At 36.4% G+C, this 232482-nt stretch overlaps 2 protein-coding genes, 1 long non-coding RNA gene and 1 pseudogene across 8 annotated transcripts; all 4 read right to left on the bottom strand.

The window, feature by feature from the left end:
• Window positions 1-11015: 11015 nt before the first annotated feature.
• Window positions 11016-50043, bottom strand: LOC149799031 (calpain-5 pseudogene; annotated as a pseudogene). The gene is made up of 4 exons (XR_016421080.1): window positions 49856-50043; window positions 17012-17183; window positions 12543-12674; window positions 11016-11081 (listed from the first exon to the last, which is right to left on the bottom strand). The product of XR_016421080.1 is annotated as a calpain-5 pseudogene (transcript).
• A 1258-nt stretch (window positions 50044-51301) lies between these two features.
• On the bottom strand, window positions 51302-141551 carry LOC149799029 (succinate--CoA ligase [ADP-forming] subunit beta, mitochondrial-like). Of its 4 annotated transcripts, none has more exons than XM_089957983.1 (12): window positions 141417-141551; window positions 136833-136992; window positions 121928-121948; window positions 104312-104423; window positions 99472-99634; window positions 97298-97468; window positions 87690-87789; window positions 75268-75429; window positions 72333-72475; window positions 68552-68672; window positions 61852-61940; window positions 51302-54220 (listed from the first exon to the last, which is right to left on the bottom strand). In XM_089957983.1, the coding sequence occupies exons 1-12, from the start codon at window positions 141492-141494 to the stop codon at window positions 54146-54148; spliced, it is 1395 nt and encodes a 464-aa protein (XP_089814109.1). In that variant the 5' UTR covers window positions 141495-141551; the 3' UTR covers window positions 51302-54145. The 4 variants fall into 4 exon arrangements, with proteins under 4 accessions (XP_089814109.1, XP_089814110.1, XP_089814111.1 ...); XM_089957984.1 differs by having other exon boundaries at window positions 141426-141539; XM_089957985.1 differs by lacking the exon at window positions 121928-121948.
• LOC149799030 (uncharacterized) lies at window positions 54227-61371 on the bottom strand. 2 transcript variants are annotated; one of them, XM_089957988.1, is made up of 4 exons: window positions 58306-61371; window positions 57468-57698; window positions 56667-57095; window positions 54227-56351 (listed from the first exon to the last, which is right to left on the bottom strand). In XM_089957988.1, exon 4 carries the CDS (start codon window positions 56311-56313, stop codon window positions 55375-55377), a length of 939 nt encoding a protein of 312 aa, XP_089814114.1. In that variant the 5' UTR covers window positions 56314-56351; window positions 56667-57095; window positions 57468-57698; window positions 58306-61371; the 3' UTR covers window positions 54227-55374. The 2 variants fall into 2 exon arrangements, with proteins under 2 accessions (XP_089814114.1, XP_089814113.1); XM_089957987.1 differs by having other exon boundaries at window positions 57468-61371.
• Window positions 141552-197698: 56147 nt separating the features above from the next.
• On the bottom strand, window positions 197699-208462 carry LOC149799028 (uncharacterized). The gene is made up of 2 exons (XR_016420861.1): window positions 208049-208462; window positions 197699-198146 (listed from the first exon to the last, which is right to left on the bottom strand). It is a non-coding gene; the product is annotated as an uncharacterized LOC149799028 (long non-coding RNA).
• Between the last annotated feature and the right edge of the window lie 24020 nt (window positions 208463-232482).

Below are 232482 nucleotides of genomic sequence, written 5' to 3'. Positions count from 1 at the left end.
TCACAGATTTGTGTTCGAATGTTTCCATGGACTCATCAGAGACAATTTGGTTATAGATCATATCGATGGAAATAAACTTAATAATGAATTAACTAATCTTCGAACTGTGACTCAGAGTGAAAATTGTTCCTCGGGTAACACTGGAAAACATCCGAAAGATGCCAAGTCAGTTAAGTCGGTAAATCAAGAAACAAATGAAGAAATTGCATTTGAGTCGATATATGCTGCTGCGAAATTTTATGAAATTACTCCAGTATCGATATGGCGAGTAGCGGAGGGAATAAACCACAGAACATTTTCCTACAATCTCGGTGAGTGGATCAGATTCTTCTATGTTCCAATAATATTTGATGATGATGAAGAATAATTAAATACTACAAAATTAGTATAATGGACGAAGAAATAATAAACGATATTATGGGAGAGATTAATAGTTTGAAAAGAAAAATAGATCTCCCATCGGACCTTGATGTGAATAAAATCAGATCAGAATTCGAAACAATTATTCTAGGGAGACTCGAATATAAATATACCCTGCCGTCAGAATATAAATTAATAAAGAAAATTCAAATTGCGATGTACCAATCACTTGCAACGGTCAGTGATGATCACATCGAGGATTTTGTTAAATTATCAACGCTAGTAGAAAAAGCTAGATTAATTTTATCCGACGCATATGAATCAAGGAAAATCACAAGTTCTCGTGTCAGACAACTGAAAAAACTTGTTGATGAAAAAACAAGAGAATTTTCCAATCTTTGAAATTTTACAAAATAAAAAAAAAGATTTAAATTTCCCTGGATTTTATTTATTTTTTTAATTTTGGCGGGGGTATTTACCTAACGGATTCACGAAATTATATAAATTACTTCGATTTGAGGGGTAAATACCCCAGCGGATTCACGAAATTATATAAATTACTCGATTTGAGGGGTAAATACTCAACAAAAAACATAAAATTACGAAACTTTCTTAATTTTTCTGATTTTTATTAATTTTTTTTTATTATTTACCAAAATAATTTATTTACTGAAATTACACAAATTTATTAATTTTGAGGGGTAAATACCCCAGCGGATTCACGAAATTATATAAATTACTCGATTTGAGGGGTATTTACCCCAGCGGATTCACGAAATTATATAAATTACTTCGATTTGAAGGGTAAATACCCCCGCCAAAATTAAAAAAATAAATAAAATTCAGAAAAAATATCTTTTTTTTTATTTTGTGAAAATTTCCCTGGATTTTATTTATTTTTTTCGTTTGTTTTTCCCTGGGATACAGATTTAAAAATCAAAAACTTTCGCTTACGATTTTACCAACAAACTAATACTCAGCGTTTCTCCGCGAATATCAAGTAAATTTCCATCTTGATTTGTTAGTTTGAAATTTATTCTTGATAATAATCGATTATGACAGCGTAGGTAAAACGGATTAACCGGCTCCTTTATTATCAAGTAACCAGGAGAGACGTTAGGAGAGAATGTGTATAATACAAATCCCTGCTCCGCTCTTGATATTGCAGGATCAACATTATAGCTACCTTCTACAACATCAGCGTGAAGATAAACAGCAATCACTTCGGTTATATTAACTATCCCAGGAGAAATGTGTCTTCCTTGTCCAATTCCATCATTATCATGCATCAAGACTGATTCTGCTTGTGATTTCTTCTTAACCCACGCGTCGTGTAATTTAGGAAATAACCTATCGACTGTATCAGCGACAAATTTTCTCATCTCATCAACATTGTAGCCGGGAAATTTATAATTTGGCAACGTCCTCTCGGTTAGATTATGTCGTTGCATAAACGCGTTAATAATAAAACCCATACCAAAGACGGCGCTGTTTTGTATATAGCCCGTTGCTAGTTCGTTAATAAGTTCCATATCAGCAGCTAATTTATTTATCCGCTCTGTTGTAATTATAATTTCGTTGCATGAAGCTTGTACGTTAAATACGCAATCTTGGAAATAATGTTCTAACAGTTTCTTTTGTATTTCGTATTCGTTGATAATTTTAACAAATAATATTGTAATACTATCCTCGAACAAATCTAGCATATAAACTGATCCTGATGAAAAATCAAGACTCGCCTTAGTTTGTTCATACTGATCAATATAGTCCAAGTCAAGTCCGTGGAAGTTTTTTTCATTGCTGATAAAGTCGGATTTCTTTGGTTCTGGTGTTGTTATTCTGCCAGGCGGAATATCAGGCCAGCCTAATACTGTCCTAATAGATGAACGGTAAATATCTACCATATACGGCGACGATACTTCAATGATTGATGATAACGTTGGTTCATGTGCTGATATCTTTATTCCTGGATGAGCATCGCCAGTAATATTCGATATTCTAGTGTTGAACTCGCTATTTATCTGTTCAATCTCATAGCTGCCGGTTGGTATACTAACGACAAACCAACTAGGAGTTCCATCGGCGTGTTTCTTATCAGCAACAACAAGTGAATTGTTTGATAATAATTTACCGAATGATTTTGATCTGATATTAGGCCAGCTATTATAAACACGCAATTGTATCAATGCCATTTCCTTGACGCTAATTGGAGTTGGAAAACTAATACTAAATTCTGGATTAGTTGAGCTTAGTGATATTAACGTTGTTGTCGGCGGTGTTGTGTTTGTCACTATCTGGACTAACTCGGACATTATTAATATTTATTTGTTCAATCTCAGAGTAGATGCTGATCATCGAATAAAATTCTATATCGGATATAACTCCATCGTTGAGACTTTCGGAAATCAGCGATGATAACTTCGAATATGCGTCGTTAATTTTAGTTAGTTTATTTTTGTACGATAATAGTTTCTCGCTGGTGCATGAAGATATTTTTCTTGCAATAATATTGAGAACGCCAGCTATCGTTGTTGTTGATGAAATTATTATTGTTGCTACGATCGGCGCGATTGTTGTTACTACGGATAAAACAATACCCGCGCCGGCGATTATTGCTGATGCGGTATAAACAACAACATCAATAATAACTAATCTGCGCTGGTATTTCTTTATTTTTATTTGATATTCGTCTATTTGTTTTTTTAGCGAATCTTGCCATGATCGCGCAAGATTATATCGATAATCTGATGCTGTCATTTATTTAATCTACAATAATAATTACTATATTATTTAGTTTTGTACGGAATATTATCCCATCCGGATAAAAACTCATAAATTGCAAGATATTTGATTTCTCCTGTGATGGTTCTATCTGGTGGTTCTAATGTAAATACCTCCCGAGTATTTTCCTCCATGGAAATAATAAAAATTCCAGGATAATACTCATGAAATGTATTAATTTTGTGAAATTCAGTTGTTACCGTGAATTTTATTTTGGATATGAAATATACTCGATATACGCCAGTAATTGGTGCAATCCAACTCGTAATATTTGATTCGGGTCTCCATATCTTGTTTATCGCTTGTACCACAAATGATATATAACAACCAAATTTTTCTATATTTTCCACATCCGGTGAGATGACAATACGGGACAATTTTTCAATTTTTGTGTTGATTTCTTGTGTTTTCTCGCTGAGATCATCGTGTGATGTTTTATCGACTTTTTCACCCATTGCGGTATTTATCTTGGTAACATCTGCGAGAATATCATCGTTGATTTTCTTTTGTTTCTTTTGGAGGTTATCGTGTATTGTTTTATCAACTTTCTTAATTGCGATTTGGCGTACTGCGTTGATATCTTCAATGATCTTAGTATTATCTTCAATGATTTTCTTGTGGAGGTCATCGTGTGATGATTTATCGACTTTCTGCTCACGAACTGCGTTAATATCCTCATCGATTTTCTTTGTTTTCTCGTCGTGTGATGATTTATCAACTTTCTGAAGCATTGCGGTATTTATATTTGTAACATCGGCGAGAATGTTATTAACGTCCCTGGTTGTTCTTGTTAGTTTTTCACCAAGATCGTCGTGTGCTGATTTATCGACTTTTTGATTTGCTAATCCACGAACTGTTTCAACGTCGCTGCTAATCTTAGTAATATCTTCGTTTATTTTCTTTGTTTTCTCGTCGTGTGCTGATTTATCGACTTTTTGATTTGCTAATTCACGTACCGCTTCAATATCATCATTGATGGATTTTATTTTCTCGTCGTGCAATGATTTATCAATTTTTTGAATCGCTAATCCACGAACTGCGTTAATATCGGCGAGAATGTTAGTAACATCCCTGGTTGTTCTTGTTAGTTTTTCACCAAGATCATTGTGTGCTGATTTATCGACTTTTTGTTGTGTTAATCCACGAACTGATTCAATGTCCTTACTAACTTTAGTAATATCATCACTGATTTTCTTTGTTTTTTCGTCGTGTAATGATTTATCAACTTTTTGATTTGCTAATACACGAACTGCGTTAATATCCTCATCAATCTTCTTTGTTTTCTCGTCGTGTAATGATTTATCAACTTTTTGATTTGCTAATCCACGAACTACTTCAATGTCCTTACTAATCTTAGTAATATCCTCATCAATCTTCTTTGTTTTTTCGTCGTGTAATGATTTATCAACTTTTTGATTTGCTAATCCACGAACTACTTCAATGTCCTCATCAATCTTCTTTGTTTTCTCGTCGTGCAATGATTTATCAACTTTTTGATTTGCTAATCCACGAACTGCGTTAATATCCTCATCAATCTTCTTTGTTTTCTCGTCGTGCAATGATTTATCAACTTTTTGATTTGCTAATCCACGAACTGCGTTAATATCAGCAAGAATGTTAGTAACATCCCTGGTTGTTCTTGTTAGTTTTTCACCAAGATCATTGTGTGATGATTTATCGACTTTCTGTTGTGTTAATCCACGAACTGCTTCAATGTCCTTACTAACTTTAATAATATCATCACTGATGGATTTTGTTTTCTCATCATATAATAATTTATCGACTTTCTGCTGCGTTAATCCACGAACTGCTTCAATGTCCTTACTAACTTTAGTAATATCATCACTGATGGATTTTGTTTTCTCATCATATAATGATTTATCGATTTTCTGTTCACGTACTGTGTTAATATCTGCGAGAATACCAGTAACGTCCATGGTTGTTTTTGTTAGTTTTTCACTAAGATAATCGTGTGATGATTTATCGACTTTTTGATGAGTTAATCCACGAACCGTTTCAATGTCCTTGTTGATTTGATTGATATTATCATTAATGGATTTTGTTTTCTCGTCGTGTGATGATTTATCAACTTTTTCACTTATTGCAGTATTTATCTTTGTAACATCGGCAAGAATGTTAGTAACGTCCCTGGTTGTTCTTGTTAGTTTTTCACCGAGATCATCGTGTGATGTTTTATCAATTTTTTGGTGCACTAATCCACGGACTGTTTCAATATCTTTGCTGATTTGATCAATATCATCATTGATAGATTTTGTTTTCTCGTCTTTCTGATTCATTAACACACGCATCGTTTCAATATCAGCACTAATTTTCTTTGTTTTATCACTAAGATCGTCGTGTGATGTTTTATCAGCTTTTTGGAATGTTAGTGAACGCACCGCCTCGATATCTTTATTTATCTTGGCAATATCATCGTTGATGGATTTTGTTTTTTCAACAAGATCATCGTAATCATCACTTCCACGTAACGATTCGATGTGTTTATTGATTTTTGCAATATCATCGCTAATTTTCTTTGTTGTCTTGCTAAGATCGTCGTATAACACTTTATCGCCTTTCTTATCCATTGTGGTTTTTATTTCAGAAACGTCAGCGATAATATTAGTAATATCTTCGTTGATCTTTCCTACTTTATCAATGAGGTCATCGTGCAATTCCTGATCAACTTTTTTCTTTGTTAATTGATCTGCGACGAATGAAGTATCAGTTGTTTTCTTTATATTATCATCAACTTTCTTGCTAAGTTGTTTTAAGGTTTCATCGAGTTTTTTAAGATCGTTAGTTAGTTTAGTTAGTTGCTTTGTAAGTTTTTCCTGATCTTCATTGTAGACTGCCTTATCCAACTTTAACAATAATGTCGCTGATAGTTCTTTATCAGATTTTTCTACATCTGCGATATTTGCCTTTGATGGTAAACTTGTGATAATATTAGTAACGTCAGTGATAGATTTTGTTACTGAATCTGATAACTGAGTAAATTGCTTGATGCGTTCGTTATATTCATCTCGGCTAATCATATCAGTTACTTTGACATTGCTAGTTTGTAATCGACCTTCGGTATTTTGAAAAACAGCAATTTCACCAGGATTTATCTCTGCCAACGATAGAAGATTGTTAATGTCTTTCTTGGTTGCAAAATTTGATGTATCGATTTTTTTTTCTTCATCTGTTTCTTCTTTCTTTCTAAAGAGAGATCTACCATAAATGTCAACCATGATATTTATCTACGGTATATTCAAATAAAATTTTGTGATAAGGGCGGGATGATTTTGAAATTGCATCAAGAACGTTAATTGATTCTGGACCGCATATTGGTGGATCGGTTGATGTTTGCGTTGGAAGTGTTGAATACCAAACTGGAAGTTTCAACGAAGAGATATACTTGAAAAATTCGTTTGGTGGTGCTAGTCCATACGAATCAAAGTAAATGATTTCGCGAGGATTAATCGCGTACGCAACCCAGTGAGTGCCAGGACCAGAATTTTTATCGAGATTTATTATTCCTGTCTCGGTAGAATTTGGTTTGTCCGGTAATTGATCTCGCATGAATACTCCTCTGAAAAATCTTATTTTCTTTTTCTTTGCTTCATTGATTAAATCTAAATTCGATGATGGCGTGATGATCTTAGGCCGGATCCGTACATTGGAGGTCGTCCTAGTCTCAGGCCGGATCCGCGATGGTATTTTTTTTTGCCGTATCTTCCTCCGGTAACTTTATCCAATAATTTTTTAACTCCGAATCCAGCCGTTGCTGATAACGCGCCCGTTATCAACGGAGCTAATAAAGGCAATAGGAAAGGAAGGAAGCCACCTACCTTGACCATGTCTTTCACTGCGCCAATGGAGAGAGTTACATGAACACCAGAATTCATTGATCTGGCTTTGGTAAATCGTCCGTGTTGACCTCGTGTCAGTGATAGTTTGTTAGGTCCACCGTGAATCTGATTATTTTTCAAGATTAATTTTAAACCTCTTCGCGCTGTTGTTGCTGCTTGAAGTTTTTTTATCTGACCCGGGGTCAGTGTTACGCTGACGTGTTCGTATGGCATATTAATAATCACTTTATCTAAATTTAGAATTTATCACATATTTTCTACGGGCGCGTCGATGACTCTCATTCTACCACTGATGCCTTCTAGGATCATTGTTCTATCACTAAGAATAACCGCGATGGCTCTTGCCGGTCCTCCAGTGTTAATTCTGGCTTTGAAATGAATATCGACAACCGACTGCTTTACCAAATCAAGATGTTCCAGGGAAAAATAATAGATGGGATAGAGAGTATTAAAATCCAATTGTGATATTTGCAATCCGGTATCAATATTTTGATCGCGACCCATAAAACTTAATAATCGATGATACGCGCGTGCCGTAGAATATTGAGCAAAATTAATAGCTATTTCTTCGGATGGTTCTTGTTGACCGTTTATTCTTAATGATACGTTTGTTGCCCCAAATTGATCAAATATCATGTGACTGTGAGTTTGATCGTATCTATTTGCATTTTGAAGAACAATGAAGATATGCCTGGGAGCTGAAACACCTTGCTGTGACGCAATTCGCCAAGTATATATTCCGTTCATATTAACATCGGAGGAGTCGGTTGTTGTTGTTAGCCAGGACATGATGGATTTTCCTCCTTGATTCATGAATGATAATAATTTTTCTTCTTCGCGAATTGATGGTGTTACTGCTGGCATCCACAAAGTAATTTTAGTTAATGTTACCTTACCAGCATCACCCGCATCTCGCCAAATGGCTCTATCATTACCCGCGGCGTCTCGAATAAAGGAGATTGTATGCTTTGCTCCATAAATAACTTTCCTGAAATGCCGGCAAAATCCAAAAATGTGAGACAACGGAATTGCACAGGAGAAATTATTCTCGGCTCCAACTAACATTTTCTTTCGCGTAGCAAATCCAAGATTATAATTTTCAGTTTGATTAATTATCATATTTTCAACATCAGCAACAGCATTGCCGGCGTTATTATTCGGTCGTCTAACAACAAACGGTTTGAATATAGGTTCATTAGAATTATCCTTAGCAAACATCATGCTAGGACCAGCCGATCTGGTGAAATCATCCGAGTATCTTGCTAGGCCTATGATCGTTGTTGCTACATCAACATTGTCAGTGATTGATTCAATCTCTCTTCCATCAATCATGTAAGTGGCACTCTTGAATAATGCCATGATACCGTTATTGACAAATCCAACGTTAAAATTTGCATCGTAGTTGGTATTATCGGTTTTATTAAGTATCCCAACAACCTCGATATACGCCTCAGACGGAAGAAAATATCTTGTTGTATCGTGAACTTGAATTTCCTTGCGGTTAGGTGTATTTGGTTCAACTACCTCGTACGAGAAATACTGAAAATCTCGCACTGATGTGTCTCTACCCACAGGCTCGTCCATGTCAAACACTTCATTTGACACTTGTGAAAACATTATTACTAATGATATCGTCTAAAACGAAGACCATCTCCTGAAACAAAACTTGTATTTCCAAGATTTGTGTTTGCAATCTCATGCGCCAGATTTGTGTTTGCAATCTCATGAGCTAGATTTGTGTTTGCAATTTCATGTGCTATATTCGTCTTAGCAACTTCCTGCGCCAGATCATTTATTTTCTTATTTGCTGCTTCATTTATGGTTTTGCTAATTTCTGGCGGCATCTCTCTAGTGATAGGTAATCTGACTGGTCTTTTTTTACGTATTAAATTTAATATTTTACTTTTGACAGCGTTGAATCCTTTACTAGCTAAATTACTAATACCAGAAACAGCGGTCTCGCCAATCTTTCCTATTGCTTTTAATCCTAGTTGTTTGATCACTGGACCAATTTTAGGTACTACTCGCGTGACAAGACTTCCAATGATATCGCCAAGTCCGTTGCCGTGAACATATTTATATACTGGCAATCGAGAGTTAACTACGCGGACCGGTGCTGGTCTGCGTTGATGTTTGTGAATAATCATATTATTTCAATTATGTTGTTTTAATCGATAAGCTCGTCAATAAGTTCCTTATAAATATGAGAATCAATTACACCGCCGCGAAATAACCGCTGACAAATATTTGATGCCTCGTTGATTATTTCAGGAGAATTATTTCCAGCTCGTTTTCCTCCGATTAATACTTCAAGACGAGACACGTCGTTGACAACACTGTCGGGACAAACTGAATATCCACTTCCATATCCTTTTCCTGATATTAGTTTTTCTTTTCTTAATTTCTGTTCTTTTTTATATTCTTCAACTTTCTCCATAAAATTTTTAAATCCGTCATCTTTTAAATATATTTCCTCCCCTAAACTACCAAAATAAATTACCGCAGGCCAGATTTCTGGATTAGCATCAACAATTTTATGCGCGCTTTCTCGCAGGTATAAAAGTTTATTTCGTAAGTTATAATTTGCAGCAACGTGCAATCTTGTCTCTCTATCATCGAGTCTGTTGATAGTTCGGGATCTCAAAAACAAATCCGCAGGTACATCTACAAAATCAGATGGTATTTTTGAAGGAAATACGATTTCTTCAGCTAATTCTTGAACTTCCTTGCTTTCTGCGGGTTTGATTTCTTCAAGCGAAGATGGGAACAAACGCGACTCTGAAAATTCTCGTGGTTTGTAATTGACTATCGAATCAATAAAATTGATATATTCAGGATCATCTTTGTTGACCTTTTTGACATCTTTGTGTATATAGTATATCCATTTTATCCACTGTACGCGAGACACATTCTCAGCTTGATGAGGTTTCATTAATTTTTTCCGTCTATTTTTATCATAATTTTCCACAGCAAATTTTATAACTTCATCCGGATTCATTTCCCTTATTCTTGTGATAACCTCATCGGTAAATTTATCAGTACTCAAGAATTTTATTCTTCCTTCTTCGGGGTGCTCTTGTTCCTGCTGCAATTGTTCTTGTGTTTTTTTTTGTAACTCTAGTATTTGTGCTTGTGCTTGTGCTTGTGCTTGTTCTTGACGTAATTGAGTTTGTTCTTGATGAATCTGTTCAAGTTGACCGGGAACAATTCTAGCGTGCTGCTCAATATCTCTTGTCATAGGAATAAGCCCAAGATCTCTAAGTTCCTTATCTTTCGTTTGTTTGCCGTATGCTACTTGTTCGATTACTCCGGTAACTGGACTCAACCACTTTGACGATACTTCACCAATATGATGTTGTTCATCATCGTACTCACGAACTTTTTTCTTAAATAATTGTTTTGTCGGAATAAGCTTCTTTACCGCCGCTAATTGCTCTCGCGCTAATCTAGCCGAGTGAGGCTCTCCAACTGAGTTAGTTTTTTTACTCATCTTATTTTCAACGATATTGTTTTAATGCGAAATAAAATTAGTATCCGCAACCCAAATTCAATTACGGCAAATAAATTTTACAATACCCCCCCCCCAAAAAAGCTGCCATTTTTTTTATGACCGAAAATGCAAATTGGGGGGGAATTTTTCGGATTATTTCGCGTAGGAGGCTTTATTTTTGAATTCTGAGGCTTCTACGGAAATTATTTGTCTGAAAGGCTTAATTTCGTCTGTGCCAGGGGGTCTGTAGAACTTCCCTGCTGCTGACAACAGTCCATTAAGGGCATTCCTATGTAACAGACATGTCCATAAAGAACTGCTCTATACAACTGACAGATATTCATAATGGACATATCTATAAAATAAACACACGTCCATAATGGACATTTCTATATAATGAATACATGTCCATTAAAATGTCTGTACATAAGAAACAAGTCCATAAAAGGCATTTCCATGTAATTGACCATAAACGATACTAAAAAGCAATTTGATATACACTGTCTACAGCTGACACAGAAAGGAATCTATTCACAAAAGACACCATAAAAGGGACTTTCTGCAACCCTTGCAAATATATTTACATAGGTGCCCTGTATAAGACAATCATTTGTCTAATGTGCACAAAGAGCACATGGTTTATAAATTTTCTTATTTTCACTGCATATAAGGGAAAATAATTTAAAACAAAACCTATCAACTACAAAATATAGATCATTCATTGTGTACCTATTCATATTACTGATCAAATTAGTTCTGAGACCCAACTGATTTTATTAAATATGTATTTATACCATTAAATCTTTATATATTAAGTGCAAAGAAATTTGTCACAGCCTGTCTGTAAACAACACAATTTCCTTGTCCCTTCACTGCCCTTTATTGACAGACTACAATTTACTGCCAAAATGTTTGCAACAATTAGTAATTTGCTAAACTTTTATGTAGTTAATAAGCTACAATTATGGATTAGCTAAAGCTGAATGATGGATTAGCTAAAGCCGAATGATGGATTAGCTAAAGCTGAATGATGGATTAGCTAAAGCTGAATGTTGGATTAGCTAAAACTGAATAATGATCTCTTGTGAAATGTTCAAGTATTTATATTTTCTACAAATTTATATTTTACACAGTTCAGGGTGCAATCAATCCAAACTATACTTACAGGATAGTGTGTATTAGACATGAGTCCGGCCCAAGCAATCCAAACTATACTTACAGGATAGTGTGTATTAGATACGAGTCCAGCCCAAGCAATCCAAACTATACTTGTACATGTATAGGATGGTGTATATTTAATGAAGGGTCCTAGCATGCCAAACTATACTTATAAATGTATAGGATGGTGTGTATTTAATGAAGGGTCCTAGCATGCCAAACTATACTTATACATGTATAGGATGGTGTATATTTAATGAAGGGTCCTAGCATGCCAAACTATACTTATACATGTATAGGATGGTGTATATTTAACGAAGGGTCCTAGCATGCCAAAGTATATTTATAAATGTAAATGATAGTGTGCATGTCCTTGTCTTACTCTTAGTTCAATACCAACCTTCAGGTAAAAGTCTATACAATACACAGGTAGTATAGGAATAATTTTTCTGCCACTAACTGCCTAACAAATAATAGCTGAATTAGCATTTACAAATTCAAACAACTTGCACAGGTAAAATATTAAAGATCTTGTGTACTTTATGTTTACTTTATAATATTCTTTCACAAGAGTGTCATCAGAATTATTATTTTTATTTATAAATTATTTCTTTTTCATAGTAAAAAGTTTTATCATGTTAATGACATCATACAGATAAAATATTGTACTTTTATGTAGTGTAGACACAGACAGACATACTGTGAGAATGGACAGGAACAAATAAAAATGCCTCCGTGTCATCCAATGGGACATAAAAACAATGGGGGCGACTAAAGCACCTTAGGACACAAAGAGTGGTACCTACACATTAAAAGTGGAGAAACCTCATTCACATATTTCTTTTAAATACAATAAATTGATTTATTAAGAAGTAAAAATTACCCTGAAAATTTACCTTTTTCCAGAATCTGCTGTCTTGGCCTAGACAGGCACAGGCTGCTACAAACCAGCAATTGCCCAGTGTTCCTTGGGAAAAATCATCCGAACTGACCCCGCCAATGAAAAATTTGGGATCTGGTACAATCTCCTGCAACAGAGGAATCCAATTTTCCTTTCAAAGGGATAATCCAGATTAAGGTATATGTTCTTTATTGATATAATTTTATTTATTTAGAACATGTCAAATTTGAGCACAATTTGCTCACCCTTTAATGCAAAACCAGACTTTATTTTCTAAATTATTCTAACACAGAAGGTTCATTGCATTATTACAGAGGGCACTGTATTAGTGATTTTAACTTTGGTTATTGTCATGTTAGCCTCATCAGGTATCATGTGTATGTGCAAGAGAGAAAGGGAGAAATATCCTAAAAGTACTATAACATTAAAATTCAAGTAAACAAGCTTGAATGGATTTTCACTTGCAAATTACTGACTACATGATTTCGTAAAATAACAAACATAATGTAAAGAATGTGCAACTGTTATGTGCAATATTCACCTAATGGTACCTACAATTATTCAAAGCAAAACCTGTCATGTGCTGTGAATGAAGAGTTACGAGGCAACGTAACCATCTGAAATGGCATTATCTATCCTTGATCTGTCTGTTGTTTGGTTTTATGAAATGCAATTCATCATCTGATATCACAGAACTACTGACACAAACTTATACAACAACAAAAAATGGAAACACAGAATTAAAAATTATATAATTCAAAATTTTTATTTTTAATAAGACACAGACATTTACAGGCTTTTAGTTGAGAAAAGTGGATCTTGTTTGGGTTTCTGTATAAATTATATGTTCAAAGAAGAATTTATTGTTCTTAAAAATGAAGTTTTGTTATGCATAGATATTTGCTTAATTAATAACAATAATTAATAATATTTGCTTAATTAATATCCATTTTAAAAAATATTGTGTGCAAATATTTAGTAAATACAAAAATATGAAGCTAATTGAGGAGTGCAGACTAATAATCAAACCATTTACATTCCAACCATTGCTACCACAAATGGCATGTTCTGGTGTAATGCTACCAAATGAGAAAGGGAGTTAAATCAGTTGTTCTTGGAGTATCTGGATAAAGCCATCATGGTGAGATCATGTGATAATTTAAAAATTTCTACCTATATTATGATATTATGATTAGCTTAGAGTTACCACCTTGACAAGTGAAACATCTTACAATTTAAAGGAGATTAATACAGTAATAACAAGTCTGAAGGCTGGATTTCTCCTTTAAACTGCAGAAGAAAAATATAAAAAAATCAGTTCACAAACTGCCACACAAACACAGCAGTAATGCACTCTCTGTAAAACAAGTTTTTCTTTTCACTTCAATTTTACATCTGCATTGTATATAGTGTAAGCTCTCCAGGAGTCTAACCATTTGGGCAGCAGATGTCTTCTTGGTCAAAGAAACTTAATGTAACGGAGGTCATTATCTAACATAGTAAGAGCTCATTGGAATTTTAAATAAATAACAATTGACTAACAGATGGTTGCAGACTAGTACAGTTTGATTATATGTAAATTGCCTGAATTTGATTTCATGCTTAAATGGTGCATAGTGCGTTTTGAATGCTGCTTTCATATCTGTTCATTTGCATCCAAATGGTACATAGTGTGTTTTGAGTACTGTTTTCATATCTGTACATTTGCATCCAAATGGTGCATAGTGTGTTTTCAGCACTGCTTTCATATCTGTATATTTGCATCCTAACAGTGTATAGTGTTTTGAATATTGTTTTCATATCTGTTCATCTGCATCCAAATGGTACATAGCGTGTTTTGAGTACTGTTTTCATATCTGTACATTTGCATCCAAATGGTGCATAGTGTTTTGAGTACTGTTTTCATATATGTACATTTGCATCCAAATGGTGCATAGTGTGTTTTGAGTACTGTTTTCATATCTGTACATCTGCATCCAAATGGTGCATAGTGCATTTTGAGTACTGCTTTCATATCTGTGCATTTGATGAGCCCCAGCTCATAAGTCGTATATAAACCAAGGTATTATTACAAGCCATGTTTGATGTCTGAACACTGCTGCAGGCTAGAGTTAATTCTTTATGAAAGGTTACCATGACCATAGAGAAGATCTGGCATCTTGGATCGGCACTGGCATTAGATCATGCAGCTTCCCACCTATGTGTTACAGCTTTGTCCTAAGATCAGAGAAACCACAAGGAACAGGGTGTGTTCTAAGTCCGTTCCCATTTGGACAGACAGCGAGAAGGACATTGTCCACTAAGTTGATTGAATTGGGTCAGAACAACATCCAATCAGAATTGAAATAGAAGGTGTGATAACAATTTTGATCTGAATTATAACTTCTAACTAGCAAGTGAAAATTTAGTTTCACTTTGACAGATTGCTGAGCAATAAGGGTTACTCAGTAAAGGAGTTTCTAAGCAAAGACAAAGCTTCGTAAAGGAAGCTTTTTGGGGGAAAGAACTTCTGGTTAAGTTTAGTCCTGAGTCTCTAAGAAGGGAGATGGAAGTGAGACTAACAGTCGGGGGAGAGAGTCGAGGAGGAGGAGGAAAAGGAGTCAAGGAGGACCAAGTGGAGAAAGAGGAGGAGTATAGAGAAGTTGAGGAGGAGAAGGAATTTGGAGAAAGTTGGGAGGAAGGGGAGAAGGAATTGTAGGAATAGGAGAGAAGAATACACAGATGAGTAGAATACAAGGACAGGTGGAAAGCTATCTAACACTACTAATCAAATTATGCAATAGGCTATCACAGGGTCAATCAGAAGGAGAGTATTTGGGAAATTTGAAGCACCTGACTATTGAATTGTTATTAAATTGTTATTCATGGAATTTCACTTTTTTGTACATTCAATCATTTAACCATCAGCATTTCTGGCTGTGGGCTCGGGGCTTTACATCTATCTTTCACCAATTTAACTTCCAACCAAATCTGAGCCTGGGTGGGACTTCTATAATAATTTTAAAAGAATATTGGAAGCACCCCACCCCAATCATAATACACCTACCACAGTGATGGCATAACAACCCCGTCACACCACACATCCTAACTGCATCCTAATGGTGCATATTGTGTTTTGAGTACTGCTTTCATATCTGTACATTTGCATCCTAATGTTGCAGTGTTTTGTGTACTGTTTATATATCTGTACATTTGCATCCTAATGGTACATATGGTGTTTTGAGTACTGCTTTCATATCTGTATATTTGCATCCTAAAGGTGCAGTGTTTTGAGTACTGCTTTCATATCTGTACATTTGCATTGAAAGGTAAAGCCTTTCATGGACAAATTCTATGATACAAGTTTTATGAGTGTACTGCATTGTCTTAAATTTTTCATATGCAATTTATCTTTTAATTCCCCGTGCATCTTAAAGCAAAACTTCCATAGATTTCATTCAAAAAGAAAAGGCTGTATGAAAAATGTCACTTATTTTTAATGAATAACCATCATTAATTCCAAGGTCATGCAAAATACACTATATAGCCACTACAATGGGAAAAACAGATCACTGTGTCCTATTCCTCATTTGTGTAAAAACTAATGCATTCATCAAGTCTGATGAATGTGCAACAAGAATGCAACAGTCTGCAGTTTACTCTAGCATCATGATCATATTGATGTTTCCTTTCTTTAGCTGGACACAAGACATTTTCTGTTAATAATCAAGCTAATTTTTAATGTTTATGAAATTTTTTTAAAAGAATAACTGAAAAAATACTCAGATTGGGAGGCAAATTCCATGTACAACATTGAAAAAACTGCCCTGCTTAGAGAAGTGAGTAGAATGTATATAATTCACAGTGTCCACCTCTCTGCTCTTGTGCATCCATCTTTTGCAACTGTGCAGGATATACCTTTCAGGATCAAACTTACAGTGTAGGTACTCTTTGACATGAAGGTCTGTTAAATACCCAACTGTATTGCTGTTACCTACTTTACTTAACAGTGCTTAAAATTCCTTTCAGGAATCCAATTCTAATATCCTTTCATTTAATGTGACTTGGGTGCATCTTGAGATAGGTATGTCACACATAAAAAACGAGCCATTGTAACCTATTTTGTATGGTCATTTCAAAATGACCAATAATGAAAGAATGTCTCATGAAGTTTTATCCACAAAAAGCTTCAGCTTTTATTGAACATGTATTTGGTAACAACTATCAGAAAACTATTGGAGCACTTACCCTGTTTAGTATTATTTTTAAAGTCCTCATTATTATTTAAAGTCTTCATTATTATTTTTAAAGTCCTCATTATTATTTAAAGTCCTCATTTTTATTTTTAAAGTCATCATTATTATTAATTTTTTTTTTTGAACAATTGAATTCAATATATATTAGCAATGCTTATCCTAACACTGGTCTATTTGCAGTTAAGTTTTCATGTTCAAGTACAGACATAATGTGGAAGAATCTACAAACCCCAGGTCTTTTCCACACGATATCTGAAGGTGCCCTCCTACTGAAGTACAATGAAGATGCATTTGGGGGAAACTCTGGGTCTGTGAAGAGGATCCCTTTCTTGATACAGTTCTTCTTCAGCTCATGGTATTTCTGTCCCTTAAAAGGTATAGTGTTGTCAAAGATCCCCATCCTGCAAGAAACACAAATATAACAATATTAATAGAAACAAAAGCTATGTTTGCCATGCCCTCTGTTTGCTATGCCCTATGTTATCATTATTGATTGGCAGTTAGCATCCTTATGCATGTATGTTCCCAAAAAGAAAAAGCATGAAGCAGTCAAATACCCAAATAAATGTACTTCAAAAATATTAAAGACACAATCAAATCTTGATAATTGTTAAATGTATATCTAATAATAGAAGTAAATTTAAACCAAGAATTCAACGATATTAAGATGCTCTGCGAGAGAGCACATCACGAGTTCCTTGAAGAAACTTACGCTTGTTCTACTCTAGTGGCAAAAGAATTTCGAGGAATCCAAGATATAATTGTTTCTTATTTTAACTACTGATTGCTGAAACCATCTGGCAGCCATACTGTATGTAAGACCATAAGAAGTCATTCAGTGAAAGCCCCATATCAATACGATAATGACTAACGTTACTTATAAAAGTTCAAACCCTCTCAACTGCCCCTTCCTGAAAAAGGGTGTGCACCTCTTCCTTTACTTTCATCTGGACTGATTGTTTACAGAGGGAATTGTTTCCAAAACTCAAAGTAACCCTCCCTCACAAGGGAAAGGACACATCCATCACCCATGATGCCCTGCTGAGCCTCTGGAAAGAGGCTTTGAAAAGCACCTATGAGAATGTTTGAGAGAGGAATGCTGGGCAAGCTAGGGTTTGCATCCCTTGGGCTGTCCCCTCCCTTCTTCCTTAAGAAATGAAGGAGTGTTAGAGAAATTACTAATTGGTGCTCCTTGTCAACTGCACCTTAAATCTGTTTGATGAGGTGGAGGTTTAATAGAGGATGCCAACTGTGTGGAAGCTGCATCTGTTTAAAGAACTTTACAGATGGCCACTGAGGGTAATTAGCATTACCTCATTTCCTAGTGAACTGAGATAATTACCACATTTCCTAGTGAACTGCGATATGGCCAGGAGTGGTCATGAAGGATATGTGCTAACAGTCCTTCAGATCTTAGGAAGCCATCTTAGGAACGAGTCAAAATAGCATCCTTGAAAAGATATTTACTACTGTTAAGTAAGACCTTTTAAGAGTCTAATAATAGCATGGCCAATGTGCAGACATTCTGAAGATAACACACTTAAACAGATTTATGCACATGCCAACACTTAAAAAGATTTATGAACATGCCAGGAGGTTTGGATTCAGTTTCTAGCACATGCTGCAAAGTGGCCAGATTTACTGACGGTTCCTTTAGTTGAAGGAAAATGAAGCTAAATTTTCTTACAGAAATATCCAGTTCTATTTTAAATAGATTTTCAAACTCTCCCTTAATTTTTCCTTGGGAGAGGTTAATTTAGCTGCACAGCCACTGGTATTCTGTTCCTTGCAGAAGCTCTCATGTAATAATTCAACTTATCTTTTGCTTACTTTTAAATACACTGATGCTAGTAATGATCACTATGTATCATATAATAAGATGATGTAATTTATATATCTGTAAAATATATAAGCCTATTAAGTACAGCTGTAATAAATACCTACATTGCTGACTGGTTCTCTACCTCTTCTTTAGATCTCTATCACGTGCCATTACATTCAGCAGCTGTACCAGTCTGCTGATAAGGTTAATTCTCTATCATTATAATTTCCCTCTCTATAGGCCTCTGACTTAAATTACTGATACCAGATAGGCAGTATTATCATTAGAGTTTTCGTCTGACTCAGCAATTCAGACAAGCAATCTTCTCATTGGATGAATTTTTACTTTATGACATGAAAATAAATTTAGATGCTACTTTTTGTCTTGAATCTTCTCTTGGAAAAGTATGTTCTGGTTATACTCTATTGTAACAATCTGGCTGATGATTAATTTTTTTTATTCTACATTCTATACAGATGGTCTTTAGGAGTTATCTTGAAAAGCTTTAAGGAATATCTTGGATCAACCTTCCAAAATATTTCAATGACCAAATCCCTCAAATTTTTTGATATATTTTACACCTTCTAATACAGTGTAATTGTTTAAACTTAATATTTTTTATTTATAATCCTTCTACAGACATGTCAATAACACTGAAATAAGAAACACACAAACCCACAACCACACAAACATATAAGGAAACCTACGTAAACCTATCTCTGCAAACACCCAAACATGTTTATGTTAAACTGTACATGACATCTTTAACCTGACCTGAAAAGTAACTCTGGGTAAAACAGTCTGGTTCAGAATCTCCTTTGAATGTGTCTAGTTTAAAGATGCATCTGTAATTGAAAGGATCCAGACTGATGCTGAGTCAGCTATAATGCTTGGAAAAACTCAGTTTAATTTATATCTAACTGATAAATCAATGTTTGTACTATCTGCAAACTGGAAGCCCAGCTGTCACATGCCTGACATACTTGTGCCTTTCAAGGAGTTTACTAATATTGATAGACTTTTCCTTCCCTTCCTCACCTCTCACCTTCCAAGAGTTTACAAGGCATAATTTGATTACTGATTTATTACATACATGTGATGCTGTATCCATCTACTTCTGTGTACACAGTGAATTGCCCCCAATGGTAAATTTTCATTAGACATAATGTAAACCCAATAAAACTTGATTATTTTCCAGTATGACCATAAAATCAATTTGACAGGTACATCTCAATGTGCAAAAAAAAAAGGTAACAAATTTTGCCAATGTCATATTTCAATGATGAGTTGAGATGAGAAGATATAAACCGTGTTCTTCATGAAGTATACAACAAAATCGGTCTAATTTTCCCCTGGAAACCCTCTTGAAAAGTTAAAAACATAAACAAAAATAAAAATTAGTGCAAAGTTTAATAATATTTTGTTAAACCACAATGATAAACTTAGGGCAGAAAAATGCAGTGTTCACTTATTTGAATCATGTCGACGAAGTGCAAATAATTTTGAACGCCTTCATGAAATGAGCTGATGGTGTGAGTCACTGAAATTATCAAAAATTCTTCAATTTGCAATATATACTGATAACATGAAATTAAGTTAGACCTAACTGAAAACTGTAGACCCTGACATGGCATCACATAATGAACCAGCAGATCAGGGTCCATGCAGTTTGTTAGAACTGATCAGTAGAACCAACATTGGCCTTGATCTGCCAGTGCATTTAGACAGCAAATCTGGGTCTATGTTGTTTGCAGCTGGACTTAACTTGTCTGTAAGTATATGAGTTACACATTTTCATGTATAAATCTGTTCACCTATCAAAAGCCCATTTTTAGATTAACTGCTAAAACTAAAATTCATTTGAACAAATATTTCATTAAATATAAAACAGACTTCATTACCAAGACCAACCAAGCAAACAGGCCACTTTTCTCAAGTTCAGCGGGTTGTCTTAAAAGCTTGATTTTACTGTGCATGTGTGTGTATGTGTGTGTGTGTGTGTGTAGACACACACACATACAAACACAAAGAGAAAGGGATACCGGTACCTAATTTTGTGGTCGGTAAAAGATGCAGGCCACACTTGCATTACAAGATACAGACTGTGACTTTATGCTGTGCAATAATAAGTTCCTCTACCAGCTTAATTTCATGTTGCCAAATCTACAATGTAGCTATCAGCAATTCTCTAATGAAAGAAAACACAAACCCCATCACTGCCAGAAGCAAGTAGTGGCAAAATAGCAACCAGTCCAATGTAGAATGAAGTATGTACTGTACTAGGAAGCATGCTGGCACCAAGTGCTGGCAAAAAGTATTCCAATAACATTAGGAACACATAGCCATGAATATTCTTTAGTTACTGCAAAATGTTTAGGAAATACATGACTGTGTACCTATAATATCAGAATAGTGGAATGGATACATATTGGTAATGGCAATTTATCAATGTTTACCTTCCTTACTATCATTATGTTGTGATTGTTTTTTTAAAAATAATTGCCAAACTGTGATTTAATACTTAGGAAAGCCAAAATGTCATGACAAAATAATTGAAACTCATTAAAAATATGTGATAAATACTCCAACAAAAGCATTGCAATGCTTTACATATGCAATTATGTAGCAGTGCTGAAATTGAATTAAGTTATTTGGCACTGAAAGGATTTTGTGGAAGTCTGTATTGCTATCCACTGAATTACATGATTGTCCAAAAAATTAACAATAAGTTGACACCACTGCCACTGATGCAATGTGCCATCCTACTAAACGTCTTACATACTGTTACAAGGACTTCACTGTAGTTCATTTAGTACATGTAGTAATCTTGTCTTACATACTGTTACAAGGACTTCACTGTAGCTCATTTGGCACATGTAGTACTCGTCTTACATACTGTTACAAGGACTTCACTGTAACTCATTTGGTACATGTAGTAATCCTGTCTTACATACAGTTACAAGGACTTCACTGTAGCTCATTTGGCACATACAGTACTCCTGTCTTACGTACTGTTACAAGGACTTCACTGTAGCTCATTTGGTACATGTAGTAATCCTGTTTTACATACTGTTACAAGGACTTCACTGTAGTTCATTTAGTACATGTAGTAATCTTGTCTTACATACTGTTACAAGGACTTCACTGTAGTTCATTTAGTACATGTAGTAATCTTGTCTTACATACTGTTACAAGGACTTCACTGTAGCTCATTTGGTACATGTAGTAATCCTGTTTTACATACTGTTACAAGGACTTCACTGTAGCTCATTTGGTACATGTAGTAATCCTGTTTTACATACTGTTACAAGGACTTCACTGTAGTTCATTTGGCACATGTAGTACTCCTGCCTTACATACTGTTACAAGGACTTCACTGTAGCTCATTTGGTACATGTAGTAATCCTGTCTTACATACTGTTACAAGGACTTCACTGTAGCTCATTTGGCACATGTAGTACTCCTGTCTTACATACTGTTACAAGGAGATCACTGTTGCTCATTTGGTACATGTAATAATCCTGTGTCTTACATACTGTTACGAGGATTTTACTGTAACTCATTTGGTATATGTAAGTACTTGTATTATACAAGGGTTTGGGGTTTGATGCCCACTCAGGCCAGTAGTTTATTTGGTACATGTAGTACTTGTAATACAAGGGTTTTGGGTTTGATACCCACTCAGGCCAGTACTTTATTTGATACAGAATAGCATTTGTAATACAAGGGTTGTAGGTTTTGATGCCCACTAAGGCAAGCCCATACTGGCTATATCGGTGTGTTCATGGGAAATACACCTATCTCCCATTTCCTCAGCATAAAAATGATAGGCCAATAATGTTTTGAAAATGCTGTTAAAACATTAAAAATGCATTTAGCAAATAGTCAGCTACAGTACTGCTATTAATCTGTTTTCACACATAAAAATGCTGACAGGCTATAAACTTCCTGTTTCTTTCTTTCAATCAAGCATTGGTGGCATGTGCTAGACTCACAACAGGAAAGGTGTAGGTTTAAATCCTGCCCACGGCCACGCTTGGTAGGCAACTGTGAGGTGTCACGGGGCAAGGCACTTTCCTCCACTTGCCTTGACACAATAAAATCTTTCATGTATTGATACACACAATATTTGTCTTGTGGAAATAGAGCTGTATTTCTAGTATTTATTTGGTATGATGCTAATTTCCTGCTATTCAGTAGTGCATTTTTATGCACCAATACATACAGAATTCATTATAAACTCTGGGTAGCAGCTCATGCAGCATACAAATTTCCACACATCCTAATTAAACAGTTACCTTTGGGAAGTTATAAAAATGGTCTCTGAAGACAGGTGGCTAGTTAATACAGATTCATTTCTTCAATTCTTTTCAGAAAGCCACAGTAGCTCAGTTGGTAAATAATCTGCTTCATGATCCAAGGGTCCCGGATTTGATACCTGTTCAGGACAGCCCAGTGTAGCTGCCTCAGTGTATTCACGAGAACAAGGCACTTTACTCCCATTTTTTCTGCATTATATAGCCAATAAAGTGTGAAAAGTGACCACAAAAACAAAAACAAAAACTGTACAACTCTAAACATAAATTTCATACCAATTAATAATTACCAGTGCAAGATCCCCATTTTATCATACATACACTGTACATATAATACACTAAAAGCTACTCTGAATTATGTAAAGAAAATAAGTATCATTTATAAGTCCTGCAACTGTACAGCAGCAACATGTTCCATAGGTGGCAGGGTCAAGTTTCGGAAATTGGCCCCTGGCAAATTTCTTAACTTAAGGCTATGGTGTGACTTTTTCAGCTATTATTGTTTACTATTTATAGATATGGATATATTTGTGAACTAGGTGTTTTGGGCTTGTGTTGTTCTTGAAATTGATGTCAGGCATGTATACCTTCCATAGTTGCTCTGCAGTATGTTGATAGTGAAATACCAATATTCAGCTAGGAAGAAGAGCTAGCCTCCCACTGCAATAGACACGTGGGTTAAAAGCAAGTACAGTATCTCAAAAACGGCTTGGATGACAACTATTCTGAATTGCATCAAACTATTTAGTAGACAATCTTTTTCAAAATTTTCATCCAGGAAAAGAGCTTGCATTTGCACTGTGAGCACCACATGCTGTCAAAAATGGCCTTTGGATGTGAAAAATGCATGTATGAAATAGGGGTTGGGGTGCATAAACTTCTTCTGCTATGAACTGCCATTGACTTCTCTGGTCAAGTGAATACTATTCTTATGCTTTGTTTTAATATAGGTATCTAAAAATATGGACCTTTTTGACCTCACTTGTGTATTTAATTTTTTATGATTTTTTTATACTAGGTCACTGATTGCGGTATTAAATTTGTACATAAAACCTGGTCCCTGCCCCCATGGTATAAAAATTATACAGTCTGAAATGGATCATTTGAGGTTCACAAATTCCAAAAAGCAATGCAGACAGGCCCAGCATAGCATACCACTACACTCAGTCTGGGATTATGTTAGTTAATGAGCTGCATATGTCTAAAGGCATGTACTATGCACACCTAAACACACTGTTTACCTGTTTCAATTCAAGAGGGATCCATAGAATGATGTTTGTCGTGTTTCCTAGGTGATGGTGTAATCCAAAGACCACGCATTGTCAGCTAAGAAAAGCAAACCACTATGACTCCCTTTCTTCTTGTTTTAACAGCACTTTTAACACATTATAGACCATATCATGAAAAGGAAATGGGGGATGAGTGCCTTTCCCAAGGGCAAAATGATGCAGTTGACCTGAGCATGTAAACTGAACCCATGTTACTTGTATTTACAAAACCAATACTCTACCTACTAAGCTACCTGGACCTTAACAATAGGTCACAGATTAATAAAGAGTGTTCGTAATATAAATAACACCCATCAAATTTCTGGTCAGCACACACAACAGTGTATAAGGAACTCACATGTAAATGCAAAAGATTAATGTAATTGAAGAGGCTTAAAATCCAAGTCACTGTGACCTAATTCAGCATGTGAGCAGTACCATCCAAGATGAAGATATCCATCAAGTATCATGACAGTGCATAAAACAGTGTCAGATTAAATGTATTCAATGTAAAAACTTAAACACTGATGCAGGACGCAAATACTATTTATTGACATCAATGGCAACTACACCACCTTCAGCAATATGATTCCTTTCTTGCCTATGCTTCACATATCAGTCTGCCAGGTCTTGCCTACACTTCATATATTGGTCTGCCCAGGTCTTGCCTGTGCTTCACATATGGGTCTGTCCAGGTCTTGCCTCTGCTTCACATATGGGTCTGCCAAGGTCTTGCCTCTGCTTCACATATGGGTCTGCCTGTCTTGCCTGTGCTTCTCAAATGGGTCTGCCTGTCTTGCCTGTGCTTCACATATGGGTCTGCCAGGTCATGCTTATGCTTCACATATGGGTCTACCAGGTCATGCTTATGCTTCACATATGGGTCTGCCAGGTCATGCTTATGCTTCACATATGGGTCTGCCTGTCTTGCCTATGCTTCACATATGGGTCTGCCAGGTCTTGCCTCTGCTTCACGTATGGGTCTACCAGGTCATGCTTATGCTTCACATATGGGTCTGCCAGGTCATGCTTATGCTTCACATATGGGTCTGCCAGGTCATGCTTATGCTTCACATATGGGTCTGCCTGTCTTGCCTATGCTTCACATATGGGTCTGCCAGGTCTTGCCTCTGCTTCACGTATGGGTCTACCAGGTCATGCTTACGCTTCCCTTATGAGTCTGCCAGGAACTATAAGTAAGCCTTGTAAAGCAAACTAGACAGCACGAACCATACTTCGACATTTCATTTTTGATACTAGTATTTCAAATTTAGTGCTGCATCAGTATCTCATGCTTTTGTGCCAGATAAATTTGGAGTCATCTCCAGGTCACATGATTTGTAAATCCCCACTAAATTTCATGCTCCCATTCCCTTTCAAAAATCTGTGAGCACGTGAGAAACATGCCAAGTAGATCTGCCATGAGTGTAATTAAACCTTTAACATTCATCAAGTTCAATTAGAACTTCATGTAACTAGACCCTCAGGTAACTAGATCCTCATGTAACTAGACCCTTATGTAACTAGACCCTCAGGTAACTAGATCCTCGTGTAAACATTTGACTTCTAGATTAACCACCATAATCAAATACTTACTAAAGTGACTTTTTGCAACTGAAAAAGTGCCATTTCATAATGCATAATTGCTGCCGTTATGATATTATGCTGTTACAACCATTTCAAATGCACGAAAAAGTGCCATTTCATAATGCATGATTGCCGCCGTTATGGTATTATGCTATTACAATCATTTCAAATCATGAAAAAGTGCCATTTCATAATGCATGATTGCCGCTGTTATGCTATTATGCTGTTATAATCATTCAAATCATGAAAAAGTGCTATTTCATAATGCATGATTGCTGCGTTATGCTATTATGCTGTTATAATCATTTCAAATGCATGAAAAAGTGCTATTTCATAATGCATGATTGCTGCCGTTATGCTATTATGCTGTTACAACCATTTCAAAAGCATGAAAAAGTGCCATTTCATAATGCATGATTGCCGCCGTTATGCTATTAACAACTTCCCTATGCTGATAATATAGTGTCATCTGTATTTATGACAAGATACTTAACACACACATCAGATTAAACTTACAATAAAGGGTTTATTCAGAAATATCGATCCCATTAACAAAACTGCCCCAACCCATTTAAAATTTACAATCCCTATGAAAGAAAATGCAAGGGGAATGTGTGAAACTCCTGAAGAAATCACTGAAGGCTGGTAAAACTTGTCTTGAAAAACCACTGCTAATGATATGCAACCTGTCTTCAGAGACCACCTGTCTTGAAAGACTAGGTTCTCAATGTATTTATTGTATAGTTTTATGACCTGTCATGAGAAACCATGACTTTTGTCAAAAGGAGTGTTTTTTCATGATGGTTTCTAATGTACAACTATAACTTTATGTCAAAAGGGGTGGTCTTTCATGATGTGCTCTAGTGTATAACCATTTATCCTACATTTAGACAACCTGCATTAATATTAATTATATTATCTCTGCAATAAAATGTAAGTTCTATCAGAAACTACTTCCCAATGGGTAGATGCACCTTATCAATGTCAGCCATCTGCACTATTAATAAACTAGCTATTATATGCCATGCTTTGACTTGTCATCCTCTCATGTTATTATTTCAAATTCAATATTATTTCAAATTCATTATTATTTAGTAACTTTCTACAATATAAAATTGGCACAATATATCCATTTACCATACATGGTCACAATCTGTATTAATATTTATTTATACATTCTTTACAATACAATTTAAATGAGATGTAGAAAAAAATAAATGAAATTACTGATACAGATATAGATCTTGTGTCAAGCTTAGAAGGAGCATTTTGCTGGCGCTCCCTTGTTATTAGTCTGCTTTTCGGCATTTGTGAATTATAGATGAAAATCATGAAAATTAATACTCCTCCATAAAATACATGTATGTAGCTCTGTTGTAATATAATGAAGAAGTTTCTGGATATGAATAGTGACTATGCCAGCTGGACTGTAATCATTTACAGAAACACATTCCTCTACCTCATCTAGGATATCTTAGATCCTAGCTTGAAATTGAATCTCCATACTGTCAATTTAGTCTACTTAATTGGAGTGCAGTAAAAATACCAAGTATTCTCCAAAAATGCACACACACATGTACGCAACTGTATGTTGGTTGGTCTTTGGTGTTTTAAAGCAATTAAAAAAACTGGATCAGAAGTACTGACCCCAATGTGGTAATTACAAGCACTTGCTGATGGACAGTTGAAGATAACTCAGATACAGGGTCACTATCATAAGCTCACCTATGGCCAGAAACAGCAATATACCCATTGCTGGCAAGAACAATGGAAAAATCCCCTTTCCTGGCAAAAGAATAACAAAGTGAAAATATAATGGGTTGTTTCACAGGTATGATTCATTACAAAATTCTTGGGCATTTCTAAATGCAGAGTGGGCCTGGAAAGAAGTCTCAATTACAAAAGGGGTATGTGGATTCAATTACCAAAAATGATATGGGAAGGAGGAAGCTACAGTTTTTAAAAAGATTCCTTAAAAGATCTAACACTTCATGTCATGTCGCATATTTTCTGACACTCTTGTAAATAAATTCCAAAATGTTTGATATCATGAGTTATGATGAAATGCAAATATTTTAACCATGATAAGAAAAGCAAACAGGAATTAAATTCCTGAGATTTCCTAAAAACTGCATCATTGATGCTGGAACGATTAATATTCAACAGATACAATCAGTCAATCAGTCAATCTGTCAAACAGTCACTCAGTCAATCCAAAGCAGACAGCTGTTTAAGCTGATATTTTTCCTCAAACAGCTCATAAACTTTCCAAGGAATCAAAATACCCCAAAAATGTGTGTTTTGGGTGCATATATTTTTCCTCAATCTTTCATACAGCACATAAACTTTCCAAAGAATCAAAATACCCCCAAAAAATGTGTGTGTTTTGGGTGTATATATTTTTTGCTGCATATTGTACCTATCTGTAACTGGCCAAGAGCTGGATAAAAGCATTTAATTTAAAAAACAACATACTACCTACCCGATTCCTTTCCATGCTGTTAGCAGAAACACACACATTTTTGAGGTTGCCTTTGTGGTAATACAAATAATCAAAATAAACTGAAAACTAGTAGTAAACTGTCCATCCAGCACTCAGTTATGATTTTCAACCAGCAGTCAATAATAGGTTATGCCTAAACAAGGGGAAGTCACTATTTCAAAAACTTGTCCAATAATTGGGAACGTGTCATTTTAAGCATTTTCAGTGCATTAGGAGTAAGCTTGATGCAGAATAACTAAAAGTTACAAGTCATGTTTCCTAAGAGAGTAAATGTTACAAGTCATGTGCCCTGGAGGACAAGTAAATGTTACAAATCATGTGCCCTGGAGGACAAGTAGGCACCCTGTAGCAGTATACTTTAATCACGTTATTTTTTCTGACAAAATCCAGATTTGTTATGTCTTGGAGTAATTCATGCCAGGTTCATTGCCTCTGAAGATCTGTTTGTGATGTCAGGTGGTTGGGGCCAGATGTCAGGTGGTTAGGGCCAGAAAGTCAAATTTCAGACAAACAAATAGGCTATATACGATATATACTGCTAAATGCATAGCAAAGGGATTACAGGGTTTGACTTTATACTATTCCTCTCACTGCTAAATGCATAGCAAAGGAATTACAGGCTTTGGCTTTATGATATTGCTCTCACTGCTAAATGCATAGCAAAGGGATTACAGGCTTTGGATTTATGCTATTGCACTCACTGCTAAATGCATAGCAAAGGGATTGCAGGCTTTGGCTTTATGCTATTGCACTCACTGCTAAATGCATAGCAAAGGGATTACAGGCTTTGGCTTTATGCTGTTGGACTCAACTGCTAAATGCATAGCAAAGGGATTGCAGGCTTTGGCTTTATGCTATTGCACTCAACTGCTAAATGCATAGCAAAGGGATTGCAGGCTTTGGCTTTATGCTATTGCACTCACTGCTAAATGCATAGCAAAGGGATTGCAGGCTTTGACTTTATGCTATTGCACTCACTGCTAAATGCATAGCAAAGGGATTACAGGCTTTGGCTTTATGCTAGTGCTCTCAGAAACATTACTCCTCTCCAACAGTAACCAAATCACATTTGGGTTATTTATAAACAGAATGACTTATTTGTTTGCTAAACTCTGGAAAGATAGATGCAAAAGGTGACAATGAAAAATTACTACAATACCTGATTGTGGTAGAAAAGGCTACAAGATGCTGATGAATTAAACTTAAAGCACGATAATAAATTTCAAACTCTAAAATATACAAAATAAGTAACGTCTTTCCTGCTAATGTGCTTTTTTAAAATTTGATGACCATTTATACAGATATTTTACTTTACCAGTACATGCTGATCCTCAAAACTCATTTAACACAGATGCACAATTTATACTTCCAGCACAGAAAGAAAATTTTTTATATATTTACTTGTAAATACAAATCCACTCAAATGTCAGTCAAGTGTGAAAATTAGGTTACAGTAACCAGCTTTTGGTACAACTGAGTTCTCTCTCCCTCAGATGCATCCGCATATTGATTTTCATTAGTACAGGTCCAAAATATTTAGATCATTAAGAAAGAAAATCTCAAATTACATGCATGCAAATTAGATCATTGTTAAGGCTACAGTGTTTACACACGTAAATAACTTTAGTTTACTGTCTGTAAATGTTTACAAACTCTGTAAATGAGTAAATGAATGTTCATGTAGCTGTCAGTGACACAGGAACTAATGTTCCAATTAAATTATATATTCATGTAGCTGTCAGTGACACAGGAACTAATGTTCCAATTAAATTATATATTCATGTAGCTGTCAGTGACACAGGAACTAATGTTCCAATTAAATTAGGTATTTTCACATCACTTTCATGTAGCTGTCAGTGACACAGGAACTAATGTTCCAATTAAATTATATATTCATGTAGCTGTCAGTGACACAGGAACTAATGTTCCAGTTAAATTATATATTTATGTAGCTGTCAGTGACACAGGAACTAATGTTCCAATTATATTATATATTCATGTAGCTGTCAGTGACACAGGAACTAATGTTCCAATTAAGTTATATATTCATGTAGCTGTCAGTGACACAGGAACTAATGTTCCAATTAAATTATATATTCATGTAGCTGTCAGTGACACAGGAACTAATGTTCCAATTATATTTCCACATGACTACTTAAGAGGACTCCATTACAGATTTTTGTGTTACAGATCTTCTTAAAGTAATGTGCTATTTCAACCTTCTGATTATCAATTCACCACTAGCTAAATTGCCCTGCTTTTTCCAGCAGAGCTGTCCGTCTTTTCTGTTATTTCAAATTTCATTTTTGTGGTTGCATGGTGTTTAACCATCTACTTTTGAGATTAATGTAGCAACTTCAAACAGAAAAGAGGTTGTGATTTACACACTAAATGTGGCATGATGCCTTAAATGGAATTGATTGATTTTAAAAAACACAAAACATTCTGGAGTTTGATTGTAGACCCAACAAAAATATCTTTTACGCATTTCCCAGGCAGTATACATTAGCATCATTGATTTGTAATCATGGTCATTCATGTACTTATTGTAGTGGTTGGAAACAATGTCACTATGACCCGAAGGATATTCAAATGAAATTGTCAGATATATTCAATAAAGAAATGTTTTAAAAACTGCTTTCCCTCACAATAACAAACAAAAGATGTACAGCCCAAAAAACAATCATGACTCAACTGATGTACAGCATGCACACTGTATCAGCTGTTGGCTGTTCATTGTGCCTAACATACAGGTGGAGTGGGGGTAAAGGTTACATTCCTAACACAATCATTTCAGTTACTGTAAACCACATACACTTTCAAATATTTTGGCAAACTGTACAGCCTTAGTCGCAGTGACCTCATTTTTGGTATGACTGACTTACCCTCCATGATATATTCATAGGCAAAGTTTTCTTAGTGCTGATGAAACAGAGTACTGAGGGTGTAATGAACAAATAGCTGAAAACACAAAATTCACTTGAATATACAGATAATAAGACCAATAATAATGATGATGATAATGATAATGATACATGTGTTGAAGGTGTAACAAATGAACAAAAATAAGTAAATATTTGTTTTCTTGGGGTTTAATGCTATGTGACCCATGTTGGAATTGGATCAAGTAACAAATGTATCATAACCTATCATGATACATTTGTTACTTGATCCAATTACAACATCACTGCTGCTTGAGTGCATAGATCCAGTATTGCCTTCACTAACTGATGTTATTAATACCTCTCTCTATCCGGGGAATTCCCATCATTTTTCAAAACTGCCATTTTAAAGCCTCTGCTGAAGAAACCAACACTAGACCATAATGATTTAAAGAACTACCGCCCGGTTTCTAATCTCCCATTCATATCAAAAGTCTTAGAAAAGGTTGATCTATCCCAACTTGTATCTCATCTAAATTCAAACAGTCTTTTTAGCAATGTACAATCTGCATATCGCCCTTGCCACAGTACTGAAACTACTCTTCTAAAAGTAGTTAATGACATTATGTCTGCGTTGGATAGCATAAATATTACAGTCCTCACCCTCCTTGATTTGTCTGCAGCATTTGACACAACAGACCATGATATATTACTTCACCACCTCCAGCATGTATTTGGCATTCATGATACAGCCTTACTGTGGTTCAAGTCCTACTTGGTCAACAGGACACAAATTGTATCTGCAAATGGAATACACACCAGTCCAGTTGATCTATGTTGTGGTGTTCCACAGGGGTCTGTTCTTGGACCTGTTCTCTTCATTCTATACACTCAGTTGCTCTCAAGTGTCATAGATCATCATCCAGTGTCTCACCAATTGTATGCACCCAAATATACAAATCTAGCCACTCAACTGAAGTTGATGCTGCCATCCAAGGTGTAGAGAGGTACATTTCTGATGTGAAATCATGGATGACATGTAACAAGCTGCAGATGAATGATGATAAAAATGAGGCCATTCTGATCACAACACAAAGACTTTCTCATTCCTGTCCTTTACCTCAAACAATAAATATCAGCAATGCCAACATTAAATTCACACAATCAGTATGAAACCTAGGTGTTACTCTGGACAGTACTCTCACATTGTACCAACATGTCATGAACATATGCAAGGCTGCATATCTTGAGCTGAGACGCATCAGCTCAATTCGCAAATATCTTTCAGTTGATGCCACTAAAACACTTGTGTGTTCATTAGTACTTTCAAGACTGGACTATTGTAACTCAATTCTATCTGGTTCATCTAAGTATCTACTCCAGAAACTTCAAAAAGTTCAAAACACAGCTGCTCGGATCATACTTAGACTGCCACGATCAGAGCACACCTCCCCGCTGCTCTGTACCCTACACTGGCTATCCATTCGATCCAGAATCAAACATAAAATTTGTTCTCTGTGCTACATTTCACTGTCGGACTCTAGTCCAAAATACCTATCCGACCTCACCCATGTGTATACACCAGCAAGATACTTACGCTCCTCTTCTGACAATCGTATACCCATTATTCCCACTATGAAAACAAAGTCATATGGACAGCGTTCTTTTGCATACCAGGGCCTAGCAATGTGGAATGAATTGCCCACTGAACTTAGACACAAAGACACTGATCACATTCAAGAGGGCTCTCAAAACTCACTTATTTCGACTGCAAGAACAAACTTAAAGACCTAATAATGTTTCCTACCAGAAATATTCTCAGCATCTTTTTTATTTTTTAATGTTTTTCTAATTTCATGGTGTTTGTTTTTGTAATAATATTATTATATGTTCTTTTATCTTATAGATGTTGTCTAATGTAAAGCGCTTAGAGCTTCTAAAGATTAGGCGCTATACAAAGTCCTCATTATTATTATTATTATTTGTTTTTACAAGATAAACAAGTTTTATAATTTACCACTGGTATATTTTGATGAAGGAGGAACTTGGAAAGACCTGTGGAAGAACCACCAACCCACAGGTAGCTACTGTCAAGCCTTCTCTCGTGCTCATATTGGTAAAGCCAAGACTCAACCTCATGCAGATATAGGTGAGATGTGAGTTATCTGTAAAGGTGGGTGCTTATTACCACAAGGCAACCGGGGACCCCCCAAAAACTCCCCAGATGCATCGTGTTCTACTCAATCACATTATCCTGACACCAGGCCTACCAGTCCTAACACTAACCTCTTAACACTGAGCTCCAAGCGAGGCAGATACTAGTAGCATTTTTATAAGTCTTTGGTATGACTCTGCCGGGTTCTAACCCATGACCTACCAAATCCGAGGCGGATGCTCTAACCATTTCAGCCACCAGAGGGGTCTCTGACAATGGTACTTTTGGCTTAGTGTAGGCCTTAACCATAACATCAAAATAATGCAAAGAACAAAGAATCTTTATAATTACATGCACTATAAATTTAATGCATCTGCAAAATGGAAGTAACTTATTAAGAGATAAAGACCTCATTCAACCGAAGCACAGCATATTAACTCCAAAGACAAATGATGTTACTCAAAGGTTTACCCTGAAAGCTAGGTCAGAAGATCTTGCATAAAAAGATTACCAGAACTGTATCATACAGGCTTTTACAACAGGTAAAGAAAGAAAACAAACCACTGAACTGACTACATACATGTACATCCATGACTGCTTGCTATAACAAAGAAATGATAAGTCTTGATGGGGATTTACATTACTCTGGCATGAATATGTAAATGTACTTCAGTCTCCTAGTTTCATTACAATTGTGACGCTACATTTAAAGTACAAGTCACATGGGTCATGTATGTGCATTTACTTGTTTTAAATTAAATATAAATTGTTTTTTTTTAATCTAACACTACTTTTCATTAACAAAGTCTATTCAATCCTGATTTTTGAATTATCTGCACCTTAGCTGTCATCAAGAAACTTCCTGATGAAAATTTTTGATCTCAATGGTCTTTTACAATCGTTGCCATGTTCTAAACTTAGGTCAAGAGAAGAGCACTTCGAGTGGAATCATCACAATATAGGGTAATACGAATTTGTTTATCAATATGCATAGTTTTCATTGTGACATCACAGCATGCAACATTCAGTCCAGATTGTACTGATCATACCCTTGGGTTCATTTCATCTAAATATGTCTACGTACTTTAACATTGATTTTGTCGTATGCACTTTTCAGGGCATGTAAATCAGGACCTTGCAAAGGAATCTGGATGGATAGGAATCCAAATGAAATAAATACTTGCTACTTAAAGGAATGTAAATTCAAATTCAATAAAATGACACCCATTACTGAAATAGTGTGTCTTAAATGCCTATATGACCCGTGTGACTTTCAGAATAGTTAAGTCAGATTGAAATTAGGATCCCTAACTTGACCAACAAGTAGGTCTCCGCTTGTATATTTTTCCTTCTCCGCTGTCAGAAAAAGAAACCTTAGACCTACTTGTTTGTCTAGATCCCTAACATAATTAATCATTATAAGTAAATCTTGATTTTAATTAGAATAATTTTCATTCCACCTTCACGCCCTTCTCGGCGATCATGGTTACCAAGAAATAGTTTATTGGTATTTATATCTAGTTTTTCATTCATACCAGTGTTGAGGCGTATTCTGCATATAATCCCTGGTCAAAAGTTGTTTAGCAAGTGGTTTCAACTGTGCGTTTACATAATAAATCCGATCCGTACACAGTAATGTTGGTTGTAAATGACCAGTGGTCACTCAAATCAGATTTAACTCAATTTAATATTTACTGTTTGAACACTATTCTTTTTGGTTCTTTTTCATACAGTGGCTCCCAGTGGAACTGAATACATAGTTTGAATGTGATACAGTTACAGGTTTAGGTTACAATGCAAACTATAGCCCAGAATGCTGTATTATCGCGGTACTTAATGCTCTCATCAGTACATATTAAAACTGTTTTGCTATTGCTGCTTACTTATAATTTGTAAAGTTTCAATGACTTTCCCTCTTTCTTTTCCTTAAAAAAATCTTTGTCAATCAAAGCTCGTAAATGTAAATAAAAAAGCATATCGCGGCTGACCCAGATTAGTGAACCATGGGGGAACAACTCTATACTATCATGGTAGTTGCCTAACTTATGTATGGTATCACGCAGGTATTATAATAAACATAAAATACAACTTATCCATGAGAAGAAATGTCCACGCGTGTACTGACATAATATTTCCACAATAAACGAAAGGATCTAATGATAAAATTGAACACACAAATGTAATTCAAGTGTAAATCCCTGAATAACAACATTACAAACTAAAAGCAATTATTATTTAACTTCATATGAATTTAAAATTTTAAATGCAATGTGGGCAAAGAAATGTAAATATATAACAAATATTGCTAATATTATTACTGAAATATTATTAACTTCAAGAAAGTTTCACTGTTCATATATTCTTATTTACAGATGAGAAGTATGATCATAAGCAACATCTTGTCAATTTTGGTCCCTATTGGCTACCATACCATGCAATGAAAATGCAACCATAACCTTGTAAGGACATGTATGTCACCATCAGTATATGACCTATAATCATCAAACAAACTATATTTCGTAATCAAAGCCAATGAAGGTATAGCATGTTCGAATTGAGTTTTTTATATGATGATCAACGTAAATGCATGCACTTTACCAAAAAGTGATGTTCATTCTTTTTCACTGTAAACTTCAAAAAAAAAACTGTTGACATTTTAGAAGAAAGTGTGATGTAACTTTTGTAAGATATTTGCGTCCTTACTGGCTACATCTTTACATCTGTAAACAACCACTAGACGGCGCGTGTCCAAAATTATTCGGAAAATCACGTTTGCCGCGATAATACAGCGTTGGAGTATACATGTGTTGCGTGCTTGTGTAGTCTTGATCCATGTGGTTTTAGTAGAACTTTTACCTCCGTGATGCGTGATACAGTATGGTGGTTTTATAGTCTCTACAAGTGGCGTACTCTCCATGCTTGTGGATGAAGCATATCAAGCTCAGCAAACGTTGAAAACATCCAATCTACCTTTCTGCGCTGGTTCCATATTCAGAACAGTTGAAACAAACTCCCGCCAAATATTAATACAGATGTTTGCATAGTCGTCAGGATATTGCCAAGAGGACAAATTTGTTCTTCAGCTGAGAAGAGTAGCCGCTGTTACACAAGTCTAAGGCAATGTTATTGTTGTGATCCGATTCCAATCGACTGACACCTACCGTACAACTTTAAAGAGAAAAAAGTAATCTTGTTTTCGCACAGAATTTATTGCGTGAGAATATCTGAGTTTCCTCACAGTGTATATGTTAGCTGGTATTTTAGCCAACTGATATCGAAATCCTGTAGGTTCGTCACACAGCGCATAACTAAGGCCAAAGCTCACTGAACTTTTCAAGTTTTCTTCAAACATAATTTCACATTCTTCAGAGATTTGTGTTTAATAAACTTAATTTCGCTATTACAGCAAATTCTTTAAGAGGTCAAAGGTCATGTATTTAAGCTAAAGGAATCAATGTATGATTTATATTTTACTTTAAAATATTGGTATCCACAAGGGGATCCAAAATCCACTTACGTAATCTCTGCAAGATTTTAAGCACTAGAAATGCGTGGAAATTAAAATCAAATAAATATTCTTTATTTCAGGCTTCTGACCAATATTTCTTTTGAATTTTGTTAAAAGTATATTCAACTTTTTGACAAGATTTTAGAAACTCGTACAGACCGGATCAGTCAATATGCTTTTAAAATACCAATATTTGCGCCTGAAATTGTTTTGGAGCGAATTAGTCAAGAGAGCTACACATGGCATGTAGGGAAGATAGGCATGTATTTTAGGTCCAAAATATAAAGAGCTGATGAAAAACAAGTGACTGTGTGAAACTCAAAACTTTGCACGGTCATAGCTTTAATTTGTATCAATACTTCGTGCATCTAATTATAAATTCTGCTTGATTTTAATGATACTCATAATGTCACAAACATAGATAAAGTTTATGTTTTAATTCGTTACATGTACGTTCAGTATTCCTACATATTAATGTATTCAGTTTTATAATTCTGGTTTGACTTTTGACTTGGTGACATACAATATAATGTTGGGGAGGGGGGACTGAATAACAGTTATGGTTCTCAAAAGGCTTGAATGAAAATACGTTGGCTCTGACACAAAAGAAAATCCCAGCCCCCACCAATCTCTCGCCCCTCCCCCTCCTCCGTACCTATATAGATAGTTGATCCTTAATACTCTTTCATTTCATATCATATTTGGAGTCGACAGCAAACTATCTTTGTTACAGGAGATACACGGGTAAGAAAGGAAAACGGAATGCTTTGTATTAGACCCATATGTAATCGTATTACAAGTAAACAAAAAAAAAATGTGTAATATTTGACGTATTTCCGTCGATACTTACTCTTTGTTCTATATCACAGGAAACGTGTGCGATTTCCAGGTCCTCCTCTCTCATTCAGGATCCTATTCCAGCTTCTTGGATAAAATAGCAGATTTGCTCTTTAAATAGCCACAAATATCGTGTTACTCAGTATTCTCCAACGAGTAAGTAAATGATTAGACGATAGGAACAGAGGGTGATGCATTCGGTATAGCGTACGAGACGGATCAAAACATATCTGCTGACTAAAAGTTATTAGTAGTAATGGGGATACACTGCGAGGTTAACCATTACCATATGGCCTCAAGGGAATTGAACATTACGGCCACCATCTTGAGCGTTTGACTGTATGCTGACCAGGAGAATTAACATTAGGCCACAAGTTTAATATTAGTATGACACTACGACCTCAAAGGGAAATATTATGAAAAAGTTTTGTTACTGGTTTATGGTCTTAAAATAAGTAACAAGAAAGAGCGACAACCAACAAGTTTTGTATAATTGAAAATATATTCTTTTTCCCTAAAATGCAAACTGAAAAGTAAAAATAACTTACATTATGGTGAATGAAATTATAAAATCCTAAATAGTTCTATCAAGTCCAAATATATCGAGTAATCCAAGCCAGTTCCAATGGCATTACCAACGATGGTCAGTAATATACTGATGTATCAACAATACAGCAGAACAACTATGATATAATCCCAAAATGTCTTTACATGAATCCACAGTATCGATACAGTTATAAATCCAAACGTCCTTAAATGAGTATTCCCGTGACAGCTATTAAATATCCAAATGTATTTAAATGAATTCACGGTATTTCCGCGACAGCTATTATTCCAATTGATCTGAATTATTTCGAGCACTGCTATTCCAGCGAATGATTAAATAAAATAAATGAATTCCTCGCAATATAACTGAATAACTTCCAAGATTGGTGGTGCTACTAAGAATGACTAATCGTACGTAATAATTATATCGTATAGATTACATTACGCAATACACAGCGTCTGCATATTCTGAACCATAAACAGGATCACTTAGATTAAACCACCTGATCATAAATTCGGTCATCCTGGCCTTTCAAAAAATCCCATGACCTCTAATCACATCACGTGATGATTAGTTGACCAATAGTTCAACTCAACATTGGAACTTTATGAATGAATGTAAGCACTTCGTATATGACTCCTCTTGAACGTGCGAACTTTAAATTTATACGAAACTTAGTATTAAAATATTATTAACTAATTAATCCTTACAATTTCTAATCATGAACAATAATAAACATAATATAGGTGTCCAAAGGTTTAACATTAACAAGATTATATGGCATCAAGGGATAAACATGGTCTTTGAAGGGAAATATAATGTTAAAATGTCCATGAAATTAACATTATGGGGTTGTGTGGGTCAAGAGTAGTATTAGTGTGAAAAGCATCCATATTATTAACATTATTCGATGATATGGGGAAAATGGGAATTATAATGTTTAAAACGCTCATAGTATTAAAATTGTGAAACGATATACGGTTAGATGGAACGCGAAACTGACAATGGAAATTAGCATTACTACCGCCATGGTGAAATAGGACCTTATGCGGACGAGGAGAATTTAACATTAGTGCATGGGATTAACACGAGTATGATCATATGCTGACAGAAGGAGGGTCTATATGCGGACATGGTGAATTTAACATTATTCCATATGTTTTACGTGATGTTGGCGCATATACGACAAGAGAAAATATGAGATCATTGGGAATGTAGCATTAGTCCACAAGAATAACAGCATGGGTATGTATGAGGTTCATGGGAAAGTTAAAGCTACAACTATCCACATGAATAACATGAGTGTGGCACATTGGTGTCTATGGGAATTTAACATTGGACCATAGGTTAAAAATTAGTATGACCCTCTGGCGTATATTCGAACGGTAATAAGAAATAAAGTCCCTAGGCTGAACGGTGTTTGACTGTGCAGGAATGGTTTTTACACCCCAAAAAAATCAAATGTAAGTGTAGTTCATTACTTTGTAATACTGGCCTGGTCTTTGTCGCCCAAGATTTGCTCGCTGAATTGTTACCTATTGTCGTTCGATAAATAATTGGCAGAAGGTCATTGTCGCAAGCCACGAGTGACTATCCGCTACGCTCTTTTTATCACCAGTACCTGCCTGTTATGAAATTTCCTCACTTTTCATGATTATTCATTAAGACAAATATTTCATCAACAGCACCATATAACATTCTTCGACACGTCTCTGAAAGTGCCCGTTCATCGACCAATGAGTGACTGTGTTTGCAAAAAAGAAACGCTTTAAAACAACGTGAAACGTCAAGTTCGGTCACAATGACAAGAGCATTTTACTTGCGCTCGTAATGGATGGTTAAGGAGAGCTTATGCATATTGATGAGAAACAAAGAAAACTCGGCACAAGCTGCAACGGCTGATAGAATAAAGCCCATAGTTGGTGGACTTATATGGGTTTAACTTCATTTTTAGCACACGATATGCTACACATGGCGTCCATTATAATTGGTGGAGGAAGAACACGGAAAGAAACACAAACTCACGTGACGTTACTGGCAAACCTATCTCACATACCCAGGATGGTCGAGTCAGACTCGAACCCACGCGGACAGAGCTGAGATGTCAGTGATCTATAAAGGCGAGCGCCATAGAACACCAGGACACCCGGTGTCCCTCTAAAGCCGTGGTAATGTGGTGCTGACAAAGAGAGGGGAAAGTTTGCGGTGTTATCAAACAGGGTCAGGCTTCAATGCAATCTATGGTTTCGTGTGACTTAAGGTTGTTATAACATACACCGTTCTGCTACTGATCTAATTTATTGAAACATTGCTGAACTGTCGAAAACAAAACAGATCTTTTTTGTACCTTAAGGTTGTAACACCTTTTTATTGAGTTTTAAACAGCAAACAACTCTGCGACTAAACAAAGTAATATAGAAAGCATATTACCGTTCCCACTAAAGCCAGAATCATACAAATGGACTAATATTAAATTCACATTGACACCATAGTGCCAAGATCATGTTATTCTTGAGGACATATTTAGCAGCACTGTTCTCACTGATCCCATACAGACACCTAATGTTATTTCTACGGACTAATATATAAGCCCCATTGACCCAATATGTTCTCTTGATCCGACAGTACCACACTAACGTTAACCCTATCGATTAATATTAAATTCATGTTGTCTGCATAGGATCCCATCTCAAAATGGTGGTCATAATGTTGTTTTCCTTTGTCTATATAGGGGACCATTTGTCCGTATATTGCCTGAAACGTTAATGCTGTGCGAGTTTTCAACGTTATACTTTCCATCTCCACCATACCGACTCACAATAATAATCCTATGGACGTGTATCGCACCAGCATCTCCCCTGATCGCAGTTAGTCGCATAATGTTATCCTAAAGAAAAGATATTATCAACGTCTAAATTTTCAGTCAGAGGCCATCAGTTTCCCCATGCTGTCTTAGGGTCATACCAGTCTTAAAGGTATGTATATATTTAACATTACATGTCCCCTTGAGGACATAGGATCATACTAATTTTAAACCTATGGCATAATGTTCATTTTTCTTGCCAACATAGGATCACACTTTTATGATGGCGGCCGTAATGTCAAGTTCCTCTTGAGGTTATATGGTCATATTGCCGTACAATATCCGCCATTGCTACCGTTATAAATTATTTTACCGTTCGATAATGAGCCGTTTACCGGTATTTTTAAAAAACAAATAACGGCTAACCAAAACTCCAACCGTCAAATAAATCGTTACATGCATTTTAATAATGGACCACGCAAACATTGAAATCAGATCGAAATTATTAGTTATTCCTTAAAAATGGGCAAAGGTATATATAATCGCATGTGCGTAAATAAATAAATAAATAAATAAATAAATAAATAATTGAATAAACAAATAAAGGAAGAAAGAATTAAAGAGAAAAAAATATAAAAAAATGACTCAAGAAACGAATTCATTCTTTCATTAATTATTAATGTATGATGTTCCTGCACCACCCATATTTTTGTATAGGAAAAGAACGTAACATGTAAATATAAAAAAAAAAAAAAAAAACATACACGATCAGGAAGCTATACGGATAATTTTGAAGATAATCAAAAATTACTGGACCAATGGTATTAAAACAATTAGCTAACAATAATTTGAGATTGTTAGATACTATTAAAAAAATGGCGCATAGCTACATTGTATTGAATTCAACTGTTGACAACACTCACCGTCTGCAGTAACATTGCGAATTGTACACCAAATAAACTTCATTTACTGAAATTGGACGTGGTTCAACAACAGGCTCATCGCACTACATTAATTTGATCATAACAAATACACCAAATGTACTGCATTGGCTATTAATTATGTTATTAGAAGTTCTACGTTCTTAAATATTTGTCACCGAGATTTAACAGAAGTAACGGCAGTGTTAACCACTGAGGTATCATAGATAGACTGAATATCATCATTCAAGATGAAGATGGAAAAGTTAAAGACTTTCACTGTATGCTTGAAAGATGTGTTTTTCATGTTAGAAAATGATGAAATAATGTCAACATCTTTATGAGGTCGTATTGACTTAGGTTCTCATTTAAGCACTGAGACAAAACAAAGGTGATAGTAGGTCACACTTGGTCAAACAATCAGTAGTAACTTAGCTCTCAGCAATAACTGTAACATGGGTATGTATGATCCTGTTAGAGAAACTTATGCAACTACTATTTAGTTTGTACAGAGATATGTTGATACTCAAATACGGACGATAATAACATTAAAAAGATACTAACACGTGCAATTATCAAGTTTACAATAAACTAACAGATATTTAACACAGTGAGTACCAAAGTACGAAATGAATATCAAATTCTCAAGTCTATAAGAAGAGACAGTTTGGAACAGGAATGTGAGGTTTGTTATGGTTGGGGTGGGGTGCTCCCAATATGTTATTTGAATTATTATAGAAGTCCCACCCAGGCTCGATTTTGGTGGGAAGTTAAATTAGTGAAAGATAGATGCAAAGCTCTGAGCCTCCAGTTAGCAATGCCGACGGTTAAATGATTGAATATAGAAAAAAAAGTGAAATTCAACGAATAACATTTTAATAACAACTCAGTAGTCAAATAATTCAAATTTCCTAAGTACACTCCGTCCGCTCGACCATGTAATAACCTACTGCATCACTTGCTTAGTGGTGTGATATAGATTTCCACCTGTCCTTGTATTCTACTCATCCGTGTATCTTCTCTCCTATTCCTCCCAATGTCTTCTCCTCTTCCTCCCGATTTTCTCCAAATTCCATCTCCTCCTTGACTTCTCTATACCCCTACTCCACTTTCTCCTCATCGACTCCTTTTCATCCTCCTCCACCTTCTATACACCTCTCTAGCGACTAGACTTTTGTCGACTCCGACTGCTCTGCTAGTCTCACTTCTTTCTCCACCTCTTGGAGACTCGGGACTCAATTAAATGGAAGTTCTGTCCAATAAAAAGTTTCCTATGAAAACAAAAGGACTGTACATTATTGTTCCTTAGCCCTCTCATCTCACACTACACCCAGCCTATCACCAGATAACGGCTATTAAATTTCTTCGGTCACGCATTCATTCACATTGAAATACTCGTACATTCTTGAATGGTGAAACAACATCGTAATAAATGCACGGTATCAATTACTTCTCATACATACATCAATAAATTGCATCACATCAGTACATATTCCTAATCCCGTTATACTAAATATCACAATAATCAGATGCATTCCTTTACCTTACACTCATACAAAGTATGCAAACATTCAAATATCCATGCTCTGATATATGCATACATCCATAGTAACTAATCTTACGTACTTCAACCATTTTCCAAATTCACAATTAAAGCATGTGTACATTATAACATAGCACATGAATAAATGCACTAGTTTACTACAAAGTAACCTAACAGCGAATTACAAAATTAATTCTGACCACAGGCTAACAATCTACATGATTCTCTACATTATACTCAATCCCATTTCTCAAATACGCATGCAAATGAAACAGTACAAAGATAAGTCTACGTGCTAAACGATCCTACTAAGTATACATACTACACATAATTATAATTACAATGCCGTAACATCTGCACAAGCCGAGCAAATAACTCACTGACCTTTTCGAAACTTGGTCTTTCCTTGGAATTTGTTTCTAAGTTTTACCGCCAAATTAGGAGTGGTTTTCTCGGTGTAATCATATTTACTCAGCAATCTTCCCAGGAGAACTGACCTTTTGCTTAGAGTTATGAAGTTATAATTCGGATCTAAATTGTAATCACACCCTCTATCTCAATTCCTATTGTATGTCGCTGTGAACCGATCCAATCGAACTTAGCGGATAATGTCCCTCTTGCTGTCTGTCAATGTTGTCAATGATAAGAACACGCCTTGTTCACCCCCCCCACCCCCAGGGCTTCCATCTGATCTTAGGACTAAGCTGTGACATATAGGTGAGATGTCGTACGATCTAACGCCTGTGCCGATTCAAGATTCCGGTCTTCTGGCTGATCACGGTAACATTGCGTAAGAGATTAACTCTAGCCCTCGGCACTGTTTAGACATCAAACACATGGCCGCGGCAACTGTACACGTCTTAATACCTGGGCTTAGCAAACGTGACAAGGAAAAAAGAAGGATTTTACATGCACGATAATTTAAATGACTCGAACGCTGTAATTTGAATGACTCCAACACTATAAAACGACAGTAAAAGTGGTTTGCTTAGTTTTATGGGTTTTTTTTCAGACTGACGAACAACAAGAATAACAAGGAATTTCCTTTTCTTTTGCATATCTTTTCAATAATTTTGCATGTGACTTTTCAGTGAGCAATTTGAGTACACAAAGTGACAATGTCATAAGACTCTTTTTGTCAACATCACAGTGTAAATTGACACATTTTTCGCATTTTTGCTTTACATCCTTTCCATTCGCGGAGCTTGTATTTATTTGGATTACGGAGTACAAGAGGCTCCAATATTTTTATCTAGTGACCCTTCTGTATACAGCAAAGTGGTTCTCAATTTATATAGGTCTCCCATTACCGCAAGAAACAAACCGCTGACTACCCGTTTTAAAATCTAACGTGATGCATTTGTACCATAATTGCATTCAAAAGTGGTTACAAGAATTCACCTGTCCTCATTCTTCTTAATCAAAACTATTACAGTAACACTCGTTTTAGTGAGATTTTAAATCAGTTGCTGCTATACGGTCTAGTGTGAAGAAATGATTACTCCGTTATGTAAAAGTATAATTTGTGTCTGCAACTATGAACGGTAGTTAAAATCATGTACTAGTTGATACAATAATGCCAAATACTAAATACTCCATAGTCAAGTGTTGATTTTTGTTGTAGCCCGAATCAGCAGACCTTTCACTCTTAAGAAGTGCGGTTAGTGAAACTATATTGCCAGCTCATAGTCAAACCCTAAAACATTTACCAGTAAAAATAAAATCAGACGAACTTCAGTCTGACTGGTCTGGTCATATTGTTACGTGTTCAAGGTTCGAATAAAAATTAACACAGAAGAGTGAAAATAACAAGCTTTTTAAAATTTAGCAAATAATTTATTTCCCAGGAAAAATTCTGTAAAAATGAAAAAAGGAGAACTTACGGTTTCAAGAATCAAATCCAAACATAATCCAAGAATTATCCAAAAATAATCCAGTAATAATCCATGAATTAAATTGCAAAAGTCCTAGTAATAAATGTTCTAATAGTTTTATGTTCGAATCCTGATGGAAAATCCAAGATGGATGACGATGACGTATGCTGTAGTCAGTACTGTGCTTATCTACAGTTCCTTGTAGAAATACAAATAATGACACTCCGGTGTTGGAAATTCCAAAATTAAATTTGTAAGCAATGTCTTTCCCAAATTTTTGCGTGAGTACTCTTCAAAATATTTCCAGAGAATAAAAGAATTAATCCTTTTGAAATCCAACTGATCTGAAGAAAAATATAACTCAAAATCTGGCTGCAACAAAAGAACTGGACATCAGTGTATAAAGCCCAAAACTGAGAAATCTCTCTATGCATCTGTATTAAAAACTAACAAATGCGCACTAATGGAAAAACCGGAATTGCGAAATCGAAAGGGAGGTCACATGATCGTTTTTATGTCACGTACATCAAAAATGACCCTGACGAAAACCAATCATTTAAAAATAAAATAGAACTTGTTTACGAAGGTTGCTACAAATTCTGAAACAAGGTCAGGAATTAGATCAACACCTGGTGTTTACGAAAGACTGATTCAGGTCAACTGATTTTCTGGAAAAATATCATCTCCAGTGAATAAATTTACATTAAAATAGCATATAATAGAATAAAAAATTTTAAACTGACAAACAATTAAAATAAATATGAATTAAATCAGATATATGTAACAATATGTAACTTTCAAATTTAATTTTCTTGTACCCTTCACGCGATATTATTGAATTATAAACAGCATATACTGATGTCATTCACCGATTTCCTAATCAATCAAGTAAATAAAAGCAGCAAGTCACGGTAGACAAAATTCGTTTTGTTTAGCACTGTTCGTTCGTTAAGAACAATTTCTTCATGCACTAGATTGATTCTGTATTTCAAATGTATCAGCATAACGTTTCATCTTTTACCAGTAATCTAAATTTATGCGGTGCTGGGTCTTCTGCTGTTTGCATAGAACATTTGCCCCATGGCACTTTAAAACCACTTTACAAACCTTTTATGCAAAAGACATGGATACAGTTAACATTTGTATACTTATGGCACACTGACAAATGTATTGCTGTTGGATTAAAATGAGTAATTTATTTCAATTGTTTAATTTTAAAACTGAATGAAGGCTGACTTCAAAGTTGCAAAATGACATTTTCACTGATATTATTTTTCATAAAATTACCAATAAAAATACATCTGAGTAAAAGTTGGCGTTTTTTCTATACTGATATTAGCAAAATATTAAATCCTAATTTAAAATAGGAAATGCAGAATGTATACATTTCTTTCCAATGAACTACCGTTTCAGATAGCATCAATATGTTACCATGGTAAGCTGTTTCTAGCCCGAGTACAAATTCCACCCTGCTGGGGCTTCGATCTTACTTCAACCTATCACTAGGAATATTATTTACATATTAAAAGGGAACAGGTGACATCTTGCAACTAGAAACTGGAGCTTCTAATTCCTGTGTTATATAATAACCCTGATATCGATTTATATTGTTGTAACTATTTGAAAGCCCTTTCTTGTAACTATGGTTGGAAGATAGTGGTCCTTACCTTTTACATACCGATACACCGGTGATTTAGAGATGACTGCTAAATACAGGTTAACCGATATATCTATTAGCGGTGAACCGATACATAAAATAGTAGTTAACCTATTTTGACGGTTAACCGACATTTTATTTTTAGCGGTGAACATTTTTTAAGTAGGAATTAACTGTTAACTGCGATTTGTTTAAGCGGCCAGCCGCTTGTTAAAAGCGGTGAACCGGTAGAGGGTGTTCGTCAACTTCCACGTGATTAGGATTGTTGTAAATATTCTGTGCTGTAATTTTAGCAGCAGTCTCTCTCTCTCTCTCTCTCGCTCGCAGTAACTTAACTAGCGTAGGCCTGTTATTTTGTCCCTTTCCGTCCGCCATACAGTTAGTGAAACCTGATCTATGCTTGTAATCATTCCTTCATCACTGGGAGTGACATATACCGTGCATATTCCATAAGTGCCATCCCAGATTAGCCCCAAACAAAGAAAATGCCCGAAAGAAAATAGGAAATGGAATGGGAATTTGAGAAGAAGACCACTTATAACCGTGGTGGATACAAAGAGATAGACTCTTTGTCGTGTCCTCCTGATACGGCAGGAAAATCTAGGCAATGTTAAATGGTCTATCACAATTGCGCATCATCGCGTCTACATTGAAGCATATGTTACTGAGCGTGGGATGCAAATTTACATGCGGACTGAATGAATTCTTTTGCAGTGATGCAAGGACTATTACTGATGGAGTCATAAAGAAATATAGGCTGCGAACCTGCGAACACATATGGTCAACTCGGGAGGAGTGAAACTCACCATAGTTGTACACACACACGACATACATACATACATACATACATACATACATACATATATATATATATATATATATATATATATATATATATATATATATATATATATATATATATATATATATATGTATGTGTGTGTGTGTGTGTGAGATCCCTTTCATGTGAACATGCTAATAAAGCGCGAATCACACATACAAAAGGGAAAGATAATGAAAAATATTTTGAAAACTGGCTTGTCAGTTTCTTAAACCAAAATATTTCAAGGTATTCAGCAGCAGAAGCGATGCACACGCCCACAACGGATACAGTAGACGCTAGTACCATTATTCCAATTGACTGGTGCGTAAAGAAAGTAAATTGCCTTCATGGGTCTGAGGGGCTTCAAGATCAGTAGAATGTTCTAACCTACTTTAGGAATCTATAATTAATGCCGAAGACGATGACTATAGATAACGGTATTGGACACTGGATAGACATATGGATCCAGACAGATAGACGAACGGAAGTATGGATAGATATACAGGATTTATAACAGCAAATACATTTTTGCCACAAACACAAAACCATCTCTCCCCTGCACTTCCCGATGGGCCATGTGATCTTTTGATCAAATGTTCTCACACATAGGGGAAATTACGCCATGTCTTTACCTGCTTCATGTCGATGGATTTATAATATCTTATAAAGAGATAGTGATCTTAAATAGTGCCGGAATGTAGTATTCCTTTCCGTTGTTGTTACTGGGGGTTAACACCATTTTCCAGCACATTATAGGCTATACATGGTGGCCAGTATACCTGGTTGATGAAGAACCCGGAAACATCCCAGGAAGAACCACCGATCCACTGGAAGCTACTGGCAAGCTTTATCACACACCCACGCTGGCCAAGCCTGAGACTCGAACGCACTCAGCCGTTAGTTTGATGTCGGTTATCTGTAAAGGCGAGTGCTTTAGACCACCCGGAGCTCTTCCTTTCCGTTTAAGTAAACAAGGAGAATAAAACAAAAGAACAAGAAGCACCTATTAGTTATAGTACCCTTTGTCTGAAATACAATTTTTGTTGACGTGTACCGATCCACCGTGAAATACAATTTTTGCTGACGTGTGCCGAGCCATCGTGAAATACTTTTTGTTGAAGTGTGCCTATCCGTAGTGAAACAAAACACAATTTTTGCTGACGTGTGCCGAGGCATTGTGAAAGTTTTTGCTGACGTGTTACAAACCATCGTGAAATACATTTTTTTTTCTGACGTGGGTCGAGCCATCGTCAAATAAAACAAAATTCTGACGTGTGACGAGACGTCATGCAATACAATTTTTCCAGACGTGTGCCGAGCCGTCTTTGACAAATGTTACTTACCGAGTATTATACTCAAGTGACGTACCAGCGACAAGTCAGTCGGTGGGATCAGCAATCAAAGGGAGAGTGTGACCCTATATTATTACTAAAACTTTCGCATTTTGACCAGTCATACTTGTACTTTGATAGAGGCTACCGATTTGTATTTTCCCCTTGTCAAGAACTTGAAGCAAGGGGCGTGCCTATGGTATGAGATACATTTGTGCACGACATATAACTGGCTAAACGTCGTGTAAATATCTTCGACATGGCAAAGTTTAAACTCACAGGAACCATGGTTATGTCACGTGACACTATATAGTCAATGATATATACTGGGTAGAGTTTCATTAAAATGTTTTCAGTGTTTCAAATGTTATACTCTGGACAAAGATACAAGTCACAGAATGGCTTTTCTTGCTGTGACCTTGACCTTGAGGTAGAGGTGGGTGTCTATGGTACGTGACAGAAATGCATAACTCTTTTCCTGCTTCAGTCACAAAGTGGTGATTTCATGAGGTTCGTATTCGTCATTTTGCATAATTTGTTTCCCTTTTGTAGTGGTAACATCTACCCTGGCACATCATTGGGGGGCGGGGGGCATGAACTGTGAAATGTAAAATTGCTGTTGCCTATATACGAAATGAACAAGCCCGTCAAGTTTGCTTCCCCCCTCCCTCCCGGAAAAAAAGTTGAAATGACGTACCTGCCTCTACCTCTAAATCAAACGGTTTTCCCCGTCCCATATACATTTATCCAGTGGAAACAATATTTCTTCTTTGAGTCACTATGACCGTAACCTTTTAATTTTTCCAGGTTTCTTCCATACGTAAAGTGCAAGCCATCAACCAATGTACTTGCTTTAAACTAAAGTTGTGGAGTGGATACCAAATGAGATGAACGGAAAGATAAACATGTCATAGTCTGCTTTATGGCAGCGGCATAAAGAAGCCCAGACAACATATCTGGCTAACACCGGCCTAACAGCGAAATGCAGAGAACAAGCGGCCAAAAATTTTCGGTCTGTAGGATACCTTCTGCTGAAATGCCTCCAATGCTGCTGATTGCCGATGTTATAAATGCAAACGATTTTAGATTTCTCAAAGTTTTGCATTTTCACAAATATTTTATCACATATCAGTACCATTGTTAGATTCCAATGCCTGGATGCAGTGTGTGAGTGTTTGTCAAGTTCCGTTTAGCATTGATATTTCATGGTATTTCTATAAATCTTAAAGGAATACAAGCTATGGCACTTTCTCTCACTTGGGTGAAATTTGGTAGAAATGTAGATATTTAGAAGAAAGTTATACATTTTTTTTGTTGTTTTTACTTTTAGTAATAGCAGTTATATTTAAGAGGCTAGTTCACTTCTTTTGTACAAATACCCTTCATGCCAGAATGCTTTCTTAAGATTTGGTCAACTTTCAAAATCCATAAAATGTGCATCCATCCATCCATTTATGAATTACCAAATGAGTGCTGCATGTATATGATGAATCAGCAGCTTGATCGACAGATTTGGGGAGATTCCTGCCTACATGGCAGAAACAAAGTACAAGCAGCTTGATTGACAGACGTAGGGAGATTCCTGCCTGCAGGGCAAAAACAAAGTACAAGCAGCTTGATTGACAGACTTAGGGAGATTCCTGCCAACAGGACAAAAACAAAGTACAAGCAGCTTGACTGACAGACCTAGGGGGATTCCTGCCTACAGGGCAAAAACAAAGTACAAGCAGCTTGATTGACGGACTTAGGGAGATTCCTGCCTACAGGACAAAAACAAAGTACAAGCAGCTTGATTGACAGACGTAGGGAGATTCCTGCCTGCAGGGCAAAAACAAAGTACAAGCAGCTTGATTGACAGACTTAGGGAGATTCCTGCCAACAGGACAAAAACAAAGTACAAGCAGCTTGACTGACAGACCTAGGGGGATTCCTGCCTACAGGGCAAAAACAAAGTACAAGCAGCTTGATTGACGGACTTAGGGAGATTCCTGCCTACAGGACAAAAACAAAGTACAAGCAGATTGATTGACAGACGTAGGGGGATTCCTGCCTACAGGGCAAAAACAAAGTACAAGCAGCTTGACTGACAGACTTAGGGAGATTCCTGCCTACAGGGCAAAAATAAAGTACAAGCAATATGGCAGTAGTGAAAACAAACTTTATTTCATGAATATTTTATATGCTGTGGACTCCTCTAAAGCATTGCCTATTGTTTATACACATGTATAAATAGAGTCCAACTGCTTAATGCACTGGCAGATCTGAGTCTGTGCAGTTTGTTAAGAGTAATCAGCAAAACAAACATCATAAACCCTGATCTGCGGAAGAATTATGCTACAGCAGATCAGGATCTTTGCTGTCAGCAGTCCGACTCAAGATACATGTGGGTATACATGGTTTGAGGAATAATTTGTAGCAGTCCATTCTAAATGTGTGAATTAGTTACACAAAGAGATACTAAGCTTCGTTTTCTATTTATGTATAAATTTTACTCTATTATGTACGAAAGCTTGACCTAGTTCAATACAATGTCATGATGACACATGGTCAATATACTGCATCTTTTAGCTGTGTATGATTTCATATTTTACATTAGAAAAAATCAGACATGTCAAAATCATTACCTTTATCATAACTTATCATCATACTGATCTGCCTTGTGATAGCTGGACATAACTAAGATATAAGTCCATTTAATGACATGCTCTTTTTGTTGTAAAGCCTTGTGTAATGAAGGTAATTTAGTGGATTCTCCCTGGGCATCCATGTCTGATGCTTGAAATGCACAGAATTAATGAGAAATTAAAAAAAAAAAAATTACCCTTATTCTGTTCTGAACTGCTTGTCATTGAGATATCATTTTCTGCTAATGTTTTAACTTTGCTCAAAAAAAAAATATATACGTATACTTAACTTAATACATCTGCAATTATATTGGCAAAAATATTCATATGCAATGCCCAGTTATCTGTATCACATAAAAAAGTCAGTAAAATAAATTCAGAATTGGAAAAAAAATTAACTTTAAATTTATATCAATATATTTACACTGTAAAATGTACATTTCATTGTAAAAAAATGTCATCTTTAGAGAATATTGAGCAGCAACAGACCTAAGTTAGTGGGTATCATAAAACAATTGTGGAACTGCCAGCTTGATTTTTTTATTCTACTATTTGTATAGCATCTATTCAACCATTTTAATGTTTGCTAAGATTTTTTTGGCAAAAAACTTTTTTCACCTTCTTCAAACACAAATAACAATAAAAATTACTTAATGACATATTTTATAATAGTGGTGTTTCACATGCAAAATGCTCAACCCCACAATTAAAGATCACCAATTTTCCTGTGGCATCTGAGTGCAAAATCTGCAACGGTCTCCATTTTAAATTGCAGAAAAAATCTCTTTGTATCAGACTGCTGAGGGCACACAGAAACAAAAATTTCTTGCCTAAACATCACAGATAGACAATTAAAAGATGCTTATCAGCAAAATTAATTGTAAAAATTCTACAGTCATAAAGTAATCCAAGAAATAGTATCTTGTCATTGAGATAATTTCATTAACAATACAGGAAAGGAACTATCCAAGGAAACTCTACAGGGAAATGGGCTGAGCTGTGGGAAATAAACTTCCTTGAGGTAGCCATTATCTTAGCATCAGGTAAAATTACAAATGATATGCTGTGAGAAGAAAAAAGGCATTGTACATCTGAGTCAACATAAGATGTAATTTCTTCAATAAGGCTTTACATCACACACACACTATATATATATCACATTTTAAAATACAATCACTTGCATCAATATTTAACAGCAACAAATAATTCCTGACAATGTAAGATTGTTTAGTCCTGTATTTCTTTTCTGAAACTTCTGTCAGAAAATACCCAAGAAGAATTAACATACTCTGGTTTAATTTGAGGTTCATGACAGCACTTTGGCCAGGATGACGACTATTCTGACCAAAGTACGCCAAATTAGTATGACGGAAACTACATCCTGTAAAGAATTCTAGATAGATTACCTATTTGCAGTTACTCTAACAACAAACTTAAACAACTGCCACTAGAACAAATAATCAATTCTTTTGTAAGTTTCTAAAACTCTACAAAAAATTGACAAAATCCAAAACATTTCATAGTTATACAGAAGCAACCCCTAATTATGTACAGGAGAGCATATCCATACATTTCCACACCACAGTGGTTGTGTAATCAGTCCAAAGTGGTCATTTTATGTTATTGTGAGTAACCACAACTTTACAACCATATTGTAAGTGGTCAATTAAAAAGAGCAAGTGAAAGTTTTGTTGATATTTTACAAAGTAAACTGCATTTTATCAAATATGTTTACCTATTAGCAATTACAGTAATGTCTATCTAGTAGCAAGAACAATAGTATAACCTATGTACTACTGGCAGTAAGAAGTCATTACAATTTAAATATCTGTTGTACTCATTTCAAGTTATGTAACTGACCTACCACAGTTTTGATGAATCTTAAGGAATCTGTCAAAAATGAACAATTTCATTTTAAACAAATAACTAGTGATGCATAATGGTCTAGTCTTGTAACCAAACTATGGTGAAATTTTGTTTTACATTAGCTGTCATGAAAGGGAGATTATAGGACAGCCACATACTTACACCACTGATAAACAAAAAGTTCTATGATAGCCACACATTTACACCATCCTTCAACAAAAAGTTATATTGAAAATATTTTATTGAGGAATGTAAGCAGTTGACCATTTGCTAGATGAACTGAATGTAGTTAAAACTAAGATAAAAAATTCAGGAATATGACCAACTTCAAATTCAAGATTGTTGAGAAAGCTGTAGTATAAAAATGCACATGTTTTTCATAAAGTCAATTCAGTAGTTTTAAAATTTATTTTGTTGTAAGGCCTACATCATCTATCTGACTTTGGGGTTTCATTAAATTTTGTGTTGAGAAAATGACACTGCCAGAAAAAAATGCTTCATATTGGCAATTCAAACTTGACGTCAATTGATGCTTTCTTGGCTAACTCAACTATTGTTGCTAGTTTCACTGCCTGTAAAAGAAAAAAATCATTTTGAGGATAAAAACAAAGAATGACATTTTGTAATCACTGCTGAATGAACAGATGCATGCAGTAAGTTTAACTAGGTTCATACAAGATTTTGTAACCAAACAACAATCCTTCAACATGACTAAATTTAAGCTGTATGATAGTAGAGGCAGAGCACCTGAAATAATTTAATCATTTTTAAAATGGTAACAAGATTTTTATGATAGTCACCAAGATCTTGGATTTCTCATGGGACACGTACATGGAAATCATTTTAATTCAGGACCAAATACATTTTGTGACACTACAGAAAGATACAGGTCACCACATTCCATGTCTTTGACCAGCTGTGCTCATTCACATTAGAAAGTGTTCATATTTACATTAACTTTTATACCTTAGTAACCAGCTCTTTGAAGTACAGCTCTATCCCATTATGACATGTTTTTGCTATATCAGACCTGTTTACCCATACATTTTCTTGTCAGTGTTTTAAGCAATCTCAGTCAGTATTTTTTTAAGGCAGTCAGTATTTTCATTCAGTGTTTCTAACATTGTAACACAGCACACATCACCTGTGAAACAATGCACAAATAGTAGACACTATCAATACACTATAATTACCATTATGTAGTATTGCATGACATACTGACTATACAATATTCTGTGAATAACTCCTAGTTTGTAAAGATGCTGGTATCAGGCCATTCTGTGTTTTGAGGCAAAAATCTGAAGAAATTGACCACCACTGACTTCAAGATCTTGTTTATATTATAGTGATAAAAACCACAAAAGAATACCTCCACATACCCAAATTTATTCCGTTATTTACCTCTGTTACTTTCTCTAGAAAATCTGTTTACTCAGCTTCGCACACATCCATAACATTTTAAATAACGCCAATTCTGTACATTATACATGGTTAATTAAGACTTGATACAAAACATTATGACATTTTATCCACTCAGAAAATAATACCTTCATATAGATTTCACCTATCTAAATTAACCACTCAATATTATTATTTCATAAAATCTAGTATCAACTTTGATAACATTTACTAGAATGGAAATGAGCTTCATATATTATTTTGTACAAAGTTTGTCAACAATATCAAACTGATTCACTTGGAATTAATGTTTTAATGAAGGCTTAGTCTATGGGGTTTTAATGGCGATATAACAGGCACTCTTTATCCTATCCAGCTGGTCATCTGTCCACTCTTTGGTAAATTTCTTTGGTTTTGACTTCAGGACCAATAAAGCCTCAATGGTCTGACTGGCTAGTGAGGATCTCTGATCAATAACATTTTTCCTAACACAACTGAAAATGCGTTCACAAGCAGCACTGCCATGAGGCACAGTGAGTAAGCTCCACATGACATTACACAAAGACTGGATATTAGGTTCCTTAGTAGAAACAGCAATCCAAAATTCATCTATTCTGTTTTTCAAACACAGTGAGATGTCTGTTGATTGGTACTGGAAAAGCTGCCCTATGATGGTATCATCAGTCACACCTGGTGGTAACAAGCATGGAAATCTTTTCAGAAAGTAATACAAGTTTACTGATTTTGCTGTTACTTGATTCTTAGGATCCACAACACAAATGTCTTGAAACAGGGGATCTTGTAGTGGCAGCTTCTCCAAAAGATAGGTGCAGATCGCTTCAAAGTAAGCCCTCACCAAGGAATAAAAGTCTGTTATTCTGCTCTTTCGTAGATGATTTGCCTCTGTTTTGCACAGAAAATATCTTGCTTCTCCTCCAATTAAGAGGTCTTCATCACCCTTTTGTTCCTGTTGATCTCTGAAATGGACCTCCTCCACAGTGTGATTCAATATAGCATCTGGCCTAATAAAACGACTGTATCGATCATTTAAGAGAATACACAGCAATGGCCACACCTCATGGATCATGGGCTCCTCTGCCTGTAACTTCAAAAGGACATTTCCACATGCATTGATGGTATAGCTGAGGAATAAACAATACAGCCTGTTTGTCGGAGAACGAAGGAACTGGAAAATTACATCAATCTTCTGTGTAGAGTAGCCCCTCTCTTCAGATTTTCCTGATTTTTTTCTTCTTCTGTTCTTCATGGAAGGAATGCTTTAATGGATCCCAATTTTCAAGCAGTCTTGCAAGGCATATGAAAAACAAGAAGGCAAAAAAAACTGAGAAACTACATAAATCAATATATTTATAAATTTATTCTGACCAGAAATTGACATTAAGATCATTGTCTACATATCAGAATTATTATTTAAACAATGTACATGTAGCTGAAACATGATAATGATTATTATAGTGTAAATGAATAGGTGGCCTATAACTAATGAAATTACTAAGAATTTGTTCAGGAAGTCAACAAATGTGAATCTTTTCTTACATTCAAAAACTCAATGGCATTTTGCTAACAAATATTGTGAATAATAATCCATCAGTGTCATACCTTCCAATGCTCAGCCGTCTGGTTTTTCCATGCTTGAGCATCTTTTTTTTTGTTTCACATCATACAGTCCTTGAAGATCTTTCAGATTTGACTGGCAGACTGTACTTTTCTTTAAAGAAGTAAAAGACGTCTACCTCATCAACTGGTGGCAGGCATTATGCACCTCTTTTTGCTGCAAGGTGAACTAGGTGAAGGGTGCAGGCAGAAAAGAAGACTTCTTAAGGCTGTTCCTTCTCCACAAAGAATAAAACTCCTTTCTTCTGCCCAGTCATTACACTGGCATTGTCAGATCCAAATGAGATGCAATTCTTCCATGAAAGATCCAAATGAGATGCAATTCTTCCATGAAAGATCCAAATGAGATGCAATTCTTCCATGAAATCCCACGGATGAAAAGCCCTTTGTGCACAAGATCAAAGACATTTTCACCTGAAAAAGACATAAACAATCCAAATGCAGATGGTGGAAAAGATAACAAAGAAAATAAAACTAATGAATTTTGACACTTTATGATCTCATATTCAATACTGAGAAGAATGATGAAATTGTTTAAAACAAAAATAATGAAATACTATATCAAGGGAACAAGATACTAATGTTGTAAAATGAAGCACGTAAAGCCTATACCTTGTAACAGAATTTTTAGTCCAATCTTAAGTTTTATAGATAATGATTTCAAGAAACTAACACAACAACCTATCATTAATAACAGTCCATGTCTGACCAGGTGTCCTTTGAAAAGCATAACCATCCCCACTCTCAAAAGTAGTTTTAAAAACATGTAACTAAAAAATTTCTCACCAGTAACAGAACCTTCACACACAGGTAGCACCAACAGCTCTGAGCTGACCTGTCCTAATTCTGACTGCTTGGTTCAAAAAACAAAAGGAGACTGTTTCTTTTCACCTTCATTGCTTCCATCAAAGGCAATGCTGAATGGGAACTTTATCATGTGTACAGTTAGGTCACTCATCTGAATGGTTGACATTTCCTTTATAACAGCAGTTGCTTTATTTCGACAGCATCTCATTCCTGAAGAACAACAGCAATAACATTAAAAAATGGAAAGAAAAAAATTTACAACCACTGACGAGAAGTTTATATTATGAAGCCTATTATTTAGCCAATTCCATAAGGAACTAAAGGAAAAATTCGCCCCAAAACCCCAAAGCATTTCAGGCATTAATCCAATATCTGCAAACTAATTAACTAATGATCAAGTATGGCCAAGTTATTACAACTGTAATAACGTGCATAACCTGAATTTTTTAAATATATTTTACTTTTACACTGAGATCATTGCATTTAGTATCTGTATCTATGAAGTTCTATCCATTTTGATATTTTTTTAATATTTAATAGTATTATTGGAAATATTTAATGTTCAAACAAATTAAGCAGCTTTCATGCATCTAGCATACACATCAGAATTCTGGGGTGGGGGCGATTCTTTGACTCAAACTGTGATTCTGGAGTTTCCATTTTAATTTATAAAAAAAAAAGAACAGAAGTTTGGATCTAATATGAAAGGAAAAGGGACCCACATCAGTCTAAGGTGTCAATCTTAAGTGTCATGAATGTGCATCTGTCTTTGTATGTGTGTGTGTGAGAGAGAGAGAGAGAGATTGTTTCTAAATACCTTGTGCAATTTTGGAATCTGGGAACATATTTTTCATTGCTTCTGTCAACTTGTCGGCTGTGCTCAATGACAAATTCATATTTACGATCAACTCACATAGAATCGCCTCAGCATGTTATTTGATTTTGAAATATGTGTTGATCACTGACTTCCTTTCCCTTCAACATGGACAAAATATTTCTATTTCCCTTCACTAGCGATCCCAAATTTGCATGATTTTCCGATTCCACGTGCCATGAACAGTCATTCCATCCACCATGTGCACAGGAAAAGTCTAAGTTGCAAACAGTGCAGAGCACAAAATGCTCTCCTTTAGATGATTGTTTAAGCCATGACCACAGAGTATTATAAACTGGTAGAAAATGCTGCTTTCTATGTTTAGACTTTCCAGTTCCATCATCACTTTCATGCTGAAACTTTCTTGTCAGAGGCATTTTCTGTTTAAACAATCATATGTTGAGAATGCTAAAATCAGTGATGTGGCACATATTGCGGATGCGGACCGATGAGACGATACAACAAAATGAAACAGAATAAAAATGGCTTTAAAATTAATTTAAAAAAATAAATAAAATAAATGCAACCTCAAGTCGTATTTTCAGATCAATGACTGTATGGATGGGCTTTATTCCATATAAATATGGTAAAATACGGACGGGTAAACAGGTCTGCTATATTGCAAATCAGATACAATGCAGTAATGTCATGTACCCAATGACCAAAGTTACTGAAGTGTAAACATGTCAAAAACAGAATTTTGAACATCAGCTGAAAACTAGATCTAAACGACATTGCAGTTGATTTGGACATCAACAAAATAATGCTTTTACAATCAGTCTTTGACTCTAGCTGTATTCATCCAGTGACAGATATTGCACTCCTAACACTTGCCCTGAGATGTTGCATTCTACAGCAACACCTGAATAACTCCAAAAAGTGCAGCCAGGTTTCCAGTTTCCGGAAAACAAATATTTATAACTTTTCCCAGACTTTTTTGTCATTTAAAAAATTGTCCAGACCTTTTCAAGGCCTGGAATAGCAAGTTTCAAATTTATGACTTTTTCCAGAGTTCCAGACCCATGCAGGAACCCTGTCACAGGTGAACCAAGTTCTTTGATCAAATTCTATCTAGCGGTTACTGAAAAGAAGTAATTTCATGAGAATTTATTATTTTTTGTAATTGTGGCATATCATATTCATTTATACAGTCTGAATGACCTTCAAGCCAGGATGCACTGTTCCAAATGGATCAAAACACAAATAAAACAGCAATCTGTTGATAGATGCATGACACATAACTAGCACAGGTTCATTTGGTCTTACTGCCAGATGAACTAATAATTAAAATCATGCTGAACTCGAATCAAAATATTATAAGATGTATAGATTCCTTGACAGTCAGATGACAACACATGGATATGATAAGACAGATGGCAGACATGTAAGGTTTGTGAGGCTAGCTGACAGCGCATGGATATTATAAGACAGATGGCAGACATGTAGGGTTTGTGAGTTTGTGCTTGTGAGGCTAGTTGAAAACACATGGATATTATAAGACAGATGGCAGACATGTAGGGTTTGTGAGGTTGGGCTTGTGAGGCTAGTTGAAAACACATGGATATTATAAGACAGATGGCAGCCATGTAGGGTTTGTGAGGCTAGTTGACAACACATGGATATGATATGACAGATGGCAGACACGTAGGGTTTGTGAGGTAGGGTTGTGAGGCTGGTAGTGAACACATTGATATTATATGGCAGATGGCAGACATGTAGGGTTTGTGAGGTTTGATGACAGCACATGAATGCTATAATATACTCTAATATAGGTGAACATCTAGAGCCTGTGAGGTTTATTGATAACACACAGATATTATCAGACAGGTGTTGGACATATAGAGCTTGTGAGGTTTATTGATAGCACATGGATATTATTAGACAGGTGTTAAACATATAGGGTTTGTGAGGTTAATTGATAGCACATGGATATTATTAGACAGGTATTGGACATATAGAGTTTGTGAGGTTTATTGATAGCACATGGATATTATTAGACAGGTATTGGACATATAGGGTTTGTGAGGTTAACTGATAGCACATGGATATTATTAGACAGGTATTGGACATATAGGGTTTGTGAGGTTTATTGATAGCACATGGATATTATTAGACAGGTATTGGACATATAGGGTTTGTGAGGTTAATTGATAGCACATGGATATTATTAGACAGGTGTTAAACATATAGGGTTTGTGAGGTTAATTGATAGCACATGGATATTATTAGATAGGTGTTGGACATATACAGCTTGTAAGGTTTATTGATAGCACATGGATATTATTAGACAGGTGTTGGACATATACAGCTTGTAAAGTTTACTGATAGCACATGGATATTATTAGACAGGTGTTAGACATAGGGTTTGTGAGGTTAATTGATAGCACATGGATATTATTAGACAGGTGTTAGACATAGGGTTTGTGAGGTTAATTGATAGCACATGGATATTATTAGACAGGTGTTGGACATATAGGGTTTGTGAGGCTAATTGATAGCACATGGATATTATTAGACAGGTGCTGAACACAGATATTGTGAGGTTAATTGATATCACATGGATATTATTAGACAGGTGTTGAACATATAGGATTTGTGAAGTTAATTGATAGGACATGGATATTATCAGACAGGTGTTGGACATATAGGTTTTGTAAGGTTAATTGATAGCACATGGATATTGTTAGATAGGTGTTGGACATATAGGGTTTGTGAGGTTAATTGATATCACATGGATATTATTAGACAGGTGTTGAACATATAGGATTTGTGAAGTTAATTGATAGGACATGGATATTATCAGACAGGTGTTGGACATATAGGTTTTGTAAGGTTAATTGATAGCACATGGATATTGTTAGATAGGTGTTGGACATATAGGGTTTGTGAGGTTAATTGATATCACATGGATATTATTAGGCAGGTGTTCAACATACAGGGTTTGTGAGATTTATTGATATCACATGGATATTATTAAACAGGTGTTGGACATATAGGGTTTGTGAGATTTATTGATATCACATGGATATTATTAGACAGGTGTTGGACATATAGGGTTTGTGAGGTTTATTGATATCACATGGATATTGTTAGATAGGTGTTGGACATATAGGGTTTGTGAGATTTATTGATATCACATGGATATTATTAGACAGGTGTTGGACATATAGGGTTTGTGAGGTTTCATGACAGCAAATGGATATTATTAGACAGGTGTTGGACATATAGGATTTGTGAGGTTTCATGACAGCAAATGGAAGCTGTAATATAGGTGGTGAACATATAGTGTTTGGGAGGTTAGTTGAAAGCATGGATTTTATCTGGCAGGTGGTGAACGTATAGTTTGTGTGGGGTAGTTGACAGCACATGGATATTATTAGACAGGTGGTGGATGTATAGGGTTTGTGAAGTCTGATGACAGTACATGAAATTTATTAGACAGTGGACATATTGGGTTTCTGAGGTAGGTGGGTATCAATCTAAGTATACCATTTCTGCTGCATCATCTAAATCATCAACACCTAGGATCTTCAAGCCACTAGCACCCATCATGGCTTTGGCATCATGAACCTGTGTACCTGTAGGAAGAATATAATTAGGTAAATAATTTGCAACTGAGTAAGCATGGCATATTATTTAGTCTTCAAAAATAAAATATCACATAATGGCAAGAGACCCAGGTGAAACTGAGATCACTCACCTGCTAAACTTAAATGCAAAAGCTGCTGCCCAAGTGATTTAAGAAGCAGGTAATTTACAGGTTATTCTTTTTAGCATTCATTGGCAAATATGTCAGTTGACTGTCATCATTTGCCTAGGCTTTCAAGGACATAATACCAGAAAGCTTTTTCTGGGTTGATTACATTATTACATTTTGGTTCTGTTGAGCAACAGCAACAGGGGCAAATGCTGATGGTGGATCTACATGTTATGAAAAGTGTTTTTTACAATTATACTTTCAGGACAATGAATGCAAACTCAGTTAAGTAGTTTTTAAAAATGGAAATGTTTTGCTAAATGTAATAATGATCGATGTATCTAATGAGAGATCAGCATCATATGCACAAGTGTTATTTTTTTAGAAGCCATGTACAGATTTTACCATATTTAGAAATGGGAATCATTTTGGATGGAAATATATTCTAAAGACCCATAAGCTCGGTTTTTTTTCTTTTTACTTAAGTCCACATTCTACTGAGAACCATCATTTGTACAAATATGAAAAACTTGTCTGTATGGATGCATTTAACAATGTTTGGTCTAATTCTGCTGACTCAGTCTTAGAAGTTCCTAAATAATTGTTATACTTGGTACTTGACAATATATTATCACGGCAGATCAATATTATTTGTAAAAATGTTAAAAATCTTTATGCCAGAAATGTTGCCTGTCAAATTTAGTCAAAATTCTGTGGAGTTGTTTTTGAGAGATGATTTAAAGATTCTTTTTTGTTTTTTTTAACAGCAGCCATACCTGATAGTAGATAGTACAAGCCTGAAAGACCTTTACAACAGAATGCTTTGTGCAATAATTAGTTGAATTTTGTTCAGCAATTTCTTTTAAATAGTCATTTAAAGGTTTTCACTACTGGTGGATATGTTTATGGTGGATCATCATCATATGTAAACAAGATAACTTGGCTGACAACATCTGCATAACAGCCAAATGTAACAGCAGTTGGGCAAAAATTCAAAACCAGAATAATGCACTGTACTGAATCCCCAATGCCGTTAACTGCATATTTTATGAAAACTCGTTTTTCATGGTTTCTCAGATTTATATACATTTATCTATATTTTATGGCACATAAGCATAATATTTCCAATATTTAAAAGTCCCAATGCCAGGATGCTTTGTGTCAATATTGAAAGGTCCCAATGCCAAGATGGCTTATGTCAATATTGAAAAGTCGCAATGCCAGGATGCTTTGTGTCAATACTGAAAGCTCCCAATGTCAGGCTGCTTTGTGCCAGTACTGAAAGGTCCCAATGCTAGGATGCTTTGTGTCAATATTGAAAGGTCCCAATGCAGGATGGCTTATGTCAATATTGAAAGGTTCCAATGCCAGGATGTATTGTGTCAATGTTGAAAGGTCCCAATGCCAGGAAGCTTTGTGTCATTGTTGATCAAAATAACAGCCATAAACGATGGCAAAATGGCAGAATTTGTTATAATTCTTAAATTTAACCTAGGACCTTTCTGTTAAATTTTGATCACATTTTATTATGCAGTTATTTTGAAGCAGATATTAAATTTTTTTTCCATCAAAGTAGTAGCAGCCATTTTCGATGACTTATTTACTGTTGGTCAAATTCTGTTGTTTATGAGAAGAAATCATTTAAAGAATTTTACATTAATTAGTAATGGTGGCCATATCTGATGTGAGATTTAAACTACTTTTATAATTTATAAGCTCATAATAACAGAATGATTTCAGTCTAATGTGGTCAAATTCTGCTTGTGGTTTCCAAGAAATGTTATTTTCAGTTTAAAAAAAAAAATCAAATTTTAGTAATGGCAGCCAAACTTAATGGAGGACTGACATCATTTGTAAAATTTTAGTAATGGTAGCCACATTTGATAGAAGATGAGCAACATCTCTACAAAGTGAAAGACTTTTATGGCCTGGTGGGTTAAAAACTTTAAAGGAGACCAGAAACAAAACTTTTCCTTTTATGTATGTAATTCTCGACAAATTTTAATTGGACTGTGATGTTTATAAATTAAATATCGCAGGCGGGTAGTGATTATATTGCATGGAAGATACCACGATTCCGTAAATTGCAGATTTTTTCCAAGCTTTGATGAAAGGACAGATCATGTGGTCCCGTGACGCAATACTAGCCAGTTGTCAAATACAAACATATACATGGCGAGCGAGACAGACAGGAGGAGATCATATTTGGGTTGCTAATTCAAAAGTTGAATATGCTTCCGAGTCATGCTTATAACTATATCTGTTGAATTGTGTGTTAACAATGTGTTTACGACCTGACAGAAGAAAAGTACAAAAGTAAAAAGGTGCTCATATTTCATATTTGGAATTTTAAAAAAAAGCAATGTAATTTTTAAATAAATACTTGTACATCGTGTGCTGTGCAAAAATGTGATAAGGATTAAGTGATGGTGCCCAATGTAAAAATTAAAAATTTACCATAATGCAATAAGTTCATTTAAGAAGGATGAGGTTCAATCGTATTATATGTAAATGACATATTCATTACCTACCTCCCCCCACACACACACCACCACCACCACCGCCGAAGGTATGATATCTTGAAAATATATATCCAACACTGAAACGCCGAGAGATAATACTGAATTCTGGGCGAAGAGACTAGAACGGGGACAGACTTGTGTGTGAAACAATATCCATTACCTTGGAGGTGTAAAAGGCATTGAGAATGGTTTTCATCGGTTGAAACTTAAGCATTAGTTTTTCACACACAAAAAAAAACTCCACAAATAAATCTGCAAAGCAGAAATCATAAGTAATTAATTTAAACATTAAGAAGCTTCCTTCTTATGATTCAATCACAGTGTATTTTACATGCTGGCTACAGATAGCGCATTGACAAATCTGATAGTATATACATGTCTGGTATAAATAGTTTATGTACTGTACTGGTCAGTGCTGAAATAAATTTTTTAGGCCCAGGCCCAAGGCTGGTGAATTAAATAAACTCACCAGCTCTGACTGAATTTCCACAAGCCCAGACAGTTCATACCTGTCAACTCTCAAGCCGGGAGAAAAACCTCCCGATTTTTGGGGTATTTCCACACCTACCTCCCGATCTCGTACTATCTCCCGAGTTTTCGCAGAGAACTCCCTATTATTACATTATGTCTGCCAATTTTCATTTCTCAGAAAGAAAAAAACCCATACATAAATAGATAAAACATATACAATCCACAGATGCCGTATTCTATTTTATCACTTGTGAATATTGTAGTGACGAAATAATAAATATCACACGAGTTTTTTCTTCAGTAAATAGAATGTTAAGATTAAACATTATTCACGTAAATTTCAGATTTTTTAAAACACTACAACAGAACTGTAGTAATAAAAACATTAAAAAAATAAAACTGTCACCAATTAGCTTAAATCCCATGAATGATCACTGTGAATGTTGCCTACTTTTTTCTGCAAACAAAATCAATCTCCATTTCCACCAAAGAAACTCGGCCAGTTAAAGCCTGACATTCCTCTACCGTATATGTAAAGTTTAATTACCATGATTAAATTAAAAGAAGGAATAAAAGAAAATATGCCACGCAGTATATGTGCCCCTAAAGAACTAATTCAGAATAAATATTTTATTCAGTAAACAGTGTTACACGCCTTAAGGCTTAAACCTAAGGAAATAAGGTGGGATTTAAATGTGGGAAAAACAGATTTTAACTGTTAAAATGAAGTCCTAGGCATTGTAAGTTACAATAAAATAGGGTATCGTTTATTTGCCAGTCAATGCTGATGTTTACATATACATATTGTAGAACATGGTTTCTTTGAAGTATGTCTGAAGGGCAGTCCTTTTCACAAGATAAACAAATTGATAAGGATTAATTGTTAATTAGTCACACTGGCCTTGTGCTTGCGTACTCAGGTCTAACCTTTAGCTATTATGCAGTTTAGCCACAGCTGACCAGAATAAGATACAAGGGTCTTGTCCTTGGGGATAATAAGGCGTATCACAGGGAGAAATGGTGCGTCCCATGGGCGCTCGCACATTGGGGCAAGGGGTGGGGTCAATAGTAGCCTCCCCCCAATTTCTATTGTCAGCCAGTTAAATTGAAACTTTGATTTTATAACTGACCTCTTTTATTTTAGTTGCTGCTATTTAAACATCCCAAGGGATAGTTTTATATCAGTTCCAATCATTACAGATTACCGTTTATACATACTATATGTAACAGGCATAGACTGAAATTTTTTTTTTAATTTTTAATTTTTGTTTAAGATAACTGAAAACTGTGTTTTCTCGAAACATGACTGTGTCAGGGGTTTAGAATCTTATTTTTAACAAAGCTTCCATTTGATTAAAATCAGATCTCAATTTCACCTAGGACAGAGGTAATTTGATTTCAACTGTGCTGTGTTAAGGCATGTATGTCAACATCTGGAAAATACATTTACTCATTTCATCAGCGCAATCAAAGTTTCCTCAGGCAAACAATTTTTATCCGACAAACCCAACGGGCACCTAACTTTGAATACAGGATGGGAAGAACAAAAATTAGAGGGGCCCCGGGTGTCGGGCTATCACATTTTTAGCACTGCTGGTGTAGATAAAAGATCTGTGAATTGATTGTTGCATTTTGTGGTCACTTACTTGGCTTTCTGCCTATTTTTGTAACTCACATATTTAACACTTTTCCCAGGATTTAAAATATCCAACAGTGTGTCTGGAACAGCGACAACTTTTAGTCTAGGCCTAGCATTTGCGTATCCTAGAGCTGTCATTTTTTTCAGGATCGTTCTCGTAACATTCCTTTAGAAATGTAATGATCACAGAGTGCTGTATGGTGTTGCTTTGAAATCAACTCACTTGTAATATTGTATCCATACTTTCTTTATGCCTTTATCTTTGGAAAAGAAAAAAAAAATGTTGTCTACAGGCTTTTCTTAATATTCTATTACACCCGTAAGCAACACAAAATGGCATTGTCTTTTACTCTGGCAACTCTCAGTTGGGATGCTAGAGTCGTTACTATGACATCACACCCCGAAAGTAACCGAACAGGCACGGAAATTTTGCATATGAGGTCACGGAAATTCAGCTCCTAGAAGATATGCCAATATTTAAATATTGGCATTACGGTCGCAGATGATACTTCAGAATCAGGTTTTCTTGTATAGTGCTTTTATTATTATTCTGTATTTCCATTGGTTTCTGGTCTCCTTTAAAGGTCTTCATGAAAAGTTTGTTGCATTTACATGAACCATTTTGGATGAAAAGTCAACAGAATATTTTTCTGCAATTAGTAATGGTGGTCAAATTGAATGGTACATTAACATTGCTACCAGGATGCTTCCATGGAAGTCCGGTCAAAACTGATGTAGTAGGAAAGGTGTTTTCTAATTTTAGCTGTTGTTGTTGTGGGGTTTAACGCCAGTTTTTAGCACATGATAGGCTATACATGGCGGCCAGTATTAATGGTGATGGAAGAACCCTGGAAAACCCCGGAAAGAACCACCGACCCACGAGAAGCTACTGGCAAGCTTTCTCACATACCCACATTGGCTGAATCTGAGACTCGAACTGGCACAGACAGAGATGAGATGGCAGTGATCCATAACGGAGAGCGCTTTAGACCACTCGGCCACTTCTAATTTTAGTAATGGATATATTTTTCATGGCAAATCAGCATTATATTTTCTGAATTCTAGAGAGATGTCAGGACCCTTCCTTAAAATTTCATCTGAATTAGTGTGATAGTTTTAAAGTTTGAAGTTTGTTTCAGCAAATTAATTATAGTTGATGGTGGATCAATCTCATTATGACTTAATAGCCGTACTACAAATCGACATAACTGATGTAACTACAAAGGGGTAAGTTCGTAACTATGGGTATGTTGATAGATGGAACCTTTTATTTGGCAGAAATATGGTACCTTTTGTATTGAAAGTTTTCTTTATATTTGTCTAAAGGAATTAGAGCTGCAAAGTACATGGCTTATAAATTCACACTTGATTATCCAAAGTTCCCACAACATTTCTCCATCGAGTTCAGACAATCAATGCACACTTGATTATTCAAAGTTCCCACATCATTTCTCCATCGAGTTCAGACAATCAATGCACACCTGATTATTCAAAGTTCCCATGATATCATTTCTCCAGCGAGTTCAGATAATCAATTCACACTTGATTATTCAAAGTTCCCACATCATTTCTCCAGTGAGTTCAGATAATCAATTCACACTTGATTATCCAAAGTTCCCACATCATTTCTCCAGCGAGTTCAGATAATCGAGATTGAGCAGCAGCAGTGTTACGATATTTTTGGAAAACTTACCCTGTAGCCTGACGACAATGGGTATTTTAAGATTTAGTTGTTCTGCTGCAGCTATGATACCCTGAGCTATCACATCACAACGCATAATGCCCCCAAAAATGTTTACCAGGATTGCATGGACCTGAAATAGATGCAAAAGACAAATTAAATATTTCTGGAAAACTTACCCTGCAGCCTGACAACAATGGGTATTTTAAGATTTAGTTGTTCTGCTGCAGCTATGATACCCTGAGCTATCACATCACAACGCATAATGCCCCCAAAAATGTTTACCAGGATTGCATGGACCTGAAATAGATACAAAAGACAAATTAAATATTTCCTTTAAAAAGCTACAAAGTGAAAACACAAGATCCCACCCGATTATTAAGCCTAGACTTTATTTAGTCATTAAGCAAAACAAAAAAATACAAACCCTAAGTTTAACAGTGTAACATTTACCTATCACTTCTGCTTTCAAATTGTTTACCTGTTCTGGGATGAGAGTCCCCTTGCCCAAACTCATATTTTCATAAAAATTTTAAACTTCCATTAGATGGAATGTTCTAGATATCTAGAGCAGAGAGAGCCCAAAACCAGTCTGACTACCTCATCATCGGTTTATGGGACACTCTTAAACTTCAACATGGACTTGGACCACACTTGGACCATCAAATACAGGTGGGAGAAGGGAATCTTGCAATTGACAAGTATTACATTATTTAAATTAATTTACCCATACCCAACATAGTTAAGGTCCGTCCTCTGAGGTAATATCTTGGCTGGTCTACCAACATGTGAAATAGATGGCTGAACCATGATTGCTAGGGTCACAGATGGACTATCAGAATATCCTGGATAGACTGTCCACCAGAATATTTTTCTTGCCTGGAATATGTCGAATATGGCGGGTAATGAACTCTGAGATTCCCCAACAAAGAAGGTTCCAAACCTCCATGCAAAGAGCAGGAGCAGGTGTACCTCATCTCGTCAGGTACATTACTACCACAGTGTTGTTGAAAAAAATCAAAACACAATACCTCCTTATCAGTTGACACAACGTTTGACTCAAAATAATGCCCTCATTTCCAAATTGTTTATTTAAAGGGTAGCTTTTTTACTGTATCATGAATCCAGAAGCACCCCAACCATAATCTGACAAGTTAATGTATAGATAGGAGTGGGGTTCAGGGTGTGTGAAATGCAACTCTGGCCAAAAAAATGGTCCCGGGCAGCCCACCAGCTCAAGTGGTGATGAAATTCTAACCCTGGAGAAATCTGAGCTAACAGGGGATCATTGTTTGGTTTGCAGTTTGCCTTGTCTTGGCATACTATTACCTTTAGTTTTTTTCTTCTGACAAAGCTGATTTTCTTTCGCATCTATACCAGCTTAGTGCCATTGTATATCAACTCATTCATATAATGGTTTCTTATTATTTTGTTTGCCTAATCTTCATCTGGACAAAGAACACATTGTTAGAATGTCAGTCCTTGAATATGAAATAAATAAAATCAATAGCAAGCCCCGTTTTGATTTTGTATAGATTTTTAGTCTTTACCATGAGGCACTGCAAGTCCCATTCCATTCACAGACTTTGCAATGAATAGCTCTTAACCTTCAAATGTTCATTAAGTGGTAAATTAACATTTACAAATGCTTCAGGAACAGTTTCTGACCTCTCCAACAACAAATATGTTCATTAAACATGTCTTAGTATGAATACTGGCATCCTGACATGTCATAGTATGAATGCTGGTATCCTGACATGTCACAGTGTGAATGCTGACATCCTGACATGTCATAGTATGAATGCTGGTATCCAGACATGTCATAGTATGAATGCTGGTATCCTGACATGTCATAGTATGAATGCCAGTATCCAGACATGTCATAGTAAGAATGCTGGCATCCTGACAACATGTCACAGTATGAATATCGGTAGTCAGACATGTCATAGTAAGAATGCCGGCATCCAGACAACATGTCATAGTATGAATGGTGGCATCCAGCCATGTCATAGTATGAATGCTGGTATCCATAAAACATGTCATATTATAATGGTGGCATCCATACAATATGTCATAGTATGAGTGCTGGCATTCTGACAACAAATCATAGCACAAATGGTGGCATCCAGACATGTCATATTGTTAAGTCTGGCATCCAGGCATATCATAATATGAATGCTGGTATCCTTATAATATGTCATAGTACGAGCATGTGTGTATTATTTTAATATTTTTTATATGTAGCTTTAACAATTTTTCAGTCACATCACTATGATGTCTGCAATGTGGCTGTTTATGAACTAGGGCTTTATGCCGCAACCATCTAGTATCATGTCTAACCTATTCACATTATCCTGACATCAGGCTTACCAGTCCTAACATTAACATCTTAATGCCGAGGGCCAAGTGAGGCAGCTGCATGTACCATTTTTATAAGTCTTTGGTACAACTCAGCCAGGGTTTTGAACCCACGACCTCCTGCAATTGAGGCAGATGCTCTAACCACTAAGCAGTCTTGTCATATTAAGAATGGTTGCATCCAGACATGCCATAATTTGAATGCTGGCATTCTGACAACACATCATGATATGAATGAAGGCATCCTGACAACATGTAAAAGTATTCAACAAACCTTACTACATCTCTAGGCAGTGTTAAGTCTAAGATACCAAGGGCTGGTGACAGTTTTCATCCTCCAAATTTGGCATACAACATTTTAAGTGGAAAATATCAGTATATAATGCACCTGTAGTGCTGTTTGATTTTACAGTTTTTCCAACTTGACTTTGTTGAATCCACTGTACTATATATTTTCAGGGCCAAGCGTGGCTGAGTGGTCTAAAGCGCTCTCAGTTACGGATCACTGCCATCTCACCTCTGTCTGCGTGGGTTCGAGTCTCGGATTCGGCCAATGTTGGTATGTGAGAAAGCTTGCCAGTAGCTTCTCATGGGTCAGTGATTCTTCCTGGAGTTTTCCCGGGTTCTTCCTCCACCATTAATACTGGCCACCATGCATAGCCTATCGTGTGCTGAAAAATGGTGTTAAACCCCACAACAACAACAACTATATATTTTCCTTTGCCACTTATTTTATTACAATAAACATTTCATCATGTGCCCAGGTAACACATGAAAACATTAAAATGTTTCAATATATGGTTAACATGAAATGAGCTTGCACCATGGAATGTAATGTTCTGCATTATGCTCTCATTTAACTTTAGAGATCCCTCATTATCTGTCAGCAGTCATTACAATAAATACCCATGTTTTCTGAATTACCTTTCTCTCAAAATAATTAATCACGCACTAAATGACAAACTGTGTATTACAGTCATTAATTCTACCTCAAAATAAGTTAAATATTCTTCACTGCAGGTGTGACTTTAACCTTGAAAATATGTTATGCTAGCAGCCTTCAAAGACTTTACACTGCAATTCAGCTTTAACAAACCTTGAATGTTTTAATTGCCTGCTGCATTGTTTTAAAATGGATATTCATTGCCATCTTACATTTGTATTGCCCTGAGCAACTGTCTATTGCTACTGCCAACACAGACATGTATGGATAGCCGTTACAGAAAAGAAGGCATATTTTTTTCCTAATGCAAATGCATGTTCAGGAGTTGCACCCTGTCAAGATTTGGGGGACATAGTACAAATAACTGCAAGAAACTTGTGTGAGTCCAGCACTCAGTGTGCAAAACTTCCTCCAAGTGTTTTGGAAAAGCTAATATTTGCTTGTGGAAGTAATCAACAGTTCAGTAAAAAGGACATAAACAATTATGGATACAACAATATAATTTTGGAAGTCACAACCCCATGTAAAACCTCTTAAACATTTATCACTCCTGGAACAAAAAATTGGGGGGTTGGGGTTGGGGGAGGGTGGGTACATTTTAATAATTATACTTGACATTTATAAGTTAAAACATCCTCCATGTAAGGTAGGTTACTTACTTTTGGATCTGACGAGATGAGCTTAAATGCGTCTGTAACTTGTTTAGAAGTAGCACCACCACCAACATCCAGGAAGTTTGCTGGGGAGCCACCATGCAGTTTGATTATGTCCATGGTTGCCATAGCTAAACCTGCTCCATTCACTGCAGAATAAAAAGCATTTTATTTCATGCTAGTTCATGAATCAGTGCATTTTCCAACAGAAATAGGCATATTTTGGTCACTATAGTCAATATACTGTGATAAACATTACGATCAAGAACTTTCATCCACTGTGTTGTCAATTGCTTGGTCTACTGGTAAGCATTACAACCTTCATGCAGAGTACTAGGTTAAAATCTCACCATGCATTTATTTTCTTTGTTTATTTGATTTCTTTTACCTTAAATTAGAAAAGAGGAATCATATTAATATTGATATTTTCTGTGAGAATTCAACCCAATACAACAGAACATAAATGGTAATCAACTGACATTATCATGTGGGATACCATATAAAATAATAATAATAACAATAATGAAGACTTTGTATAGCACCTAATCTTTAGAAGCTCTAAGTGCTTTACAACATTAGACAAAACCTATAACAGAAAAAAAAACATATAATGATATAATTACTAAAAACAAACACCATGAAATTAGAAAACATAAAAACATGCTGAAAATATTTAAGGTAGGAAACATTATTAGGTCTTTAAGTTTGTTCTTGCAGTCAAAATAGGTGAGTTTTAAGAGCACTCTTGAATGGGATCACTGTGTCTTTGTGTCTAAGTTCAGTGGGCAATTCCTTCCATGTTGCTAGGCCCTGGTATGCAAAGAACGTTGTCCATATGACTTTGATTTCATAGTTGGAATAATGAGTATACGATTGTCAGAAGAGGAGGGTAAGTATCCTGCTGGTGTGTACACATGGGTGAGGTTGGCTAAATATGCTGCTACTTCAATCTGTTACACACTTTAGCTAGCCAATAGGTCTGAGCATAAAATGAAAAGAAAATCTGTTGGTTTACAAGTAAATAACTGCTATATTCCATAATCAAAGATTTTAATCCAACTGAAGAAATATTTAACATTTTTGCTCATGCAAGAAGCTTGAACAAATGCAAAAGGAAAAAAACAAAACAATGTCTATTTCAACTGTGCTGAAAAATTAACAAAATTTGTGAAAATCATGCATTTTACTTTTATGCTAGTCTATGAATTAGTGGATTTTCTGCAAGAAGTAACTTGATAACTAAACTGAGTGAATTATCAAAACATATTGTCACTCATGTTAAAGACATAGATAACATTAGGACCCAAGACTTTCATCTGCCCTACCATCAACTGCTTGGTCTGGTGGTAAGTATGACCGCCTGTCAAACTGGTGTACCAGGTTTGAATCAAACAATGTACTTACTTTTTCTATATTTTTTTTTTCTTCTTTGTAATGTGATATAATACCTTGAACTGGGAAAGAGAATTACCAGTATATGATTATTAATCTTTTCTGTGCAAATACACAAAACAACGCAGAAGATAAATGGTAAACCATCAACAATATCACGTAGAATACCATAATATACTACTTTGATCTATTGTATATTTTAGCCTACATTAAAAAAATAAAAAAAGTTGATTCTTCCAAGTGAAGATCAGATAGATTTCATCTCCTGGGTGAAAAACTCAAGTATTTTGATCCACTGATTTGCCACTTGTGAAAATACTATTTTTCACCAACTCAATGAAATAAATCCATTATTCATTCAATATTTAAGCAGATGTCCTCTAAATGTTTTCAAGCCCTTCCTTTTTTTAAAAAACCAATCCCTACTGTATTTAGAAAAATTCCTTGCTTTTTTCAAATGATGCGGTGAATTTACACTCTAAATTTTCTGGTCTTGAGGAACCAGGCTCCCTTTTCACAATGATTCTGAAGATTTCTTCTTCAAATTTAGATTTATTAATATCTTTCTTCTCCCCAGAACCAGATTTGCCTTCCTTGTGTGGAAATTTGTTGGATGTGGGATGAAACATCTCATGAATGAAATTTTTTACCACAACAACTAGCTCATTTTTTTACATAGCAGATTCTGACTCGAAAAAACCCAGTTTGATCAGTGTCAAGTGGATGCTGCCTGAGGAATTTCTGTCACAACTTTCATCTCCAAATTTTACTGATTTTAAAAAGACTTAAAAAGAATTGTTGGGGATTTATTTACATTTCAAATATTTTCCAACAGTAAGCAAATACACTGTAATTTTAAGACATGTTGCTATCACATCATACTGGCTATTTGTACATATGAATACTTTATATAATAATTAATTAGAAATCTAACTGCAAACTGCAAAGACTATATCTACTGATGCATAGTGTGACACCAGATCTGGGTCTATGCAGTCTGTCATATCAACCAGAGAAAGAACACAGACTCTGATCTGCTGGTACATTATGTGACAGCAGATGATGTTTTATATTGTTTCCGTTCGATTTATAATGGAGAATAAGGAAGGTTTTTGTCTTTTCTTACATCCGTTAATAAACTTTGTGTTTGACAATTTTTCAGAATGAAGTGACCTTGTCAACAATGGATAAAGAATGGTCGTTGGAGGAATAAACTTTCAATCTGTTAATTAATGTACAAGAAGTGTAGCCTGACAAAAAGATGGAAATTTCAGAAATTAAGAATAACAAGCACACATATTTAGTTTCTTTTGTATTTTACTGATTGTGTCAAGTGGGTCATATTTGAGTATCAGCCTGCATGGGAAAGGAGAAACCAGGATGTCTGTTCAGCACCACTTTTATTTAGAATTAAACAGACCATATGGTGAAATCTTTGTGTAAAGTTTCATGAAAATTGTCTATGAAGTTACTGCTGAAATCGGGGAAGATAAATAAAAATTAAGATAGAAAGAAAGAAAGAGAGAGAGAGAGAGAGAGAAGAACCAACCAAGGCATCCGATGCTGCCATCTAGCCCAATGTAGTTGAGATTGGCCTCAGCAGCCTTCATTTCTCTGGGATCCTCCTGACTCCAGTCCTGTAACCCAAAAATTTCCTTCTGTCTAAAGGCAGCATTGTCATCAAAGTTCAGTTTACAGTCCATGCATACCACTGAAACACAAACATAATCCATTCTTGATATTGCTAGGTTTTACATGATGTCAATAAGCTAGCATAATTACCCCTACCCCTTGTTTTGACTACAGATCATCCACAATTAGACACAAAGCAAAAATTACTTTTATACCATATATGAAACATTAATGTCTCACTATAGTGCTTGCAAAACCGACCAAAATGCAAAAATGTAACTGGATGGACAGACAGATGGACAAGTGTAATACTATATGCCCCAACCACATTTATGATATATAACACAAAATTGAATGATACCAAAAGTCTTGTTTATTGTGAAAACAGACCAACATGTAAATCCTAATGAACTTGTTGTTGTTGTTGTTGTTGTTGTTGTAGGGTTTAACGCCATTTTCCAGCACAAGATAGGCTATACATGGCAGCCAGCATAAATGGTGGTGGAAGAACCCTGGAAACCTCAGGGAAGAACCACCGACCCACTAGAAGCTACTGGCCAAATGAACATGTAAAGACTTATGGAATATGCATTGTATATATTAATAATTTATAATATGTAGAGACCTATGGAAGATGTATTGTAAATATTATTAATTTATAATAAGTAAAGACCTATGGAAGATGCATTGTAAATAATAATTTATAATATGCAAAGACCTATGGAAGATGCACTGCAAATATTATTAATTTATAATATGTAAAGACCTACGGAAGATGCACTGTAAATATTATTAATTTATAATAAGCAAAGACCTATGGAAGATGCACTGTAAATATTAATAATTTATAATATGTAAAGACCTATGGAAGATGAATTGTAAATATTAATAATTTATAATATGTAAAGACCTATGGAAGATGCATTGTAAATATTAACAATTTATAATATGCAAAGACCTATGGAAGATGCACTACAAATATTAATAATTTATAATATGTAAAGACCTATTGAAGATGAATTGTAAATATTAAAAATTTATAATATGTAAAGACCTATGGAAGATGCACTGTAAATATCATTAATTTATAACAAGTAAAGACCTATGGAAGATGCATTGTAAATATTAATAATTTATAATAAGTAAAGACCTATGGAAGATGCTGTTGTTGTTGTTGTATGGTTTAACGCCATTTTTCAGCACACGATAGGCAATACATGGCGGCCAGTATTAATGGTGGAGGAAGAACCCAGAAAAGCCCGGAAAGAACCACCGACCCACAAGAAGCTACTGGCAAGCTTTCTCACATATCCACATTAGCCGAATCCGAGACTCGAACCCACGCAGACAGAGGTGAGATGGCAGTGATCCGTAACGGAGAGCGCTTTAGACCACTCGGCCACTCGGGGTCCCCCTATGGAAGATGCATTGTAAATATTAATAATTTATAATAAGTAAAGACCTATAGAGATGCATTGTAAATATTATTAATTTATAATAAGTAAAGACCTATGGTAGATGCATTGTAAATATTAATAATTTATAATAAGTAAAGACCTATGGAAGATGCACTGTAAATATTATTAATTTATAATATGTAAAGACCTATGGAAGATGCACTGTAAATATTATTAATTTATAATAAGTAAAGACCTATAGAGATGCATTGTAAATATTATTAATTTATAATAAGTAAAGACCTATGGAAGATGCATTGTAAATATTAATAATTTATAATAAGTAAAGACCTATGGAAGATGCACTGTAAATATTATTAATTTATAATAAGTAAAGACCTATAGAGATACATTGTAAATATTATTAACTTATAATAAGTAAAGACCTATGGAAGATGCATTGTAAATATTAATAATTTATAATATGTAAAGACCTATGGAAGATGCACTGTAAATATTATTAATTTATAACAAGTAAAGACCTATAGAGATGCATTGTAAATATTATTAATTTATAATAAGTAAAGACCTATGGAAGATGCATTGTAAATATTAATAACTTATAATATGTAAAGACCTATGGAAGATGCACTGTAAATATTATTAATTTATAACAAGTAAAGACCTATAGAGATGCATTGTAAATATTATTAATTTATAATAAATAAAGACCTATGGAGGATGCATTGTAAGTATTAATAATTTATAATAAGTAAAGACCTATGGAAGATACATTGTAAATATTAATAATTTATAACATGTAGAGACCTATGGAAGATGAACTGTAAATATTAATAATTTATAATATGTAAAGACCTATGAAATATGCATTGTAAATATTAATAATTTATAATATGTAAAGACCTATGGAAGATGAATTGTAAATATTAATAATTTATAATATGTAAAGACCTATGGAAGATGAATTGTAAATATTAATAATTTATAATATGTAGAGACCTATGGAAGATGAATTTTAAATATTAATGATTTATAATATGTAGAGACCTATGGAAGATGAATTGTAAATATTAATAATTTATATTATGTAGAGACCTATGGAAGATGCATTGTAAATATTAATAATTTATATTATGTAGAGACCTATGGAAGATGCATTGTAAATATTAATAATTTATAATATGTAGAGACCTATGGAAGATGATTCGTAAATATTAATAATTTATAATATGTAGAGACCTATGGAAGATGCATTGTAAATATTAATAATTTATATTATGTAGAGACCTATGGAAGATGAATTGTAAATATTAATAATTTATAATATGTAGAGACCTATGGAAGATGATTCGTAAATATTAATAATTTATAATATGTAGAGACCTATGGAAGATGCATTGTAAATATTAATAATTTATATTATGTAGAGACCTATGGAAGATGAATTGTAAATATTAATAATTTATAATATGTAGAGACCTATGGAAGATGAATTGTAAATATTAATGATTTATAATATGTAGAGACCTATGGAAGACAAATTGTAAATATTAATGATTTATAATATGTAGAGACCTATGGAAGATGAATTGTAAATATTAATAATTTATAATATGTAGAGACCTATGGAAGATGAATTGTAAATATTAATAATTTATAATATGTAGAGACCTATGGAAGATGCATTGTAAATATTAATAATTTATAATATGTAGAGACCTATGGAAGATGATTCGTAAATATTAATAATTTATAATATGTAGAGACCTATGGAAGATGCATTGTAAATATTAATAATTTATAATATGTAGAGACCTATGGAAGATGAATTGTAAATATTAATAATTTATAATATGTAGAGACCTATGGAAGATGAATTGTAAATATTAATAATTTATAATATGTAGAGACCTATGGAAGATGAATTGTAAATATTAATAATTTATAATATGTAGAGACCTATGGAAGATGCATTGTAAATATTAATAATTTATAATATGTAGAGACCTATGGAAGATGCATTGTAAATATTAATGATTTATAATATGTAGAGACCTATGGAAGATGAATTGTAAATATTAATAATTTATAATATGTAAAGACCTATGGAAGATGAATTGTAAATATTAATAATTTATAATATGTAGAGACCTATGGAAGATGAATTGTAAATATTAATAATTTATAATATGTAGAGAATAATATGTAGAGACCTATGGAAGATGAATTTTAAATATTAATGATTTATAATATGTAGAGACCTATGGAAGATGAATTGTAAATATTAATAATTTATAATATGTAGAGACCTATGGAAGATGAATTTTAAATATTAATGATTTATAATATGTAGAGACCTATGGAAGATGAATTGTAAATATTAATAATTTATAATATGTAAAGACCTATGAAAGATGAATTGTAAATATTAATAATTTATAATATGTAGAGACCTATGGAAAATGAATTGTAAATATTAATGATTTATAATATGTAGAGACCTATGGAAGATGAATTTTAAATATTAATGATTTATAATATGTAGAGACCTATGGAAGATGAATTGTAAATATTAATAATTTATAATATGTAAAGACCTATGGAAGATGAATTGTAAATATTAATAATTTATAATATGTAGAGACCTATGGAAGATGAATTTTAAATATTAATAATTTATATTATGCAGAGACCTATGGAAGATGCATTGTAAATATTAATAATTTATATTATGTAGAGAACTATGGAAGATGCATTGTAAATATTAATAATTTATATTATGTAGAGAACTATGGAAGATGTATTGTATATATTAATAATTTATAACATGTAGAGACCTATGGAAGATGCATTGTAAATATTAATAATTTATAATCTGTAAAGACCTACGGAAGATGAATTGTAAATATTAATAATTTATAATATGTAGAGACCTATGGAAGATGAATTTTAAATATTAATAATTTATATTATGTAGAGACCTATGGAAGATGCATTGTAAATATTAATAATTTATATTATGTAGAGAACTATGGAAGATGCATTGTAAATATTAATAATTTATATTATGTAGAGAACTATGGAAGATGTATTGTATATATTAATAATTTATAACATGTAGAGACCTATGGAAGATGCATTGTAAATATTAATAATTTATAATATGTAAAGACCTATGGAAGATGCATTGTAAATATTAATAATTTATAATATGTAAAGACCTATGGAAGATGCACTGTATATATTAAGCCTATTCTTTACATAACTGACAACTACAAGATGTAACAATTCATTGATACGTATTGGCAAAGCAATATTTTCTGTGACTTTATACTGGAAGGATTTGTGTACTGCTGCCAGAATCAACATATTTTATCATGCAGATGAAATTACATTCATGCTGTAGCACTTGAAGTTATGTATCACGATGTAATAATAATAATAATAATAATAATGATAACATACTTTATTCAGTAATTTAGACCACCAGACCATATTACAAAATACAATGCAATATAGTGTGCACCATGGTGTAAAGATAAATAAGGTGTTCATCATAAGTATACTTACATAATTTTTCCTATAATCAGTGAAGATGCTACTAAGTATTGTAATGGCAGAGCTAGGTCCTGATATTACTACAACAGAGTACGACACGAGGGATGAGTATGCTTCTTACCAGATGACTAAGGTGGGGCAAATGGAGTAAACTAAAACTCTTGATTTCTTTTCAACCGTAACACAAAATGTTTCATTTATTAAGAAACATTGAATAAAGTTGCAGTTTGTAACCATGACAGTTCCAGAATACTGTCATTGTCTTGAGGTACAGTTTTGGTATATGACAATCTCACACAAGGTCAGGGTATATACTAGTACCATACTAGTAATTCATTATATTAATACCCGTTTTGGTGAATGAAGAGTACAGAAGATTTACTATATTTGGATTCAGATGCAAAAAAGTTTACTACCAAAGTGAAAATATAATGACTGTAATATGTGAAATGTAAAATCTGCAAGGAGAACACTTGCTTGATTTATGCTTCAACTGTAGCATAATACTTATTTTAATTGAACTGATATAAATGGAAATAAAATGTCTGTCAAGTCGGTGAAGACAACACTCACAATGACTTAAACAATTAGTAAATTATAAAATAAAAACATAAATGTTTTATGTCAAATCGGTGAGGATAATACTCCCAATTACTTGGACATTTGAGTTTGCTATGAAAATGTAAGAATTATTTGTCTAAGTGTTAGATTCTGAATGTTAAATTGGTGAGAACACCACTCACAATGAGTTGGACAATCTATTTCCCTAACATTTTTTGACCTAAAATTTAAGAAAATAAATTATATATCTGCATCATAATGAAATTTCTCTGTATATATTTAGCTTCATAAAATAATTAAATAAAGAAAATGAATACCTAAATAAATAAAAAGTATTGGTCTGTGAGGACAACACTCACTAGACCATATAAATGAGTTCTTATAACAAAAGATATGATATCTGGTTTGCTTGGCAAGTAAATTAGAAATGAATAAATTTATATAATTTATAGGAGAAAAAAAAAGAATAAATTACTTATTAAATATTGCTTTGTGCTTAAATAAACTTTAAACAAAAATTTACTATCCAAAATAATGCCTAAAGTTACAAAAAATCAATACAGACAAATAAAACAAAAATAAATGAATATCATAATAACTGTGATTTGATTAGTTTGAGAGCTGCTGAGCTGACTGCCAACAAACAGTCCTTGTCTTTTATACTTATTACAAAACCCACAACCAACAGAGCCCACAAAACCTACAGATCAAACAAAACTCCGAGAAACCACAACCAACAGAACTACAATGTTTGTTAGAATATTCAAACAATTATTCATTAGTATAATTATCAAAGATGCCAGCTACTGACATCGATATCCTATTTTTGCTAACTCAAAACATGTAGGTATTACCAGTTAACAATTATTTGAAGAAGTAAACAAAACAGAGAATCATAGAAAATATTAACGTTAACTCATCTGAGAGTTTTGCTGGTAATGCACTGATTAAAAAAAATCAAGACTGAATTGGGCGGCTTGTATGAAGTGTTTACCGTATACGTGCATGTATATTTCACTCCAAAAATGCAGGTTATTGCATTATATTATTCACCAATCATTTCAGTTATCAAAGATTGTCTAACAGGAAAAGCCAAATATCATGATTCAAATGCACAAGCAAAAGGTGAAAAAGGAAAGAAAACTGAGAGCTTTATGTATCTTCAATAAAAGCATTAAAGATTTTGACTCTGTATTTGTATATTACCCATTTCCCAAACATCAGTGATCAGACTGGTTCCCTTACTTAAAAAAAGTACATTTTGGTAGCAATTTATATTTCTCCAACAAAATACTTACCTAATCATATTAATATTAGAAAATGTGCTATATTACCTCTCAAATCCAGCAATCCTGTAAAAACATAAATTTGTCTTTCACAATAAAGCTCCTGGAAACAAAGGGAAGGAACTCCTATCAATTACTTCCCCACACCACTTTTCTATACTGCTACCCATAGCTGAATGTTTAATAGATTATACAGAGTGAGAAACTGATGAGAATGCTTGAGGGTCATATGAGAGGATTTAATAGTAAAGCAATAGGGTAAGTATTCTTGGAGGAACTTAATTCAATAAGAATTTATTTCTCCACTGAATACATTACTTGACAACCATACTGATAGAGGAATAGGTAACAGGAGGAGGAAGTGCATGAGCATCCTGCTGCTAAACAGATACTGTTCAAGGACTCAGTGGCTGGTGCTGATATTTATCACCAGATCAAGTAGATCATTCACCTTGGATTGGTTCCACATGAGAATGGCTATTAGAACCACTTCACCAAACATCATTTTTTTGTATTGTCCTAATTACCAGAATAATACGGAGGTGGGTACATCCACAAACCCCACCTGACAGACTGAAATAACATTCATAGCTTTGCATTCTGGATCCAGAACTGGAGAGACAAATGTGAGCATTCTGTGGTTATGTCACGTCAAATAATTCTATCAGATTCATTGGATACCCCAAAGAGTGCGAATCCACTCAAAGACTGACTGATGAACAGACCACTCTGTGTGAAAAGCATCTCACCTATTCTCTCTCATGAGTAGCATAGAAAAATGAATCTGTCTGGAACGTGTCTGATCTGGACTGTAATCTTTCGCGGTAAGCATTAGCAAAAAATGCCAAAAGACATAAGTGGCTTAATAACATGAGTGAAGTTTCAGTAGGTAGATCACCACTACCAAGTTGTGTCATGTTATCAGAAGTACACTCCTGCGAAGTTGTTTCTTTCAAACATGGTGACCGAGTGGTCTAAAGCGCTGTCTGTTACGGACCACTGCCATCTCACCTGTCTGCGTGGGTTCGAGTCTCGGATTCAGCCAATGTGCGTATGTGAGAAAGCTTGCCAGTAGCTTCTCGTGGGTCGGTGGTTCTTTCTGAGGTTTTCCTGGGTTTTTCCTCCACCATTAATACTGGCCACCATGTATAGTCTATCATGTGCTGAAAAATGGCATTAAACCCTAAAACAACAACAACATTCCAAAAATAAGTGTTCACTATATACATCATTTTCAAAGGCTAATATGGAGTGATTTCAACTGTGAAGATCCCAAATTACAGAATGAGCTGATATCTATACTAAAATGGTAATCATGGGGCTTTTCCACAGAAATTCCTGTCATAAGTCATAGATTGTCTTGCCATTTGCACATAAAATGTTTTGTCTTGGTCACGATTTTAACATAATAATCTAGACAGCCAAAAAAGGAGCACCAATAGGATATCTCCAATGGGTGCATTAAAATACAGAGATTAATCAAATCTGCAAAACAAACAGCTAACTGGAAAGTTGCAAAAACTCTCCTGAGACTGGTGAAAAATTCCATGCTAAGATGCAGGAAATACCAGCATACGGTGAGACCTGACTTCTCCCAATTCAATAGAAAACCTAGCCGAATGAGAGGAAATAGAAGGTTGCTCCTGCCTCCTCTAATTATAAACTTACCATGTGTTTTTTTAAAGTTGTTTTCCAAAAAACACTGCAGCTGTTGCTGATGATGTTGACTTGATGGTCTTCTTGGCAGCCAAAACTAAACAAGCTTGCATTAAGCTGTGTGAATAAGGACATGAAAATATGTTCATGTTAAATCTATGCTAACTGCAAATTCATCCCTTTTGAGAGAAAGCCTTAATGACTATGCTTTCTCAATTCTGAACCTCAGTGTAACTGTGTAGATGTTGAGTTGACTGTGACCAGTATACCCCATCTGTTGGCTCTGATCATAAAACCCAAGAGAGTTCAGCTTGTAAACTCTCTCCACTACTTTCTTGTCATGTATAGAGCAGATCTCCTTTTGAGAAATTTACAGCTTCCAGACTAGTCCTACAATGTAAGACCTTGACCCTGAAATTTATGTTTTGGGCATCAAGGTTCTACTGCTCAAATAATGGTGTTTTCAAATTCCAATGGCCTACATTTCAGTTGGCTGGAATGCAGTGGAAGCCAGGAATAATGAAATCGGTGAAAAGAATCTTGAACAAAATGAAGCTATCGAAACACTTTCTTCAAAATTAATATATTTTTTATTCATTTTTTTAAAATAAGAATACTTTGACTTAGCCCGATTTTGGCATTTCCAGCTTCCATCACTTTCAAGCCAACTGTAATGTAGGCTAACAAAACAGGTCCATTTGCTTGTGTGAGAATTTGAATTTATTTGAAGAAAGACAAAGTAAAGTCTGACTAAAACATTTTGACTTTAATTTGCAGAAACGTGTCATTAATGGCTGCCAAGTGTGTGAGATAATCCTGAAAATTTGACATTTGTTACAATGTTAGTCGCCATCAAAACAAGCTACACAGTGCCGTTATAGAGGCAGAAAGACTAAAATGCCCAAAACATAAATATCAGGGTTGATGTCCTACATTACAGCTGCTTCTATGGACTTGATGGAACGTATATTATGGAAGGCGAATATGATGGTGACAAATCACTGATATTGATGGAATGCTTTGGGAATGAGAAACCTTGCTTCCTATCCCTTCTGTCAAAGTGCCCCCAAAAGTGCCTATGAAATTACTGCTTGTGAGCAGTGTTTGGCTTTCTTGTTGCCAATGATCATCTCTCTATGACACTGATTTGGTCTAAGCGCCAGAGCTGCCAACAGAATAAGCTATAGAGGTGCTGCTGCTTCTGTACATCCTCAATTCAATTCTTCTGCTGAATAGCAATGGTGTACCAAATGGGAACCGATTTCCGTAAAGAGGAGTGGATAAGGGTGTGAAATCTCACTGTACCCAAAATATGCCAAAGGCATAAGGGTGTTAGCCATAGAATAATATACAGCCCTCTTAATTATCTTTGCAATACAGGTCATGTACTCCCACACTGATCACAATCCAATTTTAAAGGATGGCAAAATATTGCTAGAGAAGCCTGATCTAAGAAGAGGTATGGTCAGCATGTTCTGCACTAACTTGGATGTGGAGTTGAAAATCTTTCGATCCACCTGATAAAACAGTGGGATTGACATGTTCACTGCTGTAATGTTTTTGTCCTACTCTACAAGTCAGTAATGTACATGTCTGAATGTGTGAGGTATCAGCAGGGTTAGATTGATGCTGTTAACCAGCTTTCTGACAAGAAAGTTCCCCAGGTCCCACATCTTGTCTGACAGATATTTACCCAGTGGTTGGGTTAGAGTAAGCCAATTTAGCAAGGTTGTCCTCACAATGTGGGATGTCTTTGTCAGGCATTGCTTCCATGTTCACATAGATCCTAGCAAGATGTATGAGGCAGTGCCATCGCCCTGTCTGTGTATAATATCTACCCATTGGATAAGCCATGAACAACTTGTGCCCCAGTTGAACTGGTGGCCAGACAAGCAACAGGTCTTGCTTATATGAACATCTGGAAAGGCAGCCAGGTGTGCTGGATGGGCAGTTCGATGGTCAGTTTAGCAGCCAGCTGGGTGGAACAGCAAAATGGGTGGACTGGTCTCATGGATCCCAGTATGATCTCTGCATGAAATGGAATGGCCATCAACAAGTAGCAGGGCTTGCCAATGTGATGGACCTCATACCTGTCAAAGACAAGCAGGGAGACTGAATAAAAAGATAGGGAGAAAGGGACCTAAAATTGGGAGGTTTATCTGCTCCAATTTTTAAGTATCGGTTCCAATAAATATTGACTTATCTTCAGGGTTCAATATCTGTACAATAATCAGATGATACACCATGTGCCATTTCTCCCTGTGACACAATTTATTTTATCCCAGTTTGTGGCCTCTTTTCATATTCTGGTCAGCTGTGCTAAACTCCACAACAGCTAAAGGTTAGACTTAAGTAAACAAGCAAGAAATCCAGTGTGACTAATTAACAGTTAATACTTATTACTGCGTTTATTCTGCAAAAAGGACTACCCCTCTGACATACTTCAAAGAAACCATTTTCTACAGCATGTGTATGTAAATACCAGCAAATGATTGGCAAATAAATGATGCACTATTTTGTTTGAACTAACAGTGCCTAAAGTGTGTGCAAATTCATTTTAACAGTACAAATATGCAATCTCAAGCTACCATACATTTTACAACTATTTTCCCCATGTTTTATATCCCATCTTCTTTCCTTAGGGTCAACTTGTAAGGCATTTGACACCGTTTACTAAATAAAATGTTTATTCTGAATTAATCCGGCGGCGGGGGGGGGAGGGGGCACATATGCTGTGTGGCATACTATTTCATTCCTTCATTTAATTTAATGATGGTAATGAACATTTATGTATATGGTACAGGAATGCCAGGTGCTTACTCACTTCTTGTGTGGGAATGGACATGCTATTTTGAAAATTACACAGCATTTACAGTGACAATCATGATTTTATCATTTTGGTTTATTTTTTAACTTTAGTATTGTTGTAGAGGTAAAAAAAAACTTGCTAAATTTACGTGAATAATGTATAAAGTTAACATTCTATTTACTGAAAAAAATAATTCTTTGTAGTGTGATATTAACTATTTCCTAACAACAATATTCACAGGTGATAAAACTGAACATGGCTTATGTGGGTTGCATACAACACATCTATTTATGTAGGGATGTTTTCTCTCAGAGAAATGAAAATGGACAGACAATGTAATAATCAGGAGTTCTCTGCAAAAACTGGGAGTTTTTTTCTCTTCCAGCATGAAAGGTGACTGGCATGGAATCTCTGGTCACTTGTTAAAAGGTATGACTGGCAATTATTCAGTGGGCTGGGTTGGCTGGTAGGCAACATATGGCATGGACATCTGTCAGTACAGGCCATCAAGGTTGGCAACAAAGCTCATGTGCCCAGACAAATGGGTCTGAGGGTCACACTTGGATTCATTGGGGACTTGTGCCCACTGGGCTGCCCTAAAATGGGAACTAAGAGACAGAAATTGTCCAGAAGCAAGTGGTGACTGCTTCCTGGTTTCCTGTACAAGTCTTGGAACTTGTAACTCAGGCAGTATTTGAAAAGGGCGAGTAAATGGAATTAAGTGTATTGCACCTCCAATTCATGCCAACCAAAGGAAGTTAAGTTGAATTGATGCATTGGAACAGAGATGCCAAACCACAGTGCCTGAAAATTGATCCAAATGCAAAGGGTAACTAATCTTTGAGAGGTTGATAGTCAAATAAATGGAGTAATTGAAAAGGGAAACCAGTGTGACAGATTGATGGTCAGATAAATGGGCAAACTGATGGTCAGAAAAGGGAAAATATTGTGCGACAGATTGCAAGGTCAGATAGAGGGACACTATATATTCACTATATGCCCAATCTCTGTCATGGTGGTACTGAAAAAACAATCTTTCACATTCTGATACCTTTTCCGCTGCTATCCTCTGCCATAGGGTTTATTTCCACCAAGGTGGCATCATACTTCAGGAAGATGTCATTGTACAGCTTTATGAATGTGTCAGCTGCCTGCATTAAAGATAAACAGTGTTATTATTTTACTTTTACTGTTACAAAAGTGTGATGCAAACTGCATGATACATTAAGAAAGAATTATCAAAATGGGGTACTGTACCCGAAAGACATGGATTCTGTGTAACACTATTTTTCTTTTTTCCTGAAAACTTCGTAACACAATTTGCCAGTGTGAGAAGGCCATCTGCAATAAATCTATTCCACGTGTGTACTTGAAGGCACGTCATGCTTATCACACCATATACATCTGCAATAAATCTATCCCGCATAAGTGTACCTGAAGGCACATTGGTAACATCATGCTAATCACACCATATACATCTGCAATATTTCAAACAACTTTACCACTAAAAGGACAAGTTTAAATATTACATGAAATAAGAGCTAGTTTTGAACAAAACCTTTATTGCTGCAAACTAAATATTGAGTGCTCTTCTAATAAAGTAACAATATCTGGAGAATGCACTGCATTTGAATCACTTAACATGTACTGATGATTAACCATGTTGTTTCCTGAATATGTTCACTTCAAGATGTGAGAAAAATAATATGGAAAGGGCAATGCTTCTTTAATGCTCAAAATTTATTAGCAGAAACTTGGCAAAATCTTGTTCCTCCTTACAAATTGATTTAATGTCAACTGTCAGTCAAACATATGTCTATACCCATTGATTATTGACCAATATAAATGCATGAAAGAAATTTGATATTAGTAGATTATTTTTCTTCAAAAATACTTACCTGATCACATTAATGTTGAGATAAAAACTCCATTGAGTCTTAAATCCAGCCATCCCCAAAAGACAAAAATGTCTTTCTCATAGACAGTGGTCCCCCTCTTGAACAGTGGCCCTGACCAGTGGCCCTGACTAGTGGTCACCACTCAATACAGCCCGAATCACATAGCACCAACATTATGAAGATGACAAAAGCTAAGTGCTGACAAGCACAGTATTGCTCAGATTAAGTCAGCATGACATCTGGTTTCTAGATACTAAAATGTTATGTTAGCCATTGCGACTTCCCTCTCATTGGTTACAAAATGTACTTGAAAGGATGCCAGAAAAAGAAAAAAGCTCAGTCATGTGACAAGATCAATTTCTTTGTCAACACAAAGCATCTTGTTCAATAACTACAAATTTAATGAAGAGGTTATAAGTTCTTGCAAAACATGCCAAATGTCATCAGACATTCTCAGTTTGTAATGAACACTGAAAGCAATTCAAGTAACTGGAAAGAGAGTGAGTCATTTGATCACTACTGAGAAATTTTTTGTCAGATAGATCCAGATAAAAAATCATCAATGTACATTCAACTGCATTGCGTGGGAAAACAGAGTTGTTGAACATGTATAGTTACGGCTAGATGACTGTGACCACATTTTACCCAAAAGATGGTTTATCATGATTGATGATTATTCATAATTAGTTGAAATAACACAGTACATTTTATCATATAAGGTCCATAACCTTACAACATTCCTGTTATTTTTAAAAGAAACTATTACACATTTAAAAATGAGTTATGCCTTTCATACTCAATATGAAAATACTACTCAAATCTGTGATTCCCTCTAGAAAGACCAACCCTCTTACCAGGGCACATTCCTGCTGTAGAAGGGGTAGCCTTATAAGAGGAGGAGCATTGTGTATAATATTAAATGGGGAAGAAACTCCTACCCATTACTTCCCCTGAAAACAGTTATGTGGCTGCCTAACAGATAAATGTTTACCAGTGTATGTAGCAATACAACAATAAGGATGCTCATACTAGTAAGGAGGTACCTTAAGTCTGAATAGTAATGTGTTTATTCACCACCCAGGCTTATATTTGATTGGCATCTGTAGTTATAATTAATACAAACAGGTACTGATGCCTGCAGGTAAATGGTATACACAGCAATAACTTGCTTTAATAGTACTTTTTCTTACCCAGATTGTCACTTGCACTAAGTGAATGTATTTTCAAATAATGATTTTTATTTTGCGAGATACTATCATATAGTTGACATGGATATAAATTAATCTTGGTTATTTTGCACCTAACACTATGTCGTGCATTAATGGCAGATGTCTTCAAATCAGTCGATTATTTCCATCTTGTTTGTGATTTTGTTGGATCGAATTTTCAGTTGGATCACATATTCAAACCTTTGTGTACAACCAAACATGATTTGTTTCACAATGTTCACATCAGTGAACAATGTGTCGAGTGTTATCGGACATAAGCTATACATGCTACAGTATGGATGCCTATGCTACATATACTGTATTATGGATATATTTTATTCTTTAATGCTCATGATGGAAAAAAAAAGAAGAATAAATGATAACAATACAAAGTTAGTTTCTTTCATTTTATTATCAGATAAGCATTTTGTTTATCTATTCTATTTCAATGTGCAGAGGGGGGCAGTGCAAACTCAACATAAATTTATTTAATTCCTTAAGTCTTGGGACATATGACCGAGGTGAAAAAAGTTTTACCATAAGTTCTGGGACAGGAAACAAATATGATTTTATCGTGTCCCAATGTATATTGCATATCTTGGATCAAAACACTGCATTAATACAGGAGACTTGCAAGATCATTTTAATCTCAAATCTTCATGAGATGTATCTGATATTTTGGTATCTCAGAGTATACAGAGCTATACGAAATTCACACAAGATACTAAGGCTTAAAGGGTAACATCTTCTTTCCCAGCCTTTTGTCAGGCAAGATGACTGCTTCAAGAAGTGCATGTGAGTGGGAGTCAATCACTACCCCTCGGTTGCCTGCTGATAGCAACCTATTATAAACTATGAAACTAGGTTATGTTATTCAGACTATGGAACCATCTAATCCAAACTAAAGACAGTATGGGTTCATTGATGAAAGGGCATGCAACTTGCTCACCCAGTATGCTAAAATTAGGTTTATCTGAAAACATGTTTTATATGATAGAACCTTCTGTGAGGTTAAGGTAAATGGCTTGAATCAATCAAGTTGAGATATGTCAAAACCCATACAAGATTCCATTCAACAAATAATCCGTAAAACTGAAATCCATTCAAGTTAAAACTGGCCAGCAGGTCTGAAAGATCCTTATAGTGACCGATATACCCACAGCGATGATGCATGAAAATATAATGCTTTATAAATAACCATCCATTCTGATGTGTCCAGCCACACTGTAACAGTTTGTAAGAAGTCGAAGTCTACAATTTTATGCCCTTCATCAATAGTCATCTGTCTTAGAAAAATTTCATCTTCCTTAATCTTGTTCTCCTACATTGTGTAATCAAATTCTTTGTTGAAAATTTCACATTCTGTTTGACTATGTCTAGGTATTTTTGAGTTACAAGCATATCAACTAGATCAACATGTCTGCAGTAACTGTGATCACCTAATGATGTAAAGAAATCAGTTATCTGTCATTTCATAACACCTTCATGAGGGTGACAGGTGACACTGTGGTAAAGAAATCAGTTATCTGTCATTTCATATCACCTTCATGAGAGAGACACTGTGGTAAAGAAATAAGTTATCTGTCATTTCATATCACCTTCATGAGGGTGACACTGTGGTAAAGAAATCAGTTATCTGCCATTTCATAACACCTTCATGAGGGTGATACTGTGGTAAAGAAATCAGTTATCTGTCATTTCATAACACCTTCATGAGGGAGACACTGTGGTAAAGAAATCAGTTGTCATTTCATATCACCTTCATGAGGGTGACAATGTATTAAAGAAATCAGTTATCTGTCATTTCATAACACCTTAATGAGGGTGACACTAGTAATCAGTTATCTGTCATTTCATATCACCTTCATGAGGGTGACACTGTGGTAAAGAAATCAGTTATCTGTCATTTCAAAATATCTTCATGAGGGTGACACTGTGGTAAAGAAATCAGTTATCTCTCATTTCAAAACACCTTCATGAGGGTAACACTGTTGTAAAGAAATCAGTTATCTGTCATTTCATAACACCTTCATAAGGGTAACACTGTGGTAAAGAAATCAGTTATCTGCCATTTCATATCACCATCATGAGGTGACACTGTGGTAAAGAAATCAGTTACCTGTCATTTCATATTGCCTTCATAAGGGTGACACTGTGGTAAAGAAATCAGTTATCAATCATTTCATATCACCTTCATGAGGGTGACACTGTGGTAAAGAAATCAGTTATCAATCATTTCATAACACCTTCATGAGGTGACACTGTGGTAAAGAAATCAGTTATCTGTTATTTCATAACACCTTCATAAGGGAGATATTGTGGTAAAGAAATCAGTTATCTGTCAATTCATAACACCTTCATAAGGGTGGTACTGTGGTAAAGAAATCAGTTATCAATCATTTCATATCACCTTCATGAGGGTGACACTGTGGTAAAGAAATCAGTTATCTGTCATTTCAAAACACCTTCATGAGGGTGACACTAGTAAAGTAATCAGTTATCTGTCATCTCATATCACCTTCATGAGGGTAACACTGTGGTAAAGAAATCAGTTATCTGTCATTTCATATCACCTTCATGAGGGTGACACTAGTAAAGTAATCAGTTATCTGTCATTTCATAACACCTTCATGAGGGTGACACTAGTAAAGTAATCAGTTATCTGTCATTTCATAACACCTTCATGAGAGTAACACTGTGGTAAAGAAATCAGTTATCTGTTATTTCATAACACCTTCATGAGGGAGACACTGTAGTAAAGAAATCAGTTATCTGTCATTTCATAACACCTTCATAAGGGAGATATTGTGGTAAAGAAATCAGTTATCTGTCATTTCATAGCACCTTCATAAGGGTGGTACTGTGGTAAAGAAATCAGTTATCAAGCATTTCATATCACCTTCATGAGGGTGACACTGGTAAAGAAATCAGTTATCTGTCATTTCATAACACCTTCATAAGGGAGATACTGTGGTAAAGAAATCAGTTATCTGTCATTTCATAACACCTTCATAAGGGTGGTACTGTGGTAAAGAAATCAGTTATCTGTCATTTCAAAACACCTTCATGAGGGTGACACTGTGGTAAAGAAATCAGTTATCTGTCATTTCATAACACCTTCATAAGGGAGATACTGTGGTAAAGAAATCAGTTATCTGTCATTTCATAACACCTTCATAAGGGAGATACTGTGGTAAAGAAATCAGTTATCTGTCATTTCGTATCACCTTCATGAGGGTAACACTGTGGTAAAGAAATCAGTTATCTGTCATTTATTACCTTCATGAGGGTGACACTATGGTAAAGAAATCAATTATCAATCATTTCATATCACCTTCATGAGGGTGACAATGTGGTAAAGAAATCAGTTATCTGTCATTTCATTTCACCTTCAAGAGGGTGACACTGTGGTAAATAAATCAGTTATCTGTCATTTCATATCACCTTCAGGAGGGTGACACTGTGATAAGGAAATCAGTTTCTGTCATTTCTTTTCACCTTCATGAGAGTGACACTGTGGTAAAGAAATCAGTTATCTGTCATTTCATATCACCTTCATAAGGGTGGTACTGGTGTCAAGAAAACAGTTCTCTGTCATTCTAAATCAACCTTTCAGCAAAACTTTGCAGAGTTTATTAATTGTATCATACATCATGTAACTGGAATCATGTGCTAACAATAACTGCCAAGATTAAAAAAATTTCTTTGAGCTAAAATTTTTGTTATTGTTCTAGGGTTTAACGCCATTTTTCAGCACAAGATAGGCTATACATGGCGGCCAGTATAACTGGTGGAGGAAGAACCCTGGAAAACCCAGGAAAGAACCACTGACACACAAGAAGCTACTGGCAGGCTTTCCCACGTACCCACGCTAGCCGAGCCTTGGACTCGAACTCACGCAGACAGAGGTGAGATGGCAGTGATCCGGAACAGTGAGCGCTTTAGACCACTCAGGGTCCCCCTAAAATTGTTAATTAAACAAGAGTTAAATTCATCTCAATATGTCAGTTGAATTTATTTTATATTTTTTCATCAAGACTACTGTAACTACACCGCATCCCTGATCTTACTCTTAAACTCTCCACCAGGAAATATTATGGGATATAATGAATATAGGATTATTTCCAGATGATCCCAAGCTTTACCAAATATGAGATTAGGAGAAGGGGACAAAATATACATGTCCATGCATAATGGCAAGTACAACCAATAATACGATGAATTTTCTTCATTTTCCTATAAACATTATGTCAGACAGCTAATGGTAACTAACATATCTCCATCACATTAAATGTCTGGTTTAATGCCATTTTCTAAAACATGATAGGCTACACTTTGTGGACAAAAAATCCTTGTAAGAACCATAAACTCACAGGATGCTACTGGCAAGCTGGCTGACATTCACATGCTGGCTGAGCCTAACATTCTAACACATGTAACTGGTGAGATGTTGGTGACCTGCAAAGGCATGTGCCTTGGATCACATGGCCACCTGGGGCTCCCACATAAAATGTGGAAGCATGCCTTAATATATGTGCACCACTTTCAGCATATTCGATCTTTTATTGTGGGACTTCGTGTGTATTTTGTGCTAATTCTGCAAGGCTGAATCCTAGCTTAAAGTCGGCAAACTGTTGTATGAAGACACTCAATGGGACAATGTTGGTCTGCACCAGTCCTTGAAAACCCACCACTTTCCACTTTTAACTTTTATGAATAAGGGCTTTCTAACTTCTCCCCACAAATGAACATTTGTACAGCAAGTTCCAGACTAGAACACACAGGATGGATGATTTTGTCCCCCACCATCTGATGAGGTAGATAACTGCCACAGATCTGCTGGAAGTAACGGCAACATTTTTTTCTACCGAGCTGATCCTTCCAAGAAATGAAATTATTTACCAAAGCCTTTATTTCTAAATAAATGAACTTCTCCAACCTCTATCTGAAGATGGAGTAGAAAACCTATGGATCCAACAGCCAGGTTAATACGTTGACCACAGGAACATTTATATTCAAGCTTGGCAAGACGGTACTATGTGTCCTTCAGAGTGCTGTACCAGCAGGATATGGAATGACACTGGAAAGTGGCTTTCCAAAAGGAACACTTTCAAAATTTCCAGAACTTGTCTGCAAGATGACTGTAAATCTCTTTAATCTTGACTGACTCTGACACTTGATGTCTTTTTGGTGTTGATGGCTGGAAAGTGTGCTGGATCGGCAGCTAGAGGGTTGGCTCATAAACCTGCTGGATGGTCTGCTAAGTGGCAGGCCACATGGAATGGGTAGTGAAATGGATGGACCAATTTGACCAAGGTCTGCAAGACTCTGCATACAATCAAGCTGCTATACAGTGTGAATTGCCAAGGCAGTGGACCTCTTTTCACTAGTCAAGATATACAGTATGAATTGCCAAGGCATTGGACTGATTTACACTAGTCAAGATATACAGTGTGAATTGCCAAGGCAGTGGACGTCTTTTCACTAGTCAAGATATACCAGTGTAAATTGCCATGGCAGTGGACCTCTTTTCACTAGTCAAGATATACAATGTGAATTGCCAAGGCATTGGACCTCTTTTCACTAATCATGATAGAAGAGCTGGACAGGTGACAAGACATGCTAGTTTATAGCAGGAATGTTGGCATTAAGGCATAAAAGATTTGGTCACTGAGGTTAATAAAAACCCCAGACATTTTGGGGGGTGGTGGGGGCTTGTGCTCACTGAGCTGCCACAGATTAGAAGAACACTCTGTCATCAACTTCAGGCCACTATTCGATATATGTGATGAAAAGAGGGACAGAAATTGCCAAGGATAGCATTTACATCATTGTTTTTTGCACAAGTCTCCACATCTGCAAATCTATCAGCATCGGGAAGAGTGTGGCAATAGCAGCTTTTCAGCACACTAGTCCTTCAATTCAGGTTGGCTACACATCATTACTGATGGCTGGGAGGGTGACCATTATGGCAATTCACCCACTCACTACTGATGGCATCTTCAGGTGAAGGCTATGGATGTCCCTCTCATGTTCTGTGCAAGAACTTAAAGATTAAAGAGAGACAGGGGAAATTAATGATCTAACCACTTCACAGACTCTACACAGTCAAGCAAACGAACATTTAGTGCAGGTAAGGCATTATGATGTGTATTCCTGTAAACTTTAAATCTCTTTCACTTTGGACATTTCATCTTCATGTTTAACTCAAATGACATGAATGAGAAAAAAGTAACCCATATGTTTTCATACATAACAAGTCATTACTAAATACAAAAATTATAGGCAATGTGCAAGAATATAACAAGTAGCAATATGCAGCAACAATTCCGTATCACAACATAAAATAAAAAATAAAAACAAAGATAAAAAACGGCGAAAATAATTAAGACAAATACTAATATAAAATAACAAATAACGATACCAACATGTGGTAAGTACCATCAAAAACAAACACTTTATCAACTTTACTGAGAGATGGGAAGAAATAACAGATATTCTTTTCTACTGAGAGGTAATGCAGGATAATGTTGATTGTACAGCAGTGACAGGTCAACAAAATGGCCAAACATCAGCATGGTACTTTGAATGGTTTTGTTCATGGTAAACCGAATGAAGAAAAAGGATAAAATTTGACATTTAAGATGAAATGGATGAGAAAATTAGAATGTAAGCACAATTTACAATTTTATGAACTTATGAAATTAGCCAAACAGGTATGTGGAGCTTACAATTCACTGCATAATGTGTTTATTAATACTATTAATATTTTTGCTTGATGGTGCCAAGGTATTTCAGGAGTGGGTGGCCACTAATTCATCCCTCGATGAGAAATGCAAGCCATTACTGGGCACTGATTGCAGACAAAGCTTTATAAGAATGATTTTATATGTTGGCTCTTACATGAGTGAAAATTTAATATGAAACAAACAGATAGGTTTTACAAAGACTGTGTTATAAATGGTCTTCATACTCAGGTTTAAAGCATAACAGTCACACTGTGTTAAAAATAAGAGGGCCACCACAAATAAGAGGGCACCACTGCATACTATCATCTAAAAATCTTATCCATGTTTTAGGACTTAATTACAAAGGAAATGATTCATAACTCCTTCCAGACATCAGAAAAAAACTGCAACAGAAGAGTTGCTTAATCACAAAGTGACAATCACTGTTAAGATGTTCACCAACAAATGAGCTTAGCTGTGCTCACATTTATTTTCAGAAATGCAATATGGAGAGACGATGCATCATTTAAAAGATTTTATTACAGTTGAAAATGCGTTGTTACAACTACCTGCTGCTAATTAATTCCATGCATGAGGATCAACTACAGACTTCAATGTAATGCTTATCTACAAAATCTTCTTTAAGAACATTTCAAGCAAGACCTCTTTTTATATGGAATGTGTTATGTGGCATAACTTGGGCCATTTTTGTATACAATCTATTACATGGCATAACTGCATGGCTGTTTATTTGTGGCACTAGAGATAAATATATTGTGGAGAAATCAAAAGCATAAATAGTTTGTAATGGTGTAGTTTACTAACCTGATCAATGCAGATGGGGTTGAAGCCCATCTTGGCTGCCATGTTTACTGCTTGATTTCTGCTTATTCCTGTTATAATATCAACTGGCTCCTTAATTATGGCAGTGGGGTTGTCTCTCGCCACCTCCTCTATGTTCATCCCTCCCTGGGAACTGCCAACCATTACTGGTCCCTGATTTCAGACAAATCTTTGTAAGAATGGCTTAATGTTGGCTCTTACATGAGTGAAAATTTAATATGAAACCGATAAATCGGTTTTTACTAAGACTATTAAAATGGTCTTCATACTCTTGTGTAATGCCTACTAGTCACATTGTATTCAAAACATCACACTGCAAAAACACCACCACATTGGGATGGAACAGCTGCCAACATCACATTATAAAAAATGGTACACCACACTGATCTAACAGTTATCAATAATACATTTCAAAAAAGGTACATCACACTGATCTAACAGCTATCAATATCACATTTCAAACAAGGTACACCACACTGATCTAACAGCTATCAATATCACATTTCAAACAAAGTACACCACACTGATCTAACAGCTATCAATATCACATTTCAAACAAGGTACACCACACTGATCTAACAGCTATCAATATCACATTTCAAACAAGGTACACCACACTGATCTAACAGCTATCAATATCACATTTCAAACAAGGTACACCACACTGATCTAACAGCTATCAATATCACATTTCAAACAAGGTACATAACACTGATCTAACAGCTATCAATATCACATTTCAAAAAAGGTACATCACACTGATCTAACAGCTATCAATATCACATTTCAAACAAGGTACACCACACTGATCTAACAGCTATCAATATCACATTTCAAACAAGGTACACCACACTGATCTAACAGCTATCAATATCACATTTCAAAAAAGGTACATCACACTGATCTAACAGCTATCAATATCACATTTCAAACAAGGTACACCACACTGATTTAACAGCTATCAATATCACATTTCAAAAAAGGTACATCACACTGATCTAACAGCTATCAATATCACATTTCAAACAAGGTACACCACACTGATCTAACAGCTATCAATATCACATTTCAAACAAGGTACATCACACTGATCTAACAGCTATCAATATCACATTTCAAACAAGGTACACCACACTGATCTAACAGCTATCAATATCACATTTCAAACAAGGTACACCACACTGATCTAACAGCTATCAATATCACATTTCAAACAAGGTACACCACACTGATCTAACAGCTATCAATATCACATTTCAAACAAGGTACACCACACTGATCTAACAGCTATCAATATCACATTTCAAACAAGGTACACCACACTGATCTAACAGCTATCAATATCACATTTCAAACAAAGTACACCACACTGATCTAACAGCTATCAATATCACATTTCAAACAAGGTACACCACACTGATCTAACAGCTATCAATATCACATTTCAAAAAAGGTACATCACACTGATCTAACAGCTATCAATATCACATTTCAAACAAGGTACACCACACTGATCTAACAGCTATCAATATCACATTTCAAACAAGGTACACCACACTGATCTAACAGCTATCAATATCACACAGAAGAATCATTAACTACCATCACAGTTAAATGATACACAAACTGTTAGGTCTGTGTTAATCAGAAATGAAATTATGCAACTATTTGAAGACTGACTGCTTGATTTTTAATGACACTTTCTACACACTATTAGCTATGTTATGCTGAGGCAAATGACAGCTAAGTGCAAAAGACATGCTGAAACAACTGAAGTCAGCTGATCAAGGTGGTATGAAACCTACCCTTAAATTAGGAGCCCGACTTTCATCCAAATGATTATCATTGATCCTGGCTGAATAATACCTGCTGATATCAACAGCACTGATGGAAACAGGACACCCCCATTTTACTCTAGTATTCTATAACTGTGATCCAGTCGAATATTTTGGGGGGGTAAAAGAGTGATGTACATTATTTTAGTGTAGTCCACCCTAATGGAATGATGCCGATAAATGGGAGACATATTAGAGTCAAGAAAATCCTTGTTTAACCCAACATGCCAAAAAGTTCAAAGCCATTTTTATAAAAAATTTATATTTCTATTCTGGGAATATATAATAACTGTACAATGAAACATTTCTAAATCCACATACCTTAAATGATCGTTCATTTGCAATGGCAAAATAGAACTCCCTGCGACTGTACAGTCGCTCTACAATCATGATATTCTGGCAAATTCTGCCTTGAGAGCCGGTCTGTTTTGTGAACAGTTTGTGACCAATCATTTTCTCTGCTAATGAGTGAGCTTCTTCAGGTCTGAAAAAAAGGAAAACAACATAAAAACAAAACTTACTGTGAACTGCATGAAAAGTTAGAATGTTTTACGTTCATTATGGATGGTTATGTTTCCAAAGATAAAATGCCAACTTTAAATCATCATCAAACAAAAAATAACTACAAGTTTTAACCCAACCCATTGAAGTATGGATTTGTAAAACAAAATGATAACCCAATTCACTGTGAGATATGGACCTATAAAACTAAATGATAACCAGCTTGGTGATACAGATTTAGAAAACTAAATGATAACCAAACTCAATGTGTGACATGGAATTCTAAAACTAAGTGATAACTCAACTCATTGTGACATACTGATTTGGAAAACAAAATGATAAACTAAATGATAAACCAATCCATGGTGAGATTTGGATCTGTAAAATAAAATAACCCAATGCACTGTGCGATACGCATTTGTAAAACAAAATGGTAATCCAACTAATTGTGTGTGGATTTGCAAAACTAAATGATAACCCAACTCACTGTGAGATATTCATCTGCAATATTAAATGATAACACAACTCACTGTGATATACTGATTTGTAAAACTAAATGATAAACCAAAAAAAAATGATAACTCAACTAATTGTGTGATATGGATTTATAAAACTAAATGATAACCCAACTCAGTGAGATATCGATTTGCAATATTAAATGATAACCCAACTCACTGTGACATACTGATTTGTAAAACTAAATGATAAACCAACAAAATAATAACTAATTGTGTGATATGGATTTATAAAACTAAATGATAACCCAACTCACTGTGAGATACTGAACTGTAATATTAAATGATAACCCAACTTACTGTGAGATACAGATATGTAAACTAAATGACCCCACATGTTTGAGATTGCTAGTATGGTGCCATACTGAAGGTTAGATGAACAATTTTCCTTTAGAACCAGCTACGTATTGCTATAGCAGTGACAATATGCTATACAGAGGAGTGAGGCTGTTTCTTTCATCTACTCAGATTGTACTATTCAAGCAGGGAAACGGATCATCAGGTATAAAGAAGAGCAGGAATATACAATGAAACCCTCTGAAAATTGAAAACCAATGGAACCAAGTACAAGTTTTGGCATTGTGGGGTTTTCAGTTTACTAAGTTATCAAATTTCACCTAAAATGAGACAGTTATGTTCCTAACTTACAACATACTGTATATACTCGCATATAAGCCAATTATTTAGGAAAAATAAAAGTAAATTCAGCTTATCTGCAGGACAGGGACTTTAATTTTTTTTAATGTTTTCTTGTTGACTACTGGTATATATTATTAGTTTGTCCAAGACGAGATTGCAATGACTAATCTGAACCCAAACGACCTCCCATACAGAAAGCCCAAAGTGAGTATGACCATTCATTCAGATGGAGTAGCAAGGTCAAGATTTTCAATATGGCTGAACTTATCGGTCAGCTTATGCATGGATCATACACTTTTTAATGTTTTACCTAATAGTTATTCATTTTTTTGTTTTTTTTTGGGGGGGGGCAGTCAGCTTATAAGCTAATGGGCTTATATGCAAGTATATATGTTATACTGATTAGTGCCTACTTTATGATGTATTAATATTAATGACATTGTTTCTACTGATACACATGCACTTGAACTTTTATGCAAATTTAGATGATTTAATAAAATGATTCTATCTGGTAAATAGGAGGACACATCACTGCATAATAGATGTTTTTTCTGGTATTTGTCGGAACTAATGTCAAAGATGTGGGTATGTGCCTGGTTTCAAGTTCAAATGTCCACTGAATGAAGATCATTTAGGTGCACAGCAACACAAATGACTGCAATTAAACATAAATCTCCTCTGATTTGCAAAACCACCTTGTACTATATGACAAACAACTAACTATGAAAGCTATTACCTTACCCAGATGAAAAGACAAATGACTTAGACTACTGTTTATCCTTGCCATAACATGTGAAAGTGATTGCACCCAGTTTTGTTTTACTTCATACAAGGCCCTAGGCAAGTTCAGGACTATAGGTCAACATGAAAATTCACATCTGTTAGAAAAGTTTCAGTTTATGGGATTCATTTCAGTGCAAAACTGAAACTTGGAATCAAAAGATTGTTTCATTTCTGGAGTAGAGAGGTTTCAGTTACTAATTTTTTAAAATTTATATTAAAACAGGAAAAATTTGTCACAAGAAAAATGGAACGGTTTTGTGAGGTTTTCTGTCTTATAAGATTTTATTACATACAGCGAGTTCATTATTGAGGCCATGACTAAAATAGGTTTAAGAGGACAGCCCCAACAAGTGAATATAAGTAGGGTATGTGGACAATCCTTAGCATATAAAAAAGTCAACGAGATATGGGTCATATGGGAAGTTTATGGTGAGGGTGAATCAGGACCTATGTGTGAATTAAGTCATATTTATACATGTATGCACACAGAAGTCCTTCCTTCTCATAATCTCACCAACTATTACCCAAATCTGGAGCTGCTAACCCTCCAGACTCGCAATTAGTGAAAAGAGGGATAAAAATTTGTGAATTTTGAACACAATTAGTGAAAACTTATACCATGACACTAGCTCCTTCTACCTTGTTGGTTAGTACTGCATTATATGAAAATCCCAAAATAAAAATAAAACATATTATTTACAATGATTACAAGTACAAATTTATTTGCTGCCAAATTTACTGACATACGCAAACTTCATGCTATTTTGTCATGATATGATGCTGTGGCAGACTCGAACTTTCTAAATTGGGCTATGGTAAATTTGTTTTCAAAACAGTTCAGGCTTCTTGCCAGCTGTTTAATCTTGGTGACTAAAATTGTTGCAAATTTTCAGCACCTAAGGAGGCACTAAAGTTTGTCTTTTTTTCCCTTACAATAGGAAATACTCTTTCACTGTCACTGTTACTGATCTCCAACTGAGAAAGGCAAGTTATGTTCAACAAGAAAACTCACAAACATGGCTTCAGCATTTGTGACTTGCAGGACTTGAGTAGGTGGTTTATGTACCAGAGCTGAAATCTGCTGTGTGCTCTTCATTTTCCAATATCTATGTGCATTTTGGAAGATGGGTGCTTTTTCACATCATTCTGCGACATACCCACTGGGCTCATATCGTTGCTTACAATTTAGCTATCATACATGTACTATATAATATTATGACAGGTAAATTGTAAGCAACGATATAAGCCTCTGTGCACATTCCCAATTCTAAAATTCGTGGCATACTACTGTAAGAAAAGCATAATGTACATCAATGTTCGATGGCTGAATGCAAGGCCAATTTCTGGTGCACTCCAATCTATATTTCACTTTTTGTGGAATACATATATTTATCCATGGAGGTGAAAACATTTTACCATTGTGTAGCCTAATTACAAAATGGTATTAACCCATTAAGATGAAATGTTGAACAATTAATAATTAGTTGTGGTCGGCGCATGTACGGAAAAATATAAACTCAGGCAAATTATGATACATGCTAATCTTTCAATGTCTGAAAAATTCCTACACTTGAAAAGCTGTCTTCATTTGGTGTTTGTTTATAAAAAATACAGTTGCTACAAGTACGTACATGTGCCATAAAAAAAAAAAACAGTTGGACCCAGACTTTCCTCAGAAGTATTTGTAAAAATTCTGTTCTATATATAGATTACATACTTTACAATGCTTGCTACAGGGCAAACTGTAATGATTTGATATAGTTCTAACACTAACATCGCAACTAGCAATACAGGACCATTATGGGTATCAGTGACCACTGCTGCTATTTTAACTAACACGTAACAGGAAAAAATTAATTTGATTCATGATTTAATTTATGAATTTATCGAGAGCCATGAAATTTATGCCAAAATCGTGGGAGTTGGCAGGTCTGCAAATCCTTGTGTTTAAAATGGTAATGTCTCAAGCTATCTGTCATCCAATGCTTTTAAGTATTATAAAGATTATGGTCATGGTAAGGAAATAACAATGAAAGCAAACATTCTGACCTTTAAGCTGCTGTATATAAATTGATTTTGTATGATGCATTATAGATGTGATGATGACAGATACATTACCATAGATTTCATATTTAAATCTCTGCAGACCCTTAACATATTATGAATCCTTCTGATGACAGATACATTACGAAAGATTTCATAATGAAACCTCTGTATACCCTTTATATATTTATGTATCTTTATGAGGTGCATGTATCCGTAACTATGAGCACAAGTGTGAAAGCAAACGTGAACAAAATAAAGATAATGACCCTATATCAGTGAATTTGAAGACTGGAAGTCTTGAATGTTCTGTCGGACCAAGCGGGGTATGCAATTAGAAATAATATTATGTTCTTCAAAATCACTTTTTAATTTGCATTAACTAACATCTCCAGTTCTTGTATTCTTCCATTAATTCCCCATTTCAACTGATTTCCGCTCTCAATATCCAACATAACCAAAATCACATGTATTAGGGAAACCAAAATTACATGCATTAGGGCAACTAAATTACATGTATTAGGGCAACCAAATTACATGTATTAGGGCTAGGCAAAATTTGAAATGGTCACTCTATGTCTGCTTAAATTAGATAGATTTCTGTGTCCGACTTTATCCAGGTCATGACCAAAACATAAAGACTGTGCATAATTACAAGATGAGAAATAAATGACTCTTACGAGAAACAGATTTTGACACCTCCCTTTAGACCACTTTCGAAAGTTCCCTTTCCTCTCCCCCCAGCAAGGACCTGGGCCTTCAACACCACATCCTGTATGCCAGACTTATCACCTGGTAAAGGGAATAAATAGGTTCATCAAATGTACATGACTTGTTATGTTATAAACCCATTACATATTGCCAATATTACATATACACATGCATAATACATTATAACATTATACAAAGTATAATAGTGTCCAAAATATCCTAATATTAAGAAAATTATATCATCTGTAGCACAAAATGTTGTCAGCAATTTAGTGAACACAGTGGTTGGGTATCTTGTAATGTGCAGAATCTTTTCTATGAAGAGTAACTGCAGGATTCATATTAATTTCTAAAACAAATTCCCAGTGAAAATTCAAAAGAATGCACTAAAATTTCACATCATATTTTTCAATCCATATCTTTATTTCTTCATTAAATCACTACCAAATTCTGAAAATTGACCCTTTTAAAAAAAAAAAAATGCCATAGCAAATTTCCCCCTTTATTAAATGCTGTGGAAATTTCCCCCCTTTGTAAATGCTAGGGCAAATTTTCCTCTTTTTCATATGCCAGGGCAAATTTTCCCCTTTTTAAATGTTAGGGTAAATTTTCCTCCTTTTCACATGCCAGGGCAAATTTCCCCCCTTTTTAAATGTTAGGGTAAATTTTCCTCCTTTTCACATGCCAGGGCAAATTTCCCCCCTTTTTAAATATTAGGGTAAATTTTCCTCCTTTTAACATAACAGGGCAAATTTCCCCCCTTTTTAAATGTTAGGGTAAATTTTCCTTTTTAAACTGCTATGGCACCCCGCCCTTTCTAAATTCGAGGGGCAAAGTTTCCTCTTTTCCAAATGCCAAGTCACCCCCCCCTTAATTTTCCATTTTAGAATAATGAATAAACCCTGAATGTGATAAATAAAATCTTACATTTGTGCTCACTTATTATAAAATATATGAACTATGTTAGGTAACTTCAATATTTTGTTCAAAACTTCTTGAAAACATAACTATTTAAAGTCTGTCATCTCATAAATCTTAGATGAAATGAGCACCCATGCATGATCCCTTACTAACCAAATAGAGACCGCTCTGGTGGCCTAGTGGTTAGAGTGTCTGCCTCTGATGCGGTAGGTTGTGGGTTTGATCCCCAGCCGAGTTGTACCAAAGACTTACAAAAATGGTACATGCGATATGACTGAAAAATTGTTAAAGCTACATTAAAAATCCAAATCACACATACACACACCTACCATATAGATCCTTTACCTACACTATAGATCCTATACCTACCATATCGATCCTTTACCTACTATATTGATCCAATACCTACAAAAAAGATATTATAACAACCATGTAGATCCTATTTCTACCATGTAGATCCTATACCTACCATATCGATCCTATACCTACAAAAGAGATATTATAACCACCATATAGATCCTATACCTACCATATAGATCCTATACCAACCATATAGATCCTATACCAACTATATAGATCCTATACACTACCATATGGATCCTATACCTACCATATAGATCCTATACCTACCATATAGATCCTTTACCTACAACATTACGGGATTTACAAATCATCTTGCTCGAATCCCAGGACAAGCTCAAATCTGATTCGAACAAGCTCAAGTTTCCAAGTCACTTGTCCATGGGCAAGTCAAAAAGACATTCAGTTGGGGAGTGTTAGTGTTACATCTCCAATGCCACAATATATATTTCCATCCTGTAGTCAAGGTCACTACCATTTTCTTGCACAGGTGTGATAATGGGAATATTTATTAATTGAAGCCAGCTTTGACAAATAAGGAATAAATACTGATATTCTAACTTATCAGTTACATTTTAATTGTAATATTCATATGTATCTGGGATCAGCCTATGTTCAGGTCCCTGCACCTAGCCTGTGGTGGTTTGTTAGCTGGCTGAATCTGTACTGTTTGGATGCATATCATCATCTTTAGGTGAGTAAGGTATTAATTGTTAACAATATAACGTATGAGATTTCAGTGATAGGTTTGTTTGGAAACAAAAGGCACTCATCACTAACGATTAATGACCAGGACTTCATTCAAGGCTGATGAACCAAAGTAACAAACAGACATGCTGTTTATGATCTGTTGTTCATGTGGTAGTTAACAGGAGACCAATACAATTAAATGGATCAAAATAAGTGGTCCTGATCTCAAAAGTTGGCTTGTGAATTGTGAGTGGACAGAGCATGATAGAGTGAAATCATTGACAATTTTGTGACAATTTCATTGATAGACTAACATTTATCTTGTTTTCCTACTGGATGCATAATTAAATCATTTGAACTTGAATTGTAAGGATAAAGAATATTGTTATGTATGAAAACAATATTAAAATTAAACTAATGCAGCTGTTATTGTTTAAAATTATTCTCTCTCTTTCTTTCTTAAACATCTATTTTGGAACCATCGGAACCATTTTCTACCTGACCTTTTTGGGGACAAGCTCAATTTTCCAGTCCACTTCCCACGGGCAAGCTGGCTTTTAGAAAATTTGTAAATTCTTAAATATTAATCCGATACCCACCACATAAATCATTTACTGACCAGACAGATCCTTTATCTACAATATAGATCCTTTACCTACAGTATTGATCCTATACCTACCATATAGCTTAATGCTGTATTACACAACACATGGAAATTTAACATTTATGTATAATCAAACAAGCATATAGTATTTAAAAATACAGTCAAATGTTATTACCTGTAGCTGCAAAACTGAACTGGTTGATAGTGAGATCATTCTAAGCAATTGGTGTCCAAAATGAAGAAGAAAAAACAAGCACAAGAAAAATAGCTGAAACTAAATAAAAATTTGTATAGCATGATCATTCTGCACATTTTTGAAGTACCTCATAAAATTTCATATAAAAGGAATTATACGTATTAAAGGGATTCACCCTCACAAACTCCTTGTGGAAATGAAAAGTGGAAATTTGCTTGGCAAAGATAAGGACAGAAATGCATGTCTAAGATTGGATGCTGCTGTATATATTGGATTTAATAAATATATGAAGGCCATAATGCAATTTATAACATGTTCTGTGAAAAACTTACCATTCCAAAAGGTTCAGGTTTGACACATGCATAATACGTTGGTTTCCACTTTGTATTTTGTGCAAGATAAAACTGCACTGTTTGATTGTTAAGGCAATGTGTAGTAATAGTCCCATTCCGTACAAGTTATATAGTTTTAGCACTTTGCATCTATCAAAGTTTTTATCAATTTGCCCCCCCCCCCCAAGTCAGTTTGTTCTTCTGACCCCAAGTCATAGTTCTGGTGGGCTGTTTTTACTAGAAATAATGAAACAATGAAACGCTGTAGAAATTAGTAAGTAAAAGCTTTAAACAAATGTAAACAATAATTGGAATCATACAATGTATAAAAAGCTTATGTCAAAAGTATATAAAATGAGCCAAGAATGCTTGAAAAAAGGCTTCTATACAAGTCAAGCCACTAAACACACAACTTTTCTTGATGTAGTCTGTGCACTTACCAAATGGCTTAATATTTAAATAAATAATTAAAAATAACCTTTCTTCGATTTTTTGCCCATCATTATTTTATAAGCGAATCGGATTGACAGACCGGAAGGAACTACTGTCTCTGTGCTCAATGGACATAGTACATATGTTGTAGTGTTTCACTGCTACATGGACATAATACACAAGCTATAATGTCTCACTGCAACATTGACACAATACACATGCTATACTGTCTCACTGCTACATGGACACAATACACACGCTATAACATCTCACTGCAACACTGACACAATACACACGCTATACTGTCTCATTGCTACAAGGACACAATACACATGCTATATAGTTTCACTGCTACATGGACACAATAGATACAACTTTCTATATCTTTTATTTGGCAGCATTTCTTATTTATTATCTATTCCAAAAATAAGACCTCGATTTCTAGCAAAAAAAACGTATGAATTGTGAATTTAAAGAAACAGAATTGTATTAAAAGTCATAAGGTAACCAAACTATAATTATTTGCAAAGCATTTTACAACCTCTATATAAAATGTTACAACTTTTTTCAAAAGATAAAGTAATGAAACTCTTAAATATTGAAGATAAAATGTATACCAAAAATGTTCCAGCGAACAAGAACTGAAAGGCAAAGTTTTAAATCAAACAGGGGCCATAACTATGTCAAATATTTTTGGACAATGGTTAAAGAAGCATTTGGCTTAGGAGTGTTTAATGTAATGCCTTATACCAAATTTGGTTTCAGTCCAAGACATTCTTCAAAAGTTTATGAGTTGAAATTAAATTTGAAACAGACATGTGATGCACTTGTACTGATTGACATGGTAACACTACTTGCCCATTCTGTATCAATAGCAACAGACATGACAGTTCTGATTGACATGGATAACATTACATGCCCATTCTGTATCAATAGCAACAGACATGACAGTTCTGATTGACACAGTAACACTACTTGCCCATTCTGTATCAATAGCAACAGACATGACAGTTCTGATTGACACAGTAACACTACTTGCCCATTCTGTATCAATAGCAACAGACATGATAGTTCTGATTGACATGGATAACATTACATGCCCATTCTGCAGCTATATGTTAGGACTGTGCATGCCCACTTCTTTAGCCACTCACTTTAACCATACTTGTTTAACATTTGTTCCCTCCTTCTGTCTGTTATTCTTGCAGTTTAATTTTACATTTTTTCCAATCATTGTTAATTTAGAATGACATTTACTTTGCGATGTTGGTATCCATCAGCAGCCACTCACAACCAACTATATATTTCTATCTCCATGTTGTGACTTTAACTTAGTTTATTTTTTTCTAAATATCCTTGCATAACATTTGAATTCCCTACATGCAAGATAACCCATTCTTCTAATTAAAGCAACACAGCCTACCGGTAGTCATATGATCGGCTTAAAGCAACACAGCCTAGTCATGTGATCTGCTTAGAGCAACACAGCCTAGTCATGTGATTAGGTTAAAATGATGATTATCAAAATCTTCTTAATGTCAAAATTCACTGATAAATCCCGAGAAGCTAAGAGGATGTGTTGGTTTAATTTAGTTTTGTGGTCATCTGGGATGCAGCCATAAGTCCTAGATTATGATTTGGTCTCTGCAAAACTAAATCCCTGAGATAAAAACGAGAGTGGTTTGACTGCATGTCAGCTAACAGCTTCTATCATCATCAAAACATTTTGTCTGGATATGAGGCTTGCGGATGTCAATGTAATTTCATGAGCTGAACTTTCTATCTATTTAGATATCAGAGTAAACTGAGGGTATAACCCAGGTGAGCCATGAAGACAGCTTCAGAGGTGATATCCAGCTTTTCTGCTTTCAGAAAAGATGGAATCATTTGCGATTGTGCAGACTTTCCACTGTGTGCTTCAAGAAGTGCATAATAGTGTAGAAAGAATCCTGAATGGTTCCAGCTACCAACTTATCTATAGATGAGTGGGAGTGTATGATGACTCTCTGATTGTCCAATGATGGAAAATGGTTCTTGGCCATGATGCCTGATTGTGTCATGAACCAGCTGATCTAACTGAAGATAGGCTGGGTCAACAGAAAGGGCATGTAAGTCACTCACTGTCAGGAAACAGGCTTTGTATGATAACAACTTCAGTGAGGTCCAGCCTAATAGACCTAACTTCTCTGAGGTGAGCCATGTTAGGACTCCATTTTGGAAATAGTGAGAGATTTTGGTCTATTCAAAAATAAAACTTGGCTAGTAGGTCTGATAGATCTTCATCATGACCAATATCTCCTTTGCCATGGAGCCTAAATGTCATGGAACAGTAATCTTTGATATTAACTGGTACTAACTTTTTCTCCTTGTACAGCCTGAGCAGAAACATCAGCCAGTTGAGGAATCAAAGCACTTAAAGGGAAAATGGTACTGACTCTGCACCACACCCTGAAAACAAGCTACTTTCCCTCATAATCCTCCATAGTGAGGGACTAGAGATTCTCTCCACAATCAAAGGTCTGAATTCTTTCTCTTGCAAGGCTGTCCTGACAAGAGCCAAGTGTGATGGGGAAGATGGTCCTGGGCGGGGTGAAACACCTGTGACTTCGGTTGTTTGAAAAGATTCAGAACTGTAGCAATTTGTCTACCTAAATCTGCAACTAGTTTGATTAGATCACTGACCCAGGACTTGTCCCATCTGAATGGGGCTATCAGAATTAACTTGCAATTCTGACCCCATCTTTTTCTGTATTAATTTCGGTACTATGATTCCGAAGAGATGGAGCGAATTGGAGGTAAACAAAGGCCCATAACTCCACCTAAATGTCTGACAGCAAATCTACTGCTTAAGTTTCAGAATCTGAGACTGGTAAGACAATGGCGGGAAGCTTTTGGTTCCACCTTGTTGCAAATAGGCTGATCATCTGATGTCCTCAAAGCACACAAATCTGATTAAAAATAAATGGATAAATGGACCATTTCATATGAATAACCATGTCTGGGCAGAAGATGGGCCAGAACACCAAGTTTTTATGGACTGTGTCTGATCTGCATGTTGAAGAAACTGTTAAACCAGCATGCACAGGTCTGGTAATTTTGGTGCCCCCATTTGAGGTAGGTCAACACTACAGAGTTGTCTGACATAATCAGGACTGACTTCCAGCAGAGCTGGTCCTGTGCTCTCAGAATGTGATGGGTGAAGGTTGAAATTTTCCCTGTTCACTGTATGATTAAAAACAGATTGAGGAGAATAGTATTTACCATGTTTCTTTTGGCAATCGTCCTGATAATCTGCCATGGCTGTAGAACAGGATGAGGATGAAAACCATAATTTTGGTGAAGATCCAGGGGCTGATAGACCCAAGGGAAGGTTCCAAATTGGCAAATTTTGTTGCATTAAGCAAACTAAAGACAATTTTGTGATGCTGAGTGAACAAGGGGCATGAAAGTAGGCATCTGTGAGATCAAGACTAACTGCACACTCATCCCTTCAGACTGAGAGTATGAGTCCTGCCATCTCCATCTTGAAGCTCAGTGGAAGAATGAATTCGTTGAGGTGACCCAGGTCTGTGATCAGCCTCAATTTGCTGCTGGCTAGCAAGGAACCACTGTAAATAGAACCCTGAAAGTCATGTTTAAGTACAGTCTCCACTACCCGTTTATTGATGAGCAACTATAACTTCCGCTAAGAAAATGGTTCTTCTCCAAATCTGATAGTATAACCATTAGAATGGGATAGGATCAAAAACAGCACAACCATTAGAATGGCATAGGATGAAAAATTGGATAAACAAAATCTGAAGATGCTAGGAAATAGGGAGATGCAACATGACTGGAACTGTGTATGTCAAAAAGGTGGTAGGGATGTGAAACCAGTGTCGGGAAGCATGAGACATGGTTGTAGAATCTACCCCCATCCAATATACTATATTGTTTATATGGTAGTTGTTTGAGTAAGATTTACTTGTTTTCTGCAGTTGTCAGCAGTTTCTTTCATTCCCTCTTTTGCAAATGAATTAACACAATGTACTTTCATTGGCCATTTAGTGGATAATGAAATTACTACTTAATGGTACGATATTTTTTTAGATGTAGAGATAGTGACGAAATACATGTACTACTACAGCCACCAATAATACAATTGCTTCCCATGCTGAATAACCATGGTGATTTGAAGTGCTGGGTTCCTCCAGAGACACCACATGGAACTGAGTTACAGAATCTGCTGTAGTTGTACAAGGTCTGATGGGAATATTTTGTCATGTACATTTAAGCTTAAATATCTCTTTAACCATACAAAGCATTGTATTGAAAATTGCACAAAACATTGTACTCAAAAATTTAGAGGTAAGTGATATAGGGATCTCAGGTCTATCTTTAAAATCAAGGGAATCATGTGGACTATTGACTTGTTTATTAGGATGCAACTAAATGCAAAGTCCATGTCTGGTCTGACAGGTTGAAAAGGTTTTCCAGGAATTCAACATAACACCACTTTTTCATTTTAAAGCTGATTGTTGAATCATCTCCGACATTCTTCAGCAATAAAAAATGTTCTAATTAGCTGATGTAGTGGACATAATGGACATCAGGTACATACCATTTTCATTTCGGACAAAGTAGACATCCTTAAAAGATTTATGGTCAAAATCCCATGTCATAATCATCATCCAATCATGGTGAGTAGTGACAAGATTTTCATGACAGCCATCATGGCAGTGATACTGCACATATGAGACCATTTTTGGCATTGTACTGTGCATCAGCACTGTAAGACTATAGAGTGCCACAAACAGGTGACATATGATTAATTCATAAAAAGTGGTTTAAAGATCAACCTGCAAGTAAAAGCAAAAAATGAGATGGAATGGATAATATATGAAGGTTCCTAATCAATGGACAATGTAAATGGTACATATACAAGGTTACTAGATAAGTCCAATGGTGAGAACTGCATGCTGATATAGCCATGCATTTGGGAGTTGAGAGCAAATCTGGTTTCCTCTAGAATACTTACTCGATCACATTAACATTAGGAATATAGAAAACCACCTCCCGAATCGAGCCCTTCCAAAGACAAAAGACAAAAAACTTGTCTTTCTGTCTATAATATAGACAAAGGGCAACAACTTTTGCCCATTATCTCCCCTTGCCACCTACAGGTTGCACTAGTTTATAGTGGAGCAAAATGGTGTGTAACAGGATGCTCACACTGTGGGGAGGCCGGAATGATATTAAAGTAATTTGATCAGGCAAGTATTCTAAACATATCTTACTAAAACATTTGCTTTCTCCTTCGAATACCTTCTTTGATCACATCAACATTTGGAGAGTAGGTAATTGACAGAGGGACTGTTGAGCATCCAACCTATAGACCTGGCAACCTCTAAGGGGAGAATATTTGTTTCCTCATATGAAGGTTAACCTACTCTTCTATCTGAGTACAGCAATACCAGCGACAATGAAGAATTACGACTGGAAAGAAGAAATAAAAGGAGTTCTTACTGCATGAAAGTCTTAGGAAAATCTAGCAAAAGCTGTGCAGTGTGTTTGCCCTGAGGTTTGCTGATGCCAATTCAGTCTGGTAGTGGCTTGTGTGACACAGACAGGCCCAACGAGATCTAAAGAGTGTTGCATTGGAGCCAAGTCTCGATGATAAAATCTTGAAAAGAAGACTGCATTCCAACTGACTGCCTTGATTACAACATTCATAGAAACATTATGGTCAAAGGCAAGGCATGTAGATATTGCTCTTATTTCATGAGCAGAGATCTGCATGAGGTGTTCTGGTGATAAGTCAGAGTACACTGTATGCATTACCCACTTAAGCTATAACGTGAGGGCTTAAGGGGTTATGTCCTCTTTCCCAGGTTTAACTGGGAGAAAAAAAATGTCTTCAATCTCCATGAATTCGTTTCAGATAAAGTCTAATCACATACTGGCTCCTGCCTGAAAGCTTCTTGGAAGAGAGGACATATGCTGCCTTTTTGATTGCCCGCTGATGGCAACCTATTCTTGGTGACAAAACCAGGTTGTGTCATAAGGACTGCCATGCCATTGATCAAAATTGAAGGTAGATTGGGCCAACAATAAGGAAAAGTAATTCACTGATTCTGCATGCAAAAGCCAACACTATAAGGGAACAGGTTTTGTATGAAAGGAAATCTTAAACAAGATCCTCGCTAAAGTCTCAAATTTGTTTGAATTCAGAACCTGGGAAAGATTCCACTTAGGGAACAAAGTGAGTGATTTAGGTTGACTGTATTTACTGAATATACTGGGCCATGATAAAATAATTTTTTTCCTGTCCCAGAACCTATAAGGAAACTTTTTTTCACCTAGATCATATGTCCCAAGACTTAAGAAACAAAATAAATTTGTGTTGAATTTGCACCCTCTCCCCACTGCACGTTGCAGTAAACTAGATAAACAGAATGACTATTATACAATAAAATGAGAGAAACCCATCTTGTATTATTTTCTTTTCTTCCTTTTTTTCATCATAAGCATTAAAGAAAACATACATCCATAATACAGTATATGTAGCATAGGCATCCATACTGTAGCATGTACTGCTCATACCGGATAACACAAGACACATTGTTTGGCTGTACTCTAAGGTCTGAATATGTTATCTGACTGAGAACTGGATCCAAACAAAATCGCAAACAAGAGAGGGAAATATCAACCGATTTTTTGAAGGCATTTGCCATTCATGCATGACATGTTTTGTTGTTGTAGGGTTTAATGCCATTTTTCAGCACAAGATAGGCTATACATGGTGGCCAGTATAAATGGTGGGGGAAGAACCCGGGAAACCCCCAGAAAGAACCACTGACCCACAAGAAGCCACTGGCAAGCTTTCTCACATAACCACATTAGCTGAATCCCAGACTCGAACTCATGCAGACAGAGGTGAGATGGCAGTTCTCCATAACGGTGAGTGCTTTAGACCACTTGGTGCCCCCACATGACATGGTGTTAGGTGCAAAATAACCAAGATTGTATTATATCCAGCTTAACTATATGACAGTATGTCACAAGCAAAAATTATTATCTGAAAATACATTCACTGTGAGTGAAATGAGAATCTTTTCATTGGCATGGTTAAATAGCTGCCAAACCCAAAGCACAAAAATCATGATTTTAAGGATTAAATACTGCTTTTTAATACTTTAAAGCACATGTAACTATTTACAACATATAAACCATCAGTAAAGTAAATTATTTAATTATTTAATGTCAAAGATGCATGTGTTCCACTCTTGCACCTTTTGAATGGGCACCCTGTTCCATTTGGGTGCCCATTCAGAAGGTGCAAGAATAAAACACAAACTCAGACACAGGCTGTTTATAGGAACCTTTTTCCACACCTTGTCGATCCCAATGTACCATCTTTCAATGATGATCTGAATTTGTCCAATTTTTTACTGAACTGTTTTCCTTCTAGCACATGAGTAATAATTTGCGAAAAATCGCCAGCAACACTAGTAACTGAGGAAGGTTCATTTCTAAAACAAATTAAGTAAACCGAACTTCGATCAAATTACATCAAGGTTCTCTCTGGCATTTATAAATGTCACAAGTTCAGGATGAGTAGTTATTGATAAAGCAGCAAACTGATGTTTATTAGCTTTTTCATGCTGTTTAATGTCACTGGTGCTGCCATGCCCAATAGCGAAATCACAATTACACAGATTACAAAATGCAAGGTTTTCTCCTTTATTAGACGGTTTCAGAAATCTAAATAAGATGGCACAGTTGTCCTTTCAGTTGTTTTCTTTTCTTTGCTTGGAAAAATTCTGAATCTTCAGCTGTCCTTTTCGACATGATTAGAAGCTGAATACTACGATGGTGAGATACAACAATAGCAACTGTTGGTGCAATCCAATATTTAAGACTAGCATGGTAGCCTTGATTTCAAATGAACCAATCTTATTTTAGAATTCATATCCCTATATCCATTTACTGTCAGGGTGCCCATTATAAACAGAAAATTGCAAGGAAATATTTAATCTAATTTTTCTTAATAGTAAAGAACAGATTTTAAACAAGAATAATACACCACCTTATTTGGGTCCATAATAAGGAACAAATATGGAAAAAAGATGGGACACTTGGCAGCTATGAGGTTACAAAAATGTGTTATTAAAGCAAGCTATTGCTGTGTATACTATCTACCCGCAAACATCAATGCCCATTTGAATTAATTATGATTACCGATGCCAAGCAATTAGAAGCCAGGGTGGTGAATAAACGCAACTGGCAGTGTGCAATAAACTCATTGTTTGAACTTACCAACAGGATATCAAATTCAAAGGTTATTTCATTACAAAGCAAGCTGACCACAGGAAGCCAACTTTGGATACTTTTAAGTGTGCCAATTTCTTAATTTTTATATATATTTTTTTAAATACACAGTTGGCCAACACATGGAAGCCAACCATGGTTCCTTTTTACTTGTATTCAAAAGAATTTTGAAAATAAAATGAAACAATGGAAGAATTTTTAAAGTGACACAACATAGTGCTTTGTACATGGATATTGATGATGCAGTGTCATCCAGAAGATTTGGAGAAAATAAAATTATTTGATGAATTCATGAAGGCCAGAAGAGAAAATGAAGATTTTGCCTATAATTTGATCATTAACATGGATGAAATTCCAGTGTAATTTAGTCTCATTCCTGGACTGACTGTTGATAAGATGGGGGTTAAAAGTGAGAGAATTAGCACGAATGATGCAGATTTTTTAAAAATCTGACCTTAGTCTTTGCAGTTTCCGCTTCAGGAGATTTGTTGCCTCCAATGATAATTTTTCATGGGATAAGACACCTAAAAATATTCATGCAACGAAAGGATGGATTGTACAAGAGCAGGAAAAGGGTTGTTGTTGTTGTTGTAGGGTTTAACGCCATTTTTCAGCACAAGATAGGATATACATGGAAGAAGCCTGGAACATCCCAGGAAGAACCACCAACCCATGAGAAGCTACCGGCAAGCTTTCTCATGTACCCACTTTAGCTGAGCCTGAGACTCAAACCCATGCAGACAGAGGTGAGATGGCAGTGATCCGGGATGGTGAGCGCTTTAGACCACTCAGGCACTCAGGGTCCAGGAGATAAGAGTGGGTTTGATGAGATGATGCTGTAGTGGATTAATGAGTTTTATCTCAAGTACACAGTTTTATATTGGTTTAAATAAAAATTTAAGTTCGAGTGCATTTTTGGATATTCAATTTTCGAATGATTTAAAAGGTGTCACATAAATTATGCCTCAAAGAAAACAATGTGTCCCAGAATAAACAGTGCACAAAAAGAATTACTTGAATGGTTGCCCTTAATAGTAATCAGAGTCAACTTTTTCTTTTTGAACACCCCCCTCCAGGTACTCAATGGGACAGTATTTTTGACTTTGCACCAATCCCTGCTTCTCTTCAGAGTATTAATAAGTCTTTTGGTTTAAACTCCATGCCAACATGACATTTCCTTTCAGGAAGAGCAGCGTTAAAAAGATTTTCAAAATGGCCACAGTGGCTGCCTGCTGGTCATCAGATGGGTACCATTTTCATTTAGAACCTAGTAGACATCATAAGAGTGTGTGTGTGATTTGGATTTTTAACGTAGCCTTAATAATTTTTCAGTCATATCGCTACAATGTCTGCAGCGTGGCAGTTTATAGTGATGTCTAGCAATGGGGCATCATGCTGCAGACATGCAGAATGATGTCCCATCCAGTCACATTATCCTGACAAAAGGCCGACTAGTTCTAACACTAACCTCTTAAAGCTGAGCGCCAAGCGAGGCAGCTGTTTGTAATATTTTTGTAAGTCTTTGGTATAACTCAGCTGGGGATTGAACCCAAGACCGTCTGCATCCGAGGCGGACACTCTAACCACTAGACGACCAGAGCAGTCCAACATCATAAGAATTCTATTAGTGAAAATCTCATGTTGATATGAAAACCCAATCAGAAGGAGTAGCGATAACAAGATGTTCAGGATGGTCACATTGGAAGTGAGATTCAAACCTTGTTCATTTAAGACCAACCGCACATCATAAGAAGGTTTTAGGTGAAAATCCCATGTCAATATAACTTTCAATATGAATTACAATGTGATTTTCAAGATGCTTGCCATGGTAGCCGTACTGGGTATCCGACTTGCACAATTTTCACTTAGCAATAACTAGACATCATAAGAAGTCTTTTTTTATTGAAAACCACATGTTGATGTGACCATCCATTCAGGAGCAGTAGCAGTAACTAGATTCCATGATGGTTGCCATAGTGACCAGACTGAATATCAGATTTAGCACCATTTTCATTTAGAACCAACTAGATACCATAAAAAGCCTTTCTGTGAAAACCCTACATTGATATGACCATCCATTCAAGTGGAATAGTGATAAGATTTTGAAACTTGAATATTTTCCCCCCAAAATGTTCTTTTACAATTATAAAATATTTGTTCCAGGTTTAACTATGAATAATCTACAATAATTTGATCCCATTATGACAATGCATAAACAATTTATGCACATAATGACTTAATGAATTTAAATGATGCCTCTTCTCCTTTAAATCCTAATCTTAAATAGTACCCATAATTAGATGGACCAATGTGGCAAAACCAGGGGTAGACAAAATACAGCCTGCAGGCTGGATCAAACCAATGACCTGGTTTTATCCATTAATTTACATCATAGGGTGTGGCTTTAAAACTCACTTATCTGCCCTGTGCCCTGGAAGAACTTGCCCAAGCCTAGGCTAAATTGCATCCATCAAGTGCTCCAGCTAGACATAAATGATAGAAATTGGGGACAATTTTCCTACCCTCTGCTCAACCCTTCAACACTTTCTCTCCTTTCCATCCATGTGATCTCCACTGCTGCCCATACCAATATCTTGCAGGAATAAAGTATCACATACACAATTTTTTTCATTTAATGGTTTGTTAAGTAGAAATACATTTTAGTGGCATTACGTGTTTAGGCTCTTATAAGCAGTAACAAGAAAAACGTTAAGACAATAAGCTTTGTAAAATTTAACTAATAATTTATTTTCCTAGAAATCAAGGTAAAAATGAGGAAAAAAACTTATGGTTTTAAGAATCAAATCCAAAAATAATCCAAGAATTGAAAATTAGAAGTCCTAATAACAAAATGTTCTAATGAATTTGAGTTCGAGTCTGGACAAAATTCCAAAATGGAAGGTGATGATGTGTGCTGTAGTCAGTATAGTACTGAAGTGTCAACAGTTCTTTGTTGAACCAAAGAAAATATTCCAGTTTTGAATTCCGAATACAATTTAAATAAATGTCTTTGTCTGAGAATTCTGTATGAGCACTTAAATATTCCCTGGGAAAAAAATAATAATTCCATAAAATAGAATTTCAACTCAAACTGGTCACAACAGAAAAAAAACAACACTTTGACATCTAAGTGTTTAAAAGCCCAACTGAAATTATTTCTCATAACATCACTTTTAAATCTGGCTACTGCACAAAAGAGACGTCTGGATATGGGTCAACCCTTCGGTAAAACCAAAATTTTGAAATAATTGCTACATGTTTTGAGAACAACATAGAAACTATCTACATGTCTAAGGTCATGTACTGTCAAGTACAGCCTTGATTTCACTCTATAAATCCCATACTAAGAATGAATAAAAAAAATAAAAAAGTTGTTTACTTCCAATCATGAAATAAGGTCAGGAACTAGGTCAGCTTTAGAGACAAAGTTCTAATATTAAATTTTTGAAAAACTGAACTGAATTTCTGGAAAATATCAAATACAGTAAATAAAACTACATTACAATAGCATGTAATGAAATTCAAATGTTCAAATGTTCTTAAATCCAACAAACAAGCAATTCAATTAAATCAAAAATAAATTAAATCAAATATACATAACAGTGGTTACCATTTTAGTATTCACTACCAAAAAGATTAATCATTTTGTCATGAACAGGATGCCCTTGGCCCCCCCAATGTCCCTTTGATTCCTTATAAATACCACTTTGGTCCATAAAATGCACATCCGGTTTCAAAAAGTTCCCTTTCAATTGAAAAGGTGCCATTCTGAAAAGGAGATACAATTGCTGTCCACACTTCTAAAATAAATGTTTAACTTCTTCCATAGCTTGCAGTTTACCATGATGTGCAGTGTTCAGCTTTCAATGATATGCATGGTGTGTAGTGTTCCATGGTGTGAATAGTGTTCAACTTTTATTGACATGCATGGTGTGCAGCTTTCATTGTTATGCATGGTGTGCAGTGTTCCATGCTGTGCATAGTGTTCAATTTTCATTGACATGCATGTGTAGTTTTCCATGTGCATGGTGTGCAGCTTTCATTGTTATGCATGGTATGCAGTGTTCCATGGTGTGCATAGTGTTCAACTTTTATTGACATGCATGTGTAGTGTTCCATGTGCATGGTGTGCAGCTTTCATTTTATGCAAGGTGTGCAGTGTTGCATGATGCACATGGCTTCAGCTTTCACCAATATGCATGGTATGCAATGTTGCATGATGCACATGGCTTCAGCTTTCACCAATATGCATGGTGTGCAGCTTTCACCAATATGCATGTGTAGTGTTGCAAGATTTGCATGGGGATCAACTTTCCATGTGTATGATAATGACAGTGACAGCCTAAGGCAAAGAACAGGTACAACCTTTGTATCTAGGAAAATGGTTTAGCTTTTGTTGTTAAATTTCTGAAATCTGACATTATTTGATGTCACTCACAAAGCTGTTCATAAAATGGTATTGTGTACGAGGAATAAATAAAAACAAAACATGTGGCCTTTAATTCTAAAAAGAATGAAACAAACAAGACCTATATGATTTCTCTCATCTGAGTTTATGAACAAGACATAAATCTTTCTGTCACAGGCAGAAGGCTACCAGGAGTTCAATAATTTGAAGGTATAATGTAGTAGATTTCTGATGATATCTTGAATCTTCATCTCACACGAGCTGAATGTGACAGTGTCGGAATATAAAGATGTGCATACAAGCCATTCCGTGCTACAACAGCTTCGTTTGCTGGGAAATTTATTCCCAATCAGAAACAATATATGAATTTAGTGTTCAGATTGAGCTTTTAGTATGACTGGGGAATTTTTATATATATGTATTATGTTTAGTGTAATTTCTGTTAGAGGGTATTAATAAAGAATGCAATAAGCATAGAAAATATCTCGGTATGGTGAGCCCATATGCAGGGCTTGTGTTTTCAGGAGCATGGCCGCACTCGTGTGCTTCTTGAATTGCTTCCAGTAGTGCGATTCATCCCACTCCCCAATCTTATTGTTCAAAACAAAGATTTCCAGATGTTTTCTGAGTAAACTTCTCAATTTTGTTCCCAGATTTCATGGCAGTTGCATTTCACAAACATCAATTTATTTACAGGTTCTACCATATTTTATATATGATGTTGTCTGCCGTAAACGATGATGTTGTAAATATTTAAGTGGCAGGAAAGTCTTTAAAATGTTAATTAATTTAGTTTTATGAAGAAACATATTATTATTCCTAACAATTTAGCTCATTTAGTGAATCATCATATCAAACCAGTATTTATTTTTTCTGACATTTACATTAACAGCCATCACTGTTTGTTTGCGAGTATGCATACCAAAATGTCTGACAAAAAGATAAAAGGCAATTCAGTTCAGTTGGTCACATTTCAATGATGGAATGTTCCTGTGTTTGGATACAATACTTATAAGATTCATGGCAAAGAAATGGTGACTTTAACTTTAATACTGAACTAATTTGATATAGTGAATAACACCGAAATAATTTCATATAGTGAACAATAATATTGAAATAATTTCATATAGTGAATAACTCTTCTCCACACTACTAGGAGAGCTGTTTGCAGCTCTCCTGCACTTTACAAAACACTTTACAAAACACAAGACTTGCATATGTTGTTTTGACTTATGCATTGCTACTGCCATTAGAGGTGATGTAGGATGGGGTGGGGTCTATGATAATTATTGAATTCTGGGTGGTACACTGTCATAATGCAAACTTACCAACCTTTTTTGACACTGGTGTCTACTGCAAGGAAGAAAAAAAAACATGCATGAAGAAAAGAAGCAAAAGCAGCAATACACAATTCATTCATAGGAAATATTGATTGATATAACCAAAGTAAATTAAAATAAGCCAACATTCCAATTACAATTAATATCTTTCAATTTATCCACAAGCATTAAGACTTAAATTATTTTTCTTTATGTTGGGAGTGGGATTATCATGTAATTGGTATTATTCTTACTGTTTATAATTATCTTGTCCTAATATTTTATTTGGATCTTACATGCTTAATAAATTAGTCAGCTTGGTTATAAGCTTTACAGCATGTCTTTCCTGCATACTATGCTCAATAAATTAGTAAAATTAGTAAATTTGGTGAAAGCTCATGATAATAAAAGCAAACTGACAATAACATCAACAATGAACCCATTAAGTATTTGCACATAAAGGAAGAGTTACAAACCATGACAGGTAGTTTTACCAAAAACTGCATTTCATCTACATTCTAGTTGCTTTCATCCTTGTCTGCATTTCACCCAGCCTTTCATAATTGTTTCATTTATGGTCTAAAAAATGCATTCAGATTTTTATGTGCTTACTGCTTTCATCTACTGCTTCCATTTGGTTTTTCTTGTTTCGAATAAAATGGAAATGCATTTACTTAAGTTGGGTTTTCCATTTTCAGGAGTGTTAAATGTAAAGAACTACAGCTTTTGTATCTTCACTAATCAGAAAGGTCAATTACTGAAATAGAATATATAAAATGCAAAAAATGACAGAATTTATCATAATTAAAAAGCATCAACAAAAGAAATAAGGTTTAAAATACTTTTAAAAATGTTAACAAATTTTATTTCATTTCATTTGAATAAAGATGATACATATATAATAACTGACATAACATCAATGACAGGTGCTTGTTTTATGTTAGCCTCAATGAGAACATGACCACAGCTTGTATGGGGTGAAAACTGTCTATTAGTGTAAAGAATCTGATCTTGGATTATCATGTGAAATGACTTTCAACAATATAAATATAGTGGCAGCAGTAAAAAAAAAATCATATTCAAATCCACTGATCAACTACATTCATGATTTCTTCCATTTTTGTGTGTAATTCATCATTCTGCATTGTGCTTCTTGCATGTATATCTATTTTCTTTGAAATACATTCATCATTTGGTTTACATTCATTTAGGAATGCATTTCATTTCCAGGCATTCTACATTTTGTTTGTGGCAGTTCAGCATTCAGTAAACATTTTATCCTGCTTCGTTTTCATTTTAATGGAACATATACCTGTTTCAGGGTTTGTAGCTCCTTTTGTTTATGTTGGGAATTCCCAGGCCATGCCATATTTAGCACTTGTAAAATATATCTATGAGCCTTATTTACTCTGACAAGACACTTGGAATCAATAAGCAAAAAGCTTGTAATGAATATTTTAAAGCTAGTTTCAACTGAAAAAGGAGGTTGGCGTACTAATTAAGGCATGTGCAGGTATTATGTGGTACATGTAATATAACGTGTATATGTTATAAAACACAAAAGCAATGAATATTTAAACATTTAGTGATTGATGAAAACTATCCATGCTCAGCTAGTGATTGATGAAAACCAGCCATGCTCAACTAAGAATTTTTTTAATGAGCACTATGGGGAAAATATACCACAAACATGAACACTTTACACAGAAACTCATATGCAGTCAAGCATCCAAATGACACTGCCTGACATTTGGGAGAAAATTTTTGGATACAAGTTTTGATTGATCAAGATACTTTTGAAAAGAAAAAAGTTACTTATTAAGTTTGGTAAAGAAATGACAAGAATCCCTTGAATAGGCTGATGCTCTCATGGGTAAAGGACTCACACTACTAATTCAGTTCCCATAGTAAACCTATGCAAACACCATGACATTAAAAATTCAATAACTTAAAATTTCTGAGTGCTCATGATCAAACCTACATTTATCAGTATAGATGAAACCTGGATGTCAGCTTCTGTGAAGAGAAAAGAATGAGCCATGGCTTTTTCTGGACCTGCATGTGTTTAAACCGTGTGCTTTCAATTCCACACCAAAGAGTCAGGTGCTAATTTTAGTAATGAGTGTTCCAAACTTGACTGTTAAAGGACTGCAATTCCATCATAAAACAATATCTCAAAAGATTCTTTTTCCTAAAACATAACTTACATTATTAACCAATCCTGGCCAGCCAAACCCATATATACTCTATTGTATGTTCATCCATTTCCAGGCTGGTTCCTATTTTTCCATACAATTAGTACTGTGTGTCCTATAAGAGTTTCCAGGAATTCAATATAGAATTTGTTGAACTATTTGTTTTATTCTTCAGCACTAACAGGATTTTCAAATTAGCTGCTTTCATTTATAACAAAACAAGTATAATATGATGTCTGCTGGTGAAAACCCCAGGTAGACATAACCATCCATTTCTTTGGAGTAAAGATAATACCTTCAAGATGGCCATCATGGTGTCCATATTAGGGAACAATCTAATTCATTTTCATCTACGACAAATCAGACACTATGAACACTTCTAATCAAAACCCCGTATCAAAATGACTTTCCGTTTTAAAAGAGTAGCATTAACAAGATTTTCAAGACGACCACTATGATGGCCATATTGGACATCAAATCAGCATCAATTTAATGTTGACATCATAAGATGTCTTCTGGTGAAAGCACAATATCAATATGACCAGCCATCTAGGAATAGTTGAGATAAGATTTTCGAGATGGTCATTTTGGTGGCCATGCTGGAGGTCAGATTAGCACCTTTATCATTAATGATAAACTAAACATCATAAGAATTAGTTCAGTAAAACACACAAGCTCATAAGATCATGCAGAAAATTGGTGTTATGATTTTCAAGATGGCAACTGTGGTAAACATATTGAAGCAGTACCATTTTCATTTAAAACCAATTTAAGAACTCTTTTAGCAATGTTGATATGGTCACTCATTCAGGAGAAGTAGTAGTAAGAACATTCTCAAGATGGCAGCCATATTGGCTGTGCAAGTGGCATCATTTTCATTTTGAACCATCAAGCTATCATACAAAGTCTTCCTGTGTAAACCCCAGGTCAATATGCCTTTTTGTTCAGAAAGAGTAGCAATAACAGGATTTTCAAGATGGCAGTTCTGGCAGCCATATTAGTCATCAGGTCAGCACCATTTTATTCATAATTTGTCCCTCTGCGTACCTACTGCAGGGTGCAAAAACTATCTTCAATTCAGCATTTGAGTGTTCAGTGATTGCTATTGTTGGCGTTTCATTACCAAATATCATTATCCATACCCTTTGGGTGGATCTTTAAAGAAACAAGGCCCACTAATATTCATCCTTTTCTAACACACATACATATGCTAGTGTTATCTTTCAACTTTTCCAAAACACATATAGTAGTATTATCTTTCATCTTTTACAACACACATACATATGGTAGCGTTATCTACACATTGTCCAACACACATACATACAGTAGTGTTACCATATTTCAAGTATTTTTTCGTTTTTTCGTACCCTTTAATTTTTCATAAACAATCCTGTTATCAAAATCATATTTAAATGTATCATATTTTTTCATACATATCACTTTATATTTTTCGAAAAATCCATTAATTTATCGAACATAAAATTTCTAATAAGATTTACATTTGCAAAAACGATCGAAAATACTGTATTGCCATTTTGTTTTTAAATAAAATTAATAATTATTTGCTGGTGAGAAAATGCAATGATTGATGCATAAGCGTATTGTCATTACAATATCTACTGTTGTTTATTAACAAATGAACAAAGGCACTCACAGAACATATCTTTAAATATTATCGTTAATTAGTTCTCCTTATAAAGTCCATCACTTTAACAAAACACCATATGCATTTTAAAATGAGCTTGGAAGCGCTTTGATGTTTTCTTATCCAACAAGAATGATATCTCTGTACATGCTAAAGTGAAGACCACAGACCACTGATCAACGAGTCTTATTGTTTCATTATAGTCATACAAAAATAAAACATAAACACATTGCCATTTTCTATTGTAATTTTGAAAGTCATGGACTCTGTTAAATTGATTAGTATATATATATATATATATATATATATATATATATATATATATATATATATATATACACACACACATTATCCTTTAAGTGCTTGTACTGTTTTGACTTGGATATAATTAACATTTTATTGCAAATCTATTCTTCGATATACCCCTCCATTATTATCTTTATTGGCGAGTTCACATAACAAGTAATGCGTATCATCGCTTGTCCTTATAACATCTGCTGTATGGACAATGGCTTCAATAGCACATTGACAGATTTTCATTTCCCTAAAGAAAGCCTCATTTCCCTACTGGCAGCCTCATTGATTTGACTTCTTCTATCCATTCTTGCCCTCAATCTGGTTTCAACTGGAATAACCAAAGCACTAAGCATGTTTAATTACCATGTAAATAACACTGCATAGCCATGTGGTTGTAATGACAATGTAAATCATAACCAAAACAAGAATGAATACTTGATTTAGAGGTGTTAATTAATAATGGAATACAGTAGTCATAATACATAAGAGACAGAGTCGTGCAAGGTCATGTTAGAAAATGTATATTGTAAATTATATTGACGAATAATTTAACCAAACGGAACGACTAGTTTTCAACATAATTATAATTAATGATAAAGTACTGATAAAGTCAGAAGAAAAAAAAAAACATTTGAAATATTTGTTATTTTATAAACTGTTCATTTGACTAATTGTCGAAACATGGGTTGATAAACTCAACAAAACTTTCGATGTTTCATAAGAAAGGCATACAAAGCCTGACAAGTCATAGAAAGTGATGATAAAACTGTACAATTGTCGTATGGTGTTTTTGCTGCATAAATTACCACGAAAAATGTTGGATTTACTACGATACGTCTTGGAGACGAAGCTTATTGGGCGCAACACTGCCAATAGCCAAAGAAACAACGCGATAGTTACAGCTGGTAACCGCGAAAACTTTTGTAAATGGGTATACCAAAAAGAAAAGAAAATATATAAAATATCCAAAGGCCTCTCTCTCTCTCTCTCTCTCTGGACATGTGTATTTGCAATTTAATGTAATTTTCAAATAGATTTAAAATAACAAAAATACCATTTTTATAATGTCTTCATATTTAGTACAAAAGGCTGAAGAAATGAGTTTGATCATCGTGTTTGTTTCCAGAGAAGGTACCATATCTATCATCATTTCGGAGAACATGTATTTAATATAAAATAATAACAAACATTTCCAACATGATTGTGTCATACTTAGTTATTACTTTATGACTGTTTTGAAATTCTTGGGGGGGTGCGTGGCCTGGGCCTGACGTCCCGCTCGCCAAAGGAAAGTGAAGCGTCTCTCATAGCCTCTCCTTCCCAGGTGTAGTGATCGCCGCAGAACCACTGTCTCGCTCTGCGGGGCAGGAGGTTACTTGCATATGGCCTCTCCTACACTATTGTGTCCACAGCAGCACCTTCACGCGGTGCCCCCTGTTTTTAACAGAGCCTGCTGTGTGGTGCGACCGAGTACCCGGCAGTATAACTGGGTGGGCAGACTGGGCTCATTAGCCTTGGCAGGCAACCAGTCTAAGAGAAGGGAAACTGTGACCCCAAACCCGGGCAGATGAAGCTCGTTAGCCTTGTCAGGCAGTTCATCTAGGAGAAGGAAACTCTGATTCAAAACCAACCAAGTCCCATCCATTGGATTATGGCTCCACTGCCTTGTGGATATCTTCGGGAGAAGGAAAGGCTATGGGAGTAAACCCAGACAGAAAATCAGGAGTGGAGCCCCTAAGGCGGCTGGGGGTCGACTACGACCTCCTTCCGGCAGCTCCTGCATCCAAACTGGTGCCAAATGTCATGCTCAGCATTCCTTTGGACCCCACCAGCAAGGATGAGAGGGGGATCCTGACGTCTGGGCAGCCCAGGATCTCCATACTCCATGCCCAGGCTTGCGCCCTGGAGAGGACACTCCAGTCTCGCTACTGAGTGAGGAAACAACACGGAAGCTGACAGTTTACGGGTTATAAGTCCCACCCGACTGGCGTAGGGAAGGGGCGCCACGGGTCAGCTTTGACGGTGGGAGGGATCATCGTGTCCCACTGGCCAACTATCGCCCGCCTCAAGCTGGGCAGCCCCCGGTCAATAAGGTGTTGACCCGCCATCGTCTGCCTGCTCCAGTGGGTGTCTGGAGCTCAGTGTGTTGTTCAGCATGACAAGCAGACGGTAATTCCACACCAGACAAAAGAAACAAGAAACCAATAAAGAAGACTCCAGCTCTTCGATTTGCAAGCTGGAATGTGCGCACCATGTGTACAGGCATCTCCGACGACCTCAGAGAAGTGGACGACACCAGAAAGACGGCCATCATCGATAGAGAACTCACCAGACTAAATATCAGCATAGCTCCAGGAAACCAGGCTCGCCTCTAGTGGCTCCCTCAGAGAGGAAAACTACACCTTCTTCTGGAAGGGTCGAGAACCTGAGGAGCCCCGTCAGCACGGAGTGGGCTTTGCCATCAAAAACAATCTCCTGGCCTCGGTTGAACCTCCCACAGGGGGCACTGAGCGTCTCTTGTCCATCCGCCTCACCACTACTTCAGGTCCTGTCAACATCATCAGTGTCTACGCCCCAACCCTCACGTCATCAGAAGACGTGAAGGATCAGTTCTATGGGCAGCTGGACAAACAGATCAAAGGATGCCCCAGAAATGAACCACTATTCCTCCTCGGCGACTTTAATGCCAGAGTAGGTGCGGACCAGGAGTCCTGGCCTACCTGCCTCGGATATCATGGCACTGGAAAGACCAACGAAAACGGCCAGAGACTGCTGGAGCTATGCACCTACCATGGCCTGTGCATCACAAACACCTTCTTCAAGTGTAAGCCACAACACAAAGTGTCATGGAAACACCCCAGATCTCATCACTGGCACCAACTCGACTTGGTCATCACCAGGCGCTCTGCCCTTAACAGCGTCCTCTCCACCAGAACCTACCACAGTGCAGACTGTGACTCCGACCATGCCCTTGTGAGCAGCAGAATGTGACTACAGCCACACGCGCTACACCGCTCAAAACCAAAAGGACGTCCTCGCATAAACACTGCACAGATGTCAGTCCCTGCCAAGGTGGAGGAGTATGTGTCTGCCCTGAACAAGGCTCTCCAGGACCTGCCTGAGTATGACGCTACAGCCAAGTGGAACGCCATGAAGGGTGCCATCTACAGTACAGCTATGTCAACGTTTGGCAAGAAGGAATGACCCAGCCAGGACTGGTTCAATGCACACCTATCAAGGATGGAACCACAAATCGAGGAGAAACGAAAAGCCTTCATAGCTTACAAAAAATGCCCTAATGAACGGACGCTTGCTGCTCTCAGAAGTGCCCGAAGTAACACCCAACGCATTGCTAGACAGTGTGCGAACGAGTACTGGCAACAACCGTGTGAAGGAATCCAGCGCAGTGCCGAGTCCGGACACATCCAAGGCATGTACAGTGGCATCAAGAAGGCTCTAGGCCCTACAGTGAAAGGGGTCGCTCCCCTGAAATCCCTGACGGGAGAGAAGATCACAGACCGTGGGCAACAGATGGCCAGATGGGTGGAGCACTACTCAGAACTATACTCCCGAGAAACGTCAGTCACTGATGCAGCCCTCAGCAGCATAAAGAATCTGCCCACCATGGAAGAGCTCGACAAAGTGCCAACCTTAGAGGAGCCCAGCAAAGCAATCGACTGCCTTCCAAACGACAAAGCACCAGGTAGTGACAGCATCCCGCCCGAAGCTATCAAACGTGGAAAACCAGCATTGATTAAACCACTGCACGACCTACTTTGCCACTGCTGGGAGGAAGGAGTAGTCCTCCAAGACATGCGTGATGCCACAATTGTGACCCTTTACAAAAACAAGGGCGACCGCAGTGACTGTAATAATTACAGAGGGATCTCGCTCTTGAGTATTGTTGGTAAAGTGTATGCCCGCATCATACTCAACAGGCTGCAGTTGCTGGCAGACCGTGTGTACCCGGAATCACAGTGCGGCTTCAGAGCACGCAGGTCGACGACAGACATGATCTTCTCCCTACGACAACTCCAAGAGAAGAGCAGAGAGCAAGGTCAACCACTCTACATGATGTTCATCGACCTCACCAAGGCCTTTGACTTGGTCAGCAGGAAGGGCCTTTTTGAACTTCTGAGTAAGATCGGTTGCCCCCCAAACTCCTCAGCATGATAATCTCTTTCCATGCAGATATGAAGGGAACAGTCCTGTATGATGGATCATCCTCAACTTCCTTCCCAATTAACAGTGGTGTGAAGCAGGGCTGTGTGCTGGCACCAACACTTTTTGGGATCTTCTTCTCCCTGCTCCTGTCCTACGCCTTTGACACGTCCACGGATGGCATATATCTACACACCAGGTCTGATGGGAGGCTGTTCAACCTGGCACGACTGCGCTCAAAGACCAAAGTGAGAGCTGTGCTCATCAGGGAGATGCCTTTTGCAGATGACGCAGCTCTTGTGGCCCACACCGAGGAAGCCCTCCAGAGACTGGGAGACCGTTTTGCTGTTGCCTGCACGCAGTTTGGTCTCACAATCAGCTTGGAAAAAACAAATGTCAGCGTGCAAGATACCACCATTGCCCCTTCAATCAAAATCAGCGGTGTCACTCTGGAAGCAGTCAACAACTTTACCTACCTAGGGTCAACCATCAGCAACACTCTCTCGATTGATATGGAGCTGGACAGAAGGCTTGGAAAGGCAAACACCATCATGGCTCAATTAACAAAGAGGGTTTGGGAAAACAACGCGCTGACAGAGCACACCAAGGTCCGAGTCTACCAGGCCTGCGTTCTCAGCACCCTTCTATATGGAAGTGAGACGTGGAGTACCTACATGAGGCAAGAACGCCGGCTCAACTCCTTCCATATACGGTGCCTAAAACGCATCCTGAAAATCAGCTGGCAAGACCGTGTTCCACACAGCAAGATCCTGCAGCGTACAAGTACCCCCAGCATGTACTCCCTGCTAATTAAACGCCGCCTTCGATGGCTGGGTCACGTCCGACGCATGGAGGATGGAAGGCTGTCAAAGGACATCTTATATGGACAGCTGGCCACTGGCATGAGAAGAGTCGGACGCCCCTCACTCCGTTTCAAAGATGTGTGCAAGAGGGACATGAAGGCATGCAACATTTCACCCGATGGCTGGGAAGAGCTGGCTGAGGACCGAGGCACCTGGAGACTGATGGTAAACAATGGCATATCAGTCGCTGATGCGAGGAGAGGCCAGTTGGCGGCAGAGAAATGTAAGAGAAAGAAGAACGCAACAACAACCACAGTAACACAGAGTTCCCAGTATGTCTGCACCAACTGCAGTAGGGACTGTCACTCACGTATAGGCCTGCACAGCCACAGCAGACGTTGCCAACAGAGACAGACAACACCCCAAGGGCGCTATTCGCATGGTCTTTCGAGACCGAGTCGCCAATGATGATGATGAATACATAAGAAATATCACAATCATCAGGTAAATGAAAATAACCTTTTTTTTCTTTGCAAAAGCTACAAATAAAAACCGCCCTGAATAAATATGGTCTTGTACACTGACAAAATTTTGTTTCACCTCTCTCTCTCTCGCTCACACACACACACACACATGCTTGCACGCATTAACTAAAACATTATTTCAAGTTCTTTATTTTTTTTATTGCAATTTGATAATGAGATTATTGTTGCTGTAAGAATACAAGTTGTACTTATTTTCTTGACAATGTGGACTCATGTCGTTGTGTACAATTTACCAATAAATAATACCCATAACTAATACATGCTCAAACCATCTTAATTAATCATTTTGCCAACATTACGACATAATAACAGATACAAAAAATTATGCTCTAAATGCAGATGAACTTGCACACTGAGACATTATCCTCCCTCTTTCTCTCTTTCACTAATAACAACAAAAATCTTTTTGAGTACTTTTATTTTAACTGTAATTAGATTCTTGAGTTGAGAGCAGAATGAGACAGAAAATATGTTTACTTTGTACATTTGTACGGTTAGGTTGTCGAGTAGCATGTGTTCCGTAGAACCTGTTTGGGTTCGATCCATATATTTTTCATACACGGTCAGTAACACAAGAAGGCAATTATTTATTTTACATAAAATTTTTCATACACTGAAATTAATAATTATTTTTTATGTATGAAAAATTACATGAAATACGGTTATCTTTCACCTTTTCCAAGACACATACATATGGCACTGTTATTTTTCATCTTGTCCAACACACATACATATGGTAGTGTTATCTTTCACCTTTTCCAACACACATACATATGGTAGTGCTATCTTTCATCTTTTCCAACACACATACATATAGCAGTGTTATCTTTCATCTTTTCCAACACACATATACATGGCAGTGTTTTGTTTCACCTTTTCCAACACACATAAATATGGTAGCGCTATCTTTCATCTTTTCCAACACAAATACATTTGGTAGTGCTATCTTTCATCTTTTCCAACACACATACGTATGGTAGTGTTATTTTTTGTCTTTTCCAACACACATACATATGGCAGATGTATCTTTCATCTCTAGATTTACACACTTAATGCCATGATTTAATATTACATTTTCTCACTGGTTTGTTGAAGAAATTGGTACTTACTGTTGAGCACATGACAGCTCCTTCTGTTGGCTAACTTTCACTTAAGGATTATGGGAAGTGTAAATAATAATACCAATCACAATTGTTGCATACTATATTTGCATGTAGGGTAATGGCTTGACTAAAATCTCATGTGGAAAGTTTATAGTTCCCTGACAGTTTAGACACTGGATTAATAGTACTGGGTTAATAATAACTTCAGCCACAATGATGTAAGATCAGAAAAGCATAAAATATGGATAAAGTTTTGGTCAGGGTGGTCAGCTTCTAGAAAGATGAAAATACTGTCAAAAAGAAACTTGTTCAAGTAGTGTTTTTAATAGAAAAAGAAAGTATTACAGTCCTACCCACTTATATCGACATTATGTCAAGAGTCTGCTTATTCTGACAAAAAAAAATCAAAGTCCTGGTCCCCTGGTCTACTGTTACTACTAAAATTGTCATGCTTATGTCGACGTCGAGATAAAAAATAAACATACATGTCAACAGAAGCCCTTGGTCCCAGCTTGAACAAATCCTTCATTTTCTAATCATTTATGTCAACAAGCTGCTAGGTCTGACCCATACTTTGTTCAACAATTAGTTAATCTTGCAGCCAGGCTTTAATTTTCCCACCTAATCATTTATGTTGGCCAGCTGCCAGTTCTGACCCATACTTTGTTCAACAATTAGTTGATCTTGCCACCAGGCTTTAATTTTCCCGCCTAATCATTTATGTCAGCAAGCGGCCAGTTCTGACCTGTACTTTATTCAACAATTAGTTGATCTTGCCGCCAGGCTTTAATGTCACAGTCGGATAAAAAAACAGGCTTTTGTTTGGTCCTATAAAGTTGGCCTCTACCGGCGACTAAATATAGGCAATGAAATCTGATTGATTCTTGCATTTTCCAAAGTGATCAATGATTAAAACAAGTTTATTGTGCTGTGACAGTTTCCTTTTTAACTTTATTTAGCATGTGTCAAAGTATATCATATTATGCCTTCATTAATCATACCAGTCGCATATCTCTTGTTCGCTTTTATGTACTTTTCACGATGACTTCTGTAACTAAATACATGTACTGTTTAAACCAACTTGTTGACAGGCTTTCATTTCCCTCTGAATAACCCCATCCCCTTGGTAGCCTCATCAAGATGGGTTGTTGTTGTTGTACAGTTTAACGCACACGATGGGCTATACATGGCGGACAGTACTAATGGTGGATGAAGAACCCGGGAAAACCCCGGAAAGAACCACCGACCCATGAGAAGCTACTGGCATGCTTTCTCACATTCCCACATTAGCCGAATCCGAGACTCGAACCCACGCAGACAGAGGTGAGATGACAGTGATCTGTAATGGAGAGCGCTTTAGACCACTCGGCCACTCGAGGCCCCGCCAATAAGATGGGAAGAGACTGACCAAAATCTAGGCCAATTTAAGTACATGTACTTGAAGCATGTAAATAACAACTATACAACCATGTGCTAATGCCGGCATTGAATATCATAGTGAATGTTTTTCATATCAGGATGTGACTGATGCAACATTTTATTGTGGATTTTATTACACAAAGGTAACCAAAGTTTAATTTGTCAATATACAAGTGTATTTCACACTGGTTTTGCCTTCATGTACTCAAAATTTCCATTGTTTGTTTTCTCAAAGTGTAAATGCTACTCACTGACAACAGGTTACCCCTTACTAATGAATTTAACTAGTATCTTTTTTTCCAGACCCCCCCCCACTTATCTCGACATAAACGGGTAGGACTGTAGTACATAATTCACTAATAGTGCTAAAAATGAGATAATTTGCAGGTTTACTACTTTGTCTTCTACACTGTACATTTTCCTTGGACATTTATTGCAATAAACATTTTATCATGTTCTAAAGAAACTCACAAAACAATAACTTTTTTGAATATCTGGTTAACCTGAAAAGAATTGCACCATGGAATTTTCCATTGCAGAACCTATTCTTGTTTAACTGTTGTATTCACTCATTTATCTACCTGCATTTATTATAATAAATATCCATGTTTTCTGCATTAATTTTCATTTGAAATTAATAAATCCTTAATTAAATGACAAATTGTTTATTTGCAGAGTCTATTTTGGCATTAATTCAACCTAACAAAAATAAATTAAATCTTCCTCGCCATAGGTGTGACTTTAACTGAGAAAATATGTAACACTAGCAACTGTCAAAACTTTGAATTGTAATTTAGATGTCTACCACAAAACTTGGCAGTTTTAATCTGCAGATACATTGTTTTAAAGGGGCATTTGATATCACTGCCACCTTACAGTATATCACCTGATTAAAGGGGAATTTGATATCACTGCCACCGTACAGTATATCACCTGATTAAAGGGGCATTTGATATCACTGCCACCTTACAGTATAACACCTGATTAAAGGGACACTTGATATCACCTTACAGTATAACACCTGATTAAAGGGGCATTTGACATCACTGCCACCTTACAGTATAACACCTTAAGTAACTTCAACCACTGCTAGCACCAACACAGAACTTGATGTACATCCACTAAAGAAACACATTACTGATTCTTTTCTTGATGAAAAAGCATGCCAAGGATAAAGATTTGAGTGACATAGGTAAAAACTGTTGTGGGAAACATGCAATTACACACTCAAGGTGCAACCCCCATGTTATTTTTCTTTGCCAATCTGAAATAGATTACACAAGTGTCCAAACTTGTATGACACTTTCATTGCAGTACTGATTATGAGTTATGCGTACTGTGTGCAATTAGAACTAAACTATACATATATGACAAAAGTTGCAATTTTAATTACAGAAATTGAAGGCGGGGGGGGGGGGGGGGGGGGGCAACTGCAGTAATTTTACTGGCAACAAAGGATATTAAAAACACTTTCTACCTCTATTCAAGTGCCTAAAAGATGGCACTGCAGTGTAGATGACAGCCAAGATGGTAACACTGGCACAAAAAAAAGAGATTATCTACTATAATCTCAAGTATTTTCTGGTATTGATTTTCATTTGAATTTTGTGTGCACCCTCTCATCATTTGAAGGACTTAGGAACACAGTATCTCCTGCCTTTGTTGTCCTAGACACAACACTGACATCCAGTGTTCCACTTTGATCCATTGTTATGTATATTTAATATACTGTGTACTTGATTTTGTCACATCCAGGATTGTGCCTACCTAATTTTTGTCATATTTTTAAAAATATTTACTAACATCTGAGTTCAAGGCCTAACATTGTTTACCAGCTTAAAATGTTATGGAAGCAAACTTGTTGATAGTTTGATGACATTTTCCATTAGCTTTTCAGAAATCTGTGTCACAGGTCATGTGTGATTTGTGTATATAGAGGTTTGATAATAAATTCTTAATTTCTATCTTAAGATCAGTCTGTGGAATCATTTTTAGTTGTGCTCAGATATAATTTGAGAGGAATCATTTATTTAAATCATTCACTGGAATTATAAAGAAGTCACCAACATTTCTGACTAAAACACTACTTCTGCATTGCTGAGAATACATTGAAAGACATTCTGAATTACATCATTGTGGCATACCAGGATGATCAGGTCCAATGGAGTTCACTTGGTACATTCTATACATCTAAACTTGTAATAGGACATTCAGGATTATTTGGGATTTAATTCACAACAGTGCAAGTGTTTCTTGCGTTTTCACTCTGTAACTTAGAGAAACAAAGTGTTTGTTGAACTTACTAAAATTGTTGGTATTACTTCCTTTGTTACATATCTGAAGACCTAAAATAGGTTCACCATTCTGTCCATGCACTGGCAAAAACTTCAATGAGAACAAAAAATTTAATATTCCTGACAACTCCATTTCATCACAGTAAAGCTGGTGGGAAAAAACTCCTACTTGATCAACTTTTGATTTTCTAAGCTTAATTATGGACTATGTTGGGTTTGAGAAGCATCTTGTTCCAACACTGGATATAAATATAACATGGCTGGTTAATGTGGTGCTGCCAATTTCATCTGATAATTCAACATCAACAATATACAAACATCTTTATATGATATACCAGTAGAATGCAAAAACCAACATTACAGATAGGTTTTGTGTTCATTTTCATTTCAAATGAAAATGTACGTTAATTCATAAAATCAAAGACCATGCAAATGTATGTGAGTCCAATTCCTTACATAGATTCCTAACAAGTTTTGGCACCTCTGCTGCTGTGTCTGTCACTCGATATCTTGGAACATTAATACCAGCATCTTTGAGTAGACCAAAACTAAGGTATTCATGAATGGATAGATGGCGCTTTTGTTGTGTCTGTGTCTGGCTCACTGCTGCCAATAACTGAAATGTTTAGAGTACATGTAAATAGCACAAAGAAATTAGCACTAATAAATGAAGTGAAAGAAGTAATATCAATGTAACAAAAGTAAAAGCCCTTATTTAGTGGTATTAACTCATACCTACACAAGAGTACATGAACAGCACATTATATGTCAGCCTTATGTTCAATAGATCCATGTGTAGATATCTGAAATTGTGCATAAAACCACATTTGTTTCAGTCAGTGTGACCCTGACCTTTGGCCTTATGACCCCCAAAATCTTTAGACTTCTTCCTTATCCTGAGTGCAGACCATCCATGAAGATTGTGCCAGGTCTGTAATGTAGAACTGTCATTGTGCAGAAACCATTTTTCCTGTCTAAGTAAATCACCTTTGACTCCAAAATCAATAGCATTCTTCCTTACACCACAAAGCTGGGTAACTGAGGTGGTGGAGAACTCAAGTTGTTGTGCATTAAAAAAAATTCTCATTTCAGTGATCTTGACCTTTGACCATGAAATTGACAGGGCTTTTCCTTAAACAAAGTGCAAACTATCCACAAAGTCTGGTAACTACTGATGGTGAAGAACTCTAATTGTTGTTCATAAATCACTTTCCTTCCTTCAATCAGTGACCTTTAGCTCTGAACCTGAAATTAATACAATTCTTGCTTAACACAAGTGCATACCATCACAAAGTCTGGTAACTGCAAATTATGGACAACTAATGTTATTGTGAAGAAACAAAATTGGTAACAGACTGATGAACTGATAGGATAGATGGATGAACAACAACTACCTAATCTGCTGTGCATCAAGGTGGGCATTTAAATGCCTGATTTCATAAGAGAACAGGAACAAACTGAATGCAACAAAGACATTGACAGTGTCTAAGTCTAGAAGTGTGTGCAGAAAGTTTTCAGATGTTGTTTACTGTGTTTATGGCTCAAGGCTGATATTGTATAAGCATTATTATGGCTATTTTAAGTGGCAAAAAGCATAATTTGTAATCTATATATTGCATGGCCGAATTACAGTCTGTATGAAAAAGATGCATTTATTTTTGCTGTTAACTTGGTTTAGCAGCTGTTCAAAATACTTGTCACAAAGGGCAAGATACATATGGATTAGAATGAGAATAAAAAACATAAACTACACATTAAAATCATCTATATTCAGCACATACTTTAACCAGTCTACACGTGTAACTTTCGCTGAATGATCTTGAACTGGAATTCTGCAGCGAGCATTACTCTCATATTCTTTCACTAAGTTTGTAAAGCAGTGTGACTTGTCCAATTTTTTAAATCTGACATATTTTGAAGTTTAAAAAAAGTCTTCTATTGTAAATTTCCCATTTATAACATCCACAACTCACACTGTAAAGCATTCTACTTTATGACTGCCACCATTTTGTTCAAAAAAGTAATGATTGGTCTGCAACCTAACTAGGTTTTCAATATAATTAATCTGTGAAGAAAAGATCATACAAGAAAAACCTGTTATGTTTCTTTGGAAATACAACTGCTATAAGTAATAAATAAGTACATGTATGCTATTCTTACACAGATGTCATTTTTTTAAAGAATAATCTCAAATTTATATGTGTAGAATTAAAGAGATGACAACAAAAATGATAATAACTTTTTTCTTCATTGTTTTTACTTTTTATTGTACCAAATATATATAATCCATATATAGGTAGTATAAAACATAATTTGGTGGAAAAGAGCATAATGATTATGCCAAAAGCATAATGATTGGCATGTATGCATTTGCTTGTGCAAGAATTTGAATTTAATAGAAAAAAGAAATCAGGGTAAGTAAAGTCTGCCTAAAGCAAAATGACTTTAATTTTGTATTAAAGAGTTGGTATGGGCTGCCAAAATATCCTGAAAATTTGACATCTTGTTCCAATGTTTATCGACCTCGGAACAGGTTACACTAAGCCGTTATTTAGGCAGTAAGATGGCAACCCCAAAAACACAAATATCAGGTGAGGTGTTATACATTATAGTGGTCCTACAATGTAAGACATCAACCCTGACATTTATGTTTTGGTGGTCAAGGTCTAACTGCTGAAATAGAAGGGAATACTGAAATCGGTTGATATTAAGTATCTTGAACAAAAAGAGGCTATATAAACACTTTCTAGAATATTAATATGTTTATTCACTTTGTTAAAGAAACACACTTCAACTTAATCCAATTTTGGCATTCTTGGCTTCCATCGCATTCCAGGCAGCTAATATGTAGGTCAATGGAATTTGAAAAATGGTCTATATGCTTGTGTGAGAATTTTAATTTATTAGAAGACATCAGAGTAAGTAAAGTCTGACTATAACATTATGACTTTGATTTGTAGAAAATCGTTGATATGGGCTGCCAAGTGTGTGAAATATTCCTGAAAATATGAATTCTAATAATGATGTAGTCAACATTGGAACACGCTACAGTGCCCTTATTTGGGTAGTAAGACCTCGACCCCCAAAACATAAATATCAGGGTTGATACCTTACGCTTTCGGACTATAGTCTGACTATACAACCCCGCTTGTTTGTACCCCCCCCCCACCGATTTCAATAATGGTAATCTTTAATGTGATAAAAAGTGCTCAGAACTTAGTCAATTCATTCATTCATTTGTAATTTCAAAACCTGATTGTGACCAGAATGGCCCTTACACTGGCATTCTCTGCACCTTTCATGCTTAATAGACTTCCCATACTAACATGGCGCCATGTTGTACACACTATGGGCAAGCAGATTTCCTCAAAAAACATTGTGACATAGTTTATCCTGTTAGGTAACCGCTGGATAATTCCATCAATTACCATAATATTGAGAGTTTGGATTTATATCCTTTGCACACGTGTACATAGAAATAACACTGCTTGTTAAATCCATGTGAAAGGCAAATTTGCAGTTGTCATTCTTTTCCATTGCTTGATTCAACATTTTGTAAATATCGGAAGCAGGCAACATAGTATTTTCCTTCTAGGTACATACATGTGTAGCTGTGCATACACCCCTTCCCTGAAAATGGACTTGTTCAGGAGCTGGAAATGACTGGTGAACACACAGGGGTTCATTACAAAGAAAATTTGGAGTATCCATCCATAAATCAAGGGATGGGGGTTCTAACCTGTAACAATATAACACAAGGGAAGACACCAGTCCGCACCCCTCAGTAGTTCCAACACTGCTAGTTTATCCTAATAGTGTCTGCTTATTTCCAACTTAAGACAGTCGTAATCAAGAATAATTCAATTTTCAAAACAGCTTGACATACCTCATTCAGTTTGTGACATAATGGAGAAAATGCATAATTGTTCGCTGATTTTGACCTCTGGACAAATACTGACAAGAGGTGCCATTTTGCATTCGGATGGTCTTGGATTTCACCACTGACTGAAAGGTAAGATCCGATCAACCTCAAGTCTGTAGTTCAACAAAAAGTATGTTTCAGGAATTAACAATGCACTGTTCAACAATGTAACCAGCAATCAGCATCAAATTTACCAAAATCAACATTTGTTTTTGCCACTAAAAGTAAAATGCATCACAATGTACATTACTGCAGACTCGAGGTTGTTTGGATCTTACCTTTCGGTCAATGGTGAAATCCAAGACTATCCAAATGCAAAATAACACTTCTAGACAGCATCTGTCCAGACGTCAAAATCGATGAACAATTACTGCATTTTCTCCATTATGTCACAAACTGGACAAAGTGTGTCAAGCTTTTTTGAAAACTGAACTATTCTTGATTACGAATGGATTAAGCTGGAAATTAGCAGACTTAATTAGGATAAACTAGCAGTGTTGGAACTACAGAGGGGTGCGGACTGGTGTCTTCCCTTGAATCATATTGTTACAGGTTAGAACCCCCATTCTTTGATTCATGGGCGGATACTCTAAATTTTCTTTGTAACGAACCCCTGTGGGCGAACAGGTCGTCTTTTAAACTGAAAACTTCCGTTTGGAATGAAACACGCAGTTAGGGTACCACCTGGACATAATCAGGTTTGAAATTATAAATCAATAAATGAACTATATTCTATGCATTTTATTTATCTCATTTGTGCTTTTGGTCTTTTAAATCGGTAGGGGGTACAAACAAACGGGGAGTTATGTTCAGACATTATAGGGCTCTGCAGGCGCTTTACATTGTAGGACTAATCTCAAGGTATGCATAATAAGCAAATATGTGCGAGATATTCCCCTGCATAAGCAAACAATTCAGAAATGGTAACACTGATAATTATATAGTGTGGGCTTTTCTGTTCTTAACATTTATATTCTCATCAGGCAAGACTAAAATTTGACAAAATCCCCAGAGATGCTATAAAATCAAGTTTACACTGCAAGAAACAACTATTCTTTGGAAATTAAACGTTATAGTCAAACCACTTAATTTATATTCTAGCGTGCATTCATTTTTACATTTAGTACCCTTGAAGAATGCTTAAAATTTAAGATTTCTGCTACTCGTCCTCTAGATCGGAATATTATGGCCGCCATTGCTGCAGTTTGCTTCGTTTCCGTTGATCAAGTGTTCAAATCAATCAGACGCTTTTCTAGAAGTAAGTAGCGCTGCACAAATTGCTAAGCTTCAAGTTAACACAACACAGTTCAAGGTTAATTAAAAATAAGCTAGTTCAAGGCTTGGTAAATAAGCTAGTTCAAGGCTTGGTAAATAAGCTAGTTCAAGGCTTGGTCATTTCTCGTTATGGTTTAATTCCTAGGCCCTTATAATTCTGATACTCCATCTTGAGAAGTAAAGTCTCGGCAATGGCACGTACAAAGGCAATAACCAAGTAAACCAAGGCTGCTCGTAAGAGGGCACTGTGACTTTATTCAATTTCAAGTTGAGGAAGCCATGGAATAATATAATATACATCAGTATATAACAATACATTTGGATATTGTTTTATATCAATAGAAATCAGGACTGTTTAACGTGTTTCAACTGAACTAATCTCATCGCACGTGCAACACGAGAATTCCAACATGATGGCGAGATACAGAAAGATAAATGAACTTGAACAATATTTCGATATCGCAAGAATTGAAATAGCAGAGGGAGCGTTTTTAAAATGATCATATAAAAAAGGGGAACCCAGGAAATTTACACAACAAAGATACCAGCAGACAAAAACTATCAGTGGGTACAATGATAGTATGTTTAAGCTTGAGTTTGAACATGAATGGCCCGAAAGGTTTCATCTTAAGACCCAAAGGGACAGATCAAATCATGCCATATGGAGAAATGGAAATCGCAGCTGGAACGATAACAATAAAAGAGCCGAAACCCTTTATGAGAAAAATTAAAAAGAGAACCTGGGAGTTACATATTATTGACATACCAATGGAAATCCCACTTGAAGCAACGGTAAAACAATTTCGACAGAAACTACAAATCGAAGTAGTAAGGGCGAGAATGGATACAATCCTGGGATACGATATAAAAAATGGCATTAAGATACTAGAAGTGGACAAAAAGAAACTCTGCACAATCAAAAAGGTTTTCTTTTTACACGGATTGCTTATAAAGACGTGGTATAAGGGTGCATTTTGCACAGAAAATGCAACAAATGTGGAAAAACGGGATATACGCCCAAGAGATGTAGAACACAAAAAGAAGAAACAAAACAACAGCTACGAGTAAAATAGTCACAACAAAGAAGCGAAATTAAGTTTTTTTTCCAAATAGAAAAACACAACAAACAGGAGAAATCGAAAAAGTAACTGAGACACACGAACAAAAACAGGAAACGACCCAAAAGCAAAATGACAAACAACAAAGACGACAATCTCCAGAAAAAGTAAAACAACAACCTAGCCAACAACAAAAGAATACGCAACTGCAAAAACCACCACCACAACAACAAGAACAACAACAAAAACAACAGAAGCAACAACAAATGGATAAACAAAAACAACCGAAGGGAAAAAAACAGAACCTACAACAAAAGCAAATTGAAGTCAAACAACAACAAAAACAACAACAACAAAAAAAGAAGCAAGAAGAATCACAAGAAGAAATGGGACAACAGAAGCATTAAGAAAACCCTAGGAAAGCACTAACAGATGAACAGAAAAAAGAAGAGAAAAAGAACAAAGAAAGTGAAACCATCTACATGTCAAGAAACAGAAACAGAACAATTGAAAACAACCCCAGAGGAGAGAGAAAGCAAAAGGAAAAAGATTTACAAGCTATCGTACGACCATGAACATGACGTTGAAAAAACGTATGACATAAGTGAGATGTCAAGTCTAATTGAAATGGAAAATAAATAATAATATTAAAAAAAAAGACCCGAAAGGACCCAAAACATATACAATTGAAAACGAAAAATAAAAAATAAAAAAGAGAGATCCGAAAGGACCCAAAACATATACAATTGGAGAAAGAAAGAAAATTCAAATTAAGCCGCGCATTGGCACAACCCGTACATTATTTTGAACTACCCCCCTTCAAAAAATATATACAAAATAAGAAAACATACAACAATCAAACACGTAAAGGTCATAACAATCACTATGAACACGCACACTAAGCCTTCGGGTATTTTAAGTTAGGAAGGTGGGTCTCAACATGAATGGTTTGGAAAGATCAAACGAGGGATTCCCCCCCCCAATAATTGCACCTTTTATGTAGCCCTGTATATCAACCCATCAATACCACCACCATTACATCAGTTTCGAAAGAAATTGTCTAGTCAATAGTAAATAAGTAATAGGAAATAAAATGTACATGGAATGTATCCAATGCAATTTTTTCTCCATGGCAACTTCAGTAGTGTAGTAAATGTAACTAGTGAATGGGGACATCCTAGGGACTAGGGGACTTCCATGTTAAAAAGGGTATATCCACTCTGGGGACTATGTAAAATTTAACATAGGAGAAAAAAATATCCACTCTGGGGACTATGTAATTTAACATGAGAGAAAAAAAAGTATCCTTTCTTGGGACAAGGGGAATTTAACATGGGAATAGAGTTTGGGCCTGTCTAGGGACAAGGGGAATGGAACATGGGAATACTGTGTGGGCCTATCTAGGGACAAGGGGAAATGGAACAGGGTCGGGACCCTATTTTAATACGGTGCCGACCTGATGGGTCTATGGAAAGGGAACAGGCAAAAAATTGAAACAGGGAGGGGGTCTCTATTTTTTTAAAAATTAAAAAAAAAAAAAAATGGGCTAGGCAATTGAAAGTCAAGATCTTTTCGAGACCTATGAGTGACCCTGAAAAGGGCCTTTGGGTTTATGTTAATATGCCCTTAACATAAAGGGCATCTGCGACATCTTCTTCGTCTTAGGCTTCGTCTAATGGTAGGTCCATAGACTAAAACTCTTTTGAGGCATCCTTGCCTCTCCACGTAAATCCTACGTATCCATAGGCTGGTGTCGGTCCTATGGACAACTGTCCACTTGGGTCGGACATACATCGGTATGCCCGTCCTGAACATCATCGAAGACACAAAGGGAACAGGCAAAAAATTGAAACAGGGAGGGGGTCTCTATTTTTTTAAAATAAAAAAATAAAAAAATAAATGAAGAAAATGGGCTAGGCAACTGAAAGTCAAGATCTTTTCGAGACCTATGAGTGGCCCTGAAAAGGGCCTTTGGGTTTCTTCTTCTAATTTCTTCTATTTCTCCACCAGCTTCTTATTTTCTGTCCTACACTTTTTCTATTCTTTTCTTTCTTTTCTTCCTCCTTTTTCTTCTTTTTCTCTTCTTTCTGCTTTTCCTCCTCTTCTTTCTTCCTCTTCTCATTTTCTTCTTCTTTTTCAATTTTTTCGTTCCATGCTCTCATCCTTATCCTTTCCTCTTCATCCTCCTTCTCCTCCTTTATTTCTTTCAACAGATCACTGATGATTTCCTTTAGTTTTCGTAAGTTGTTAATCTCCATCTTCACTCGATGGGGACTATAAGAATAGTGATTCTCGTTTAGCGTAACTAACATTTGCTCCATCATGCCCAAATTGTCCAGGACGTCTTGCAATTTTTTCATTTTATCAAGGTGGATCGAAGCCATCTTCTTTTTTATTCTTTGCAGAATGGTGTGAATGACGAACTTTGTGGGTTCTTATAGTCAAAGCGCGTACGTGAAGGAAAACATCCCCCAAAAACATAAAATTTATATTACCTAGATAATGACCAAACAACGCGCGGACATGAAGGAAAACATCCCCTGCTTTTCTCATTTCATATTATCTACTATCCACATACGTGAAACATCAATAAACAAACCACAAATCTTCTATCCACACACGCAAAGCATTAAAATGAAACCCAAATCTGCTATCCACACAAACCAACTTAAGCTCTTACAAAACCCAATAATCTACTATCCACACTAACGTACGTGAGCGCTTACAAACACAAACACATACACTCACACCACATAAGAGTCAGTGTTTATATTCACACTACTCTACATACTCACATTGGCAAATCGATTACAATTTCTTTTCTAAAGGTTTGGGTAGCCCTGAAAAGGGCTGTTTGTTTTTGAACTCCAGTGACACCTGGTTAATGATGGCACCTTCCAGGCCTGGCACCACACACACACACATCTTCTTCCCCAGTCTCCTTTCACTTTTTTTCTTGGGAGTGCAGCGGCGGGATAAGTGGCTTCAGAATCCAAATCTTCAGTCTCTGAGATTCTGAAATTTCCTCTCTCCTTTTCCTCCTCTTCTTTTTTTCTGCTTTCCTCCTCTTTCATCCTTCCCTCTTCGACGATTGCCTCCGCGGCCAGTTCATTTAGTATGCGCCTGGCATATTCCAGGTGCATCTGGAGTTCTAGAAGTTTAGCTAGTCTGGTGTTCATTCTGGTGTTGATCAATCAACAAGGGTAGCTAGACTGCCGAGCGATTTTCAATTTATACTAAAAGCGCGGACGTGAAGGAAAACATCCTCTAAAACAAAATTTATATTACCTAGATCATGACCAAACAACGCGCGGACCTAAAAGGAACACTCACTCACTTTTTTACTACCCATTACTATTTTAAAAATTTTCATTAAAAATAATATACTATCCACATTCGCGGAGCAGCAATAAACAAACCCCAAATCTACTATTCCCACACGTCAAACATAAAAAAAAACGTATCTACTATCCACACAAACGTACGTGAATGCTTACAAACACAAACACATACAATCACACCAGAAAAGAGTCAGTGGTTATATTCACACTACATACACACATTGGCAAATCGATCGTTATTTCTTTTCCAGAGATTTGGGTAGCCCTGAAAAGGGCTGTTTTTTTGTGTTTTTTTTTTGCTTGCGTGAAGTTGAAGCTAGGACGATCTTTAAGTTTCTAAGAATGCGACTTCCTCTGACGATAGACTTTCTGACGATAGGTCTGTTTCTTCGGAAAGAGAAGAACTCTTTGGTGTCGATACGACAATCGACAAAGCCTCTGTCAGGTTCAGGTTCCTGCTACTGTTGTTGTTGCTGTTGCTGCTCTCTCTGCTGTTTCTGAAGTCTGTACTTTTCTGTCCATTCTTCTTTCTCCCTGTTCATTTCTTCTCTGAAGAGCTCTTCTATCAGGTTTTCAGTGACTTTTAACATTCTCCCATTCTCTGTCTCTTCTGGCTTCGGTATCAGACTGTGTCTGACCCTATGCAAATTCACGTAGGCTTCGTTTAGCTTAGCTAGTTTGGAGCACATCTTCGTAGGAGGATGAGTCGACAATGGATGGTTAGACTGGAGGCTACCCCGGCTTTAAAGTTAAAGCGCGGACGTGAAGGAAAACATCCCTCCACGGTTTTCGAGCCGCAACGTTCTATGAGTGTCATGAGAGGGATAGTAAGAAGTCAAAGAGATGAATCAAGATTCCTATAGCCAAACAAACCACAAAGGCCTTTTTTCAAAACACAACATTTTTTTAATTCAAAAATCACTTAACACTAACAAACAACTCTAACATTTTTAACAATAATCCAACATTTTTTTCAAATCACAAACATTTTTTTCAATTAACACTCTACTTTAAACAGGGATGACAACGTTGTGAATGAAATTGTGATTTCCACTGTTGGAAGTCATTAGGCCATTGATGGACACTACGTTTCCTAGCTTGAGACAAATGATAAGCATAATGGTCACAAAACCATTGATCTACTTTCACATCGTTTCTAGAAGAAGAACGAGGGTCAAAATGAGTCACTAAATGTTCTAAGGAATAGCCCAGGCTGCGATGATGCAGAAAATACACACAGTACTGTCCACACACCAAGGAATCTGTGCCTTGTAATTTCACATTATTGAATCGTGTGGTCTGAGCATTTCTTCTCATAAAGTCAATGATATCGTCTTCCAAAGGAGGCAATCCGTACGAATCGAAATATTCCACACATCCTTCTTGAGGAAAGTAGACGGCTACCCAGTGGGTTCCTGGGAGATGACTGTTGTCCGTGTTGATCACATAAGCTTGATGGTCTTGAGGTTTGCGATGAGGGAGTTCATCTTTAGCACAGACGACAGGATTCCAAGAAACAGTGTACGAACTGTGGTTCAAAAGGTAATAAAGTTCCCAGGTATCCATGTTTTGTGTTGTTTTTTTCTTCACAGGTAATGATAAGTCATCAATTCGATCCTGATTTTTTGCATGAAAATGTCTTACAAATAACCGTTTCTTCGCTTCGTCTCCTCACTCTGATTCAGGACAGCTTCGATACGATGGATCTCTTGAGTGGTTAATGGTGGACAAGAATGTTCACGCAAGTCTTTATACCACTGGTGCAACACGACTTCGTCCGAGATGAGACTCCAAGCTTCGCCCAGATACTCGTCCAATTTTTCTTCTTGACTCAGCATTAGGCATTTATCGTGTTGAATTTGACTGCGATGATCGTTTTGACATCCATAGCAATTTTTCTTGATCAGTTCCGTAATTTTTTCGACTAAGTGTTTGGCAAAACAGGAGACTAAATGGGCTTCTTGTTCTGTCCATCTTGACTTCATCATAATAACTTCTTCGTCTTTGTCCTGGGATTCTTCTTCTTCCACGGTCTCCTCACATTCCATGTCCAAAGTTTCTCCACTAGGTAAAGAGGGATAACAGTCTTCCATGGCTTCTAATAATCTAGAATGACTTCTCTTAAACTGTTGATTTCTGTGGTATTGTCAAATTCTGCATACAGGAGGACGTTCACTGTGTCAGGTAGAGGATTAGTAAACTGAAGTTCCACACGAATCTGGCCGGATTTTATAGGGTGGAAATGTCCCTCGTCGCTGCCTTGGTCTGGAGTGAAATCAAACGCCCACAAACCGTAGCCTCCTGTATAATCCTCGTACGATATGTCATGACTGGTGTTGGTTCCTAACTGTCCGGTGGCTTCGTACAGGGACAAGTACGACCTCAAGTAATTTCTGTCACCAAACTTAGGTTCAAACGGTCGGGTACACAGTGTCTTGCCATCGCGACTGACTTCGATCTTGGCTACGTTGTAATGATGAAACAGGAAAGGATTTTCGTTGTGGACTCCGTTGAAGGCTGAATTCTTGACGATACCATGGATCAAACGCTTGGGTAACTGACCTTGGAACAGATGATCTTCGATCATGGATCGCTGTCCAGCAGGAATGGTGAACGTTTTTACTTCCACGCGTCGTATGGGATACTTGGCGGTCGTTCTGCTCAACGTTTGACTGATGTCGTTTCCCACTTTGGGTAACACTTCCACGCGTCGCAAGTAGAGCATGGCTTCTTGGATGATGGTTTTGTACTCGTTAGCATGGGTCAACAAATGGAAAGCGGCACTGCTACGATTCAGTCTCAGGCGAATATCCACTCCATTCAGTAAATACTTTTCTTATAACCACATGTCCAAATGCAAACGATCCATCAGTTCTAAACTGCGTCCTTGCAGAATTTTATTTCTACGTGTGTTAAACCCCACATTGTGAGGATCGTCATCTGCTGTGAGGGCTGTATCGTTAAACGTGTTATCACCCGCTGTGTCAGGTTTCCATACCACGCAAGCATCCAGATGAGTATTCTTGGCTTCTTTTCCGTACGTCAAGAGATTTTCCAGGTAGGCACGATACGGGTAAGTATCCATGCTGCTGCTGACCAGTTTGTTATTCAAGTACAAGTCCACTTCGCTGAACAGGGAATGCATGAAATTGTTGACGGGCGCTACCCTATCATTGGCTCCAGGATTGGTGTTGTTCGTTTTGATCACTTTGACTTTCAAGTACAGGTAACTGCTATTCAGATCGATGTAATCTTCGGGCTGACCTTTGATGTCAAACTCGATGGGAGCAGAATCCGTCAAAGAGAAGACGGGATGAAATTCCACCCACTGGGATTCTTGCATCGTCATCATGGTGGGTGGCATGGCAAACAGATCCAGTTCCGACTTGGAACAAGCGCAAGACTCTCGGTGCATCATTTTTTCTCTGTGTCTCAATATTTTAATAATCGAAAACGTCTAAGTCTCGAACGGTTCTTCTTTTCTTTGTCTTTCTAGCTTTAGAAGTGTGAAGTCTGGTGAAAGGGTGTTTTCTTCGTCGTCTCTTTCTGCCTTGTCCTTGCTGAATGCCTGACTCGGTACCGTGCAGGGCATTTATAGGTGTTTCTCGTCGACCCAAAAGGTCTTTACCCGTTTGCAGCAAGACATTTTTGCCTGCCCTCAAGAAAGCTTCTTTGGGGTTTTGTTTGTCGATGATGACATTTTGGAGAAATTCTTTGCCTTGTGTCAGTGCCGCATCTTTCAAGGCGTGCAATCCGCGTGTCACCATCGGTTTCAACACCGGAGCCACCGAACGAAAAGCTGATTTTAACATATCTCCTAAACCGTGTCCTCGCTGTCGAGCAACCCCTCGGTACACTGGATACATGACTTACGAGTCGTGAGAGAATCGTTTTCGAAAATGGAGTTTCACCGTGACTTTCCCTTTGGTGAATGGAATATTTTGTCCCAGATCTCCTTTTATAGCAATGTTGACCGTGTCCAAATACGACTTGCTGACAGGCAAATAGTGAGGATGTACAAATTCGCGGTGAACGTGATAAGTGTTTCCACCTTCCTCGTCAGTGGCCGTGGCAGAATCCACTTTGAAAGGAATGACACGCAGTAACGGCACGGAGGTGTGTCCCACCATGTTATACTCCACCACATCGGAGTACACAAACATCAAATTCAGTCCTTGGTTCAGTTCTCCCGGGGAACGAAATAACTTGCTAAAAGACTCGTTGTCGTAAATGATTGGTAATTCGTTTTTCTTGATCATGGCCATTCTCATGTCCATGTCTCCACCCAACATGTCAAACAATTCAGGACAAAATAAAATGGTCACGATTTTACCCCCGTCAAATTTCATCAGGAAGCGACCAGCTGCTTTGTGGTACTCCATGGTGACACTTTTTTGACACTTTCCAAAGCTTTCAGAAACACTACATTAAATCTGGAGGTAATGGTGCTGACCAAATGTTGACCACTAAAATAATAGCCTGAGGGAATGAACAGGTGGTAGGACCACTTTTGAGTTTTGTCATCATAGGTTTTGTGATCATATTTGACATGGGTATTCAAGTACTTTTGCATTGGCTCGTCATGAACTTCCACCGTAAAAAAATTTTGATTAGGAAGGACATTGAGGACTTGGGTCGGGTGAATGATTTCCACTAAAGCCACTTCCCAATGGGCTTCGTGATCTAATGGGATGGCCTGAGGTAATTTGGCCGTGTAACAGCACAAAGTGTTCTTGGGAAACACCTCCATGGAACTGTCACTGGGTAAGGTTAAGTAAAATTGGTTGTTATTGCTCATAATTGCAGAGTTCTGTGGCTGTCCGAGGGGTTACTGGATGTCAGAGGTGTGTCTCCGCCCAAAATGGGGTTATTGTTGTTATTGGAGTGGTGACTGGCACTGACACTGGACACAAGGTTCCCGTTGTTCCCGTTCGAGGTGAATTTCAGGGAGGGATTAGGAAGCAGGTAACCGATGCAACTGCTCAATAAAATGGTCCACAATTGTTTGTCTCCTTCTTGCAAACTCAAATTGGCAATGGCTGCTCCGATGACACAATACACCACGAAGATTTGGCAGAAAAAGACGATTTGCGTTTTAGGCACACGCTCTCCACACCACACCCACAAGGGTTGTTTCTGTAAATCTTGCAGAGAAGAACTGGGTGAAGGAGTGGTTGACGTAGCTGTGTCTGTGTGAAAGGGCATGATGGTCACTTCTTTTTATAGTCGATGACTTGCGAAGCGTCGATCCAAGAATCGAAACTGGGTGGATATCCTTTCCAACGTACTTTGACTTCTTTGACACGTCGTTTGCCCACTTTACGGGTTCTGCGTTCGAGAATGCTTTCGATGTCGTACACGTCGTCTTCTTTTTTGGTGACACGTTGTAACTCGGGCAAATAAAACGTTCCTTTGAGCACTTCTCCGTTCATGTCTTCCAATTTATAGACGGCAGGATGACGGCCATGCACTCGTCCAGTGACACGAAACAATTCGGTGGTCCAGTTAGGTAAGTATCCTTTGTCGAAAGTGCGTTTGGTTTTGCCAATGCGCACCCAATCTCCAATGGCCAACACTCCACTTTTCTTGGGGACAGCCCTCGTCGGGGACGTACCAAACAGGCGCTCAAACATCAGCACTTCGTTGTCGGGACTCACTTCTTGTGGGGCACTTCCAATGCTTCGATGGTAAGATTGGTTGTACGCTTGCACCAGGTGCGGTAAGATGTCGATGTACTTCAGAGTGTGGTGATGCGTAAAATATTTCCACATGTGTTTTTTTAAAGTGTGTTGAAAACGTTCCACGATGCTGGCTTTGGTTTCTGGATTCTCGGTGGTAAAAAAATGAATGTCACGTTTCTTTAATTCTTTTTGGAAAGCTTGGTTCAGAAATTCGGTACCTTTGTCCGTTTGCCATCGAAGAGGGTGACGACCGCTTTGTTTCAACACTCGTTGCAGGGCTTGCACTAACTCGCTGCTCGATTTGGAAGTCAAGGGCACGACCCAGGCAAATTTGGAAAAGACGTCGATGACACAAAACAAATATTTGTAGCCGCGATTGTAGCTGGCCAAATGAGAGACATCGGCTAAATCGGCTTGCCATTGATGATCGATGCCTTCCACTCGGGTGCGACTTCTGGAAAACTTGCGTCGAATGGGCTTGTGTAAAGTGTAAGTAGCTTGTTCTTGTAACCATCGTTGCACTTGAGGTAAACGGAGACTTTTCAGTCGCGTTTTGGCAGCACGATACAATTTTTGAACTCCTGCGTAACCTGCAGGATGGGAGGGGTCGTAGTAAATGCTGCCTAACACCTTCTCCATTTTGTTGGTTTGTTAATAAGGCACCCACTCTTCGAGGATGCTACTTTGGGTGGGACGAAAGGGTGGTTTGGAAACGGATTTACGTGTCCGATGGGCTACGGGAGTAGAAGTCGAAGGTAGTGGTGGTGGTGGAGGTGGCAATGGAATGGCTTTGGTCTTCTTTTCTTTTTTCACTTCTGGTTTCCCTTCTTTCTTTTTCACTTCTGTCGAAGGAGGAGTGGGCATCATCTTTTTAACCCAATTTTCATTTCTTCTCGTTTGGGTGTGGGGGACGGGGTCAACAAGGATGCTGCAATCTTAATTGACATGGGAGCTGCTGACGGTGTCTGAAACTCTTCTCGTGTCTCTTCTTCCTCAGGTATTCGTGGGGTAGCATCTCTGGTTACCCCTGGGGATGGTAGTAGTGGTGGTGGTGGCGGTAGTGATGATGGTGCTGGACTTTTCATCAAGGTCTTAAAATCTTTCAGAGTGGGTAGAGCTGTTTCGTCTAAAGCTTTCTGGTGAAAGAGTTGCAGTCGTTGCAAGAGTTGACCGTACTTTTGCGATTTTTCTGTTTCTGACAAATCTTGGCGATCCATCAAGGACTGCAATTCGTGTTGTAACTGGGACATTTCACTCAAATTGGGATTGGGAGGTAAATGTGGGGTGCGTTGTTCTTGCCAACGATGGTATTCCATCCATCGTTTGTAAGGCACTAAAGCTAGTTTTCGTCCTTCCATGGGTTGTCAAGGGTCGATTCTGAGATCTTGGGTCTCCAGAGGGCCTTTTTATCTTGCTCCCACCAGTCCTCCCAACATGGTTCCCAAGACTCCTTTCAGTAAGGGGCCTAGCAAGAGGGGTAAAATTCCTCCACGTTGGACCAACATCTTCTTCTTTTGACGAATGGGAATTTTCTTTTGAACCATTTGGCGAAGAACGTGACGATGTTTGCCTAAGCATTGTTTCTGGTGTTTGGACAAAGGGATCGTACCTTTCAAGACGTTCAAACAACATTCGCACACGGTATCGATGACCTCTTTGGAGGCTGATTGAATGAGTTTTCTTCGTAGGGGTGGAGAAGCTTTGGACAGGACAGATAACATGTCCCCATGTTTGACTAAACGAGGAGGCAGTCCTTTCCTTTTCTTTCCTTGGGTTTTAGAAGAGGGATGTTTTCTGGAGGGTGACATCTTTGAGTCTTCAGCACCAAAAACACTGATAAACCTACTTAGTCACAGACCTTTTCTTATACTGGAACGCGTCGCCACTGATTGTCTTTACATCGTATCAACTTGAGGACGGGCATGACACGTCGTGCAGGGGTATGCAACGGACTAAATCGAGCCAGTTCTTGCTTGGACAAATCCAGTAAACTTTGTAATATGCCCGATCTCTCTTGGACTTTGATTTTGGGAGCAGGTACTTTGTGAGCCTCGGTCACTGCCGCTAAACTGGAGGGTCCTGCCACTGGAGAAGTTCTTGGGGTCATCAACGGAGACGTTCTTGGTGTGATCAACGTCTCCAAGTACTTTTCAGTTCTTGGTGTCATCAACGGAGAAGTGACTGAACCTGAGGCTACCGGAGACGCGGTCACCGTCGTGACAGGTCGTGGTTTGCGAGTGTAAGGTTGCGTCCTGGTTGAAGTGCCTCTCTTGCGACTAGTTTTCTTCTGTGGGCTTTTCTTTTTCTGGGGGCTTTTCTTTTTGCGGGGTGGTGTCTGGTAAGAGGAGGGTCCCGCCACTGGAGAAGTTCTTGGAGACACGTTTCTCCTTGGGAACCTGGTCTTGCCACCGTGGCTCTTTTTCTTCTTCTTCGAGCTTCGTTTGACTTCTTTTTTCTTGGGAAGAACTTTGGGAGCATTAGGATCCCATCTTAAGAGAGAGCGAATGATGACCCCTCCTAGAGTACCGCTCCCTCCAGGTTTCAAAATGATTTGTTTTTTGGTTTGAGTGTCGATGCGGGGATCGGCCAGTTGGGTCAAAGCGACTTTGTTTCGATTGAAAAAGCATTTGGTTTGATGAGTAATCTGAATGATCCCTTGGAGTAATTGACGTGCCTTCACCGTGAACCATCGTAAGACTTCTTTGAGACTAGCTTCTAAGACACGAGCCCGTATTTGTGGATTTTTTTCTCGACTGATGCCATACAAGGCACGAATCAATTTGACGGGAAGATGTGATTGAAGGGACATCATGTTCACACTGTGTGAGACAGAGGAAAAGTGTCTGAGGTTTTTATAGATTTTTTTGGAGTGAAATTAAGTCGAGGACGGAGACGTATGTCGGACAGGCCCTCCGTCTTGGCACCAGTGGTGAAACAAGTGGGTACGAAATCGCAAATCCTCGGAGGTCGTAGGTTTCAAATCGACGAGTAAATAGGCGTGTGGAGTTTGGGTGGTATCGTCATACGCCAGAGTCAGCCAAGGCGGTCCTAACTGTTTGGCTAAGACTTGCACTTGCGATTTATCTCGAGGACTTTTAAACAAGACCACGTAATGCGCATTGAGACTGATGGTGCGATGGGCTTTACTTTGTTGAAACAAATTTTAAGTGATGTAAACGACATTGACATTACAATGATGCCCTTTGCGCGTGAACCACAGTTTAATTTCTTCTTCGTCTTCTCCTAACATGTCGTCAAAAATGACCAAATGGGTTTGACGGGAGTCAGAGACGATGCCATCGTCTTCTTTAGGAATGCCTTCCACAAACACGATGGAATCGCCTTGACTTTCTCGCAAGAGACTGTCCGCCGATTGCCACTCTTTTTAACACCACACGATGCGTTGGGGTGGACGACAGATCAAATGATGTTTATGTTCGATCAAACGTTTGACGAATTCGGTTTTACCTGAACCGCTAGGTCCAGCAATGAGCATGTTAAAGGGATGGCGAAGATACAAAGCCTCCCAACTGGCACGATCTAAGTGTTGGTCGATGACTTTGACAGTAGAGGAAGAGGAAGCAGAGACAGCAGAGGTAGCCATAGTGTGAGGAATGTCACTTGTGACACGAAAACAGACAAGACAAGAGTTTATATACTTTTTTCAGGACACGTTTATTGAATGTTTTAACCATGAATACGAAAGACAAAAATACATAAAAGCCAAAGGCTTAAGTACAACGATAAAAGGCACATCGAAATTATCAACGTGGAATAGAAACAAGTGTCTGTACAACATATTTTGGGTAAGGTTCTGACCAGTTCTATAGGGGTAAGGTCACACAAGTGTCCTCCCGAAAGGGTCTTTCAGGCATGTCCACGAGAGTCCTGTCCTGGATGACGGGTTCTTCTGGCACTGTCACTAACACAGGTTGAAAAGTAACTTTTTTCCTTGAACAACTCTCGTGCATACTGGGCCACTTCTTGGGTCCAAGCCTCAAAATCCCATTCTTTCCAGGCACGGACATCTGTCCAATGGGGGTGTAAGTCACAAGCTACACACACATCGTCATACACTTCTTGGGTAGCTAAAAGATGACGAATCTTTTTTTCCAATAGAGGTCGAGAAGTATAAAGATGAAACCGCAAGGCTTTGAGCAAAAGGAGTCTTTCTGACCATTTAAGGCCATTGGGGTGGTAAGTAGTGATCGTAAAGAGTCCACAAGGAATCGGCTGGTAAACGAAATCCTAAAAAATAAGTCACTAAGACACACACTATGCGTCGTCCCAAATTGAATGGATACAGTTCTTGTAATAATCGATGGTAATGATCCACGGTTTGAATATGGTCATTGAGTTCCTTCCACGGAATCTGTTCAATTACATGTGACATAAGTCGTGGCATGGCGGCCTGTTTTTATAGTCTCTTTGTTTCGGAAACAATACACGTACTTTGTAGCCAGAGATCTTCGTTCTCCAGTGGGGAATCTAAATCTTGCATACTGTAACCGAAACGTCAGAGTTCGTTTAGAAATTTCCTCTTCCGCTAAGTAGATTCCACGTAAAATATGTCGGTAATCCTTTAACTTGTCTTCCTCGATGCGTTGATCTAGGTGAATCTCGAAGTAACCAAAATTATGAACACGTGGATCATCGGGGGCCTAGAAGTATTGAACAAGGTCTGACCACTGAAACAATTTCTGACGAATCAGTTCTCTTATACCATTCAGGTACCAGTGGTTAAAGATCTGGTGATGTAACGGATGCAACTGTTCTTTACGTTTGACTTGTATATTGACCAGCTCTCGGTAAATCCTTTCTCTCAACTCCACAGGCAAAGCACGAATGTTCTCTTGTAAAGTATCCATAAACAGGTTATAGTAAGTTATTTCAATGTCTCGGTCCCACTAAGGGTAAGTAATGACAATTCGGTGACCACCGAGCATGTTCTACGCAGGCCGAATCTTGTGGTTCCCAGTGGTGAAGTGACACACCGCAACTGAAGCACTTCACTTTATCCCCTTCGCCCAAGTAGAACAATCCGGCTCTGGCTAATTCTTCGGGGGTTGGTCCTCCCAGATACTTAGGCCATTTTCCTTTGAACGATTTAAGACGATTTTCAAAGTCGCAATATTCAGACAAACGCACGGGAAAAGAATATTCGTCTTTCACAGGTTCGTTTCGATGAGGGTTGGGTGACATGGACAGGAGTTTGCTATGGGGTGGATGACATCCGTAGGGGGGTAGACGTGAAGGTTGACATCCACCTTTAAAATGAAACCCAGTAAAGTGTCCAAGAGAACGAGGGCATCACTTTCGCATCCCTCAGGTTTGGCACGCACAACATCACTTTCCATGATAGGGGTAGTAAAAACAAAGTTCCCATGATGCTTTACGGCATCGCTAAGGTCACAGCGTACAGCATCGTTCCGATCGCAAGGCTCACAATCGCATTCTACTTCAGAAGCCCCACACTTGAAGTGTGCCTTTCTGAACTTGTCTTGTGTTTCTCTGAAAGTATTCATCTTGTTCGCTTGGTCTTGGTAGTCACAATGAACTATCTATCTTGCCTAGGGTTCCTTTTTATATACAGACCAATACCGACGTGTCCATACGGTAAGGTGAAATGATTGGGAAGTCGCACTCGCTTCTGGTACACGATTTGATAGACTTTTTCCAAGGGTCGACTGACGATGTGGTGAGTGGGTAAACGTACAATCTTGTTGGGTTGATAGGTGGTCACTTTAAAGTGTTCATCTTTTCCAGACTGCAAGGCTTCTTTCAATACCCCAAAGTTCACCACTCGACTGGTACCATAATTCAGAGTCAATCCTTTCACTTTGCACTTCGTGTGCACTTCTCCTTGCGTGTCCCGGTATTCGTAGCCGTAATTTTTAGGACCGCCACTGGCGAAACTTAGGATCTTTTCGTCGGGGTGTTCGTCTGTCCAGGCTCCTAAACGGTCTCCTTCGATGTCAGGGTGCTGTTGACTCGGGTGATAGATGTAGATGCAACTGTCCGTGTCAAAGTACAGGACGCGTTCCCCTAACAGTTCTAAAGCCTCGTACAATTTTAAGCGAGCATGAGCTGTCACGTAAGCCGCAATGATGACATTTCCAAAAGGGTCGTCTTGTACAAAGTCCAGATCTTCTTCGTAATTGACCAAGATCAAATTCTCGCGAACGACGTCCACGTGTTTCATGAATCTGGTTTTGTCGTGAATCATCTGGAAGTAGCGGGAAGGTTCTGTCAAATATTCCGTCTTGGGTAGACACGGAAATTGTGCCATTTTACCCCACAAGCAATTTGACATCACTTTGGCAAACGATCGCCTGCCTTCATTTTTCTCGATGTGATCTAAAGTGATGCCTTCTTGTGCCCAGTATTTCTCTTTGAATGTCTTTTGGTCTTCGGGAGTGTGACACCAGGACGGATAGCCACTGGCTTCTTGCTTCAGTTTCAAAAAGGCATCCACGTAGTCTGCAAAAATGCCTTTCTGACTGGGGTCACCTTTGTGGTATTGTTGTGTCTCGGGAAAGTGGCAAATTTCGTACACTTCTAACAGTTGGTATCCCATGTCCAGAGCTTGGAACAATTCTACGCTGACCCACGTCCCCGTCAAGGCGCGTTCTTCTTGGGTGTGCTGACAAGGTTGGTCTTGGTTGCACGTTTCGGCACAAGTACGGCACAAGGGAAACATCAGTTTGCCTTGACAATGGTGAGGTAAGACGGGATGGTATAGGTTCGTGGGAGGCAAAACTTTACACTTGATCAAGCCTTCGTATTGTCGAATGTTTTTCAGGTCGATGTGTTCCGTCAGCAATTGCGGGTGCCCTACAGGAAAGCGACAATATTTGCATACGTAGGGATACAGCGAACACACGTCCAAGTATTTCATTTCTTCTCCTTTTTCTTCGTCGGCTTGGTACAGCAAACAGGTGGCATTGGTCCTTCCTCCGTACAAACTATCCCTTGGGTTCAGGGGGTCCATGAACTGGTAACTTTCCACGAGGCGTTTAAATTCGGGATCGGTTTTCAAACGGTGATCGTATTCGTGTTCCCACATTTCCATCACTTGGTATCCTTGCTGTTCTAACTTTAGGCGTCGCTGACAAGTGTCCTGGTACAAGTCTTCCATGGTTCGTTGTAAAAACTGATTTTTAGTGCCACGGTCCGGGTAACAGACGGGACATCCGTGGAATAAGCAACCGTTAAACTCGTACACGATCTTGGGGTTTTCAAAGTCCCAGCCATCGACCGAATGCGTTCCGATGGTCTTTTCGCCCCTCCGTTGCGGACATGCTGAATCCGTTTGTCTTCCTTGTCACACAAGTAATGTAACCAGCGTAGGGCTTTGACCGAGTATTGACGTTTGACATAGTTGGTCGTTTGAGGACTGATGACAGCCACGGTATTTTCAGGCATGAATCGTTGCCGGATACACTAAGGAACACGCTTTGGCAATGGTGCAAGCTTCTTTCAAAGGATCGACCCCTCCGTGTTCCATGAACAGTTCTCGAAATTTTCCACAGCAACGCCGTAAAATGTCCACGTCGGAACGACAATACTTTAACATTTCTTCCTGAAAGTCGAAAGGGTCCGAGGTGTGAGCCTGGTACGAAGCGTAGAAAGCTTCTCGTTGTTCGGTACGCATGTTGTCGGGTCGTAATAGTGAGCCTCAGGCAAATGGGGTAGAACGGCGTGTTGATTGGCTTCCGTATTGAAAAAGTGAGGAAAATACCCTTTAGCCATTTCTGTCATTCCAAATGTTTTAGGCATTCGGCTCAAAGGCATGGCCAAGTAGCTCATCGAATTTTTAAACTGTACTTGTCCCACTTGCATGAAAATGATTTTGGCTCCGTTCAAAGTGACTTTAGGACGCTCGGTGCCATGTTCCGTATAGTATCTGAGAAGAAACTGTCCATCGTGTCCGGAGAAATTGTGAGCCATCACCGTGGCATGACGATGACAATCTCCGTAACGTTCGATGTCCTCTTGGCTCCACGTCTTGTCGATGGGGTCTAAGACCCATCGGGCGAAATCGGCTAGCGTGTTCGGTCCTCGAAAGATTTTTTTCACGCCCTCCAGGAATCTTGCTGCAATGAGGGCAATGACTCAAGGTAGGTTCTTGAATGCACTTCTCGCACGCTCGATGAGCCACGCAGAAATTAGGAATGTGAATACCGGTCTCTTGCATGCATTCGAAATCGAAAAAGATGAAATTGTCTTTCTTCTTGTGACCGTCCTCTTTCTCTGGTTGGGTTTGGTATTTTTGCACGTAACATTGGTGTTCCAAGTCCACGATGTGGTGACAAATGTGACATTTTTTATATTGGTACGTATGCCTTGTCCACACGTAGGGCACAATCTCAGTTGACAGGCACATTTCTGCTGTGAACCTTGCGTCTTCAAATGTTGCTGGTAACAGGCAGGGCTGACAAACCTGCGCAGACAAGCAGGACAATGCACTGGTTCTTGCCCTTCACTCAGACAGGGTTGAGAGGCCAAACATCCTGAGCATTTCGATTCGCAATGTTTGTGTTGCTCTCGATTATTATAACCATGGTCACATTTCTCACAGTAATATTTGTATCCCAGGAATCCGGTGATACTGGTAATGGTATCGAAATGGTCATCGTGATAATAGAGGTGAATGTATTTTCCGTCCTTAAAGTCTTGGCCTCGAAACAACAGAGGTCCGCGCACTTCTTGAGGGTGCACTTTAAAGGTGTATCGTGGAGCTAGGGCATCTTGCAATTTTTGCATCTCAGGAATGCCACAGGGTGAGTCTTTGGACAGGCCTGCTTGTTGTAACAGAAGTTCTGCTTCGTTTCGTTGTTTGGTTCGGTTCGATTTTCGAATGTTCTCCCAGTCTCTTTTCCATTCTACCGTGTCGTTCTTGTTGGCATAGGTTCGTCCCACCAGGATAGCCCTGGCTAAACACATCTGGTCTTGAGGGTTGTCAATTCGGACGAGGCTTGTTTTGGTGTTACGAAGGCCGTCCACCAATAAGACCTTTTTGCGTCCAGTCCCTTGAGGAGGAGAGACGTGGGTCATGTCCAGTGTGGCTTTTCCATCGGTGATGTCAAACTGGATTGTTGTACGTGTTGAATCTTGTCCATGACTTTGGAAGCGGTTAATTCTGCATGGCTGCTAAACTCGATCCAAACAGGGGATTTCAAACCGTCCTGTTGTATGGAAAGTCTCAAGCTATCGTCTTCTTTGGGTTGACATTGTCGCTTGAGTGTGGTAAGCAAAGAATTCCACACCCCGGTGATGAACCCTTCTGCTTTCTCTAAGGGTACGTCGGACCTGAAATCTTTAAACTTCACCGTGTATTTGTAAGCCGTGGTTCTAAATTTTCTAGAGGAGCGCTTTTCTGTCTCTCGAATGGAATAGTGTTTTTCAGGGTTAACTAAGGGTGGTGAGCTTTGTTTAGAGGGTTCGGATTCTGGTTCACTCATGTCCTCTTCAAAATCACTGGCATGAATTTGTGCCAAGACTTCAGCTCTGGTACGAGGCGATAGATCACGTTTCTGCCTCTTACTTTCTTCTTTCTTCTCAAATGAATTGGATCGTCTCATCTTGATAGCAAAAAGTCAAATGACTAAAATTTAAACACCATGGACTAATTTATAGTCATGGCAGACCAGCGTATATAAAGGGTATGTGTCTTGCCCTTTCACTATTCATTTCACTCTCAAACCGAGCACAACGATGGAAGATACTACCCAGATGGAACGTTTCATCAGAGCGTTGCGAGGGGTCATTAGAAAATTTTCTTCAGACCAGCCAACGGACTACTCTCCTTCCTTTCGAGATAAAAGTGAAGATACTTGCTATATCTGTCAGAAGAAAGGGCATTGGTCTTCAGAGTGTCCAGACCGTCAAAAAAGAAAAACAGGGGTTAGAAAAGACAAAAGTCAAGATACCTGTTATTATTGTCAAGAAAAAGGACATTGGTCTCCAGATTGCCCTAAGAAACAAGAGGAGCAAGAAGAGAGGGATTCTGGAGAGGAAGAAGAAGAGAAAGAAAGTAGACAGGTGAAGAAAAAGAAACAGGAGAAGAAAAGAAGAAGGGAAGAAAGTGAGGATGAAGAGGAGGAAAAGACTGTGACGGTGAAGAAATTGAAAAAACAGAGAGACTAAACAATGACACAGAAGAAGTCTATGAACTTTCTAAAGTGCTCTGTTGTGAATTGTGAATTGGATTGTAAATATTTATAAAAGAATAAATTAGGTATAAAAAGGTAAGTGTCTTTGGGTTTTGATTTTAAAATAAGAACGTACACCCACACATTCATTCACACGTACTATAGAGGTAAAATGTTTTTTTTCTTTGTTTTTTTTTTGTTTTTTTTTTAGTTTGAATCGATGTTGACAATTGAAAGTCTATCTCTTTTCGAGAGACGTGGGTGGCCCTGAAAAGGGCCTTTCTTGGTGTAGGGGTGAGTTTAAGCAATCAACTTTAACTGTCTTAAGCCTTTGCCACGACCAAGGCCTACTTCTGGACTGCGTACTGTTGATGATGATTTGGTTGAAATCACTAAGGGTGGCACGGTAGGCTTAGTCACAGGGTTGGCGTGTTTAGCTCGGGAAGGTCGTATTCTCTTCGGTCGTAATAAAGAAGTCTGAAACATTTGTTTCAGACTTCTAAACTCCGCTAAAATGTCTAACAGTACCGTGACCGTTTGATTTTCACACCCTTGTTTCTTTGCTGCTGCTGCTTCTTCTTCTTGTTTTTTTCTTACCTCTTCTTCTTGCTGTTGTTGCTGTAGGAGAAATGCTTGTTCCGCTTCCTTTTGCTGTTGTATAAATTTCTCCAATTCTTCTTTCTCTGTCTAAAATTCTCCACGGTAATGAAGGAGAAGGTGGCGAAGGTTCCGGAACAAATTTTTGCGAGGTAAGAAAATCCACAAAATCCCAATTCACCTCTTCTGAAAGTAAGTCCGGGTTCCCTTGGGCGGTCTCCACTGCTGGTGCACCCCAATTGATCGTTTTCTAAGTTTGCGTCATGTTGAAAAAACTGTCACATGGATTGACTACACACAGGCGCTAGCGAATCTATATAGGCCACGTGACGTCACAGACTGCTCTCTTCCGATTGGACGTGGGCTGACTGAATTTTGTAACGCGTGTTTGGATTGGTCAATGAACTCAATCCGTTTCAATCCTTCCTCTACCTATAAACAAACGCAGTTCACTGCATTGATTCACTTGTTCTCGGCGCCTCAACATGTGGACCGACGTTCAATCTTCTACGCTTGTGTCTTCGATGATGTTCAGGACGGACATACCGATGTATGTCCGACCGAAGTGGACAGTTGTCCATAGGACCGACACCAGCCTATGGATACGTAGGATTTACGTGGAGAGGCAAGGATGCCTCAAAAGAGTTTTAGTCTATGGACCTACCATTAGACGAAGCCTAAGACGAAGAAGATGTCGCAGATGCCCTTTATGTTAAGGGCATATTAACATAAACCCAAAGGCCCTTTTCAGGGCCACTCATAGGTCTCGAAAAGATCTTGACTTTCAATTGCCTAGCCCATTTATTTTTTTTTAATTTTAAAAAAATAGAGACCCCCTCCCTGTTTCAATTTTTTGCCTGTTCCCTTTCCATAGACCCATCAGGTCGGCACCGTATTAAAATAGGGTCCCGACCCTGTTCCATTTCCCCTTAACTAGAAACTCTGTCTAACGCAGCCTTATTATTGTCGAATCCTATCACCTTACCGACTACATTTCTTCTGATGCCTTTTGCTTGTGTTTTTAAACTTTATAATCAGCTAGTTTTAGACACTACATTTTACTGCGTAATCCGCTGTACTCGACGATAGCAACAAAGTTTGTCTCATACTTAAATTTTCCTATTACTTTTTTATTATTGTCGGAGTGACATCCGCTTTTTTGAACATACTGAAAGATCAAACAGCTCTCGCTTATCATAATATTCGTCGTAACTATCATCAGATTCTATAATGTACATCAGTAAGTCTGTATCTGGAAATAATAGCTCTGCATCAGGTCCCTTACCTTTAACAAATTCGTAATGAAACTGGTACATTAATCACTTTGATATCTCAAGTACTGCCATACCGACATAAGCTTTACATTTGTTTTAATTCGTTGAATGGCTACAAGATTATCATTAAATATTTTCAGACAGACAAAATCATCAGATGCTACAATTTTTTTTATATGACGCTCCGTGTTATTGACGATCTCAGTATTGACTCGCTTTCTAATATTTTCCATAGTCTAGCCGAAGACGCTGTTGTTCATAAGCTTGAAAAGTTTTTGTTTCGAATTCTGTTTTTGCTTGTTGTTGTGGGGTTTAACGCCATTTTTCAGCACGATAGGCTATACATGGCGGCCAGTATTAATGGTGGAGGAAGAACCCGGAAAACCCCGGAAAGAACCACCGACCCACGAGAAGCTACTGGCAAGCTTTCTCACATGCCCACATTGGCTGAATCTTTGACTCGAACCGCCGCAGACAGAGGTGAGATGGCAGTGATCCGTAACGAAGAGCGCTTTAGACCACTCGGCCACTCGGGGCCCCCTGTTTTTGCAGCTGCTCTTCGGCTAGTATTAAGGTTGATATAACCCTTCATCCATTTTGAATGATTTAAATTTAGCACGCGATGAGCTTTTTTTTTAGTACCAGACCATGATAAAGTAATTGTTTTAGATTTTTGTAATGCAAAACCTATCTCCGTTTGTTAGGCAAATTAAGAACTAATTTTTGAACAACAGAATTGTTTGAGATAGATTTACTCTGCAAATAACGTTTTTGTTCATCAGATAATTAACTATAATCGATCAGCATTGTTTCTGGACAGAATGTATAATCATTATGCTTATCATGAAGCTCAAAAGGATAGCCAAGATCAACTTCAACAAAATAACTCACATCAGCATTCTCACATCCCACTGTTACTGTTTTATCAGTCTCATCAAAGAACTGTTTTTCACTGATCCATCTGAAACCACAATACGTTATATACCCGGACGTTGCATATGCATAAAGATTATTTGAAGATAGGTTATAAACGTTGATGATGCTTTCTTATCTTGGTCGGGTAGATTATTATTAGCCTTGACATATTTTTGTTATGACACTTATTCCGCCTCGGATTCCACGTTCTATAAAGTAGAGCATATCTGGGTCTGTTAACAACTCCAGTTATATTTTGCTATATTTCAGTAATGCCTCCTAGCTTAATCCGGGTGCCGAATTATACCAAGCTAGGTCGAGTCCGAAGTTATCAACGCTGACGTTGATAACTTCGGACGTCAGCGGAAATTTTCAAATATATCTGCGAGCAACAATACATCTGTGATAAGATATAAATCATGATAATCACCGAAATGTTTGCAAACGAACGAGTCCCATATTGATTTAGCCTAAGCACAGTCATCATCAATGACAGTCTCAAGATTTAACCTACAATAAAACTTAAGTTTGTCAGGTAATCTTGTTTCATCAAATATACTCCAATCATCAAGATATTTGTAGGGAAAGATACCTTTTAGTGTCAATAAATAGCAGTTTCACCGAAATGTTCAGTCAAGTTATCGAACTTACAACAGCCGTTTTCTAGCTCGTCTAGCGATGCTACCATAAGCTGCAGACTATCAACAAATCTTATCTTGCTTATTGTCAATCACATGTACTTTTTCACTGTTATTTGGGATGCACTTTATTTTATCGTTGTTATTAAATTTCAACACGGTCTATTAGATCTTTATTACCGAACGCTTCAACCATGATATGAGCGTCATATTCTCTGAAATTGTGAAAGACAACAGGATTACATTTGTTATGTGCTAGACCGCGATACTTACCAGTAATATGGCAGTGATCCTTTACACGATCTTGAGGAAAAAGTGCCTGTTCACAAATATGACATATTTCTGATGAAGCAAATTCAGCTTCTTGTTTGACTGTTTGAGACTTCATTTTTTTTTTTGTCCTAGAGAGGAACATCAAGATAAAATCAATTTCGTTGACAAGGTTTCTCAGAAACCAGACAACGGAATTTGCGCCACGATAAATCTTTATTGATTTTAATAAACGTTTATCAACAGCAGAGACGACTTTATACGCTACTCCACATGGAATATACTCTTGTATTTTTCGTGTTGAAGATTTATCAGGGTTATTTTACTGCAACTAGCACGGGAAGTAAAATAGACTCGAAATCTTCACATATTATAAAAGGCACTTTCATATTGTGTCTTTTGTTTGTAAATTGTCATATTGTTTCATCTTCGCCAGGCATAGATATTCGCGGCACATTAGAACAGAATTCGAGATGTCTATCGATAACCAGATACGACTTACAACCATGCAAGCATTTGAACCAGACATATTTATTTTCCTTACGCTTGTTATATTGCCCTCCAACTAGTAAGATAAAGGTCTTGATCCACGGGTAATGATTTTTATAATACAATAAATCTACTGTAGTTTATGATACTCGATCGCTGATGTATCTTGGATATATCTTTTATTCATCATAAAATACATTAATACCTCCTGATAACACGAGTTTATTTTGTTTCTCAGATTTCCAAATTTGATTTTCAGATCAGAAAAAATAAATCCCACCAAAGTTTAGATTTTTAAGATGATTAATATGATTTGATACTCGGTAAGGATGATCTGGAAATAACGCTGATTATACTGCCCATTGGAAACATGTGATATCATAACTATTTCTGACATTAATACAACATTTTGAGATTTTTTATTTTAGTTAGAAGCTCGACATACGAGCCACCTCTCATTGGATTATATTTCATAGTGTGAAATAGTATTTATGTTATTTTATCAAATTTCCAGCACGATCCTGATGCTGTATACTCATCTATTTTTTTTCTTATTGCCTGAAATATTTCATCTGACCACGATATCAAATCTGTCCCAGTTCAAATTCGACGAGATCTAGATGTAATATAAGGATCGTCAAACGCATCGCGTTGTTTCTGATTTTTGTTTTTCATCTTGCCGATGAAAGTAAGGGGTTGTGATCACTAAACACAATAATGGGAGAAGGAGCTGAACTAAATGTAAACTTGAAATGTTGTAATGCCAATATCAAAGCTAAACGATCCTTCTCGATTGTGGAATAATTTCTCTGGTGCTTATTTAATTTCTTAGAAAAATAGCACACTGGATGATCAACACCATCTTTATCTTCTTGAACCAATGCTGCTCCAACCCCAACATCACTTGCATCATCAGACTGTTTAAATGATTGGCTGAAATTTTGGAGCGGTAAGAACTGGTACACTCTTAACTTTGGCTTTTAACTTGTCAAAAGCCTCCTGACATTTGTCAGACCAATGAAACCTGGTTAACTTGTCCAATAACTTTTTCGATAGTATCCAGCCATACACAAAAATCACATCAGCTGCTTTTTGCAGATAGGCACAGGGAATTCAAAGATAGCCTTGATCTTAGCATCTATAGATTTAATTTGTCCATGTCCCACGATATTTCCTTGAAGCGTTAAACAAGCACGGCAGAACTCACTTTTAAACAAATTATTTGTCAAGCTTGCATCAGTGAGTCTGTCAAAGAATTTCCGAATTGTCGCTGAATGTTCTTTCCAGGTGTCGTTGTAGATGATGAAATCATCGATGTAAGGATCACAATTATCTAAACCAGATGTAATCATGTTCATTAAACGTTGAAAAGTACTTGGCGAACCCTTCATCCCAAACTGCATCACTTTATTTTGATAAAGTCCGTCTTTAGTCATGAATGCCGAAATTTCCTTTTCCCTGTCCGTCAGCGAAATTTACCAAAATCCGTTCAGAATGTCAAATTTGGTGACATAGTTTGCATTTCCGATTTTATCAATCAAGTCATCGAATCTTGGTAGTGGAAATGAATCTGTTTTAGTCACATTATTCACCTTTCTATAACCAGTGCATATGAGGAAACTATTATCCGGTTTCGGAAGAAGTATACATGGTGGCCTCCAGTCACTTTTACTCGGCTCAATGAAATAATTCTCCTGCATATACTGAATTTTTTTTCCTCAAGCATTCCTGTTGGAGGGGATTCATCCTGTACGGGTGTTGTTTCACAGGTGTGGAATTCACGATTTCAGCGTCATGGTAGGTTTTGTTTGTTCCTGCAGGAACATCTGGAAATAAGTGCTCATATTCAAATAATAACTGTTTAAGTTCATCCCTTTCTTGCTGTTGCAAATGTAAAAGTTTCTGGTCCAGATTGTTCATAATTTCTGAATTCCGCAGATTTGTTACTCCATAATCATAAAAGTCTGATTGTATTCCTTCGCTTAAATCCTCACTGAGTAGGACATATAAAACTAAATTTGTTGCATGATTAACCTGGATAGTTCTCTCAACATACTCTTTTAGAGTATTTATGTGGTAAAATTGTTTTTGTTTTGGCCTCCCAGGAGTATTTATGATATGATTTACATCATTTACTTTCTTTTTTACTGTGCAAGGACCATAATTCTTGGCCTGAAGAGGATTTTGTGGTATGTGCAAGAGAGGCAGAACTCTATCACCTCGCTGATAACTCCTTCCTTTGTATTTTTATCATAATGCGCAATGAAATAATCTTATAAAAAAAACTAACAGACAAACAATTAAATTAAATATACATAACAGTATCCAACTATTAAAACTGTTGTCGTATCCTCTCCATCTAACGAATATTCGCTTACCTTTTCTTGCTATTACTCGCTCGATGATGAATATATCCTGATCTGTCTGCTGTAGCTCCTGTTCGTAGAAACGTCCAATAATTTCTTCTCCGGATTGTTATCCTATCCGGAGAATAATCTTTCAGTTTATACATCACAGGTTTGTTGTTAACATTTTATCCACAACAAACAATTCCACGGACCAGTTTGGAGCGAATCCTTTTACGAATGTTTTCTTCACTAGTGAAATTCTAACTCAATCTCCGAATTTACATTTGTTTCTTCGGTACATATACTGGTTCACTAACACTGGATTAGAACTACTTCGTTGGGCGACATTCCAATTATTTTAATTTTTATTGTTATTGTAATCCGCTACAGTCCTTGGCAGATAAACATATCTGCTAGTGTTTTTACCTGTTAGCTGCTTATAAATCTTTTCTTTTCAGCGTGCGATTAAATCTCTCGACGATGACACTTTTACCTTCATTTCCGGTGATATATTTGACAATGTTATTTTGTTCTAGAAACTTCCCGAATTGCTCATTAAAAAGCCCCGCTTTGTGATCGGCCCACACTTTATTAGGCTTTCATTCCGTCTTGATTATAATATCTCGCATCGCATTAGTTACAATTTTTCCAGTTTTATCTTTGACAGGCACACCAAACATGTCTTTACTAAAAATATCAACTACGTTCATCTGGTACCTTTCGTTGTCCTTGTACTCTGAAATATTTGACACGTCAGCTGACCTAACCCATCCGATGGCAAATAACTTGATTCTTCTAAAAAAAAAAAAAAAAAAAAAAAAAAAAAAAAAAAAAAAACCAGACCGACCTGTCCGATTGGAAACAGTCCGAAACTTTACAACATACTACTAACAGTTTTAATATTAGTAATTCTAAACACGTGCATTAGCATATATTTATATATCCTATTCAGTTTGTATGTTCTTACCGCAAGAAATTCGTGTTTTTGATATATTGGTTTTGCTTTTAGTTTGAAATGGCCAATATGTTGTATTTAAGGTGCACACAAATCATATATTTCACCTCAAGTATTTGTGCCTTTTCCATTAATTAATTGAAGGTGCTTCATATTTTAATGCCTTTGTTTTGAGTTTTCCATAACTAATATGTTGTATTTAACGACACAAACTATCAGTTTTACCTCCATAAGCGTGCCCCTTCGATTGTTTTATTGCCGTTGGTTGATTTTAATGTCTTGTCTTTTTTGTATACCTAATATGTTAAAATTAAGGGAAAAGCAAAAGCAGAATCATCATTTTTAACGCTAAAATTGTTTGTTTTTCATCATGGGTTTATTTACTTTGGCTTATATCAATGTATTTCAGGTTGAAATATGACTTATACAGAATCATCATTTTAACCGCTAAATTTAGTTTACATTTTTCTATCAAGGGTGTATTTACTTTGGTTGATTCCAATGTTTTTGGATGATTTATGACGTTTCAATTAGTTATATTTATTAGAGAAAACATCTGAGTCGTAACCGCCAGAAAATTAGTGAAATTTAATTAAGGTTGCATATGTGCTGCATTTCTTCCAACCATCGCATAAACCCGTTTCTTTGGCATAAGCCCGGAATTTCATCCAACCACCGGTTAACCGCATATCACTGGCATCTGTGATGCATTTCATCTAATCATCGCTTAACCCCATTTCATTGAATTACGGAGTGCATTTCATTTCATCCAACCGTTGCTTTACCTCATTTCATTGGATTACGCGGTGCATTTCATTTCGTCCAACCGTTGGTTTACCTCATTTCATTGGCTTACACGGTGCATTTCCTTTCGTCCAACCGTTGGTTTACCTCATTTCATTGGATTACACGGTGCATTTCCTTTCGTCCAACCGTTGCTTTACCTCATTTCATTGGATTACGTGGTGCATTTCATTTCATCCAACCGTTGCTTTACCTCATTTCATTGGATTACGGAGTGCATTTCGTTTCATCCAACCGTTGCTTTACCTTATTTCATTGGATTAAAGCGGTACATTTCATTTCATACAACCGTTGCTTTACCTCGTTTCACTGGCTTACGCAGTGCATTTCTTTTCATCCCACCATTGCTTTACCTCATTTCATTGGCTTACGCGGTACATTTTATTCAGTCATCCTTCAACCTCATTTAATTGTCACAGACATTGCATTTAGTACACTCATCACTACGTTTCTAAAATTCGGCTGAAATCATGTATATTTTTCTGTGCTTAAGTTTGATGACTTTGTACAGTGGTTGGTCTGTATTCAAGATCATTTTTGATTTGGGTTTTAAAATACATCCATTTGTTCGTCATGTTCTTTTTTCTTTAAAAATAAGTCCCGAAAATTTGTTCGAATTTTTAAGGAAATACGAGAAGCAAGTATAATTTCAGCACCATATGGAGGCAATGCATAATGACGAGACGGATGAGAAAGTTTCGCTCAATAAGATTCAACAAAAGCGCGAGAAAAAAACTTCAACTTCAAAGGTCCATGCAATTTTTGAAGACTGAAATGAAAAGTAAAATCAAGATTCCTAAGTTCGTTACCGTTCGACCTATTGGCATGTTGATTGGAAGTTACTAGCCTTATTTAAATTTTGATTTTCTTGTGTCTGATGTTTTACATTCTTTTAATAAGTTTTAAAAATTTTCCATGTTATTTATATTAACCTTGCTTTTGATTGACATATACTCGTTTAATGTTTTAAGATAAATATACCTAAAATCTTTTGTAGCCCATTTCATAGGCTAATTGAAAGTTGCGTTGTGAGTGTTGATTTAATGTGATGTTGTCAGACTTAAAGTTTTACGACATCGAAATATGTTTTCAGATCTTTCAAACTTCATTCCCATGTTATTTACCATTGTGCTTGCGTGCTTCCTTTTAACATGTCATCTCTTTTGAAACAATAATTAACAAATTTTAAATGTAACTTTCATATACTTTCATTTTATCTGTCTTCATGTATGTGCTATATATATATATATATATATATATATATATATATATATATATATATATATATATATATATATATATATATATTATCGAATTCACACTTTGGTCTGTATGTATATTTTGATTATCGGTATCATTCTTTGGTCTGCATATATATACTTTGAGCATTTTTATCATTCTTTGGTCTGTATATATGTACTTTGAGTATAGATAACACGTTTTGGTCTGTATATAAGCATTGAATATCGGTATTACGCTTTGGTCTGTATACAGAGAGTATCAGTATCACGCTTTGGTCTGTATACAGAGAGTGTCGGTATCACACTCTGGTCTGTATACAGATATTATTTCTATCACGCTTTGGTCTCTATGTACACAGAGAGTATCGATATAACGCTTTGATCTGTACATACACAGAGAGTATCGATATCACGCTTTAGTCTGTATGTACACAGAGAGTATCGGTATCACGCTTTGGTCTGTATGTATACAGAGAGTATCGGTATCACGCTTTGGTCTGTATGTATACAGAGAGTGTCGGTATCATGCTTTGGTCTGATTCTATACTTTGGGTATGGGTGTCACGTTTTGGTCTGTATAGAGAAAGTATCGGTATTACGTTTTGGTCTGTATAGAGAGAGTATCGGTATCACGCTTTGGTCTGATTCTATACTTTGAGTATGGGTGTCACGTTTTGGTTTGTATACAGAGAGTATCGGTATCACGTTTTGGTCTTTATACAGAGAGTATCGGTATTACGCTTTGGTCTATATACAGAAAGTATCGGTATTACGTTTTGGTCTGTATAGAGAGAGTATCGATATCACGTTTAGTCTGTATACAGAGAATATCGGTATCACGCGTTGGTCTGTATACAGATATTATTTCTATCACGCTTTGGTCTGTATGTACACAGAGAGTATCAATATCACGCTTTGGTCTGTATGTACAGAGAGAGTATCGGTATCACGTTTTGGTCTGTATGTATACAGAGAGTATCAGTATCACGCTTTGGTCTGATTCTATACTTTGGGTATGGGTGTCACGTTTTGATCTGTATACAGAGAGTATCGCTATAACGTTTTGGTCTGTATAGAGAGAGCATCGGTATCACGCTTTGGTCTGATTCTATACTTTAAGTATGGGTGTCACGTTTTGGTCTGTATACAGAGAGTATCGGTATCACTTCTTGGTCAGTATGTATACAGAGAGTATCGGTATCACGTTTTGGCCTTTATACAGAGAGTATCGGTATTATGATTTGGTCTGTATACAGAGAGTATCGGTATCACGTTTTGGTCTGTATCGAGTGAGTATCGGTATCACGTTTTGGTCTGTATACAGAGAGTATCGGTATCACACGTAAGTCTGTATCTATACTTTGAGTATCAGTATCACGCTTTGGTCTGTATACAGAGAGTATCGGTCTCACACTTTGGTCTGTATATTCTGAGTATCGATATCACGTTTTGATCAGTATACAGAGAGTATCTTTATCACGTTTTGGTTTGTATACAGAGAGTATCGGTATCACACTTTGGTTTGTATCTTTACTTTGGGTATCGATATCACGTTTTAATCAGTATGCAGAGAGTATCGGTATAACGTTTTGGTTTGTATACAGAGATATCGGTATCGCACTTTGGGCTGTATCAATACTTTGAGTATGGGTATCATGCGTTGGACTGTATCTATATTTTGATTATCTGTATTACACTTTGGTCTGTATACAGAAAGTATCGGTATCACGCTTTGTACTGTATGTATACTTTGATTACCGGTATCACGCTTTGGTCAGTATATATATTTTGATTATCGGTATCACGCTTTGCTCAGTCTATACACTTTGAGTATTGGTATCCCGGTTTGGTCTGAATGTATACTTTAAAATATCGTTGGTTGAATGGCTAACATGTGGACTTGGGAAAGACAAAAGGATGTTGGACTGAATCGCATTATGTGATTATGTGTCGTAATGAAACAATGCCAAGCTATATATATATATATATATATATATATATATATATATATATATATATATATATATATATATATATATATATGTATATATATATATATAATAATAATAATAATAATAATAATAATAATAATAATAATGAGGACTTTGTAGAGCGCTTAATCTTTAGAAGCTCTAAGCGCTTTACAACAATAGACAACACCTTTAACATAAAAAACATATATAATGATATGATTACAAAAAACAAACACCATGAAATTAGAAAACAACAAAGAACATGCTGAAAATATTTAAGGTAGGAAACATTATTAGGTCTTTAAGTTTGTTCTTGCAGTCGAAATAATTGAGTTTTAAGAGTACTCTTGAATGGGATCACTGTGTCTTTGTGTCTAAGTTTAATGGGCAATTCATTCCACGTTGCTGGGCCCTGGTATGCAAAAGAACGTTGTCCATATATATGACTTCGTATATATATATATATATATATATATATATATATATATATATATATATATATATATATAGAGAGAGAGAGAGAGAGAGAGAGAGAGAGAGGCACTGATTGAAATGACCGAGGTTTTAAGATTGCCAGGCATCATTCGTGACGGAGCTTGGGACCAGGAGGGAGAAACTTAGTCAATTGCTTCATTCGAAAAGAGATCACATATAACCGTAGTCATTCGGTCAGGACATCAATGCTGCAGATGTGTGAAAGATTTATCCTGGAGATACAATTTGATTAAGCCAGTTATACAGTTGCCATATTCACATTCAAATCTCACGAGAATAAGTTAAGGCTAGATTTGATGAATGTCACTGAAAGAATCAGATGCTTAACCTCGTCATTTGATTAACTTAAACACTGGTTGACTATTTAGATTTGTTATTTAGTTCCGTTTTAAAATTCAGTTTAGCGAATTCCGTGTTATGTGGACAGGTATATGAATTTCATGTGGAAAAAAAACGTAAGAATCAACACGAAGTGTGATATTAATAATTCCTGCGTGTGACCTTTTCCAGGACTGAAATAAGGTCGAACCTAAAAATATAGGACAAGACTTACAGTAATTGATTAGTCAATTTAATTTCGGACTTCCATTTCAACCAAGGAGATTGATGGATTCAGGTCTTGAGTTTAAATAAAATCTTCGATCAGGACCGTGCGATTACAAATATTTATGAAAATTCAAAATAAAATCTTTCTGAAAAACTAAAGACATGAAAATATTTGCACACATTTGCAAGGTCTGCTGCATAAATCAATGCTGTCTGAAAATAGCAAGGAGTGATTGGCGCATAAAAATACTGGATAAAAGTTCTGTTTGACACAAACAAGATTGAAGGAATTACGTTTTTATACATGCATTATCTGCGCATTGACTCATGCCATTATCTAATTTGGACACATTTTCTCCAGCGATTAGCTATAACGGAGTACACTTATTAAAAATCTTGTCGTCGTTATAAACAATAGATTAAATATTCTCGAAACTGTTTATTTTTATTTCTCATCAGATTTAACATCTGAGGTCTCTACTATTGAAGTGTAACAGTGGTGTACATATCGGAGAGCGGTGTACAGTTACCTTAAATGAATTAAGAGAATAAAGAAATCAATATCCAATTAGCAAGAGTGGTAAATGTGAACTGTTTGGCGGGCCCATCCCGAAAGACTATCTGTCTATAGCAATTTCTCAAAGTGAGAATATTTATTGCAATTTTGCGTGCCCTGTGACAGATACATCAGACTAAAGACAATCCTCAGGGAGTAATTGAAGGTTTAAGCACATGGCACATTATTCGTCAAAATCGTTATGTTTGACTTTTTAAATACCTTTTGTCAGATATTCGACCAAAACATAACTGGTTCAAAAATAAACGATAATAGGCATGTAAAAAGACAGAAGAAAAAAATCCAAACGATATATTTGCTCACTATTTTACCAAAGAAGTGACATTTACTGGTGTCTAACAGGACGGAAATAATTTGTCTTCTTCTTTGATTTGCTTTTGCTACAATAAAATATCTTTCAACTTGTTTGTTGGTGCTGGTGGTGGTGTTTTTTGTTCGACACATATATGATACGGTCTATTAAATAGTCTGTTTTCCGTCATAACGATTGAGGACATCGCTTCAAGTCGAAATATATATTAATACTGCATATTATCTAATCATATTTCGATAAACATGGGGTTGTGCTCATCTAAAATTTGCTAGAATTCCAAAAGTCATTTAAACCGCCAGCAAAAAGACTTTTCATATGAAAGTAAAGTTCTTGCACGATATTAACACGGCTTGATAGACTTTCGCACATCCTGAAAAAACCTAATCAACTTATGAGCCATTCCACAAATCGGACTAAAATAAGTTCAGCGCGAACGCAGACAGATACACACACACGTACGCACGCGTAAAACACAAATGAAGATTTAATAGATTACATTTTTTTCATAAAAAAAGTTTTACATATGAATACATAATAACATTTTAACGTTGTAATGAGGCTCTGTTATCACCACACAAATCATTTTTAGCTCATTAAAAGTAAACTGGATCTAGTTTGCAGTTTTTCAGATAAATTCTTTGAATACATTTATTAACTTTAGGGCGTTTATCGTAAAGTAGTAGTAATCTACTTCCACCAATCATTTTATTTCTTTACTTTCTCGACAGTGTTATAGTCTTAGAGAAATACATTTTCTCCTTTGAATAAACACTAAAGACATATTGTGAAAATGCATGTTGTACTTTGATGATCTATCTTGATGATTAGTGCTCGTTTTAATAATGATTGTCGGGCACAGAACAAACAAAAATCATCTACATTTTTAACATTTATTGACGCTATTTTATCAGCTATCCAATTTGTTACAAGTACATGCATTTTTCCACCTTCTAATCCAATATATCTCCTAGTGTTTGTCAGCATTTTCAATTCTCAAAATTAAACGTATAGAACCTTCTATACCTAATAGTTCACTAATTATAAATGTTATCTCTTCCAATAACACACACACACACACACACACACACACACACACACACACATATATATATATATATATATATATATATATATATATATATATATATATATATATATATATATATATATATATACCTTCTATTTTATGTATTCTTCTGTCCATGCTAAATATAAGTAGATGATTATGCTCATATTCTGTTGTTTCAGGTGCATGCAATATATTATTTGTCATTAAAGTATACAAAATTATCTGTATTAAATAGTATTATGTCAACAATAGATAATTGATTATCATAGAGACATCCTGCCCACTGTCAACTTCTGTATATATTACACTGGGTTTACTTATTTCTTACAAACAGTATGTTTATTATATTTTCGTATGACACTTTTAACTGGTACTTCTGCTGACTTTTCTACTGGATCTACGTTTTTGTGGTAGTATCATACTGTTGGCGTCCTTTTTTACTGTTGTTTTAAGTTTCCTTCTAATGGAAACCGTTTATATATTTTAGATGCAGTTTATAAATTTAGTTTATTTCGTGTATTATACATGATGGTAATCAAAGCAGTTTTATTGGTTTTAGTTTCTCAGCTACAATTTTTGCAAAGTCCTTCTACTCGAGTTAATCGAGTTACTTGTCTTTTTCAGCTATTTATTTTCTTCATTTGATTCTTAAATAATGTTTCAATTGTTATTCTTGAAATGAAGGTTTTCGAAATGATATGTCGTCAAAAATATAGTATTTTTAATATGCTTTTTTAGTATAAAAATATAATAATTTAGCATATTTAGAGACTTTATTTTAACAAATTAATAATTAATGTAAAAAAGGACATACCGTTGGCAAATTAAATAACAAATATAACAATTAAATACAAAAACTCATGTTTACAAACACTATTGATAATGCATATAGCTGATTTTCTTGTTTTCTCAGATTCAGTGCAGTCAAAACGAGTTTAAGTTCTGATAACATATAGATCACTATGCTACATCAGTATTATAGTGGGACGATCCAGTCTGATATGAACCAGTAGTATCATAATGGGCGTTTGAGAGAACACTTACCGCTCACCTTTTATATTCCCGTAACTTTGTCCACTCCGGAATTTCGTCACAAGCCAGCATTTTTTTGGAAGTTTCTCTTATCAAGTCCGCCTCAAGGGTTCGTGCAATGGATGGAGAGATGTGAACATGTGTTCCCATATACGCCCATTATGATACTATTCACTGAGACAGTCTGTTGTGAGACAACTCCACTCAGAAGGAACACGGGTGGTTGCAATGGCAACTGCAGACCAATTCAAACAATTAGCACTAAAACCTGGAATAAGGACACTGAGATTACGGGAGAAAAGAAGACACACTTTTAGGACTCACGGACGAGCTGCGTCAGACCATGAGCAAGCTTCGTGCAGCATGAGCAGATAATCAAAGTTCCAAAGATCAAGTGACACAAGCGCTCTCCTGATATTTAAGATTGCCAAAGAATCATCACATGTGTATACAAGTCTAGAACAGACTCTAGGTGGACTCAAGTTTGGTAATATTGAAATTCCAGAACTGGTCACTCTTATTAAAAAGTTTAAACAACTTAACCCCGATATCGCCGTAAATGTGTGTGCATTGAGTCGGCGTTAATGTGTACACTTGGAGCAGTTGTCTTTATTCAATTCAATTATCAACACATACAAAAAGCAAAGACCATGCAGGCGGTTTAAAGTTAATTTATTATTGAGCAACATGGACGGATCAGAGGCTGTTATCCGATATGATGGAGCAAATGAACCGCCAATGTTATACAGTGGCACGACTAGGACGAGGTGTATATTAATTGTCTCGATGTTACAACGAAATGGATCCGGCAAATCCTCTCCTCGAACGAGAACCTCATCAAGAGTGATACTATTATTCGTGAGTTTTCCGCGGTCACTCATAGCTGGATATGTCAACGAGCTTTTAGTGAGCAACACAAATTTTACACAATGAAAAATCAAAACTAAAGCTGATGAAACCGATACATGCTGCCGCGTCAGTGCTAGGTCTGTTGAAGCTCCTTAATTACAACACTATTAAGCTGCAGAACAGCGACCGAGTCAAAAGGATACGGAATAAATCTTAATGCATGTAATTACCAACGATATATATGCGGATAGGTGGCATCGCTCGCTGACAGAATCGACACCAGCGAGTACCATTCCCCCCACCCAAATCACCCGCTATTTAACAATGTTAACAACAATGTGGTGGGAAAATTCAAACATGAATGTGCGGTAAGCCCATCGAGGAACACATAGGACTGCAATCCAAAATATAATCAATCCTTGTCGGATCGCAGAGTAGTAAACCGTTAAGAAATCAAAACTTAACCATTGCAATAACCGCGCTAGAATATTTCCCGTTGCCGACACAGAAACACAGACACCATCCATGTATACCAGGCGTGCCTAAAGTGAGCTGTCACAAGTGACATATGTTGATGATATTTGGCGGAGTTAACGCGCACGGCCTTGAAAACATGCACTAAACCTGGTATGCCGCTAACCATTCGTGGGATAAGTTTCAAATACATTCGCGGAGGCTATCTAGGACCACATAGTATTCTCACGTTTAATTTGACCAGTTCAATCGGGGACAAAAGTACTGAATGGAGCTGAGAAAAACAATTGAACACCCATGGTAAAATTATGTAATTTTGAAACTTGTCAGTGATGTCAGAGTAACGTATAGTGACTGATTTTTTTCAGTCGCGACAGATTTCACGTGAATACATCACAGAGGGTGTTGTTTGAACAAACGTTTGCACCACCATTCAAACGAACGCACGAAACCGCGGAACGCTTCCAGAATAGCATGGAAGCCACGATAGCAACCACGGAAACTACTGAAAGCATTCCAGAGGCTAGTGCGGGAATCCATGAAGGTATCAGGAAAATCGGAAAAAACGATAGTGTGGTCGTAAAAGGCACACGTTAGAGATGGATTTGCGAATATTTCACAAGTACCTCCCGAGTATAGGCCAGAGATGGGAACATCGCCTCAATTAATTAAAGAAAGAGGTCGCCAGTGGATTCTTGAAAATCCTATAAGTGTTTCTATTAACAGACCCCAAACACACAGTAGGATAAGCTCTTATTGAGATGATAATCGAATAAAACAATGTGTAGATTAACATAGGATGGCCTGGGTGGGCATTCGGGGACTTTACTGGAATAAACCAAGCCACTTTGTAATTCCAGTGAATAATATTTTGAATAAATAAATCCACCAAAATTAAAAATGAACAATAAGAATAACTTTGCTTCGGATGTTGAAGCAAGAATGAATAATCCTAACCTAAGCAAGATTATATACCCCTCTATTTGACCCAGGTCGCAATCACCGTTTCCTGAAAATACCCTGTCAACCTAGTAGAAAGTGTCCATTCTAGAAGATTCTGTGGTCAGAATCAAGGATGTATCTTTAAGTCAAACCGATGTAAACATATTTACTTTTAATAATGACCTGAATAGTTTATCTATTCACATAGAGAAATATTAGTTATGTATTTTATTGTTTACAAATAAATGTCACTGGTCATGTATACTATTAACTTGATCTAGAACAAAGGTCAAGTACAAAATACAGATGTATATAACATATTATCATCAAGAAAGCCAACAAATAATACAAATTAAATATACATAACAGTCACACTGAGGCTTTCTCAGACAATTCTGAACGTAAAATCACCGTGTGGCTAACTCAAGCACAACTTGATCAAATGAAAAGAGTCAAACAAAATAAAACATTGATGATATTTAAGTTGTCAATATTTGAAGTGACGTACCAGCAAAAGAGATTGGATATTTCTATTCTTTGCGGCAATTCCAGGTCTGTAGGCGGATTCGGCTCTCACTGTTGCAAAAGCAGCTGTGTTAGGGACTGCATCTGGAATGGCTCTGGAAAGGGCGTTCGGTGGAAAAAGCTATATTTTTTTCTCATTTCTGCATAGAGAAACGAATAAAAGGAAAAGGTCTTCGATTATCCAATCGTTGGTGACACAGGTTTCCAAGAGGATGCGGTCTTCGGTTGTGATGTCGCCGTTAATGGTCAAGGAATTGCGTCCGTTCAATAATCTAGATTTTCTCGCGATGTTAAAGTCAGTTTCGCAGGTGTCCTTGTGCGGAACGCATTTTTGTCCATGTTCTGTTGCACGTGAGAAAACGGAATGATTAACCTGGATTCCAAAACAGTTTAATTTCCATTGTTTGTTAGTTTTTTAAAAATAGTTTTTTATATGATGTGGGTAATGATACATTGTATCTAGTAGGTGACCTTGTCCAAAATCAGTGACAGTTTTGGCAAACACCTTTTTTTTTCTTCTCATAGTGAGGATCATTATCTTAAGATGAGTCGAGGACATTGTGTTTTTTTATAGCTTGTCTACGTGATAATTGCATATAAATATGTATCATATGTTTTATTGCGATTTTGGTGAGGGACTTTCTAAATATAACTTTGATCTTTCTATTACTTCTAGAATAATGTAATTTTGACCCTCATCCGGGGATTCGTTTTGCGACTTAGTTTGTCATATAAGAGAAGTTTTTCTGAAAGTTTATCAGTCGTGCTTCAAGATCTAGCAGAATCAATTTTCATAGTATTGTTAGCTGCGATTTATTTCTTTAAACTATTCAATTCAAGTGATTTTCTCTTTAAATACAGAAGTTCTCTGATAACATTCTTCCAAATAGAGATTGGGATTTATAGTGATATACAAACAAAAGGAAATGTTCTTGGATTGTTTTATTGCGATTAATCAAAATACTGTTATCACATCAACATTATACGGGTCATCACAGATACATCAAGACTTTCAGCACTGGGCATAATTTGAATTTCCACTAAAGTTTTTTTTAAATATAGAACTTTAAATCATAAGGCTTGTGCCTGTAATTTTATGATTATTTTGGGATTTAATTCGTAATACCGTAAGATCTTTTTTTAAAACTGTTCTCGTTGTATTCTCATGGAAATATAACGTTGCTGGGTCCTGGTATGCAAAAGAGCGCTGTCCATAGGACTTTGTTTTCATAGTGGGAATAATGAGAATGTGATTGTCAGAAGAGGAGAGTAAGTATCTTGCTGGTGTGTACACATGGGTGAGGTCGGATGGGTATGTTGGACTGGAGTCTGTCATTGAAACGTAGCACAGAGAACACATTCTGTGTTTGATTCTGGATCGAGTGGATAGCCAGTGTAGGGTACAGAGCAGCGGTGAGGTGTGCTCTGATCGTGGTACTCTAAGTGTGATCCGAGCAGCTGTGTTTTGAACTTTTGGAAGTTTCTGGAGTAGATATTGAGATGAACCAGACAGAACTGAGTTAAAATAATACAGTCTTGAAAGTACTAATGAACAAACAATTGTTTAATGGGCATATTTGGTCGGAAATCACTGAGTTGGGTGGGTGCGGCTTGTTGTTATCACTATGGTGTGAGGCATTGGTATAGACGAAGCTTCACAAACAAATAACTGGAAACTGGGAAGCAAAAGTAGTCTGCAAAATTTACCGATGTATAAAAATTATTGAATATTTGGTCGATTCATACCAATTGGAATTATCTATCTATCTATCTATCTATATATATATATATATATATATATATATATATATATATATATATATATATATATATATATATATATATATATTCATGCATGATCATTTTTCTTTCCTTTCATTTTCATATGTCGATTTATTTCCCATTGCCCCATATGATACGGATTATTACTGGTGCCTCTCTAATGCAAAACGTCTCGTTTTTAATGCATTGTTTCCTTCTCAATAAAATATTTTTAAACCCTCCTCCCACTCCCACTTGAAACTTTCAATTCCATCCAACTCGTCCCCTTTCCCCTCCCATCCCAACCACTACTCATGATGTGAGGCATAATTCGTAATTCCAGAAAGAGCTAAAATTATTTATATTGATATTAAGTGCTCTCCAAAGGATATGCGTAAGTTTAGCGAAGACAATAAAATTGCATTACCGCTGTTTCGAAGCCTTCCCAGACAACATTATGGCTGTCTACGGGATATCGGAAATTTATTTAATTTTTCACCATCCTCGCAATTCATGAGCCGAAGGACAATGTCTGCCAGTTTTTATTTTTGCACTGACATTCATTTAGAATTATCTAAAGATAAAGAATTATAGTAAATGACCTTATTGTATCCTTCCTCGTAATTATCGTGGTGTTTTGGTACTATTCTTACAGTTTGCCAGTGTCGTTTAAAATCGCAACATAAGAACAAAATCCCCTTCAATTTACATCTTATTCTCCGTCACAATAAGATGTTTTCAATTTGTGAAGACCAATTTTGACATATTGTTCTGTTTTGTTTTACAATGGTTAACCATCCATTAGTTTCGAATACATTCACTCCAGTTACCGCTTCTACCTGTATCCATTTAATGTTTTTGGAATAGATATTAGCGAATATGTCTAGATAATGTTTCTCGAACGTTTTATTATAGTCAAAGTGGGTTAGAATACTAAGCACGTTGCATACATCATGTGCAAGCTGTCTACGTGATCGAAATTTAAATACATTTGATCTATTAATCTACTCCAGGGGACCATTCGGATCCCCGCCCAAGAATCAAATTCCTTTATTAAAGGGTTCTTGAATAGAGAATTAATTTCCAGCACACTGTTTAGGAGAGATAAAGTTACGAATAAAAAGTGTGTATCATAATACCCAAGACATTAGAAATTAAGATATTTAATAAATATTAATAACTTATATTAATTTAATGCTATTTGATGCTTGTTGGATTCCGTGAAATGATTCAAGTTTCAATTAGTTCTTAGAAAGTTCATTACTGGCCGTCGTCTGAAAACAATGTTAATGGATGTGTTTTGGCATTATAATGTAAAGTGGTTGGTCAGTGTGGGTCTTCGTGGGTGGGGTGCGGAGTGGGTTCGGTTTTTAAGATAACTGATGTCTTCATAATATAATATGAAAGTTATTAACACATTTACATGTTGTGATAATAAATACCATAATAAATACTTGTTTTCGTTATTGCACATTGTCTAGAAATGACGAAAGCCTTTCTTAGTTTTTCTTTAATCATGTAACCATGCCAGAACTCCAAAATAGATTAGAATATAACAAGCAGAAATTGATGTTTACATCAAGCACTTATTTGCAAAATATAATATTAGATACTGCGCTTTTTAATCACTTAAAGGCATTGCATATACGGTTTATTTATTCTTTTTAAAGAGAAGTGTCTTCTTGGACTACCGGAATTAAAATGTATCACTACACTGACTGAGCGAGACAGATGCTTTTTTCTTTAAATATTCTTTTGTATTGACTAAAAGTCGTTGGTATTTTTTCAAAGTTTTTTCCCAGAGTTATGATGACCATTGTAGATTGCTTCATTATTAGTAGAAAGCACAAATACACCCTTCAGTTACTCCTTTTGGCTTTTGGTATGGTTTAGTAGGTTCCGGAAATTATCACTTGCTCTCATACATTAAATCTCTGCCCGTCATTTTATAAAAACAATGAGAAAAAAGGAAACAGGAATAAAAAGAAAATCCAATATGTGTTCTGTGCCAGTAACTGTTTAATATATATATATATATATATATATATATATATATATATATATATATATATATATATATATATATATATATATATATATATATATATATATATATCACACAAATTGGTTTCTTGGATTTTTTATTATGAGTCCGATTTAGACAACAAGAAGGTCGAACGGTGCACAAACTTAGTCTTCGAAAAGAATTAAGATGCTTTATTTCTTTTAGAACGACATAATTTTTTTCAAGCGTAATTTTTACCACGAGGGTTCGCCTTTGAAAAACGATCCTTTCGATCATTTTGCTTAAAATGGTCAACCGCTATGTTGTCTAGTGTAACGAATACTCATAGATAGGCTTGGGATCTGATGAATGTTCGAATCCCTTCTGCATACCCTTATGCATGCTAGTGATTTGGTTAAGTTGGAGCGCACGCAAACTCACATTTGTCATCAGATTTTGTCAGTATACTTAGCACCTAATGCTATTTAATCGACGGACTAATTTCTCTGTCGTATTTTAGGACGAAAAACAACAGAGCAAAATGAAAGCAGATGCTGCAAGGTTCCGACCCAAACTGAAGTAGTTTCTTCCGTAGAAGATATTGAATGAATAATTGTTGACTCTTTTTCCCATACCACATAAATCTGGAGTTTTCTGTCTGAGAAATATAGATTACCGTATTTACTCGTACATAACGCTGTTCAACTTCAAAGAGCATATACCCTGATCTGCCGTCGCATAGTGTGCCGGGTTATCAATGTCTATGCTGTGTATGCTACTGATTACTCCTAACAAACTGCATAGATCCAGATCTGCCGTCGAAGGATTTTACTGCAGATCGGGATGTATCCAGTGATCTGATTCATAAGCGAGTAAAATCAGTGTGCCGTCTATCGGGATATAAATATCGTGTATGAGCTGAGGAATCTCAAACATTGAATCGGTATAATATTAGAATTGTTTGCATCAAAATTTGACTTTGAGTAATAATTTATTTTCTTCCTCAGACATGTATTTGTAAGGCTAGAAATTCGTTTGAGTGAAGCATGCTTTTTTTGACACAATTATTCAAACCACTAAGTCTAACGTGAAATCTCTAATTAAATATATTTGAATGCATCACGAACTATGGGACTTGAAGCTCTTCATTCCTTAAGGAATACATTCGTCTACTGCTACAATATCTTCTATAACTGACTATTATTTTATTGAATGTATTGAATTAGCTGTAGTTTTCCAAATACGATGCTTGCAATGATGGACAATCTCTACTATGCTAGTGCTTTCTATTTGTAAACATATTGTTTGACCTAAGTATTGTAGATGCTTCCTTACTTACTTGGGGTCCCAGGTGCAGTGGCGTCACTAGGGTTGGTGTTACCCAGTGCAATAACTCATGGTGTCACCTGTATGGGCCCCCTTCCTGCACAATTTTTATTTATTTATAGACAGTCATGTGCGGTAACTCATGGTGTCACCCCACGGACCCACTTCCTGCACAAAAACTTAAACATTGTATAGACATTTAATGTGCGGTAACTCATGGTGTCACCCCGATGGACCTCCTTCCCGGGGGCCAATAGTTCATCCTTCTGAAAAAAATAGAAGTTTGTTACATGATAATTATCACGTAGTCCAGATTCGAAATTGACTCAACTCAATGATTCTTACTCTGAGAAGGATAATAATTTTTTTTAAAAAGTTGTTTGCTAAAACTGTCACTGATTTTTTAAACGAGATCAGCAACTAGATAAAATGTTTCTATTATTAGTTGTTATATCGAATATAAAAAAAATCAGTCAGGTCAAACATTATCAAATTCAGTAAACACTATTACATTACAACATCATGATATGGAATAAAATATATTTAAAACTAACAAACAAACGATTAATTAAATATACATAACACTTTAAACGCAAAACAACAACAAGTTTCTTACTTACTTATGGATTATAATCTGATCCCAATATCACATCTGAAATATTAAAAATAAATTTATTTAAACGTACTTACTGAGGCTGATAGAAGATGTTCTAAGACAGATATACGTAAACTAGGCCATGCATCTTGAGTTCCTCTATCTATGAGTTGATCTGTGTCCACATTTCTCAACTTAAAAATTAAACATGTTTTGCCATATTCTAAATGTCCTGATTTTGGTCTCATAATTTTGTAATGATTTAACTGGATATTTTCTTCATACCCAAATTCTGAATTTTGATAGATAATGAAAGATGTAGTGCATATGTTACAATGCACATCTATTTCATCAGATTTGCACACCTAGGAACGATACTGGACACTACAATTGAAAACTCATGGGGAGTTAGCCTGAATTAAAAATGCAAACTTTTCTAATGCACTCATATCAAAACTACAACCAGGCATCAGTTTGTCAGACGAATGCAGTTTTTGTGATACTTTTTACCTATGCAAATTGTCTGTAACTCTTTACAAATTCATGAGACTTTAGATAGAACCATCACCGAGAAGAGGTTTGTCTAGCACTCAGTAAAGCTGGGGGAATTGTTGCGTTATCCTACGATTTCTTTATATGTACGGGCAACATAATAGCACCAATATTAACAATAGTATAGAACAAACTTTTCAATATTGGATATTATCCAGAAAATTGGTCAACGGCTATGATGATAAAAATAGTGGGTAAATGGGGCTTCTTAGCCAACCATATTTTTGAACTTGTATGACAGCATGATTTGTGCCTCCCTGATCACCCCACCCGATTCATCTAAACAAATACAAAAAAACAACTTTGATCAAACAACAGCGTCGATTTCATTATCGATTACCTAACTCGAGGACCTATCATGGAATACATCATAGTCGTCAAAACAAAATATGGTTGGCTCAGAAACAATCCCCTTTATATTGACAACTGCGATTTTTATTTTTATTTTATATTTCACACAAAATTGTACTATTCCTATTTTTGACATTCACATAAAATTTTACTGCAATAACCAATATAAAAAAATCTACGTTGCTAAAGTCAACCCGAATGTGTTAATGCCATCCGAACAAGATCGCTTATCATCAAAATTACAAAGACCAGATTTTATAATAAGATCGGTCTCAATTTTATGATAATTTGATCTTATTGCCATCATCTCAACGTATCCAGAAAATCAGTCTAGCGTAACCTTATAATTAACCAATCCTATCACCTTACCTACTACATTATTTTTGGATGCCTGTTGCTCATTTTTAACTTTATTATCTGACATCTTACTTCGCAATCCGATAAGCTCAACGAAAGGAACCAAATTTGTTTCATCCTTAAACTTTCTTATTTTTTTATGTTATTCTCACAGTGAAATCCGCTGTTTTGTTAATAATCTGAAAGATCAAATAATTCTCGACTATCATAAAACTCTTGATAAATGTCATCAGATTCTGTCTTTTATATTAGTGAGTCAGTGTCTGTAAATAACAAATTTGCACCAGACCACTCAACCTTAACAAAATCAAAGTGGAACCAGTACATTAACTTTTTTTTATATCTCAAGTATTGCCATACTGACATAATCTGGCTTGTTCAACTTCAAGTTTGTCTTTCTTTTATGAACGGCTACTAGATTTTCATTAAATATTTTCATACAAACAATATCATCAGATGCAACAAATTTATTACAACGTTCCACGTTATTAATGATCTCAATATTGACTTGCTTTCTGATATTTTCCATAGTCTTGCCGAAGACGCTGTTGTTCATGAGCTTGAAAAAGTTTTTTTTCTTTTGAATTCTTTCTGAATTCTTTTGTTGCAGCTGCTCTTCTGCTTGTTTTAATGTCGAAATAATCCTTCATCGAACATGACTGATTCAATTGTAACACACGATGAACATTTTTTAATGCCAGACCATGATCAAGTGACTGTTTTAGATTTTTGTAATGCAAAACGTCTCTCCGCTTGTTGAGCAAATTAGGAACTAGTTTTCGAACAACAGAGTTGTGTACAACAGATTTACACTGCGAATAATTTTGTTGTTTTTTTATAATAAACTGTAGTCGATTAGCATTGATTCTGGACAAAATGGATAATCAGTATGTTTATCATGAAGCTCAACAGGATCGTCAAGATCAGCTCAAACAAAGCAAATAATGTCAGGATGCTTGCATCCTGCTGTTACGATTTTATTAGTTTCATCAAAAAATTGTTTTTCACTTTTCCATTTAAAACTACAATACGGCATAGGCTCCGACGGGCCATACCCGTAACGATTATTCGAATCGAGGTAGGTTATAAAACTTGATGGCACAGTATTATTGATGAAACAGAAATATATGGATCTGTTAACAAATCCAGTTGTATTTTGCTATGTTTCAGTAATGCATCCCAGCTCCTGTGCTGAAGAACACCAAACTGGGTCTAATCCGTAGTTATCAGTGCTAACGTCTCTCAGTGTTTAAAATATATCTGCGAACATCAACACATCTGTGATAAGATCAAAGTCGAAGTTTTTGCAGTAGAACGAGTCCCATATCGATTTAGCATAAGCATCACTAACACTTTCAATATTTAACCGAGAATAAAACTTATCTTTGTCAGGTTAACATGTTCGTCAAATCTATCCCAATCATCAAGGTATTCGTATGGAAATATGCATTTTCGTGTCAGTAAATTTGATTTTTTACTGAAATGCTCAGTATAATTATCAAATACATTTTAACTTGCCAAGTGTCATTGACATGTACTTTTCAGTGTTATTTGGGATGCACTTTGTTTTATCATTGTTATTAATTTATGTTTATTATATCCTTGTTTCCAAACGCCTCAACAATAATATGAGAATTATAACCATGAAAATTGTGAAAGACAACATGAACAAAATCTGGTGCGGTATATTTTAAATTGCATGTGCTGGACCGCGATACTTATCTGTAATATGGCAGTGATCTATTACACGATCTAGAGGCACAGGCGCAGGCGTAAACACCTGCTCACAAACATGACATAATGCTGCTGCAGCAAAATCAGCTTCTTGTTTTATTGACAACGGTCTCATCGTTGTTGCCTTAGCGAGCAACAGCATGATGACATCAATTTGTTGCACGACAAATTTTTATTGGTTTTCATAAACCTTTATAAAAAGCACAGTCAACTCTATATGCTACTCCACAAGGAATATGTTCTTGATTTTTTTCTTGTCGAAGATTTATCAGGATTATTTTTCCGTTCCTAGCACTGGAAGTAAAATAGACTCGAAATCTGCGTAAATAACAAAAGGCACTTTCATCTATATTTTGCGTCAGTAGTTTGTAAATTATAATATATTTTCATCTTCGCCAGGCATTGATATCGGCTGTACGTCAGAGCAATACTCGAGATGTCGATCAAGTATTTGCTGAGACTTACAGCCGTACAAGCATCTGGCACATAAATATTTCTTTTCTTTATGCTTATTGTACTTACCTATAAATAGCCCGCTAAAGGTTTTATCCTTGCGTAATGATTATATATATATATATATATATATATATATATATATATATATATATATATATATATATATATATATATATATATATATATATATATATATATATATATATAACAACGAATTTATTGTTGTTTCTGATGCACGATCGCTGATATATCTTTTGTGATTCATTATCGACTCCGAAGATGTTGACAGAAGGTTGTTTTGTTTTTAAAATTTCGGACTTTGATTCTCAGCAGCAGGAAAGTCCATCTTACTCATGTTTAGATTGTTCATTTGACAAATATGATTTGATACTTGATAAGGATTATCTCTTTTTGGAAATAATGGTGATAATATAGCCCATTGAAAGCACCTGTTGTCTCTATTTTGGATATTCAGACCAATTTTGAGTTTTTTTATTTTAGTTGGCAGTGCGACATATGATCTACCTCGCAGTGGATTACATTTCAGAGAGTGAAATAATATTTATTTTATTTCATCAAACCTGATTCTGATGCTCATCGATTTTTTATATATTTACTGAAATGCATTATCTGACATCTGTCCCAGTTAAAATTCGACGAGATTTTGATGCGATATGAGGATAAGCAAATTCTCCACGTTGTTCTTGTTGGGATTCTCGCACACACACCCCCTAATGTATATTTAGCTTAGAAAACTGAACGTGAAACTGAACTATAATCTTTAGACCCTCGTGCACAGCGAGCTGAGATTTAATTGTTGGCAGAATTAGATGAAACAAATTTATTGCAGCAAATATTTACTAGTAAATGTTGATTATCAAATCTCCAGTTGTTATCGAACCTAGCAGATACAGTTGCATTTTTTAAAATAGATTTCTCTAGAGATTAAACCTTTATTGGCGATATCAGCAAATTGTACCATCGCTATAACAGCTGTTTTACATTTTTTCAATTAAGTTGGATATAAAAATTGTTAATTAAAGATTAGAAATTACGATTGTACAAAGATTAGCAAATGTATGCTTATTAGACTTTTTACGCTGTTCTGTGATGAGATTCCAGGTGGAAAGCAAGTCTATTATATCAATGGTAGTGTCACAGACAATAATATCAGCCATTTATCATTGCAAGACGAGTTTCAACAACATCCTGCTTATAATTTGTACGAGGCCAACGATAGAAGTATTATTAGAAATGTTAACACTAAAACGTATATTTGAAGACTTGGAAATCAATTTTACTTGCAATTTAGTGCTTCATGGAACTAACAATGGTCATATAAGATATTCATCACACCGTCTTGTATTTGAAATTTTTAATGGTCAGATTCCTAGTGGATTTGTGATTGATTGCATAAACAACATAAAAACTGATAACCGCATCGAAAATCTTCATCTTATTTCTCAGAAAGAAAACGTAAGACGAGGTTTACGAGGTAGGATTAATTTCAAACCAGATCGTTCAGTGATATCCTTCTATTTTTCAGCAGCTGCAAAATATCATCAGTCAAACGTGTTACAGATGGTTTTACCAAATCAGCGTTTTCAATGATAACCTTTGATATAATCTTATTTCGACAGCAGTCACCTGCTGTTTAAAACAATTTACATATTTATTTACTGTTTCTTTATCCTATTATTTTATGTTTAGTATTATCGTAATCCGAAACAATCTTTGGCAGATCATCAACATTCCTGTGAGTGATTTTAGTTGTGAGTTGCTCAAAGATTTGTTCTTTTAACGTGCAATTAAATCTCTCTACAATAACAAGTTTATTTTCATTTCCAGTGACGTACTTGATCATACTATTTTGTTCTAGAAACTGCTCGAATTGCGTAGTAAAGAACTCCCTCCGTGATTAGTACCAAATTATTTGGTTTTCTTTATGTGTTGATAATAACATCTCTTAACTCGTTAGTTACAGTCTTTCCTGTTTTATCTGCAACAGGTGCTCCAAAAGCGTAATCAGGTATCTTTTGTTGTCATTGTATTGTGCAGTGTTTTGACATGTCAGCCAGATCTATTGCCAAAATGTCCTCAACTGCGTTTGCGACGACCATTCCTCGAGGAAATAGGCACATGCACCATACCAAGCCCGAGTTTATAGTTTGCTCCAATAATACCTTGCATTAGATTACGATCAATTTGCTCTCGTATTCTGTTTCGTTGCATATCTCTTAGTTCGTCAAGCATAACACGATCACGATCAGGTTTATCGTTTTCGTATCTAGGTAGCATGGCATGATGCATTGCAACTGAGTTAACCTAATTATATGGGTTGTCATTTGCATCAAGGTGTTTTAGATTAGACTTTTATTTTTAGTTGTTTCTGTAGTTTCGTTTGTATTTTCCGTTTTTCTTTTGCACTTGAGGCACAACGTTGTCATTTTTAAATTTGCTTGTTAGACAAAATCGCAATTTTTTGTCGTTGTTCAAGTTTGGTTTTGGTGTAAACTGCAATATAAATTTCAGAAAATCACTCGGAGTGCTTTGCACTCTCGCTTGCGTCCTGGCCATTTGTTTGATAAACATAACACAGTAATATCCACAATCTGCAGAGTTCCAACTGGCTGAAGTTGATTAAAGGAGTAGTTTATTTTATTTTATTTGTATTTTCAGATCCATAAACGTACTGTTTGATAATTGTTGTCCTGTCTCTCATTTAATATTTGATACAAATTTACCATAGATATCGAATTCATTTTAAATTTTAAATAAAAAAGTGGTATTCATTTTGGCCAGACAATTATTGAATCAGTGACTGTATCGATCAAAACTGCGAGGTGATTATATATGCACATGGTCACTTTGTATATTTAATATAGGTTCCAGAGAATAAATTAGACATTTATCATATTTAGACTTATCAGCAAACGTCCGATAAGTCAACCCCTCCCCCAAATCTGGGTTAATTGCTGATGGAAGTTATGTGGGTCTTGTGTCACCTGTTCATTAAAATATGCAATTTTGCTAAATGAAAATCTTTGCAGAACAAACCTGCGTACACTGTTGACACGGTAACAGCCTTATCTAGCGCGAAATTCAAAATGGCCACAGGTCAGATGGTTGTGCTTATTCGAAGCGTATTTACAAGTCACCAAACTTAGGATTTGCTCCGGAAATATAATGTACATGCCACCAAAAGAACCCTTCAACCGACGGTAGTTCCACAGCTGCGAGAATTTCTGGTAAGTGTATAAAATGTATACTGATGTGTGCACCAGAATTTGTTGCAGAGTTTTGCATGTTTTAATGAATAGGTGATATCAGCCCTTAAATCGCCTTTCAATATCATTACTGATGAAGGGCTGATCTATCGGCCTTCATCAGCACTTGCGGGATTTATTTTCTTAAATCATTTTTGGCAAATCCACATATGAACTTCGTCTAATTATTTGGTATTTAATTATGTCAAATATTCAATAATGTCAAACATTCCATTTGTACTTTCTCTTTATTACGTCCACATTAGTTGTTAAGTGCCCCTTGTAGGAACCAGGAACTTGATTCATCGTCCTCTTACGGTGAATGGGGAGGGATGTTTCCTTGGTTTCTTATGTGACTTTGGCGGGGACTTCGCTGAATGACTTCAAAACTATGATCAAATTTAAGCCATTGGGGCATCAGGAAGTTATTAAATCTGCAGTCATAGTGAAACCGTTCAATTAAGCTGAACCACTTTTACGCACGCCTTGTAATCGTCAGCAAGGTCAACTCAAACCCTTGTCTAATATTTGATTTCATGTTAAGAACTCAGGACGAAGAAACGGAATATACTCTCATATTTGAACGAATGAATCAACTTGAGTGTACTCGAGAGGTCCAGCTCTGATGTATCACTGTCGTCAAGGGTCTTGGTGGTGTAAATCTGATTTAAAATATAAGCGTCAGAAATAGTTGCCCAGTAACATTGTTATTTATTTGAAACAAGAGTTGTTCGATCCAACATCCTTGGATATGGACGATATTTTTTCTTCTTTACTTTACAAATTTTATTTTGAAGCTCTCGTGTAAATTTGTATATTATAACTTTTTATGAGTGGTCCAAGACAGTCCAGACTATATTTAGTAATTATGAAAATGATATACCAAAAGGAGCGTTCTATTTTGAATTTCACTTTGATCTGGCTCTGTCATTTTCATATTGTTCTGGTGCATAATCGATTTTGGGAAGAAAAATTGTTCTTCTTATTAGCTGTAAACATGTAATAGAATTCCATCACAATGTGTAATCCTATATCACCTTTCCTTAAGAGAAATAACTCGAGATGGGTTATTTGTAGGGGATGTGGAATATGTACTAACATAATCCATTACATGTGGCATAGGGAAATTCCACCAAAGGGTTAAAATTCGAAAGCAGAAGTGGGGGAAAAGATGGCGGATCCTAGTCATGGATGTAGCTATATAAATACTTCATATTATCATCACGCTCTCACGTCTATAGAAAGCGTTTAGAATACAAAAAATCGCATTGTGAGCAAGAATGATTGCATTTTTTCAAGCATCATCTAGCCATTCAACAATTAAACCTCTGAAAACCCTATACTTTCATTAATGACCTTATCAGCAGTGTCAAGGTGAAAAGTAGATCTGCATCACTTCCTCACATGGGCAAATTGCATCACACATATATAGGAATGAAAAAATATATTTCCTGATATAGATAGGTATTGTGATTAAAAATAGATGATTTCTGTGTAAGCATCCACATTACTTTAACTATTATCTGGATTTTTACCCAAGAGGCTGAGGACATTTAAAGCTGTACACTCGTGTTTTTCTCAGTTATCTTTTGGTTCTGTCCATCAAAATTCTTAAAACCCAAGATCTAAAACTACTGTCTACATCTACATAACCTTTTCAAGTGTATTATTCCACAATGATGGTATTATTTTGAATTTTCATATCTCTCAGTTTCATAACTACCTGGTATGCTTCTTTAAATTTGCAGTTTACAGGACCAATCGTTATTGGTCCAATCCAAAACCACTTGACTCACCACACCCTCAGTCTCTCTCCAGAAGCAGTTGTGAACAAAACAAATCACACAACGCCTTCGTAATCCATTGAAAAATAATTCTGAACGTTAGAGTTTCAAAGTTCACATCTTTCTCGGAAAACGGTCCTATTTTTGCTAATCCTGATACAATGGAAGAGTTACTTGTTTTAGGCTGCTCTAATGATCATGCAAGAAAATAGATGTCATGGTGATGGTCTCTAAGGAATCTGCATTTATAACTCTAATTTAGACAGTGGTTGAAATCTAATGGAGTTCCTCTAAATACCATAGTCATGAGGCTTTCTCATGGGGTTTGATTGCACGAAGAGTGCTCTTGCCAATAAAGTAGAAATACAGATAGAATTCTCCAAAATTCAAAATAGATACACATTGTTTACAGTATAGTCTATTGCTGGAACATGGTACATAATTATTTATAACACGCGCAACACTAGACAAATTTACAGTGTGTAAAGTCTCAACGTCAATTGGAACAGGGACAGAATACAACTATAGGAAAAATTGAAATGTGCAAAGTCCCAATGTCTTTTGGAATAGGAATAAGATATATCACGTGGATATTATTCTCAGGTTGGAGCAGGAGGTAATATTAATGAACCCAAGCATGCATCATATAGAGTTTTGGACACAATCACACAAGAGAGAGTTTTCATTCTAAACTGAGATTTTGGAACAGATGTAAACTGTTTTGCCCCTGCATGTTCTCCGTCTGTGTAAGTACAACAAGACATGTTCTCAAGTCCATCTTAATCTAGTTTCGACTGCAGGATCAGAACAATTGTTTCAAGTCGTATTTTTAACTTGGTATACAAAACTTTTCTCAACGCAAAGTCACACCCAACGCCAATTTCAACTTGACAGATTAAGCAAGAATAAATTTCCATGCGATCTAAACTCAAAACAACACCATTAGACCCCACATGCTAACGCTTTTGTACCAGAACTCACAAGCAATGATTATAGTGAACAAGGTTGAAGACAACCTTGAACAAATCCAATTATGAACCATAAAAGGGCGTCTCTCCTGCAAATCCACCACTAGAGCTAAAACACATAAAGGTCTCCAGATGGAGAAAAGGTAGTGAGTCGCGATTTTATGAGTATCGCTATTGGACCTTTACGCGGGGTCCCGAGTGGCCGAGTGATCTAAAGCGCTCACCGCTCCGGATCACTGCCATCTCACGTCTGTCTGCGTGGAGTCGAGTCCAAGGCTCGGCTAGCGTGGGTACGTGCGAAAGCCTGCCAGTGGCTTCTTGTGGGTCGGTGGTTCTTCCCTGGGTTTTCCAGGGTTCTTCCTCCACCAGTTATACTGGCCGCCATGTATAGCCTATCTTGTGCTGAAAAATGGCGTTAAACCCTAGAACAACAACAACAACGAAGACCGTTACGCGAATATATTTTAAGTATGTTCATGCCAGAGAAGTAGCGTTAAATGAAAAATGTGAAACAATCCCTCCGCGCCCAATGCACCAACAAAAAAACAAAAACAATACAGAAACACCCCTCCACACACACACACACACACACAAACAAGCAGATGCACTTTCTGCAAAGTACTATCTATGCTTCAAGTGTTTTGGATTCGTGATTATGTAAAAGTATAAGATAAAAAGCAGGAATGAGAACCGAAAGCCTTTTTTTTTTAACAAAGACAAGCTACTTATAGTTCGTGAAGCCGGTAACAAATCATGATTTTTAAATTGATGAATTTCTGTATATACTTTACGTAAGAGTTTTCTTTTTCTTTCTATGTTTTCTTAACAAATTTGTTAGACAAAGTTTAGTAATACCTTGTGTTCAGACTTTAGACCAAATTGTTTAAAACGGGGAGAGAGGGAGATGTGGATAACTTTCAGGGATACATATATTGCAGTTTTTGGTATTCGGATTGCTTGCTGTGTGTATACATTACATTATTCCGCACAAAAGTAGAGAATTCCAAGATGATTTTATCGATATTTAATTGGAGTCAGAAAAATTATTTACATTGCCGTTGGGAAGTATCTTTTAGTATGCTTCCTCTTGTCCGTTAAAGGAGAAATCAAATATTTTCTTTGTCTTAGCTATATAACTAAACGCTGGTGGATTCTTGTCACTTAGTAATAAATGAAAGTCTTTCGTGTTTATTTGAATATTTCATTTTGCAAAATGCGTTACTAGTGCCTCCGCTTTCATATGATTTTCTGTTAGTTTGATAAGTTACTAAATATCGTAACACTCGTTAATAAAAAACCGTTGGAAGCAGTCTAACTAATTATAAAGGTGATGATATTTGTTTATTACAGCACAACCTTTTCTCTTTTATCCATAAAATGCTTTCAAACCAATCAGTTTTTCTTAGTCCGTTTTTTAGTTTGTTTTTTGCGAGTATCTCCGATTGATAATGTTCATGGAATATCAACGAATCCTCAATATATATAAAAGAGGTCGCTTGGTACATGGCAAGCACGAAAAGGTGTACAATGAGAACATGGTTTCATTATATTCGCTGCATTTCTAATATCACGTTAATACTAATCCCGGCAGCGTACCATTCCATCCCCACCCTCCATCCACACCCGTTTGTTTTTAAAGGCAAGATAACGTAAGTTTACGTATAGTAAAATTTGTATGTTCATTTACATCTTCTTGTAAATCCCAAGAAGTTTTACAGACGAGCCAATCAATAATGTATACGTGACTCTGGCTTGAGACTAAGTTTCCCCGTATTTCCAAGGACCTTATGAAAATATTTATTTTCATCTGAAGGGTTCTTAAACGCACAAATGCTACAAAATAATCTTCTTCTATTCAATTAATTCACACATTTTTACGAGGCAATAATTTCGCACTTATTTTTTTTTTCTTTGCTTTACACTCGTATTACCAATCAGTGAGCCTTTCCAAGCAATATATGGGTGCTTCACACTGTGCATCAACAAAACGATCCAATCATTTGATACAAGAAATATTATAATCTTAAATTACTGAACACGTATACTCTAAATATACCGAGAATTTCATATATTGAGAAACTAGAGAGGGCCCATTTTACGAAACTATTCCGTGCTATCATAAACCCCCGCGTCTCTGTACATTATGACGTCTGCTCCTGGAAATAGGCTACTTACTCGGTTTAAGAAACATCTTTCCAACACTTCCCGTAATCAAACAGATAATAACTAAAATCTAACACAGCTATAAACGGAGACATAAATATACATTGCAAATACCGTAACTTTAACAGTATATTTGTTTTCAATATCTATATCATAAAGTGAAGTTTTCGTAATGACTGACAGGGAAAGAACATCAGCTACATTATGCATAGATGTAAGAATAAAAACAACAAATAAAACCAAACCATTATGTGATATTTCCTTTATACATAGAATTGAGCCATATGTATGACAAAACACTTCGCTCAAACTGATACAAAGTTAAGTTGTCGTCTGATCATTGCATCTAAGGAACCTACTCTGCATCCTGTCTCACTGTACTTGCTGACGACATCAAAGTAATAGCTATAACAGTTTTGACAGGTTTCAAAATATTAGTTTCTGTATGCAAAAAACAATATATATTATTTACGGGCACAATACTGGTGACACGTTTCCAAGGTAACGAGGCAGTTCTTTAAACAAGCCGGGTCCTCGAATTGATTGATCTCACTTCTGAACGTGCATGCCTTAAAGCACGTGTTAAAGTGACTAGAACATCGCCACATGCATCCAGATGCGAAAAGGGGGTTGCTATCCACTTCCATCGTCACGGCAAAGAAAATGACAGCTACCAGAAAGAACAGAGAATGCCGCTGAAACGGAAAGAAGTATGCAATGATAAAGGATCATTAAAGCACGTTGATAGAGGGTGCGTGTGTGAGTGTGAGTCAGTCGGTATGTTTGTGAGTAATGTGCAGTTATACTTTGTAGCATGGGATAGTTCTGTAAATTAGCATCTGTCAAATCTGTAAATGCGTTTAAATACCCCTTACTGTATACTAAAACTTTGCTTATCCGAATATTTTGTTTGTACTCCTTTCATTTATGAGGAGTCCGTTTACTAAATACATTCCAACACAGGTGAAGGAATAATGTTCTATGTTCTTTGTACTGAATTAAAGCTTAAATAAAGATACGAAACAATTTACAATTACGTCCTCCTTTATCATTCATTTTCCATCTGATTAAACATACGTAGGTCTAAATTTCTCTCCACAATGAAAACTCTGAGGAGATCCGAAGTCTAGAAATATGAGCATGTCAAACATACAACGAACTTGAGGAGGAAATACTATAATTTCGGACTGGCCGTAAGAGTTTGTACCTGCCTGGTCTCGATAACACACTACCCTCATACAACAGCAATAGTGTCTAGACAAAACACTACCCATATACACCAGCAAGTGTCTTGTTTAACACACTATCCCCCACAAACAATAGTCTAGAAAACAGACAACCATCTTACACCAGCAACAGTGTCTTGTTTAACACACTACCCCTCCCCACAAGTAACAGTGTCTAGACAAAAAACCACCATCATACACCAGCAACAGTGAATGAATTCATTTTTGATCTGCTAAAGAAACTAGTTACCCACACATAAACTGCATGCAGAATTCATGATCTAATTACCCATACATAAACTGCATACAGAGTTCATGATCTAGTTACCCATACATAAATTGCATGCAGAGTTCATGATCTAGCTACCCATACATAAATTGTATGCAGAGTTCATGATCTAGTTACCCATACATAAACTGCATGCAGAGTTCATGATCCAGCTACCATACCTAAATCACTCGGAGAGTTTATGATCTTGCTATCGCACCTACATCGCATGGAGATTTTATTATCTAGCTATCGTATCTATATCGCATGGAGATTTTATGATTTGGCTACCATATATAAAGTGTGCAGAGAGTTTTTGATTTAAGAACCATACCTAAATTAAACAGAGAGTTTATGATCGGGCGAGAATACATAAATTGTATATAGAGTTTATGATCTAGCTAGCATACATAAATTGTACATAGAGTTTATGATCTAGCTAGCATACATAAATTGTACATAGAGTTTATGATCTAGCTACCATACATAAATTGTACATAGAGTTTATGATCTAGCTAGCATACATACATTGTACATAGAGTTTATGATCTAGCTAGCAAACATAAATTGTACATAGAGTTTATGATCTAGCTAGCATACATAAATTGTACATAGAGTTTATGATCTAGCTAGCATACATACATTGTACATAGAGTTTATGATCTAGCTACCATACATAAATTGTACATAGAGTTTATGATCTAGCTAGCATACATAAATTGTACATAGAGTTTATGATCTAGCTAGCATACATACATTGTACATAGAGTTTATGATCTAGCTACCATACATAAATTGTACATAGAGTTTATGATCGAACTAGCATACATACATTGTACATAGAGTTTATGTTCGAACTAGCATACATACATTGTACATAGAGTTTATGATCTAGCTAGCATACATACATTGTACATAGAGTTTATGATCTAGCTAGCATACATACATTGTACATAGAGTTTATGATCTAGCTAGCATACATACATTGTACATAGAGTTTATGATCTAACTAGCATACATAAATTGTACATAGAGTTTATGATCTAGCTAGCATACATACATTGTACATAGAGTTTATGATCTAGCTACCATACATAAATTGAACGGAAAAGTATAGACTTTAGGCACAGAGAATTAAGATTTAGCTGCAATTTATAAAATACACGGAGAATTTATGATCTAATCACCGTTCATATATTGCGCGGGGAGTTTACGTTTTAGCTACCATATCTGAATTACATGGAGAGTTTATGATTTAGCTAGCATGCATAGTTTTCTCAGACAGTTTATGATTTAGGTATATTAATTAAACTGCAACTTGAGATTTGCTATTTAGCTAACATACATAAATTATAAGGAGAGTTTTTATCTAACTTCCACACATAAACTGTACGGATAATTTATGATTCAGCCACCATAAATACAATGCACGGATAAATTATGAACTAGCTAGCATGCATACATCGCACGGAGAGTTCATGATATCGCTATCGAACCTACATCGCATGGAGTGTTTATGATCTCGCTATCGTACCTACCGCACGGAGAGTTTTTAAGTATGGCCTATTTACTGAGGCTGCTAATTTCGTTCAAAATCGGAATAAAAACTGAAACTATATGCCTGAATAATGGTTGCTTAGTAGCAGCGGCCATAACACACACACACACACACATATGCATGCATGCATGCATGCATTCATACATTCTAATATTCTAATGCCTACACTTAAGTTACCCCTAATATATACACATACCACATGTTGGTAATGTGCAGTTAGGCCTATCTCACATAAATCACATGATGGCAATGGGCAATGAGGCATATCTCACATATAGTTCACATGTAGATAATGGGCATTGAGGCCTATCTGACTTATAGTTCACATGTAGATAATGGGCATTGAGGCCTATCTGACTTATAGTTCACATGTAGATGATGGACATTGAGGCCTATCTGACTTATAGTTCACATGTAGATAATGGGCATTGAGGCCTGTCTGACTTATAGTTCACATGTAGATAATGGGCATTGAGGCCTATCTCACTTATAGTTCACATGTAGATAATGGGCATTGAGGCCTATCTCACTTATAGTTAATGCGCAGTGAAACTATTTCACATAAAGCTCCGACTTACTCTCATTTCTCCGCACTTGAGTCTCGAGAGAAGGTATTAGTTAACGAATCAAACGTTAGCATTGATTTTCATTAGGCCATAATTATCCATAATCAGGTAGGACAGTCGATCATTTAACTGATTTCTATTTGAAAGTTTAGATTCAATATATTGAATGCTTTTGATCCAAATTTGATAAACGTTTTTGATTTTTTAAAACTTCGAATGTCGAAGGCTAAACCACCGTCTAATTTCATTTTGAACACCCACCCCCCCACCCCCCAAACAAATTCATATGCGAATAATATGGATGGACGGATTCACTATTTTCAAGAGGTCAACTGTGGAAACTATCTGCTGTCGGAAAGTATACCCATATGTGTACATAATGGATGTTTTACAAACCAATTATTTTTCAGTCGATCACACATGAATAACGTCAACTGCAATCTACAATTACTAAGCGAGTTGCTGCTATTTTAGACTGTGTAAGCTCTCTTTGTCTGCAATTTTTAGAATCAGACATATGCTAAAAATCTGGCATCTGGACTTCACAGGATGCTAAACGTCTGACATCTGGACTTCACAGGATGCTAAAAGTCTAGCATATGGACTTCACGTTATCATAACGTCTGGCATCTGGACTTCACAGGATGCTAAACGTCTGACATGTGGACTTCACAGGATGCTAAAAGTCTGGCATCGGGACTTCACATGATTGCTTAAGTTTAGAAGGTTTTATTATTGATATTTTTAATATTGGAATATACAGGTGAATACAGAGGTGACGAAATATGTTTGCTGCATTATTTTTAAGGCCGTGGAAATCTGAAAGATGATAAATCGTATTCAAACATAAGTAAAAGATCTCGTTGTGAAAAGAAAAACTGCTCTTCCATATGCTAGGTTTTGATCAATTCCTTTCATGTCGATCTTATTGATATTTACAGTTTTAATAATCAAATTATGCATTCAATTAATAAAGCAGGATCCGTCTCCAAAACACGATCTTCCTTCTGTGTTTAATTCAATGCTGACAATATATCCACAGTTCTGAGTCTCACGTGACAAGGACCAAAATTTGTGTTTCAAAATGCAACCATGTGGGAGAAGTTGAACATGTGTAGATATTAGTTAATGTTAGCTAATGTCGTCCTTTTAAGTTTAGCCTTCGATCATATTGAGGCGTTGAGCAGTTTTGTTGACTTTTACAGATATCTGTCTAATGCGCTGATGCTGTAAAAAACGAGACTAGCTTAAGATGAAGTGTAGCCGCGGCTTCATTCGCTAGCTATAACACTGGCAGCTTCAAGTGAACTTCGCTGCTTAATTGTCGAGTGTAGCAAGTTCCTGGCATAGCGGTATTTTCAATGACCACAACTGATCTTAGCGAGTGATACACGACTGTATTAAAATTAACCGAGGAGTTTGCGTTTTCGTATATAAGCGTGCTGATTTTAAATGACCAAGCATGAGCTAACCACTGAGTCACTTCGACTTGAGTTTTGACGGAAGGATACGCCAAAATATTGTTTGCAACAAGTGGGTGGTATAGTCAATAGCAAACAATCGTACGTGCATGCAAATGTCTTTCTGTTTGATTCGACAAAAGAACAGTTGGTTTCTGTTTTCGAATCAATTTGTCATTCTGAGTTCAATAGTTTTAAAACCATACAATTATTTTACAGGTTAGATTAGTAATAAATAACATGTTGACTGGACATTTTTTTTTTGTTATTGTTGCCATTATTGTATAATGCAAAATACCAAAGAGCTTGTTCCGCATACCTTGTCTTAATTAATTGACATTAAGTTTCTTTGTTAAGCCACCGGAGCTGTTTGTGCCTTCGTTTTGACTCAAAAGCTCGGGTTACTTCTACGTACACTTTCAGCTTTAATGAACGACTTATACAGAAAGTCACAATGTGAAATGGTCGACAATGGAACACTCCTATTTAATGTTTAATCAAATACAACGTGTTTCAAATTTCAACATTAACACACAATCCTTTTGTGTCTAGGAAATAGTTATTTACCTGACGCTGCATTAATCATACAAAGGCGTTTAAGTTCTCTTTAATTAAAGATGTATTAAGTGTATGAATTTTTAATTTTGTAACTCTGTCGGTATTCTCCAGAAGGTGCGCAGAAAGTAACATTTCGTTTTGTGAAGTAGTATGGAGATTATTATTGATATTAATTATTTTTTTAAATTTCTATTTCTATTTACATACATACACATATATAACAGATCATATCACTAGCCCCATTATGCCAAAGGAATAATTGATAACAGACATTCATCTTATATTCATTTACCTGAATCATAAGAGCAGTGATTTTCCCATAGGAGAATGCGTGAACCTAAGGGGCCCTATTTCATGTTGATTTCACAGAAAGCACACATTTGATGGCTCCCAGGTGACCTTGTGGTGTCAAGTTCTTGACTTGACCGGTCACGCAGTTCAGCCGAAGTTGGTATGCGAGCAAGCTTTGCCTGTAGCTTCCCATGGGACGGTGATTCTTCCCCGGGTTTTCCAGGGTTCTTTCTCTACCAAATATAACTAGCCGCCATTATAGACTTTCATATGTTGAAAACTCCAGAACAAAGCAGCAACAAAACAACAAATTTAGAATGTTGTAACGAACTAAAGTGACAAAATATGCCTGTCTCATATCAGTAGCGGCCTTAGCGATGTACGAAAGGTGCGATAGCAACGGGCATGCAAACTGGGTCGGGGTAGGGATGGGGGTAGAAAATGTTTTGAGTTTGTTTAAAACAGGTTATAATTAAAGTAAATTATTTGAAAATGAATTTGATTTTGAAAACGAAACTGTATTTCTCAATGAATATTTCATAGAATTTCTTTTGTGATACAGAAATGAGATTTTGAGGGCCCATTGTCCTCAGCCTTAAAACTGCCGCTGTCCGTATTAATTGCGTGTCCTTATTTGACATGATGCTGCCGTTCTTTATGTAAAGAACTTTGTAGATGCCATTTTCTATTTAAATATAAGATAATTTTTTTTATCAGATTAGAAAATTCATTTCATTTCTAGTAAGAGTCGTTATTGCAGTCGTTTTAGAAAGCTGCTTGGAACGGAATTCGAAAGCATTGCAGTTACGTTTTTCCTTTGTTGTGTGTTATGTACCGCTATGTAGTCAGCGTGGATATGATAGGCAGTACACTAGGTTTAGGGGCTTTAAATCCCACTGCCCATTTTCTTGGGCAATTTTACTTTTACATATGAATATAACTGTCTAGCCGAAGACTTGCTGTTGGAAATAATGATTCTACCCAAAGGTATAAAATGTGTACATTTAAAAGGGCAAGTAATAATTTGCAAATCGATTGCATGCAAAGAAATAATAAAAAATCCCAGCAAATCCCTATAAAAAAAACCAACAAATGTAAAACCCCACAAAATAAACAAAAAATAAAAATAAAAAAAATAAAATAAAATAAAACAAAACAACAACAAGAACAGCGCCAAATCCAAAACAGATATCAAAAGCAGCATCAGCAACAACAACAACAATAAAAAAATTAAAAAGTCTAAAATCTGTTCTTGCGGCATTGTTAGTTTGAAATTTGATCATACCGTGTTGGAAAACACGTATTGATTTCATAAGAATAGTTTCTGGCACGAACTCGCACAATCGATCAAACTTCACAGAAGAACCTGCTATTGTTTTAGCCATAGTTGTTAATGTTGACATTATTTGTCAAAACCATTATTTTTATAGCGTGCTCCGTCATAGTTCTAATGCATTGCTAAGGCTGTTGCTTGCAAAAACATTAGTCCGATATTTTAAGTATCTATTAAAATAGAAATGTGCGTGTAAGAGTGATCCGCGCCAGGAACGTTTACGTCTTTGGGAAATTTTGGACGTGGAAAAAGAAATAATTTACACACAAGATATTTTTTATTTCATGAAAATATTACCATCTTTTAAATCGAAATATCGTTTGGAAGTAGCCAAATCCTAAATGTCACATTTACAACGAGACGCCGTGCAGCACAATAACTGTTTTAGGCAACATTCAGCATGCAATGCATGACCTTTTAAAAAGTGAACTTAACAAAGAAGCTTGAAATATGCCGACATGAAATAAATATTTTAAAGAAACAGTAACGCAACAAATTATTGACATCATCCGAAGAAGAAAAATTGATCGTATGATCAGAGGTTCTCTTCATTTTTAGCACACATTATATTGTCAAAGCAGATGAAAACAACTCTGATTACGCACATATTGTTTTCTAAATCAATTTTCTAGCTTGCATCTGATTCAATAATAAAATGGGGAGTTTCTCAGAGGTATGAAATTATTGCAGAAACGCTAGATAAAACACATGGAAGTTGACATTACTAACACTGTATGAATGTCATTACAGAAACAGGCGTTCAGCCTATCAGTTTTATTGCTTTTGAGGTTATTGTTGTATTACTACTACTACTACTTATAATAATAATAATAATAATAATAATAATTATTATTATTATTATTATTATTATTATTGTTGTTGTTGTTGTTGTTGTCTTTGTTGTTTCATAGGCAGAACTATCAATACATATGTTGGCAAATTTGTTATCATTAGATATTTATACTATTAATTTAAAAGAAGACACAAACAGAACTGTAACTCATCCAGCATTACACAAACTCAATTAATTTTTTTCGGGGAGGGGAAGGCGGCTCCTACTTGACCCTATCCCTAATCTTTTCAGGCCCTCGTCCCATGTGAGCCCTGGCTGAGGTTTGCTTATGTACAAAGTTTATTGATTTTCCTTGTAATAGCATGATACAACGACTGTGTATAATCAAGAAGTCGTGTATATTTTGTAATATTGTAATTATTTCCACGAAGCTGTTATTCTATTAATTTTACTTTTATCTGCAATGTAGTAAGGTATGATAAAGTTATGGGTTTAGGTGTCGTGTTCTCAAACACGCAATGAACGTAGTTTTTCGTCCTAACAGTACTAACCATATAGTTTGTTTTATACTTAATTCAAGTTACTGTGACAGTGAACTATATCGTACAATATGCCTAGTTGTTTTCTATCATTCCTTCTAAAAAAAACAAAAAAATCTGTGAATAAAGATTGACATAAAACTAGTTTTGGTAATTGGGCCTAGTTTATCGTGGATAATTTGGCCCAGTTGATTGTAGATAATTGGGCCTAATTTCATTGGAAATTGCTATATAATGAACAGCAATAATTGCCTTGGAAATAAATCTTCGTAAAAATGGTGTTTTAGGAATATAAATCAGAAAACTGGACTACATCAGTAAGGTGTTAATCAGGAGCAATATAAAACTTGACCACGTCAATAAGGCACAGATTTGACTGTGAAAATTTATACATTGTCGGCTAAGAAAATGTAGAAGAGGGTAAGCAATAGCAGAGTGAACAGAAATATATCAGAACATCTATACAAATATGTAACCCGATCCTTGACGAATATGTCAACGATTAAATCAAGTTCTATAAACAATGTAGACAACTGAGAAATAAGAAAAGAAGAAGAAGAAGATAACAAATATACCTTTAGTGCAATTAGTTTCAGTACAGGATCCTACGTATCGATTGCGTAAACTTTTCAGTTCAGGATCCTACGTATCGATTGCGTAAACTTTTCAGTACAGGATCCTACGTATCGATTGCGTAAACTTTTCAGTACAGGATCCTACGTATCGATTGCGTAAACTTTTCAGTTCAGGATCCTACGTATCGATTGCGTAAACTTTTCAGTACAGGATCCTACGTATCGATTGCGTAAACTTTTCAGTTCAGGATCCTACGTATCGATTGCGTAAACTTTTCAGTACAGGATCCTACGTATCGATTGCGTAAACGTTTCAGTACAGGATCCTACGTATCGATTGCGTAAACTTTTCAGGCGAAAAACGAATTACAAATATAAAAATATAAAGCCACTTGTAATAGTAATCTCGTTGGTCAAGAATTGTCCGTAAATGAACTGCAACATTACTCACTATAACGTCCTACTCCGAAAGCAATCTATGGCGTCACATGGCGCAGCTAACACACACACACACACCTATCTCTCTCTATCTATCATGTGTATATATATATATATATATATATATATATATATATATATATATATATATATATATATATATAAAGAAACTGAATAACATAGTCTGTTCATCGGTTCTCTACATTCCATCATGGCTGCATTGGATTCATTTAGTTATTAACGTTGCATTCATTCATTCATCAAGGGTGTATTCATTTAATCATGAATGGTAAGAAAATCCGACTTGGATTTCACCAACGTAACTTAAAAATGTATCTAAACTTTTGAATCCCGAGAGCTGGTTGAAATTTAAGTCCAATTAAATATTGAATAATCAAAGCTTATACGTTTAGACTTAAAAATGGTGAAATTGTCGCCAGATCAGTTCATACATTGGCGGGTTTTACAATGAAGGGCGTGTTCAACATTAGGGTTCGAATTCATAAAAAGGTCAAGTAGCACAATACGTAGGCCTTTACTTGAATCTCAGTTGTAAAATGTCACTGTTCCGTTCAAAGACATATTTCAAGACTTGCAGACATACTTTTATAGATCCAATCATTTAAAGTTGATATTTTCATCGAATTGTGATTAAAACCCAGAAAAAACACGTTTGATCTCAAAGCACAGAGTAATTCTTCAGTCTTTATAGTTTTATGAACTCCCGGCTAGATCTCTGCAATCTATACGACTTAATGACACCTAATGGAACCAAAAGTATTGATGCAGTTTTTATAAAAAGTTGAAAGTTGAATCATATAATCGGTTATAGTATACACAAAGCCTTAAAATTATCGCCCCTCTCTGAGCGTAAAGACCAATTATGCAAGTATATATTTGCCTTTTAGGATAGTTCTTGATACTACATACGATATCTAAGACACAGATTAAGATTCTGACAAAAAGAAAAGAATCAACACCGAATTACTTACCATGTTTGGGAAGAAATCTTTTCTGTGAAATACTCGTGTTGTTTGCTGATTGCAGACGTCCAAGTATGCGAGCGTTACAAGGTATTCAGTGTCTGCGGAGAGCTGCTGAAAATTGTTAAACCGACAGGCAATCACTGTGAGACGGATTCCGTGACAAGCTATCGACTGAGCGACAATTTGTGTCCTGGTAATATCTGTACAGCTCCAACACATCTTATTAGTCAGTAATAAAAATATTCCATCCATAAAACGAGGTAACCAACTGGCATGCGAGACATTACAAAATAGCACGGTGGTTAGAAAATGTAAAGTCAGAAAAATAAACAAGCATTATCCTGATGGAAACAATTTCCTTGGTTCTTAATTTCGACAAAAATTATAATAGCTTAATTAACATATTATGATATAGAAATCACGCATTTGATTTCCCAGTTTATATTACTGTCAACCTGCACGTACTGTTATGAACCGACTAAACATTTTGTCCGGTGGATTACCACGGTAATTTTTCACTGTATCGGTAATTCTGTAGTTTCCGACAGTAAGGATTGTACGGAAATTCGCAAGTACTCATGAAAAGATTATAATTGTATTAAAAGCATGTTTTAATTTTTCACAAGATATTTCCTAAAAATATTATATTTTGCAAAATATTTGTTTGTCACAAAATAATTTCTCATTATACAAATATAGTTAAGAACCTTTAATTGGAAATTCTGAAATAAAATCAAGTTACATTCTAAAGACCTTTTTTTATATATATGAATTGGTTTAAATAAATTTGTGTGATTCGAATAGACTCCCATCGCTATTAACATACACTTTAGATACTGTGGGATAATATTCAGGGCCTGCTCATTCTTAATAATACACCATTTTTACGGACAATATTTGTGTTATTGTCCATCGGGCTGGCATTCCGTCTTGAAATTTGTACTTTGTGAATGCTAATATATCTCAGTCTTTAGTCAGCAATATTTGTAGTTTTCAAGTGTTCAATATACCTGTCATATCAAGTATAATCAAATATGAGATCACATGTATTCACTGAATGAAGGCTGATACGGAATTCTAAAACTCTAATTATCTGATATTTTTATTTTATTCTCTTTATTATTCATAACCCTCAATTATATTTATATTCCTTACCTCGCGCTTTCTTTTGATTTCTTATGTCTGACTAAAGAGAAATGTATTGAATTGAATTTATTTATTTATTTTATATTGTAATTCACTAAATAAAACAAAAAGTTTTTGGTTTATTTGGAAACATGCTACAAAACACAGAGACTAAAGTTTTTTGGTTTTTTTGGAAACATGCTACAAAACACAGAGACTCTTTGTTTTAAAAATACAGGATATATAAGTGCTGAAATTGAGGTTATCTGTCGGTAGATGGAGTTCTGATATCTTATTATAATTATTCTATGTGTATATGTAACAGCGTTAGATGTAGTTCTGATATCTTATTATAAGCATTCTATGTGTATATGTAACAGCGTTAGATGTAGTTCTGATATCTTATTATAAGCATTCTATGTGTATATGTAACAGCGTTAGATGTAGTTCTGATATCTTATTATAAGCATTCTATGTGTATATGTAACAGCGTTAAATGTAGTTCTGATATCTTATTATAAGCATTCTATGTGTATATGTAACAGCGTTAGATGTAGTTCTGATATCTTATTATAATTATTATATGTGTATATGTAAAGCGTTACACGGAGTTCTGATATCTTATTATAATTATTCTATGTGTATAAGTAACAGCCTGTCATGGCGTCTCGCCATATTAGTGGCTATGTGGTGTCAACGTAAAGTTCCAAAAATGTAACAAGAATACTTGCACAGAAATATTAGGGTGATGCCCCCCCCCCCCAACGTAAATACGAAGAATAACGAGATAGAATATAAGGCATCAATATGTCAAATTATGTAAGAGCATAGAAAATAAAAGGTATGATATTTAGAATCCTTCTAATATTTGGTCAGGCTGTGTTGCCCAGTGGCACATCGTCATACAATTTTCACAAAGAGCGCATTAAAGTACTTTCGTCTCACAGGATGGAAGTCTACATACTCAGTAGGAATGTGATCCACTTTATGTGGACACCGACATGCAATGTACTCTGGTCAAAGCAAGCACCTCAGGAGATATCCATGAATCACGTATGTGTGGCCGAGACGAGATCATCACAATACCATCTTACATCTCCGATTTGCGCTTTGCTGGAGGTACACATCTCCAATGGTGGATTGCATGTTCTGAAGTGTGTTTGTGTAGTTTGCATTCTACATAGTTTGCCACGTGTGATGAATATTCTGATTTAAATGATATTTCAAGTCGGTATATGGATCAATTCAAGTCAGTATATAGATCCATTCAAATCAGTATACGGATCCATTCAAGTCAGAATCTGGATCCTTTCAAGTCAGTATATGGATCCATTCAAGTCGGTATATGGATCCATTCAATTCAGTATATGGATCCATTCAAGTCAGAATATAGATCGTTTCAAGTCAGTATATTAATCATTCAAGTTAGTATATGAATACTTGAAGTCAGTATATGGATCTTTGCAAGTTAGTACATGGATCATTTCAAGCCAGAATGTGGATCCTTTCAAGTCAGTATATGGATACTTGAAGTCAGTACATGGATCCTTTCAATCAGTATATATATTCTTTCAAGTCAGTATATGGATCCTTTCAAATCAGTACATAGACCTTTTAAAGTCAGTATATGTATCATCAAGTCAGTATATGGATCCTTTAAAGTCAGTATATGGATCCTTGGAGTCAGTATATGGATCCATTCAAATCAGTACATGGACCCTTTCAAGTCAGTATATGGATCCTTTCACGTCAATATATGGATCATTTCAAATCAGTATATGGATCCTTTGAAATCAGTATATGGATCATTGACGCAAGTAAATGGATCCTTCCAAGTCAGTGTGTGGATCCTTGACGCAAGTAAATGGATTCTTCCAAGTCATTGTATGGATCCTTGTAGTAAGTAAATGGATCCTTCCAAGTCAGTGTATGAATCCTTGAAGTAAGCAAGTGTATCCTTCCAAGTCAGTGTATGGCAGCTTTGGCTGCTTTATCTATCCTCTCATTACTTTCATGCCAGTGAGACTAGACAACCAACAGTACAGATTACAGTTTCCCCCATATTGCAGGAGGAAGTCACGCTTGCATAATATCTTGGACATTAACAGATTTTAAGGTTCCGCAAGGTTTTCAGCGTTGAAATGCAACATGAAAAGAATAAAGGTGGTTGGATTTCAAAGCAGTTCAATGTTTTCAATATGGCTGTAAGTTTTGCGGCAAAACCCAATGTTTAATCCTGTAACGGGCTCGAGATTATGCCATAGAGTGTTGCAACAACAGTACCAATCTTTTCTCCATCTTTTGAACCGACTGTGTACAGAAACGTATTCTACGATAGGAGTGTCTGGTTTTATTGCATCGTCTTTGAAAAGGAGAAATTTTGTTGAAGACTTCTTGAATTGGCAAATATCAATTTTAATTATATAATTTTATGGGTCTTTTATATAAAGGGTGATGCTTTTTTAGAATGTAACTGCTCATTATTGATAGTGGTTATTTCTCTTCCTCCTAATTGAGTGTGAGCTTGTGTGCCAATAGTTGCAAGGAAGTTTGCTGCGCTTGCAAGGTTTGGAATCGAGCCTAAAGTCTACATCATATGCAATATTAGATTAATAAGACGATGATTTGATAGGATGTAGATGAGCCAGCATCATTAGCTTGACATAGAACGATGGCTCGTTTGCCTTAACTTAGAGTATTTCTGAAAGAAAAGCTGATTAAGTAAAGCGGCGGGGGAGGGGGCACCTTTATCTTCTATTCTTTTAACCGTGGCGGACGGTAACAAAAGGTGAGGCTCACTGCAATCGCTGCAAGTCTGACAAGTTTACATTGCTGCATATAAAAATATATGATGTTATATCATCGAAGACAAAACATTTCCGCGTCAGCCTGAAATGAACTGGCTTGGGATTACATCTGGTCGAGTACAGCTGAATATCTCAGTATCTATTTCGTGTGTCTGCAATATCAAGGCGGACGTTGTGTCGAAAGATTGGACTGACTTCGGCCAGACATAGGAGAACTTGCTGCCTGTCATAACATGGGAAGAAAATTAATTTTCCAGAGAGTGAGCACAATTAAAATAAAATGAATTTTCTTACCATGTTGGATTAACTAGGTGGGATTTATGAATATTTGTTCTAAAGCGCCGTTGACTTTATATATCAGTTATTTTATCTATGTTTAACTGGTTCACTGGCGCAATAATTAACTAGTTGACAGTGTAATAATACAAAACGACATTGTGGGTTCGAGCAACGCATGCGGAAAGGTTATTTTCTCCAGGTATACCATTAAATAAGTATGTGAGCTTTACTTTTTTCTTTTGTAAAATCATTTAAAAATAAATTTGATATAAACATTGACCATTGTGAGAATAGATCTGACACTTGATCAGGTATCAAAACTCGAGGAAACGTACGACATTCTTATCCAAATTTAACAGCAGGTAACATAGAATAAATTTTGGATACGTTACAGCAGCTAAAAGAAAACAACGGTTGTTGCACACAGTCTCGTGTACATAAATATACCAAAGAAATCGAATCATCTAATTCTGAAACCAGCATAGACTTGGAAGAATTAGTTACACTTACTACTTGTATTGTTGACGACATTCTGCAACAAAATGAGAAACGACTTAAATATCCGGGGCACACTTGTGACTGAGGCAAAATTTGGGACAATAGCGTGACCGTTTTACAGCAAAAGAAAATTACTTGATAGCAACAATAACTATTAATCTGTTTACTGGATGACAAGAAAATGGTTATTAATTACCCTCCTCCGATGTCCTTTTGTATGATTTTGTGAGCTAAAGTTGTCTAACTGGACCAACATAGTGTCGCATTCATCAGTAGTTATCGTGCAGTCATCAGTGGCTGAAGTTGATGCTACCATCCAAGGTGTAGAGAGGTGCATTTCTGATTTGAAATCATGGATGACATGTAACAAACTGCAGATAAATGATGATAAAACTGAGGCCATTCTGATTACAACACAAAGACTTTCTCATTCACATCCTTTACCTCAAACAATAAATATCAGCAACACCAACATTAAATTCACACAATCAGTACGAAACCTGGGTATTACTCTGGACAGTACTCTCACATTGTACCAACATGTCATGAACATATGCAAGGCTGCATATCTTGAGCTGATACGCATCAGCTCTATTCGCAAATATCTTTCAGCTGGTGCCACTAAAACACTTGTGTGTTCATTAGTACTTTCAAGACTGGACTATTGTAACTCAATTATGTCTGGTTCATCTCAATATCTACTCCAAGAACTTCAAAAAGTTCAAAACACAGTTGCTCGGATCATACTTAGAGTACCACGATCAGAGCACACCTCCCCGCTGCTCTGTACCCTACACTGGCTATCCATTCGATCCAGAATCAAACACAAAATTTGTTCTCTGTGCTACGTTTCACTCACGGACTCTAGTCCAAAATACCTATCCGACCTCACCCATGTATGCACACCAGCAAGATACTTACGCTCCTCTCCTGACAATCGTATACTCATTATTCCCACTATGAAAACAAAGTCATATGGACAGCGTTCTTTTGCATACCAGGGCCAAGCAACGTGGAATGAATTGCCCACGTAACTTATACACAAAGACACAGTGATCACATTCGAGAGTGCTCTCAAAACTCACTTATTTCGACTGCAAGAACAAACTTAGAGACCTAATAATGTTTCCTATCTTAAATATTCTCAGTACGTTTTGTATGTTCTCTAATTTCATGGTGTTTGTGTTTGTAATCATATCATTATATATGTTTGTTTTTTTTTATCTTATAAGTGTTGCCTAATGTTGTAAAGCGCTTAGAGCTTCTAAAGATTAGGCGCTATACAAAGTCCTCATTATTATTATTATTATTATTTAATATAATTTTGTAATCTTACACAAACTAAGTTCCGCTTCTTTCATAATCGTGTGATGACGGCTCATTGTTTCTATGACCTCATTAAACTCTTCAGCAGACATGCTTGCATCCTGAAGGAGTAATTCTACTTGGCCCCGTTCGTTTGACAAAAGAGCATCATAAGAATGATAATGATAATCTCGCAAGACTAATCGTTATGTACTGGTGCACCCAGGTCAAATGCGGGATCTGCTACACGTTTGAATATATTGAATGTTATTGCAGCAATTTATTGCTGGGGCGATTTACCGTCTCAGTCCGCTCACACGTATATCTCTGTTGCAATAAGATTCGCCGATTATACCCTACACCAAATTATTTAGTCGTCCTGCTCGTGGAATTGGTGATTTTGCTGACCTTAGTGGGACTGTCATCGGTACATATCAATGGTAGACCATTAGTGGGGAAGTTCTGCTAAACAACCTCTGTCAGCATCGCCAATCCTATCTCCGTTGTAAACTCGATACACAGGCAAACTTAAATTTACCACCCTAAAGGGGATGGCCGACTAATCATGTACGATCGTCATTGTTTATTTTATCATCAGTGACTAATTGTTGTCGTTCACACTACCATGTCCCTGGTACAGAAATTAATGACAAGTGTTTTTCCACGTCATGGTGTCATTGTGAGCGTCTTCCTGCCCTCCCTGATATTACAAGCCTATATCAACAAGATGGCTTGGGAGAATATGCGGCAATTTTATGTAAATCAATTTTTTTTTTATTGGGCCAGTGGTGTCCGTCCATTGGTATGCTCTAATTGATGCCCATTTTATAAACATTGTTTGAGTCAAGGTAGATTATCTATGTGTAGGGTTCGGAGGGGTCATAGTCCGGGCACATGCAGTTAATAACATTTGGGAATTGCTTTCTTCCCATGAAGATGTCGTCTCAGATGCCTCGCTCAGCAAAGATGAACATGACAACGTCTTTCAGCAGCTCAAGCTAAGCGCCTGTACATTTACTTAGTGTGTCCCAACCCATCCCTTGAACGCAAGGCGGTGGAGAGAGTATATGCCAGAAGTCTTCAAAGAGGTGACCTGGAGGTCTTCGAAAACATCTGCCAGAAGCAGTACGTCCGTTTTAAGGCAAATCTCATCCTCTTGCAACCAGGGTTATTCCATATTTTTTAAGCATGGTGACAGTGTTATGTATATTTAATTTATTTGCTTGTCTGTTAGTTTTATTTTTTTATTCCATTGCATGCTATTGTAATGTACCATTGCTTACTGGATTTGATATTGTACAGAATAGAAACATTGTATCTAGTTTCTGACTTTGTTCCAAAATCAGTGACAGTCGTGTTTAAAACATTTGATAGGTTAAATTGTATTATGTTGTGACTAGTCCGCGCTGAATTTTTATTTTCTTCAAATTATTAAATTCAAGCGATTATTTTCTCCGGAAATACAAAAGGGCTCTGATATAATTCTTGGCCAATTACATTCACTGGAATTTATACGGAATTCAAAACTGGAATAGTTTATATGATTCAACAAGAGACTGTTGACACATCAGTAAAACGTTGACTATAACAGACGACATCGCCTTCCATCATGGCTTTTAGTCGGGATTTGAAATGAGATTCACTTAGAACTTTTCATTGATACGACTTGTGTTTTTTAATTCTTGGATTACAATTTGGATTTAATTAGTCAAACCAATAGTTCTTTTGTCTCATTTTTCACTTTGTGTTCCTAGTATTTGTTAAATTTGAAAAAGCTTGTAGCTTTCACTCTTTTCTGTTACTTATTTAAGAGCATAGACTAGTAACAATAGTCATCCCAGGATATATCTGTACGGTTAATGTTGCTATAAAATGCTTGAGTGTGGGAAAAATGCATTTCAACTAATCGACCCAATCCATCCATATATTAGTAATGATTTATATCATTGGCGGCCAGGAATGGGACATTGGATGCAGTATATTGACAGGTGGCGCAGAAGCCATCCAATGAGTGTTTTGAGTGTAAGATCTGTGAGCTGTTTAATTAACTGGAGCTGATTCATGGAAAATGCGATATATTTTTCAATATTGTTGGGAAAGACATTGATGCCAGCTGATTAGGCCATTCCCAGAGCTGCCATAAGCAAACAGCCGTCGTAGTTCCTTGGGTTGTGAAAGAAAACGTGGACTTTCTTTTCTCTGGGTATAGTAGTAATGAAGATTATTAGTTGTTATATGCGGCTCAACGATATTTACCGACGATGAGGCCGTGTTTTCTTCTGCAGCCAATTTTAGAGATATGATAGACCATGGCCTCTTGGAATGAAATGTTTCTCGGATATGTATCTTCACTTTCTCTGGGAATTTAATCAGAAGTACAAACTTTCCTCCGCTTAACGGGTGGCTTGGCTTTATTGTCACATGGCATGATGCTATAGCAGAAGACGCATGCAGATCGCTTGGCTGTCTTATAGGTGTCGATGAAGGTTGTATCAACCAGCTCCCTTTGGACTAGCACGTTAAGAGCCTCGAAATAAACTTGGATCGACTAGGGTAAGAAACAGACGGACTTGGATCACTATGCTTGTTACTATTATTCATCTATTGTAAAATGCCTTGAATCCGTGTCGTGGTCCAGGTTGATAGTTTTATCCAGAATATTATGAGAGATGCATATAGAGTAAAGAGCATGGTTCAAGTCAAAGACGTTGATTGCAATGGTGGGGTTGAGGTTCTCAGTTTGGTAATGTTAGAGTCCTTCGTGAGAAACTTAAGTTTGTCAAACCGAAGCATTCCATGGCATTTATCGTAATTAATGGGACACTTGATGTAGACATCTGCAGAGACAAAAAGGAAAGAAAGAATAGCCCATTAAAAGCATAGTGCGTTTCGGTTTTCTTCGTTAATGCTGCTCTCATGTAAATCTACTTACGAGAGGGTGTATGTCCCTTGTTTAGATACGACCGGTACTTGTAACCAGTATGGGTGGCTGCCTTGGAGGTGGCATGTGCTTTACCGCTCAGGAGCTGTCGTGCTTCGCCCTGTAGCTGCTAAGGTTAGTTGCCGTGCTGGAATTGAAATTACTGCCTCTACGTATCACCATATTTCTTCTTAGTGAACTACCCCCACCCCCACCCCAACTCCACCCACCAGTTCATTTGCTATATGTTAGGTGCCAATTTCGTACTCAATCTCTAATTGAAAACTCGTTGCTGATGACTTTTGGCTGATGGCATGTGTGTGACTATGTATTTTAATGTCCCTGTTCTGTCTGCAAATGGATGATTTGTGAGGTCATTCGGATATATCTTCTTTTTCCGTTTGGTTGTAATACTGCCGTAGGCTGACATACTCGTCGGATATATCTTGGTTAAACTCACTAAAGACCTTTCTATATTGTTGGAGGGCATTTAGTTTTATGCGTCTCAGTTTGTCAGCTTGGTAACCATCTGATACATAGACGATGGAGGGAAAGAGTGCATGTTCCGCATTTCCAATAGGGCAGGAGTAGAATACCTTCTCGGTATATCTTATGGCATGAACGGAACAATGAGTTTCAAACACTTCTTGTCGCAGGGGATTGCACAGCATAAAGACACCAAGGCGCAGAACTGAGTTCCTTTGCAACCCATGGTTTATGATGGTATATGATGGGAACTGCATCTCGAATTTGTGTGATGCTGATCGCTTATTACCTGCTTTGGTTGGTCTTTTTTTTCTCAGCCATGCGATAGAGAAATTTAGCATTTCTGCTAGCCTTATTTTTCTTAACTCAGTCCGGTCCTCTTAGTTATGATGTCCACGTGCTAGGATCTATTTTTAAAAAGAAAAAACCCTTATTCTCTTCTGATCTGCCTGACAGAGTTGCTATAAAATCAAACAACAGCAACATTAACAATACACACACATAAACACAAACTTCCTGTTGGGATGCTGAGAACATTCCAGTCGGGAGTTACATCGGGTTTATTTTTATACGTGAAGACGAGGGAATTATTTGTGATTTTTCACCAAAGACTTTGATCTGATTGCTAGCCAACTATTATAGACTCGCAGTTGTGCAAGCCAGATTTCAAGAGTAAGGCTGTTTGACTCCTTTATCAGTGTAGTGAAGACAATGTCAAATTATGGTTCCGTTGACGTCACTGATATCATCGTGGTTGTTGGTTTTGTTGTATTAGCGGCATATTTCTAGTAGTTCGCCAGCGAACTGTGCTCGTTTTTCACGATACGTCATTATTATTTACACGGATTCTAACGAAACGCTACGAGCGCTAGCGATCTCACTCCCTGGAACACTAATTTATTTTAACATTCCGAGTGCTAACACCCGGAGTGCAAACACTCTGTGTTTTATCTACGAGCTGTTTGATATACGCGTCATGATAAATATTAGTCATCGACGTAAATTCTTTATCTGATATTATATTGTTTTTCAACCCCGCTGATATCAACGATGTTAACCGCATATCTGTTTGCGATGCCACTGATATCAGCGTTGTGTGTTCGTGTAATTTATCAGTCGCACATGTTGACAGTTTTTTTGCTATAATATTAAGAATACCAGCAACACCTGCCATAACGGCAACACGGATTCATATCGCTGATGCTACCACGTATGTGGTTGATAATGTGCTGATTAATGCCATTGTTCAGGCGACTACAGCCGATGACATCAAAGACAACAATGCGTCTGCGGTATTATTTTTGTTTCGCTGTGTGCTCGTCGATGATATTTTTCAGCGATACCTTCCACGAGCTGGCTTGTTCAAACCTGTAGGATTGTTTAAGGCCGTAAACGTCTCTCATTACAATAATGTTAAGTGATTAATTGAGACGTTTATGTGACAAATTATAGACACCTCCAATACCTCGTTGCGGTTAAGTGTTTGTCTTCGAGATTCAATATGAATGTTTGCTCAGTATTTTGATTTAACACGACTGCACACCCCAGTGACATCAACGGTATATTTGATGCAGTTGTTTTGTTTCGGCATGTTGCTGATCCAGACGCTACCGCGTTGATGAATTGAGTCGAATGAATTACATTATCTTGAATGTTTTTAATTTTTTCTTCGATTTATGTGAGCTTAACGCCGGCGACCATTTGACTTCCAAAGAAATTCATAGCGACTCTACATGTTTATTATATTCAGATCTGAATATGAACCATTCATAACTGATTGTTACTAACGAGATCATTGTTGTCCACGTATTTCTTCATTGTAGCGTTATGGTCTGATTCCGGTTATCTCAAATTAGCAATTATATTTCCGCTCAACAGTCATTGTATCGCCGGTTGTAGCAATACGTATAAATATTGCTCCTGTGGTCTCTACGATTGATACAGCTTGGGTCTTTGATTCTTCCGCCAGCAGTTAATACCACAATGTTATCGTTGGTAGGACCTGAAACGCGCAGGATAATATCGACCTACCTGATATTGCTCGTCTTTAGCTGCCCATGCTGATCCTGAAAAACAACAACCTCTTCCTGGTGAATCCCGGCGATGCCCATAAGATAAAATAGCTCATTTTGTGTCACATATTTTGACAAATCAACGTCACCATGCTTCTTAACTCTAGCGAGAGATCTTCCGTAAATATCTACCATTCTAAACTCCTAACCTGTTGAAAACTGCCGCTAGTGTACTCGTGCACAACTTTATGCGGTGGTGGACAACCAATGGTACATGACCTTGATATAGCATCGAGTACAGCAAGTACTTCTTGACCGAATAAAGGTGGATCTGTTAATGTCTGTTTTGTTAACGTTGAATACAAGACGGAATCGCCATCGATTCTGCTGATATAGTTTTAAAATTCCTTTTGTGGTGCCAGTCCATACGAATAAAAAATAAACAACACTACGTGAATCAACAGCATATGCAACTCAGTGAGTACCTGGATCGGAATTTCCATCGAGATTAATGATACAAGTTTCAATACGATTTGATTGTTTTTGGTAATTGATCTAATAACTCCTCTGAAGATTTTGATGCTTCATCTACGAGCAGCCTCATGTAAATCAAAATTGGACATAGGAAGCTTGCTTAACGCCATCGTAATCAATGGGTTCCTGGTAGTCTCAGTCCCGATCCGCTCGCTGATCGACCGAACAACGATTTTGATTTCTTGGCGTCGTTGTAGTGTTTGAGCTGACGTAGAGTCAGTTGTAATTTATTTGGGTCTTGTAATGCCGTTGATTTCAGCAATTTAATTATTTCAGAATTCTTCGTTGATACGACTGGATTTTTTTTCCTTCTGACCAGGTGTCAGAGTAACATTCACATGATGATATGACATTTATACAGCATTTATGAACGATCCAATTGCTTTGCAATCGGATTACAAATTTTCCATCGGTGCATCAATGACTTTAATTCGGCCGCCGACACCTTCGAACAACATTGCTTTGTCTGACAGTATAACAGCGATTGCTCTCTAATTAACAATAACAGCTTGTCGTGGTACACGAGCTCTGAAGTGTATGGCGACGACTGATTGCCTGAACAGATACAAGTGTTCCATAGAGAAGTAATAGATTCGTTACAACGATGTGAAATCCCACTGAGATATCTGCAAACTAGAATCAACATTCTGATCACGCCCCATGAAAGTAATCAACCGATGATACATACGTGTACCATGATTGTTGTCAAAATTCAATAATACTTATTCGGATGGTTCATGATGTCCATTTATTCTCAGAGAAACTTAACTAACCCAAGAGTATCAAACACCATTGGGTTTCGCGTCTGTGAATTTACTCGGATGTTATCCTGAAACGTTTCTATATATGTCGCGGGGCCGAAATCCTTTGCTGCGATTCTCTCTGCCATGTAAATATCCCAGCAGCGTTACTCTCGACACTGTCTGTGGTAATCGTCAACCACGACAACGTGGCTTTGTCGCCACTATCCATGAAATATATCAGCCGTTGTTCTGCAGTCAGCGATGGCGTCATTGTTTGGCATCCACAACGAAAGTTTTGTCAGTATCACTTTGCCAGCATCAACTGTAACTTTTCTGACCCATTGCAGAACCCGAACTTGTTTGACAGTGGACTTACAAACGAAAATTCTTCATTGCCGTTTAACATCGATTGACGTGCTGAGAATCCTTGGTTGAAATCTTCATTCATCGATGCAACCTTAGCGTCAGCGGCGTTCATTCTTACGTTACTGCCTTTGGGGTGATCAGTGGTATCCTTCGCTAACATCATTGACAGATCAGCTGACCCAAAATAATGATATGGAATATCTTGCCAGACCAAGTATCATCGGGCAAATCCAACATTCTTGATTCATAATTCAATATTCTTTCCATCAATCATGTATGTGGCACTGTTGAACAACGCCATAACACCATTATTAACAAATCAACTCGATTTAAAAGACCATATTAAGTATCATCACCCTCAATGTCACAGCGGGAAAAAAATATCTGCTTGTATCTTGGACTTGTGGTTCGATTCATCCAATTGTGTCAGGTACACACGCATCATAAGAATGATACTGATAATCACGCACTGATTCATCCTTAAGGACTGGTACGTCCATATCAATTGTGGTATCATATATACGCTTGAACATTTTATTTATATTCGCCATTATTTAAAACGTCGAGCTAGAACACTTCCTGTTATCAGACTTGCTATGATATTCCTTTTTCTCTCGCCGGCGGTTTGTTCTGTCAGTGGCACACAAACTTATTAGTTTAGTCGTTCATTTGCAGCTTGATTTATTATTTTACTGAAATTTGCTGGTATCACTTCGGTGCTGGGCAGTTTTACTGGCTGCGGTCTGACCGCAGGCAGTCTGCGTATTTATCGTGCAAGTCTTTGTTTGATTGCTGAGACTGGATTGCTGACACTGCTTTTACCTGCAACATCACCAACGGTGCCGATAACCTTTGTCAGGAACAGCATATATAGCTTTCATTCCTAGTTACTTTGCAGTCGGAATCGCTTTTGGGGCTAACATTTTGAATAGATCTTAAACAACATCACCGAGTCCATCTCCGTAGGTAACTTTTTATATAATTAATCAGGAATTGATTACTCTGACCGGCTCAGGTCCACGTTGACCATTGTGTATGATCATATTTTTTTGCCGCTGATCTAAATGCATACATTAATTTCTGTCGAGATAGTCACTGAAGTGACCGTCACTGTCGAGATTAGTCACTGTAGTAATCGTCGGTAATTTCATCTATTAGTGAACGATAAACACTGATATCCATGATGCCACCTGTAAACAATCGCTGAAAGATTTCGTATGCTTCGTTGATGATTTCTGGGGAATTATTGCCGGCTCTTCTTCCACCAATCAGAATTTCTAGTCGACCGACATTGGCAAGGACGTTATTGGGACACAGTTTATCAGGACTCTCGGGTATTTGTTTTTCATGAAGCTGAGATAACCCACGTGTGGCAAGACCACATCCAGTTGTTTCTTCTTCTTCAATGAGGTGCTCTAAATTGACTTTTTTGGGCGATACTTTATCTCCAGGTAATGGCGATCTTTTAACTTCTTCGACTTGTTTTTCAAATTTTTTTAAAATTCATTCCTATATTCTCTAGTAATTCTAGTTATACTTAGAAACTTTCGAAATACAAAAGGAACCCAATTTTCCCTGAAATACTGACGGTGTTTGGATCTAATAATTTATCACGATCTGAATATCCGAATGCTTCAACCGCTACGTTTATCTCTCGAAGTAGTTTACGACCTTCTGCGGTAAATCGGGCTTATGGTTTTAGTTCTGGTCTTGATTTTGGTGCAACAGTATCATTCACATAGCCGATCTCAACACGAGTTTGGTCAATACCGTCGAGTACTTGCTGTATTTCTTCTTGTAATTGTTAAGAAGCAGGTATTACAGCTAAAAGTTTTCATAGAATCTTTTTGTAGTTTTGGTTCTTAGCGGTTTGCTCTAACATGGGAAGAAGACCTTTATTGCCTCCGTGTCCAGTTTAAACAACTCTGCTGCACTTTCTGCAAAGCCCTCTCTGGCCTCCTGACGCTGTTGCGTTTGCTGTTGACAGAATCACGGACGGGGAGATATTTCTCAGTCTCCTCCAGTCTTTGTAAAGCTAATTTAGCTGTACTAGATTCCATGGTTAACGCAGAACACTAATTATTATTATTACAACGACGATCTTAGTTACAGATCTGCTACTATCTTTTTACTCGTGTTACAGCACCCAGCTCTAAACAACGGCGCAGATAATCAATGACGATCTACCACCGGTCGTTCCCCGATATCTAAAGCAGAAGGGAGTGATAGCACGCTAGTCTACGGTCCAGCCTCAACGGCGCGTTAGAGGCCTCGATTTATGTTTCTCGACCTTGTATGTCTATTTTTGCCTCCTTCTGTAATTGGGTTCTCCAATTCGTAGACCTAATGGTCTGTCCAGCCCCCCTGCTGATGTTTGAAATCGCGACCTTCCGCATTCGAGGCGGACGTACTAACCACTTGGACCACCGGAACCGTCAGTAAATGGTTGAATACTGCATGGATACAGCTTGTTTTTACAAAGTACCCCGGGGAATATATTTAGCTGTCTGCTAGTGGACTGTCTTTGTGGTTTATGTTATTTATATTACAAATAGTCGTGCTCATATTAATGGATGATCAGTACTTGTAATGACATTTCAATCCAAATGGAAGCTCTCGATGTAAGCAAGCAGACAAGGCCGCTCGCTGTCATTTGCTGGTTTCCAGGACAGTCCATTTCAGCAAAAGATGTGTTATCGGCCTCCAATATTTTCAATGTCTAATTTTGAAATTTCAACAAAAAGATTGAACAAATAAAGAGAATGTACCTTTTTACAAAGAGATTTAACTCTTAAATTTATTGCATGTTTGAGATTATCAAAGACTGTGAACTACGTTACATCTGTTGCATGAAAAAATAGACCCGCCCATGCAAATATAGCGACCATGTTGCTGAAGAAACTCCTTTCTGATTCGAAACGCTAAGAAGTTGACAGTGTTTGGGACCCCTGGCGACAACCAGTTTAGAACATATAAACTGATGAATGAAAGCACAAAGTATTGCACATTCTTTGATACCCTTGTTGTTTTTTGTTTTTAAAACCGGTAAAAGAGAGGGGGTATAAAAATGAACAGGTGGGTGTGCAAATAGGATAGTGTTCATTCTGTTGTATGATGATATTTTAATTCGAGCGAATCCGTATCTAAGGTTTTATAAACATTATTATGCTTCAACACAGACTCATCTCTAAAATTATGATGCCCGATTGGTCAGTACTTGGACGTTAGCCAATAGAAGGTCAGAATTTTGCGTAAAGCACGGCTTTGAGCATAAGCATGCTTTGACAACGTCCAGTCCAGCACCGAATTAAAATAAGGTGTCATGAAAACGGAAACAGGGAGGAAACTATACTGAAACTGGGCAAACGTGGCGTGTTTCCGTTTAGCTTCATCGTTCTTGGATCCGGCTTGTTTTTGTAAAGTTTCTACTTCATCTGGAGCATAAAATTTCCAGCAGGTTTAGGTTACATATCTCCTCAATATATTAGACAAGTCACCTTTTTGAAAATACGATTTTGTATTTGCAAATATTAGCAGCGTCGTGTTATACAAGTCAATAAAATATTTTCCTGTTTGGTTTTTCAGGACAGCCTGGAATCATCAAGCTTCAGTTTCGAAGTTTGAGTGAAAGTACTCAGAAACCCATCTGAAACGTATAGCTTTTATTTATTTCTTCATGCTCCTGACTTGAAAAGATTACATTTGGTTTCAGTTACTTTTCGAATGTGGTGTTGATATTTCTAGTTTGTATTTCACCATTTTTTCATGTTAAATAATTGCTCAGTAAATCTTAACCCTCTGACTCATTTTATATTTAGGTGATCACAAAATATCAGTCGTCTGAAATACACATGAATTAATACCAACCTTGGACCTTTCTTCCACCTTGATAGATGCAGTCAGAGTAATATCTACCGAATGCTATTATTTACTTCTATTAATTAATACATCTACACATTTTGTGATTTCATCGTGAGTAAAATGTGACCACATTCTCTTCTTCCGCGTTCTATTAAATCTATCAATAACAGGTACTATTATTTATAACTGATCTGAGAAGTAAGAAATGCTTTCTTTCTCTATTAACATTTTGTATAGTTTTAAATTATTACATTCACATAATCGAAGGATATATTCGTAAGCCATTTTCATGTTTTTGACATTTATGACTTTAACTTTCTGACTTTCTGATTTTGACGTTTGGCAATTTTGTTTCTTTGTCCTTCTTCTAACCTCCGACCACAGTTCTATTGTTTCGGATTATAGCATCCTAATTATTGATGCCAATGACGGGACTCGAACTTGCACTATTGGAGAAGTCGAGATTTAAATTCCGGACGCTTTTTGTAATAATATTTCCTTACAAAATAAACTTCATATCTGCATATAATATCACATACTCCCTTCTTTCAGTTCAGTTTTACAGAAGTAGGAAGTCATGAATTGTAACATGGACAATATATATAGTTTGTGTGGATTTATTTAAATTATTCACTGGAATTACAAAGTGCTCATTAACATTAATTAATTTGGAATTATACTGAACTCAGTTAAGGACATTTTCAATTACATTATTGTGATACATCAATAGATTGTTAACACATCGCCACATTCCAGGTCATTGGTACATTAGCACATTGGAGACTACAGGCATATCAACACGTTCGATATGGGAATTATTTGGAATTTCACTCGAATTCAACTGAAACTTTATACATTTGTACTTGTGAAAAAAACTTTTAGGACAATATGGGATTTAATTTACAATATTGTAGGTTCTTTTTAAATTTTGACTTTGTATTTTAGGGAAATATATTATTTGAATTTTTCAAAAATTGTTGATTTTCGCTTTTGTCTCTTACTTAGTTTAAAACAATAGAGTTGTAAAAATACCACGCCACAGAAGGATATCAGTGTCAGATTTTGTCATACTCAAGAAAACAAGGCGGGTGGGAAAAAAATCGTTTAGCTACCTCGATATTTGGTATATATGGCATTGGAAGAGATAGAGCTGACAACTGATTTCAACGATATCCCTCAAGAGGGCTCAACGATATCCCTAAAGAGGGCACAACAGAACAGATCAGGTATAAAAGGGACTTTACATCATTAGCACTCATTAGCTCCTTTGACCGCTCCGGTAGCCTAGTGGTTACAGCGTCCGCCTCGGATGCGGGAGGTCGCGGGTTCGAACCCTGGCCGAGTCATATCAAAGACTTATAAAAATGGTACTAATAGCTGCCTCGCTAGGCGCTCAGCATTAAGAGGTTAGTGTTAGGACTGGTCGGCCTGGTGTCAGGATAATGTGAATGGGTGGGATATCATGCATGCTATATGTCTGCGGCATGATGCCCCAGTGCAAGACATCACTATAAACTGTCATACTGCAGACATCGTCGCTATATGACTGAAAAATTGTTTAAGCTACGTTAAAAATCTAAATCACACACACACATTAGCTCCTTTACATTTTTAAACCCAGAAACTTTCTTTTTGGCGACAAGTTTGTTTTCTGTTCAGATACTCTACTAACTTTTGTTTTAGGAGATTTCACGTTAACAAAGTTCAGCTTTGAAATTATATTGAGTTTTTGCCATGGTGTTCAATGTATGAATTTATTTCAAGTACAAGTTCGTTAATAGGATTCAAGTTGGTTTCATCTTCTAAATCCTGTGATGTTATATTTAGCTCCTTGCATAATGGACCAGGGAATTCAGCCATCTTTTACTTAGATCTAATGTTTCAATATCATATACCTGCAAAAAAGTGTATTACTTTCAGATTTTGTATTTTTTTGTTTTGTATTTTGAAAACATTATTGATACTATCAAATATTATCAATACATTAGGAATTTAAGAACCCATTTTAAGTGTGCATGTAGTTAATTGCACATGTGTTGTTTTCGAAGTTGTTTTACAAACATGCACTATTGCTAATGTGATATATTTGTATTAAGTTAACAGTCATAAAAGTTGTGAAATGTTTATATGATTTTAATTTATAAGTGAAAATACTTAAGTGAGACAACAGCTTTAATGAGAGCAATGAATTCAGCAGGAAAAATGTAACCACACTATCAAATTTCATAATAATATCTCAACCCAGAAAAGGTTATAACATTTTTTATGGAAAGAACATTTTCTACGTTTCCATGACTGCCACGCAATCTGAATACATTTATATAAGACACAAATTCTAGAAATGTGTAAATATTTTGGAACTTAAGCGTTGCATAACTTTTCTTTCTAATAGAGATATTAAAAAAAATTAAACTGTTTTGGAATGTTGTTAAAATATTTATATGAAAAATCAAGTGTTTGTAGTTATTTTAATATCAGAAAAATGACTGGGGTTGCTAAATACTTGCCGTCCGCATAAAAAGGTCAATGTAAATAAATTTGTTAATTGTTAGCGAGTGGCCGATAGTCCGCGAGAACCAAAGGCTGAATACTCCGGCACAAATAGAGCCAAGCAGCAGCAGAGAGGGTGAACAGACCATAAAATTCCGACAAAACAAATAAAACAAACAAATAAAACATCTCGTAGAAAGGTCAAGATTTTTACAAATAAACTTTTCCTTGAGATGTTTTATTTCTGCAATGACCGATTGTACTAATAAAACCTCAGTTCGAAATAGTAGCTGAAAAAAAAAGTACTCTACGTGTTTATTTATTTCTTGTTTATTTTTTTGACGACCAACGTTGGTAGGCACCCTCTCTGCTGCTGCTCTTCTGCTGATATTAATTAAATCATTATGTTATAATAAAATGGTACATCCAGAATCTCATACTGCAAGAACAGCACGAGAACGATTAGAAACAATTAAAAAATTTCTTCCTGTCAGAGACTCATTTAGAAAAAATCTGCAAGCGCAGCAAGAAGCAAAAGTTGAGTTTGAAGAAGACACTAAAAAACTATTTAAACCCGTCACTGCAGCTACTGAACAAGTTACAACTGTCATCAAAGAAGATCTTCTTCCGGTATCAAAACAAACTGCGGCGCAGACTGAAAAAATAGCAAGAAGAACTAAACAGGCAAAGAAGATTTTACGAGATCTTCCACCTGGCATAGCCAGGGAAATAGCTGCAGCTCAACCTCCACCTGTTGGTGAGGAAATACTTGAAGGTATTGGAGAACTTCGTACTGAAGTCGCCGATGTGAGAGAAAAACTTGCATCTAAATCCAAATCAGGAGGAGAGAGCTTAAAATTAATTGCAAGATTTAAAGAAGGAGTTGTTGAGGAAATTAGAAATATTGAAAGAGAGAAATTACCTGAGATGACATTAGATAATATATCTAATAAATCTAATTTTTTAAAACCCTCTCATGAAAAAACAAGTAATGATAATTTCATTAAATGGATATATCGCGTATATTACAATAAAAACCAAGCTAGAGGTCCAGAATTTGAAAGATTTAATGAAGAAGTAAATAGACTTAGAGGGAGACGGGAACAACTAGGACAAGGAGAGTTCTCCCAGTATCAGCTTACTCCACCTCTGCAACAAATAGAACAACAGCAATCTTCTTCGCCGCAGCAAAGGTTGAAGTCGGAAATTAAAAAGGCTAAAGAGTCACTTAAATCATACTCCTCGAAGAAAATTTCTTCACCTTTACATAAAATTTCTGCACCGGATGTAACATTTACACCGACAGGTTCACCACATGGATTTCGAGAAGGTGACTCACCCCCGGCCACCACTGAAGTACTTACTCCGGTAATGCAACCACCAGTATTTAAAACACCTCAAGATGAACCTAAAACAGGACATGGTTTATGTCCTGATAATATCATCAATGACGTGTCACGGTTAGAAGTTCTCATAGGAGGAAAACGAGCTGGAAATAATTCACCAGAAATAACCAATGAAGCAGCTGATATTTGTCGGCGACTATTTCAAGGTGGTATCATGGATATCGGCGTTTACCGAGAACTTATTGATGAGCTCGTTGATGACTAGTTGTTAGATAAATGGTAAATAAAATAAGATGATTGTGCATGATAATCATCGTAAACCCACACAGGTTAGAGCGGTAAACTCACGATTACCAATCTATAGTGTTATTTACGGAGATGGACTTGGTGATGTCATTCGGGGATTATTCACGAGGATAGCTCCCAAAGTAGCACCTGTAGCAAAACAATTATCGATGAAGGCTATTGATATTGTTCGTGATAAAGCTCCTGGTGCAATTGTCAATGTTGCTGGTAAGGCGTTCTCGGCGATCAAAGAAAGACTAGCACGATTATTGCGACGAAAACAACAATCACCGGTGAAACTGGCAAGTACTGAGGTGATGCCCGCAGACGTAAGTAAAATAATAAATCAGGCTGCAAATCAAAAACTAACGGCGTTAGCAGATCAAGGACTCGGTGAATCTGGAAATAATATCTCAAGTTTGATATCAGGAAGTGGAACTTCCCGAGGTGGAACTTTCCGGCGGCGGTGATCAACGTGTTAGACGAAAAATAATTATAATAAAATATTCAAGCGCGTATCCGACACAGCATTTGACATGGAAGCACCGTCCTTAAGGATGAATCTGTACGTGATTATCAATTTTATTCCTATGACGCAAAACAACCAGATCAACGTGGAAGAATTGAACTACAAGTTCATGACACAAGTAGATACTTTTTACCCGCTGATACCTTTCTTGAGGTAGAAGGTACAATTATAAAAACGGATAATACTAATTACTTAGATCCAGTAAAAATTGGTTTTGTCAACAACGGGATCATGGCATTATTTAGTGGCGCCACATATATGATTGATGGAAAAAATATTGAATCAATTCAGAATGATGTCGACGTTGCTACAACAATAATAGGATTAGCAAGATATTCTGATGATTATACAAGATCAGCAGGTCCCACAATGATGTTTGTGAAAGATAACTCCGATAACCCTGAAAATGATCCGTATAATATAAGACGACCAAGAAATTTTGCCGATAACGCTGATGCTGATGTGTGGCCAGTAGTTCATGGTTCTAGCGAAAATTTCAACTTGGGATTTGCAGCACGTAGAAATATGTTGCTAGGGGGCGATAGAGGTTTTTCATGTACAATTCCACTATCGCATATTTTTGGATTTTGCAGGAATGTTAAAAAGGTTATTTTTGGAGCTAGACACACGGTTGTTCTTGTAAGAAAGAACGATGATAATGATGCTCTGTGGAGACCCGCTGGTGATGCTGGTAAAGTAATATTATCGAAACTTTCACTGTGGATGCCGGTAATGACTCCAACGATCGCAGAAGAACAAAAACTGATTTCTTTCATGGATGCAGGTGGTAAATCCTTGTTGTCATGGTTAACAACAAGCACGGATAGCATGCAAACTAACGTTAACGGTCAGTTTACATGGCATATAGCATCACAACAGGGTGTTTCTGCACCACGACATATTTTTATTGCTTTTCAGAGAACTAATCGTTTAAACTCACAAATTCACTCTCATATGATATTTGACCAACTAGGTCTCACAGATATTTCTTTACGGATAAACGGACAACAGGAACCAACAGAAAATGTACAACTAAATTATGCACTAAATCACATAGGACGTGCATATCATCGTTTGATGTCATTTATGGGACGTGATCAAAATGTTGATACTGGGTTGCAAATATCACAACTAGATTTTAAAAAATTGTATCCGATTTATTATTTTTCATTAGAACATCTTGATCTATCAAAACAATCTGTCGTTGATATACATCTCAAAGCAACATTAAATACCGGTGGTGTTGATTACAGAGCGATCGCGGTCATACTTAGCGACAAAGCCATGTTACTTGAAGGTGGTAGTGGTCGAATGAGGGTCGTTGATGCACCGGTGGAAAATATTTAATCGTGTTATTTAGAAAAATATTATTTATATAAAAATGTCATATAGTCATGTTAATGTTACTCTGACCCCGGGTCAGGTAAAAAAGCTTCAATCAAAAACCGCCAACAAATGCGGAACTAAAATATCACTAAAACGAGATCATATTAGTGGTGGTCCAAACAAATTATCGCTGACAAATAATCAGATTAAACATTTCAATAAAGCCCTAGAATCAAAAACTGGAGTTCAATTCCATCTCTCCCCGAGCGCTATCAAAGACATGGTTAAAACGGGTGGTATATTCCCACTACTTGCGGCCATTCCGGCATTAATAGCTGCAGCTGCTCCAGCCGTAGCAAAAGCGGCCGCGTTAGGTGCTGTTGGAACAGCTGCTGGAATGGCACTAAAGAAGGCAACAGGGCGAGGATACAAAAAAAAGGGACGCGGCTTAAGATTACCGGGATCTCGTTGGGGGAGAGGCCTAAGGCTTCCAGGATCACTTCGTTAGACGTTCCAGCATCAAATTTTGATTTACTTGATGCTGCTAAAATATTAAAAATATCCGCCTTTAGAGGTGTTTTTATGCGAGATCAATTACCGAAACAACCAAACAAACTAGAAACAAGTATTATTAATCTCGATGAACGTTCTGGACCTGGTACTCATTGGGTATCATACGCGGTTGATCCACGTGGAATTGTTTATTTTGATTCGTACGGGTTAGCTCCACCTGTTGAATTTATCAAGTATGTCGCACCACTTCACGCAACAACCAGAGGTTCCAAAGTTTGGTATTCAACGCTACCCACACAAACAATGACAGATCCGCCAATATGCGGCCGTGAAGTAATTAATGTACTCGACGCTATATCAAAATCATCCAGGCCGCCACATAAAGTCGTGCACGATTATACAAGCAACCGATTTGTTGCGCGTAAAGCATTTTAAACAACGGATCTTATTATAATGGTTGACATTTACGGAAGATCTTCTACTAGTAAGAAAATAAAATCCGACGTTGATCTGTCAAAGTATGCGACTAAAGATGACCTTGCTGATATTATGAACCTTGCTGGAGTTGACCCAGATGAAGTTGTTATTTTTCAAGATCGATATGGTAAACTAAAAACCAGCAATATCAAATGGAATGATATAGTCCGGCGAGTACTCGGTGCAGTTACGGATAATATTCCCGTGTTTACTGACGGTGGTAGAATCAGAGATTCAAGTATGTCACTTAAAACCATCAGAGATGAAATTGCAAAAAGTGTTGCTAATCGCGTGAGAAACACCGGTGACACAATGACAGGTGAACTTAGCATGAACGGGAACAAAATAGTAGCTGTAACAGCTCCAAAATCTGACAACGACGTCGCAAACAAACTATACGTCGACGACGTAGACAGTAAACTATCCACGCTGCGGGCCGAATATGATGTTCACGTAACCGGTTTTATAAGGCTTCGAAGAAATTTTCAAAAAATCGATGATGCCATAAATAAGTTCTTTGGAGCTCCTTCCGTCATTG

This window comes from Sinohyriopsis cumingii, chromosome 5, assembly GCF_028554795.1.
Source record: "Sinohyriopsis cumingii isolate HCF-2022 chromosome 5, ASM2855479v2, whole genome shotgun sequence".
Taxonomy (NCBI): Eukaryota; Metazoa; Mollusca; class Bivalvia; order Unionida; family Unionidae; genus Sinohyriopsis; species Sinohyriopsis cumingii.
This window is presented reverse-complemented; position numbering and strand designations above follow the sequence as displayed.

What these genes read in the sequence shown, in the direction of transcription:
- LOC149799030 (XM_089957987.1), bottom strand. Translation starts at nt 56,313, where the DNA reads ATGAAGAACAGAAGAAGAAAAAAATCAGGAAAATCTGAAGAGAGGGGC.
- LOC149799029 (XM_089957983.1), bottom strand. Translation starts at nt 141,494, where the DNA reads ATGGCGGCCATAATATTCCGATCTAGAGGACGAGTAGCAGAAATCTTA. An exon ending in ACCCCATCTGCATTGATCAG is followed by an intron (nt 87,790 to 97,297) that starts GTTAGTAAACTA and finishes TCTTTAATGCAG; the next exon opens with GCAGCTGACACATTCATAAA. An exon ending in TCATCTCGTCAGATCCAAAA is followed by an intron (nt 68,673 to 72,332) that starts GTAAGTAACCTA and finishes TATCTATTTCAG; the next exon opens with GTCCATGCAATCCTGGTAAA.